Here is a 279,027-nt window from a genome sequence, read left to right on the forward strand (position 1 = left end):
CGCAGGCTTCTAGGAATCCCACTCTAACCAGCTTGAACTGAGTATGGCGACCACTGTCGGTAAGTTACCCGAGTTCCAACAAGAGGACGGTAACTTCGAGGTATACCTGGAGCGGTTCGAAGTATTTGCCGCGGCCAATGACATCGCGGAAGACAAGAAGCTTGCAATCTTTCTCACGGCTATAGGTGAGAAGGCCTACGTCACGCTTCGGAGCTTGCTGCTGCCTAAAACACCAGCTAAGACGTCATTCACGGAAGTGTTTGACGTTCTGAAGAAGCATTACGCTCCCAAGCGCTCCGTGGTCACCGAAAGGTATCGTTTTCACCAGCGAAAGCAAGAGCCGCATGAGACTGTCGCAGACTTTAGAGTCGAATTGAAGAAACTCGCGGCAACATGCGAATTCGGTGCCTTTTTGACCGAAGCATTGCGTGACTGGCTCGTTGCTGGAATACGTACCGAGGGAGTACGGTGCAGGCTATTGGCAATGCCAGACGAGGAAGTAACGTGGGAACGTGCATGCAGCATAGCCATGGCCATGGAAGCGGCAACACAAGACACGAAAGAAATGCTGCAAACCAGTTCTAAAGGAGCAGCTGTAGAAACGAAGGACATCTACTGGCAACGGAAAATCTCACAACCGAGTAAAGCACCTTCGAGGGAAGCGCCGACGCAGTCCAGCTGGGACAAGGAAAATGGGGCAGCGAAAGAACAAACGAAAAGAATGTGTCATCGTTGCGGAGGACAGCATTCACCCGTGAGGTGCCGATTTCTGAACAGTACCTGTTATAGGTGTACAAAAAGGGGTCATGTTGCTAAAATGTGCAAATCTAAGCTTGTAAATAGAGTAGAGAGCGAAGAATGCGAGAAAGAAAATACTAACGAACTGCTATCTCTGTATAATACGAACCACAAAGAAGGTATGCCCGCCATTGTAATCAAGGTTTGCATAAATGATAAAGTGATACCCATGGAACTTGACACGGGCGCAGCGGTGTCAATAATGTCAGAAACAGAGTGTGCTAAACACTTCCCAAACGCCTCTTGCAGGCAAGCAAATGTCAAACTAGCCACGTACAATGGCACGACGGTCCCTACTGTTGGTATTATGGATGTAAAGGTGCAATACCAAGACCAGTGTTTCGAACTGCCACTTGTCATAGCGAAAGAAACGCAGGGTGCTAGAATGCCCACGTTGTTTGGCCGAGATTGGCTTTCTAAAATCAAAATAAATTGGCAGGAAGTATTTTCAGTAAATGTGGTGGCTAAGGCGGCATTGCTTGCTTAGAAATTTCCCGAAGTGTTTGGCGAGGGTTTTGGTACAATTAAGGGATTCGAATGCAGCATTGAATTGAAGGATGACGCGCGCGCTGTCTTTATGAAAGCGCAACCAGTGCCATACGCTTTGCGCGAGTGCGTTGAACAAGAATTGGTCAATCTAGAAAAAGCTGGAGTCATATATAAGGTCAGACATAGTCCATGGGCAACGCCTCTTCTGATTGTTCCAAAGAAGAACACTCAAGAACTGAGATTATGTGGCGACTATCGCGTCACAGTAAACCCAGCCATCAAGGTCGATCAGTATCCCTTGCCACTTCCTGAAGACATATTCGCAAATCTTCAGGGTGGAACTGTGTTTTCTATCATAGACCTCTCAAAAGCGTACTTGCAACTCGAACTAAACAAACAAGCGCAAGAACTGCTCACTATTAACACCCACCTAGGTCTGTTTAGATTCCGCCGCTTGCCGTATGGCGTAGCGTGCGCACCAGCTATTTTCCAGGCGGTCATGGACCAGATACTGCGTAATCTGCCTGGAACCGCGTGCTACATTGATGATGTAGTCATCGCTGGTGAGAACGACGGGCAGTGTTATGAAAGGGTGGAGCAAGTTCTTCAACGCCTAAGTAAACACGGCGTAAAAGTGAACGCAAGGAAATGCAGCTTCTTTCAGCAACGCGTCACATACTTGGGACACGAGATCGACAAGCACGGCTTACACCCAACAGCGGAAAAAGTTGAAGCTATCAGAAAAGCGCCAAGGCCCACTAACGTGAGTCAGTTGAAGGCCTTTTTAGGTTTGATTAATTACTACGGAAAATTTTTGCCAAATTTAGCATCGATCTTGGAACCACTGCACAACTTGTTGCGAAAAGAAACTGCATGGCACTGGTCACGCGAATGTAATGAAGCATTCGAAAGATGCAAATAACTGTTGACTGATAAGACTGTGTTGCAGTTGTATGACGTAAAAAAAGAAATCTGGATCACGTGTGATGCTTCTGATTACGGGTTAGGGGCTGTGCTATCACACTTGGTGAACGGTGAGGAAAAGCCGGTTTCTTTTGCTTCGCGGTCATTATCAGCGGCCGAACGTAACTATGGGCAGATTGAGAAAGAAGCACTTAGTATTGTGTTTGCTGTAAAAAAATTTCATAAGTACCTTTACGGACGGCCCTTTAACATAATAACAGATCACCAACCTCTGACAATTTTGTTTGACCCTAAACGGCAGGGCAGTGCAGTAGCCACGGCACGAGTGCATCGTTGGCTGACATTTTTGGCCGACTACACCTATAGAATCAAACACAAACCAGGATCAGCTATCCAGCATGCAGACGCATTGTCCCGTTTACCGTTACCTGACACAGGTAGCAAGTGCGAAGAAATCTTCTACTTTTCAGCACTAAACGACTTGCCTTTAACGTCAAATGATGTCAGTCGAGAAACAGGATGCGATAAAGTGCTGAGGGCTGTACGCGACATGATCTGGCATGGAGGGCCCAAGACCGTGTCGGAGCAGCTAAAGCCGTTCTGGGTACGCCGGCTCGAGCTCAGTGTAGACAACGGGTGCGTTATATGGACAAACAGAGTGGTAGTACCGGAATCATCGCACAAGAATGTTTTGCAGTTGCTGCACGAGCAGCACTTAGGTATAACCCGAATGAAAGCATTAGCGAGGTCAGTAGTATGGGGGCCGGGAATGGACAAAGCCCTCGAAAACACAGTGCGCAAATGTGCAATATGCCAAACGGTTCTCCCTGCAGCTCAACCCGTACCCTTGTCCTCGTGGCAAATATGCCAGAATCCGTGGGAGCGTGTGCATTTAGACTTCGCTGAAGAAAAGGGAAGGATGTTTCTCCTCGCTATTGACACCTATTCCAAATGGCTTGAAATTAAGATAATGAGTGTAACCACCGCGGCGAAGACCGTTGAAGTAGTGCGTTCATGGTTCGCGGCGCATGGCCTTCCGCTGGAGGTAGTGACGGACAACGGGCCGCAGTTTCGGGCAACTGAGTTCAAAGAATTCCTTCAAGCTAATGGTGTGAGGCACACACTAACGCCGCCGTACCATCCGCAGTCTAACGGTGCGGCGGAGCGCGCAGTTCAGACAACAAAAAAAGCACTGCTCCAACAAGTGCTAGAAGACTCGGAAAAGGGCACAAACAGAACACTGCAACACAGGATAGATAACTTCGTGTTTTGTTATCGAACCACACCTCACACTTTCACGGGAAGAACCCCTGCTGAATTATTTGTGAGAAGGAAGCTGGGGACCCGATTGTCGCTGCTGCGCCCGGACGTAACAAATCAGATGAGAGCTAAGACCGCAGAAATAAAAGTCTGCTGACAGGCTCCGAGGTTCACCTCGAGTGTTTGCTGTTGGTGATCGTGTACTGGTGCGTTCTGTGCGTGGGCAACTTGTGAACTGGTGGCCTGGAGAAGTGACGTGTGTGAAATCTTCTTCGACGTATTTAGTGTATGTGCGAAACAAAGTGCGGTTTGTGCACGCGGACCACTTGCGACCATCGGACATCGAACCGACGGCACAACAGGACCCACCACCGGAAGTGGAACTACCACATGCATCGGACATCACAAATGCTACATCGACGACCAACCAAAGCTCAGATTCGTCGTTACCCACGAGACTCTCACTTCCCGAAAATCGTGAGCAGCCGGTTCCCTTACGACGTAGCACAAGGCAAGGGCGCCCACCTGAGCGCCTGACTTATGATAGTTTCTAAAATTGTGCGTGAAGGAAGTGTTGTGACGTCAGTCGCGGGGTTTGTATGCATGCTCTCAAGCTACTGCCAGTTGCGCATGCGCTGAGAGATAGCGTGTGTACATATACTGTCCACAGTATCTGGAGGGTGTTATTCTGTTTTGTACTGCTTGTGTTGAGGTTGGCAGTGTGCGCCTCAATAATAAAGATGTGATACCATGTGCCCGGTGTCGGGATATAACAGTACTTGGTGCCAATTTATACTGATAAAGTTAATTTTTTTATTCTACGTGTATGAATGTCTGTCGTGTATGGCTGATTTGCCAACTTGTGACTGGGTCAGTACTTTGTCCATCTCTCAAGCTTTTAGTACCGTGCTCCTCGACCTATTGAAAGAAAAGAAATGAAGTCTCTGACCAAAACAACTATAACTAATTTAGGTGAATTAAACTAGCAAATTTTGCACAAGATGCCGGACGGAGAACACAGTGGCCTAATGTGCACCGGAGAGTTGCGTGTGATTGCTTATTCAACGAGGTACATGTTAAATCTATTTCTCGTTGTTACAGAAAGCCGAAAAATTATTTTACCGTCAACCTTCTCCGCAAATATATGATCACTGACCTAAAAAAAATTACAGTAATTCTGGCAGCCTGCATCTGCTAGCGGACCGTACTTGCAGGTATTTGCAGTGTAAAATATTTATAGTGTAAATAAGTTTTGCGCCTTTAACCTACACAGGGTCCGCTTGAATTGCAACTGTTTATGGAAACGTGAGCCTTGCTTTTCCAGGTACTGAAAACTTAGTGCTCCTCGACCTGTACTATCAGCAGAAGCAAATTTTATTTTGGAAACATAACTGATAAATAGTGTTACCGTGTTGCAGGAATGACTTGCTGACAACTACATTTCGCACAATTTAAGCAGCAGCTCCATTTCTACATGTATAACGACTGCGTCAAATACTAATTGCAGAAGTAACGTGCTACACCAGCAACGGTATACTTATAACGCGTAACCACCAACACTGCGAAACAAGGCGGGCGTTTTTGCACTCATGACGATTATTACGAAGTACCAAATTTCTAACATCGTAGCTTGCCACATAATATACAGGGCGACCATTCACCGCTCAGCGGTGCAGGAGTCATGGGCGAAAGACCCTGCTAGTGCATGAGATGGAAGTCTTTCGTAGTCTTCGTCATTTTATTCCATCTGATGCAGCAGTTTTTCTACAGACAGAGCGACTCTTCCACTAAGCGATCCACGTTGCCACCCTTGGGACTCTTCAAGAGGCTGAACTGAAGCATTAAGTCTTGCGGACAAGCGTAATGCAGCGACGCTGGATCTACTTTTTTTTTTGTCGTTGACGCCTTCAGGCATTTAAGAGTTACCCAGCGCAATCACCGATTGACGAAGCACTTGTAAAGCAGCTACCGCCTTCGAAAAAAAAAGCAGCGCACCCGACGAAAACTCTGCGAAATGCGCCGCTCACTACCCGGATGGATGGATGGATGGATATGGCTGTACCCTTTAGATCGGGCGGTGGCTAGCGCCACCAAGCCGTAATACTTAATGAACCAAAAACTATATTTATTTATTTTTCCTTAAAAAGTGAGTTTGAGGATTCGTACTTTGCAGTGAAGAGTTTAATTTTCACTCGTACCTTGACTTTAGCCACCGATCAGATAACCTCCTTCTAGTTACGTCTACTTGCTTAAAGTCTATTTTGCCCTCCCGGTCCCTAAACCCCAGTGCTTTGAAAAACTCTGCCCCATCGTCCTGAACTATAGGGTGAAGCCCTTTACAGAACATTATCAAGTGTTCGGCAGTTTCTTCTTCCTCTCCACACGTACTGCATACTGTGTCTACCCCTTCGTATTTGGCCCGATATGTCTTGGTTCGCAGTACTCCCGTCCTTGCCTCAAACAGTAGAGAACTACCCCGAGTATTATCATAGATCCTTTCCTTGGCAATTTCCTTCTTAAAAGTTCGATAGATCTCTAGTGCGTACTTCTTAATCATGCCCATTTTCCACATGTCAGTCTCCGTTTCCTTCACTTTCTTCTTAACCGATAGTTTTTTTTGGTTTGGCCACCTGCTGTTTTCTAAGTATTTACCAGTCAACTTCCTGGTTCACTTCCTCCATTTTGTATCGACATTCTTCATGTACAAGTAGCTGAAAACCTTCCTAGCCCAACGCTCCTCCTTCATTTCTCTCAATCGCTTCTCAAATTTTATCTTGCTGCTAGCTTCCCTGCCCTCAAATGATGTCCATCCCATATCACCTTGTACTCCCTGATTTGGTGTATTCCCGTGAGCTGCTAAAGCAAGCCTACCTATTCCACGTTGCTTAATTTCTAATCTTGCTTGAACTTCTGATCTCATACACAAAACCGCATCGCCGAACGTCAGCCCAGGAACCATGACCCCTTTCCACATTCCTCTCACAACATCATACCTATTGTAATTCCACAGTGCCCTATTTTTCATCACTGCTGCATTCCTGTTACCTTTAGTCGTCATGTATATTTCGTGTTCCCTCAGGTACTTGGTCCCATTGCTTATCCATGCTCCCTGATATTTGTATTTATCTGTTATCTCTAGCGTGACCTCCTGTATTCTAAGCTCACTACCTTCGTTGTCATTGAAAATCATGACTGCTGATTTTTCCTTACTGAATCTAAAATCTAACCTATCTCCCTCATTACCGCAGATATCCATCAATCTCTGCAAATCTTCCTTGTTGTTGGCTATTAGCACCATATCACCTGCGTACATTAATGTTGGTAGTGCCTGATTAATGAGTTTTCCTTGTTTGAATAAAGAGAGGTTGAAGCCCAGCCCACTTCCCTCTAATTTTGCCTCTAATCCTTGTAGGTACATCATGAATAATAAGGGTGACAGGGGGCGCCCCTGCCTAAGTACCCGTTTTACCTCTGCAGGCTTGGATACCTCTTTTTTCCACTTTATAACTACCTTGTTACCTTTATAGATACCCTTTAAAAGATTAGTGACTACATGTTCCACGCCTAGTGTGTCCAGTATTCCCCATAATTCCTCTTGAACCACGCTATCGTACGCTCCCTTGATATCCAAGAATGCTAGCCACAGGGGCCTGTGTTCCTTTTCTGCTATTTCGATGCACTGCGTCAGTGAGAACAGATTGTCTTCTAACCTCCTGTGTTTCCAAAACCCATTCTGCAGTTTCCCCAGCACCCCCTCATCTCCTATCCATGCCTGCAGTCTTTCCTTTATAATCTGCATCGCCAGCCTGTAGATCACTGATGTCACTGTTATAGGACGGTAGTTGTTTATGTCAGCTTTGTCCCCCTTTCCTTTATAGATCATGCTCACCCTGCTAAGTTTCCATCCATCGGGAACTTCACCATCGATAATTATTTTGCTCACTGCCTCTCTCAAAGCCTGCTTAGACTTTGGACCTAATGTCTTTATCAGTGTAATTGGAATGCCATCTGGGCCTGTTGATGTACTACTAGGAACCCTTTTCTCAGCCCTTTCCCACTCTCATAGTGAAAATGGAGCCATTGTGCCACTTGATTCGTCCTTGTCTATTGTGGTGCATAAAGAACTTCTTTGTTGAAATTTTTCTGTCACCCTTGTTCTTATATATTCAATAGCTTCGTCCCCTTCTAGCCTGGCACCTTGGGCTGTAGTTATAAAACTCTGCTCTAGGCTCGTCTCATTTCTTAGGGAGTTTAGATGGTTCCAAAATTTCGCAGCTGCCTTTCTACCTTTTTTATGTACTTCTGCCAGCCACTGAGCTCTCTTTCTTCTAATCTTTTCATTGATCAGAGGGGATGCAGCCCTCCTACAGCTTAGAAAGGTTTCCCATTTTCTTTCAACATCATCTGTCGTTTCACCCCGCTGCTTAGCATGTCTGTGTTCCCTAGAGACTTCCTGACGTTTTGCTATGGCTCTCTTAACTTCCTCATCCTACCAACTTTTGGGTTTGTGTCTTCTTATCCCGGGTGACTTGTTACGCGTCTTAGCAAGCTCTAGCTCAAAGAGTCTAATGAGATTCGTGTATATCCACACTGTCTTATTATCCTCCGCGATTACTTTGTCAATTTGTTTAGTGACTATTTCAATTTGCCTTTCTGAATAAAAATTTTCCTGTAGTTGCTCATCTTGTCTCCTTCCCACTTTCACTGCTCTTCAAAAACTTAGCTTGATATGTTTGTGATCACTACCCAGACTTCTGGAGCCACCACATCTATGTGCATTCCCCTGAGCTTATCATACATCCTATGTGACATCAGTGCATAATCTATCGTCGACTGCAGCCTTCCTACCTCCTATGTTATTTGCCCTTCACACTTCTCGGTACTGTTGCAAATGATCAAATCAAGCCTTTCACACATATCCATGATCATTTTGCCTGTCGGGTGGGTATACGCATCTATATCTTCTATGTGCGCATTCATGTCTCCTAGTATAATTATCTAGCACTCTCTTCCTAACTCCTGAATGTCCTTTGATATACACTCTACCATTGCCTGGTTTTCCTCTCTGGCCTTTGCTCCCGTCCACAAGTACACGAAACCAAGGAGTGTCATTTGACCTGCCACTTTCCCTTTTAGCCATAAATGTTCCTTGCACTCCTGCTTGACCCTTTGCCAGTCTGTACTTTTATGAATGAATGCCCCAATACGACCCCACTTTCTGCTGCCTTCTGTTCTATTACAATATTCCCACGCGTAGTCCGGATTGTTCGGGGGTTGTTCCATGTCCCTGAGATGTGTTTCTACAAAACCGTATACCATCGGCCTCTCTTCCCTTAGCTCTTCTTCTATCTCTTCCCACTTCAGCCTGTTCCTACCACCCTGCATGTTAATATACCCTATGTCTGAATGGGCTCGGCGCTCGTGGCTACGTCTATTTATGCCCCGGACTCTACCTATCTTAGACATTGGTGCCACTTTGGAATCGTATCTGTCCATAACACCTGTCGAAGAGTCTACCTGGTTGTTTTCCTCGTTACTAGCTATCCTGCACCCCGAAGGGCTCGCTTGCCCCCTCAAAAAAGCTACTGCGCGTCCTGCAAGTCGCCAACCCACCTTATGACCTAGTCGCCCATCGAAGTCCCGCTGCCATCAGCGCTCCTAGCGGCATCGGCGCGCCGAAGGGCCTTCTCCGGCAAGCAAAAAGCGCCGCGCTCATCACAGCTCCGATTCTAGCCACCCTATCGACGCACCGAGAACAATGTTGCCACCGAGGAGTGTGTGAGTGCTGCCAAGAGAGAAGTGGTAAGTGTACTCTGAGATGCCCTTTTTACAAGATGCCTGCGACGCGACTCGCTTTCTAACTGAGGCGAGAGGTCCCTCGTGGATTCGTTTTAGCTCACGTCCCCGGCAGTTTTTTCAAGAATGCATTGCACAGACCGCCGTGCCCAGTAGAAGAGCGACCAGGTGTTCTCTGGAGCAAAAAACCTATCGCCCCAGACATCAACGCTATTGGAATCAACGTGCTGCTGAGTGCAGACGCTCTGCTGACCAGCCTAAGCGCCTACGAGACGTGGTAAAGTGTTATAGGTTTTGTCTGGCCTCCCGGCCTCACCTACGAGACGGTGTGAAAGCGTGCCGCTCTGCGCAGTGTGGAAGTACGCTCCTATGAAAACTCCGTTGTGGACCACGCTATCTAGAGCGCCGCGGAAGTTGTTGGAGGTATGCATGGACACGGCATCGCATGCCACTTTTATCGGCTTAAGATGCGGCACACTGCTTGCGCATTTTTCTAATTTTTTGTCACATCTGATCGTACCGTGCCACGAGGGGGACGCCACGCTTCCCCTAGCTGGGGGGGGGGGGGGGAGGCAGCTGCTGCGACTCTCTTCAGTTTTCCCCGTCGAACCTAATACGGGACGCGCATGAGTGCTTATGGGCATGTGTTTCGCTTTAGAATGCTGAGTAGCACGATGCCGACCGGCATCGCACATGTACTGAAGGAAGGCAGACCGTGCGACAGAGGACACAGCTCGTCGGCAAAGCGCAGTTTGGCTTGTAGCTATAATTTGGGGTTGCATAAATTGTTGCCAGACTGCCGTCCAATTTGTCGGAAAATTTTGTTTCTGTATTAGTGACTTTTCCGTGAGGGTTTGGTGTATTCCGCGGTGCATTTCGCGAGTGCATGAGCGACCCTTGCCGAACCCGGCAAGGAACGGTGTCCGTTTTAATTAACGAAATGAACTGTGCCTTGCAGACGCTGGGGCGCGTTCTCTTGCTGTGTGCGATTGAGCCTTGTGGGATTGAAATGAGGGTAGTGGAGGCCAATTGTGTGATCAAGTGTTTGAGCCGACAACCCGGATACAGCGTAATGAAAGTTAACCAAGACGTGTACAAGCCCGGCGATCGCCCCTTTGCACAGGATGGCATTCACTACAGTGGAGCGACGGGCAGGAGCGACGGGCAGGTCGGTAACAGAATGGGTCGCCAAGCCATAGCTTTTTTAGGGGGACCCAGAGCCCTGAGGCCAACAGTGCAGCCAAAGACCGACCTAAAGGGGCACAAATATTCAAGCCACACGAAGTTCGTGAAAAAAGAAATCGACGTAAGCACAAGGGCCGAGCTAAGTCAGACGTAGGCTATATTAACATGCAGGGTGGCAGTAATAGAATAAAGTGGGAAGAGATAGAAGAGCAGTTGACGCAGGAGTAGCTGATGGTATATGGGGTTGTAAAGACACATCTTCGGGACCTGGAGCAACCACCCTGCAATCCGGGCTACGTATGGGAATATTGCAATAGAACAGAAGGCAGCAAAAAGGGGGGGTGGAGTCGGTGCATTTATACATAAGAGCATGGGTTGGCAAAGAGTCAAGCAGGGATGCAAGGAACATTTATGGCTAAAAGGGAAAGTGGCAGGGCAAATGACACACCTTGGTTTCATGTACTTGTGGACGCGAGCAAAGGCCAGAGAGGAAAACCAGGCAATGGTAGAGTGTATATGAAATGACATTCAGGAGTTAAGAGGACAGTGTGAGATAATTATACTAGGAGATATCAATGCATACATAGAAGATATAGGTGGGTATACTGACCAAACAGGCAAAATGATCATGGATATGTGTGAAAGGCATGATTTGATCATTTGCAACAGTACCGAGAAATGTGAAGGGCAAATACTATGAGAGGTAAGAAGGCTGCAGTCAACGATAGATTACACACTGATGTCACATAGTATGTATGATAAGCTCAGGGGAATGCACATAGATGAGGGTGACTCCAGAAGTCTGGGTAGTGATCACAAACGTATCAAGCTAAGTTTTGGAAGAGCAGTGAAAGTGAGAAGAAGACAAGATGAGCAACTACAGTAAAATTTTCATTCAGAAAGGCAAATAGAAATTGCTACTAAACAAATGAGAAAGTAATCACTGAGGTTAATAAAGATGTGTGGACATACACAAATCGAATTAGACTGTTTAGGCTAGAGCTTGCTAAGGCACGTGACAAGCCACCCCGGAAAAGAAGATACAAGCCCAAGAGTTGGTGGCTTGCGGAAGTTAAGAGAGCCATAGCAAAATGTCACAAAGCCTCTAAGAAACACAAACATGCTAAGCAACGGGGTGAACCGACAGATGATGTTGAAAGAAAATGGGAAATATTTCTAAGCTCTAGAAGGGAAGCATCCCTCCTGATCAATGAAAAGATTGGAAGAAAGGGTGCTCAGTAGCTGGTGGAAGTACATAAAAAGGCAGAAAGGCAGCTGCGAAATTTCGGAACCATCTAAACTCCCTAAGTAATGAAACGAACCTAGAGCAGAGGTTTATCACTACAGCTCAAGGTGCTAGGCTAGAAGGGGGTGAAGCTATTGAATATATAAGAACAAGGGTGACAGAAAAATTTCAACAAAGAAGTGCCTTATGCACCACAATAGACAGGGATGGATCAAGTGGCACAATGGCTCCATTTTCACAATGAGAGTGGGAAAGGGACGAGAAGAGGGTTCCAAGTAGTACATCAACAGGCCCAGATGGCATTCCAATTATGCTGATAAAGACACTGGGTCCGAAGTCTAAACAGACTTTTAGAGAGATAAAGTTCAACACTGTCGAAATTCGGGCTTGTTGGTGCATTGTGACAACAGAAAATAGCGCAAAGAAACGGGGACACAAGACGAGGACACACGGCACAGGCGCTAACCAACTTCTTTGGAGCCGAAAAGACAACCCTAACTTCAGAGAGGCAGTGAGCAGAACTATAATCGATGGTGAAATCCACGATTGATGGAAACTTAGCAGGATGAGCATGATTTATGAAGGAAAGGGGGACAAAGATGATATAAACAACTACCGTCCTATAACAGTGACATCAGTGGTCTACAGGCTGGCGATGCAGATTATAAAGGAAAGACTGCAGGAATGGATAGAGGATGAGGGGGTGCTCTGGGAACTGCAGAATGGGTTTCGGAAACACAGGAGGTTGGAAGACAATCTGTTCTCACTGACGCAATGCATCGAAATAGCAGAAAAGGAACTCAGGCCCCTGTGGCTAGCATTTTTGGATATCAAGGGAGCGTATGATAGCGTGGTTCAAGACGACATGTGGGGAATACTAGACACACTGGGTGTGCAAGATGGAGTCACTTATCTTTTAAAGGAAATCTACAAAAGTAACAAGGTAGTTATAAAGTGGGAAAAACAGGTATCCAAGCCCACAGAGGTGAAATGGGGACTTAGGCAGGGGTGTCCACTGTCACCCTTGTTATTCATGATTTACCTACAAGGATTAGAGGCCAAATTAGAGGGAAGTGGACTTAGCTTCAACCGCTCTTTAGTCAAACAAGGAAAACTCATTGATCAGGCACTACCAGCATTAATGTACGCAGATGATATAATGCTAATGGCAGACAACAAGGAAGATTTGCAGAGATTGATGGACATCTGCGGTAATGAGGGAGATAGGTTAGATTTTAGATTCAGTTAGGAAAAATCAGCAGTTATGATTTTTAATGATAACGAAGGTAGTGAGCTTAGAATACAGGAGGTCATGCTAGAGATAACAGATAAATACAAATATCTGGGCGTATGGATAAGCAATGGGACCGAGTACCTAAAGGAACACGAAATATACGTGACGACTAAAGGTAACAGGAATGCAGCAGTGATGAAAAATAGGGCACTGTGGAATTACAATAGGTATGATGTTGTGAGAGGTATATGGAAAGGGGTCATGGTTCCTGGGCTGACGTTCGGCAATGCGGTCTTGTGCATGAGATCAGAAGTTCAAGCGAGATTAGAAATTAAGCAACGTGGAATAGGTAGGCCTGCTTTAGGAGCTCACTGGAATGCACCAAATCAGGGAGTACAAGAAGATGATATGGGATGGACATCATTTGAGGGCAGGGAAGCTAGCAGCAAGATAAAATTTGAGAAGCGATTGAGAGAAATGGGGGAGGAACGTTGTGCTAGGAAGGTTTTCAGCTACTTGTACATGAAGAATGTTTATACAGAATGGAAGAAGCGAACCAGGAAGTTGACTGGTAAATACTTAGAAAACAGGAGGTGGCCAAACGAAAAAAAACTATCGGTTAAGAAGAAAGTGAAGTAAATGGAGACTGACATATGGAGAATTGGCATGATTAAGAGATCTATCGCACTAGAGATCTATCGAACTTTTAAGCAGGAAATTGCCAGAGAAAGGATCTATGATAATACTCGGGGTAGTTCTCTACTGTTTGAGGCCAGGACGGGAGTATTGCGAACCAAGACATAGCGGGCCAAATACGAAGGGGTAGACACAGTATGCAGTGCGTGTGGAGAGGAAGAAAAAACTGCCAAACACTTGATAATGTTCTGTAAAGGGCTTCACCCTATAGTTCAGGATGATGGCGCAGAGTTTTTCAAAGCACTGGGGTTTAGAGACAGGGAGCGCAAAATAGACATTAAGCGGGTAGACTTAAGTAGAAGGAGGTTATCTGATTGGTTGCTAAAGTCAAGGCACGAGTGAAAATAAACCCTTCACTGCAAAGTACCCGTCCAACTTTACTATTTAAAGGAAAAGAAAAGATAAATCTAGTGGTTCACTAAGTATTATGGCTAGGCGGCGTCAGCCGCCACCCGATCTAAAGGGTATAGCCACATTCATCCACCCATCCATCACAGCTGTGCAATTAAGAGATCACGTCTTATTATTAGGGATGACGGGGAAGGCTGAATAGAGTCGCAGCAGGTGGTGTGTTGCCCCCACCTTTTTTTTTTTCCCATCTGAGCGTACCGCGCGCCACGATGGTGAGTAACACACGCCATCTTGGCGCGTATTCAGTGAGTAACACATAACAATTCCTCTGCTGTGATGCCAGGTCCGTCTGTTCAAATGGTGTGCCCCCAACGCACCTCTGGTTTTGTTGTGAAGTCGAGTCAGAAGAGCGTGGCAGTGCGTCTACTTTGCGCCGCCGTCATTTTGCAGTTGACTTCAACGAGTTTTAGCAAGATGCACTAACAACACAGGTGAACTCGATGTAATATCCTGCCCTGGCATGAGACGCTACATCTATGCGCAGCGGTGAGTGGACGACACTTCGCTTAAACTGTCAAACATCACTTGTACAGCTCTAGCGTTGCAGTAAATTGAGAGGCCTAGCAGTTTTCAACTTCTTTTACCAAGAAAGGCGCAGCTTCAGTCCTTTGCACCCGTCTCTATACCCACTCTATGCGAAGAACGAAACTGAAACTGTAGAAAAAGATCTGTAGACAGTTCACTGGCTTACAAGATTCAATCCGAAGGCTGTACTTCCCATAATTCCCATGAAGGTACACGATCGCAGTGCCAGATTCCTCTATAGGTAATATTGTATGAAACTCTACGGCTGGTACCCTTTAGAGGGATGGATGAATAGATATGGCTGTACCCTTTAGATCAGGAGGCGGCTAACCCCACCTAGCTGTAATACTCAGTGAACAAGATGCAGATTTATCTTTTTTTTTCTTTAAGTAGTGAAGCTCAGGATTGGTACTTTACAGTGAAGGATTTAATTTTCACTCGTGCCTTGATTGTAGGCGCCAATCAGATAACCTCCTTCTAGTTATTTCTTCCCGCTTAAAGTCTATTTTCCCTCCCGATCCCTAAACCCTAGTGCTTTCAAAAACTCTGTGCTATCATCCTGAACTATGCGGCGAAGCCCTTTACAGTACATTATCAAGTGTTTGGCAGTTTCTTTCTCCTCTCCATACGCACTGCATACCATGTCTACCCCTTCGTATTTGGCCTGATAAGTCTTGGTTCGCAATACTCCCGTCCTGGCCTCACACAGCAGAGAACTGCTCGAGAAACATCATAGATCCTTTCCTTGGCAATTTCCTGCTTGAAAGTTTCATAGATCCCTAGTGCCGACTTCTTAATCATGCCTATTTGCCATATGTCAGTCTCCGTTTTCTTCACCTTCTTCTTAACCGAGAGTTCGTTTTGGTTTGGCCCCCTGCTGTTTTTTAAGTATTTACCAGTCAATATTTTGGTTTCCTTCATCCATTTCTTATCGACATTCCTCATTCAAGCCCAACGCTCCTCCCCCATTTCTCTCAATCGCTCCTCAAATTTTGTCTTGCTGCTAGCTTCCCTGCCCACAAATAATGTTCATCTCACATCCCCTTGTACTCTCTGATTTGGGGTCTTCCCGTGACCTCCTAAAGCAAGCCTACCTATTCCACCTTGCTTAATTTCTAATCTTGCTTGAACCTCTGATATCATGCACAAGATCACATTGCCGAAAGTCAGACCAGGAACCATGACACAATTTCCAATTCCTCTCGGATCAGGCGTTGGCTCACGTCACCTAGCCATAAAGTTAAGTGCTATCACTCTGTCTTGAAGGATTGAACTTCACTCGCACATTGATGGTAGCCACCAATCCTACTGGTTATTTCTACCTGTTTAAAGTATATTTTGCCTTCGCTGCCCCTAAACCACAATGCTTTGAAAAATTCCATGCCAGTATCTTGGACTATTGGGTGGAGCCCTTTACAGAACATTATCAAATGTTCAGCAGTTTCCTCCTTCTCTCCACACGCACTGCATGACGTGTCTGTACCTTCGTGTTTGTCCCGATAAGTCTTGGTTCGCAATACTCCCGTTCTGGCCTCGCACAGCAGAGAACTACCCCGAGAATTTTCGTAGATGCTTTCTTTTGCAATTTTCTCTCTTGAAAGTTCGGTAGGTCTCCAGTGATGATTTTGTAAGCATTCCCATCGTCCACATGTCCTTCTCTGTTTCGTTCACCTTCTTCTTAAGGGGCCCTGCGACACTATTTCAGCATGTGTTTTTCATCGGTTCTTCTGGTGCTGCAAAACATGCAGATATCGTTGCGCATGTGGAAACGCCTAAATCGTCGCTGTTATAATTTTAATGCACGGGACAAGCTACCTTAATTTCAGACTACGGCGACACACATCGGACATTTTTTTTATGTGAAGTGACGTCGTGTCATGTGACGTGACGACAAACACCATTCGCTTTTGATTGGCTTGACTCGAAAAACACCGTGCAATATTCATATGATGGTAGCTAGGCCATACGAGTGAATGATAAAAACAGCAAAAACCTTTTTTTATAGTTTCTCAGAAAGAAATCATTCCTGTTTCTAAATGATGTATTTTCAGAACAACAAACACAATCCTTAGCCTGCAAACGAGGCTATGGTACGCCAGCAACTAAATGTAGAAACGCATGCCGCGTTTTAATCGGGGCAAAAATGCGACAGGTGGTGGGCGCTGGCGTTGCTGTAGATCTTGTTTTGCATGCAAGCCTAGAAGTCACCCTGCCCAAAGCGTATGTATGTGTCTTACACAATGTGACCCTGGGAGCATCTGCTTCTTGACGCTCGTGGTTCTTAGTAACCATGCTAACAACACCCTCAAAAAGAGCGATAGCGAGATATTGTGTGAAGGCCACCATGACGTGACATTTCCGGAATGTCTTTATGAGTCGTGCGCTGTGGTGGGAAGTGGTCTTTGATGCCAGCAGGCAAGTGAAATGTGAAAGAGAACGTTTCTCGTCGTCTGCTCGAGTTCAGAGCTTTGAGGACTCGTAACTTCACTTTCTGTGCATCAATTTTCATCATTCTTGTTGCATTCATCTCGGTAATCATTTCTACACGCGTTCCGGTGCTAAATAAGGCGGCCCCAAAAGTTTCGCAGGGCCTTTTTAACCGATGCTTCCTTGTGGCTTGGTATTCTGCTGTTGTCTAAATACTTGCTTGACAATTTTTGAATTCGTTTCCTCCATTTAGTATCAATATTTTTCATGTATAAGTAGCTGAAAACTTTCCTAGCCCAAGGCTCCTCTCCCATTTTTCTTAATTGATCCTCAAATTCCATCTTGCTGCTAGTTTCCCTGCACTCAACGATGTCCATCCCATGTCACCCTGTACCCCCTGATTTGGGATGTTCCCGTGTGCTCCCAAAGCAAGTCTACTTATGCCACGTTGTTTTAATTTCCAACCTTGCTTGAACCTCTGATCTCATGCACAAGACCGCATTACCAAACGTCAAACCCGGGACCATGACACCTTTCCAAACTCTTCTCACAACATCATACCTATTGAGTTCCACAGTGCCCTATTTTTCAGCTGCGCTCCTGTTACGTTTAGTCATTACATATCTTTCATGCTTCCTTAGCTACTTAGCCCTGCTATTTATCCATACGCCCAAATATTTGTATTTATCAGTTATTTCTAGCGTGACTTCTTGTATATTATGCTCACTGCCTTCGTTATTACTAAAAATTATGTTTGTCGATTTTTCTACTGAACTACAAATTTAACTTATCTTCTTGATTACCACAGATGTCTATTAATCCCTGCAGATCTCTGTTGTCAGCTATGAAAGCAATATCATCTTCATACATCAATGCTGGTAATGACTGTTCAATGTGCTTTCCTTGCTTGGCAAAAGAGAAGCTGAAGCCGAGTCGACTCCCCTCTAATTTGGCTTCTAGTCCCGGTATATAGTACAGCGTAAGTAACAAAGGTGACAAGGGACATTCCTGTCGAAGCCCGCGATGTATCTCTATAGGTTCGGATACCTGTTCTTCCCATTTTATAACTACCTTGTTACTTTTATAGATATCCTTTACAAGCTTAGTTACTCCATCTTCCACATCTAGTGTGTCCAGTATTCCCCACAAGTCTTCTTGAATCACACTATCGTAAGCTACCTTGATATCTAGAAATGCCAGCCACAGGGGCCAGAGTTCTTTTTCTGCTGTTTCAATCCACTGCATCAATGAAAACATTCCCCTCGAACCTCCTTCGTTTATGGAACTCATTTTGTAGTTCTCCCAGCCCCCCCTCATTCTCCACCCATATATGTAGTGTTTTCTTTACATCTGCATCACCAGCCTGTAAAATACTGATGTCACTGTTATAGGACGTTAGTTAGTAATATCAGCTTTGTCCCCCTTTATAGATCATGCTCATCCTGCTTAGTTTCCACTAATTGGGGGCTTCATCATCTATTATTGCTTTGCTAGCTGCCTCTCTTAATGTTTGCTTATAGTTTGGTCCTAGTTTCTTTATTGGGATGTTGTCAGGGCCTGTCGATGTGCTATTAGAAACGTGCTTCTAGCCACTACGCTAATTAGTCCATCCTCATCTGGTATGGTGCATGCAGCGCTTTCTTGGTTTTTAAAGTCTTCTATCATTGTCCTTATATATTCCATTGTCTCATCCCCTTCTAGTCTAACTCCTTAAACTATATTTATACACCTCTATTCCATGCTTGTCTTATTACTCAGAGAATTGAGATGGTTCCAAAACTTTGCAGCTGCCTTTCTATCCTTTTTGTTTACTTTCGCCGTCCATTGGGCCCCATTTCTTGTAATTTTTTACTGATCAGATTGGACGCTTCCCTTCTGCAACTCAAAAAGTTATTCCAATTTCTTTTCACATCATCATCTGGTTCACCCCTCTCTTTAGCATACCTCTGTTCCTTGGAGGCTTTCTGACGTCTCACTATGGCTCTCTTAACTTTATCACACCAGTTCTGGGATTGTGTCTACTTTTCCCGATTGATTTTACTCGTACCCTAGCAAGCTCTCGCTCGAACAATTGAGTTAGATTTGTGTACGTCCACTCTTTTTCAGTATCCTAAGTGATTATTGTCTCAATCTCTTTTATTGCTATTTTTATTTGCCTTTCTGAATAAAAATTTTCCTGTAGTTGCTTATCCTGTCTTCTTCCAACTTTCAGTGCTCTTCCAAAACTTAGCTTCATACGTTTGTGATCACTACAAGACTTCTGGAGCCACCTTCATTTATGTGCATTCACCTGAGCTTATCTTACAATCTATGTGACATAAGTGCTTCATCTATCGTCGACTGCAGCCTTTCTACCTCCCATGTTATTTGCCCTTCACACTTCTTGGTACTTTTGCAAATGATCAAATCATGTCCTTCACACATATCCATGATCATTATGCCTGTTGGGTCGGTATACCCATCTATATCTTCTATGTGCGCATTCATATCTCCTAGTATAATTATCTTACACTCTCTTCCTATCTCGTCGATGTCCTTTGATATACACTCTACCATTGCCTGGTTTTCCTCTCTGGTCTTTGCTCCCGTCCACTAGTAAACCAAACCAAGGAGTGTCATTTGCCCTGCCACTTTCCCTTTTAGCCATGAATGTTCCGTGCACTCTTGCTTGACCCTGTGCCAGTCTGTACTTTTATGAATGAATGCCCCAACACCACCCAACTTTCAGCTGCCTTCTGTTCTATTGCAATATTTCCACGCGTAGTCCGGGTTGCTAGGTGGTTGTTCCAGATCCCTAAGATGTGTTTCTACAAACCCATATACCTTTTGCCACGCTAAACCCTGCGTTTCAAACCCATATACCATCAGCCCATATACTTCTACCCATATACCATCGTTTCATACATATACCATATACCTCCTTTAGCTGTTCTTTCTCTCCCCACTTTAACCTATTCCTGCCATCCTGTTTGTTAACATACTTTATGTCTGAATTTGCTTGGCCTTCGTACCTATATCGATTTTTCCCCTGGACTATTTGGGTAGATATTGGTGCCACTTTGGAATTGTATCTGTCTATATCACCTACCAAAAAGTCCCCAGGGCTGTTTTTCTCGTTACTTGCTATCCTGAACCCCAAACGGCCTGCGCGCCCCTCCAAACACTACTACTCGTCTTGAAAGTCGTCAACCCACCTCATGACCTAGCCTCCTATCGAAGTGAATTCTGTCTCTGTGAAACCACCCCACTTATGCACCTCTGTTTATTTCTACTACTTCAAAGCCTTTCTCTCGACTCAGCTGCCACATCTCTTTGTTTGCGCCGAGAACCGCTCTTTGCAGGTTTCCGTCACGCACCGATATCTCCGGTATTGTGCATATCACGACCTGTACCTGAGGGGAAATGGCGCACATGTCATCGACCCCTTTCGCCAGTGTGGTCGCAAGTCCTGCGAATTCTTCATTTAAAAGATTGTTTACACCGCCCAAAATTATCATGAAGTTTCGTTCATTAGCTTCAGTTGTGAGTTCTGGACTCGCTTGCCTCATGACTGCTTCCAGCTTATGTCCTGGGAACGTCCCTACTGAAATACGCTTCTTGCCTCTTACTCTCTCTGATATCTTCTGCGCATCGATTTAAATTCTAGTCCTTAGCGATCATTATGTGCTCCGACTTTTCGCTGGAGTGTCCTGCACCTGGAGGTTACTTGCACTTGTACCGCCGGCTGCTTTGTCCCCTCCCACACCCACCACTACTTTGCTGAAGCTCAGTTTGTGACCATTGAACTGGTTGAGCCTGTTTTTTTCAAACCTGCTTTCCCTTTCTTCTCCACTTTTCTGGGTGCCGGTGCCCTATTGTTCTTTACATAGGCCGCTCCTTTGTTCACCATATGGCTGAAATCGTAGTGGATAATAATCACTGCTCGTCCGCTGCGTTGTAGTTTTCAGCAGAGTGTCCAATTCTTCACTGGTCTTGCGCGTTCCTATGTACCTACAACACAACGCATATTGAGCAAAGCAAGGGGTAGTGCCGCACAATGTTCAGCATGCGTTCCAGCGCGTGAAAGATGTATGAGGGCACATTAAAGCGTGCCTGTAGTACACCTTGCGACGGCTTTGGGTGACTATTTCTCACATAGCTTGCCAGAGTGGTGCATTGTGTAAATTTTAGGCACGCCCCCTGGGCAGCACCGACTTCCCATTGTAGGGCTTGTTGGTAACTCGTCATATTGCAGGTGCTTAGTGCAACTTGGTGATCCCTCACAACTTCCACTCAAAAACAGACACAGCGCTACCAACTGTTACGGGACAGATCATGATTTGTGCAGCCGCCCATTTTTTTAACCTGATCACGCGAGTGTCGACCACCCAGTCGACATTACAGCGGTGAAATGCGCGTGAATGCGTGCTTGCCCTTGATTAGCACTCTTGTGCTGCTGTCTTCTGCTAGGCTGTTTCAAGAACTGGACACCAGGGCACCCTGAACAGACAGACTTGGTGGTCGATGCTCGCGCGCTCTTGGTAAACAAAAAAAGAAAGGTAGACTGTACCTGTACGCAGATATGCTAAGGAAATATGCAACAATGATCCACCAAGCAATGCAAGATCCAGCCCCCACACAAAGAAAGATTGAAAAAAAAAAATAAGGCAGCTAGGAGCACTCGCACCTTGCCTCGAGAAAAGAGGTTTTCCTTCGATACTGTCATAAGTGTTATGTTGATGTGCTCGGCTTAAACCCACAAAGACTGTGAGTAATACCCGGTACAGATTGCACCCCTTATTTTCGAGACCCTCCACGCTTGTAGTAGACCATTTTGTTAAGAGTGCGCTCAGGTCGCAAACACTGAAGATTATTTCAGAGCTTGGGTGACTATCAGTGATAAGGATGGAAATTGACGCGCAATGTATAAAATACGGCGCCTTACAACGATGACCAGTTTTTCGACGGCCAACGCTCTGTTTGTTGCTATCAGTGCCAATGTGTATCGCTGTATTCTAACTTTTGGTTTAACGGCCAGAAGTTCGACTAAATTAGCTGTTTCACTTTGAAGACGCCAACTGCTCCCTTAGTCTCTGTCACGACTACATCACATTTGGTAGATGAGCTGGTTCTTTCATGTTTTGGACGCCCACGAGAAGCTAGGAACCAAGTCCACAGCCCGAAGAAAACACCGACGCCACCATGCAGCAGTGGATGAGTCGCAGGCAGAAAGGGCTGGAGCCAGATTACGGGCTTCTTTCTGAAAAAAACAGGCGCCAAAAAATCTCTACATTGACTGCAGAGACGATGACACACTACACAGCCTGTACTGATCCTTCTCTGCCAGCCCAGAGAGCCTCCGACTTTCTAGGCATCATTGCTTTAAGATCCAGAGAGCTGGCTGGAGACGTTTGACTGAGTCGCTGCCTTGAGCAGCTGGGACCCCAAAGAAAAACTGAGCCACGTCTATTTTTACCTAGAAGACGCCACAAAGACGTGGTTCGAAAACTGAGAATCTATGCTACAAAACTGGCATCTCTTTCGAACGATGTTCCTAAGGACCTTCATGAGTGTCAGCGGCAAGAAACATGCCACTACTATCCTGGAGACTTATGTGCAGCTTCCCAATGAGAACATTGTGATCTACACGGAGGAGATGAATCGCTCGTTTTATCCCCCCGAACCTAGCATTGCCGAAGAGAAGTAAGTGAGCATCTGTATCAAGGGCCTCAAGCAAGAACTCTTCACCGGGTTAATCTAAAGAACCCCAGGTGGTCTAAATTTCCGGAGCCCTCCACTACGGCGTCTCTCATAATCATATGGTGGTTTTGGGACGTTAAACCCCACATATCAATCAATCAATCAATTCACCGGGTTAATCGGGAACCAGCCAAAGACGATCGCTGAATTCACTTCCAAAGCCTCGACAATTGAGGAGACGCTCAATATGCGGATGCAGCAATACAATCACAGCTTCTTGACTACAAGCTACGATGACGTCCAAGCGCTAAGAACGGCTGACCTGCGTGAGACAATCCGAGCGATCGTGCTAGAAGAGTTGCGAAAATTTATATGATCAGCAGATCCTCAAGTGGATTCAGTCACTGACGTCGTATGCCAAAAGATCCAGCAATCGCTGGGTGCTCTTCAGCTATACTGCTGTAACCCGCCATCATGCTCCTACTCCATGCCCACACCAAGGTGCCACATTGCTACAGTACCAATACCAGACACCGCCGCTACTGCTACCAATGCCATCCCGCTCACCTGCCGGCCAGCGCAACACTCTGAGAAAGACTGATGTTTGGTGGTTCCCTGATAATCAGCCACTCTGCTGCCATAGCGGAAAGGCCACCAACACCTGCCAACGCTGCCAATACTGACAGATGGGGCTATGCGGTTTCGCCATCAATGTGCCGTGTCCGCAGCCAGGTGAACGACCTCGTGGACTACATCAGCAGAGCACAGTGGCAACGAGAACAACTATATCGTTCACCCTCGTCCAGGTGCTAAATCTCGCCATGCCACCGGCAGTGCACTGGCCCAACCAGGGGCCAGTCACCTAACCCATATTTGGAAAGCCAAGGGCAGCAACTGATGAATGATGAACTGCCGAAGATCTTCCACCACCGACGCCTCAACAATCTTTAAAAGCCTGCCACAAGCCAAACGGAGCCAGGACGACACAACTTCCCAAGCCGGAGAAGACATGACGACACCAGTCGAAGCAGTGGTGTATATCAACGTAGCAGTGATCTGACGCTGTGATGTAAGTGCAACACAAAACAATAGACTAGCAACCGTGACATACTATTCAACAATCATCACTCTCGTCCAGAATGGAGTTGACTATTCTGTCGTAAATGGGCCATTGGCGGCGAAGATGAAGAAAGTCAAGATAGCTTGAGGCTTCGAAATTCGAAAGAAATGGCCTTCACACCTAACGTAAAGATGGCGGTTATGTGTGTAACTCTGCTTTCATAGGTAGCATATACGGTAACTCTAACTTTGCAACGATCATGTCTGTGTCACCAATCTGTGAAGAGTGCATAGAATACAAGCTCTTGGAATCCAAATGAGATAAAATCAATTTGACAGTGTTGACTCGGAACTTGGTTTTATATTATTTCATTTCATTCTTTGAGTTTTGTACTGTAACATCCCCAGGGGAAATCTGGTGCTAGTGTCTACGAGAGCTTCTTTAGCGGTGCTTTTATGGATTTCGCTCTCGATGTCTGCGACGCTTGCTTTCAGGTGGCAAACAAAGTGAAATGAGCTTCATTTCGATTAAAACTTGCTTCATTCTTTTGTACATAAAACTTGTTGCAAAGTTTTGGTGGCCGTGATGTGGGAGTGAAACTGGACAAATTCAACCACCAGGGTAGGCATTGAAGGACGTAGATGAAGGCAGCAGAAGGCTTCTTCAAGATTATTTGTTCGAACTTGTGGCCACATAACAGAAAGGGAAATTATAGCAAGCAATGCACGCTGTACACTGATATCTGTGCACAATGTATCGTTCGTTGATAAACCGATAATCGTTGGGATGCGCTGTCTCTTTTATATCACGAATCGAACACTGCAGTTTTATCACTGGTGGTCACGCAAGCTCTTAAATAATCTTGAGTGTTTGAGCGCCGTGTGCAAGCTTAACTAAATGATCTACAAGCTTGAAGCTTCTCGAACACTGAGACACAATCTGCATTGAGTATTGCTCACGGTCTTTGTGGGTTTAAACCAAGCAGATCAAAATAACATGCGTAGCGATATGCCTAATTATTTTTTACAGCACTTGAAAACAAACAAACTTGTTTTTTTTTGGAAAGTACCCATTATCAATTTATGGAAATAACAATACTGTACTTAAGTGAGAAATGCTTAACGTTTCTTCATGTGAAATGCGTCTGTCCAAGGGCTCCCCTGACTTGACTCCTAAAAAAAAAAAACGACAAGAGATGCCTACAATGCATCTCTCATTTTTTTGAGAAGTCAAGTCAGGGGAGGCCCATCTACTTAGCTTTGTCACCGACTTGCAGTCGCTACGATCGATATAAGAACTTGCTTTTGGGTGAGTTGATGCTTAAGCTGTCTAAACATTTCGTGACTGGCGCTATACTGGGAACATGAAAGAGAGAGATGGGCACCAAACTGTTTATTGCCGGTGTAGGCTGAAAAACAGGTAAACCCTTGCACAGTGGCATAAAAAAGTTACCATGAACATGTCATCACGTGAGCAGTTGATTGATGATGGCATGTCTGTAGTAACTCTTTCATGCCACTGTGTATGGGTGGAAGTTTACCTGTTTTTCAGCCTGCAGCGGCAAAAAACAGTTTAGTGCCCGTCTGTCTCTTTCTTTCATTTTTCTAGTATATTGCCAGGCACAAAACTAGATGCTACATCTATGCACCGCACAATGCTTTGCATTCAAATACCATCTGTAAAACTGCAACGTTGCAGCAAACCAAGAAACGCAATGGTTTTCAGCCTCTTTGAAGAACAAAAGCTATTTCGGAGTGTATCACCACACCCCACTACCAAAGCTGCGTGAAAAACAAAATTGGGACTAGAAAAAGATTTGTGTACAGTTTGCTGCTGAACGCTATCCAGTTTCAATTCTGTACTTCCCATCATTCCCATGGTGATACATCAATCGCAGCGACAGTTTCCTCTTTTGGGTACGGTGTGAAGCTTTATGATTTCATTTTATTACCTTAAAAAACATTATTATTTATTTTCTAGAAAACAGTCCGTTCGAGTAAATGTTCTTCTTCACACATCATCGGGGTGCCGCAGGGTTCGGTGTTGGGTCCTTTACTATTTCTTATCTATATGAATGAGAGATGCTAACATCAAACTTAAAGCTGTATGCAGATGATTGTGTTATTTATATATTGTCACGCACTAGTAGTCGTAGTGACAAGACAGGAACATCGAGGCAGAAAGACACAAACGTGTATCGTGAACGAAGAGCTTACACACACTTCGCCTTTGTCCTTTTCACCCATTTCAGCTGGCCACGGCTCGCCGGCTCAAAACACCTAGTGGCAATATTCCCCGCATCAACTCGATGCTCATAAACAAGGGGACACCAGGGCCCATAAGGAAAAAAAAAAGGAATGATACTTATAGTGCACAGGGCATATGCATGTGAAAAAAAAAAAGTGTAGTCTGCGATTGGCTATGAGAAAAAAATTAACACGGTTCACAGTGCTTTGAAGACCCAATGGACAACAACAAATAAAACAAAATATTTGCTTCTCGGGCACAATAATACGAGTATCGCCGGGTAAAATAAGGTTCTAGGCTTATGACATGCACAATATTTGTGCATGGTGAGTGGCACTGGGTCGTTGCCGATCCTCGTTCTGGGATAACTTTATAGTTGACCAAGTTCAACCGCCGTAATACTTTGTAGGGCTCGAAATACCTGCTGACACTTTGCCGTCTAACTGGAGTCCAAACCCAAACTTGGCCGCCAGGTTGATAAATAACTTGTCAGTGATGGATATTGTACTTTCGGGCATCTGCACATTTTTGGGATCTTATGTGCACGCGAGCTAGTTGACACAGTTCCTCTGCACGCTGAATGTAATCCTCGACGTCAGGAGCTGACTGCTTATGCTGGTCAATGTGACAAGGAATCATGGCGTCTAGCATGGTTTGCACGTCTCAACTGAAAATGAGGCGCGAGGTTGCGAACCTTGTCGTTTCCTGGATTGCGGTGTTGTACGCAAACGTTACGCACGACAGGATCTTGTCCCACGTTTTGTGCTACATGTCCACGTACATAAAAATTATGTCCGCCTGCATTTTGTTCAGCTTTTCTGTTAAGTGTCGTTACGCAGGACAGGATCTTGTCCTACGTTTTGTGCTACACATCCACGTACATAGAAATTATGTCTGCCAGCATTTTGTTCAGCCTTTCTGTTAAGTGTTGTACGGAAACGTTGCGCACGACAAGATCTTGTCCCACATTTTGTGCTGCACATCCACGCACATAGAAATTATGTTCGCCAGCGTTTTATTCAGCCTTTCTGTCAAGCTGTTACTCTGCCAGTGGTATGTGGTTGTCTTACAATATTGTGGCTGGGGCGAGTTGGTTATCCATGAAATTAACTTGTATTAGTGTGGCACATATGAAAATAAAAGGTTGAAAGACGACAGAGACGTCTAGAAAGATAGGCGCTAAACTTCCAATTGTTTATTTTATGGCCTTGACATCCATCTTATACATGCGTAAAAACACAACTAATCTTTGACGTGGTGTCATTCCAAGAAACTTCATTTCTTTGTCCGTCAGTGCAACTGGTGGTGAACTGACACGTTTTCTATTTCTGGTATAGCTTCAGCTTCTTTAATTTCACGTGTAAGCTGATTGCGAGACCGGCCGATAACGACGCAGACCACGGGAGCACCCACAATCTTTACAGTGCACTGCTAGGAACCCTCCCGCTGAAAGTTTATTTCTTGCGTTGTAGTCTTGCACTGACACGTGGAAATAGATAGATATGTGGGGTTTAACGTCCCAAAACCTTCATATTATTATGAGAGACGCCAGAGTGGAGGGCTCCGAAAATTTCGACCATCTGAGGTTCTTTAACGTGCATTCAAATCTGAGCACAGGGGCCTACAACATTTACAACTTCATCGGAAATGCAGCCGCCGCTGCCGAAATTCGATGCTGCGACCTGCGGGCCAGTTGCCGAGTATCTTAGCCACTAGACCGTCGCGGCGGGGCAGTGACACGTCAAATTAAAAAAGCTGAAGCTATTGACCGCGAGATCAAGCAGAGTTGCCGCTTGGCGGCAACTGGCCGACATGGTGGGTCGTCTGCTAGTCACGTCGTGTTTCTCTGTGCGCGTACGTCATGCACCTTTGTTTATTTTTTGTTTTATTTATTTATCGATACTGCAAGCCATTATGCTGGCCCATGCAGGAGAGACAATTACAATAATACAATGACAAAGCATTCACAAAAAGATTAACAATGCAAGAAGAAAAACGTACAGTGCAAGACGCTTACTTCACAAAACAATTTACACAGGTGATAACTATGAAAAAAAAAACTCCTAAGAAAATAACAAGGCACTACACACAGCTTGAGATTCACGACACGATTGCAACAAATGTTTAAACACTGTTCATGTGTATACGAAAGATTAAGAGAAATGGTTTTCTAATTCTTTTGTAAAGTTCTTCGATTCTATGACGTGAACAGGTAGAGAGTTTCATTCTTTTATGGTGGGCAGATAAAACTATTCATATGAGATTTGGTTTTGGCAAATATTGGCCGAAGAGAAAAGCTGCGTCTGTGTCTAGTCAATCGTGTGTTTATGGGTACTAAAAAACGAGGCTTCTGAGGGCCAATTTCCCCTTTTACGATGTTGTGTAGGAATTGTAGGCGACTAAGTTTAGGGGGATGTTCTAGTGAACTTGTTTTATTGGTAAGCATTAGAAGTGATGGGGAATGTCCTGTTTTGTATATTCTAAAAATAAATCTAACAGCCTTCTTTTGCACAAATTCCAAATTCATAATGTCTTTTTTCATGTGAGGATTCCATACAACCGCTGCATATTTGTTTTGAACGCACAATTGTGTTGTAGGCCAAAAGTTTTGTACTCACCGAAGCTTTTCTAAGCTTTTTTTTTTTTTTCAAAAACCACCATTTGCGCTAGGCTGCAGAGCATGTCAGAGATATATGATCTGACCAAGTAAGTTTGTTATTAAACGTGATGGCTAAGTATTTATATTGGTCAATTTCTGTTATTATGGTGCCATTAAGAAGGTAAGAGAGTGTGCCAAGTTCTTTTTTTCGTGTTACTTGCAGCAAAACTGTTTTTTGTACATTTATTTCTATTCCCCAACGTCTACACCACTCTGAAATAGCTGCGACTGATTGCTGCAGCTAAGCTTTGGTGATCATTTTGTAAGATAACTTCTTTAAATATGACACAGTCATCCGCAAATAAGTTTGCATGCAAGCACTAACGAGTTTTTTTGAGACATTATTTATATAGAGCAAGAATCGGAGCAGCCCCAGTACGCTGCCTTGCGGCACGCACGAGGTTACATGGCGTGCAACGGACGAGCATTGCATGATTTTTACGAATTCCTTCCTGCACCGTAGGTATGCCTAGATCCATGATATAATGTTTGAAGGGAGACCAATGCACTCGAGCTTGTAGATTAATTTTCTGTGGGGCACCCTATTGAAGGCTTTACTGAAATTGGAAAATAGCATGTCTACTTGTCCGGACGAGCCAAGTACCTCTGAGATATGATGAACAAGGGACACAAACTTAGTTGTAGTCGATAACCCCTTTTGAAATTTATGCTGTTGTGGAGAGAGGACCTTGTGATTACTCAAATACTAGCAAATAAAATCTGCTGCAATGTGTTCTAATAATTTACTACTAGTACTTGTAATAGAAACTGGTTGATAATTAGAAACCTCAAGGTAGTCTCCCTTTTTATAGATTGGGAGAACTCTGGCTTTAGGCCAGTCAGATGCAATATCCTCTAAGCGTAAACATAACTTAAAAAATTCTGTTGAGAAGACACAAATCTGTTGTGCGTAACGTCGCAAAAAAACATTCGGTATCCCGTTGGGGCCTGTAGATTTATGTAGGTCAAGATTAAGAAACATTTCCAAAACACCTTCTCGAGAAATCGTAATCTCGTGCACGTTGTCCAAGTGTGGTTTGTCCAGTCAAGTTGGTTTGTCTGGTCAAGTCAGTGTAAGTTTAACTGTTTCTGCATATGCCTGAAACGACGTACGAAAGCATTTCATCTTGGTCAACTGCTAATGCATTGTAATAAGATCAGCGAGTGCAACTTTTCAGAGTGCTGTTTATTGTCATCGTACCCAACGTTCCCGAGAATAATTTCAGAGTGGGTTCGGTTCGGTTCCTGCCCACACAAGCTATCTTCTCACCCACTTTTCTATCTTCACATTTACATTACTATTCGGTCCAATAACTTCCCCTATACTTCCTTTGGCATTATTGCCTGTTAGATCTCATTAATATTATGTCAAAACATGGACAAATGAGCCCTTATGTATACTTTCTTTCCTGTGTGTGTGTGTGTGTGTGTGTGTGTGTGTGTGTGTGTGCGCGTGCGTGTGTGTGGGGGGGGAAAGAAGTGTATACCTAAGGGCTCGTTTTTCTGTGTTTTTACACACTATAATGAGATCTAACGGACAATAATGCTAAGGAAAGTATAGGGGAAGATATAAGACCAAATTCTAATGTAAATATGAAGAAAAGTGGGTGAAAAGATAACTTGCCGTGGGCAGGATTCGAACCTGCGACCTTCAAATGACGCGTTCGATGCTCGACCACTGAGATACCACGACAGCTATCTCCCCAGCTACATTATAGGGTTTATATGTGAATTAAATGTGGGAGTGTCAGTCAGCGTCACCGGTAGCCATGGTGGCGAGCGTAATATATATATATATATATATATATATATATATATATATATATTACTGAGATTTAACAGACAATAATGCCAAGGAATGTATGGGGCAACTTATTAGAACCAATGAAATGTAAATAAGAAGAAAGAAAATTGGGTGAAAAATTAACTTGCTGTGAGTAGGAATCGAACCTACGACCTTCGAATAACGCGTTCGATGCTCGAATTCGTTATTCATCGAACGTGTTATTCGAAGGTCGTAGGTTCGATTCCTGCTCACGGCAAGTTATTTTTTCACCCACTTTTCTTTCTTCTTATTTACATTACATTGGTTCTAATAACTTCCCCTATACTTTCCTTGGCATAAATGTCTGTTAGATCTCATTAATATTGCTACGTAGATGGCATATCAGCGGTCAAAAGATGGCAACGAGAAAGTGGTCTGTGGGTTGTGCATGCTGTCCTCCATCTTAGTCGATGCTATACGCATCAGTTTCAATATAGATTCTAAATAGACACACCTCGTGTCATATTTATGTAACATTTTGTGGCGAATGTGCTGGGTACTTCCCCGTCCTCACCATGAAGCTCCGCAACGGCCGCATAATCATAAGTCCAACCATGTCACAGGTTGAACAACCATTGTCTTCACCACCTGCCCCTTCTGTGACTTCTACGTACGTCGTTCTACCTCCAGCTCGTGATCCCGGTGTATTTTCCGGTCAGGATGGCGTTGACGTTGACAAATGGATCAACTGGTACGAACGGGTCAGTGCAAGCTATAGGTGGGACCCGACTCCTATGCTTGCTAATGTGCTTTTTTTACCTCGATGGCCCATTGCGGGTGTGGTTTGAGATGCACGAAGCGGAGATTAAGAGCTGGGACTCCTTTAAAAAGAACATCCGCAACCTTTTTGGCGACACCGTTAGGGGGCAGATCGCAGCGTGGAATCAACTGGCGGCTCATGGGCAGACGTCGACGGAGTCATACGTCGCGTACATTCACGATGTCATCCCTCTATGCCGTTAGATTGACAAGCGCATAAGTGAGTCTGAGAAAGTGGCCCATGTCCTGAAAGGCATAGCAGACGACGCCTTTAATCTTCTAGTATATAACAACGGTACCACTGTCTACGCCATCATTAAAGAGTGCCAGGGGTTCGAAGAAGCCAAAAGCCGCCGTATTACTCAGCGTTTCACCCGGCTGCCCAACACGGCCGCAACCTCATCATGTGAAGCCGCCCGCCAGTCCCCCACGTATGACAACGTCACACGCATTGTTCGTGGGGAAATAGAAGCCGCCTGTCCTGCTCTTCTTCAGCCACCCGTTTTCGCAACGTTTGCCTCTGAGCAACAACAGTCGTCAGTGGCATTAATACAAGCTGTGGTGAGGCAGGAGTTTGCGAACCTCGGCCTTCGATCAGCACGTCCCTTGACTCGCCCTGAAGTCCCGTCTTACTCCCCAGGACAAGCTCGCCGTTTACCTCTAACAATGCCCTTCCGTAACCGTTCGGAATGGCGAACACCCGATGACCGGCCTATTTGTCTTTCCTGCCACCAGCCTGGGCACGTTTCTGTCTATTGCCGCCGCCGTTGGTCAAACCAACCACGTCAGACCTTCTTTACCTCTGAGCACATGCATCCGACGACCCCTCGACGTTCAGTCACTGCACCCTTCAATTTCTATTCGTTATCATCTTTACGAGCCTTCCACTGACGCCCCTTTGCTCAGTCGCTGCTACACTGACGCCCCTTTGTCCGGTCGTCACAACTCCCGCTCCCCGTCGCCGCTACATCACCAATCCCGCTCTCAGCCGCGTCAGCGCTTTTCCTCGCCGAGCTTCTCTGGACGATCGCTGCTGGAAAACTAGATATTGCAGCTTATTTAGGTGAAGCTGCAATACCAATGACGGCCGAAAATCCTCTACTGATGCTTTCCACGCACCACAGCCTGCTTGAAGTACAAATCGATCATGTTCCTGTGACCGCCCTCATTGACACAGGTGCACACCTGTCTATAATGAGTGCTTCTCTACGCCGCCGCTTGCAAAAGATTATGACGCCGTCTACGACGCAGGCAATACGTGTTGCCGATGGTGTTACTGTACCAGTAATTGGAATATGCACTGCTCGTGTCAGTATTGTCGGTCATAACGCCGAGGTCCTTTTTGCTCTGCTAGCCTGTTGCCCTCATGATATCATACTTGGCCTTGATTTCCTTTTTGGCACACTCGGCTTTAATTGACTGCTGGCCTGGTACCCTCAGCCTTGATCTTCCAATCTTTGCCGACTACTCTGCAAAGCCCACCAGCTGCTCGAGCCCAACCACTTTCGTTCAACTGCCACCTCAAGTGTTCACGTACGTGTCTTGGTCATCGGCCCCTCCCGTACCTGACGGTGATTATATCGTTACGCCGATTACTGACGTTCGGCTAACGTGCAGTGTTACTGTGCCCCGTACCATCGCGACCATAGCGGATAACTGTATGTTCCTTCTGCTCCTTAACATTGGTTTTACCCCTCAAGTGTTGCCCTGCCAGATGTCTCTAGCCCAGCTAACTTCCATAACAGAGGACGATGTCAGTGTTGTCGCTGTATCTGCTCCTGATCAAAGCGCAGTCTCACGGTTACCCAGCTCAGACAATGTTATTTTTCGGAACATGATTGGATCGGAGCTTTCGCCTCACCATACTGATGCTCTCTGCCAGGTTTTGACCTCATACAGTGACATTTTCGACAGTGACGGTCGTCCCTTAGGCCAGACTAAAATTGTCTCACCGAATCAACACTGGTGACTCTGTGCCCATTCACCGTCGGCCCTACCGAGTGTCAGCGTCCGAGCAAAAAGTGACTAAGAGAAAAAGTGGCCAAAATGCTTATGAATAATGTAATCGAACCATCATCGAGCCCTTGGGCATCTCCCGTGGTATTAGTAAAGAAGAAAGATGGCTCATGGCGTTTCTGCGTTGGTTATCGCCATCTCAACAAAATTACCGAAAAAAATGTGTACCCTCTTTCACGCATTGACGATGCCTTCAATTGCCTCCATGGTGCCGCCTTCTTTTCATCTCGCGACCTCTGATCTGGCTACTGGCAAATTGCTGTAGATGACATGGGCCGAGAAAAGACCGCCTTCGTTACCCCTGACGGTCTTTTTACCAATTTAAGGTCATGCCTTTCGGTCTCTGCAATGCTCCAGCGACCTTCGAGAGAATAATGGACACGCTCCTACGATTTAAATGGTCGACATGTTTTTGTTACCTGGACAGCGTGATAATTTTCTCACTTACCTTTGCAACCCACTGTTCCCCAGTAGTAGCTTTGAATCCCAGTGCTGATCACCAGTTATTGCAAATCTCTGCACTGTTCACCAGTAGTCGCTCCGAATCCCGGCCCTGAGCACCCGTTGTTGCCAACCGGGGTCTACCCGGTTTCTTGTGGTAGCGTGGTGTAACTTCGGGTTGAGGAAACGAATGCTGACAAGATAGAGATACAAAAAACAAACAGGTTTATGGCACTATTTACACTTATTTACAGCATAGCAAGGTTAGGAGTTCCACAAACCACGAATGGGTGGTTGAATCGTTACATGGTTGAGAACGACGTCCAGCACTCTGCAGCGTCCTTCTAAGTCCTGTTGGGCTCCTCCTCCTTGATGGGAACACCAATCACACACACAAAACACCACCCACAGGCCATCAGTCAATAACGCACGGTCCGCCGAATAGTTATTGCATCTCCCATCTCAATGCTCTGAGAAGAGGGGAAATGGGGTTCTCTCCTGGTACAATTTGGTGGTTGGGTTGCTTCTTCTACCTTTCCCTGGAAGGGCAGCCAAGGAGTAGATACTTGAATCACAGAGACGATGTGGTCGGTCTGCTTCGCTGTCTTGCTAAACAAGCCGGCCCGGAGGGATTGCTTGTAGGGACATTGGCTCACGGACCGTCTTCTAATCCTTTTGTCGCTCCCCACCGGTGGATCCGAGAAACTTGGGTTCCGGGCGTGGGAGCGCTGCCCGGCTACGTTTCTCAGCGACAGCATGGTGCCTACTGACGAGGGTCATAACAGCTTCTCCCTCGCCAGATGGGTCATGGAGGGCAGCAGTCACCGCTGCTGCTCGAAGGGATGACGAAAGGGTCTGTAGTTAAATGCCAGGAACTCGCCTTCGCTTGTCGCATTGTCTGAGTAATTGCCGAAATTTTCGACAGCGTCTCTGAAACTCAATCACATGCACAAGCAAGCACTTGGCCCCCTTCGAACAGACCAAGCCAAAAGAGGGATGACAAACCAATTTTCATTACTAGCTTTAAACAAAAAGCTCACGCTCAAAACTCTCGGGACTCACTTGCGCTGAGAAACCAGACATGCTACCTTACACATTTCACATAATAAGATGCACGAAAAAAACTAAAATATCAATTTTGATACATCAAGAGAACCCCTAGATTGCTTAGAAAGAGCGGCTGAGCACGTCAGCATTTCCATTCAAATTGCTCTTCTTATACTTAATGTCAAACTGATATTTTCTGAAGATCAAACTCCGTCTCAAAAGACGACTGTTCTTCGATGTCACGGTTCGCAGCCACGTAAAGGGACAATTGTCTGTCTCTGCTTTAAATTTAGCACTTCTGAGATAACACTGCAACTGATGAATGGCCTACACAATGGAAGTGCACTCCTTTCTTAAAGCGCAGTACGTTATCTCACAAGAGCCCAATTTCTGCCTCAAGTAAAGCACAGCTTTGCTTGTTACCACTGTCGTCCTAACATAGAACGGCTGCCTCCTTCTTTTCGTCGCTGACTACTTTCATTGGTTTTACCGCAGAGAGCATCGGTCAAGTACGCGAATGCTGAATAAGCTCGGATACGGCGAGCGCTAAAATTGTCCTAAAATCTGTCTTTGTCTACGGCTGCCAATAATTGTCTACTACTGAGACATTAAAAGCTCTCTAGCTTTCTTGAAACTTTGGCCTACTATGCCCATGGTCTACCTCAACGTTTAGGGAAAGCTCCATGATTCGGTCTTATGAGCACTCGATCAGTCATTCTTCAAAGTAAAGCAACAACAAAAGGGAACAAACACTGCTTTAGAACAGGTTCAATAGGCTAAAGTTACCTGCCTTTGCTAACGCCTCAGAGGAAAAAAAAAATAAATCACTGAGATCTCCTGAGCATTTTCAATTAATCTCATTCCTACAGTGCTACAAAATGCACGGCACTACTAACCAAACGCCTAATCTTTCACAGTTTTTCTAACACTCTTACGTTACGTTTTAACACAACATGTACGACACAAAAGTAATCCTAGGTGCAATGCTCGTCAAAAGCACCTCACAACACTTGCACTGGTTTATGCTAAAACCATGCCCCAATGGCTCTCAATTCTCATAGCGCATAACAACTACGCCGTGTCGCGCCAAGCTTAATCATTTTACAAAATTATTTGGCTTATGCTAACATCTCTTTCCTTCAATTGCTCATTCATGCCATATCCACATGACAGTGAAGACATATGAAATTACGCTTAATCTTTGAAAATACTGGAAAAATAACACAATTTTCTAGTCTTCACCTTCTGCGCATATTTGCCCAAATGATTAAATCCCTTCGATGCTAACTTTCAGCCTTCGGTTCGGCGGTTTTTGCTCTGAAAAATTTACACCACGTCACGTAACCTACAAAATTAAAAGGAATCAAATATGCATGTCCAACGCAACACTGAGTAACCATATTTAACTCGCTTGTGCAAAAGTTTCTCAAACTGACCGTTTCCCTTTCTCAACTAGATTTTTTTAATCGCACACGATGGGGTCGCGGTTCCGGTGGTTTTCGAGCACGCCAGAGGCTACAAAATGCATAAACTGCAAGCAATGAACTGCCATCACTCGTCATTCTACACTTCGGCCGGCTTCCCTCAGGAGTTTCAAAGGGAGGGCAGAAACAGGGATTAAACAGAGGACATTGTCTCTTTGTGCTCACCCCCATGCGGTTTTTAGCCATTGTGCTTTTTCGATGTTCACCCCTTGGACAAGGTCCCTTTCTCGAAGTTGTCGAACTGAACCGCTCGTTTCGTTGGGGTGACGCACCTTATTTTCCCCCTCTACACCTGGCTCGCCGCTTGTGCCTCCATGAACGCCACCATTGACGTTTCCTGAAATGAAATAATGGCTTACCCTTTCGTCTTTCTCGGGATGGAGTGGGACCTGCTCTAAGCTTACGCGGTGCCGAACGCTTCCTTTTCTTTCTTTTTCTGCGATGTTTACAAACCAGCTCGATAGTATCGCTGCACTGCTGAAGCATGGCGTTCTCACTCTCATCAGCCACTGCGCTAACCATGCTTACATTTGACGATGTTGAAGTGTCCTTTCAAGGCATGAGGATGGTTTCCAGCTCCTTACTGAGCCCATTAGGGCTGCTGGCACCCGCTTCATTCTTGCAAGTACCGTCTTTTGAAATGGTCTCTACCTCCAGACCAGCCAAGGCCTCATTCTCTACATGCTCTACATTGATGCATTTGAGAATACGCGGGCCCTTCTCTGGCGCAATCTGTTCCTGTCGCGCTTTATGAGGCTCCTCAACTTCCGGCGCTTTGCGACGCGGCTCACTTTCAGACTCCAGTGTGAGTCTTTGTTTCTTTTTGCCAACAGGACTTCCAAATCTCCTGATTAGCTCTTCTTTAACAACTTCGTAGTTCGCGTGCTGCTCACTGAGTCGTGCAACGACATCCGCTGCCTCGCAGGGCAAAACCGTGAGTAGCTTCTGAGACTAGGTGTCTCGCTCGCACGACAGTTGCCTACACTTTCGCTCAAAGAGTTTAAGATACAAGCCCATATCCCATGATATCTCATATGGCTGCATGTACCTAGACATCTCGAACTCTGCCTCCTTGTCAGGAAGAATTACTCCTCGCTGGGTTCCCAACCAGTTACTCAACTTCATATCTTGTTTGAAAAACTTCATCTTGAGGTCTAGTCTTTCGTCTTCACTCTTTGCTTCCATCTGAGCTGCTCTTAACTTTCTTTCAATGATGAGGTCCCATTCTTCGCTTAGTTCCTCATCATCAGCCACCAAATCATTAATCGCTTTTATGATTATTAGTTTTCGTGCCAAGCTCTTTGTATTCATCCCCAATTCCTCAAACAACAGCAACGAGTCTGACTTCTGCAGCTCCCGTAAGTCCATGATCGTACTGAGTGCTCGCTACTTCCAAAAAACTTCCCGAAACGGCGAAACTGAGTCTTTCAGCAAGGTAACTACCAGTTCTAAAATTTACCCTCTTTTAGAACCTGGTTCACTGAAAGAAAAGCCAAGCACTCACCCATTTGTGATCCATGTCTCGAGCCAGCTGCTTCCCATGGGCCGACTGTTGTTGTCTCTTGTAGCTTCGTATCCGACCGCTGCCCACCAGTTGTTGCAGATCTCAACGCTGTTCCCCAATAGTAGGTTTGAATCCCAGCACTGATCACCAGTTGTTGCAAATCTCTGCGCTGTTCACCAGTAGTCGCTCCGAATACCAGCGCTGAGCACCCGTTGTCGCTGACCGGGGTCTACCCGGTCTCTTTTGATAGCGTGGTGTAACTTCGGGTTAAGGAAACGAATGCTGGCAAGATGGGGATACGAAAAACAAACAGGTTTATGGCACTATTTACATCTATTTACAGCATAGAAAGGTTAGGAGTTCCACAAACCACGAACGTGGTGGTTGAATCGTTACATGGTTCAGAGCGACGTCCAGCACTCTGCAGCGTCCTTCTGAGTCCTGTTGGGCTCCTCCTCCTTGATGGGAACACCAATCACACACACAAAACACCACCCACAGGCCATCAGTCAATAACACATGGTCCGCCAAATAGTTATTGCATCTCCCAATTCAATGCTTTCAGAAGAGGAGGAATGGGGTTCTCTCCCGGAACAATTTGGTGGTTGGGTTGCTTCTTCCGCCTTTCCCTTGAATGGCAGCCAAGGAGTAGATACTTGAATCACGGAGACAGTGCGGTCGGTCTGCTTCGCCGTCTCGCTAAACAAGCCGGCCCGGAGGGATTGCTTGTAGGGACATTGGCTCACGGACCATCTTCTAATCCTTTTGTCGCTCCCCACCGCTGGATCCGAGAAACTTGGGTTCCGGGCGTGGGAGCGCTGCCCAGCTAAGTTTCTCAGCAACAGCATGGCGCCTACTGACAAGGGTCATAACACCACCTTGATCGCCTTTTAAACATTCCATCCATATTTCGACGGGCGGCCTGCAGCTCCATTCCTCCAAGTGCCACTTCGGTCTTCGTCAGATTACCGTGTTGGGTCACCTTGTTGACGCTGCCGGCGTACGACCAGACCCGGCGAAAGTACGCGCTGTAACAAACTTCCCAGTCCCATGCTCTGTCCATGATGTTCACAGTTTCGTGGGCCTCTGCTCCTATTTTCCCTGGTTCGTAAAAAACTTTGCAGCACTCGCATGGCCACTCATCGACCTTCTAAAACAAAACATCCCATTTTGTTGGGGCCCTCTTCGAGCTGACACCTTCTCTCAGTTGATCACCGCTCTGACGCGCCTTCTCTCAGTTGATCACCGCTTTGACACCTCCTATTCTTGCACATTTCGACCCCTATGCTCTTACAGAAGTGCGAACAGATGCAAATGGTCACGGAATTGGTGCAGTTCTGGCGCAAATTCATCCGGGCAACGACCGTGTAATCGCGTATGCAAGCCGCCTCCTTTCAAAGTCTGAACGCAATTACTCTATAACAGAACGGGAATGTCTCGCCCTTGTCTGGGCGATTTCGAAATTCCGTCCTTACTTGTTGGCCGCCCTTTCTGTGTCATCACAAATCATCACACGCTGTGTTGGCTTCCTTCACTAAAGCACCCCACTGGATGACTTGGCCATTGGGCATTACGCCTACAGGAGTATTCCTACTCGGTTGCTTATAAGTGTGGACGTCTCCATCTGGACACCGATTGCTTATCCCGCTACCCTGTGGATCACCCCGACGAATCGGACATCAAGCCTAGCCGCAGCGTCATGTCAATGTCCCAGTGTCTTCAGATTGGGGATGAACAACGTCATAATGCTTCCCTGCAACAACCTATTGACAGTCTTGAATCTGCTCCAAACGACGCGTCGCTTCGCACCTACGTCCTCCTGAATGGCACGTTGTACTGTCGTAGCTTCCAGCCAGATGGCCCTGAGCTCCTTCTTGTGCTGAAACATTTGCGTTCAACAGTGCTGCACGAGCTTCACGATGAACCAACTGCTGGTCATCTGGGTGTATCTCAGGCGTATGACCGTGTGCGTCGCCGCTTCTTTTGGTGCGGTCTCGCCAGGTCTATTCGCTATTACTTGTCCTCCTGCGATAAATGCCAACGTAGGAAGCGACCTACTGCGCCCCCGGCTGGACTTTTTCAACCGATCTCCATCCCAACCGAACCTTTCTTTCGTGTTGGTATAAATCTCGGTCCTTTTCCCGAGTCGAAATCGGGCAACAAGTGGGTCGCCATTGCTATAGGCTACGCGACTAGGTATGCCGTCACTTGAGCGCTCCCCACCAGCACCGCTACTGACGTTGCGGCCTTTTGCTCCACGATGTCATCTTACACCATGGCGCTCCTCGCCAATTGTTCGCGGATCGTGGCTGCGTATTGTGGTCCCAAGTAATCGACGATTTTCTGCGCTCTTCCTCGACGCAGCACAATTTGACCTCTTCCTACCATCCCCAAACAAATGGCCTTACCGAATGCCTAAACCGCACCCTCGTGGACATGCTCGTGATGTATGTGTCCTCTGACCACCATGACTGGGACCTGGCGCTACCTCACGTGACCGTCGCATACAATTCTTCGCCCCATGACACCACTGTCTATTCACCGTTTTATTTGCTCTATGGCCGTGATCCAATGTTACCGCTAGACACCCTACTTCCGACCACTACAATGCCGTCAACTGAATATGCACACGACGCTATAGCTCATGCTGACCACGCACGTCAAATCGCCCGCTCTAGATTTCAGCTTCAGCCACCCAGAAAGCCATCTACGGCAGCCGGCATGTTGACAATCGCTTATCACCTGGTTCTCTCGTTCTCCTGTGGTGCTCAGTTCGCTGGGTTGGCTTATCAGAGAGGTTGTCTCGGTACATGGGTCCTTATCATATCATCCGCCAGGTAACTGACGTCACCTATGAGATCGTTCTTGCATCTGAGAAAACAAGCCTGCCTGCAACCACACCCAGTGATGTGCACGTCAGCAGGCTAAAACCTTACCACCTGCCTTCTGAAGACCGTAAATAATGTGCACCGAGACGGCGCTTTTACTGCCGGGGGGGGGGGGGGGGAATAATGCTATGTAGCTGACTTATCAACAGTCAGAAGATAACAACGAGGAAATGGTCTGTGGGTTGTGCATGCTGTCCTCCATCTTACTCGATGCTATACGCATCAGTTTCAATAAACAATCTAAATAGACACGCCTCGTGTCATTTTTACGTAACAATATTGTGTCAAAACAAGGAAAAACAAGCCCTTAGATTTAAACATTCCCTTATATATATATGTATATATATATATATATATATATATATATATATATATATATATATATATATATATATATATATATATATATATGTATATATATATACGGCCAAGCGCAGCAAGCACGAGCTTATGCTGATGGCAATGCCCCTGAGGTGCCGAGAAATGCCGCGAGGCCCCTATTCTTCACTTCAATCCCCCTCCACAGAAAAAGACGCCATCCTGGAGGATTAGGGAGAAGAAACAACTAATGGGTCATAGTATGGCTTGAGCTGAGAGACGTGGACAGTGTCGCGGCCGCGGTAGCGTAGGTCTGTGGATGGGATGATGGGCTCCACGATATAGTTGACGAGTGACGTTTGCTCTACAACGCGGTATGGCCCGAGGTATTTGGGAAGAAGTTTTGCGGAGCGGCCAGGTACGGCAGCAGGTGCCCGAAGCCATACCAATGAACCAGGTGGAAAGTTTGGAGCCGAACGGTCTCCAGTCTGGCGGGATTGCTAATGCCACTGGTCCTCGGTAGAAAAAGAGCGGGCAAGCCGGTGGCATTCTTCAGCATGTCGGGCAGCTTCGGACAGAGTTGTACTTTCGTACTCATAAGGTTTATATGGAAGAATAGTGTCTACAGTATTTGAAAGTTCTCTTCCGTATAGAAGAAAGTACAGCGAAAACCCAGTAGTAGCTTGTACGGCAGTATTATACGCGTAGGTGACGAACGGGAGAACTTGGTCCCAATTTGAATGATCAGAGGCGACGTACATCCACAGCATATTGCCAAGAGTACGGTTGAAGCGCTCCATCATGCCATTCGTTTGAGGGTGGTACGCTGTACTTGTGTGGTGCACGATTCGGCATTTGTTGAGTAATGCCTTCAAGGCATCAGAAAGGAAGGCACAGCCTCTGTCACTTAAGAGCTCGCGAGCGGCACCATGACGCAGAATGAAACGTTGCAACAGAAACGTTCCAACGTCACGGGCTGTGGCAGTCGGTGGCGTGGCTGTTTCGGCATAGCGTGTCACATGGTTTATCGCAGCAATAATCCAGCGATTACCAGCTAGAGTTGATGGTAGTGGTCCGTAAATGTCAATGCCAATGCGATCAAAAGGTCGACTAGGACAAGGAAGAGGTTGTGACGGGTAGACTTGCCCGGGAGGTAACTTTCGTCGTTGGCACTGAGCACACGAGCGAATGAATTTCGGCACGTAGTTATACATGCCACGCCAATAAAATCTGAGTCGAAGCCTAGCGTATGTCTTGAAGACGCCTGCGTGGGTGCACTGTGGGTCTGCGTGAAAAGCTTCGCAGATAACAGCTCGAAGATGGAGAGGTATCACAAGGAGACACTTGCGACCGTCGGAATGGTAGTTGCATCGATAAAAAAGATCATCCCTTAGCCAAAAGTTGCTAGCCTGGCGGCGGAGAGCGCGAGACGGCGAAGGATTGAGAGGATCAGAAAAAATGCTTATGAGGACACTGATCTAGGGATCGTTTCATTGTTCCACCATCATGTTGTGCAAGGCGAATGACGCAAGTGCAGGCTCGAGGGAAGAGAGGCAAACACATTTATCCGACATGGGTGAGCGAGAAAGGGCGTCGGCGTTCATCTGCTTACGACCGGATCTGTAAATAACGTGGATGTCGTAGTCCTGAAGTTTGAGCGCCAAGTGAGCAAGCCGTCCGGAAGGGTCTTTAAGTGTAAATAGCCAACAAAGGGCATGGTGGTCAGTGACGACGTCGAACGTGTGACCATACAGGTAGGAGCGAAATTTTCCAAGGGCCCAAATAATAGCTAAATGCTCCTTTTTCGGTCACGGAGTAGTTAGCCTCGGCTTTCGTCAAAGTTCGGCTTGTGTAGGCGATGGCATATTCATCAAACTCTTTCTTTCGTTGAGCGAGCACAGCGCCAAGTCCAACACTGCTGGCATCAGTATGAACCTCCGTGGGAGTGGCAGGATCGTAGTGGCGGAGGATGGGTGGTGAAGTTAGCAGGCGGCGTAATTTGGTGAACGCCTCGTCGCATGCTGGTGACCAGGTGGAAAGGTCCTTTTTGCCGCTAAGAAGGTCCGTAAGGGGCGCACATACGGAAGAAAATTTCGAATAAAGTGTTGGAAGTATGACGACAAGCCGACAAAACTTCTAAGTTTCTTTAAGTTCTTTGGCTTTGGAAAATCGGCGACTGCTCGAAGCTTGGCGGGGTCGGGAAGTATGCCGTCCCGCGATACGACGTGACCAGGAATGGTGAGCTGCCGGGCACCAAAACGACACTTCTTGGGGTTGAGTTGAAGGCAGACGTCAATGAAGCGTGTGAGGACGTGCTCGAGACGATTGAAATGGGTGTCGAAATCGGTGGAAAAAACAACCAGGTCATCGAGGTAGCATAAACATGTGTTCCACTTGAGGCCTCGTAAAATAGTGTCTATCATACTTTTAAAAGTGGCTGGAGAATTACAAAGGCTGAAAGGCATAGCGGTAAATTTGTATAATCCATCAGGTGTGAAAAATGCTGTTTTCGGTCGGTCAGATGTTTCCATAGGAACTTGCCAGTATCCAGACTATAAGTCCAGCGAAGAGAAGTATTCTGCTTCCTGCAAACAGTCAAGGGCGTCGTCTATTCGCGGTAACGGGTAAACGCCCTTACGGGTGATCTTGTTTAAACGTCGGCAGTCCATGCAGAACCGAATGGAGCCATCCTTCTTCTAAACAAGAACGACCGGTGACGCCCAGGGACTTAGAAGGGTGTACAATACCCCGCTGCAGCATGTCAGTAACCTGGTCATCAATAACACGGCGCTCCGACGCTGAGACTCGGTAGGGACTCTGCCGTAGAGGCGTATCGCTTCCTGTGTCAATCTTGTGAGATATGTTCGATGCGCGACTGAGGCCAGAAGCATGGCTGTCAAAAGAAGTACGAAACTTTTGCAGCGGGTTGACCAACTGGCTTCATTTTGAAGAAGACGTTGCGACATCGATGGAGCGGTGGGAAGCGTCAAGGAGTGACTGGTCAACAACAGAGTCAGAAATGAGTGCGCTAAGGTCCGTAGAAAGTAAACTGGACGGAGCGTCAAAAATGTGACGGGCGTCGATCGGATGCACGTGACCGAAACATTCACCATGGAATAAAGGTAAAGCACTTCTAGCGTATCGTACACAAGTGTCTTCGTGACGCCATGGTGTAGAGTAAGGAGAGCAATGGGCAGTAGAGAACATTTGAGTTGAATGAACACGGCAGAGGGCGTAAATAGAACATCACCGTTGGAAATAGCGTCACATGACACAGTCACCAGCAGAGAAGAGCGCAGTGGTACGGTGGTGCCGTCGGAAACAGACAGTTTATAATACGGCAGGGAGGCTTCGACAGCGTCAACATCAGGAAGTGCAGATAGCTCAAGTTCAGCGCGACAGCAGTCAATGACGGCATTATTATTCGCAAGGAAGTGCCAGCTGAGTATCATGTCAAGGGAACATGGGGGCAGCACTACGAATTCGACGATATACACAATCCCTTCGATGACGACTCGTGTGGTGCAGGCTGCGAGAGGTGTTACACTTTGTGCGTTAGCCGTTCTAAGAGAGAGGCCGGAGAATGGCGTCAGAACTTTGCTGAGTTTGCGGCACAGGTTGATGGAAAGGACGGATAGGGCGGCTCCGGTGTCGACAAGCGCCATGATGACGATACCATCGACTGACACTTCAATGACGTTAGCTGGACAGGGGCGAGGACTTGTGCATAGCGACGGGGACGCAGTTCTTGCCTTGGGAACTGCGGCTGTTAGTTTTCCTGGTCGATGGGTCCGGAACAGCGATGCATAAGGGAAAGCGAACGTCGACGTGGAGAGGGGGAGCGGTGGGTGGGGCCGAGTGGAGGATCAGAAGGAAAAGAAGAGGAAGGAGGGCTTGAAGGCGTAGAAGAAAACTGAGGGTAGAAAGAGGGCATTCGTCGAATGTTCTGAGCAGCCTAGCGAAGACAACAATAACGTGCCACGTGGCCAACACCGCCACAAGCAAATCATATCGGACGGTTGTCGTAGGTCCGCCAATGGTCGGAGTAGACGCCGACTTGTGGCTGGGGGCAGAAAACTGCGGCCTAGGTGGTATCGGCGTAGGCGGCAATGAATAGGTTGGCGGCGAAAAGGTCGGCGGCGAATACATAGGCGCTGGCTGGAATGCAGGCTGTCGAGGTCGAGCAACGGCCTCGGCGTACGTGAGAGATGCGGAGACTGGTGGCGATTCACAGGCGGAAGGAAGAACTTGTGCGACCTGGTCTTGAATGAAGTCGCGGAGTGTAGACGTCAATCTGCGTGGTTGATCGGGTACGCAGGACATCAAAGAGAGTTGATAAGCGACCTCAGCGCGGATGAACTCTTGGAGCTTGGAGAGAAGAGGGGCATGGTCTTCTCCTATGCCAAGGGTGGACAGCCTGGACAAAGAGTCATCAAGCACCGATGGATGTCAGGTGGAAAGACGTTGCCTGCGCAACTCGTCAAAACTCTAGCATAACTCGGTCAGTTCTACGACAGTGCGAGGACTCTTAGAAAGCAACATTTGGAAAGTGTAGTCCTCAATGCCCTTCATGCGAGGACTCTTAGAAAGCAACATTTGGAAAGTGTAGTCCTCAATGCCCTTTATGATGTGCTTGATCTTAAGCTCTTCGGACATCGACTCGCTTGCAAAGGTCGAGAACGTCCTCAATATAGCTTGTGAAATTCTCACCAAGCTGCTGGGACTGTGTATGCAAGCGTTGTTCGGCATGGCGTTTGCCTACCTCAGGCCATCCGAAAACTTGTGTGAGCCTCGTTTTGAAGACAGATCATGTAGGGAGTTCCGCTTCGTGGTTTATAAACCACAGCTTGGCCATGTCCGACGGGTAGAAAGAGACGTAGGCCAACTTGGCGGCGTCATCCCATTTGTTGTGAGTACTCACTCGCTCGTACATTGAAATCCAGTCATCAACGTCCTTGTCTTCTGTGTCTGAGAAAACAGGGGGATCTCGCAGACGCAAAGAACCGGCGCAGAGGACAGTAGGCGGTGCCGGTGAAGGAGTTGGAACGCTTGCGTCGTTCCAACTCCTCCATCGGCACTGCCCACTCTACCGGCACCAGTATTGGACCGCAAAATGCGATTCCGAAGCTCCAGGGTGATCGAAACCCAGCAGACTCCACCACTTGTAACGGGGTTTATTTGCAGAGCAGAACGCAGAAGGCGGAGCAGTGAGCAGCGTCCGGCTAAGCGCAGCAAGCACGAGCTTATGCTGATGACGATGCCCCTGAGGTGCCGAGAAATGCCGCTGAGGCCCCTCTTCTTCACTGCAATATATATATATATATATATATATATATTTTGTCACAAAGACACAGGCACGCAGGTACAAAATAGGGCGTTTACTTTCGCAACCCAAGGGCCAGAAACGCGAACACCAGAGCACGCGCACACAGATCTACTTCGATGTCCTCTTCAGATGCTGGCTACTATAGTTGCCAGCCTACCTTGCGTCAATTCCCCCCTTTCAAGAGAGACCGTCCCGGCCGATTGACTGAGACGCTAGAGGTGGCCATGAAAGAAAAAAAAAATGATCACGTCAATGAAAAAAAAAAAGCCCACGCTGTTGTGGATAATAAGGAAAAAGTTCGAAGTGTTCATAAGACGCGGGCATGGTACGGTTTCATCCGTACTACATGGACTACTTCTGGACGTGGACGTCTTCGGTTTAAACTGTTGTCGGAGCTTTGGGGAACTACCTCGTAATTCACGTCACTGAGGCAGCGCACAACTTCGTAAAAGCCAAAGTAGCTCCGCAATAGCTTCTCCGAAAGCCCACGATGTCGAACTGGTGTCCACACCCATACATAGTCACCTGGTTGATAGTGGACGCTCCTTCGGCCTTGGTTGTAACGGCGAGCGTCGATATCTTGCTGCGCGCGAATACGGTTCCGTGCAAGCTGGCGGGCTCCCTCGGCTTTCTCAACGAAGTCGTCAACGCTGTCATTTCCGCTGTTGTCCTGCTCTACAGGGAGCATAGCGTCTAACGGTGTTGTGACGCGACGGCCATAAACAAGCTCGAATGGTGTTAGGTCTGTGGTCTCTTGCACAGCGGTGTTATAGGCAAACGTGACGTACGGCAAAATTTCATCCCACGTTTTGTGCTCTACGTCAACATACATAGATAGCATGTCGGCCAATGTTTTGTTTAACCTCTCCGTCAAGCCGTTTGTTTGGGGATGATAAGCTGTTGTTTTCCGGTGGTTGGTGTGCGTCAGCTTGATGACTTGTTGCAATAACTCTGCCGTAAATGCTGCTCCGCGATCGGTTATGAGAACAGCAGGTGCACCATGGCGCAAAACAATGTCGTGGACAAAGAATCTGGCGACTTCAACTGCAGTTCCCTTAGGCACAGCTTTGGTTTCTGCATAGCGAGTCAGATAGTCGGTCGCGACAATTATCCACTTATTTTCTGAGGATGACCTAGGTAAGGGACCAAGAAGATCCATTCCTACTTGCTGAAATGGTGCTCGAGGTGGATCTAAAGGTTGGAGGAAACCGGCGGGCTTTGCGGGTGGAACTTTACGCCTCTGACAGTCACGGCAGGTGCGGACATAGCGCTGAACGGACGAATACAGCTGTGGCCAGTAGTACTTCTGTCGGATGCGCGCTAATGTCCGAGCAAAGCCTAAGTGACCGGCCGAAAGATCGTCGTGGCACGCCTGCAAAACTTCCTCACGCAGTGCCATTGGAACGGCGAGGAGGAAAGTTTCCTGGCTGCTCTCAAGATTTCTCTTGTTGAGAACATTGTTCCGCAGGCAATACGTAGCCAAACCACGTGAGAGTCGGCGTGGGACGACAACGTCTTCTTCTTGAAGATGCTGGATGACAGGAAGTAGCTCAGTGTCCTCACGTTGAAGCTCAGTCATCCGCACCACATCGACGATGCCAAGAAACGGTAAATCTTGTTCGGTGTCAGATGACGTCGGGGAAATAGGAGCACGAGACAGGCAGTCAGCATCTGTATGCTTTTGTCCTGATCGGTAGACCACCGTTATGTCGTACTCTTGAAAGCGGAGGCTCCAGCGGGCAAGGCGGCCTGATGGATCCCGTAGATTGGCAAGCCAACAGAGCGAATGGTGGTCACTGACCGCTCGAAATGGCCAGCCGTATAGGTAGGGTCGAAACTTGCTAATGGCCCAAACGACTGCTAGACACTCTTTTTCGGTGGTGGAGTAATTAGCCTCTGCTTTTGTGAGACTGCGGCTCGCGTAAGCGATCACACGCTCTGCGCCGTTCTGCCATTGAACTAGAATGGCTCCGATTCCCACGTTGCTGGCATCTGTGTGGATCTCGGTGTCGGCAGTGTCGTCGAAATGTGCCAGCACTGGAGCTGTCTGCAGTCGATTGCGCAGCTCTACGAAGGCTTGTTGTTGTTCTTCCGTCCATATGAAAGGTACATCTGGCCGTGTCAGTCTTGTAAGAGGTTCCGCAATTTTCGAAAATCCTTCGACAAAACGGCGGTAGTACGCACAGAGTCCAAGGAATCGCTGAACAGCCTTTTTGTCTCCACGACGAGGGAAATCGGCAACGGCAGCCAACTTCTCCGGATCTGGTAGAACACCCCCCGGGCTAACCACGTGGCCGAGAAACTTGAGTTCCTGATAGCCGAAGTAGCACTTTTCGGGCTTGATGGTAAGGTTCGCTCTCCTTATTGCAGTGAGGACACTTTTTAGCCTTGAAATATGCTCGTCAAATGTGGTTGAAAACACAACGACATCATCCAAGTATACAAGACACGTCTGCCACTTTAGTCCAGCTAGTACAGTATCCATCATGCGTTGAAACGTGGCGGGAGCGGAACAGAGACCGAAAGGCAGCACTTTAAATTCGTACAGCCCGTGAGGCGTCACGAACGCGGTTTTCTCACGGTCGCCTTCGTCAACTTCAATTTGCCAGTACCCTGACTTGAGATCTAGTGATGTGAAGAACTGGGCGTGGCGTAGACGGTCTAAGGCGTCATCAATCCGTGGCAGGGGGTAAACGTCGCGTTTTGTGACTTTGTTAAGCCGTCGATAGTCAACGCAGAAGCGTAGTGTGTTGTCTTTTTTCTTTACTAAGACAACAGGCGACGCCCACGGACTTGTCGAGGGTTGGATGACGTCATCATTCAGCATTTCTTGAACTTGACGCTTAATCACCTCTCTTTCCTTCGGGGACACACGGTATGGATGTTGGCGAAGAGGCCGCGCCGACTCCTCGGTAACAATGCGGTGTTTTGTAACGGTGGTACGCTGAACTTTCGATGCTGTGGAGAAGCAGTCCGAGAATTCCCTCACAAGGTTTAGCAGCCGCTCTTTTCGTGAATCTGGCAAGTCTGGATTAACGTGAATGCGGCTTCCCAGGTCAGCACAAGCTTTTGCATGCGGTGAAGTCGTATCCATTGTGCTGATATCGAAAAAGTCGGCTATTTCACTGAGGAAAGCGACAGTAGTCCCTCTAGGAACGTGCTGAAACTCATTGCTGAAGTTGGTCAGCAGAACTCGAGAGCGTTTATTCTCTAACCGAACAAGGCATCGGGCTATGCATATGTTTCGTTTGAGCAGCAGCGGGATATTTGCCTCAGCAATACCTTCATAGTCGTTGAATTCGTCGAAAACGTCGCAGGCTACCAAGGTGAACACGCTACTCTTCGGCGGTAACGTGACGTCATCATCAACAATTCTCAAAGCATTGACGTAACTGCCGTGAGGGTTGCGCGCTAAAGCGTGTGCCGTAGAAAACGTCACTTGCGACTGTTGCAAATCAATCACGGCTCCATTATCACGCAGAAAGTCCAGTCCGAGAATTAGGTCCCTCGAGCAACTCGGCAGTATTACAAAATCTCCGAGATACGTAAATCCGTGAATACTGACTCGCGCTGTGTACCGCCCCACCGGAGTAAAAAGATGGCCTCCTGCCGTACGTATCTGCGACCCAGCCCACTGGGTAGAAACCTTCTTCAGCCTGCAGGCAAGACCCATGCTCATAACAGAAGTGTCTGCTCCGTGTCAATAAGCGCCATTACTTCTTCGTCGGCCACAGTTACCGCAATGTTTGATGTCACCACTCTTCGCATCCCGTTTGACTGCGTCTGTACATCTTTTTGCTGCTGTCGCTGTCGTCGTAGTGGAGGATCTTCCGTAGAGTCAGCGTCAGCGGCCTCACCTCCGGAGGTCGCTGAACTCAGTTTTCCCGACTTGCAGGACTGGGTGAACGGCGTCTTGGAGCGCCGCGTGAATAGGCTGGGCTCGGTGACCTGTAGCAAGTAGGCGACGACGAGCGAGGCTCTTGTGACCGATGTTCGATACTGCGATGATTCGAGATGAAACTCTCTATTTCCTGTGGTCGCTCGCCAGGTCGTGGACGAGGGGCATTAGGCGAAAATCCGCGGAGACCCACACGACGGTATGGACATGTCCGGTAGACGTGTCCGGCTTCCCCGCAGTGGAAGCAAAGGGGCCTGTGGTCGGGCGTACGCCAGATGTCACTCTTTCTCGGTCTTGCTTCGGCGATCAACGGTGAGCTGCGAGGGGGGAAGCCTACCTCCATTTGTTGAGCGTGTCGCTCATTGGGGTAACATACGCTGGTTGAACTGCACGATGGACGACGTCGCACTGCTTTCGCGTAGCTCATCTCGATGCAGTGCCTCTGTTGGGGCGCCTCGGATGGTTGGGGAGCGTGAACGGCTTGCCGTAGCTCGGCGCGTACCATCTCCGCAATGGAGAGCTGCTCTGCAGCTGAAGCAGTCACCTGCATCTTTTGTAGCTCTTCCTTAATGAGAGCTCTGATAAGCTCTCGCAACGCGCTGATGTCATTGCCAAGAGTGACAGAAGTGACCTCACTTGGGTTTACACCAAGGTTATACTGTCTGGCACGCTGTTGAAGGGCCCTCTCAATGGCAGTGGCTTCCTCATGGAACTCCGCAAGTGTCGCAGGCGGGTTTCGAATCAGGCCGGCAAAAATCTCTTCTTTAACACCACGCATTAGGTGGTGAACTTTCTTGGATTCGGACATGGAGGGCTCTGCACGCTTGAAAAGCCGATCCATGCCCTCTACGTAGGTCGTCACCCTTTCGTTAGGGCCTTGAACCCTTGCCTATATAGCACGCTCCGCTGTCTCCTTCCTGTCCTCTCGGGAAAATGCCTTGAGGAACTGCCGTTGAAACTCATCCCATGACGTAAGCGCTGCTTCATGGTTCTCAAACCACGTTTTCGCGGAGTCCTCCAGGAAGCAGTACACATAGCGTAGCTTACGCTCTGGGGTCCAATCGTTGATGACGGCGACCCGGTTGAAATGCTCGAGCCAGTCGTCGGCATCTTCAAAAGCAGCTCCGTGAAATGTCTTCGGCGTCTTGGGCTGGTTGATAACCAGGTGCGCTGGTGCTGGCGCGGTGACGTTAGGCGGTGTTTGATTCATAGCCCTCTGACGTTCAGGCAGCAAACTGTGCTGTGGCTCGAGTCCCTGGAGACAACGGCTGGAACGTACGTGCACAGGGGTAAGCTCGGCTGAGATATTCGATGGACTTGCGTCAGGGGTGCTCTCAGGGGACCGTATCATCTACCGTGCCCAGCACCTCCACCAGAAAATGTCACAAAGACACAGGCACGCAGGTACAAAATAGGGCGTTTACTTTCGCAACCCAAGGGCCAGAAACGCGAACACCAGAGCACGCGAACACAGATCTACTTCGTTGTCCTCTTCAGATGCTGGCTACTATAGTTGCCAGCCTACCTTGCGTCAATATATATATATATATATATATATATATATATATATATATATATATATATATATATATATATATATAAGAAAAGTGGGCGAAAAAATATCTCGCCGTGGGCAGCAACCGAACCTGAATAACGCGTTTGATGCTCTACCACTGAGCTACCACGGCGGCTATCATGCTATCCTCCCAGCCACATTATTGGGTTCATATGGGAATTTAAACGTGGGAGTGTCAGTCAGCGCCATCTGTATCCTTGGTGGCGAGTGTGGCACACTCTTTCACAAGCCTGTGTGGCGTCACGTAGCACGTGAACTTATTGCGAGCTGGCAGATGACCAATAGTCCCTCGTATACAACCTAAGGCACCAAGTGTGCCAGTACGAGACCCTTGTTGATGAATAAGCACAGGAAGTGTATTCTTAAGGGCTCGTTTTTCCGTGTTTTGACACAATATTATTGAAGTCTAACAGATAATAGTACCAAGGAAAGTATAGGGGAGGTTATTAGACCGAATTGTAAGGTAAATGTGAAGAAAGAAAAATGGGTGAAAAGATAACTTGCTGTGGGCAGGAACCGAACCTTCAAACTCGAAGGTTGCAGGTTCGGTTCCTGCTACGGCAAGTTATCTTTTCACCCACTTTTCTTTTTTCACTTTTACCTTACAATTCGGTTTGATAACCTCCCTTATACTTTCCTTGGTATTATTGTCCGTTAGACTTCATTATATATATTGTAATAAATTTGAATAACAGACGCTCTGCTGTTACTGGAGAAGACGATGACGATCGGTGACAGTAGTAGCAGCTCGCGCATGCCGCTCCCCAGTAGCAAGGCCTGCCTCATAAAGCACCTTTCGCCAAGCTGCGTCTAACCCTTTCTCGACGTACAACACCTCTATTTTAAGTGGTGGAGGAGCCGGAGTTCCCATAAACCTGGAACTCCGCAATCAGACACTACCCTCACCATTCACCATGACTGCCCTTGGTCCTTCTCAGGCTGCCCCACCGACAGTCTTCTGTACTGGCGTGCCTCGGCAACGCAACCCACCAATTTTTCGCGGCGACAATGTACAAGACGTCGAGGACTGGCTCGTCGAGTACGAAATTGTAAGCGCTTCGAGAAATAGAATGCCTGCGACCAGCTCACGAACGTGCGCTTTCACCTTAATGATGTGGCCAGCCTCTGGTTCAAGAACCACGAAGGCGAAATCACCAACTGGTCCGCCTTCAAGACCACCATTGCCGTGGTCTTCGGTCGTCTCGTCATGCGCCGGCTTCGTGCGGAACAGCGCCTGCATAGTCGAGTCGAGCGCAGGGAAGAGACCTTTGCAAGTTACATTGAAGATGTCTTGTCTCTTTGCAAGCGCGTCGGTGTATCTCTAGCCGAACACGACAAAATTAAGCACATCATCAAAGGAGTTGACGACGATACCTTCCAGATGCTCGTCGCTAGGAACCCACAGACTGTCATCGATGCAGCCCTGTCAGGAGTACAACGAGTTACGTAAGCAGCGTGTCTCGACGCGCAGGGCCGCTGAAGATACAGCCGAATTTTCTGTCATCGTGCACAATGTCGCTGCTGATCACATCGTCCTACTGCCCCACATCAAACAATTCATCCGAGCCAGTGACCTCGTTAGACTCTCGTCTACACTAGGTCATTGAGACACAGCTCGCACAGGCACTGCCTTCATCGACATCTGTCTCTGCGCCACTGACCTACGTTGCCGTCGTTGCTAGACCACCAGCCCCACCTGTCTCTGGCGCATACGAGGCACCGGGTCCTTCTAGCCTACGACGCTGCCTACATATACGGCACCCCAACCTACTTCATCTTCTGCCCCTTCTGTCGTCAACCCATGGTGCACCTTCGATAATCGACCCATCTGTTTTGCATATGATTTTGTGGGACATATAGCATCGCAACTTCCAGCCTCCGTAGTGCTGTGGGAATGCTGCAAATTACCACGCTGTCCAGAATCCCCAGCGACCATCTTCTCTTATCGCCGACTCGTCCCCACGACGCCCTGTCGACTCTCGCCGGTCATTACTGCCCCGTCGCCGATTTGTATCCCTGATGCTTCGGCGCACCAGCCCTGCCTGAGAGAAAAACTTACAGCTGCAATTCTGGAGGCAAGAACTGCGTTGCCGTTGAACTCTCCAGGACCTCCTCTTTGTCCGCCCAACGAAATTAATGTGCTAGTAGAAGGAGTTGCTGTGTGTCCACTTGTCCACACAGGCGCCGTCGTTTCTGTAATTAGTGAAAAACTGTGTTGCCATTTGAGGGAAGTTACAACACCGCTTACGAATCTTGCTCTGCGTGTAGCCATCTCCAAATTCATCGCGCTGACGGCTCAGTGCACAGCACATGTTGTTATTCAAGATGTTTGGTACCCCGTCAACTTTGTTGTTCTTCCACGTTCATCTTACGACATCATACTAGGATGGGATTTCCTTTCTACTCATCAGGCCCTCGTCAACTGCGCTCGTGCTGAACTCACGACGAATCCGTGCCTTGATATCGACGACCACAGTTCCTCGAAAGTGTTTGCCGCAGCTGATTTCCACAACGCACCTTTCTCTGCCATCCTAGTGCCTGTGTTTTTCCCTCCTGCCACTAACTCGACGCTTGTGTTCCAACCAACTATAGCTAGTGCGCACCACCGAACCCTCGTCCTCCCTATTGCTGTCATCAACTTTTCTAATGGTTCGGCAGTACTTTATGCGTGCAACGTCTCTGCTTGTCCATACAACCTGCTACGCGGCGAGTGTATGGAGAGCCTCGAGACCTTAGATTGTATTTTCGAAGACCCGATGTATCCAGACAAGTCATTTCTACCGACTCTTGCCTTTACACCCGCAACTGACGCCAATGACCCTATGGATGTATTCCGCAAGTCCATCGATTGCCACCTCACGCCTGGGGAGCAGGAACAGCTGATCAAGCTTCTCCAGTGTTTTCGGGCCTCGTTTGACCACAATCAGCCTTCCTTAGGTCGAGCGTTATCTGTTGTTCACGATATTGATACCGGTCAAGAGACACCATTACGATAGTGTCCATATCGTGTGTCAACTGCCGAATGCCGTGTCATCAATGAACAGGTCGACGATATGCTGAAACGTGGCATAATTGAATCGTCAAGCAGTCCCTGGGCCTCTCCAGTTGTGGTGAAGAAGGACGGATCCATCAGGTTCTGCGTGGACTACCGACGTCTCAATGGAATCACGCGCAAGGATGTCTATCCGCTGCCACCCATTGACGGTGCCTTGGACTGCCTACAGGGAGCGGAATATTTCTCTTTTTTAGATCTCTACTCTGGATACTGGCAGGTACCCATAGCAGAGGCTGATCGCAAAAAACAGCTTTCATCACGCCCGACGGGCTTTACGATTTCACAGTCATACCCTAGGCCTCTGCAACACGCCAGCTACTTTCGAGTGAATGATGGACTCTGTCCTTCGAGGCCTCAAATGGAACGTTTGTATTTGTTATTTAGATGACATTGTCATCTTTTCAACTGATTTCTCAATGCATTTAACCCGCCTCGAGAAAGTCCTTGCTTGTATCTCCACCGCAGGGCTGCAACTGAATCTGAATAAGTGCCATTTTGCCGCTCGAAAGCTTATGATCCTTGGCCACGTGGTTTTGAAGGACGGCTTCTCCCCCTACTCTCACATGCGTCGGCAAATTGAGCACTTCACCACTCGCGACAACGTGCTGTATAGAAGCAACTACGCACCCGGTGGATGTCAGTGGCTACACGTGGTTCTATGTCATCTGGGATCCGAAATTTGTTTCTTAGTTTCATGACGACCCCCAATATGGCCACGCAGGTTTCCTGAAGACTTGTTCTCGCACATGGCTTTTATATTACTGGCGTGGCATGTACCGTTTTATACGACAGTACGTTCGGGCTTGCTCGACGTGCCAGAGATGAAAGACTCCCCCTTATCATGCCAGCGGTACCTTATTACCCTTACCGTGCCCATCCCGACCATTTCACAGTGTCGGCATTGATATCTATGGTCCCCTTCCCAACACTGCAGGGGGTAAGCTGGATCATAGTTGCCGTCGACCACCTCACGCCGAATGCCGAAACTTCATCCTTTCTCTTGTCTACAGCAAAAGACGTGACCTTCGTTCTTCGCAGCATCGTATTACAACATGGAGCAACTCGAGAGTTATGAGTGATCGTGGTCGCATATTCTTGTCAGACGTCATCACAGCATTGCTGCGTGAGTGCCACGTTGTTCACGGCACTACAAGCGCCTAATCATCCCCAAATCACTGGAATGACAGAGCGCTTCAACCGCACCCTTGGTGACATGATGTCTATGTATGTCTCGTCAAACCACTCCAATTGGGACCGAGTGCTCCCGTTTATCACGTTCGCTTATAATACCGCCATTCAAAGCACTACAGGGTTCTCTCCTCTTTTTCTCCTTTACGGACGCGAACCTTCTTGCATTATGGACATCATTCTTTCTTACAGACCTGACTCCTCATAGTCCACGACTATGTCTCAAGCCGCTACATACACTGAAGAATGCCGCTAACTGGCAAAATCATTCACAACCTAAGACAAAGGACGCCAAAAGCACCACCATGATGCATCAAGTAACACTACTTCCTACGATCCAGGTTCACCCGTCTGGCTGCATGTCCCTTCTGCTGCACCTGGCCTTTCTACCAAGTTGGTCTCTAAGTATCACGGCTTATATTGTATACTATAAAAAACGACGCCGATGAATTACCTCATTGAGCCACTGGAACCATCTTCTGACCAACGTCGTCGTGGCCAGGAAATTGTCCACGTGTCGAGACTTAAGCCCTTTTACGACCCTCCCGTGTTTACTGGTCCATAGGTCGCCAGGATGGCTCCTTATTTCGCGGAGAGGAATTGTAATGAATCTGAATAACGGACACTCTGCTGTTACTGAAGAAGACGATGACGATCGGTGGCAGTAGTAGTAGCTCGTGCACGCCGCTTGCCAGTAGTCTGGCCTGCCTCATAAAGCACCTTTCGCCAAGCTGCGTCTGAACCTTTCTCGACGTACAACACCTCTATTTTAATATATATATATATATATATAGTGTGCCACACCCGCCGCCATGGCTATTAGTGGGGCTGACTGACACTCCCACGTTTAAATTGACATAGATACCCAATAAAGTCGCTGGGGGGATAGCTGTCGTGGTAGCTCAAGTGGTAGAGCATCGAACTCATTATTCGAAGGTCGCAGGTTCGGATCCTGCCCACGGCAAGTTATCTTTTCATCCACTTTTCTTTCTTCTCATTTGCATTACAATTGGCCTAGTAACTTCCCCTATACCTTCCTTGGCATTATTGTCTGTTAGATCTCAATAATATTGTGTAAACACAAAAAACGAGCCCTTAAGTATGCACTTGTTTTTCTTATATATATATTGTAATGAGCGAGACAGAGAACAAGAGACAACACCCGATCCTGGGCCAGCTGTTCTTATTCTGACTTCGTTCTTTTCTTCTTTGCTCTAGCTACCCAGGCGCCGAAGCGCCAGCGTCTTTGTTGGTCATGACACTCGGCCATGACTGCGCGCGCGCGCGGAGCTGGCGGCAAAGTTTTTGGTGGGCAGGCTTGGCTGCATCGTGGTGGTCAGCCCAGACCACGATGCAACATGGAGCGACGGTCTGGGGGAACCTTCTCTGGTGGACGGCACCGGCTGCATCTCGGAGGTCGGCCTTGGCCACGCTGAAACTGGGTGCCAGAGTCTTCCACTAGTCTATCGGGAGGTCGAGACTGGCTGCATCATTGTGGTCGGTCTCGGCCATGCAGAGACTCTCTGTGGGAAGCAGCTAAACATGCACCTGACAGCTCGCTTCGGACAAGCCGCAAAATCAGCAGCAGACGTTGAACTCCGGATGAGGGTAGCCGAAAGAGTATCCCAAAAGATGCGCTGGGTACCTTGGCTTGTGTCAAAAATGGGTACGCAACTTCTGAGATGTGTGCCAGAGAACATAATTTACGGCCGGTTTCGGCATCTGTGGCAGGACATTTTGTGAAGCTGTCATCGTATTGGCTGCTGTCTGCATTTTGAGCGCCAACTTTCTCCTCATGATCTTGGTCCGTGAGACCAGCAGTGGTTATCTTGGGCTCTACCGGCGCCATGACCGTTGGCGGTTCAAGCATAGGCGATTCTGGTGTGTCCACTTGCCTTAGTAAAGGTGGTATCGGGGCTGGCTTCTCTAACTGAGCTGTATGAGGACTGGTATCAGCCTCTTTCACTGACATGATGGCGTCGCGTACCGGCGCGGGTACTGAGAGCAGCAGTGGCGTGTCGCACCTGCGTCTGACATCATTCGTAGGACAGGCGGAGAAGCTTTCTGCCGCGCGACCTGAGGACTCCGAGGAAGCTTCGAGGTGTTGCTCCACTTCAGCCGGGTGCGAATGGGGGTGCGTCGGTAAAGGGCAATGCAGCACAGTCGAGATGATTCTCTGCGGCTGTTTCGTTGGATCAACGCCCTTCAAGAGGTCCGACTTCAGTAGCGGCCTCTGGCCGCAGTGAACTTGCTTCGGGTATCGACAAAGTGTCTAACTTCTCATGTGGTAAGCTGCAGCGCACAGCTACAGCCTCAAGGTGGAAAGCCTCTGGAGCTTGCTCCTTGATACCGGCCAGGTTGGACGGGGTGGTGGTGGTGGAGAGGTGGTAAGGATTACGACCAAAAGCAGCTATGAGCTTGCAGCTCCACTCCGCTCTTGATTGCTGCTTCCAGCCTTCATACCGGTGCCACGCCGCTGCACCTTCCCGAAGACGGTCTATGGCCACATACCATTTCTGATTCTCTGTCCAGGCCGCACGCATTGCTAGCGCGTTGATGGTTGCCACCCAGCTGTCGGCGTCGTTCTATACCCCATGGAATTCCGGTAGTTTGCAGACGGCTGGTGATTGTGGGGTGGCAGGTGGCAACGCAGAGATCACCGACGCGAAGCAGTCGAGCTGATGCGAGAGCTGGGTGAGAGAAGACCAAAGCTGCCTGCGTTGCTCCAGCGTGCTTGCCTTAAGGTCGTATGAGGCAGCTACATCCAACACTGCGTTAATGTCACACAATGCTGGCAACATTGTAGGAGCTCGCTCGGCGATCACCGCTGTCAGTTCTATAGTCTCGACGCCGAGTAGCGCGATGGTACGCCGCAGGTCCGCGGTGCTGTTGGGCGTTAAGCCTGAAGAGTCAGTGATCGTAGTCTTTGAGTAAGTAGCAATTGCAGCACTCACACCGGTGAGGTCGACGAGCAGGAAAGCTTGGACGGCGTTCCGTGGCGGCTCGTTTGTTGAAAGAGTACCGCAACGGGAATGTAAGCCATGGGAAACGTGAGCGGCATTCCCAAGGGACAGGAGCCGGTGCGGATCCCTACCGTGAAACGGTGGCAGCGTTTCCATCAGGTCATGGCCTAGAACCACTGGGGAGGCCTGGACGCGGTCCACAGGTGGTCTGAAGGGTGGCTGAAGCGGCAGGTGGGACTCCATCGCTAAGAAAACGTGAACGGCGTTCTTTGATAGAGAAGCTCGCGCTGCCGACAAACCACAAAGAGACGTACCGGTGGCTTTCTGCAGAGGGTTCACTTGTCGGACTGTGCCATTGTAATGATCGAGACAGAGAACAAGAGACAACACCAGATCCTGGGCCAGCTGTTCTTATTCTGACTTCGTTCTTTTCTTCTTTGCTCTAGCTACCCAGGCGCCGAAGCGCCAGCATCGTTCTTGGTCATGACACTATATATATATATATATATATATATATATATATATATATATATTGTAGTGGAGCATACGCACCAACGCGTATGCGCCTTCGGAAGACAACGAAAAGCCCGTGCTCTGCTTGCGCGAGAGTTTGTGCCGCCTCTGCCAGACTTGCCGTACGCCCACTTTCCGTTGCGACCTCGCTGCGACTTCTCGGCTCGAATAAACGTCATCACATTTTGTGGAGGCTGCTGAGATCCCCAAGAAGACCTGGAGCTCCGCTCTCGCAAGTTGCCTGAAAGACTACCGCGAAACATGACTGACGCAGTCGCCAACCAGCCCGTCCCAGCCCAGCCAGCACCATCGGCTGCCCCGTCTACCGGCCCCGGCGCTACTCGCCAGCGGGACCCACCAATCTTCAGCGGAAGTGGTGAGCAAGACGTCGAAGACTGGCTCTCCTTGTACGAACGCGTAAGCGTCAGCAACAAGTGGGACGACGACTCTAAACTCGCTTACGTTATCTTTTACTTGGCAGACGTAGCTAAGCTTTGGTTTACCAACCGCGAAACCGCCATCGCCAACTGGTCCTCCTTTAAGACCCTCGTAACAGAAGCGTTCGGCCGACCAGAGGTCCGCAAGCTCCGCGCTGACCAGCGTCTGCGCCACAGAGCCCAGCAGCCTGGCGAAACGTTTACGAGTTACATTGAGGATGTGCTCGACCTCTGCAGGCGTGTTAACCCATCTATGCCCGAAGAAGAGAAAATTCGGCAGATTCTCAAGGGCATTGAGAATGGCGCATTCCAGATGTTGCTAGCGAAAAGCCCGACCTCGGTGGCAATCCTCGTAAGCTTGTGCCAGAGCTTCGATGAATTACGCCGTCAGCGTTCCATCGCCCGACAGAGTGTCTCACTACCAGATTCGATCTCGGCTGTCGCACTCGCAAATGTCAACGTTCGCCAAGAAAGTCTGTCCAACCAGATCAAAGACTTCATCAGGGAGGAAGTCGCCCGACAGCTCTCCCTGCTGCCGCATAGCGACGCGCCCACCGCAAGTTTGCCTTCGACACTGCAGCAGGCCATACGCACTGAAATTTGCGATGTCCTACCTACAGTGCAGGCCCCTTACGCATGCACTTCAGCAGCATCTAATCTCTCAGCTGTCAGCTACGCACCACCTGCACCATCTTCACCTCTCAGCTATGCAGCTGTGGTTGCGCGACCCCCACCGCATCCAGTATCCTTATCGGCTCCAACTCTTCCGGCAGCGCCTCCGGTTTACAGGACCTCACCTCGCTTTTTCCATCCATCTAATGAGTGGCGCACCCATGACAACCGTCCTATCTGCTTCGTGTGTGGCATCGCTGGCCACATTGCACACTACTGCCGCCGCCGTCCCACACCTGCTTACGCCTCCGTTGGAACTCCTACCTATGCGTCGCAGGAGGCCACCACGTCTGCATACGAACAGAGGCACTCTGACTCGGATCGTCCCCCATCAACTTCTCGTTTCCCATCTCCCCGTCGCCGATCCCCATCTCCTATGCGTCGTAGACCACCTCTTGAGGAGGGAAACTAATCAGTGCAGTTCCAGAGGCAAGAACTGCAACTTCTGCGCAATTATCAAGGCCTCCATTTTCGCCGCGAAATGTTGTTGATGTCAATGTTGAGGGAGTCGCCACACAAGCGTTAATTGATACTGGGGCCGCCGTTTCTGTGATGAACGCAAAATTTTGTCGCAAACTGAAGAAAGTGACCACATCTCTCTGTGGCATCGTGCTGTCCACGGCTAGCGCGCAACGCATTCAGCCCTCGTCTGTGCGTACGGCGCGCGTCATCATCCAAGACGTTTTGTACATCGTCCAATTTTTTGTACTACCATCTTGCTCTCATGACCTCATCCTGGGTTGGGATTTCTTGTCAGGTCATGAAGCTATCATCGATTGTTGCCGTGCGGAAGTGTCCCTAGTGCCAAGTTGTGAATTTCCACCGCCCGACCATTCACCACTGCTCTGCAAACTCATCGCTGACGACGACATCACCTTGCCTCCGGAAGCTTCAGTCCCTATTAGCCTTTCATGTGTGGGGCAACCTGACGCCACGGTGGTGTTTACGGCATCCCCTGTTTTTTACTGAACGCAAGGGCGTCGTGCTCCCATTTGCCGTCCTTACGATTGCGTCTGGTTTAACCGTAATGCTGGTTACCAACCACTGCAACTACCGCATTAGCTTGCTTCGTGGTGATACGTTAGGATATGTGCAACCTGTCGACCATATCAATGATATTATTCTTCCCGACGAAACGCCATGTCAGATTGCCGCAATCACTCAGGCGTCTGAGCCATCAAGCTCACCAGCCTTCGACGATTCTATTGACGCAGACCTTCCCCCCTCGCATCGCAGCCAACTTGTTGCTCTCCTTAACAAGTTTCGCTCTTCTTTCGACTTTCAGAAACCTGCTTTGGGCCGCACCACGACTGTCACTCATACTATTGACACCGGCTCACATTCGCCTCTGCGACAGCGTCCTTACCGCGTTTCTGCCGAAGAGCGCCGCGTCATTACGGAGCAAGTAGATGACATGCTTAAACGTGGAGTCATACAGCCTTCTCAAAGCGCTTGGTCGTCACCCGTGGTTCTGGTAAAGAAAAAAGATGGCACCGTTCGATTTTGCGTGGACTATCGCCGCTTAAACAAGATTACAAAGAAAGACGTCTACCCGCTACCACGAATAGACGATGCTCTTGACTGTTTACAAGGCGCCGAGTACTTCACATCCTTGGATCTGCGTTCTGGGTATTGGCAGGTGCCAATGGCTGAATGTGATCGCCCTAAAACAGCCTTTGTAACGCCAGATGGCCTGTATGAGTTCAAAGTCATGCCATTTGGGCTCTGCAACGCGCCTGCGACGTTTGAACGCATGATAGATACCATATTGCGGGCCCACAAGTGGAAAACTTGCTTGTGTTACCTAGATGACATCGTAGTCTTTTCAGCTGATTTCCCGACACATCTTCGTCGTCTCCATGAGATTCTGACGTGTCTAGCTTCTGCAGGCCTACAACTTAACACCAAGAAGTGCCACTTCGCAGCCCGCAAACTAACTATCTTGGGACACGTCATCACAAGAGACGGTGTTCTTCCAGACCCCGATAAGCTTCGAGCTGTCACTGACTTCCCAATGCCCACATCACTGAAAGCCCTAAGAAGTTTCGTTGGTCTTTGCTCTTACTTTCGTCGCTTCGTGCGCAACTTCGCGTTCATCATTGCACCTCTGACTAGTCTGCTTTCCAACAGCAAAGGTATATCTGCATGGTCACCTGCATGTGACGACGCATTTCACCAGCTGCGCCGCCTGCTGACCTCGCCACCTATTCTTCCCCACTACGACCCCACTGCTGCCACAGAAGTTCACACTGATGCAAGCGGCGTTGGTCTTGGCGCAGTTTTGGCACAACGGAAAGGCACCCAAACCGAATACGTAGTCGCTTATGCAAGTCGCGCTCTTAAGAAGGCTGAATTGAATTACTCCGTGACAGAGAAGGAGTGTTTGGCCATAATCTGGGCGCTTACGAAGTTTCGCCCGTACCTTTACGGCCGTCCTTTCGACGTGGTCACAGACCACCACACTCTATGTTGGCTGTCCACCTTGAAAGACCCGTCCGGACGTCTGGGCCGTTAAGCACTTCGATTGCAGGAATACGACATCCGTGTCGTATATCGTTCCGGTCGCAAGCATGCGGACGCTGATGCACTTTCCCGATCGCCATTAACACCAGATGTGGCTTCTCTGTCACCCCCTTTTACCACCTTGTCACCACTCGACAGCACTGACATGCTTTCGGAGCAGCGTAAAGACCTTGCCTTGTTAGTCGACTACCTTACCGATCCGTGTTCTGTTCCTTCCACGAGAGCGGTGCGCCGGCAAGCAGCCCACTTTTCCTTACGTGACAACATTCTGTACCGCCGCAACTACACGCCTGGTGGTCGGAAGTGGCTCCTTGCTGTCCCAACTCATATGCGCTCTGACATTCATGAATTTCCATGCAGATCCCCAAAGTGCTCACGCAGGTGTCCTGAAAACCTACGAAAGGCTGCGCCAACGCTATTACTGGCGAGGAATGTATCGTTTTGTGCAGAAATACGTTCAGTCTTGCACCACTTGCCAACAGAACAAAACACCTCCGCGGCACCTTACTGGCATGTTACAGCCGCTGCCGTGCCCGGCTCGCCCATTCGACCGCGTGGGTATAAACCTTTATGGCCCCCTCCCATATAGTAGCTCTGGAAACCGGTGGATTATTGTCGGAGTCGATCATCTGACACGCTACGCTGAGACTGCAGCTCTACCAGCAGCGACCGCCCACGAAGTTGCACTCTTCATTCTCCGCAGCTTCATTCTACGCCATGGTGCTCCGTGGGAATTACTCAGTGATAGGGGTCGAGTGTTCCTGTCGGAGGTCATCCAAGCTATCCTCGCTGAATGCAACATTATCCACCGGAAATCTACCGCATACCATCCACAGACAAATGGTCTTACTGAGCGATTCAACCGCACACTTGGCGACATGCTGAGGATGTACACCTCCTCCGACCACACTAACTGGGACGCTGTATTGCCCTTTGTTACCTTCGCTTATAACACCGCGACGCAAGCGACTACCGGTTTTTCTCCGTTCTTTCTATTGTACGGCCGCGAACCTTCTCACCCCCTCGACACTATACTACCGTACCGCCCCGATGCATCTGAGTGTTCCCCGCTTTCGGAAGTCGCCAGATGCGCTGAAGACTGCCGTCAGTTGGCTCGGTCTCTGACAAGTGAGGCTCAAGGTCTACAAAAGACTTGACACGACGATGCTCACCGCATAGCTCCTACATTTCGTGCTGGCTCCCTTGTGTGGCTTTGGGTACCCCCGCACGTTCCTGGCCTGTCTTCTAAACTTCTGGCCCGGTACCATGGTCCGTACCGTGTCATTGACGCGACCTCCCCGGTGAATTACATCATCGAGCCGTTAACACAATCACCAGATTTGCGCCGTCGAGGACGCGAAACCGTACACGTCGACCGTCTCAAGCCCTACTACGACCCCCTCATTGTGCCTACTCCCTGAGTCGCCAGGATGGCTACCCTTCACCCCGGGGGTATTGTAGTGGAGCATACGCACCAACGCGTATGCGCCTTCGGAAGACAACGAAAAGCCCGTGCTCTGCTTGCGCGAGAGTTTGTGCCGCCTTTGCCAGACTTGCCGTACGCCCACTTTCCGTTGCGACCTCGCTGCGACTTCTCGGCTCGAATAAACGTCATCACAATATATATATATATATATATATATATATATATATATATAAGGGAAAGAAGTGAATACCTAAGCTCTCGTTTTTCCGTGATTTGACACAATATTAATCAGATCTAACAGACAGTAATGCCAAGGAATGTACAGGGGAAGTTAATAGAACCAATGGAATGTAAATAAGAAGAAAGAAAAGTGGGTGAAAAAATAACCAGCCTTGAGCAAGAATCGAACCTACGACCTTCGAATAATGCGTTGAATGCTCTGACCACTGAGCTACCACAGCGGCCTTCCCTCCATACACTTTTTTGGGTTTATATGTGAATTTAGAAGTAGGAGTGTCAGTCAGCGCCTTCTATAAGCCAAGCGACGAGTGTGAAACACTCTCTTATGCGCATGTTTGGCGTCACGTAGCACGTGAACTTATTACGAGCCGGCAGCTGATTAAGTCCCTCGTATACAATCTAATGACACCAAGTCTGCCAGTACGAGACCCTCTCTATCTTTGCATTAAAGTCGCCCATCACTATAGTATACTGTGTTTTTACCTTACTCATTGCCAATTCCATGTCTTCATAGAAGCTTTCAACTGAAGCGTCATCATGGCTGGATGTAGGCGTGTAAGCCTATACTACCTTCATCTTGTATCTTTTATTCAGTTCAATCATGATACCTACCACCCTTTCATTAATGCTATAGTATTCCTCTATGTTGCCAGCTACGTTTCTGTGAATTAGGAACCCCACTCCTAGTTCTCTTCTGTCTGCCAAGCCCCAATAGCAAAAGACGTGCCCAATCTGTAGCACCGCATAGGCCTCATCTGTCCTCCTAACCTCACTGAGCCCTATTATATCCCATTTAACACCCTCTAGCTCCTCGAATAGTACAGCTAGACTTTCCTCACTAGATAAGGTTCTAGCGTTAAACGTTGCCAAGCTCAGGTTCCAATGGCGGCCTGTCCAGATCCAGAGATTCTTAGCACCCTCTGCTGCGTTGCAGATCTGTCCGCCGCCGTAGTCACTTGCTTCGCAGCTGCTGGGGATATATCAGTCCCAGCCATGATGACGCTTCAGTTGAAAGCTTCTATGAAGACATGGAATCGGCAATGAGTAAGGTAAAAACACAGTATACTATAGTGATGGGCGACTTTAATGCGAAGATAGAGAGGGTCTCGTACTGGCAGACTTGGTGTCATTAGATTGTATACGAGGGACTTAATCAGCTGCCGGCTCGTAATAAGTTCACGTGCTACGTGACGCCAAACATGCGCATAAAAGAGTGTTTCACACTCGTCGCTTGGCTTATAGAAGGCGCTGACTGACACTCCTACTTCTAAATTCACATATAAACCCAAAAAAGTGTATGGAGGGAAGGCCGCTGTGGTAGCTCAGTGGTCAGAGCATTCAACGCATTATTCGAAGGTCGTAGGTTCGATTCCTGCTCAAGGCTGGTTATTTTTTCACCCACTTTTCTTTCTTCTTATTTACATTCTATTGGTTCTATTAACTTCCCCTGTACATTCCTTGGCATTACTGTCGGTCAGATCTCATTAATATTGTGTCAAAACACGGAAAAACGAGCCCTTAGGTATACACTTCTGTCCCTTATTTCATTATACGAGGGTCTTGTACTGGCAGACTTGGTGTCATTAGGTTGTATACGAGGGACTATTAATCAGCTGCCCGCTTGTAATAAGTTCACGTGCTACGTGACGCCAAACATGCGCATAAAAGAGTGTTTCACACTCGTCGCTTGGCTTATACATGGTGCTGACTGACACTCCTACTTCTAAATTCACATATAAACCCAACAAAGTGGATGGAGGGAAGGCCGCTGTGGTAGCTCAGTGGTTAGAGCATCGAACGCGTTATTGGAAGGTCGTAGGTTCGATTCCTGCTCAAGGCTGGTTATTTTTTCACCCACTTTTCTTTCTTCTTATTTACATTCCATTGGTTCTATTAACTTCCCCTGTACATTCTTTGGCATTACTGTCTGTTAGATCTGATTAATATTGTGTCAAAACACGGAAAAACGAGCCCTTAGGTATTCACTTCTTTTCCTTATATATATATATATATTTATATAATTGTGTGTATTTAGCTAGCGCATATTCGAAAAAACCTTTCATGTGAACAATGTACCTTGCAGCCCACTCGGACGCCCGTCCTTTTTTCGCAGGAGCTTTTGTGCAGCAAATGAATTCTAAAAAAAAAATGGAGTCCAAGCGTGCTTTCTAGAACCATCGAACCTTTATCATCAACATATGTAAAGGCTAAAAAACACATAACTCACAGCCGCGATCGTGTGTGTGCGTAGTGTTTCTAGATTTCAGTGTTCAATGCCCTTCCACCTTCAAGTGCGATGATTTGGCGGTAGCAATTACTTCTTTGCAGATTTAATAAATTATTAGCAACGAAGCCAACTCGCGCGTGTTTATGGAAATGTTATTCTAGTAACTGCATTACATGCATACAGACAAGCACAGGAGAAAAACTAATGGGTGTAGCACATGCTTCTAAAGAAGGTGTACAGGCACCGACCACTTGCTCGTCTTAAAACGGTTAATAACAGCAAATATGGGAGCAAATGAACTGAAAACATGCCACGTATTAGCAGGGCTTATACAAATAATAGACAATAATTAACATGTGATAAGAACAGATAAATGTCCAATATGGAATCCATCCAAAATCGTGCAGCCCGCTTCATCACTTCAATGTATAACCGCCACTCCAGCATCACCCAAATCAAACGGGATATTGCCCTTACTAACTTGAATTCCCGTCGCTCTGTCACCCGTCTATGCCTCCTCCATAAGTACTACTACAACTCGTGGACCAGTCGTCTATCGCTTGACATTCCTTCGCGTACATCTAGTCGACTTCATAATTATCTCAGTTTCAGACGCATCTTCGGCAACACACAGACATTAAATAATTCTGCATTGCCACGCGCCATCGCAGTTTGAAATAGCCTTCTGGATGAAATTGTTTCTTTGAGAGATCCGGCCAAATTTCGTGAGCTACTGCAAATTTATATGTTCTCTTGATTTTGAATAAAAGGATGCTTTATTTTTTTCATTTTGTATTATTGCTGCATTTGCTTATAGTGTTTGTTCTTCTCCCTTCCATTGTACAATTTTCTTTGTTTTCTTTGATATATTTTTTTTATGCTTTATGTATTGTGATTTTTCTGTAACCCCCCTACTCAATGCTCCTCTGGGGCCTGTAGGGTAACATAAATAAAAATAAAAATGAGACGTAAAGAACATATATGTAACACGTGGCCTTATCTGTGCCGTGCGAGTGAGCGGGGTCGCTGCTGCTTGCTGCGGTAATCTCTGACGAGAACAGTGGTGGGCGCGGGCTGCGTTTCAATGTTTCTTGTAGAAAAGTCATTTTTCATAACTTCACATGTTGCTGTTGATGTCCACACGAGTGCACTTGGAAAAAAGTGCCTTCTGCCGCTCAGAGACCAGCTCAGTGTAAATACGCGCCATTCGACACCAACACCGTCCTTTCCCTTGCACCTTCCCTCAATGCGCGCCGCTGGTCAAGCAGGTTTCGGCACAATAGGCAGAATGGCGCGCATTTTCGCACTTTACATATAGAAGGGCACGGCCAGCTTGACGTGTACTTTCGAAGAATCTGAGCAACTGCCGTGCACCGCTTGTTGAGAAGTGTCAAGGCTGGTGCGTGAAAGTTTGTCTACATGATGGATGCTATGATGCGCTCGATCTGCACTTCTTTGAGTTCACATGCGAATAATAACACTAAATACATTGTTTCTTATGACATACAATATACATATAGTATTGTATGTGTATATTGAATCAACCATGCTGTTTGTCCCAGGAAGCAAAATTATTTGGCATCATGGGATCGAATGCGTGTGCTGAAATTGGAATAAATTTTATAGTAGCACTTTCAATGAAATTTCACAAGATTGTTACCCGTGATTTTGCAGATCTATATATTTTTTCACTACATTCAAATTTTACTATAATTGATGAGCGAATACACCTATCCTTGGCAAGTCCTTATATGGACAGCCAGTCAACGTTCAAAACTAAATGTCTGGTCGGGCATCCACTTCACACATCCAGAAAACAGCCACACGGGACATGGATTTACACAGTACGTACATTGGCTATCCGTGTTGGATATTTATATGGCCAGGCATTTGTATTCATAATAGACAGCTATAGTTACTTGGGTCATCATCATCAGCCTGACTTCGTCCACTGCAGGACAAAGGCCTCTCTCATGTTCCGCCAGTCAACTCGGTCCTGTGCTTGCTGCTGCCTATTTATACCCGCAAACTCCTTAATCTCCTTTGCCCACCTAACCTTCTGTCTCCCCCTAACCCGCTTGCCCTCTCTAGGAATTCAGTTAGTCACCGTTAATTACCAGCGGTTATCCTGTCTGCGTGCTACATGCCCAGCCCATGTCCATTACCTGTTCTTGATTTGAACTATGATATCCTTAACCCCAGTTTGTTCCTTAATCCCCTCTGCTCTCTTCTTGTCACTTAAGGTTACACCTACCATTTTCCTGTCCATTGCTCGCTGCGTCGTCCTCAATTTAAGCTGAACCCCTTTTGTATGTCTCCAGGTTTCTGCTCCGTAGCTAAGTACCGGCAAGATGCAGGTGAGGAATAGTGGCAATCTACCTGTCATGATTTGAGAGTGCTTGCCAAATGTGCTCCACCACATTCTTATTCTTCTAGTTACTTCAGTCTCGTGGTTCGGCTCCGCGGTTATTACCTGTCCTAAGTAGACATAGTTTTTTACAACTTCAAGTGCAATATTACTTGGGTATGCGCAGTTAGAACTGAGAGTGTTAGGGCTGCTTGTAGCCGTGACAGCAAATGTGGAAGACTCTTTTTGTGCCTGTTGCCTTTTACTTAACACAACATAAAAAAACATGAATTTATGTAGACCTATTCGATTCACATTTTTTAAAGTTAAACCTATGAAATAAGTGACCTGCCACATGGTTGCTAACAATATTGAGAAACTTTAACAGTACAAGAAGCTGTACCTTGTTCAATGAAGTCATCACACTTCGAAGACAGCATGTATACTCTGTCACACCGGTCCCTTTAATTCGGGAGGCGATCGCCGGGCTAATTCCAAGGGCCGAAGTATGGGCCCCCCGAACCGCACCACGAAAGCGTGGACAATTTAGAAGTGGTCCTATTTGGCGCGCCAGCGGACGCCGGCTGTGGCCCAAAGAACAAGTCAGAGCCGAGAGCTGATAAACAAAACAAAATAATATTCTCAATTATGGCAGATCAAAACGATACACAAGTATGCACACTCGACAATAGTTGAATACAATATGTCACCAATCAAACAATGTACTACACAGTATAATCAGCCACACTCGAAACAACGGACACAGACAACAATACGCACTACAATGCAGTCGCATGCATTGAACGACCAAGACACTTAAAGACTAAAGAGATAGAAAACCTATCCAGTCCAAAGTTCTTGGATCCAAAGTCTGGTTGATACTCTTCCGAGAATCACTCACTCAAAGTCCAGCGTTGTTGCCGTTCCGCGCCCTCGAAGTTTCTCTTCCAGGAAACCTCGCGTCTCAATTGGCCACTCTCCAAGCTTCAAACTTCTTCGCCCGAACACGTCGGCTTCACACACGCAGCTGTTGCCACGCGTCCTCGCTCGATAGCGGTAGACACACGCTCTTGCCTGTAGCTCGAGCCTTCACCCCCCAGGTGGAAATCCTCTTCATCTCCTGCTTCGTCCCTACGGACAAAATCTTCGCCGACTACACGGCAGGATCCCTACGCACTCTGGCGCTAAATTCCGTCTTCTCCTGATCTCTCATCTCGGCTGCTGGGTTAAATACCTTGCGCGCGACATTCCAGACGGTTCTCGTCATTTCGTCGGCGCGATACGCAGCGAAGGCTGGGAAGAGGGCGAGACGGTTGGAATGCCCTCCGCGGCCGATGACTCAACTCGGTATGACCACGCCCCTTTCGTTCTAGAACTTTCGCGGGCTATCTCGGCCGCCGATGTGGGGCGAGGAGGTTCGTCGGCGAAGCCACGCTTCCGAGGGGAGAGCGCGCGCCCCGGGGAGCCTTTAGATGTTTGTTTTTTTTTTCTTTTGACCTCGCGGCGTTTCTCCCGCCCGTTATCGCACGAATTTGGCGGCGCGCTCATTTTTAGCGCTCGTTCTGTGACATACTCTTCCTTTTCTTTTAAGCTCCAGGCTTCATTGAACTAGCCAAGCAGTCAGTTCTCTTGCATTTCTTCACTTACGTTAGCCCTTGGCTCCAGACATGCACTGTAAACCAGGCACATTTGACATCATACTCTAGTTCTGTGTCCTGCTAAACTGTTTGTTTCAAGTCCTATTTTTCCCACTAACTATGGCAGAGGGTAACCATCTAGGCAGTCTTGACCCATTTCATGGAAATTGAAACCTTTGCACAAAGAGCCACTTGGCGTTACCTTGCAATTTTACCTTGAGTAATTTTTTCATGCTTATATTTTCAATCAAAAGTGCACTGCTGAACCACTTCTTCGACAATGGTAATCTGTTTGGAGAGTGCACCAAACTGCATGCGCTCTGCATGTGTGCTCATTTGCATTGTTTTGTTCTTATGTGCATATTGTGCTTGACTTGTGATAGGTGTAATAGGTTGAGCGATATAAAAGGCATGTGAATTTTGTGCACTGTTTAAGTTTATGACAATTCCTTTGACAGAGGCGTTGCAGCAAGGTTCTGGCTTGTCGGCACCAATGCACTTCTGAAAATGGCTACTCCCACACTCCAGTCATGTTGCACGAGGTCATTGAATCCCTTGGCATTCAGCAAGACCAGGTAGGCATTCACACTGCCCCATTTGTTTTGTCAACAAAAGACTGTGTGGTGTTGCTGTACAGCGCTCCCATCGCAACATCTGTTTACCTTTTGCGGACATATGTGTTCTGTCTTCTCGTTTGCCCTCGTGTTTTAGTGTGGTGCAGTAAAAGAACAGTTAAGGTTAAAGCTTGGGCGAGTTGGTTCAAATACATGATTAAAAACACAGCGCAAACAACGGCAGGAAGAAAGGAAGAGACAGGACAGAGCGCTGACTTACAACTGATCTTTATTAGGAAATGCGAACAAATATATATCATGGCAGGCAAATAACACGTGTCCACCACAATATCAAAAAATTCGCACAAGCGTCACCATCACCATATCGCTACTGTCTCACCGCACACGTGTTCATCCTACAGATAAGAAGTCCATCTCTTTTTGAGAGAGGGTTACAGATGCCCTACTTACACATTGATCTTTCAGACGTACAATTTCAGCCGCTTCCATTACCTCCCTAGTTTTTCTTTCTTTGTGCCTGGCTAGGATTTTAGTGTCGCGAAACTGCGGTGTGCACCCACAATCCCTACAATGGATGCCAAGGTGGCCGCTAATAGTATTTTTCACGTTGTACTCGTGCTCCTTCAATCTTGTGTTTACGCACCTTCCTGTTTGCCCCACGTATATCCTTCCACAGGACAGCGGGATCGAATAAACTACATTTTCCGCGCAAAGTATGTATCTAAATTTATGATTTACTGCGCAGAGCTGCGGCACTCTTGCGGGTTTATTCACTTGCGCACATATGGACAACAGCTTTATCGGCGCAGAGAACAGCACTCTGACGTTGGCATGCTTCCCTATCTTTTTCAAATTGTGTGCGATCCCATGCATATACGGCACAACGGTACACTTTTTATTTCTGTTGCACTCCGATAACGATAGCCGGCCCTGGGTATGCTTTAGCTTTTTTAAAATAGATTCTGCGACAGAAATTAACAGATGTGATGGATAAGCTGCTGCCTTAAGGCGTTCAAGTTGTTTACTGAAGCTCTCTGAAATTAAGTGGCGACAAGACTTCTTTAGGGCATTAGTAAAGCACGTAGTGGCAATAGACCTCTTTACCAATTTAGAATGGCAGGAATCAAAAGGTAGCAATGGTTTACTGGCTCGTGGCTCATACTCCCAGCAAATGTGATCTGTTTCAAATTTAAGCTTTAGATCAAGAAACCTAATGACCTGCCCCACTGGTAATTCATGCGTCAAAACAAGTGGCTGGAAATGCTTTCGAAATTCATTTAGCACTTCTAACATTAGTGGTTGTAGGCCTGATTCGTCCGTCTGAAAAATAACTAAGAAATCATCTACGTAGCGGAAGACCTTGGTCAGCCTTAAAACATTCATGTGGTCGTGCACTTGCCTATCTAGATGCGCTAGGAAAAGATCACTTAATATCGGAGCTATGCTAGATCCAATGCAGACCCCATTTGTCTGGATGTAAACCCTGTCATTCCATGTTGTAAAAGTCGAATTAAGGTACATGGTTAAAAGCTCTAAAAAACTGCCAACCGCTAACCCTGTGTCGTTCTGAAAGGCGGTTGCACCATGCTTATCTATACACTCTTCAATACACAGCATAAGTCGACTATGAGGCAAAGAATAGTAAAGGTCCTTTACATCCAATGAGCATGCCATGTAGCTTTTGTCGTTACAGGTATCTAAAAACGCAATCACATCGTCAGATTTTCGCACAATAAAGGGGTCATTTACTTCCAATTTCCTTAACTTTTCTTGCAGAAACGAAGACAAACATTTCTGCCACGTACCATTTTCCGATACTATTACCCTTAATGGCATGTCCACTTTATGGGTTTTTGCAGTGAAAAACATATGCAAGCTCCCACCTTTGCTTTTGTCAATCGATTTCACCAAGCTCTCAAGATTTAGTTTTTTACATAGCTTCTTGGCTTTTGACTTAACCTGCTGAAGGGAAACATTTTCCTTTAAGGTGAAAGCTGAAGATATCGCTACCTCAGCTTTTGATATAAACGTGCCCTCCTTTAAAACTAAGAAGCCACCTTCTTTATCGGACGGTAACAAAGCCAAAGCGTTAGTTCTCAAGAAGGACACCGTCTGCCGAACTCGAAAGTCATTCTCCCTCTGACCGCACTTCACCAATACATCAACACCTTCAGACACGCACCTGTCAGCGTCCGCCTCTGGAGCCAGTTCAGACACTTGTCTCACCAAGGTTAGCAGTTCAGGCGCAGTCTTTACAGGTTGTATGGCGAACTTCGGTCCTTTGTTCAGAACTTTGCGAATGCCGTCCGGAAGAGACACATCCCCGAGGGTCTTGACACCGTCGACGTTTGCCCTTGTAAACTTAGGTTCAGAAGCACGAAGTTCAGCTAAAGTTTGCATCCACATAAACTCAGCTGTTGAATCCGCCAGGCTACTGAATTCTCTCCATTTTCTAATTGGTCGAGGTTGTATATTTGGGCCATGAAGGCGCAGGAACAAGCAATCCTTGTAAAACCTTGCCTGCCTATTCCACTCTGCACGTATAATTTTGCACATTCTTGTTCCATGTCCTTGCGATGGAAAGAAGCCACCAAAAAGCACCAAAACTTCTGGCGGCAGCCACTTCTTCTTTAGATAAAACGACAGGGTACGTGCTCGGCAGACAGAGACGGCGAAGAGGGTGATGAGGATGTAAGGATCCACATAGGAACAGTTAAAAGAGCCCTGTGTACTAGAAATGAAACTTGCTAAGGTTAAAGCTTGGGCGAGTTGGTTCAAATACATGATTAAAAACACAGCGCAAACAACGGCAGGAAGAAAGGAAGAGACAGGACAGAGCGCTGACTTACAACTGATCTTTATTAGGAAATGCGAACAAATATATATCATGGCAGGCAAATAACACGTGTCCACCACAATATCAAAAAATTCGCACAAGCGTCACCATCACCATATCGCTACTGTCTCACCGCACACGTGTTCATCCTACAGATAAGAAGTCCATCTCTTTTTGAGAGAGGGTTACAGATGCCCTACTTACACATTGATCTTTCAGACGTACAATTTCAGCCGCTTCCATTATCTCCCTAGTTTTTCTTTCTTTGTGCCTGGCTAGGATTTTAGTGTCGCGAAACTGCGGTGTGCACCCACAATCCCTACAATGGATGCCAAGGTGGCCGCTAATAGTATTTTTCACGTTGTACTCGTGCTCCTTCAATCTTGTGTTTACGCACCTTCCTGTTTGCCCCACGTATATCCTTCCACAGGACAGCGGGATCGAATAAACTACATTTTCCGCGCAAAGTATGTATCTAAATTTATGATTTACTGCGCAGAGCTGCGGCACTCTTGCGGGTTTATTCACTTGCGCACATATGGACAACAGCTTTATCGGCGCAGAGAACAGCACTCTGACGTTGGCATGCTTCCCATATGTGCGCAAGTGAATAAACCCGCAAGAGTGCCGCAGCTCTGCGCAGTAAATCATAAATTTAGATACATACTTTGCGCGGAAAATGTAGTTTATTCGATCCCGCTGTCCTGTGGAAGGATATACGTGGGGCAAACAGGAAGGTGCGTAAACACAAGATTGAAGGAGCACGAGTACAACGTGAAAAATACTATTAGCGGCCACCTTGGCATCCATTGTAGGGATTGTGGGTGCACACCGCAGTTTCGCGACACTAAAATCCTAGCCAGGCACAAAGAAAGAAAAACTAGGGAGATAATGGAAGCGGCTGAAATTGTACGTCTGAAAGATCAATGTGTAAGTAGGGCATCTGTAACCCTCTCTCAAAAAGAGATGGACTTCTTATCTGTAGGATGAACACGTGTGCGGTGAGACAGTAGCGATATGGTGATGGTGACGCTTGTGCGAATTTTTTGATATTGTGGTGGACACGTGTTATTTGCCTGCCATGATATATATTTGTTCGCATTTCCTAATAAAGATCAGTTGTAAGTCAGCGCTCTGTCCTGTCTCTTCCTTTCTTCCTGCCGTTGTTTGCGCTGTGTTTTTAATCATGTAAAAGAACAGTGCTGTACCAAGTAGCCCTCGTCGAATCTTCATTCAGAACTTCAGATAAACAGCCCTACAAGGGACAAATATGCGCTGGCTGACAATAACGAGTTTTCGTTTTGCTGCGACTGAATATGGGCTCTCGAAAAAAAATCAAAAGGAACAAAACAATAAGATGACAGCTCTTTTACTAGCACATGCACGAAGATTACATTCATAGGTCTAGATAATCATGCTCTTTCGTCAGCAAGTCATATTAATAGATGTCTCATGCATGCAGATCATGTGGGCCTCATTGATCTCCTTGGGGCATGGGTCCCTGTATCTTTTTAGTGTTTTGGTTTTGTTGAACTATTAAAAAACGCCAGGTGGTCAAAATTACTGGAGCCCTCCACAACAGTGTCTCTTATAATTATATCTTGGTTTGGGGATATAAAACTCTAGATGTTATTTGTTGAACTGTGTCATACACTCGCACTTAGTGCAGTGTAGGGCAAGTTTACTGGCCGTCTTGTTCTTCATTGTGCATGCATGCTCCCGCAACGCAATGTTCAGGCAACGGCCTCTTTGCCTAGTGTACAATTTTCCCACAATCACACACTGCACCAGATCACCATTCAACAAATGGTCATGCATGCTTTTTGGAGCAACAGTTTGTTACAACTTTGTGCACATTCACCACTCTGCAAAATCTTACTGAGTTTATTCAATGTGAAAGATGGTGTATCATTGAACAAAGTAAAAGCAAAGGCTATTCAGTTGTGCAAAAACACGAACATTGTTGTAACTCGTAAAAGTATTAAAAAAAGTCAGAAGAATAGCCTGGACATATTGTTTAAAGCAAAAACCCACAAAGTTCACACTCGTTTCCAAGTCATAGTCTCGGAAATAGGTATTGGGCAAAAGGAACTCACTGCTTTTTTGTTGGACATACCAGGTCTTCTAGAATTTCGAGACCCATTTTTAGTTAGGAGCACCGATAGGCTTTATTTGGCTTTATCGTAATGCCCATAAAATCAAGGGGCTAAAAGCTTTCTCATGATGTGACTGACTTTTGCTATTCCCTCCCCCGTCCGCAATTGCTAAAATGCGTTGGAAGTAGCATAGACCAATTTGAGTTGGGTGTGTCTGGTGCTAGTTTTTTTATTACCTTGGAATTTTATGTAACATCGACTTTCTGACAATCGTTCTATTATCCTGACAATATTATCCTGACAAGCTGACAATCATTCATTATCCAAAGACTTAGGTTAGCTGCGTCATTGGTCATTGATCGTGTCTCATCTTTATTATGCTTCCTGCACTGGCATCATCAATGGTCACATCGTCCTTATATATTTCGTTCCCCTGGCTTCAATAAAGTGTCGAGCGTGTGTGTCTTGCCTCTTTTGTTTGCCTTGTCTGATTGTCCTCTCAGAATAATAACAAAGGCAACGTTTGTTGGGCAAGAGATTCAGTGGTGTCCACAAAGCGCTTGTCTCTTCGTGCAGACATTTGTGGACCTGACCTTTGGAGCAGGTGGCCACACCCAGCATATCCTGGCAGCCGCAAAGGGGGTCCGAGTACTGGCCCTAGACCGAGACCCCACAGCGTACATGAGGGCTCAGCAAATGGCCAAGCAGTACCCGTGAGTGTGTGCGCAATTCCTCGTCTTTAAAAACACTCATCACAAAGCTTGTCCCTGCTGCCTCAGTGTGATATCACTCGGACAGGGAGCAAAGGTGGCACTAATTTTGTCTGGCATTTATTCTTTTTTCGTAAAAAAAAAAAGATGAGTGAAAATATTTTTTTTGTTTGCTTTGTCTAGCTTTTTCTTTGAATAAAATGGTGACATTATTTCAACGAATTAACATTCTATAATTTTTTTAAATTGTGCATGCACATTATCACAGGCGGCAATGCAAAAAAAAAGGCGATGCACACAAAGAGGAAATTTTTGCTGGAAAAAACAGGAACACGTGCAGCCATCTTTCATCAAAAAACACAACTACAGCGAATATAATTGTCAATGGAGCCACGTGTGACCGTTTTTCACTGATGATGAGTGTAGTTTTCATTAGTAAATAACGATTTAGAAATGAGAAGTTTCTAAATCATACATTTACACCATCTACCCTATCATCTTTCTTTCAAGATACACTGCATTTGCTCCTAAAAACGTACATTCCATTTTAACAAAATATAAATACTGTCGGATCAGGCCATTCCAGTAACCTTATATATGTCTGCTTCTTGTATACGAATATGCCTATCACAAAAGAGATTGAAAAGGTTTCAAAGTCACTCACAGAAAGCACACAAATATATAACTCTGAAGCTTACCTTTTGCCACTGAAATAAGTTCAAACGCTTCATTTAAAAAAAATTTAGTTCGTCCTACTACAGTGCAGTCCACTTATAACGATACCACATATAACGATATATCGGTTATAACGATGGGTCGACTTAACAGTCTCATTTTATGCATTGGGGCTATGGGGAAAAAAACCATATATAACGATATGTTATCCACCGCATATCTGATACAACGATGAAAAGTTTGCCGTGGACGGCATGTTTCATTCAGAATAATCGTAACATTTAGATTGATAAGTTCCTCTGAAACGAACTATGCCGAGACAAGACGAAAAGTTAGCGTAGGCGAGTACCTGCCGCCACTGCAGCACAGCGCCGGCAGCGCGTCCCGGCCGTTCAAAAAGCCGAGGAGAGCGTCGCGAGTTGGCGCGACGCGCTACAGATAGCGCCAGCTGTGTCACGTTTTGCGCCTCGCCGCGCGTCGACCGCGGAGAGGCTGAGAGAATTAAAAAAAAAAAATGCGAAAAGCAAAGCGCCGCGCTCCGCGGCTCCCCGCCTTCTACAACGGCAACCCGGCAAGCTACTCGTAGCTTGCCGAACGAAAGCGGGAAAGAAAGAGAAAATAAAAAAAAAGCGAAAAGCAAAGCGGCGCGGCGGGAAAGAGAGAGAAAATAAAAAAAGCGAAAAGCAAAGCGGCGCGGCGGCATCGGGGCGGGGCCTCGTTGGCATTCCGGCTGTGTACCTCTGGCTGTGCTTTCTTCCTCCCACTGCTCCCACCCCGCCGTCGGTCAGTCTCTCTTCCTCAGCGAACCCGTGATGCGTTCTTTGGAGTAAGAAATAAAGTCTTGTTTTTGACATCCTACTATCTACAATATTTATTAAATGGTGAAAATAGCGAAATGAAGCCTGGAGCTACAAAAGGTACGTCCGGCGACGATTTTTTGGCGGCAGTCCAGATATAACGATCACCGGTTATAACGATCATATTTTTAGGTTTTCTCGATATCGTTATAAGTGGACTGCACTGTACCTGTAAACTTTTATCAGCAATGTGGGAGCTCTGTTTGTGCCAAAGTTTTGATGGGACACTTGGAATCGGAGCTGCTGAAATCATCTACAGTAAAACCTTCCACTTATCTCTGCTATGTAGACGACATATTGTTTATATGGGAAGATGGTACAACCACACCTAATGCATTCACTGATCACTGTCATAAATGAAATTATAACTTTCATGACACGACAGTATCTATTGAAGCAGCAAAATTAAAGAAGACACCTTACTGAAAACTGACAGACAGCCTAAAATACCTAGATAATGCTAGTCATCATCCGTAACCCGGCAAACAAGGGATTTTCATCGGACAAGCGAGGCGCATATAAAGATACTGTAATGAAGAAGGGTAAATACGGTCACCACTTAAGCAACCTACAGGAAACATTAGTTGAAAGAAATTACTTGCAAGATGCCCTAAACAAGGTCTACAAAGAAGCATGTAAACTAGATAGGAAAACAACCCTAGTAGTGCCGTCGAGTTGCACTGTGCGAAAGTGTACATCAACCCTGGATAAGCAATTGAAGCCAGTCTTTCTTTGGTACACCAGTGCCCATCATTGGGTCTACCAAGGACCCCAAAACTGTGCTACAGTTGTCTTGGAAGGATTTCTTGTTGGGCGACACATCTTACCGTTCAGGAAAAACAAATTAGACGTAAATGCTGGTTCATTTGTTCTTGAAGCAGCTTATACACTAAAACCTCGTTAATTTGAAGTGACTGGGGCCGCGAGAAATCTTTGAATAAGTGAATTTGGAATTAACAGAAGATTTAACAGAAATTTCTAATACAACCCCTGTTCTTTCCGGCGTGCCACAAGGTACGGTACTAGGCCCGCTGCTGTTTCTTATTTATATCAATGATGTGCCTTCCGGCATTACTAACAAGATACGTCTCTTTGCGGATGATTGTGTGCTGCATGCCAAAGCTACTTGTAACCAAGACCAACTTACATCGCAATCCAATCTAACTACTATTGAAAACTGGTGTAAAAGTTGGCAAATGTCATTAAATGTTTCCAAGTGCAAATTAATTTCTTTTTCACGACGTGCGAGTCCGTTATCCTTTAATTACACTCTATCAGGGTCGTCTTTACAATCCGCAAAGTCTTATAAGTACTTAGGTGTTCATATAGCGAATGATCTCTCCTGGACCGTCCACATAAACAAATTAATCGCCTGCGCTACTAGATCTCTTGGGTATCTGCAGCCTACTATGAAATTTGCTCCTTTTCACTTAAAACTGCTGGCCTATAAAACCCTAATCCGCCCAAAACTAGAGTATGCAGCCGCCATATGGGATCCACATCAGAAGTACCTAATTGATAGCATTGAAGCAATTCAAAACCGCGCCGTTAGATTCACTTTCTCGGACTACTCGTCATTTACTAGTGTCACAGACCTGAAATCACGCTTAGCGTTTCCTCCCCTCAGCCACTGCCGGAAGTTTTCGAGACTGGCATTATTCCACCGGTTTTATCATTCTTTATCACCCAACACTTACATCGTGCTGAAACAACTTGTATCGAGCCGCAGCAAAAATGAATTACAAGTAACATACCCTAGCCCTGTACTAACGCATTTGCGCAGTCATTTTTCATACGCACTGCAAAGGAATGGAACCATCTTCCAGATCACGTGGTCCAATTTAGAAACCTTGAGCAGTTCAAGTCGTCGCTTACAGCACCCGGGATGGTGTGATATCTTGGTGCCGTTTCTTTGTTTGATGCCCCTCGCATTTCTGATTGCTATTTTCGAGCTCATACATTGCACATTGATACTATTTCCCTGTGTCCGTTGAATTTTACATTTATGTACAAGTTCTTCACCCGACGTTTGTACATTTCTTTTGTATCATGGAGATCATGTCACATTTCTATGCTCATACCAAAAGTATCTTTTGTACCACCCCTCATGTAATGTCTGCACTGCGGAGGCCCTTGAGGTATTAAAAAAATAAATATAAAAAAGTGGGAAGCGAGGAACTTGCAATTATTCGAAGTAACCAGGGCTGATAGTTTGTTGTGCCGGCTGCTTTGCGGCTCCAAGGGCTACGTTTTTTTTTTTTTTTTTTTTTGCTGTACCTAGTTTTGATTTTGCCGCAAACACTGAAGAATGGCGGGCCTCGCTGCTGCCACCGGAAAAAATATATATAAAACGCTGTCGTGATCAACTGAAATGCGTGCCTGGGCAACTTATCACGACATGTTGAGCGCAATATGTCTTGGCGTGAAAACATGATCATTGAAGCTTTTGAACTTAGTTTTTGCAGTAGGCATTGCAGGCAAGAATTCTGCCAGCAATGCAAGTGTGTAAATTGCTGGGCAACTGGAGGTTCGCATACATTTAGTAAAACTGAACTTTGTTAAATTTCTTTACAATCCCAGAATGAATGGGTAAATCATGATGCGCTGACGTAGTGAAACACATGCAATATGCTGCTTGCGCTTCACCCTGTGTTGCAGTGAAGCATGCCTCATTTTCAGCAGGTGCACATTTCTGTTGACCACAAGGCCGTTTCTTTTTTATTTTTTTTGTGGTGGACGTCGCGAGGCTGAATTGCTTCAGCTGCCACTCATTAGCATCACTAGGTTGCATTGTCTTGTGGCTCTCAAAGGCCTTTTTTTTTTTTTGCAGATTTGCGGGGAAATTGAGAACAAAAATTGGCATATGGTCCCAAAAGTTTTCTAATTAACCAAACTGGTGCTGACCGCCGCTTCAAATTATCCACGCAGACTTACATATTGAAATACGAGACTGCACAAACATTTTGAATGAAGTGGGATTTCGAAATAACTCTGTTCGAATTAATGAGGTTTTACTGTATAAGCATGTTCAAATGTCACAAAGGAAGGCGTTAAAGAAATATTAGGAACAGTTTATGGCTACCTCATGTTAACAAAAAACCTGCACAGAAAAGGGACTTCCATCTTGTACAGGCCACCAAAAGTGCTGCTTTTTACCTTTCTCTTTATTTCCTTTGCTGCCTTATCAATGTGTCTTGAGTACCTCGTGAATCGATGATCTTTCAATACTCTTATCTCGACACAGCACCATGACTTGCACAGATTCAGTCAGCAGTATTCTAAGCCTTCATTATGGCAAAGGTATGAAATTTACACACGAGATTCCGTCTAAGGGTTCATTTCAATTTTTAAATATTACCTTGCAGATAGAAAGACTGCTTGGTTACAGGAAATATGCAGCAAGAGTGTAGAAATGGCTCATTTCATTTTATTTTATACACTCAGAGATTTTAAAAAGGGTGATTGCATGTTTGTAGCTTCATTCCACTAAATAATGTCAGCATACAGTGTGTGAAAGTTTCGACACTCAAATTAGCAGGCTTAAAGGGACACTGAAACACTTAAGGAAACGAGATTATGGTGTCATGATACATAGTTCCGTGCGGTGAACTCGGAAATAAAATTTAAAGTTTGCATAAGCCAACGCTAATTACTTTATTTTGCCGAAAACAAGCGACAAACACTGCTGCCGCCATCGCGAGTCTTGCCGCTGCTGTAATTGGCCGGCAGTCAAGGCCGTATTTATCTCTTGAAATCAGGTGGTTGCTGTAAGTACGGCGAACTGTGAAAGTTGGACTGATTTTGCTATACATCTGTACATGTTCGAGGTGGTCGCCACTTCAAGGGCAATGACTGAAGCGGCACAGAAAAGAAAGTTCCAACCAGCCGCCAGTCAGAAACATAGACTGGCACAAATACGATGCATGCCAGGGCCTAATTTCACTGTAGTAAAGTGTTACAAATGATACGCTTATCCGTGGACATCAAATTCGATAAGAAACAGCAGCATCGGCACTCGCTTTTAACAGAGTATTGGCACGGTCCGCGCTAGGCGCAGGCATGTAGCGTGCAGAAAAATCACCTGTTCGTGGATTTCACAGGTCAGAGTACAGCGTTGTTAATGCACTCCGTATCGTACTTCGGAGCAGGCAAGGTTTGCTCGCTTATGGCACCATTGTTTAATCGAACCTCGTGGGAAAAAACCTCCTTAAGCTTTTTTTATTCGTTATTCAATGATTACCCCGCTTAGCCTGAAGGGGCTGCAGCAGGGGGGTTACAATGTTGATAAAAACACCTTAATTAAACACATGTTGTAAGAGGTTGCGGATATTGAATTTTCAACAACTTCGCGAATTCAAAACCTTTTCAGTGTCCCTTTAACGGGGCCAACTTTTGCGCTAGGTAGTCACACCAGTGGCCGACAATTTTGTTAAGATTAAAAAAAAATAAAGGTAGACATGTTAGTAACACGAAGTGCCCGTCATAAAATAACTCTGTTGTTGTTCCGTATATGCACGAGGTCAGCTATAACATGTTAAATTGGCAGATAGGTGATGCATCCGTGCAGCTTTTTTGGCATTGAGCAGGTTTGCTAGATTATGCTCTCGAATGGGCGGAAAGGAATCCCTGAACAATGGTTGCAGCTTGCTGATGTGCCACGAAAGTGGTGCATTGGAAGGTCCCACATGGGACCGGTGGCTCAACCACTGCGTCGCCAGTCAGCATGACTTTTTCAATTCAGAAGAGACAAAGTCTCTCTGGAATACGTGCTCAGGATGCGAGTTTTTGCCCTGCGGAAGACCAGGACTAGAGTTGGGCATGGACAATAAGAATCTTTCTTCACTAAAGGAGGTGAATGATCATTGTGCAAGTGGCACTCCTGTTTATCTGTACTAGACAAAAGATGGTTTTTTGCATGGGCTTTTGCTTGAGTTGAGGTGGCCATGACTTGTGTGTTTTTCTTCTTCTCAACCTTGTAACATTGAACATGCTTATATAACCTGCTTCAAAAACAAATAAACCAGTTGATAGTTGGTGCTCTTTCTGTTTCCTGTGTTTTTGCAATCTTTGTGCAACACTTCCTCTAATGAGGTCCAGTCATGTAGTGCAAGAAATGGTTGGAAAGAAGCAACACTCTTTGCTCTTTTACTCTGACTGTTCAATCAATCAACACATTGGTTTTAATAGTACTTTGAAGATGAGACTGTGTGGCTAGTAAGAGGTCCAATCTATTACATGAGACCTTTAATATATGTCAGGAGCAGAGATACAGTTACTATTTATTATGAATATATACATACAAATCCAATGACGGGGTAGCTGAGATGATGTACTATATCTAAATAAATGCACATCTCAATAAATACAAAATTGCTGCAATACCCTAAGTAGGCAAGCAATAAAGAGCAACTAAGTTGCAAAAATACAGAAGACAGCAGTACTAAAAAATAATGTGCAGAATATGACTGTGGCCTAACTATGGTCATAAGTGCTTGATTAGTAAGGAGTGGTCGGGTGCAGGAAGTAAGGATCGGTGCTTGCAGTGCGGGACAGCTGGTGCCCCTGCTGGGCCGCTTCAGTGAGCTGGGCCCCCTGCTGGAGCGGGAGGGGGTGCCTCGGGGCAGCCTGGATGGGGCGCTGGTCGACTGTGGCTGCTCCTCCATGCAGATGGATGACCCCAAGCGAGGGTTTGGACTGACACGCCAGGGACCACTTGACATGCGCATGGACGCAGCCAGGCAAGCGCTTTTCTGGCCGATGAAAATTATTGAGCAGCAAGTAGAGGATGGACATGGTCGATCTGTGTCAGATGTCAAAGTGGCGCTGGATTTGTCTAAGTGTGTACACTGTAACCGATCTTCTCTCTTAGTTCGCAGTAACAATGTGTCTTACAAAAAAAAATGAGCCCTTAGGTTTGCACTTTTTTTTCTTCATTAGAACCACCGAGTGTCGCGCCTGACACAGCAATAACTTGGTTATATCCAAAAATTTATTATAAAAAAAGTCACAGTTTCGGCACAAAGCCGAAGCAATAAATGCGATAGCAAGACATCAGACTGTTATATGAAGTAAGGCTAGCAGGTTTAGGAGCCATACAGGAAATGTAGTAAAAACGGACAAATGTGCATTGAGCTGCAGCGTTTTTCACACTCACAGCTGCACGTTCTTCCTGTGCCTTTGTTTAGCAAGCAGCTGGATCGTGGGAGAAGTTTGCTTGCTTGCTTGTTTCTTGATATTTAGCTCTCGCCAACCACAAGGGATTGGCCATGAAACGGGTGGTTAATATAAAAAATTTAATTTTCCTAAGAATCAGGTGATAATTAATCACCACAGGAATAAGAAGGGAAATCAGGGCTAGTTGATAAGAGTTCATTTTTCCAGCGATCGTATTGTCTTATCCTTGACAGCTGTGTCTGCCTCTTCATCCTTCTTGCACTGTGAGTTATCGAAAAATGCACCACAGGAATAAACAAAAATTTTAGAATAATGACCACCTAGCTACATGTCCACTGACAGTAAGCCAGTGGCAAATGGTTTATATATATATAGCTCGCCGTTAGTGAGATGGATAGCATGAGCAGCGCAGCCTAATTGGTTAATACAGCGTGCTGAGAAGCGAGGGATTACTGGTTCGAATCACGGTGGGTGCTGCGGAAATTTTTCTTACGATTTATTTTTCTTTGTGTCTTCGTCATGTTCTCACGTGAACTCCGTGCCCTTGTCATTTGGATGGTTCTTCGACTCTGTCATCGATGTCTTCTTCAAGCTCCAACGTCAACATCATTTGCCTCTGCCCAATGAGCGGTTTTTCTTTTTAGCCGGTGTCTTGCTCTTCTTCATCGTCTTTGACTCAGCTCGGTTAAGCCTAACTTGTCAATGGTATCATGATTGTGGTGCGGGCAGCAACCGTTCTGGCATGAAGTGGAAGAGCTGTACAGCCGCACTTGACTCTTCTGAGACTGACGGCCACTCCACGGGCTTCTCCGCCAATAGCCTTCAGAACCGGGCAGTTACTGCTTTCGTTGCTGTAGCAAAGCTGACTTTCATGATCTTTGCAGTTCAAAGCCTGAACGCACAGTGACAGCTCATCCTCTGAGACTTTTTATCATGGCTCGGGTTATGTGCCACAAGCCCTTGTGTCTAATCTCGTACTTGAACGTGGCGTGTATGCGCATCATCAGATTCCCTTTTGTTACCACACAAAAATGGTTATTTTTCATATGTCTCGGGAAAATAGTTTTCACAAGTTTGAAAAGTATGCCAGCACGCATTGCAGCATACCGAATTTGGCACAATGAAGTACTCTTTTCAAAAAATATATGTTGTAAAGCGACGAAAAAATTTTAAAATGAATAAAAATGTGATAAGTGTGTAATTTTTGGTTGTCAGCTGGTAAACAGTGCAATAAAAACACTATATCGTCACGGGGTCCTGACGTGGATAAATGGAGCACACTGCAAGTTGAATAATAAGCTGTTTATTTGGGCGAACCTGTGCCCAGTAAACGAAAAGTCGGATTACAGCAGCAGTTTTGCACTGATAGCGGCTAACGGAGCGTCGGCCGTCAATCAACTGACAAGCGGCGAAGCATGTCGGCATTTATACCTTTGCCATCGAATATTCTAGCGTTATGGCTAGCGGTGACGTAGGTTCCCGAATAATCTGTGAGGTTCCCGAAGTGGGCGTAATCTTAACAAAACGATCTACTAAAGCCTCGAAGCTTCTTGAACATCATAGGCGCGGTTTGCGCTGAACGTAGTGTAACAGGTGTTAACAAAACTTGAGGAAAGTAACGTGGCATTGCCCCCCTTTGAAAAGGGCATTATTTTGGTGCCTTAACAAAAGACGAAGGTAAAATAATAAAGACAATAAACAATAAGTACAGCAACAACAGCCAAATGCAGTCCTCAGGTTCGCGCATGAAATGGTTTAAAGCGCACGACATGGACAAGTTCAGGTCGAGCACGGCGCCTTTGAGAGTTTGTAATGCTGTTGGGAACAACCTTGTAGTCGAAATACTCTGTACGAAGTACTGTCACAGAAGTTTGTCACTGAGCTCATGTCGGCGTATGGGCGTCCAAACCCAGACACGGTCCCCTGGGCTGGTACTTAACGAAGCTTTGTCCCAGATTGCAATGGCTGCTGTCGGTGGCCTGCTGATTCTTCATGCGTAGGCGAGCAAGTTGACGAGCTTCTTCTGCGCGCTAAAGGTAAATGGTGATGTTGAGGTTCTTTTCGTCAGCGACAGTTGGAAGCATATCGTCAAGTGTCGTTGCCGGGCTCCTTCCGTAGGCCAACTTGTATGGCATTATCTGCGTTGTTTCTTCGACGGCTGTATTGTATGCGAAGGTCACGTACGGGAGAATTTCATCCCGCGTCTTGTGATCGACGTCGACGTACATAGCCAGCATATCAGCGATGGTCTTATTAAGACGTTCGGGGAGGTCGTTGGTCTGTGAATAGTAGGCGATGGTGCGGTGGTGACTTGTCTGGCTGTACCTCAGAATCGCCTGAGTTAGGTCCCCAGTAAAGGCTGTACCTCTATCATTAATGAGAACCTGTGGAGCTCCATGACGCAGAACAATGTTCTCGACGAAGAACTTTGCTACATCGGAGGCACTTCCCTTGGGGAGGGCCTTTGTTTCGGCATAGCATGTGAGGTAGTCAGTAGCTACGACGAATCATTTGTTCCCGGAATTCGACGTCGGGAATGGCTCCGCTAAGTTCATGCCGATTTGCTGGAACAGCCGGCAAGTTGGCTCGATGGGCTGGAGAAGTCCGGCTGGCCTAGTCGGCAGTGTCTATTGTCGTTGGCAGTCGCGGTAGGGGCTGACGTAGCGAGTGACGTCGGTCGATAGTCATGGCCAGTAGTACTTTTCTTGTATTCTTGCGAGCATACGAGAAACATCAAGGTGTCCAGCCGTCGTATCGTCGTGTAGGGCATCTAGTATTTCTGGTCTCACTGCTGAAGGAACCACGAGAAGGTGGTCGGCTCGAAGGGGCGAGAAGTTCTTTGTTAAGAGAACGCTGTTTCATAAGAAGAACGACTCCAGTCCTCTCTTTAAGACATTTGTAATAGTCATGCTGCTACCCTCGTGGTATTCCACAAGGCTTCAGAGTTCCAGGTCCGCTCGCTGTTGCTCGGCGAAGTCGTCGGCAGTTATTGTTCCTAAGAAGCTGTCCTCACCCCGGCCGTCGGGCAGCGCTGGTTTGATGGGGACACGAGACAAGCAGTCGGCGTCAGAGTGTGTTCTTGCAGACTTGTAAACGACGGTCTTGTCGAATTCTTGGAAGTCCCAGGCTTCATCGTGCAAGGCGACCCGAGGGGTCTTTTAAAGTTACCTAGCCAACACAAGGCATGGTGGTCGCTCACAACTTTGAAAGGCCTGCCGTAGAGGTAGGGGCGAAACTTTGACGCTGCCCAGATGATGGCATGGCACTCCTTTTTTTGTTGTGGAATAGTTGGCCTCGGCCTTGGATAGTGACTGGCTAGCATAACTGATAACCTTTTCTACGCCGAAAGTCCTGTGCACAAGGACGGTGCTGAGTCCTACGCTGCTTGCGTCATGTCCACTTCTGTTTCAGCATATTCGTCCAAATGCGCAAGAATCGGTGGTGTTTGGAGGCGGCGTTTAAGTGCCTGAAATGCTTCCTCTGGTGCCGTTTCCCACCTTAATTTGACATTGCTTTTCGTGAGGTGAGTTAGTGGCTCGGCTACCTGTGAAAAACGTTTGACGAAACGCCTGTAATAATTGCACAATCCGTGGAATCGGCGTACAGCCTTCTTGTCAGTGGGCTGCGGGAAATCAGCGATGGCAGATGTTTTCCGCGGGTCGGGACGGACTCCAGACTTGCTAATCAGGTGCACCGGAATAACAGCTACTCGTTGTGGGAATTGAGGCTGGCCCGCTGCCTTTACGCGGGCTTTCCCGCCTTTCTGCCGGACAAGGCAGCGGGCTTTCCCGCCTTTTCTGCCGTTCTCATGTCCCGACATGTCTACCCTCCTTCGCTGTCTGCCGTGGTGGGAGAGCGGAGTGACGTTTAACTCCCTCACCCGGTAGCGGATGTTGGCGGTGGCGCCGCGCGCGGGGACTCCCAAGAGAGGTTTTTCGCGCGCTGCGTCGGGAGCGGTGAGATACTCTCCGGGACAGCAAACGGTGAGCCACGCTATCTTTTCGTCCGTCGACTCCCGTCAGTCGGGGGCTCGTCGGACTTCGCTGACGGCGCCTCGCGCCCAAGGCGAACGCTCACCCGCTGTTTGCCCCGCTGCGTACGCACGGCCGAAGGGCGGTACGGTGTCCTAGTGCGTGGCCTCGCTACGCCGACCCGTCTCCCTTCGACGCCAACGCGAGCGCCTTTGCCCTCGCTCGAGCAACCGGGCCTTTGCTCCGGTGTCTCCGTGGATCGGCTTTACCGCGGAGACGTGCTCGTGGCACCCCTGTGTAGTACTTTGTGCCCGTGGCGTGGATAAGCCTACTTGCTTTCCCGCCGCGCCTATTTGCAACGGGCTGTACTGCGTTTGGTGTTGCCACAATAAAGTGTTGCGACTTGAGCAGTATCGTGTTTCCCGCCACGGCGACGGTTGACGCGTGCCCTGCGGCTCGCTAAGACCGGACCCACGCTGGTGGCCGTACTCCTTCGGGATACGTGTACACCACATCGTATGCGAAGCCTTTTTTAACTCTCCCTTTCTCTTTCAACCCACTATTCCCCAACATCAGTGTAGGGTAGCATACCGGATACTAGCCTCTGGTTAACCTCTCTGCCTTCCTTTTTTCTCGTCTCTCTCTCTCGTATGCGAAGCGGCACTTTTCTGGCTTAGGGTTAGTCCAGAGGTGTTGATAGCTTGAAGTACCGCTTCAAGGCACCTGAGATGCTCGTCGAAGCTAGAGGAAAATATGACGACGTCATCCAAGTACACGAGCCAAGTCTGCCATTTCAATCCAGCCAGCACGGTGTCCATAACGCGCTGGAACTTCGCAGGCGCCGAGCAAAGACCAAATGGCACAATCTTTAAACTCAAAGAGGCCGTCTGGTGTGATAAAGGCCGTGTTCTCTTGATCTTTCTCGTCAGCCTCAATTTGCCAATAGGTCGTTTTTAGGTCCATCGAAGAAAAGTACTTCACCTTGTGGAGACTGTCTAGTGTGTTGTCTGTACGTGGGAGAGTATTCACTTCTTTCTTTGTGATTTTGTTCAGGCGGCGGTAATCGTTGCAAATACATAGGGTGCCGTCCTTTTTCTTCAGTAATACCACGGGTGACGCCCATGGAATCTTGGATATCTAAATGATGTCGTCGCATAGCATTTCGTCGGGAACATTTCGTCGACTTGTTTCTTCACGGCTTCGCGTTTACGCGTAGAGACTCGGTACGGGCTTTGTCGAACTGGTCAGGCACTTTCTTCTGTTATGATGTGATGCTTCGCAACTAGGGTTTGTTTAATTCGTGATGATGACGAGAAGCTGTCCTTGAATTGCAAGAGCAGAGACTTGAGCTGGTCTTGCTTGCACTTCAAAAGATTCGGGTTGACATCGAAATCTGGTTCGGCACGTCGATTCATCGAAGCAGCATTGGCAGCATCGAAGAGGGCGAATGAATTGCAGGTCTCCACGAATTCCTCGGCGTGGGTGACCGCCGTACCACAATTGAGGTGACTGTATTGGTAACTGAAGTTTGTCAGTACCACCTTTGCTTTGCTGTCACGCAACTCAGCTATGCCTCTTGCGACGCCTTCAATGTTTTTGGCTTTTTCGGTGCCAATGGAAAGGTCGATGCTGGAGAAAGGCGGCACGGTGACCTGCTCTTCTAGCACATGCAATGCATGATTCCGTGGCATTCTAAGGGTCGGCAGCGTGTTTTCTGAGGTTTGTGGGATTGGCTCAGACTTCAGGTTGATGATAGCGCCGTATTGACCTAGAAAGTCCATTCCATGTATCACATCCCTGGAGCAATTTTGTAAGCTTACAAAGCTCGCAGGATAAGCCTGGTTATTGATGGTGATTCTTGCTGTACAGAATCCAGACGGCGTTATCAAGTGACCTCCAGCGGTCCGGATTTTGGGCCCTTGCCATGCAGTCCTTTTTTCAGCTTCGTCACAAAAGACCCACTGACGATGGAATAGTCAGCTCCAGTATCGACGAGAGCAGTGACGAGGTGGTTGTTGAATATTGCATCGAGGTCGCTGGTTCATCGTAATGCATTGCGGCGGTGTCAGGTCACGGCTACGTCTATTTGATTCGCTGCTTCCACATTGCGTCGTGATGTCTTCTGCAGGCTGAAAAGGTTCAACATCAAGACCCTTTTTATCTTGCGGCGGGTGCTTTCAATTTCGTGGTGGTGGTGGGAGTGGTGGAGGATCTTCGGTAGTTGGTCGTACAGCAACCGCACCACCATCAGTTGCTGCCCTTAGTTTTCCGAGTAAGGGCTCGGAGATCGGCCCCGAACAGAGCCGGTGTACTGCATGGGGTGCAGTGAGGTGTGGCGGCCTGGCGACGGCGAACGATAAGGTCGTCCGGGTGTCGACTGCGCTCTCGCGAGGAGTCGGCGATGTCATGCGTTTGTTCACCCCGTATGGGCATGGCGCGTTGATGTCCGAGCCCTGTAGACCCATCTGTTGGTACTAGCTACAGCGGTAGGTGTGCCCGGCCTTGCGGCAGTGGGTAGCAGAGTGGGCAGTTGTCAGGTGTCCGCCAAACGTCGGTCTTCCTCGGCGCACTGAGCTGGCTCACTGGGGAACAGTAAGACATCGATGGGAGTGGTGGTGGCGGTGGTGTCTGGCGACGGAAGTGGGACGGGACGGCGTTTCAGTGTGGGCATGTTGGAGGGGGGTAACGGCGGGCTGCTGCAGCATAGCTCATTGCTTGTGCTAGTGCATTGCTCGTGCTGCCCTGGTTTGGGTGCCTGGAAAACTTACTGGACTTTCTGGCGTACAATGTCGGCGATTGGGTCGACGGGATGCTGTGAGGCCGGCATCAATTTACGCAGCTCTTCCTGTACGATCGCTCCTATCGTTTTGCGAAGGTCGCCAGAGCCGAGAGCGTTAAGCTCTGGGTTGTCTTCCATCGTTCACCGATTGTGTTTCAACGCACAACACTGAATCAACAGAACATAGGTGGCACGTCGTTTATTCTAGGTCAGCCAGAGCTTTGGTGAACTTGAGCACCCGTGCAGTGCGAGCGTCACGAGATCGGCGAGCCACGCTTCTTGCTGGTGATGATGATGTTCTCTGATGCCACAGCTTCTCCTTTTGTTAAAAGTTCAAATGATCAGGAGCGTGGCGTTTTCGCGTTGCGCGCCGCAAAGGTTGAGTGGCTGGAATCGGTAAATCTCTTGCTCTTTCACCCAAAAGTTCTTGACGGGCTGATAGTGTGTCAGTGTCGCACGATTCGTCAACTGAAACGTCCCGCCTTCGCTCTTGGTCAAAATGCCGCCATTCCGTTCCCTCAATCGTGTCCACTGTGACCATGCGTTTGCCCTGATGGTCCCGCACGATACCTGGTGTCCACTTTTTCCGTGGCCGAAACGTTCGTGTCCAAACACGCTGTCCTACCAGCCATCGCTGTTCTCGTTCGTTGTACGGCTTTGCTCTAACAGCACCTGTGGTCGGCATAATGCAGTCAAGTTGCGTTCGTATCTGATACCCCAGCAAAAGCTCCGCTGGAGACTTCGCCCTCTTTCACTGGCGTGCAGCGGTAGTGGAACAGAAATCTTAAAAGTCGAGTTTGTAGCGGTATTTTTTAGTTTTTCGTCAAGCTTTCCTTCAACCTTCTTACGGCTCACTCTGCTAAACCATTTGATCGGGGATGATAAGGTGCTGTCGTCAAGCGTTTTACTTGGTTCTTCGCTAAGAAACTGCGGAATCGGAAACCAGTAAACTGAGGTCTATTGTCCGTCACCAAAGTAGGCGGTAGACCGAACCTCGCAAACACTGCCCTCAGGGCCTCCACTGTCACTTCTGCTGTTGCATATTTTGTTAGAACTGCCTCCATCCACTTCGTTTTGGCACCTACAACTATCAATACCATGTGTCCTTCAATGGTACCTGCATAATTGGAGTGCAACTGGCTCCATTTCTCTCCCGTCGTGAGCCATGGTACAGGTGTTAGCGCTGGAGGCATCACTGCAGCCTGTATACAAGCAGGACATCCACGCACCAATCGCTCGATCTCACTGTCTACACTCGCAAACCAAATCAGGGATCTTGCAATGTTCTTCATGGTCGCCATGTCTGGGTGTGTTTCATGAAGCAAGTCCAAGATGCGTCAATTTAGAACCGCAGGAAGCACGATGTGGTGTCCCCGGTAGACCAAGTCTTAGTAGTAAGTGAGCTCAGCCTTCTTGCTGAAATATGGCCGGAAGCGGCTCTGCTCTTCAGGCAAAAATTTTGGCCAGCCTTTCTTAATTCAGAACTTGACTTGCTGTAGGAGAGGATCCATTTCTGTAAAATGTACCACATCGCTGACACTAATAGCTTCTTTTTCCAGGCATTCTGAGTACAGGACATACTCTGGCGGATTTTCTGTGCTGGTATCGTGTAGTGTGTTCGGTAATGGCAGGCAACTTGAAGCATCGACATTTGAGTTTTCAGTTTCCCTGCGATATTGCAATGGGTAATTATAATTGTCCAAGAGAAGAGCCCACCTCTAAATCCTTGCCGCAGCCATGGGAAGAATGGCTTTTCCTGGGTTAAACAAACCCCTCAGTGGTTTATGGTCGGTCACCAAAACAAAGTGATTGCCTTATAAGTAGTCCTTAAATCATGTCACGCCGAATACAAGGGCCAATGCTTCCTTTTCCAGCTGGGAGTAGTTTCGGAGCAAAATCCAATCGGATAGTCTGTGCCATTGATGTGATGGGAAAGTACTGCCCGCACTCTTACAGATGAAGCGTCACATTCCAACTTCAAAGGTTTGTCAGGGTCAAAGTGTGTCAAAAACTTTGACCTTTGTATAGCCTGCTTAACCTTTCGAACTGCTTTCTTGTGTACCTGCTGCCGTTTCCACGTAGCTCCTTTATTTAGTAAATTGTATAGTGGTGCTAGGACTGGGGAAAGGTTCGGTAAAAATTTGGCATAATAGTTGGTTAAGCCCAAGAAGGATTTCAGTTTGCTCACTGACTTGGGGACCGGTGCTTGAAGAACTGCTTTAATGTAGTCATCCTTTGGTTTGAGTTCATTAGCATCAGCTCGATGTCCGAGGAATGTGACTTCTTCTTGTCTGAATTTGCAATAAATTGCAATTGTCATGTTAAGCCTGAAACCATAGTCCCGTAAGCGCAACAAGACTTGCTTTAACAGTGAAGTGTCATTACGTTTCTCGGGCACTATGTCATCCAGATAGGCTTGTACACCCGGGAGATCCTTGAATAAGAAATCTATATGCCTCTGGAAGATGGCCGGAACTGAGCTAATCTCAAAAGGAAGCCTATTGAAGTAGAATAGGCCCTTGTGAGTGTTTATGACTGTCAGCTTCTTGGCCTCGTCATCCAGGGGCAGCTGGTTGCACGCTTGAGTCAAATCCAGTGTACTAAATACTTCACCGTCATTCAGTCATGCGAAGATGTCATGCACACAGGGTAGTGGGTATTGTTCAATCACTGTGGCTGTGTTTGCTGTCAGGCGAAAATCTCCACACAGTCGAATGAACCCATCAGTCTGAACAACTCGAACCACTGGGGTTGCCCATTCTGCAGCCATAACTGGTGATATCACACCGTCGGCAACCAATCGGTCCAAAGCATCAGACACCTTGGTTGTCAAAGTGTATGGCACCGTACGTGCTTTACAAAAGCGGGGCGTGGCATTTTCCTTCAGAATAAGCTTCACCGGTGCACCTTTCTATAGTTCTAAACCTGGTGCAAACACATCTTCGAACTCCTTGAGCAAAGTGTGAAGTTCATGGCTCGTGCGGTCTTCCTTGCTCGTGTTAAGGTTTGTAATGACATTTGGTCTCAACATGGCCACTTCACAATTGTTAAACGCCTTGATGGTATCACTTCCGCATAACGCTGGTCCAGGTGTATCGGTGATAACCAGGGTGCCCTGTACGTCGTGCCCCTCACAGGTCGCTTTCATGTGCACTTCTCCAACCACTGGAAGTTGTCCCAGAAAACATGACAATTTGAGAGTGGTGTTGCTTGGAGGCGGCCATCGGCTTTGATTCGGCCTGAACAAGCTCATTTAAATAACGCTAACTGGTGACCCCGTATCAATCAACATGGTAAGTGGCACACCATTCCAGGTAATTTCCTTGAAAATTGGCTTAACCATGCGACCAGTACTCATTTTATGAGTCACTATAGTAAAGCGCTTCTTATTTTCTGAGCCATCGTTGGCTGCTGCCGGCAGGACGTAAGCACCATGGGGCTTCCACTGGGTTTGTTCTCGGCACGTACGAGCGACGTGTCTTCGTTTACCGCATCGGCGGCAGACTGTATGAATGTGATAGCACTGCTCGTTCGAGTGAGCTTCACTGCCACACCTATGGCAAAGTGTCATGCCTTCGGCCTTCGATTTCCCTTCCCGTGGCCTATTTTGACGCATAAATTGGATGGTACTCTGATCGGTAAATTGCATGCTTCTAGCATCTGCGGTCGTGTTCTGAGCTGCAATAACGAAATCCTCTGCTTCCGTTAGGGTCAGGTACCTGAGAGTCGGCAAATGTCGTCTCACATCTTCATCTGAAACTCCACACACAATTCGGTCTTGTAGCATGCGTTCAAGTGACGATTTGAAATTGCATTTTTCTGCCAGTCATCTTATTTCAGCAATAAATTCCTGTGCCCCATCTCCTTCTAGTTGTGATCGAGTAAAAAAAACATAACTTGCTGCTATTTCGTTGACTTGAGGGGAGTAGTACTCGTCGAGTTAATTAACGGCATCGTCGTAGTTAAGTGCATTGATTTGCCTCGAATGGCAACGTTCCTAGACCACTCGAATCGCACTGTCTGGCAGCGAGGCCACTAACACTGCTCATCGCTTCGTCATGTCCGTGATGTCTTGCGCTTCAAAGTAGGCTTCGAGGCGAACTCGGAACGTTGAAGACGTTCCTTACACCGGTGGCCGTCCCATGCTCATGGCTCTGCGGGTCCAGGACTGGTTGAGGTCCTCGTCCTCGTCGCCACTGTTGCAACGCACGACACTGGCTGAAAAGAACATTGGTGGCACATCGTTTATTCCAGGTCAGCCAAAGCTTCAGCGAACCCGAGCTCCCATGCAGCGTGAGCGTCACGAGTGTGGTGAGCCACGCTTCCTGCTGGTGATGATGATGTTAGTCTCCGATGCCACAGCTTGTACTGGTGGGTTCGCATTTCCAGTGTCTTCTTGTTTAAGAAGGGTAAGAGCGCACTGAATACGAATACACAAAGATAGGACACACACACACACGTAGCGCTACTTTCAACAGTTTATTTTTTTGATCAAAACACTACTTATAGGGCACAACGCTGAGCACAACTCCTGCGCAGAAGTAAACGCAACATTACTACGTATCATAACGGACACCACGGAAATCAAATTCCTTCTTCGTCAGCGCGATAGAAGGCATACTAACACACCTGTCGGCCAACTTTTCAATCTCTCTTGCCTCTATTATCTCGCGTGTAAGCTGATTCCTATTTCTTGACAAAACCCCGCACGTGTCGAACAGAGGCATACAACCACACTTTTAACAGTGTGTTGCTGAGAACCCACCTGCCCCGTTTTTTTACATTGTAATGATGCTCACGCAGCAGGTCATTCAAGCAATGACCGGTTTGTCCGACGTAGCAGCGACCACAAGATAGCAGCAGGCAATACACGACACACTCAGCGCACTCAACAAACTTAATTGTGATTAGTTTTGCACTCTTACCCTTTAGTCTTACTTCTTATTTTAGTCTTACCCTTCTTAAACATGAAATACCAACATGCCCATCTTTCCCTCTTAGTGTCTTCTTGTTTGATCTTGCTTCCGACAGGAATTCCTGGACGGTCTTTGGGGGGTTTCGGATCAGTTCAGCGAAGAGTTCTTGCTTGGCCCCTAGCATGAGAAAACGAACTTCTTTCTCTTCGAGCATGTCGGGGTCGGAGTGATGGAAAAGTCTCGTCATTCCTTCTATGAAGATTGTTACATTTTCATTCGGCAGTTGCACCCTTGTTTCCAGCATTGCCGCGGCTCTTTCCTTGTGGGCAATGCTCTTGAACATATCTAGGAATACGCTGTGGAAGAGATCCCATGTTTGAAAGACAGACTCCCGACTATCGAACCAGGTCTTAGCCGCGTCCTCTAAATAAAATTAGATGGGGCGTAGCTTCTCTTCTGTGTCCCAGTGGTTCAGGGCGGCCATCCGGTTGTAAGTCTCCAGCCAGGTCTCCGGATCTTCAAACAATGACCCACGGAAAATCGGTGGTTCTCTTGCCTGCTGCATCATGATCACGGGCTGTGGCGCAGCAGTTGTTATCGTTGCCGCGGTCGATGTCAGGGTTTTGGTCTTCCGAGTCTTGTCCAGCAAAAACCTGTACTCCGGTGGCAGACCATGTTGCTTGCGGCTAACTCGCTGCTCGTTGCTGGCGTCGCTGTCTTCTTCGCGGAGTGGGCTGGGTTCACGGCTGGACTGGGGCGTCCGGTACACGGAAGAAATAGCACCTCCACCAAATGTCACAGGGTCGTGACGTGGACGAATGGAGCACACTGCGAGTCGAATAATAAATTGTTTATTTGGGCGAACCTGTGCTCAGTAAACGGAAAGTCTGGTTACAGTAGCAGTCTTGCACTGATAGCGACGACCGAAGCATCGGTCATCGATCAACTGACAAGCGGCGAAGCATATCAGCATTTATACCTTTGCCATCGAATATTCTAGCGTTATCGCTAGCGGCGACGAAGTTTCCCGAATAATCTGTGACGTTCCCGAAGTGGGTGTAATCTTAACAAAACCATCTACTAAAGCCTCGAAGCTTCTCAAACATCGTAGGCGTGGTTTGCGCTGAACATAGTGTAACGAGGTGTTAAAAAAACTTGAGGAAAGTAACATGGGAATATATGCAAAAATATTCAAAACAAAGGAATTTCAGATTATACATTTTGTATATAAATGACCCAGCAACAGTATAAAAAATAATAAATGTTATACAAAATGTTTCTCCTCACATAGACAAAGGGAATCAGAACCGAGGTGCTTTGTCGTTGCTCGTGCCATGCATTGCATGATTTTTCGTGAGACACAAGTGAACTCAAACGCTTTTCTCAGTAAATTTTTGTTGTGTTGTGATAAAAGTCTCCAGGCGTTCCATACAGATGGATACCCGTGATGTGAGTAATCTCTCTATAAATGATATTGTTACGAGACTACATCGTGCTGAAGAATCTAGACAGACAGCAAGAAAGACGACGTGATTCTGAGATGTGGGGCACGCTCTGGCTTGCCATCTCGGCTTAGGCTTGGCCTCGTGTAAATATATCTTAGCTGTAACCACGTTTCTCTGTGTACCCTCCCGTAACATTTTGGTGGAAGGTCATCATCATCATCATCGTCATCAGCCTGACTACGTCCACTGCAGGACAAAGGCCTCTCCCATGTTCCGCCAGTTAACCCGGTCCTGTGCATGCTGCTGCCAATTTATACCCGCAAACTTCTTAATCTCATCTGCCCACCTAACCTTCTGTCTCTCCCTAACCCGCTTCCCTTCTCTGGGAATCCAGTTAGTTACCCTTAATGACCAGCGGTTATCCTGTCTACGCGCTACATGCCCGGCCCACGTCCATTTCCTCTTCTTTATTTCAACTCTGATATCCTTAACCCCCATTTGTTCCCTAATTCACTCTGCTCTCTTCTTGTCTCTTAAGGTTACACCTACCATTTTTCTTTCCATTGCTCGCTGCGTCGTCCTCAATTTAAGCTGAACCCTCTTTGTAAGTCTCCAGGTTTCTGCTCTGTAGCTAAGTACTGGCAAGATACAGCTGTTATATACCTTCCTCTTGAGGGATAGTGGCAATCTACCTGTCATAATTTGAGAGTGCTTGCCGAATGAGCTCCACCCCATTCTTATTCGTCTAGTTACTTCAATCTCGTGGTTCGGCTCTGCGGTTATTACCTGCCCTAAGTAGACATAGTCTTTTACAACTTCAAGTGCACTATTACCTATCTCGAAGCGCTGCTCCTTTCCGAGGTTGTTGTACATTACTTTCGTTTTCTGCAGATTAATTTCTGCAGATTAAAATAGAACTGGCAGAGCTTTCGAAGTTGATTAATAGACGTAAGGTATGCGATGTAAGAAGGTATAACATGGAGAGAATTGAACACGCTCTGAAAAACGGAGGAAGCGTCAAAGCAGTGAAGAGGAAACTTCGAATAGGCAAAAGTCGGATGTATGCACTAGGGACAAAGAAGGCAAAGTAACTACCAATATGGATAGGATAGTTAAAATAGCGGAAGAGTTTTACAGAGATCTGTACAGTAGCGGAGACAACCACGACCTTAATACTATAAGAACTAGCAGTAACCCAGATGACACCCCATCAGTAATGATAGAAGAAGTCAGAAAAGCTTTGGAGAGCATGCAAAGAGGCAAAGCTGCTGGTGAGGATCAGGTAACATCAGATCTGCTGAAAGATGGAGGACAGATTGTGTTAGAAAAACTAGCCACCCTGTTTACGAGGTGTCTCCTGACGGGAAGAGTACCAGAGTCTTGGAAGAACGCTAACATCATCTTAATACATAAGAAAGGAGATGACAAGGACTTGAAGAATTACAGGCCGATCAACTTGCTCTCTGTAGTATACAAGCTATTTACAAAGATAATTGCTAACAGAGTAAAGAAAACATTAGAATTCAATCAACCAAAGGAACAAGCAGGATTTCGAACAGGCTACTCAACAATTGACCACATTCATACTATCAACCAGGTAATAGAGAAATCCTCAGAGTATAACCAACCACTATACATAGCCTTCATAGATTACGAGAAGGCGTTTGATTCAGTAGAAATATCAGCCGTCATGCAGACACTGTGGAATCAGGGCGTAGATGAAGTATATATAAACATTCTGGAAGAAATCTACAGGGGATCAACTGCTACTATAGTGCTTCATAAAGAAAGCAAGAGAATACCAATCAAGAAGGGTGTAAGGCAGGGGGACACTATCTCCCCAATGCTATTTACCGCGTGCTTACAGGAGGTTTTCAGAAGCCTAGAATGGGAGCAGTTAGGGATAAGAGTTAATGGAGAATACCTTAGTAACCTGCGCTTCGCCGAGTAACTCTGAGTATTGCTGAGTATTGCTGAGTAACTCAGGGGACGAATTGCAACTCATGATTACGGAGTTGAACAGGGAGAGCAGAAAGGTGGGTTTGGTGGAAGGTGCGGGGTAGCAAAGCACGACGAAGCTTCGCAGCGGACACCAAGTTGCCGCTTCTAACATGTCTACCGACAGGGATGCTGCGCCAACAGCCACGCCTCGCGCATCAACGGCGCCAACCTCACATGTGGTCATTGTGACCACTCCACCCCGCGATGCTGGCAACTTTTCGGGCACTGACGGCGAAGACGTCGATGAGTGGCTTCAGCTCTACGAGCTTGTGAGTGAAAACCACAGACGGGACCCAACCATGATGCTGGCAAACCTTATCTTTTACTTGAAAGGTACGGCCAAGGCGTGGTTCAACAACAATGCGGAAGAGCTCACCAGCTGGGACGTCTGTAAGACGAAGTTGCACGAGTTCGGCCAATCTGCCGGGTGCAGACAGGCCGCTAAGAAAGAGCTTGGTAACCGTGTCCAGACATCCACGGAGTCTTACCTGGCCTATGTTCAAGATGTCTTGACCCTCTGCCGTAAAGCTAATAACACCATGACCGAAGCGGACAAGGTTGCACACGTACTCAAGGGCATCGCTGATGTTGTCTTTAGCCTTCTTGTATTTAAAGGCTGTTCAACAGTTCAAGATGTCATTAGGAGTGCCGACACTTCCAAGAGGCTAAAAGCCGTCGCATTGCCCACCACTTCACCCGTCTTCCTAACACCGCAGCAACATCAACTTCTGAGGACCTCCATTTTGAGACCCAGCCCAATCCATCCTCTGCTGACATTACGAGGGTCGTTCGATGCGAAATCGAAGCGATGTCACCAGCACGCTTGAGGGTCCTGACGCCGAACGATCTTCAGCCCATCATATCCCTCATACAGAGCGTTGTGCGCCAAGAATTGGCAAACGCGGGCCTTCAGACAATTTGTTCTGTGCACCGACCCGATGTCCATCCGCCTACCTTGAACACACGTCAGCACTACCGGCATCCTGCTCCTTGTAACCGAGATCCAAACGCATGGAGGACGCTTAATGACAGGCCAATTTGCTTCCGTTGCCAACGAGTGGGACACATTTCGCGTCATTGCCGAAGCACGTGGATCTCGCCCTCGCGCACAAACCCTAACTTCACGAACTTCGACACATCAGCTCGCCCTGCTGGCCAAGAACCAACCCGCCGTGATGACTCAGTTCATTACAACATGACCGCCACGACCAATGCCCAGTACAGGCGCTGGCCTTCACTATGACGTAGATTCTCGCGGTCTCCTCCGCCACCCCGTTCCATCCCCGTCCTTCGCCCGACGGTTTCCTTCGGGAAACTAACTGGTGCAGCTCCTGGTGGTGACACTGCTACTATGACTTGCCCTACAATTCCTCTGTTGACCCTCCCGACCAACTAGAACTTGATTGATGTAAAAGTGGATGGTTTACCTGTTAAAGCTTTAGTTGACACTGGCGCCCGAATTTCTATTATGAGCTCGTACATTCGTGACCGCTTAAAGAAAGTCTTGACTCCAGCCCCTTCACGATGTGTTCATGTTGCTGATGGCAGTGCAACTGCCGTCGTTGGTGTCTGCACAGCACGCGTTACGATAGCTGGACATCGAACCTCCGTCCTCTTTTCTGTTGTCACCAACTGCACCAATGATGTTAATTTCGGTCTAGACTTTTTGTCCGCCCATTCGGCACTCATTGACTGTTCAGCTCGCACGGCGCAACTCGACCTGCCCTGTACACCTGATACGCCCAGCCCGCCCCAAGTTCGTCTCTGCTGTTCTGAACATGTCCGTTTGTCACCGCAAACAATTACCTGCATTGCCGCAACTGCGCCGCCACCTGTACCTGATGGAGACTATGTGCTCACGCCCATTTCACCCGTCCTTCTAAGTCACAGTGTTACTTTTCCGCACACTATTATTACGTTACGGGAAAACCATGCTTGCATCCCTTCACTGAACTTTGCTCTATGTCCGTCAGTGCTTCCGTGTGGAATAGCCCTCGCCACGCTGACGCCCTCTGAGGATTGCGTCACCTCAGCTTTGTACCCCAATGATTTGCGTCGCCCCAACTGCACGCAAGCCTGTTCTTTGACAGAGAGTCTATATTCTACTGTGAAAAAAATGATCGCGGTGGACCTTTTGCCGCATCAAACTGACGCGCTCCGTCACGTCCTGGAATCGTACTTTGACGTATTCGACTTCTGTGACCGTCCACTAGGTCAAACCAGCATTGTGAAGCACCGCATGAACACTGGTGATGCATCTCCGGTACATCGACGGCCGTACGTTGTTTCTCCTGCAGAGCGTCAGATCATTCAAAAGGAAGTCGAAAAGATGCTCGCCAAAGATATAGTGGAGCCATCTTCCAGTCCATGGGCTTCCCCGGTTGTTCTTGTAAAGGAAAAGGACAACAGTTGGCGATTCTGCGTCGACTACCGACATCTGAACCAGATCACTAAGAAAGACATCTACTCGCTACTGCGCATTGACGACGCCTTGGATTGCCTTCATGGCGCTAAGTATTTTTCCTCCATCGACCTTAGCTCAGGGTACTGGCAAATTGCTGTCGACGACATGGACCGTGCGAAGACTGCTTTTGTGACCCCTGATGGTCTTTACCAGTTTAAGGTCATGCCGTTCGGATTATGCAATGCCCCAGCCACCTTCGAACAAATGATGGACACTCTCTTGCGCGGGTTCAAGTGGTCAATTTGCCTATGTTACCTCGACGACGTCATTGTGTTTTCCCCGACCTTTGAAACACACCTCGACTGCCTTTCCTCCGTCCTTTCTGTTTTTCGTAACGCAGGACTGCAACTGAACTCATCGAAGTGCTACTTCGGACGCCAACAAATAACCATGTTAGGCCATCTTGTGGACTCCTCTGGCGTACGCCCTGATCCTGATAAAGTTCGAGCTGTGCAAAACTTCCCCGTCCCGACCAGCACTAAGGAAGTCCGAAGCTTTTTAGGTCTATGTTCTTACTTCCGACGTTTTGTAAACAATTTTGCGGACGTGGCCCGACCTCTTACAGACTTGCTGAAGAAGGATGTTTCATTCTCTTGGGGCGCTGCGCAGGCTTCGGCGTTCTCCAATCTCATCGCGTTGCTCACAACACCACCTATTCTAGCCCATTTTGGCATGTCTGCCCCAACAGAAGTCCGCACTGATGCCAGCAGCCATGGAATCGGTGCTGTTTTGGTCCAGCATCAAAGCGGCTGTGCCCGCGTTATCGCATATGCCAGCCGTCTGCTCTCTGCGGCCGAGCGGAACTACTCTATCACTGAACGGGAATGCCTTGCCCTAGTTTGGGCGGTTGGCAAATTTAGGCCTTACTTACATAGTCTTCGTTTCACTGTCACAACTGATCATGTCCTCTGCTGGCTCTCGTCCTTAAAGGATCCCACTGGGCGTCTTGGTCGCTGGGCACTACGGCTCCAAGAATATGACTACTCAGTGTCTTACAAATCTGGTCGTTTACACCATGACGCTGACTGCTTGTCCCGCCATCCAGTGGACGCTCCTGAGACTTTAGACGAAGCGCCGCCATGTGTGCTCTCTCTCTCTGCTTTGAGCAACATCTGTGATGAACAGCGCCGAGATCCCGTCTTGCGTGACATTATTGAGAAGCTGAACCCTCCAACACCCCATCCGTCTACTAGACTGTTTGTACTTAAAGAGGGCACCTTGTACTGCTATAATGTCAACACAAATGGGCGCGAACTGCTCCTTGTGCTGCCTTCCCACCTACGTTCGAGTGTTATCGCCTAGCTCCATGACGCCCCCACCGCCGGTCACCTTGGTCTCTTTCGGACTTACGACGGCGTGCAGCGTCGATTTTACTGGCCCAGGCTTTATCGCTCCGTGCACCACCACGTCGCATATGACCAGTGCCAACGTCAAAAAAAAAACCCTTGAGTCCTGCCAGACTCCTCCAGCCGCTTGATATTCCTATTGACCCCTTCTTTCGAGTTGGTCTTGATCTCCTAGGCTCGTTCCATCAGTCTACCTCCGGAAACAAATGGATAGCTGTCGCTACGGATCATACAACCCGGTACGCCATCACGCGGGCTTTGCCAACCAGCTGTGCCACAGATGTTGCCGATTTTCTTCTGTACGATGTCATCCTCCATCATGGTGCTCCATGCCAACTCCTCACAGATCGTGGACGCTATTTCCTCTCCCGAGTTATTGACGACCTGCTTCGCTCTTGCGAAACCAGACATAAATTTACGACGGCCTATCATCCACAAACTAATGGGCTTACCGAACGATTCAACCGGACTTACACTGACATGCTCTCCATGTACGTCTCCTCTGACCACCTAGACTGGGACGTTGCATTGCCGTTTGTCACATTTGCATACAATTTCTCACGCCACGATACCGCTGGGTTTTCACCATTCTACCTCTTATTTGGCCGCGACCCAACTCTACCTTTCGACACCATCTTTCCGAAAGCTGTCGATTCACCGACTGTATACGCCCATGACACTATCACCAGAGCTCACAAAGCACGAGAAGTCGCTCGGAAGCACCTCTTAGCATCGCAAGAGCAACAGAAGCAACGTTATGATACACATCATCATGACGTCTCCTTTGCCCCGGGTTCTCTTGTGTTGTTGTGGACACCGACTCGGCATGTTGGTCTCTCTGAGAAGCTGCTTTCCCGGTACTCAGGACCCTACCGCGTCTTGCGCCAGGTGACCGACGTTACCTACGAGATAGCCCCGCTGAAGTCGTCATCTCCAATGTCTACAGACATTGTTCATGTCTCCCGACTTAAGCTCTACCGCTCCGCAACATGATAGAAAGCACCGAGACAGTGCTTCTGCACCCGGGGGTCATGTTACGAGACTACATCACGCTGAAGAATCAAGACAGACAGCGAGAAAGACGACATGATTCTGGGATGTGGGGCACGCTCTGGCTTGCCATCTTGGCTTAGGCTTGGCGTCGTGTAAATATATCTTAGCTGTAACCTCGTTTCTCTGTGTACCCTCCCGTAACAATATTTCCAATGAACTTTGCTATTTTGTTTAGCATCACCTCTTTCCATGAGGCACCTTACTTCGCATAGGTTGGTGTTCAAATATATTGCCACTAGTACAAGCTCTGCAAGTATTGTTTTCCATAAATGCTGGCACACTTGTATGTACCGCTGTTCAAAAGAGGATGATGATGCACTTTCAAAAAAGACAATGAAGTCGTATTGCCGTTGATCGATTCAGTCTGGCGTTCTTGTGTGCTCTTATCTACAAGTTGCAGTTACAGTGGAACGTGACACTGGTGGAGGTGCTGGGTAATAGTCTATGCACTGTTATCACAAGGAAGGCCGCGGCCCCAACATCGACGCCTGGTAGAAACAGCCGAACTTCGGCGCAGTCGGCGGCAACTAGGCCTACCACCCCGATTCGGCCCTCTTCCGGAACGCTCCAGAACCATGGAAAGTGCAACTGCAAGCCAGACTGAACAGACCGCGACTCCGCCAGCTCCGTGGCCACCAGCCCCTTGAACCCCAAAGCCCTTTCATGGGAGCCCTACGAAGACATTGATGACTGACTGGACCAATACGATTGAGTCGCCATTGCTAACGAGTGGGACGAGCACTGCAAACTCCAGTATGTCTATTTTTACCTCGAGGATTCAGTGCGTATTTGGTTCGAGAACCACGAGGCTGCCCTGACAGCCTGTTCGGTGTTTTGCACTCAGCTGCGGAACAGGTATGGTACCGCCGACCGGAAAGAACAAGCAGAACGTTTCCACCAAACGAAAGCGTGGCCATGTTCGTTGAGGAGATGTCTCGTCTGTTCCGTCGAGCTGATTCTGCAATGACGAAAGACAAAAAGGTACGCTTTCCAATGCGGGGTGTCTAGGAGCAGCTGTTTGCTGGACTTGTGCGAAACCCACCAGCTACCAGGGCGAAATTCCTCTGTGAAGCAACAACCATGGAGCGAACGATAAGACAGCGGTCTTCGCAGTATGAGTGGTTGGACTACGTTGTATGTCTGTCAGCACCCCTGGCAACACCCGACGTCACGAGTGTGAGAGACCTTGCTGAGCTAGTCCCTGGCACTGTGCGAAACGAGCTGCAAAAGCTTTGCCCAGTGCCTTCACAGCCTCAAGTGGCTGCTCTCACAGACGTTGTCCGTGAATAGGTACAACAGCTGGTACGGCCATTAGTGGCGCCTCCAGCTGAAGCTCCTCTGCTAACGTATGCGGAAGCTGTACACACTCCTGCGCCGACAGCCAGCTATTTTCCCCGACCGACAAGCCTGCAGACGTCGTAACACTTCTCAGGCTTGCCGCACTATGAAAACCCACGACTGACTAGCCTGCAGATGCCACAGTACTTCTCAAGCCCGCCACACTATGAGAATCCGCTACCTAATGTGCAGAAATCTAGCATGTGGCGCGCTTCCAACAATTGGCCACTTTGGTACCACTGTGGTGAGCCAAGTCACTTGTACCGGGAGTGCTCGTACAGACAGATGGGCCTGCCTGGATTTCGACCAGACGCTCCTCGGCCCTGGGATGGGAAACGACCCCGCGCTATTGCAGAATACTTGGCAAGCCTACCGTCTCCAAATCTTCAGCGATGCCAATTACGCTCTCCGTTTCCTCGATGCTTTACGTCCTCGAGTCAATACTCCACTTTCGCCGATCTTGTTGCGGGACAATCGGCTAGGTCCCCAAGTCCACGCCGGAGAAACTACCATCAGCGGCCTTTGGGGGTGGGATCGCTGTTAACCTATCGTCAAAACAGCCTCCTCTGACTCATCCGCCAACCTTCGAGGATTCCTTTCAGCCAACACCTCGATTTGTGGGGTTTTAACGTCTCAAAACCATCATATGATTATGAGAGATGCCGTAGTGGAGGGCTCCGGAAATTTCGACCACCTGGGGTTCTTTAACATGCACCCAAATCTGAGCACACGGGCCTACAACATTTCCGCCTACATCGAAAATGCAGCCGCTGCAGCCGGGAATCGAACCCGCGACCTGTGGGTCAGCAGCCCAGTACCTTAGCCACTAGACCACCGCGGCGGGGGTTCAGCCAACACCTCATTTCACCGACCAATCCGTTTCTGCTTACATTGCCGTTCTTGTCGACAACCATCCGGTACCTACTCTGATCGATACCGGCGCTGACTACTCAGTTATCAGCGCTGAACTCGTAGCTGAACTCGGGGAGGTTACGACTCCTTCAGGGCACGGACCAAACCTTCAGACAGCAGGAGGTCATCTCTTGACACCGATTGGGAGATGCACCGCAAGGCTGCTAATTTGTGAGTCGACGTTCATCGCTTCTTTCATTGTGCTTCCCGAATGCTCCTGGAAATTTATCCTTGGCATGGATTTTCTTCGCGGGCACAGCGCTGTTATAAATCTTCAAGACTGCCTCGTAACGTTTGCTCACGGCTATGTTCCGAAGCCTAGAGATACTGATCCACAGAGAACTGAGCTTCGTATTGTCGACGACACCCTCACACTTCCGCCACAAACCAGCATGTTCCTTACTGTACATGGCGACATAGATTATGACAGCAGTGGTTTTGCTGAAGCTAACCTTTCGGTGCTCTTGTCTCAGCAAATCTGCGTTGCCCGCGGCATAATCCAATTAAAACGTGGGATGACAGAGTAGTCGGTCACCAATTTTAGTGGAGCATACCAACACTTGGCCAAGCGAACAACTATCGCTCATTTCGAATCCATTGACGATGAAGCGTGTACAACGATAGCCCCAATTTCTGCAGCCGTTGAAAGTGACACCGCGGTAGCCGATGCAGTCGATGTCAATCCGAAGCTGTCATGTGCGCAGAAAGAGCAAATCCACTGTATCCTCCGCATGTTTAGCGACTGTTTCGCGTCTACATCCAAGATAAAACAAACGCCAACCGTAAAGCACCTCATTGTCACTGACCATGCTGAGCGACCCATACGCCAGCACGCCTACCGAGTATCACAAAAGGAACAAGAGGCTATACGTTCTCAAGTGAAGCAGATGCTAGAAGATGGCGTAATCCAACCCTTGAACAGTCCATGGTCGTCCCCCATCGTACTAGTAAAAAAGAAGGATGGCACTCTCCGATTTTGCGTCGATTACCGCAAGTTCAACAAAGTTACAAAGAAAGACGTTTATCCGCTTCCGCGCATCGACGACTCATTAGACCGCCTCCGATGTGCCTGATACTTCTCCTCTATGGATTTACGCAGTGGCTACTGGCAGATCGAAGTTGATGAACGCGACTGAGAGAAAACAGCATTCATAACGCCTGATGGTCTGTACGAATTCAAGGTGCTGCCCTTCGGTCTGTGTTCTGCCCGTGCGACATTCCAGAGGATGATGGATACAGTGCTCTCCGGTCTCAAGTGGGAAGCATGCCTTGTTTACTTACACGACGTCGTTGTCTTCTCCCAAACGTTTGAGCAGCATTTGCAGCGACTTAGATCTGTGTTTGCTGCAATTTGCACGGCAGGCCTATCACTGAAACCAGAAAAATGTCATTTTGGTTACAATGAATTAAAGTTTCTTGGTCACCTTGTTAGCCCTGATGGTATTCGGCCGGACCTAGACAAAACATTGGCTGTCGCAGATTTTCCACCACCTACCAACAAATGTGATGTGCGTCGATTTTTAGGCCTCTGCGCATACTACAGACGCTTTGTGCAAAATTTCGCAAACAATGCCGAACCCCTCACTCGTCTGACAAAAGATGTTTCCTTCGTGTGGGGCCCTGAGCAAAGAGGCGCTTTCTCCGAGCTCCAGCATCGTCTCCAGAAAGAGTCTTTACTCGGACACTACAACGAAGATGCCGACACTGAACTACACACAGACGCCAGTAACATCGGCTTTGGTGCAGTCCTCATCTAGTGGCAAGGTGGCGTCGAACGTCCTTATGCTTATACGAGCTGGATTTCATCATCTGCGGAGGCAATTACACAACCACTGAAAAGGAGTGCCTGGCTGTTGTCTTGGCAATAGCTAAATTCAGTCTATACCTGTATTGTCGCAAGTTCAGAGTTGTTACCGATCACCATGCGCTCTGCTGGTTGGCGAACCTCAAAGACACTTTTGGAAGCCTGGCCAGCTGGTGCTTACGCCTTCAGGATTTCGATTTGACATTCGTGTGCAAGTCTGGCCGGAAGCATACTGACGTGGGCTGCCTTTCTCGAGCTCCTCTTACGACAGCTTCAGTGGATCACGATATCGACAACCGTTCTCTCTGCGCCGTTAGTGTATTCGACTTGGCTGAACAGTAGAAGAACGATTCTGAGTTTCGACAATTTATTGAATATCTTGAAGGCCGCATTCTGCATCTACCACTAGCATTTGCTCGCTCGCTATCATCGTTCCGTGTTTGCAGAAATATTCTCTATAAAAGAAACTTAGACCCTTATGGAACTGAGTACCTGCTGTATTGTCCGCCTGTCACAATGAGCCTTCCTCAGATCATTTAGGATTCACACGTACCTTGGCTCGGATTCTCCAACATTACTACTGGCCTAAGCTGAATCGGGACGTGAAGCATTATGTGAAAACGTGTCATGAGCGCCAGCGCCCAGCTGGTTTTTTGAAGCCCGTCGCTCCTCCGACACAACCATTCTAACGAATTGGCATGAATCTGCTCGGACCTTCACCCCGGTCTCGTGACGGCAACCACTGGATTGTAGTCGCTGCTGATTACATGACGCGCTACTGCGAAACGAAGGCATTGTAACATGGCACCGCGATTGAGACTGCCCACTTTTTTATGAAGAACGTCGTCCTTCGACACGGAGCACCAGCAGTTGCCACAACTGATCGTGGCACAGCTTTTATCGCCCGGATGATACAAGACGTCATGCAGTTTAGCGATACAGTGCATCGAAAAACTACTGCATACTACCCACAAAGTAGCAACCTTACAGAGCGACTAAACAAGACGATCGCCGATATGCTATCTATGTACGTCGACCAAGACTACAAAAACTGGGATGACATCCTCCCCTATATCAGGTTAACTTACAACACCGCTGTGTAAGAAATAACTGGATTAACATCATTCCGGTTGCTTCATGGCAGGGAGGTCACTACGTTGCTGGATGTGATGCTTCTACCAGACAGGCATCATATTAGTGTCAAGACGAACGAATTTATCAGACTAGCGCACGCAGCTCGTAAGCTTGCAGTCGAAAGAATCGACTCGTTGTGGTACGACGCTTGTCATCGCGATGTCTCTTACCAACCCGGAGAACAAGTATGGTTGTGGACTCCCATTCGACTACTGGGCCGGTTAGAAAAGTAGTTACACCGCTATTTTGGTGATTATAGAGTTCTCTCTCGTCTCAGCGAAGTGAACTACGAAGTTTTTGACGAGGACATGGCTCGTCTATCTCGCCGTTCGCAGCAGCCACACGTCCATGTTTCGAGAATGAAACCGTTTTACCAATACTGACTGTTCGGCAAACTATCTTAAGTAGACTTACAGAGATTGTGAACACGGGCCTTGTGTACTGGTTATTGTGCGTGTTTTCTTTTCATCTCGTAAATATGTTGTGACATCGCGACAATGTTCTTTGAGAAGGGGGTAATGCCACTAGTACAAGTTTTGCTAGTATTGTTTCCATAGATGCTGACAGGCTTGTATGTGCTGTTCAAAAAAGGACAAAGGTGCGCTTGCGGAAAAGATGATAAAGTCGTATTGCTGTTGATCGATCCAGTCTGGTGTCCTTGTGTGCTCTTATCTACAGGTTACGGTTATGATGTAACGTGACAATATGCATCCAAGCATCTTTTGTTGAATTTTCGCACATAGTGTTAAAAAAACGCACGGAGCCCGAAAACATATTGCACTGCTCCGTAGTCAGGGCCAAGATATGCTCTGAGCGCCTTCTTCTCGTTAGGAGAAGCCCTGCAGCTGCCCGAGCACAACGCACCCCAGCGAGGTGTGGACCTCACACGTAACCAGAGTAGCTATTAGATTGTGCAGAAAGGCCAGCAGCTACGCACTTGCTGCGGAGGAGGGAACATCGGGCCGTAAACAAAACAAATACTTGAACAGCTGCGAATGTCTCAGGATGACACAAAACATTGTCGCCGTAAAATTTGAAGCTAAGTGCCGTCATTCTCAGATTCTAAGCTCCTCCTCACTCAATTGAGGTGCGATTGCAAGACAGTTTCAAGCGGTGAGGAGTTTTTGCTGCTCAGTTGTGCAGCCATGCGCATGTGACGCTGCCGCAATAAAAGCGGCTAGTGACACTAAAGGCAGCACTGTGTCTGCTATAACGACGCAAGCGAAACAGAAGCTGCGGGACACTGGTTGAGAAGGTCACCTCCACAGTTCATTCTTGCTGCTGACCTTCGGAAATATTTTTAACACGAAATTGTTGTATGTGGAATCCACCACGGCTTCACTGACATACTTCCGTCACGGAAGGGGCACTGAAAAATAAACACTATGAGATCGCAAATAAAAAAACCAGAAGGCAAGCGTTTGTTGCACGGAATCAGACCACCAATCTCTCAACGCTTCGCGGGCGATGCTATCCACTACTGGCTAACGGCAAGCTATTTATATTGTCATGAGCAAAACAAGACCTACTGCCAGGAGTTGACCTGAATCAGAGCAACGAAAATGCTCTCTTCTCAGCCAAAAACGAGTATGAGCCACAGTGGCTCGTTCATCAATGCTGGCATGCCTCATTACCCCCTCTTTCAAGAAGCATAGTCTCGGTGCTGTACATGAAGGAAAAAAAAAGAAAATGAGACAAACATTAATATGCAAGCAAAATAAATGGCACAAGATAGAATAACGTAGTCGGTTGTGAAGTCAGGAGTCGGATGAGAAATAAGAAAAATAGGAAATATTGTAAGGAAAAGAGGAAACGAAAAGAAAAACGCAATGTCAGCAATAAAGTCAGTCACTTCACTGGTTATTCACAGCGTGAAAAGTATTGTTTGAGCCATGAAACTTGAATGACTACAGATTGCGGGGGCGGCGAGAATGTCTCGAAGTGCCTTCTGGGAGAACCTCGTAAGTAACGTCGCTGAGGTGTCATACGACTTTGTATGGGCCAGAGTAGTGGCAAAGCAGCTTTTATGAATGGCCACACTGTTGAATAAGAGTCCACACCCAGACTTCATCACCAGGCTTGAAAATAACTTCGTGGTGACGGAAAATTGTAGCGGCATGCGTCTGTGGTTTGGTGATATTGAATACGGCGATGAGCGAGTTGACAGGCCTCCTCTGGTGTCACAGGTCCCGTTAATTAGGGAGGCGATTGCCGGGCTAATTCCAAGGGCCGAAGTATCGGCCCCCCGAACCGCACCACGAAAGCGTGGACAATTTAGAAGTGGTCCTATTTGGCGCGCCAGCGGACGCCGGCTGTGGCCCAAAGAACAAGTCAGAGCCGAGAGCTGATAAACAAAACAAAATAATATTCTCAATTATGGCAGATCAAAACGATACACAAGTATGCACACTCGACAATAGTTGAATACAATATGTCACCAATCAAACAATGTACTACACAGTACAATCAGCCACACTCGAAACAACGGACACAGACAACAATACGCACTACAATGCAGTCGCATGCATCGAACAACCAAGACACTTAAATGCTAAAGAGTTAGAAAACTTATTCTGTCCAAAGTTCTTGGAACAAAAGTCTGGATGATACTCTTCCGAGAATCACTCACTCAAAGTTCGGCGTTGTTGTCGTTCCGCTGCCCCCGAAGTTTCTCTTCCAGGAAGCCTCGCGTCTTCAATTGGCCGCTCTCCAGGCTCCAAACTTATTTGCCGGAAACACGTCGGCTTCACTCACGCAGCTGTTGCCACGCGTCTTCGCTCGATAGCGGTAGACACACACTCTTGCCTGTAGCTCGAGTCTTCACCCCTTAGGGGGAAATCCACTACTTCTCCTCCTTTGTCGCTGAGGACAAAAGGCTTCGCCGACAAGGCGAAACACCCTACGCACTCTGGCGCATACTTTCTTCTTCTCCTGCTTTGTCACTAAGGGCAAAACCTTCACCGACAGACGCGGCGGAATAACCCCACGCACACTGGCGCTAACTTACTTATTCTCCTGATCTCCCATCTCTGCTGCTCGGTTAAATACCTTCTGCACGAGATTCCAGAAAATTCTCATCATTTCGTAGGCGCGATGCGCAGCGAAGGCTGCGGGAAAGGGTGAGACGGTAGGAGGGCTGTCCACGAAAGATGACGCATCTCTGCATCACCACGCCCCTTTCCATCGAGAACTTTCTAGGGCTTGCTCGGCTGCCGATGCGAGGAGGTTCGTCGGCGAACCTACGCTTCCGAGGGGAGAGGGACGCGCGCCCGGGGAGTTTTTGGATGCTTGTTTTCTTCTTTTTTTTGGTTGACCTCGAGGCATCTCTACGGCGCTTCGTCGCGAGAATTTGGCAGCGCGCCCTTTTTGAGCGCTCGTTTTGTGACATCTGCGCACTGCGTGAACTTGGCAGCATCCGTGTGGTATATTCCTATGTTGTCGGGCAGGAGCATGGCATCGAGCATCGTCGCGACCTCGCAACCGTGGACTAAGTGTAAGTTGTGAAACCGGTACTTTTTTGAAAAGCAGTGCTATACACAAAAATTATGCAAGAGAAGATGGTGTCCCAGCATTGTCTTATTAAGTCGTTCAGTTAGCCCGTTTGTTTGCAAGTGGTAATTCGTTGTTTTATGATGTTCCGTGCCACTTAATCGCAAGACTTCTTGAAGAATCTCTGCGGTGAAAGCTGATCAGTTATGACGACAGCTGGCGCACTTGACGTAAGACGATGCTGTTAACGTGCAAATTGGCGACGTCTGCTGCAGTGGCTTTTAAAAGTGCCTTTTTTTTACAGTAGCATGTTAAGTAGTCAGAAGCGACCACAATTCAACGATTTCTAAACGAAGAAGTGGGGAATAACCCCAGTAAGTGGATGCCAATCCGATGAAAAGGCGCCTTCTGTGGGCCTATTGGTTGTAATAGTCCCGCTGGTCGCAAAGGTAGAATCTTACGTTGCTGACAGTCGCGACATGTGCAAACATAGTGCTTCACTGTCTTGGCGACACGTGGTCAGTAGTAGGAGCATCGAATCCGTTGCAGCGTGCGTGTATCCGGACGATGGTTCGCGTATACGGATGATGGTAGTTCGTGCGCGTATCCGGACGATGGTAGTCCGGACGATGGTTCATCATAACGCGCGCGTAAAATGTCACCACGAAGTGTGGTTGGTGCAAGAAGCAGATACATGGCTTGTGTAAGATGAAATTTCTTTTTATAAGGCACACTATCGCGGAAACAAAAGGAGGATAGCGAGCATGCAAAGCTTCGAGGAGGGTGGGAATTGCACCTTTCCAGGTAGTCAATGAGCGAAATGAGCTACGAGTTGAGACGCTGTTGCTCAGCCAAGCTGGTTGCTGATATGGCAGAAAGAAAATTGTCGTCTTCAAGGTCGGTGTTAGCATTTTCGACCGGTGGACGTGAAAGACAATCGGCGTCAGTGTGTTTCCGCCCAGATTTGTGGACGATGGTGACATTGAATTCTTGTAGCCGAAGGCTCCATTGTGCTAGACGTCCTCAGGGATCTTTGAGATTCACGAGCCACCAAAAGGAATCGTGGTCGCCATAGAGTTTCGTACAATAATACCTAAAGAGGGATCTGGCGCTGTGAACGTGTATCTCCGTGGGAATTATGGGAAGTACATACCTGCCACGTCTCCCAAATTAGCCGGGAGACTCCCGTATTTTCATCGTTTTTTCCGGTTGTACGGTTGTCATGAAAATCTCCCGGGAATTGAAATTTCTGTGCCTGATCTGGCCGCACTGACAAAAAAGGAGCTAAATCTGCTCCAGGCTTTTCGGACGTACCCCATTTTATTATAAATGAGTTCAAGAGGCGTTCATGGAAATGTACAGTATAATCTTAGTGATGTGAAACTGCAGCAGATACGAATTCTTAAATTCCCCAGCCAAATTTTACTATGTTCATTGGGCCTCAATTTGAATGTTCCAAACACATTTCCTATTCGTGGCGGGTGATGCGAACCTTATTACGAAAACCGTCGAACGAAGGCCGAGAGCAGCGTACTCGAAGCTTCGGAAGTACGCGTGCGACTGGCGCACTACAGTGCGTGTGACTGTCATTGCCACAACCGCTGAGGAGGAAACCGCGGTCGCTCTTGACATGATCATGTGTGGCGACGACGTAACTCAGATAACCTCGAAAGTGTGCCCTCAACAAGTCAAGGCAATGCTGTTTTCTGCAAACTCTGCGGACAAACCTGCGACAGATGCTATCGTAGATGCCATAAAGTGACTTAGTTTTCAAGGCGCGTGCGCAGCCAAGCGCATTGGGATTGTAAAATTAACTACTGTTTGTCGCAACCACCGCGCACAAAACCGTGGTCGCGGTGACGTGATAGCGATCTACAAGCTCCGAGGGCACGCAGCAGTAGGTTAAAAGCAGTAAGTACGTAAACAAGTTTTTTTAAAAGTTACAGTTTGGTCACAAGGGCGAAGCAACAAATGCGACAGCAAGAACTTCGAATGTAACGCTGAGAACGGCAAGCAGACCGAAACATTCAGCGCGCAGCTTACACACAAATGACGCACGAGAACGATACTCGCAGGATGAGAGCAAACTAACAGCATTTATTGCTCGGCATGTAATGCGCTGTTTAAACAAAAAGGATGCACGATACGTAATCACAGGTACCGATGAGTACAAACTAACAAGTGTACGAGTTGTTATACATCGCTGTATATGAAAAGCACACTGTTTTTGCAAAAGGGGCCTGTGCAGAGACCGAAGCAATCTTTGTGGGACCGGCAACTAACGCTTTTGTTTCAGTGAAAGCCGAAGGCACACGATTCTCCCACCAAAGGATAAGCGCATGCGCACAGGCATCCATTCATAGGGCAAAGTACACGTGAGAGATAAGCACGTGTCGGCGCATCGCGACGAGCTCGGCGAAGAGCACGGGCGGCTTTTTTTCTTTGAGTGTTCATATATATAGATACGTATACATATACGGTGAAGGTCGGCGGCGGTGGCGATGGCAAAAAAAAAAAACAGTTTGGACTGTCGATATAATTGCTATCGCAATAAAAAGGGGCCAGGCACGTTGTGACGTTCCTGTGAGAAAAATCTAGCAGTGAGCAAAGCTTTGACCCGCGCTTGTGTGGCAGCCAGCTGCACCATCCCGTCCGTTCACGTGTGTCCCAGGAAAACACACGCGAGTTGTTTAGCTGAAATAGATTCTGCTAGTTGTGTTGATCCTTTGATCCTTTGAGACTCTCACCTTAGCGGAAAACTCTACCCTCGTTTGTTCGACCACTCTTAGCCACTCTAAGACCGCAACCCTGATGTTGGCGCTTGCGATTGAGATCCCCCTCTTACCCTCATTTGTTTCTCGTGATTTTTTTTGTTTGTTTTTCTTAATTTCTTTAATGCCCCTCTCCTGTTGTGGAACTCTCCCGGATTCAGAGTTCTTGAACGTGGCTGATATGGAAGTACAGGCTTCGGATTGGATCGCCTTAGCCAGTGAACTGTCTACGAATCTTTTTTCTGCAGTTTCAGTTTCGTTCTTCGTGTAGAGTGGGTAGTGGGGCGGGTGTAAAGGACAGAAGCTGTGCCTTTGTTGCTCAAAGAAGCTGAAAACTGCTAGGCCTCTCAATTTACTTCAACGCTGGAGCTGTATAAGTCGTGTTTGACAGTTTAAGCGAAGCGTCGTCCACTCACGGCTGCGCATAGGTGTAGCGTCTCATGCCAGTGCAGAATATATTACATCGAGTTCACGTTTGATGTTAGTGCCTCTTGCCAAAACTCGTTTAAATCATCTGCGAAACGACAGTGACACAAAGTAGACACACTGCCACGCTCTTCTCACTCGACCTCGCAACAAATCGAGATGTGCGTTGGGGGCAGACCACTTGAATAGATGCACCTGGCATCGCTGCAGACGAAATGTTAAGTGTTCCTCCCTTAATAATTTGTTGTTAGTATTTTCATAAATAGATATTGCATACTTTCGAGGGCAAAACAAGAATGTTCGTTTTGAAATGTTGTATAGAATAATTTATTACATCTTGATGCCAAATCTGGAACGCAATGGCAGAGCAATGCAAACACTGGTGGTTAAATTTGTCCACGTTTCACTTTTATTGCCTAGTCACAAAAATCTTTTGCAATAAAGTTTGCGAACAAAAAAAGAAGGAAGTTTCAATGAGATATAACTTCATATCACTGTTTTACACCCAGCAAACAAGCGTCGCGAATCTCAAGAACATGATCCATGTGAAGCAGATTCGAAGCCTGTACTTCCCATAATTCCTATGGGTGCACAAGCGCCACTGAAGGAGCCCGCGTAGACACTAGCATCAGATTCCCCTCTTGGTATTATTGTATGAAACTCTATAGGGGTCGCTAACTACCCTGAATGGGCGGCCATACAAGTATAGGCGGAACTTTGTTATGGCCCAGACAACAGAGGGGCATTTCTTTTTGGTTGCATAATAGTTTTTCTCTGCTGGGGATAACGTTCTGCTTGCATAAGCGATCACGCGCTTTACGCCATTATGCCACTGAACTAATATCGCTCCTAGTCCAACGTTGCTGCCGTCTGTGTGTAATTCCTTGTTGGCACTTTCATCAAAACGACCCAGTACAGGCGGAGCCTGGAGAAGGTTTTGGAGGGTGTCGAACCCATGGCACTGATTGGGATGCCAAACAAATGAGACATTGTCTTTTGTAAGCTTGTTGTGGGGTTCAGCGATCTTCGAAAAGTTTTTGACAAAGCGCCTGCAGTACGCACAGAGCCCCAAAAATCGGCGTAGGTCGCACTTATTTGTGGGCACGGAAAAGGCGGCAACGGCATCGGTTTTCTCCGGATCTGGGCGAATGCCGACATGGCTCACAACATGACCAAGGAACTTCAGTTCTTCGTATCCAAAATGGCATTTCTCGAGCTTGAGAGAAAGCCAGCTCTGCTGTTCTAATTGCCTGAAGAGCTGCCTGAAGGCGTTGGATGTGTTGCTCGAACGTGTCTGCAAAGACCACAACGTAATCAAGGTAAACAAGAGATGATTGCCATTTTATCCCCAGGAGAACTGTATCCATCATTCTTTAGAAAGTAGCTGGTGCTGAGCAAGGACCGAAAGGCAACACTTTAAACTCGTACAGGCCGTCGGGAGTAATAAAAGGCGTCTTTTCGCAATCGCGCTCATCCGCGGCGATTTGACAGCAGCCGCTACACAAACCCATGCAGTAAAAATATTCAGCGTTGTATATATGGTTCAACGAGTCATCTATCTGGGGTAGAGGATAAACATCCTTTTTGGTGACCTTGTTTAGTTTACGGTAATCAACACAAAAGTGCAACGTACCATCTTTCTTTTTTGGTCGATGGCTGGATGACGTCGTCCTGAAGCATCTGCTGGACTTGGTCACGTATAGCGTCTTGTTTTCTTTGCGACACCCTGTAGGCATGTTGTCGGATGAGCCCTTTGATAGGTTCTGTGGTGATTAATGCTGAGCAAGATGTGTCTGTTTAACCTTCGATGTAGTGGCAAAGCAGTCTTGAAATGCGCTGAGTATACTCAAAAGGCTTTCTCGTTGTGCCGAAGGTAGACTCTCGTTTACGTCGAGATTGCTCGCAAAGGCCTCGTCACGGTGGCCATTCAATGAAAGTGAGGCTAATGTGGATGAACCTTCGGCATCGGCAAGTTCTTCAAAATATGCAATGGCATTGTGTCTTGTGAGGTGGCGATATTCGTCACTGAAGTTCGTGACCAGCAGGTGAGCATGCCTGTTGCTAGGTTGAATGATTCCTCAGGCAACCCATATTTGCCGTGAAATAAGGAGAGACAAATTAGCCTCTGCAATTACTGCGTCACACAAGTCCTGTCTCAATTCTACCTCGACAAAAAGCCTGCTTCGAGGTGGGAGAGTCAGAGAATTGTAGGTAACACGGAGCACTTTTTTCAAAAATTGCATACCCTCACTTGCAGTGCAAAAAGGATCCTTGAACGACACAAGTAACTCAAGGAGGTTGATGATCGCACCGTATTCATGAAGGAAGTCCATTCCTAGAATGACTGGCCAAGAGCACATCTGCAATATGAGAAAAGAGCCCATAAATTTCGACGTATGTATTCGAATGAGTGCCGGGCACATACCAGTAGGCATCACCAGATGGCTGACCAACTGCCCTGCGCTACTGGGGTCCTTGCCACGTTGTGGTAACCTTCCTCAGTCCAGAGTCTAGTGTGGCGCTCATTACAGAATAGTCGGCGCTGGTGTCGACGAGGGCATTGACAGCATGATTGTCGACGAAGACAGCGATTTCGGCAGAAACTATCTTTTTGCTGTCAAAAAACACTGCAAAACCGAAATAGTCTTTGTCGGGTCGTTGTGTCGAAAGAGGTTCTTTAACAGTTCGCCGCACTGCGACTTCATCTACAGAAATCGCCGTTCCTAGTTTTCCCCTGTGGGAGACTTGGTGACCGGCTCCTCAAAACAACGGAAGATGACAAGGGCAAACTGGGTGACAAATACCGGTAAGGCGACGGTGATTTCGACTGGTGGTGCTGAAGAGTCGAAGGAGTTCGCTGGCCCGTGAGATAGGCTTTGATTTCGCAGGGGCGCACACCGTAGCATGGGCATCAAGCATCAGGGTAGAAGCGGCGGAGACCTAGTTGGTATTGACAGTTTTTGTACATGTGACCCGCTTCGCCGCAGTGATAGCAGAGCGGACGGTTATCCGAGGTGCTCCATGTGCTTGCCTTGCTACCATTTTGTCTTGAGGCAGACGTCAGATAGGAGTGTGTGCTCGGAAACCTTGAGCTGAGAGGCGGACTCGAAGCAGTGTCCTGGAATGGTTGCATAGCCTGGTACTTTGGCCACATAGCAGGATCTGTATCCGGTGGCGCAGGGGATCGCAATGCCATTGCGTATGTCAGGACTGGGGCCTCGGGAACTGGTGGTGCGATTGGCGCCAGGGGTGTGACGGCCTGCCGGACTTCTTGTCTGATTACATCCGCAAGGGCTGGTACAGGTGGATGGGATCCCACTACTTGAAGTTGTCGCAATTTGTCTCGAACGATACTTTGACTGATGTCTGCGAAGGCCTGTCTCTCGCTGTCGGAGCCGATAGAGCATGCGGTGGCCGGTATCTGGCGTTCGTATTGTGACAACCGCTGCTGCAGAGTAGGCTTCATCGTGGTTGCCTCATTGATGAACTTGGCCACTGTCGTCGGTGGATTGCGCACGAGTCCAGCGAAAATCTGTTCTTTTACTCCGCGCATCAAATGCCGCACCTTCCTTTCCTCCTACATAGCAGAGTCCGTGTGCCTGAAGAGCCAAAACATGTCCTCGACAAACATAGATACTCGTTCGTTCGGCCTCTGGTTTTTGCAGGATATGGCTTGTGCAGCCCTCTCCTTCTTCACAGTGTTGCGATAGGCGTCACAGAGCTGTCGGCTAAACTCTTGCCATGTTGCAAAGGAGCTCTCATGGTTCTCATACCACGTCCTCGCAGAATCTTTTAAGTAGAAGTAAACTCGGCGCAGCTTGCAAACATCGACCTATTCCTTGATGCTGGTAACTCGATCAAGGTGGTCGAGTCATCACATCACATCGAGTCACAGTCATCAACATCCTCCAAGACTTCTCCATAAAATCGCTTTGGTGTCTGTGGCACATGAAAAACATGCCCGAGAAGAGAACCATGGGCATTGCTGGTTTGAACCGTCTGGCTTGTCATCAGAGTTGCCATCTTTCTGGCTGGGAATGAATGCCAAAGGACCAAACTCAGGGGGTAACCCACACAAGCGGCGGCTGCTTCTTGCTCTGGCAGATTTAGCTTTCTCCAAAATGGCCGACACAGCTGAAGTACACGTACCCAGCACTTCCACCAGTAATGTCACGAGCAAATTAAGACCGAAAGCCAGGAGTTGACTTGCTCCAGAGCAAGGACAATGTTCTCTTCTTCTTCTCAGCCCAAAACCAGTATGAGCCACAACAGCTCGTTCATCAATGGTGGCATGCGTCAATATACATCGTACACCATTTGGCAGAACTCAGAGCTTTGAAACATTAGCACGCTTTCGTTATCAGTGGCAAGATGGCGCGACAGGCTCGCGCTAGGTGAAATCTTAAGTCTGTCGCCTCCACGAAGCACTGCCTCTAAGCAGTGTCGTTTCTCTTGCACGCACGATTATCAGACTCATAATTCCAGAGAGGACGAAGGTCACTTCCCAGGCTTCTACTGCCGCATTTACAAAAAGAGTGCGCTGATGACAGACGACGCAGAAAGAATTGTGACAGTTGTTCCTGCTTGTCCTGTGTATACATCTGAGCTTGTTTCATGGGTCTTTCGTCTGTGTTAAAAGCACGCTTCAAGTGTCGAGCTGTGAAAATTGTTAGTCTGCGTTTGTCCGGTGTTGGCTAATTTCGTGCGTGCTTTCTGCTTGAGGTGTTCACTGCATGTTTCGAGCTGCTGGCCGTTCCAATGTGACTTCAATTTGTTGCTGTTGCTAGAACAATGCACAATAAATGGCCAACTACCTCTGTAAAGAACTTTGGTGGTGCTATAGCATAACCACAAGGAGTCTGTACTTCTGTAAAGTTCACCTACCAAGTGCATTTTCCAAACAAGACATGCACATTGTTTCATGCAAAAGTCTGTCAAAAGTCACCATGTTGCCAAAACAAACAAATTCAAATTGATTCTGAAAATTGAGTGGCTAGACTAATTATTAGAAAGTGGTAGTTGCACGAGAAACAAGTTCCACATGCCTATATCGACGATCCAAAGCAACCATCGCTGGAAATCTATTTGAATAGGCGTGGTAACGAAACAGTTAATCAACTCACTCAGTTAAAAGTCTGACTCAATCATATTTCTAGTACTTTTCAAAAAATTAACTTCAGTGCAAACACACGACACATTTATGCACAAACACACCCAGGCCAAACATGCATGTGTGCGTGTTTGCTGACGGGGTGTGTGTGTGTGCGCGAGTGTGAAAAATATAAAAGAACGAGTTGTTTCATATATTTAGTATATTGGCCCTTTTAGCTCTACTTCAAGCCACACCAACCTCCTGTGTCACATTGAGCAATCAGTATGCCAGTCAAGGTCAATCGCTTTCAGCCTGCATAAGGAAGGGTCTTGTACCAGGCGAGGTCAGCGCCCTTTTTGCTTCTTTCAAGGCTTCAACAGGACATGCAAAGCATATTTGCAAGATTATTCACTGTGAGTTGTGGGTCAGACTGTGGTGGGATTATGTGCAGGTTTACTGCTACTCCTCGCACCCTTCCTGGATTGCAGAGCAACAGTTCCAGATTCTCAAATATAAGGAGGGGTGCTTCATGGTGTTCACAGGGCGTGTGTTCGACAAGGCGCAAGAAGTAGTGGCAAAGATTTTATTACACATGAAAGTAAAGGTCACGAGAGTCAAGAAAGAAGCCTTAGTGCTACGTAAAGATCTTAACCTTTCGGGTTTATTGATGGCCATAAGTAAATGCAAAGCTGTCTGATTACAGGTTCTTATCACTGCTAAATCACACGAAGAAATTATATTGTGTGCTATCAAAGCAAGAGAGGCTCCTGGTAGCAGGTAATTCACCGGTTCCTTTTAAAAAACCTACAAATCTTGCATGTTAATGGTGCTTTGATCACGAACTGTTCCAAAAGATATTATCAGTTACTTGTAAGGAAACGCCACTATTGCTCACGGCTTTTCTGCAGGTGTAACTGATTTATTTTATTCTGTGCCTATACAAGAAATGTTTGCCTATATTAGGGATTGTATTGGCTGTATCGGTGTAATAGATTTTCAGAAATTTGTGGGTATATTTGTTGAGAATTTTACGGTTTTGGTAGAATTTTATTTGAAGTCCACCCTCATTTTTTTCAACGACTTGTACGTTCAGCACCAGGGAATATGTATTGGCTCTTGCGTCGCCCCATTGTTGTGTGACATCTTCTTGGCGTCTGTACATCGGCACTTGCTCTGTTTATTTGACGATAGATTTTTTCTTAAAGATATGCTGATGCTTTTTTAATTCTTTTAAAAACTGACCCTGCTTTTACATTTAACAAGTGAATTAACAACATTTTAGCCACCTTTCAGCTGCATGCTTTTTACACATAAATCCCCTTCCCAAAGCACTCTTCACTTTTGAGACTTTTCTTTAACATCTGACCAAAACCATGTTTGTTGGCAATACAGCCCACATGCACAGAAAAATATGCTCCTGTACAATTCCGCCCACTCAAAAATAGTCAAAAGAAGCAATTGCTACCAGCTGTCTTGAGCCTGCCCTCATCAAGTCATGTCTTCACTCTATGCGGAAGAGTTTTGATAACCGATTGGCAAGCTCTATTCAGCCAGTTTCCAGAGCTCCGTCGTAGTGGCCATCTCAAAAACCCTTCTTTAGAAGCTGAAGGGCACCAAAAAAAAAAAAAAACGTCCTGCCCCGTTCATAAAGGAGGCAAGCCCAAGATGGTACCGTACGTCCACCAACTTTTCTACAACCTAAAAATGGTTGCCAATAAGCACGGTGTCACGTAGTCTTTTTGTAACCCCACAAATTGGCTAGACTGTGTCCACGGGTCAGCCGCATTGACAAAAAGTCCGGATGCCAGAAGAAGCACACCACACCTTATGTGAAATGAGCGATGAGTGTGGCGTATGAAAAAATACGGCAGAACCCACGTGCCTAATGAATCCATGTTATGCAAAGCATGCGAAGGGAAGGCGATCGTGTTGTTTTTAAATGAGCGACACGTTATGAAGTGACGCTAATACATGTACAAATGTTGCATGCTCAAGCATGTGTTGAACAGTTGCAGATGTTTATATTGCCAGTTATTTGCACTTGCGCGATGATGCCAATAAGAACATGGGTATTAGCAACACCAGAATCGATAAGGTGATGTGAAGCGCTGGTGCTCATGAGTATGGCAGCCCTAGACACTGCTTCAGCACATGGCACCTATCTACAATTGACGTTAACTCGAAGTACGGCTGTACCAAAGGAGTACACATGCAATGTTTATAAAAGTGGGTAGTCAGCACAGCAACCGGAACTGACGTTTCACGAGCATTTGGGTCAACTTAGAAACTAGTTCCGAGACCTGGTGTGGCTCTAAGGCAGAATGCTTTAATGCCACGCAGAATGGTGGGGTTTGTTTCCTGCTGGGGCCCTGACATTTATTCTTCTATTTCATAAGGTCAACGCTGCCGATGTCAGGTTTTTCTTAAGGCTCACACATTAAAAGTACCCACGTGTGTTCTCGTCACTCCTGGGTAGATACAAAGTGTAAATCACCTGCTGCACATACTTGCATACCAGTGGCAGATAGGTACCTGCCGGCAGGTACGTGCCATATTTGTCAAATCATCTTACCCTTCCTTGCTAATTTTGGTCCACGCTAAGAAGGGGGGTGATCACGAGAATACCCAGCTGTAAGCGACTAGAGACAAATAGACGGACGGTATAGCCTGCACATGTGAGCCTCGGCGGCTTCGTGAGATCAAAATAATGGGCAGAAGCAATGAGACATTAGTGTGAGAGCTATTGGAGGTGTTTCATATTAAGAAGAGAGAGGCACGGGTTGTGTTTGACTTTAAATGAGCGGCAGCTTCTTGAAATGGGAGTGTGATGTACGTTTAGGATTTTGATGCATGCATGTGCAGAGAGTTGTAATTTGGTGGCCTGTTCTTTCAAATGAACAGCTTAAGTTTAACGCCCGACCTTTCAGCTCCCTCCTTCTTCGTTTCTCTGAGCTGTGTTTTCCAATTTTGCGCTATTATGTACCCCATTGAGAACTGTGAATTGCAGTTGACTTTGTAGACTTCGAGTAAGATGTTTGCATTTGAAACAGCACAAAAACAACTTTTAATGTTGATAAAAATTATGAAAATGCATTAGGTAGAGTTACATGATTTTTCACTGCCTCGCTTTCTCGTTAGTATCACCTTTATAATTTTCTCACTTGTTGATGCCTTCCTTGTCATTTCTATGACTAACACGACTCATAGTTGACTGGCTTGGTTTTCATATTGTGGAATTCTCATTGCGGGCCTTGACACTTCTTGAAATGGTGTGCTTTGAGGAAGCAAAGTTCTTGCAGTGTGAGGTGAATTACAAAGCGTACTTTACGGCTTGTGCAGTCTTCCAAAGAAATTGATATTAAATCATGCGGCCTTCTGAAGGCTACAGCGGCTTTAAATACCAGCACAAACTCGGAAGCATTTGGCTAAGAAGTCGTGCAGACTTGTTGCAATGTTGCACGAAGGCCTTGTTTTGCTCACCATGTTAATTCCAGGATCTTGGCAGGATGAGGCTTGCATTGTCCGTCTTGTGGCATCTGGCAAAAGTCTTGCTGAGGCACATTGTCATCAAGATGGACGGACTTTTCATATTGATGCTAATTCATAAGTGCACATTTTGGTCATGTCCTGTTTTTGTTGTTGTTGTTGTTGTTGTTATTATTATTGTTGTTGTTGTTATTCACATTTTTCTAACCAGCGCCTGTGTGACCAGGTTTCCAGGTGAACCGACAGCTGCCGATGTCGTCAATTTTCTTGACTATGACTCACTGGTGCAAGTGCTCAAGTTGTATGGAGAGGAGAAGCACGCAAAAAAGGTATTGTCAAAAATGTGTGCAGGAAACACCTTTCATGCACCGCTTTACATCAGCCACGTTGCATGAAAATACAGCAGCTAAGTGCAAAGAGAGAGCTTTTTAATTAGCAGTACATTCATTCTACGAGCTGACAAGCGGTGGATATAACGTCTCAGTCAAAAACTGCATTTTGAGGACGGCCTATAAAGAAAGAAAAGCAATATGTCAGGCACGCCCACACCAAGTTTCGCTTGCCCCACAAAATAGGAACGGTTGTTGGATTTTGGAAACTGAAATTGCCTTTGCCAATCGGGAAATTGCACCAGTTGGTCAAACAAAGAAGCTCATGACTAAATTTCAACACTTTTGAGAAATGCCATGTGTTGAAAAAGAGCTCAAAAGCTGCGCAACACCTTTCAAGGTGATGATTTAATGACTTCCCCATAGGAATTGAAAGTCTGGCTGATCAGCCACCACAAACATGAATAAATGAAAAAAATCCATAAACGGGGTTATGTAGAGCCGATGTTTCGACAACCAAACTTGTCTTCCTCAAGGCTAGCACAGAACTGATTTTTTTAGTGCTCAGTTCGGTTCTAACCTAGAAGAAGACAAGTCCGCTTTTTGAAACATCGGCTCTACACAATCTCTGTGCCTTTTCTTTGCAAGCTTCTTTTTTCCCCTCCCTGCTGTTTACGAGGTTCCATAAAACTGGTCTTTCTAGGGTGAATTGGTTCATACTTTAAAGGGAAACACAAAAACGACGCAGAAAGTGTGAGCAGGCGCAAAGCTCCCACTGACTTTTAACTTGTACACACAAATTTTTGTGTGCCTTGTTGTATGTTTACCCGTGACTATATGACCACGTTTGCTTGCACATGTTTGTTTTAAAGGCTGAAGAAAAATAAAAGTTTGATGAAAGTTTGTGCCTGTCCCTGTTCTTGCTGTGTGGAATACTCTAAGCACTTTCCTTTTGTTTCCTGAAGTGTGCTCAAAGCTGCATCGGTGAAATTGCAAAAGAGGCAAAAATATACGTCTGTGTGTCAGCACTAGGGGTGTGCAAATATTCTAAAGTTTTAAATATTCGCCAAATATTGCATTTGTAATATTCGTACTCGATTTGCTAACCATATATTCAAAAATTTCAAGTGTTCAAACTAACTCAAATATTTGATGTTCACGAATATTCATTTGCATATGTCACTACGCGCAACTTAAGATTTTGCGCATTTGTAATAAAAGCCTCAGTAGTTCATGCAGTGATTACTAAGACATTGGCGTGAGTACGATGATGCCTGCATGGAAATTCACGGGTAACGTGATGACGGCTACCAACAGATGTGTCGGGACGTCATCGCGACAAACCTACCAACGGTAAACATCTCAATCAATTTAAATCATGCACTGCAGTACGTGTGGCTTAGAGGTTTGGCGCTATTACGGTTTGTGTAATCATACTGACCACGCCGTCTGCTGCCGTGCCCTTGTTAGCGGGGCTGCAAGTGCGTATCACTCGTAGAAACGAAAGCAATTCGCCACCGCCGCATCGGCTCAACAAAATTCGCAATGTTCTAAGACTGTCACGCCATCTAGCGAAATTCAGGAGCATCTTCTCAAGGATGATCAGTAGGCAGACACTCCGAATGATTCTTTGTTCGGCCGTGCTAGCCACAGTGTTAACGCGTTAGCAAGAAAGGAATACAAACCACTTTGTATGTTTCGTGAATCAGTGAATATACCGGACCGTTCGTAACACGATAAATTTGATTCGCTCTTGCAAGAGGCAAAGTTTTTGTGAAAATACTGTTACAGGGAGAAGGCACCTGAAAAATACCTTTACTTTAGGTAAACAGGCAGGCATACAATATGGAGCCCAGTCTGCGCGAGCTCGCCCTAAACATCGTCCTCCTTCCTATAATGTTCATTTGTGGCACCCCGTAGCAATACGTACGTGCACCTGTCGAAGCCTGATGAGTTTTCTGTCAGGTGTGCGCTACTTCAGCATGTATACTAGTTCTGGAATGATTTGATGACAGCGAATATGACCATGCAAACGAGCTGAAGTGTTTTCCTGCTCAATGGCAAACATAGAAGAGGCCATGCTCTTTCAGTAATGTTACAATGGCGTCATCATAGATAGTTCTTTGTTGGTAACAGTGGGGCACATAAGGTGACAGCTGGATTAATGCATAGTTCCGCTCCATTCCCGACAGCGCCTTCGAAAATCGATCGTATGTGCATTGCACTCGCGCGGCAACATGTCCTGCAATCAATCCTCCGTTACACCAGTGGTGCGTGCTCGCTACCGTCAGTTTACTGCCTTCAGCAGCCAGTGCACCAAAGAGGGTCTCTTGGGGGCAAAGTAGTGCCCTGGTTGTCGGGAGTTGTGGCTCCATTAACAAAAAAACACATTTGGGGCGTCTTTTTATCACACATCAGTAATAATCTATCTCACACAGTTACTTCGCGTTATCGCTGCATGCCCGCTACACCATGCTCATGATCGTGCTGCTATCAGTGCAGCACAGCATCCTTGATCGAAAAATGGCAAGCGTGCAGTCCTTAAGAAAGGCAACAGAAGCAAGCGAGATATTGAGTATTGCTGTGTAGCTGAAAAACGCCCCAAGTACCCCTATTTCCGTTAGTGGCTTTACTGGTGGGAACAGGGGAGAAAATTTAAAGGAATACTATAAAGTCAAGGTCTTTCAAGACAAAACTGATAGTGTGGGAACCTGGATGAAATGTGACCACCTAGGCTGCTTTCATAATTGCTTAGACTTAAGTACACAGCTGTTAATCATGACAGGTACAAAAGCTTTCTGTTTTTGTAATATAAAAATACAACAGATTTGTTCAACATGTGGATTGAACCCAAGACATCACAGTCACAAGCTCAACTATTACAGTCTTATATTTTCTGCAAGTATACATAGTGTGCACGTGCATCACGCAGGGCCGATTCGTCACTTCCGAAATGCGCCATCGACATGCCTGGGTACCTACTGTCTCCGTGGCCGACTGCTGCCGTGTTGTTTCCTCGTGCATGCGCCCGTTCAGTTTTGCCTAACGATGGAAGTTGGAGAAATTATCAGCTGCTGGTAAGGCAAGTTGATATAATAGTCCACGAAGAGCGATCAGAGCGTTAGGGTGTTCTCTTTGCCGAAAGTTATTACCTAAAATTGAGAACGCGCAATGCGATCTTACAGAAGGCACCGGCATGTTTGGCTGGCACAGATTAACAAAAACGACTTGAAGAACCGGGGATTATTTGCGTCTTCAGGTGTAACTTCATTACGGGTAAATAATGAAGTTACACCCGAAGCACGTACCTGCAAACAGATAGGTACTGTATATACAAACTGGTTCGCGACCGCTGCGTGCACAATCAGCGTGTCAGGGAGACGGTTAAAATTGTGAAGGCAATCACGGGAATTCGGGTATTGCATTCAAACAAAGTGTGAAAATAGATGTGAAACAATATTCGTTCACTCGCAATTTGAAGTATAGCCGATCGGTTCAAGTTGGGGCGTCAGGTTTTTTAAAAATTGGTTGATTGATTCCCTAAAACGGTCTGCATCATTTTCTGTGACAATACTGTACATTAGCACACAACAACAAAAGTAATATACAAGGTAAAAATTGAGTCAAAACATACACGAAAAAAATAGTGACCGGCATCAGCGCGGCGCGAACCACGCGAAGTCTCTACCTTGCATAATATATTCCTTAGCTGTTCCCACGAATTCCAATCAAAGATGCTCAACATCATCACTGTTTAAAACGCTCGGGGAGCCGCATTGCTACTTTGATGGTGTGGGCCACAGCAACATATTAAAATTGGTATTAATAATATATCTCCTGTAAACTTGCCTAGCTCTGCACGATGACTCGTTTTCGATGGGAGCTGTGCGCTTCCCTCATCCACTTTTAAAATTGCAGCTCGAGAGACTGAGCTTTCACTTGTTCTTAGACCACGCAATTTGTAGTGAAAGCAATATAATGGGCCCTCATAGATCGTGGCAGGCAGCCGGTGTGCGCGGTGGCCGCGGTGGATTGTATACGTGTCACACGTTTTGATTTTGCGGTCTTGTATCGAGTGAACAAACGAGGCTTTCGTGACCCGATGAGCTCGTTAAAGCATGCGAACAAAAAACCCCACGGCTTCTCTTCAAACATCACGCACAGCAACAGATGACGAGTCCTCAACAAACCGCGCTGCAGCACGCAAACTGCTGTAGGTACCCAGCGAGGTACCCGGGCATGGCTGGAGATGGCGACAACGGCGGACGTGACATGACATGAAAACTATGTATAGATGGTGACATTTTTTTTTTATTTTTATGTGCAATAACTGGCTATAATTTTTGTTGCATCAATTAACTTTTTCTATATTCACTACTGTAGGAGGTCCTGATTCAGTCTCTGACTATGGGACCTTTTTCTGTATACACAAATTTTTGCAATTGATTCGATGACAAAATAAAACCATTTGTGATATCTGATAATAACAATTCTATGGTTTCCAACATAAATATATATGATTGAGTAAAAGATTTACTAGTGGAAAGAAATTGCACCTCTTCAGTATTTGATATTTTATTCATATTCGAAGCTATGTATTTATATTCAATTTGTATTCGATAATTTTAATATTCGCACACACCTAGCCAGTACACATCGTGACCTTGAGCACATGTTTTATTTGAACATGTGGCCCATTTTCAGTGTGATCACGAGCCGTTCGTGTAACTCAATTGTGAAAATCTAGTGTACTATAGAGCGCAGTGCAAGTGTGTCGCAGCATCTTGCGGCGGCCACAGTAATTAGTTTGCTGCTCTCGGTGCTTACATCTGCTGATTGCTGTGATCTTTTCACAGTAACCCTTTTTGGGCTGTGCGAAATAAGTGAAACCCTCTTCCTCCCCCCACCCCCCAGACAATATGCACTGCACAGGCTATGGCGTCAATCTTTTGCACTCCCAGGCGCAACACAGCATGGCGGCACTTTTTTTCTCCTTTGTAAAGGTGTGCTGTTGGTAGATGGTATTTTTTGTTAAGAGAAGAAGTAGTGATTTTCAGATTACCTTGAAAATTACTTGTGAATTCTTTGCCATGTGCAACGCTAATACTATGCTTGGCTCACATGTTTGCCTCAGCTACTAATGGGCAACGCTTTCTTGTTATGTTCAGGAAGTGTTGCAGGGCATATTATTTATGCGCACGCTTATTATTTATCCCCTTGGCTAGGTTGCACAGGCCATAGTGGACTCTCGCTTCTTGATGAAGAACCTGCGCACCACCACCGAGCTGGCACACATAGTCGAAGTGGCGTTGACTGACACGTGAGCATTGCACACTTTCCCTCAATATAGATCTGTACGCAAGGCCCTCTGCGGTGGGTAGCATCGCTGCCCGTGAAATTGCGGAACCTTGCTGTGACTAACACTGTTGAAGCAGTCAGCTTTAATAAAGGGGCCATGACACGGTCACCAAATGATTTGTGGCTTAAACTACAAGTAAAAGGTCTGTTGTGCCTATATAGATTTTTAAAATGGGTCATAAAAGAACACATACTTGAGTGCAAAACATGCCCTAGAAGTCGCCGACTGCAAGCTCATCATTTCGCCAGGGCACGTGTGATGTCATATGCAGCAAGCCGCCATCTTCTACCTCAGTTTCAGCCACTGCGAATCATTCAATCCTATTGTCACACTGAAGAAAGCTACAACATCCTAAATATTTTTAATGCAACTAATGATAAAACAGTTTTGTTTGCCGGAATGCTAGCATGCAGCTAGCTGCATGTCACGTCACAGCTTGCGAGACCGCCACTGATGTCTGACTTTCAGGCCGCTTGTGTGTTTATAAAAATATTCTATTATAAATTAAGTTCTCGATTCAGTGCGCGGAAATCTCGCCACCTTATTTGTGAATGCACAAGGATTAATCAACACAAAATAGTTGTTACTGAGGAGCACAAAGCAGACAAAACATGCGTTAAGGACTTAACAGGAGGAGCGCGGACTTAAAAATAAACTTTGTTCACAGACGATGGCCAGCTCTAATCTTACATCAAACGTAACAGAAACGGTATGAAGCATGTGTGAAATCGCAATCTAACTACAGAACAGCTATCACCTCTTAAGTTAAAAGTTGTAAAGAAAACAAAAATGAATCAACGAACTCCTGCGTAAGATAACCTATCGAAAGCTTCTATCAAGTCACCCCTTCATCCCCTGCCTCTTCTCCGAATTATACACAATTGTCCCCTTCGCGCTTTCTTCAAATGCCCGGTCGCCCCCTCCGTCGCTCCAGCAGCTGTCTGTGAATCACACACAGACCAGTCTGAGCTGTCAAAATCTTCAAATGGTCTTTAAAAAAAAGCCTTTTACTTCCTGTAGCACAGTGGTTTTCTTTTTCAGCTGGCATCTTGGCACAATTTCGCTGAACACTGCAAAGCCTTCTTCTGTAGCACGGTACATGAAAATGCGATTGTCTCACACCATAACAGCCGAGAGAACGCTACCATTGCTTCGGCACGAGACGCACATGCTACCTACGCTACACAACAGGCCATTGCATCTGCCTCCTCTCCTGACCCCGTCTCACACGCTGCTGCTGCCTGCCAGCATGTTCCGATTTACAAGGACACACGCCTTTAAGTATGTGAGCCATGCACCTTTCCTCGACAAATATGCGAACGCAGCGTGCTGATCAGCCCTCGCTAATGCCGATGTCATTAGGGCGAAATGCATGTCCTGCTGTGTTACCAGGGTGTCTGCAACTCTGCAAGATAACCTCCACTAAAGTCCCTTGGACTTTAACCTCCAGTAGAAACGAGCGCCACCCAATGAGAGCCGTTTTTGGAACCTCAGTCTTGATTGTCGCTACTTCAAGTAGAAAAAGATTGAGGGATATGCGATTTGGGCTCTGTGCGAGGCTGCACATTGCTCAGTAGTTTGAAATTTGGGGCAGTTGTATTCTGCATGTCGGCGTGAAATGCAAGCCCTTTTCATTTAAGGTGAAGCTGAATATCCTTCGGTGGCACCTTCGATCGGTGGATACAGAGCGCAGCAAAGACGAACCTGGGCATGCGCATCTGACGACGACACTGATGAAGAGTTGCTCTCCACGGGCGCCGATGCACCCTTTGCCGGTTTGCCTCGATAGACGAAAACGCTTCGACTTGCGAGCCGCAAAGTGTCGCGAGATCGTCGCGAAGGTGGTGTAGGGGGACGCAGCAAAAGAGATGAAAGATGTGGCACCGGAAGACAATGGCGAGAATGAAAGCGGGGGCAAACCGGCTTACTACGCCGAAGCTCTTGCTGAACTGGAAGCTTTATAATGCTTTTTTTGCTCAAAAACAATGAAAACGCTGACAATTGACAAGGTGCACATAAGGAGCTTTTCTTGTCCAAGGGTGAGAGGCTGCAGGAGAAAATTACTGTTTTTTAAGTAATAATCTTTTTTTGCCCTTACACTTTTATATGGACTTGTCAGCCTCAATTTTGGTGGCTTTGAATCATACGTTTTCTCAGATCATATGTTTATTCTAAATGTTTTTTTTGAAAACATATCAATGAGGCTCTACTATATTCAAATCTCTGTCTTTTATGCCATATTTTTGTGCCAGTTAAATTCTTGCAACAGCAAAAGAAATCGGCTTGCCCAGCCGATTTCATTATTGCGGGTTTCAACTGTACTTGTTTGCTGTGAAGGGATAGTTGATTGCTTCATGCAAAGCTCACGCACATCTTTATCAAGAGCATCCAGGTGCGCCACATAGCTGAGCGGGGAAGTCTTTTGTAAAAGCTAAGTCATGCGTTGAGCCTCCTACTATGACTGGGTAAGCTGCTCAATTGCACATACCAATCTCTGCTCTGGGGAATCGTAGTAAGTGGTTTGTTTTACCACAGAAAGCATACAAAAGTGGACGGGGCCATCATTGTTAATTGGTAGTAAAATAGAGACGTGGGCACGTTAGAACTGGTGCATTTTTGAAAACTTTTCAGCACGAACAAGACGGAGCATGAAGAAGACAGCGTCATTTGTGTCCCCTTCTTTGTGCACTGTCTCCTTTGTGCACGAAAGTTTTTAACTATGTTTATTAGTACTATATGTGATACAGTATATTACGGTATTTACATGATTGTAAGTCTATTGGAATGTAGGTCAACTCCCCCCGAAAACACATGTCCCTTCAAATAAAATAAAACTGAAAATATGAGCACAGTTCAAACACAGAAAATTTATTCACGAAGATTACTCATTGTCGCTGGAGTCGTCCTCAGTGGTGCTGCAGCCGTCGTAGCTGTTGCGGTAAAACAGCACGTCGTCATCAAGTGCGTCTCCACACTTTGCAAACGACGCACCCCGACATCGCGCGGTCTAGCTGCCCTTGCGTAGAGCACTCACTTGCCCACAGTTGCCAGGGAGACCTTCTTCACGCTGCAGTGAATGAGCGCCGGCAGTTTTTTAAGCCCAGGGCACTCATGACAGGCGTGACGATTCAGCAAAACACAGCAGCACAAGTGACAGGAACACGCGAGGACCCGGCTGCTTAAAAAATCTTTTCACGAAGAGAATCTGTTCCCTGGCACGTCCGTCGACTACCACTACCTCCCATTCAGCGTGCCGCAATCATATCGCATTGCGGCGTTGCTCAGTGCACTTCTGGATGCAAGTACGGTGGCCAACTTCTTTCAACATCAGCATCACTTTTATTGACATTGAAACGTATGTAATGCGGTAAATACACTACGCTTTTAAGGTAACCATGGAAATGTAGGTGCAGAGTTGTAACCGCGACATAGTGCCCCTGATTTCTCATTTCTTTTGCCATTATTAGCGGTACACAGGTCGGTTTCAATTCTAAGGCGACCTTTCCAATATTGGATTGTCAAATTTGAAAAAACTGGTCGACCTACAATCGTGTAAATATGGTATTATAAACAGTATCGTTATAACTAGACCTGACTTTAGTGTGAAATAGGCAGCAAAACAGTGCTGCGGTAGCTTTTGAGTCTTGGTATGTCACGCTGAGGGACAGGAAGAGGGCAGAGTATATCAGGGAACAAATTGGTCTCAAGGACATCATAATCGAAATCTAGAAGAAATGCTCATGGGCGGGGCACAAAGCGCCAAGGCAAGATAACCGCTGGTCATTAAGGATCACAGACTGGATTCCAAGAGAAGGCAAGCAGGGTAGAGGGAGACAGAAAGTTGGGTAAGCAGATAAGATCAGTAAATTTGCGGGTATAAAGTGGCAGCAGCAAGTGCAGGAAGGAGCTGACTGGTGGGACATGGGAGAGGCCTGTAGTGGGCGTAGTCAGGCTGATAATGATGATGTTACGCTAGCAGATTTTTAAAAGACGAAAAATCTCTCTCGATTGTGCAAACTTCTCAATTTAACGAAATGATTTTGCAGTGGCCATTATTTATAGAGTTCGAACTGCATGAAGAAGTCTGCTGTACTTAGCAGAGTTTGTGGCCTGATTGATTGCATGGCCGTGGTCGGTGGCAAAAAGCCCCTTCTGGCTGAGCATGTGTGAATTCTTCTGTATCTCTTTTTCTTTTCAAGATTACCTTTGTAAACATTTTTTTGTAGTACTGAAATATGCTCACAATTTTCGAGATCTTCAACATTTGCCTTTGTGTGTATTTTAGAGGGGCCGTGGCAGCTGCCAGCCTGTTTTCTTCCCATTTCCTCTGTGTGTTCGTAATGTTTGTGTATTTAAAGGAACCTTGAAACACTTTTTCAAGGGACCATAGAATAGATTCACTAAAAAGATTTATTCCTTCATGTATTGACAGCCACAAAACATTTAAGAATTCATCCAGTATGAGCGAAGTTACAAAGATTTGTCACACGCCGCAACCGCGTTTTTTTTTCTCTCGTCTCAACGAAAGCGCAGGGAGCTAAGTAGGGAGGGATGGCATGGGCATATTACGGCGAAAATTGTGGAGCTCACTCAAACTCACTCATGACGTATATTTTGAGCCTTGGACTCACTCGGACTTAAACTCGCAAAACGTTTTCTGAGTCTTATTCACTCAGAATCAGACTACAAAAATTTTCTTCAACAGTACTCACGCGGATTCGCAGTTCGGCCTGAGTGAGTCGACTCATGAGTGCAGTAGCCTAGAAGTAGCTTCTTCGACTGTGGTTTCACCAATATCTCATGTAATCGGTGCTCTTCTTGGCGCCGTTTGACATAGTATTTTCAGTAACGAGTTTCGAGTGCTGCCAAACCGGTAAGGTTCTTTTTTTTTTTGAAAGAGATGACAGGATAAGATATAATCAAGAAATTTCCTGGAAGAGTTGGTGGCGGGAAGTCAAGGCACCCCCACGTACGTAATTCATGCCTGTAATTAATAAATATTGAAACGGTGTATGAACGACCTTGCCTTAGAATACGCGTGAGTAGAGCTGAGTATAAGTGTGAATCCAGATAAGGCTGATAATAATGCTAAAGGTGACTAGGTAGGACGGCAAGTCGGCAAAAGAAAGTGGACATCACTCGGACTCGGAAGACTTGATAAGAAGTGCAGTGCCAACACATGTCAAACGTCATCAACTCCACTGTCTTGTGTTACATGATAGGCAAACCGCCTAATATATTTCATTCTGCAGAATGAAATATATTCCTTGGTTCTTCCTTGGTTCCCAGCCTGGCTCAGTCACTCTGACTTAGTTACAACAAGACTCGCCAAACTTTTCTTCGCCGAACATACTCGGATTCACAATCACGAAACTATTACTTAGACTCGCAGCTCAATCTGAGTCGACTCATGAGTGGGTTCGCCGACCTATGAGCATAAGCAAAGAAAATACGTTACATGCACCTTGTGACCTTGAACACTTTTTTTTTCTTTTTTTTTTCAGGGGCAAAGCTCCTAAAGTCATGGGTGTGTACATGCTTGTCTCTTGGTACGTAACTGCCTATACTTGGCGACAACTTTCTGGGGCAGCACACCCAAGGCTACGAAGCCAAAGCATGCCCTTTTTTACTACGCTTCTGCATGTAGTCCACGAACGCTAACTTTTGTATACTGCGTAGCCTAATGGAAAATATAAAAACAAAAGGTGTAAATATTATGATCAAGATTGTTTACATTATTATTAGGAAGCATCACCTGTGTAGGTTTTTTGTTCTTTGCTTTCTGGTTTCCATGTGCCATTTCACTTTTTCCCTGCCCCAGTAAACAACAATGGCATCACTCGGTTTCAGCAAGTTCACATCAAAGCGTCACACTGGCAACCTGCCAGTCTTCAGCAACACCCTCTGCTTGGAAGAAAAATTGCGATTGGAAACTGTACGTAAAATAAATGACCATTTTTTAAATTGTGTTGCACATGCGATCGGTGTTTCGGCCGCAGAATATTGCTGATACGATAAAGCTGAAGACCGCGTACCATAACAGAACTCCCGTTGACGTCTCCGGAGGGAGTTGTTCTTTACGATTTGCCTTGGTAACAGACGCGCTCATGTGCATTACCCTGTTGATCGTGCAAAAACAGCGTTCTTGGCAGAATAAAGATTGTGTTTTACTCAATTACATTTATGAAGGCCAGGTGCCCGGTCATGACTGATACGACGTCAAGATTTCTGCTTTCCATCGTTGCCTTTGCTTCCCCTAAAAACAAACGTGAGTGTCTGGAGAAAGTTCTTGTCTCTAAAGAAAGGAAAACAATGATGCCGACCAAGTATGCATTGAAATTTAAGAGGTGGTTTCTTTGCTTTGCGATGCTCGGCCGTACGTTTTTTTTTTCTGCGATAAATCTCAACGCTTCAAAAAAGCTGCGTGTTCTTTCCCTTAAAAAATGAACATTTGATTTATTTCCTCCCCAAAGAATGTAAGATATATTGCATGGTAATGCTAAAAAGTACATGTTGGATGCGCTTGCGAAACCAAAATCGCACAAAAATGAATTATTGGCGTAGTAACACATGTTTAGAAGCTCCACCCATGCAGCTTTGGCTGTGCTGTCACTGAAAGTTGTCACCGAGTATAGTTCTAAGAGCAACTGAGCAGGTGCGGATGTACGAAAAGACAGACAGACGGCCAAACGAACAGACAGACAGGCAGACAGGTGGCTAAATGGCTGGACGGACGGACAGACAGAGAGACAGATTGACAGACAGAGGATTCACTGTTTATCAATAAAACCAGTGAAGCTTCGCCCCAGTCAATATTATCACTCCATGGATATGCTGTGATTTTTTTTTCTTCGAACACACGGCTTTTTCAGTGTGATCACACGCGTACACATGGACAAGTTGCGGCCTCCCGGTGCAATCCCTTTAATGACTGAGCGTGCCATGTTCAAATTGGCCAATAGAAGGCCTTCAAGTGATTTTTGAGCTGCTTTCATTATTTTTTGAAAGAAGAGAAAGCAATTTTCAGCTGATTCTGATAATTAATTGCGAGTTCCAGGCCACCTGCAACACTATAGTTGGCTCACATGTTCTTGGGAGCCTCTACTACCAATAAGCACTGTTTTCTGACCATGCTCGAAAAGTTTTGCAGGGCACCTCTAAATCAAATTATAATAATAATAATTTAGACACTCTAATTTGATGATAATCTCTGTCATGCATGTTTATCCTTCTGTGTTCGCAAACATGCAGGTGAAATTTTAGTGCATTTGGTTGGGCACTTCATCAATAACTTAACATTTTTGTGATGATACAAGAGGCCTGAGTGCCTAGCAATGCTAGGGAAGTTAGGAGCGAAGCGGCTTATTGAGCAAACATCTGCATTCTGGCAAACGATTGTGTGCCAAGGTCAGCTGAGCGTGCATTATTTTCAGCAACTGCAACTTTCACAGAAGAGGGCGGCCATGTTTCTTCAGGGGCATCTGTGCAAGTAGGCGTTTGGTGCATAGAGACACCACGGACCTGATCTAACGGGGGGGGGGGGCTCAACTTCTTTCCACGCCTAGCCGTGCGAGGCTTTGCAGTGTCCGGGGAAAACGGGATTCTGGAGCTTGAGCCGATCCTGTGTGACTGGGCAGAGGCAACACACCCCTTTGGCCCCGGCTTCACGTAGACGAAACCCCTGGGCTGACTCACCCTGGAGAAATCGGCAGTCGCCTTTACCTTTCTCTATCTCCGACACTTCGTCTTTCTCTTTCACTTTTTATCTTTCCTGTCTACTTCTCTCTTCTGTTTACTGCATATCTTTCCTGACGGCAAGAATTAACCTTGTGTGGATGCCCAGTCTTGGCCATTCCATATTAGGTTATAGCAGCGCTGTACAGCTGGCCTTGACAGGATTTGCCCAGCATCTCCTGCCACTTCCTCTAGTTGGGTTGGGCTCGGCGGTGCGCGACTGGCACTGCTGCCGAACTTAAATGACCTGTTATGTTAAACGCATCCTCTTCCAAAGCTGGTCGTAACCTGAAAAGGTTGCGCATCGAAGCAATCACGACATTCTTTTAAAAGGCCAACGAACGGTTTCCAAAGTATCATGTAATACATCTATAGTTAACAGTCTGTTGGAAAAGCCAGAGCTGTCTCTTCATTTTTAGTGGCAAGAAACTTAACAGAGAAACTAGGACGTGGCATCAAGGCCTGTAAGATGGCTAGCGGCGATCTCCTGCTTGAATTGCGATACAGAAAGCAATATGAAGCCCTCCCGAATCTGACATCTATTGCAAATATCTATTTCACAGTCAGCCCACATAGGTCTACGAATACCGTTTGAGGTGTTGTCTCTCATGACGACTTCCTGGGCCTAACTGAAGCTGAGCTCCTTGACAGATGGAAAGAGCTAAATGTTGAAAACGTTCAAAGAATAAAGATCAGACAGGACAACACAGAAAAAGCCAACAGAACACATTATACCTAAATTTAAATTTAGTGAACTGCCAGGACACATTGAAACAGGCTAAACTAAGCTCCGAGTGCGGCCATACATACCGAACCCGCAAAGGTGCTTCAAGTGTCAACGGTACGGTCATGGCTTCCTTGCTTGCTGAAGGCAATCCACATGTGCAAAATGTGCGTCAAAAGACCACATCTCCGAAAAATCCAACTCTCCATCTCACTGTGGGAACTTTGGTGGTGACCAACCAGCATACTCCTGATCCTGTCCAGCGTAAAAGAAGGAAAAAGGCATAATTACATTGAAAGTGATGGAAAACATCTCCTTCAGGGAGGTTAGGAGAAGGTGCTCACTGTTCTGGGGCACAACGTTCACGGATGTGGCGCGTTTGGTGCAGCGCCACATCAGCCTCCGCCACGTGCCCGGCCCACGCAGAGTGAGCGGATAGCTGTGACGCTGCCCCCAAGGCGGCAGTAGCCAAGACTACTCTGCTAACTCGTGAACAGGAACCGGCGACCCCAGGGCCATCGGTTCCCAAGGCCTTGTCACACCAGGCGAGGCCCAAAACTTGAACTAAAGACCCACACGTGCGGTCTTCCAGTGCCTCTCAAGAGGCAATGGAAACAACACCGGTACCTCTAATGCCACAACATCGGTGCCAGGAAAACAAAAAAGCCAATAGCGGGGCCGGACGATAATCCTGCCTCTTGAATTCTAAAATACACTAAACCTATTAAAATACACACAGCACCATTCTATGATCATCATGCAGACACAAATACTGCAGTGTTACATCCGAGGCCTTCTTTGTAACCTCAATGACCTACAAGAACTGCTCCACAAACTCAATCTACATGTGTTGTGTGTACAAGAAACCCGCTTGAAAGCAAAACACTCAAACTTTCTACGAAATTACATCATTTTTCAGAGGGATCAAGATGATGCAATGGCATCATCAGGTGGTGTGGCCATTGTAGTTAATCGAGGCGTAGCATGTACTCACCTATAACTACAAACATCCCTTGAGGCAGTGGCTGTTCGAGCAGTTCTTCTGAAGAAGCTCGCCACCATCCGCTCCCGTTACATACCTCCACAGTACCGCCTTGAAAAACACGAATTCCAGTCCTTAATGGACGAACTGCCAAAGTCTTACCTGGTCTTTGGGGACCTGAACGCACTTAGCAGTCTATGGGGTGACTCTCGCTGTGATGCGCCAGGTCACTTAATCGAACGGTTTTTGTTTGTCTCCTTTCAGTGCATGTCTGTTGAATAGGAAAGAACCAACGTACTATTCCCTTGCAAACCATACGTACTTGGCTATAGACAGCATTGCATCTCCAACTCTTATTCCCCTAATTAATGGGTAATTTATTGGGAATCCCCATAGAAGTGACCATTTTCCAATAGTTCTGTACATACCAAAAGGAAATTAATGTTCTATAAAGTGATATTGCTTTAGCGCAGCTCAGTTTGAGCATGAAGGAAAGATACTATGCAGTCAAGAAGGGGAAAAATCAGACGACAGTGTGAGTGCTTTTATCATGCACCAACTTGCCCAGTCAGCAGTACTTGTCCGGTTCTCTACAGGTTTCTAAGTGGCATATTGAGAAAGCAGATTGGGAACAGTTTTAAAAAGATGCACTTTTAAATTGGATGCACCTGTGTGCCTTAAGCTTAAATGCAGCTGTCAACTACTTCACAAAATTTTTGATTGATGCTGCCACAAAATGTATTCCACAAAGTGAACTGTCCGCCAAATGACCTTGGTGAAATAATGATTATCGAAATGCTCGAAAAAAGCAAAATAAAGCATGGAGGTTGCTTCGGAACTCACCGACAGCGGAGAACCTTGACAATTTTAAGAACATAAAATCTCAAGGCAGTAGAATGTGTAGACACGCGAGAAGGGAAAGCTGGCATAAGTTTTTATTCGTAATCAATTCATATACACAAGAGGCGAGAGTCTGGAACATGGTAGGAAAAGTAGTAGGACGGCAATCTCGTCCACTTCCACTAGTAAACACACAAGTTGGAAGCTTGAAAAACCAGGAGAAAACCCTCAGTGCACACTTCAAGCAGATCTCCAGTTCGTCCCACTACACTACATCGTTCCAAGGATACGAGCCTAAATCTGCAAAACACGAAGAATACAATGAACCGTTTGCGTTAGCTGAGCTAGAGGCATCGATAAATTGCTGCAACAACTCATCCCCAGGCCCAGACCATGTAGTATATGAAATGCTAAAACACCTGCCATCTGAAACTAAAAAGATCCATCTCTCCCTGTTTAATGCTATTTTGTTTTCTAGACAGATCCCATCAACCTGGAAAGAAGCCATTGTTATTCTGATTCTAAAGCAAGGCAAGGATTCATCTTCTGTTACCACTACAGAACGATCGCACTAACAAGTTGTCTTTGCAAACTTTTCGAAAAGACGATTAACCGCCCGCTTTTTCATTATCTGGAATCAAACAATTTACTTGATTCACACCAGTGCAGATTTCGTGAGGGTAGATCCATCACTGACCATTTGCTACGCATCGAGGCACAAATCCGCGATGCTTTTGTTCATAAACAGTTGCTTCTTTCAGTATTCCTAGATATAAAAAAGGCATACGACACGACATGGAGTTTTGGCGTACTGCGATACTTCTCATACTTAGGTGGCCAAGGTAAAATGCTTACCATAATCGAAAGTTATTTGTGGAACCGCACTTTCCATGTTCGACTGGGGATTATCTTGTCACAAACATTTGTCCAGGAGGCTGGAGTGCCACAAGGTGGTGTGTTGAGTTGCACACTTGTTATTGTAAAAATGAATACATTGCATTCCTACATTCCATGCAATATGTTTTATTCCACATATGTTGACAACATTCAGATTGGTTTTAAATCCTGCAATCTCGTAATCTGCGAGTGGCAGTTTCAGCTTTGTTTGAATAAGGTTACCAGATGGGCAGACGAAAATGGTTTCACCCTCAACCCGCAAAAAAGCACATGCGTTTTATTTTCAAGAGAGGTCTCCATCCTGATCCAATCATTTACCTTCACGGCCAGCGACTAGCTGTTAAAACGGAACACAAGTTTTTAGGCATAATTTTAGACATGAAATTGACGTTTGTACCCCACATAAAAAATCTCAAAAACAAATGCCTGAAAGTTATGAATGTACTAAAAGTCTTGTCGCAGACATCCTGAGGCAGTGATTGAAAATGTCTCATGAATCTTTATAGAAGCCTCATACACACGCACTTAGATTATGGGACGATTGTCTGTCAGTCTGCCGCACCAAGTGCTTTTAAAATGCTTGACCAGGTCCATCATTTAGGCATCCGACTCTCTACCACTGCTTTTCCCACTACTCCTTTAGGGAGCCTGTACGTAAAATCGAATGAGTGGTCGTTGCAACTTCAGAGATTTACATGTCCTTGCTGTATTATCTTGAAGTGAATGTAAACAAAAAACACCCTACTTATTTGACTATTAATCATATGTTGAATTCTGCACTGTTTTACAACCAGCTTTCGTTGTGGCAACCCTACTCACTTCGTGTGAGGGGCCTTGCTCAGGAAACCGGTGTGGCACTTGAACACCTTTTGATGGCTCCTGCAGCGTACCTGCCACCGTGGCAGTGGCTGACGATAGACTGCAATTTGTGTTTCTTAGAGGTAACAAAGCACACACCCATTGTACAGATCCACACATACTTCATGGAACGGCAACATAAATACACTTGTCCTGAATTCTTTACCGAAGCTTCAAAGTCTACACTTCTTTGTCGTACGCAGTGGTCGGTCCATCCTTTTCCAATTCCGGCGCTCTGCATCCTGACACAAGCGTCTTCACTGCATAAGCCTTTGCGATACATATGGCCGCTAAACACATAAAAGAACTAAAGATACATAAGGCAGTAATATACACAGATTCCCTAAGTGTCGTGAGGGCTTTGAAAACTCTTAAAAAACACAAAAACCCTGTCCCTGCCTCGCTTTATTCACTACTACGCACAGTGTACAAATCTAAACAGCATGTTGTAGTGTGCTGGGTGCCAGGACACCGCGATATCTAAGGTAATGAGATGGCGGACCGGCTAGCCACATCTGTCCACGGCAGCGCTGTTAATACATCCGCAGCTATCCCTGCTTTTGGTCTAAAACCATATATTAAATGAAAGCTCAGAGCCTCTTGGCAGAGCACATGGGATAGTCACACAGAAAATAAATTACACTTTATCAAGCCGTTCCTTGGTATGTGGCCGCCAGCAGCAAAATCAGGCCACACAGAAGTTAGATTTGCTAGGCTACAAACAGGACATACACACAGCACACACTCATATTTTTTTGTGTTGGCGATCTACCTTTGTGTGGTAGATGTGGTGAATCACAATCAACCACATCTTCATCCAATACAGTGAATTAGATTTCATTAGAAAAAATCATTTTTCGTTAGCTTATTGTGAACACATTCCACTTCATCCTGGGATGTTCATTGACAAATAACCACTTTTTAATTAGCAGTCATTATTTGCATTTTTATATGAAATTCAAAGTTTCAGCATTATATACAAGGGAAATCCATAGCATAACCTCTCCAAAGAGGTTGTTGCTGCGGTAACTACTCTGAGAAGCACCTGCCTCTCACCCTTTGGTTTTCAAAGGGGTTGAAGAGGCATTCGTGCTAGTTTACATTCGCTCACTTGTAAATACCATGGTCACTTGTAATTTATTCCACACCCTTACATCAAATCGCGTATCACTGTCATAATTTTATACTTTATAAACACATTTTACGCTTTTATACAGCATGCGATTTTAGGCCTTTATACAGCCGTATTACACCATGTCATCGCAATTATTGGCCATTGCTTCTATCGCATCAAAGACATGGCACTCTTTGGCCACCCATGGCCCTTGCACCACAAAACTCCACTAATCATCGTCAAGGGTGGCCATGTTCCATGCAGCACAAGACGCCACGCATGCCGGGGCAAAAAATCTTGTGTTTGCTGGCAGTGCGTGGGTTTCATAGGTGGCAATATCTAGGGCTTATTTTGGACCGAAACATTCTTTTACTGTTCATTCTTCGTAGATGTGTAGGCATGATGGAACCTTTACTTCTCTTTATCGCTGAAAAACAAATTGTTCATAGTCCTTTTAATGAATGCTGGTGTTTTTTCAGTTCTTGGGTACATCTAAAGGTATCTGCACTGTACGAAAGTTATGCATATTTCATTGTTTAAAATTTTATGACAAACTGTTTGGTCTGTTCATTGTATATTTCAATTGAAAGTTTATTTTTGATAACACAGGAAAAGTGTATAGAAAGTTTTTGGGCCTGTAGCCATATGTTTGTAGTGGCTGTTTCAGTACACTGTGGAATACATAGTAATATGAGACAAGTTTTGAGATACGAGGAAGAATAAATGCTACCCCTCGTGATGGTGGTGCAGCCATGGCAGTGGCAGTGTGGACTCCCTGGGACGGCCGAGCCATCCGGCCACCAAGACGTTCATGGCACTTCGCATTCTAGTCAACAACGAGCTGAACGAGCTGCACTGGGCCCTGTCACTGCTGCGCCATTGGCTGCGACCGGGGGCACGCCTGGCTGTGCTGGCTTTTCACTCGCTCGAGGACCGCATCGTGAAGAGGCACTTTCAGGCACGTCAACACAATATGGCCTTGCTTTTGGGTGTGCTATTCTGCGCCAGGTTCAGTATTGAAAAATTCCCGCGTGGCTTGCAGTTCAGAATGTCATGGGCTCAGACTGCAATTTCATTAAAATGGAGAAGCAGGGACTGCTGCTACACGATAGGTCAACATATCTCTATAGTGACACACACGGTTATTGGCAGAGGAAATACAAAAAGGCCGATTGTTCTGGTTTGTGCTCGTGCTGGTTGCTGGTTTTGCCAAGGCCACTGACTGCTGTCTCGTGGCTGTTCGCCATATAAAACAGTTGCTTTACCAGGACTGCTATACACATTTTATCAGGGAAAACTGGCAATGCAGCACAAGGGACAAAAAAAAAAAACAGGTGTTCTCTGACCTTTTCGTTCTGTGCCACGCTGCACCCGAATTACGAACTCGCCCAGCTTGTTGTGTAGAAACGTCAAGGCGGACAGTGGGCATTGTGATATCATAATGAGTATGCTGGTGCTGTACAGAAAGGACCACACTGGTGTTCTCCATGTCATTTGATTACTGGAAAGCAGAAGGGATCCCAAAAATATCTTTATAAATTGAAATTAAGGGTGATTATAAGGCTTGTGCGAATAGTGATTTTGGTAGAATAATTCCAAATTGAGTTCAAATAGTGTAGGTTGCATGTTTTAAAGGAAAATGGGCATATTTGTTGTTATCGGAGTAACCTCCACAATACATATAGAAACAAGGCCTGTGCAAATGCTTTGTTTTGTTTTTTTATTTTCAGTAAGTGGAAGCAATGTTGCATAGTAGCAGAATTGGACTTTTGATAGAATGCAAGTGAGAACTTGTAAAATATGTTATGTCCTGATATTTATTATACTCAGAGCATATAAGCCGGTATAACAATCTTTTAAATGTCAAAAATGGGGAATAGATGCGAGTATGGTATTTTCATTTAACCTTGAAGTGGAGCTTCGCGACAGTGCAGACTCATATATAGGTGTTTTCACGGCTTAGCACCCCTTCACTGCAGTGAGATCACCTTTACAAAAACGTTATTTGCGGTTTTTTATACAAGTGACGGTTTAGCACCCCTCCACTGCAGTGAAACCACTTTTACAAGAACTTACACGTGGGCATTAAATTTGTATTTTCATGGCTTAGCACCCATTTACTACAGTGAAAATACCTTTACAAAAACTTTTATGCAGGCATTAAAATTGGTGTTTTCACGGCTTAGCGCTCCTTCACTACAGTGAAATCACTTTTACAAAAAATTACAAAAGAGCATTTTAACAGGTGTTTTCACGGCTTAGCACTCCTTCACTGCAGCAAAACCACCTTTAATAAAAGTTACATGCAGGCATGTAAACAAATGTTTTCACACTTTAGCACTCCTTCATTGCAGTAAAACCAACTTTACAAAACCTTACATTCAGATTTTTAGACAGGTGTTTTCACAGCTTAGCACTCGTTTTCTGCATGAAACCCCTTTTACTAAAAAGTTACCTGTACGTAGGTTTTCAAACCAGTAGTTTCAGGGCTTAGCAGTCTTTCACTGCAGTGAAACAACATTGACAAAAAGTCACATACGGGTATTTAAACAGGTGGTCTCACGGCTTAGCACCCCTTCACTGCAGCGAAATCACCTTTAAGAAAGTTACTTGCGGACATTTAAATTGGCCTTTCATGGCTTAGCACCCCTTCACTGCAGTGAAAAAACCCTTACAAAAAGTTAAATGCGGGCATTCAAACAGGTGTTTTAATGGCTTAGCACTCCTTCACTCCAGTGAACTCGCATATACAAAAAGTTACAAGCAGACATTTAAATGAACATTTTCACACCTTAGCACCCCTCCACTGCAGTGAAACCACATTTACGAGGGCTACACATAGACTATTATACATCTAATTGTTCATATGAATACTACGAAATTTTCATTTATATGAAAATCGAAGCGAATTTGAGTACTGTGATATTCATTTGAATATTAGAAGCATTCAAATATTTGCATGAGCCTAGTGATTATTCTACACATATTGCCAGTCTCAACAGGAATTTTAAAAGAAAGGCCATACATATCTAATTATATTTCACAAATTTGAGTTGGTTTAATGGGTCATTCATAAAAAATTTGGAGTAATATAAAAATGAAGTTGTGCATTAATTAAATAACAACAAACACGTATGCTATAACGTGTGTGAGATCTTTTTATTATTTTTAAAAAAGCAAGATCTAGAAACCAAAACTGGTCTGAATTTCTTGTGAATGTCAAGCGTGCCTAAGTATCTAAGTTTTAAAACAGTATCAAACTGGGGCAATTCTTGGTTGTAACATGAATTCATAAAAGAGATGAGGGAGCACTTCCAAATTATTTTATTTTTCATAGGGCTTTTATTGTAGTGATAGAGAATTGCCTTGAAATTTCGTGCCATGAACATTGTTATGAATAGTTTGTACACAGGCTTATCTACATTTTTTTGTGGTACCAGACTGTGCGCCCAAATGAGACGAAATGAAAGGCCTTTTTTCAATGACCACACTACAGTTAAAGGACCATGATGAAGTTATGATGCTTCTATGTCCTAGATACAGTTCTGTCATGGCCCCTGTAGTTGAAGTACTCTGTAAATTTAGAATAAGCAAAAAAGATGGAATTACAGTCGAGCAGTACTGTCTTCATGTGTAGTAAAAGCTGGTAAAAACCGTAAATCATGCAAGGCATGCTGGTCCTGCCAGCCCACATTACAAAAGCCGCATAGAGGAGGCGCTCAGTGGGAAGATGACCATACCAGCCTTACCTTTGTCTGGGACCGACTGTGCCATGTGCGTAAGCTCCGCAAAACTGTCAGACAATGGCAGCTGCCATTCAGGCACGTTTGGAGGCCTCCTGGAAAATTCATTCATGTGTGGTGAAGTAGAACAGACTTTCTTGCGACACGTGCTTACTTGATTGTGCGCTCTCTCACCGCATGGTACAGGCTGCTCAAGCTTGTGGCTGGTGTGATGGGGCGAAATGCCAACACTGAGAATTTTGCAAAAAAAAATAAAAATTCTCTTGTATTTCCGGGGAACAATGCATAAGTTCTTGTATGAGGGTGTTTGACGTCATGTCGATAACATCAATAATATTTATGGCATCTTTGGCTGAGCTGTAGTGGCATCATGGAGGTAGAAGGAAAGTATTGTCAGACACCTCCTGAGTTTTATGCCCCGCTATGGGCCAGATGAAGATGCGAGCCATAAAACTCTAATTCTCGACAGCAGCACCGTCTGCAAGATGTGCCATTCAGCAGACGACAGTTTTCAGCGTCCTGTTTGTACCGAGAATAGAGGCACAAACGACGGAAAACCAAATGAGAGACATTTGTGAGACACTACGTGTCCAGTGGGTGCGTGTCTATTCCAGGCAACTGTGCTGAATCAGTTTTCTGTTAACTCATTGAGTGTTACGTTAATTTTTACATCACCTTTGCTGTCCAAATAAATCCCGGCAGCAAAAGTATCTTTGTGCGAACAGGGTCAGACTATGTAAGCTGTGTTGTGAGGCAGCGCCAGCTATAAAATAGGCCTGCAATAATAGTATGTGGCTGCCTTGTCTGCCAGGTCATGCGGGCCATCGGGATTGCGCCACACTCCATAGTCTATTTTCACTGTGGCATGGTAATATGCACTGGTAATGTGGCTCATCCAGGCGAACTTTCAGCATTTCACGCATGGTGCCCAGACAAACGTATGCCACTGCACGAGTGCACAAGTAATGCCACCAATGTCATCAGCTGAAGCTAAGTACGAGCCATCTTTCACAGGATGTGCAGCTTACCATTTAGAGAAAGACCCAGTATATATAGCAGAAAGCTTTCGTGCAGTAATGTTTTGCACTAACCGTATGTTGTTGCATATAAGTCGACTCCGAATATAATATGACCCCCCCCCCCAACTTTTAAACTTGAATCGGAAAAAAAATCTGCAAGTAAATTATTTTAAGAAATTGTCCACATTGACAAAACAAATCTTTATTGCCAGCAAACTACAACTTTAAGCCTTCATGAGGCAGTTGTGATCGCGCACTTCACGAAACCTTCGCGCGCCATGCTGTCTGGCAGCTCGTACCAAGCGTTGGACACCCAACATCCACTGTGCCACATTGCTGAAAGGAACCCGCCTCACACGCCCCGTCGGTGTCTGGGACTTGTCGTTCTGGTCCATCTAGTCTTTGTAAAGTGCCACCACCCGGTTCTTAAATGGCTGAATGAGTGCCGCATCGAGCGGCTGTAGCACAGCAGTCAAGCCACCCAAGGTTATCGCCAACTGGCAATCTAGGTTGACCACGGTTCTCTTCATGCGTTCCGTGACACGCCCTCGGAACGAGTTTAGCACACGCATGCTTTTAGGCCTGAGAAGACCGCTTGGGGGCCGGAGCCAGACGAGCAAAACCATTCCAGCACAGTCTTCTCTGTGAAAAAGCCCTTCTCGTTGATGCGAACAATGACTTTAGGGGGAATTTCTCCTTGGGCATCGTCTTCCGCTTGAAGACAATAAGAGGTGGCAGCTTGTGGCTGTCGGCAGTGCAGCACAGCATTGCCGCAAAATGGTTGTGTTGAATTTCCCGCGCTCGTTGCATAAGAAGAAGAAAAAACTGCAGGCGAGCGAAATCGTGAGCTCGTTTGAAGAAGACGAGAGATCATTCTTTTTACATTCTGGGCTCATGCGGATGCTAATAAACCTCTGTTCGAGCTCTTAAGTCTGTGTCGGCTGTTCAGTTGGCCACATCTTTTACTGTTGTGCTCATTGCCAGTAGTCATCAAGTGCACTTGCCGCTAACCTTTTGTTGACACGGTTTGTTTCCCTGGCATGTCAAATCAGACAGGTGTTTGATCGGCGTTGCCGATTTGGCCAAACGTGTAGGCCTGTTCCGCCTTCCATTCACTGATTAAGTTCAAGAAGGCTTCTTTTTTTTGTCATATTCCTCAGATGGCTTTTGACAAATAGTCATGCACCGCCTGAGGCTCAGCCCGTGCCGAATTATGAAATTAGGCACCCATTTCTTAAGAATTTCAAATTCACTGCAGGCGATTTTCAATCTATTCGCAACACTGCGAGTTTTTACCTGAATGTCTTCGTGAGACATGCTCAGACCTTTCGCTCGCTGTTCGCCGACCGATTTGTCGACAGCTTTTTTGACGGCAGGGTGTTTTCCTTCCTTTGGTCCCCAAAACAGTTTTCACGATCCAGCGCACGAGAAAAGTTTATCCCTTTGTTCACGCTAGCATCGCACACATTTCTTCGAGATGCCGAATTTACACTCTGCTGAAAGGTTGCTCATCGATTCGGCGTGAAGGATCACTTTTTGCTTGAACTCGACACTATAGCTGCGACGATGCGTTAGAGCTATTTCGATGCGCACAAGTGCGAAGCGAGCGAAAGAGCGTGAGCTTGCTCAGCCTGTGCAGAATAAATGCGCACCGCCCACAATGCACTCCGACGGTCGCGAGCCGATTCAAGCCCGTGCCTAAGCCCGTGCCAAAGCCAAAGTCATTCATCTAGGCTCCAAGAATTGTGCGTGCAAAAGGATCTTTGGAGGTTACATTCGTTGCGTTGATCCACTGTATTATCTGAGAAATTAGTACCGTACCTAGGAATTAGGTAAAATATAATAATTTTATTTGTTTTTGTTATAATATGAATATAAAGTAGGGGCATAGTAATAGTAATAACCTTGGTAAACAATGGTTGTCGTACGTTTTTTTTATACCCCTCCTCGTCATGTAAAGATCCAAGTATAATCCCACCCCCCTAATCTTGGCGCTACAATTTAAAAAAAATACGACTTATATGTGGCAATATACTATATGTGGTAATATACGGTACTCACTCTGCAGCCAGTACTGTATTATCGTACTGACCATGTAGTAATCTGGCACTGGTAGCTAACACACTCTAATGTTGATATGAAAGGTAAGCGTTCTTGGAGAGTGCTGTTGTGGCATGATTATATGGAGCATTGTGTGCTGGCCCCGAAGCATGTATTGCACGCATGTTCTCAGGGAACTTTAATTCGCTCGCCAAACCAACAGAGCATTGGCCAATCTCGCACAATTGTGGCCTCGTGCGATGCCATCCCTTCCGTCGCTTTGTCTTAAATGATGTTACATGTACAACTTGTGGGAAGCCAGGTGTGCACAGCTTGAGCCAGTAAGCACTAGTGTTGAAGAATATAAGAGTTGGGCGGAAACCCATATGGTTGGCATAAGACATGAAAGCAATTGAAATAAAACATCTATCTTGAGTAAAAAAAAATACATTTAGTTTTTTTGTGAGCAAGGATCTCGCGTGGAAGTCAAATGCCTTGCTTTGTGATCAATGGTTGTTTCAATTGTCTTCAATAAGTAAAGTTCACTTGTTAAAACAAGACAGAAAAGAGTAGACTTTTGTATTTTTGAAGCCTGCAATTTTGCATTAACAACAGAAACATTCAAGGGTAAATGTAAAAATATACCCAGGTTATTCTATTGAGGTTCATTGACCTAGAAAAATGGCTGGAGTTGGTTTTTAACGTGGTTGCACTGTAAAACCATTTATGTACTAATCAAGCTACCGGAGGTCGTGTTATCTGCCATCAAACAACAGTATTTTATGAAAGGACCAGGTTGGGAACAGTGATAAACAGCGGTAACTGCACCAAAAAAAAAGAAGGAAATGGCAACTGTTTTCATATGTGGTATCACCCCATGTGTACCGAAATAGACAAGTATTTACTGATAAAGAGGGATCATTGTGGCTTGGATTGGTTGGTATTTATGAAGGGCATTTGCATTTATCGCAGTTAGACTAACAGAGGAGTGGTAGGCTTTCGACTGCATAATTTTTTCAACAATGTAGAAGTCCCTGTGCTGTGTTTTTTGTTTTGTTTTTTATTTGTTGTGAGGAAATTTTTTTGTGGCAGTACACTAAAATGCTCTTGAAGACTAGTGAAATGAGTTATTGAAGATTATATTGTCAAATAAAAAGCTTAACTTGTTACAAGCAAATCAGGAGCTAACAAATTAGGAAAATATTTGTTGCTAATTAGTGTACCAAAGTGTTCAGAATGTTGTTCTAGTATGGCATTCTCCAAAACAGTGGGCCACACAAAGGGGCACCTGGCAGTTAGAACGTTGATAGACAGCTAGAGCTGGCCATGGCTCAGCTGGCAGAAAGAAGCAACTTGACATGGATGCAGAAAAATGTGCGCCGCCTGTTGTAAAAAAAAATTTTTTCTGCAGTTTATACTTGCTTATTTCTGCTCTCTGTTGATGGTGGAACTTCCCTGAAATTTCTTTTTTTACAAAGGTTGTCGAGTGAATGGCTGGGAAAGACTTGAAAAGGCAGAACAAGTATACTCGTGATTGGCAGGGCTCGTGCAAGTGGTGTAGCCGAGTTTTCTCAAGCATGGAACCAGAAGGTTTCACTAGTTGTTGCAACGTATTGTCACGTGCTAAGAGCTCGAAGGAACGTACAAAGGGACGCGACTGTCTAAATCTCAGAGACAAAGAAGGACGTCTCCGCTGGCACCAGTTGCTCGTCTTCGTCTTCCTCGTTCACCGGCACAAAACTGACCCACTGTTCACTGGCACAGAACACCAGGTGGCATTACTCCTCCTCCCGAGAGAGCATCGACCCGATGCTCAAAAAAAAGCGTGCACAGTAGTGGGTCGAAGTAGGCAATATAAAGAAACATTAAACAAATTAGTGCACAAGAGAAAGTGCGTCCTGGGCCTAGCAATCGGAAATAAACAGCATTCACTTTCCACATGAACAGTTCACTGGCACAAGAAGAAAATTCGCATCACCGCGTAAAGTATGGTTTTAGGCGGACCACGTGTACAGTCTCTGGGCTTGTTAACCTGCGCTGGGATGATGGTGAGCCTCCGTCTGGAACCACTTCGTAGTTCACGTCGCTCACACGTCTGAGTACTTTGTAGGATCCAAAGTACTTCCTCAAGAGTTTCTCACTGAGACCTCGCCGCCTAATGGGTGTCCAAACCCAAACTTGGTCACCAGGTTTATAATTAACTGCTCGATGGTGGATGTTGTACTGCCGTGCATCTGCGTACTGTTGAGTTCGGATGTGCACACGGGCCAGTTGACGTGCTTCCTCAGCGCACTGAATGTACTCATTGATGTCGGGGGCTAATTGGTCGAACTTGTGGATGTCCTCATACGGAATCATGGCGTCTAGCATAGTTCTAACATCTCGACCATAAACGAACGTAGAGCATAAACGAACGTAGTTTCCTGCGTTGCAGTGTTTACGCAAATGTTACGTACGGTAGGATGTCGTCCCATATATTGTGCTGCACATCCACGTACATAGAGATCATGTCGGCTAGCGTTTTGTTTAGCCTTTCTGTTAAACCATTACTCTGAAGGTGATATGCAGTGGTCTTTCGATGGGTTGTGTAACTCAACCTGAAGATATCATCCAAGAGTTTCGCTGTGAATGATGTTCCTCGATCAGTGATGACATATGACGGGGCGCCATGCCGTAGCACAATTTGATGCATAAAAAATTGGCAACTTTAGATGCGGTCACCCGTGGCAACGCCTTCGTGTCAGCGTAACGCATCAAGTAGTCGGTTGCGACAATAATCCATTTGTTGCCAGAAGAAGACAAAGGAAACGGGCCTAGGAGGTTCATCCCCACTTGTTCAAACGGTGTACGTGGTGGATCGATCGGTTGTAGATGGCCTGCAGGCTTTAAATGTGGTGTCTTGCGACGCTGGCATTCACGGCATCCCTTCACGTAGCGTTTGACACAGGCACACATTTTAGACCAGTAGTAGAGTTGTCGCACCCGATCCATAGTTCTCAAGTAGCCCAGCTGGCCAGATGTGGGCTCGTCGTGGCAAGCTAATAAGACGTCATCGCGGAGGGCTTCAGGCACGACGAGAAGATGAGATCTGTCACCAGCACTGGCGTTCCTTTTGTATAAGATGCCATTTCGTAGGCAAAATGATGGCAACGTTCGCGACATCAGTCGAGTAATGGGCGCGGTGCCACCTTCTAAGTGATCTATAATCATTCTTACATTGGCGTCATTTCATTGATGAGACATCAGATCCGGTTCGCTGAGAGTTGCCACGAAGGCGCCGTCCTCTTCTGCGCTAGTACTGGTGGATTGAAGAGGTTCTCATGATAGCGTGTCGGCGTCTTCGTGCGTTTTGCCTGACTTGTACATGATGGTGACATCAAATTCCTGTAGCCGCAGACTCCATCGTGCTAATCGTCCTGAAGGGTCTCGCAGACTCCATCGTGCTAATCGTCCTGAAGGGTCTCGTAGATTGGTCAACCAGCTAAAAGCATGATGGTCTGTAACCACTTTAAATGGTCTTCCATAGAGATATGGCCTAAACTTCGTAATTGCCCAAATGACCGCGAGACATTCTTTCTATGATGTGGAACAGTTAGATTCTGCGCAAGACAGTGTGCGACTTGCGTAGGCTATTACCCGTTCAATGCCATCTTGTCTTTGTACCAAAATAGCTCCAAGACCAATATTGCTGGCATCAGTGCATACTTCAGTGTCAGCATCTTCATCGAAGTGGCCAAGCAGGGGAGGGGAAGAGAGCCGGCGCTGTAGTTCCGCAAAGGCAGTCTGCTGTTCGTCAGCCCAGACAAATGGTGTGTCATCACGCGTGAGCCGTAATAGTGGCTCCACAATGTTAGAGAAATTTTCAATAAAGCGCCGGTAATACGCGCACAGACCCAGAAATTGTCGAAGACTGTTCTTGTCAGTTGGAGGTGGAAAAGCGGTGACGGCAGCAGTTTTGTCAGGATCGGGCCGAACACCTCCAGCGCTCACGACATGACCAAGAAACTTTAATTCTTCGTAGCCGAAATGACATTTCTCAGGCTTGAGTGTGAGATCGGCCAATCTAATGGCTTCGAGCACATTCCGAAGGCAACAGAGATGCTCGTCAAACGTTTCCAAAAACACGACATCATCGAGGTAGACGAGACACTTGAGGTCTGCCAGGACGGTGTCCATCATTCGCTGGAATGTAGCTGGAGCGGAACAGAGGCCGAAAGGGAGCACTTTGAATTCATAAAGGCCATCCGGCGTTACAAAAGCGGTCTTTTCCCGGTCACGTTCATCGACCTCTATTTGCCAATAAGCGCTCTTCAAGTCGACGGACGAAAAATACTTCCCGCGTCGCAGCTTGTCCAGAGAATCATCGACTCTGGGCAAAGGGTACATGTCTTTTTTTGTGACTATGTTCAACTTACTGTAGTCGACACAAAAGCGAAGCATGCCATCTTTCTTTTTCACAAGAACGACTGGTGATGACCAAGGGCTGCTTGAAGGCTGTATCACGCCATCCTGAAGCATTTCCTTAAGCTGTGTTTGAATCGCGTGCCGTTCGGTTGGCGAAACACAATAAGGCTGCTGCCGTATGGGATGCGCGTCGTCGTAGGTGATAATACGGTGTTTCGTTATCGGTGTTTGACATATCTTCGAAGAACGTGCAAAGCATGTGTGCAACTCCAGCAACAGCTCGCTCAAACGCTGCTTGTTCGCTTCAGAAAGCGTTGGATTGATGTCGACGCTGCGGAAAGGTGCTTCAGCAGTGCCGATGGCCTGGGAAGCAAAACACTCGGTGACATTGGCAACTGGGTCGGTCGGCGTAGGGGATGACAGTTCCAGGAAAAAGGTGTCGGTAGTCGTAGCTGAAGTTTGTGACAAAAACGTCGCAGTGATCATCACGAAGGTCAACAAAGCTTCTCGCTACGCAGACACCTTGAGACAGCAGAAGCGAGTGATTGCTTTCCACGACTGCTTCACCGTGCATCACTCCGTCCCACACCACCTGAACCACAACAGTTGCACGGGGTGGTAATGCGACAGCGTCGCCGACGACGCGAAGAGACACTCGGGAGTGGCTGGGGTCGGCGTAAGCTGTTGTGGCATTTGTGGTCACGAAAGTGACTAGACGTCGTCGAATGTCAATTATAGCACCATGCTCCCTGAAAAAATCTATGCGAATGATCAGGTCTCGAAAACACTGCCGGAGAACGCTCAAACTGGCAACAAATGTACAACCGTGGACTTGCAGTCTTGCCGTGCACATACCGAGTGGCGTGACGATATGCCCGCCAGCTGTACGAATTGGCGTTCGGTTCCAAGGCATCGTTACTTTCTTAAGAAGAGCGGCCAGCTTTTCGCTAATTATGGAATAGTCCGCACCAGTGTCCACTAAAGCGCTGACTTCGCGACCATCTAGCAGAGCAGGAATATCTAAGGAAACTCTTTCGCAATCAGCCGATGGTGCCGTTGTCGATGTATCGTCGGTATCTTCAATCCGCGTCGATAGGGGGCCTTTAGCATGACCAGTCTGAGCGGCCTTGCCCCTGAAGGTCGCTGAGGCTAGTTTTCCTGACGCGGGTTAGGTGACTGGCCCTACGCCACGCCCGCATAGGTGCGATGATTCGGCGAGAACCGCCGCGGTGATGAAGAGCATGAGTAGGGCCGAGATGTCGATCCGCACTGCTGAGCAACGTAATCAGCGATTTCCGGAGGGCGCTGGCCGAACTTAGGAGGTGGGGAGTCAGCCTAAAAATCACGCAGTCCCAGTTCTCTCTAAGTGCGCTGTTGGTAGATGTGCCCAGGTTCACCACAGTGATAGATAGCAAAGGGGACATCGATGGGGTGCCCGACACACGTCTGATTTTCGCGGAATCGGTCGGCGGTCACTGAGGTACGGGCCCGCTTGGACTGCCTGAAGCATGGCTGGGTCTGTGGTATAAGGCAGAGTGAAATGTGGTGCAGGTTGGCGCAGTTTGGTCTACCGGAAGCATGGCAGGTGCCGCGGTGGGAAGCGGAGTCAAAGGTGGTGCTGGCTGAAGCAGTTTGCGCATACGACATGCGTGGGGAAGTCATTTAGGGGCCGCGGCTCTGTCTGACAGGACGGTTCTCGTAGTGCCTGCTGAACTTCATCTCGGACGATGCCGGACAAAGAACTGACAGTGGGCGCCGAGGGTACAGATAACTTCTGCAGTTCTTCGCGAATTACAGAGTGTATGAGCTCTCGGAAGAAGTCGACATGGCCCCCAAGGCCACCCATACAGTCCGTAGCAGAGGCAAAGTTCACTTGTCGCTCGTACGTCTGGGTCCATTGCCGAAGCGTGCTTTCAATCAGGACGGCTTCAGCAAGAAACTCTGAGGTAGTCTTGGGGGGGACTGTGTACAAGACCACCGAACAACTGCTCCTTCACTCCACGCATCAGGTATCGCACCTTCTTCTCTTCTGGCATGTGAGGGTCGGCTCGTCAAAAAAGACGCGTCATGTCCTCAACATACATTGCTACGCCTTCATTTGGCATTTGCATACGGCACTGGAGTTCACGTTCAGCTCGCTCTCGGCGATTGGGACTTGCATACGTTTCGAGAAGCCGGCGTTTGAAGTCCACCCATGACGTGAACACACCTGCCCGGCTTTGGTACCAAACACGTGCCCCGTCATTCAAACTGAAGTAGACATGTCAGAGCTTGTCTGCGTCATCCCACGTGTTATGAGCGGCAACGAAGTCACAGTGGACTAGCCAGTCTTCAACATCCTCATGGACAGCACCATGAAAGGGATTTGGCGTTCGTGGTTTGAACAGCATATATTGCCATGGCGTTGCACCTTCCATACTGGCCTGGTTGGAGCCGCTTGGGACGACGCTGCCTGGAATAGTTGGGGCCGTCATCTCCTCTGAGAAAAGTCCGAACTCAGGGTCCAGTCCACGGATCCTGCGGCTAGCACGGTGAACAGGCGTAATCACCGGTATGGGGCTGGAGCTTCTTGTACTGGGAGGGGTTCGGTGCATAGGGTACCCCGCACCTCCACCAGTTGTCACGCGCTAAAAGCTCGAAAGAACGTACAAAGAGACGTGACTGTCTAAATCTCAGAGACAAAGAAGGACGTCTCCCCTGGCATGGGTTGCTCGTCTTCGTCTTCCTCGTTCATCGGCACAGAACTGACCCACTGTTCACTGGCACAGAACACCAGGTGGCAGTATTTACGCAGTTCATTTAAGTGCCTTGAGACAGACAGAAACCAAATTTATGTGATGTTTGCGTCAGGGGGGCAGTCCAAGTGGCTGGCGGAAGGATGCTCCGTTGTTTTATCATACCCCCAATGGCTGTGTGCCTCACTGTTGCCCATTCTAAGCAGGTGTGGGAACAATCGATGCGTAGAGGTGTTCTTTCAATGCCCCACTATAGCGTGAAGGGAAATGTGTAATGTTCAGAGTGCCTATGACATGAAGCACAGTTGAGTGAAACCGTCCAACAGGCAGTTGCAAAATAGTCTAGAGAATAGAATGGAGGATCGATTAAATGCCACAAATATTTTCACTCTAGGAGTGTGACGTGAGAAGTGATTCATTGCCAGACAGATCTTGTCAAGCTGCACAGCTTTAACGAAGTACCATAAAGAGCGTGTAGTTTTAAAGCTCACAGGTGTTAAAGATTGGGAGAGTTGGTTCGTTGTACTTGAGGTGGTATTGCACATTACGGTAAATAAATGGCCGAGCAGACTGACACAAGCGGAGAGCACTCTGTCATCTTGTGTCGGTCTACTCGGCCATTTCTTTTTTACCGTAATGTGCTATACAAATTTAAAAGCTCAACCTTGCATTTCAGGTGAAAGCTGAAGCACAAACCAGGACGGACCATAAAGATTCTTTATTCTTGTCGCAACAGCACATATAAATGCCACGACCACCCTACGTGCCCACACATATCATGGCATGTTGCATACACAAGAAAGGTCTGTAATGAAGACATGCAAGCATGAATGCATATTTTAGGGGATACAATGACATAAACATCAACTTCAGAGCCGGACTGTAAGAGTGAAATAACTAGGGGAATGAAGATGAGGTAGATCACATTCGGCAAGCATTCTCAAATCATGCATGGTAATCAGCCACTAACCCTCACAAGAAAGGTATATAACAGCTGCATCTTGCCCGTACTTACTTATGGAGCAGAAACACGGAGGCTTATAAAGAGGGTTCAACTTAAATTGAGGATTATGCAGAGAACCATAGAAAGGAAAATGATAGACGTAACCTTAAGAGACAAGAAGAGAGCAGAGTGGGTCAGGGAACACACTGGGGTTAAGGATATCATAGTTAAATTATTAAAAAAAATTGGCAGATCCTAAGTGCAGTGGGAATCGATGATATGCGAAGCACGAAGGAAGAATGTTCAAAGGACACTCTAAAATCAGCACATTGTTACGAGGCAGACGTAAAACATGCCGTACATGACTTCCTTGTCATAATTATAAGGTTAAACGAGTCATCTACCTTCGTCGTCTATGCACGTCCCGTTAAACCAAATTTGATGCATGTATGGCTGCAAGCGCGCTATGAGTGAACCAAGTAGTCATGTTTTACACAACACGCATGTCCTTATTATGTTTGGATGTGTCATTTACCTTGGCCATCCTTTCGCGTCCCGAGATACGCAATTTGGCATACGGGAGGCTAGCGAAACGGTCGTGAGCACATCATGAGCAAGGTGTGTTGTCACGTTTCTATATCACACGCATGTCATGATGATCATGTTTGCACCAGTCATATACCTCATTCATCCATTCATCTCACGCAACACCAAATTTGGCATATGTGAAGCTAGTGAAACGACCATGAATGCTCTATGAGCGTAGCATGTAGTCATGTTGTTACACGGCGCGCATGTCATGATTACCATGTTTGGGCGTGTCATTTACCTTTATCACCCGTTCACGTCACGTAATACCAAATTTGGAATATTTAAGCTAGCGAGACGGCCACAAGCGCATGATGAGCTTGGCATGTAGTCATGTTGTTACTTGGTACGCATCTAATGATTATAATCTTTGCACCAGTCACATACCTTCGTCATTCATTCACGTCACGTAATACCTAATTTTGTATATGTCAAGCTAGTGAAACGACCGCGAGTGCATCGTGAGTATGGCATGTAGTCATGTTCTAACATGACATGCATTTCATGATTATCCTGCTTGCACCAGTCACACACCTTCATCTTTCATTCACGTCACGTAATACCTATATAACTTGGTATATGTGAAGCTAGCAAAACGACCGCGAGCACACTATGAGGGTAATGTGTAGTTATGACTCATGGCTTCTACGACATGCATGTCATGATTTCCATGTGAGGGTTTGTCGCTTGTGTTCACCATGCAGTCATATGTCATACCATACCAGTTTTGAAACATGCCATGTGAACGAAACTACCACAAGAGCAGCAAGACCAAAAAATGTAAATCATCACATTCATGACATACGATTCATGATAATCATGTTACCACTACTCAGTTTTCCTCGTCATGCAGTCATGTTATGCCATGCCAAATTTGGCATTGGCATAACATCAATCAATCAATCAATCAATCAATGAAGCTTTATTTTCATAAATAGATATATGCAATTACAGGGATTATTTGGACCGATAGCCTAAAGTGGCTAGTGGACGGTCCAATACAATGTGCAACATAAAAAAGTGTACAGGTCAGCTCTGAGGTAACAACATAAAAAAAAACAATCATGTGATACAGATAACACAGTAATACATTTTTTCTTGCAGATATGCATACTTATTAGCTTGCAGCTAGTTTCTATACATAGGCACTTATTAAAAAAATACAATGAAAATCGAATCACACACACATGCTTACATGTCTTGACTCCACAGAAAAAATGATTTACATGTCATGCTGAAATTACGTGCCGTTTTAATCTCTAGGGGGACCGTGTTCCATATTTTTGTTCCACTAAACTGTATCAGTCTTTCTCCGTAAACATTAAAGCATTTGGGCAGATTGAAATTACCATTCGAAGCATGTCGCGTATTGCGTTTAGGAATTGAAAAAAGATCAGCAGGCAAAGGTGAATTTCTATTAATTATGTTATTTACCGAAACAGCAATTTTGTAGTCACGCAACATCGGAACCGAGAGAATGCGTTGTGATTGGAAAATATTACTTACTGATTCACCTTGGCTTATGATTTTCAGTGTACGCTTTTGAAGTCGTTCAAGAGTTTTTAGATAACTGTTGTACGTCACACCCCACGATTCCAGACAGTAACCTATGTGACAATGACACAATGAAAAGTAGAGTGTGCGGAGTATAGCTTGTGGAAAATATTGGCGAGCTTTTATTAGAGAATAGCAGCCATAGGCTAGCTTTGCGCACACACTTTGTACTTGCTCATGCCAGTGTAAGTGTTCATCAAAAGTGACGCCTAAATATTTAAAACAAGGAACTTGTTGAATAGGAGTGTTGTTTATTGTTAGGTTAAGAGATTCAGCGTCAATATGTTTCCTACGAGAGTGAAACACCATATACTTTGTTTTAGTACAGTTAACTGTCAGCTGATTCCTGGCAAACCATTCCGAAATGTTCGATAAATCGGTCATCGCGTCATTTTGTAAATCTGCTAAGGAGTGTCCTGTGAAAACTAAAACAGTGTCGTCCGCGTACATCAGTGCCCTTGACCTTTGTAGGGATCGCGGGACATCATTAATATAAAGAGAGAACAATATAGGGCCCAAAACTGAACCCTGTGGCACCCCGCATTTAATATAACCGTAGGATGATTTGATGTCACCAATGACTACCTTTTGTTTGCGTGCCGATAGATAACTAGAAAAAAAATCAAGCGAGTTACCTTTTATCCCATAAGAATGCATTTTTTCCAGTAAAATGGAATGACTAATAGCATCAAATGCCTTTCGTATGTCTAAAAATACTGCTATTGCTATGTTGTTTTCATGTAGCGCGGAATTAATATATTGCGTAAGCATCGAAACAGCAGTTGAAGTGGACCTGTTTGCAACAAAGCCGTGTTGCTGGGGACAAAGTACATTCTGTTCACCCAGGAAGCGCCTTAATTGCGACGAAATTAGTTTTTCAAGCGTAGTGTTAATACTACTCAGAACAGATATTGGTCTGTAGCTGTCCGGAAGATTCCGATCACCAGATTTGTACACTGGTATTACTTTGGCGGTCTTAAGTATACTAGGATAAGTTTTAGAGGAAAATGCATGATTAAATATATGGCATAAGGGACCACACAATACATCAATATTCTCCTTTAAAATCCTTGATGATATGGCGTCATGTCCAGCTGCCTTGTTCCCTGGTAACTTATTAATTACTTGTCGGATGTCATCCTCAGTTACATCACATAAATCAAAATTATTGGTAACAGTACAGGGTGCATTTAAATTCTGCATATGAGTAGGGAACTTCCTCGCAAGGCTGAGACCAATATTAGTAAAGTAATCGTTAAAGTTGTCGGCCACTTCACGAGTTGGATTATCAGGTGTAATGCGTTCTTTGCTACCCATGCCAGTGACGTCTTTAACAATCTGCCATATTTTCTTCGTGTTACCATCATTTTTTTTCACTAGGTTGGTATAGTAGCACTTCTTGGATTTTCTTATCATTGCTACTGACTTGTTTCTGTAAAGCTTAAAATTTTGATGGTAGTATTCATTGCTCCTGTTATTTTTCCATTTGTCGTAGTAAAAATCTTTCAGCTTCAAAACCTCAAGTATATTTCTATTCATCCATGGACATATGGCATGGTCATAATTTCGGCGCGAACAGCTACGCGTTGATCGTTCAATGACATCTATAATGCATTTTACAATGTTATCACACTCGACGTCCACGTCTTCATCATAGAGGGCATCAAAATTCGTTCCTTGTAGTAGTTTTTGCACGGAATTATAGTCGACACGTGTTGTTCGTTTAATGGCAGGTATGGCAGGAGCACAAATGTATTTCTGGGGTAAAAATAGAAAGGTGGGATTGTGATCCGCAATAGCAACAGCGTATACGCCTGCCGATACATCCAGGTCAGCGTTACACAACACGTGATCAATAATCGACTCCGAGTGGTCTGTTATGCGAGTGGGTGATGAAATAACATTTCTCAGATTAACTGATTGTAGCAAAAACACGTAATCATCACATGTATCTCCAGACACGTCTATGTTAATATCACCGCAGACAATAATAGGTGCTTTAGAGGCCACAATGGGTATCATGGTACTTTCCATCACAGTAATGAAATCAGCCACACTGGAAATTGGTGGACGATATATTACACCGATGATGACACCATTCTGAAGATGAATAAAAAGAGTCTCTGCCGATGAACTGCAGCATGAGCTATTGCTAAGGTGAACGAAACTAAAGCAGTCTTTGATAAATAGCGCCACACCCCCTCCTCGTGTAGCAACATGACTGCATGACGAGGAAAACATTGCATTGTGAGGAAACACTGCATTGTGAGGAACCGGTTTATTCAGCCAGGCTCGAGCTAAATCACACTGGTGATGATATTTACAGATGAACAAGATGTACAGGTGATGATGATATCAAAGAGAGTAAAAGAGTCATTCGCTTGTTGCGCTCACACTAATTCTCCCGCGCAGTGAAAGCGGCCGCCTGGTCGCTTAACAGTATTATGAAATGCGTTGCGCATAAGGCTTTAAACGAGATACGTGCACTATCTCTGTTCCTCGGCAACGATGATCAGGATTAGCGCTAAGAGGAGAAACGCGGTAATTGAAAGGAGATGTCTGTTCGACCACTGTGTACGGCCCAATGAAGTGACTGATGAATTTGTCGCATAGGCCGGGGACGCGTAGTGGAGTCCATAGAAGAACTTCGTCACCAGGGGAAAAACTCGCAACACGGCGAGACAAGTCGTAGCGAGATTTTCAAGTGTCTTGAGAGAGGCCGGTGTTAACACGGGCCTGGTGACGGCAGTGTGCGAGACGAGATAGAAATTCTTCAGAGAAAGGAGCCGTCGAGGGTGCAGGGGCCGAAAGGAAAGAGACATCTAGAGCGAAACTCGGCAAGTGACCATGGACGAGAAAAAAATGGAGAAAAGTTGGTAGTGCATTGAGCAGCCGTATTGATACAAAGTATCACTACCAGCAAAAACAAGGGAAGCGTGGGCAGAGAAGGAAGACGACGTTGCCTCCACTGCGATCCCCCTGAGTGGGTACGAGCCATGGCGGTGATCATCATCATTAGACGGTGATCGCGGACTCAGGGCCCATTAAAAACCCCCATTAATTTACCTCGCCTTGTGTAACATTAATTTACCTCGCCTTGTGTAACAATTTGGTGGAAGGTGCTGGGTAGGACGAACCCAAAGACGGGAGCTTCACTACCAGGACTTCGTCGCAGCCGCCGCCTCGCCGGACTTCCACCTTCACCGATCGTAATGGCCCAAGAGCAGCCATCCAACGCTTCGAGGCCAACTCCGATGGGTTCCGTGCCGTACTACAGAGTGCCACCAAACTTCGGCGGGACCTCAGGAGAAGACGTCGACGTGTGGCTCAAGAACTACAAGCGGGTGAGCAGAAGCAATGGCTGGGACTCGAACGAACAGCTCAATCATGTCGTATTCTCGTTAACTGACACCGCCCTTATGTGGTACGAGAACCACGAGGACATGTTAACGACTTGGGAACGTTTTGTTGAAGAAGTGCAGAAGTGCTTCGGCGATTCGGACGCAAAGAAGAAACGCGCGGAGCAGACATTGTCTCAGAGGGCACAGCTTCCAGCAGAAACATGTACGACATACATTGAAGAAACATTGAAGCTGTGCAAGATCGTGAATGGGAGGATGTCTAAAGAAGACAAGGTTGGACACGTTCTCAAGGGTATAGCCGAAGACGTGTACAATTTCTTAATTGGGAAAGACTGCTTGAACTCCGTGTCTGACGTGACGAAGCACTGTCGTACCTCTGAATCCCTCAAGATGCGACGAATTTCTCCGAAATTCGGCCGCCTGTCCAACGTCCCCACTGTGGCTAGTGTTGAAACAGTGCCGCCTAACGACCTTGCTTTGACCATACGGCAGATCGTTAGAGAAGAGCTGCTTCGATGTCAGCAGAGCTATCATCGCCCCAGCGATTTTTAGGATGGGTACGTAATCGAACCAGAACGTGTGCGAACTCTTGCTTCTCTTCCACCATGGCAACCATCGATAAACGCAACAGACGCTTATGAATATCAAGGCACACGGCAGGCTGGATTCCCCCGTCAACCACCTCCCAACTACGAACGAAGTTTTCGCCCACCTGTTTACCCGACATCGCCTCCCTACAGGGCCCCCGAAGGACGGTACCACTATCCCATGCCTTCCGAGAGGAGTCGTTACTCTGAGCAACAACGTAACCTCGACCAAGTCCGGTATGCTACAACTGTGGTGTCCCGGGTCATATTGCACGTTTTTGCGACCACCGCCCATATCAGCGACAGTCTTGGCCTTTGTATCACCAACATTTCGACTATCCGCACTCCACGTCACGGAAACCACGCGCACCTACCAGGTCACGCTACCCCTTGCCGGCCTCTGATCGAAGTTTGACGCCACCTCCAGCTCCTCGTGCTCCACGATCGCCGTCGCCACGGCGACGCGCATGTACACCGCCGCCGGAAAACTAGTCGGTGCGGCCAGTGGGGGTGAAGCCGCAAGATCACAGGTGCTATCTACAGATATACCCCCGTCAGCGTTTATGTTGAAGAACAAAGTTCGTGTAGTTGTCGATGGAGTAGCTACTATGGCACTTGTGGATACAGGCGCGACAGTTTCGGTGATGAGTGTAAATTTTAAGAACCTGCTAGGACCAAAAGTGATGTTTTGCCTGAACCGTGGGGTGACATTTCGTGGTGTAAGTGGTGACGTGTTGTGTCCGGTGGGATATTGTACTGTGGACGTGTCGCTGTGTGGCAAGGTGTTTTGCACAGAGTTCGCGGTTATTCCGCGGTCTACACATGACGTTATCTTGGGTATTGACTTCTTGTGTGAGTGTGGGGCAACTGTAGACTGCAAAAGTGGGCATCTTTCTATACACGGTACTTTCCCAACGGCGCTCTTGGAAAATTCTTGTCCGGAGGAATGCATCTTTTTCGTCTCCGTGGATACAGTCGTTCCTGCATTTTCTGCTGTGCGTGTTCCTGTGACATGTTCCAGTAACAACTGTGGCACGTTTGACGCCACGCTCGAACCGATTCCCTCGGCATGCCTGAAAAAGAACATTCTCATTCCCCATTGTATAGTGTCAGTCGTTGATGGACGGGCAGGTGTGTGGACAATGAACAGTTCCATGGAGCCTGCAATTCTGCCAGGCGGCATGAAACTTGCAGTATTTAGACCCGAGTCATGTACGACGCTGGTTGCGCTTGTTGATGCTACAAGCCAAAATGAACATCTAGGCTTAGAAGGTTCAGAAGATGCCCAATTGCTACAAATGGTCAGCAAGTCACTTGACCAAAGCAAACGTCATACCCTGCTCGACGTTCTGTCTAAGCACTCGAAAGTGTTCGATTTTTCTAAATACAGCCAAAGGCCCTTAATCCCAGCGTCCCGGACACGTCATCAGATCCACACCGAATCGGCGCATCCCATTAGGCAGAAACCTTACCGAGTGGCACCATCGGAGCGCAAGATCATCAACGAGCAAGTTCAAGAGATGCTGGAAAAGGGAATAATACAGGAATCGGCGAGTCCGTGGGCTGCTCCCGTAATTCTAGTGAGGAAAAAGGATGGTACGGGGAGATTTTGCGTTGACTACCGCCGACTGAATTCTGTTACCAAGAAAGACGTCTATCCACTGCCGCGCATCGGTGACGCTCTAGACTGCCTGCATTCCGCGTCCTACTTTTCATCTGTTGACCTGAGATCAGGTTACTGGCAAATTCCGATGCACGCAGCTGACAAAGAAAAGACGGCATTTGTTACGACTGACGGACTTTACGAGTTCAACGTTATGCCATTCGGATTATGTAATGCTCCTGCGACATTCGAAAGATTTATGGACTCTATATTGCGTGGTTTAAAATGGCATATATGTATGTGTTACCTTGATGATGTCGTAATTTTTGGCCGTACGTTTGAGGAGCACAACACTCTTCTAGACCTCGTGCTCAGCTGCATTGAAAAAGCTGGCCTTGTATTGAATTCAAAAAAGTGCCACTTTGGCGAGCGACAGACATTGGTGTTAGGACATCTCGTCGATAAAGATGGCATTAGACCTGACCCACAAAAGACCGCGGCCGTTGAATCGTTCGAGCGTCCTAAATCTGTGAAACAACTGCGTAGCTTCATCGGGCTCTGCTCGTATTTCCGCCGGTTCGTACCCAAGTTTGCGGATGTGGTTCACCCCCTGACGAGCCTTCTACGCAAGAACAGCCTGTTTCAGTGGACCTCCGAGTGTGATGCCGCTTTTCACAAGCTGAAGTGTTTGTTAACTTCGCAGCCAATACTTCGGCACTTCAATCCTTCATCGCCCACGGAAATTCACACAGATGCAAGTGGCATCAATATCGGTGCCGTTCTCATTCAGCGTTCTGGCAAGAAGGAACACGTTGTGGCGTACGCAAGTCGTTCTCTAAGCAAACCTGAACGCAACTACACAGTGACCGAAGAGGAATGCCTAGCGGTAGTCTTTGCCGTGCAACGGTTTCGCTCATACATCTATGGTCGCCCGTTCACTATCGTCACAGATCACCATTCCCTGTGTTGGTTGATCAACCTTCGTGACCCATCCGGCCGCCTCGCACGATGGGCCATTCGTTTGCAAGAACATGTCTTCACCATCTCATACAAGACTGGCCGTCTACACGCTGATGCGGATTGCCTCTCCAGAATGCCGCTACCATCGACAGATTGTGAAGGCGATAACTTTGACTACCTTATCGCTTCGCTGTCGTCTGGCTTTCCCGATGCCGTGACTTTCGCCGCTGAGCAGCGTAATGACCCAAGCTTGAAAGCTCTCTTCCCTGGAGCGAAAAATTCATTAGGCGAAGGCCGATTCTGCGTCCGAAACGGTCTTCTTTACCAGAGAAACTTGTCCACGACTGGCGCCCGCTTTCTGCTGGTTGTTCCTGCGTCCCTCCAAACGCCTGTTCTGCGTCTCACGCATGATGATCCCACTTCTGGCCATCTAGGCACCGCACGAACACTTAGTCGCACGAAAGAGCGGTTCTATTGGCCGAAAATGAGCAAAACAATTCAGAACTACGTGGCCAGCTGTATGCAGTGCCAGAGCCACAAGCGGCCCTCCTCGGGTCCAGTTGGTCACCTGCAACCTGTAAAGCCTTCCGGTTCCCCTTTTGAAAAGGTCGGCATTGATCTGATGGGACCATTTCCACGCTCCTCAAAAGGTAACCGGTGGATAATTGTATGCGCCGACTACCTGACGCGGTACTGCGAGACGGCTGCCTTATGCTCCGCCACGGCAGTCCAGGTTTCGGAGTTCCTGTTGAACTCAGTCATCCTCCGACACGGACCTCCTCGCGTGATAATAAGTGACCGTGGTCGACAATTTACCGCTGATATTGTCGAATCATTACTTCGTTTGTGTGCCTCCAAGTTCCGACACTCAACTGCGTATCATCCGCAAACTAACGGTCTCACCGAGCGCACAAACCGAACGTTGATCAACATGTTGTCAATGTACGTCGCCTCTGACCACAAAAACTGGGATGAAGTATTACCGTTCGTCACGTACGCCTTCAACACGTCGAAACACGAAACGACAGGCTATAGCCCTTTCTATCTGCTCTACGCTCGCTCACCTCGACATACGCTGGACACTATCTTTCCTTTTGTCATCCATGACGATTTAACAATTGCTGAAACCTTGTGTCGTGCGGAAGAGACCCGTCGACTTGCCTGCTTACGTACACTGGCAGCGCAAGAGTCATCCAAAACTCGCTACGACAGTCAACACAGGCATGTAACCTATGCCCCCGGTGATCTAGTGTGGGTGTGGACCCCAATACGCAGACATGGCTTGAGCCAAAAGCTACTGGCACACTATGCCGGTCCTTTTGTGATACTCCGTCGTGTCAGCGAGGTCCACTATGAAATTGCACGTGTCACCACTAGTGGCCGACGTTCATGTAAGACGGAGGTGACGCATGTTGCCCGCCTGAAGCCGTTTACACGAAGTATGCAAGAATGACTCGCCCAGAGGGCTTCGTCTGAGAGAGGAGGAATGATACAAAGTATCACTACCAGGAAAAACAAGGGAAGCGTGGGCAGAGAAGGAAGACGACGTTGCCTCCACTGCGATCCCCCTGAGTGGGTACGAGCCATGGCGGTGATCATCATCATTAGACGGTGATCGCGGACTCAAGGCCCATTAAAAACTCCCATTAATTTACCTCGCCTTGTGTAACATTAATTTACCTCGCCTTGTGTAACAGTATTATAGGCGAATGTCACGAAGGGTAGAATTGCATCCCAGTTCGTGTGGTTGGGGTGAATGTACGTGGCGATCATGTCAGATAGGGTCCGATGAAACCGTTCAGTCAATCCGTTGGTCTGCGGGTGGTTGCTAGAAGTGGTCTTGTGAACAGTTTTCGAGGCACGCAAAACTTGCTCAACAATGGAAGAGAGAGAGACTTTGCCACGATCACTCAGGAGAATGCGTGGAGCTCCATGATGCAAAATATATGGCGAAGAAAGAAATCGGCGATCTCAGTGGCAGTTCCAGATGGTATAGAAGCTGTTTCTGCGTAGCGGCTAAGGTGGTCGACGGCCGTGACAATCCAGCGATTCCCATTGGATGATATAAGAAGAGGGCCCTACAAGTCGATTCCAACGACTTCAAAAGGCGAGGCGGGACAAGGAAGAGGTTGCATTAAGCCAGCCGGAGCAGTTGTCGGTCGTTTTCGCCATTGGCAATGGACACAGGAGGCGACGTACTTAGTGACGGCTGAAGAGAGGCCAGGCCAAAAACAACGACTTCGTATTTTGTCGTAAGTCTTGTGATAGCCTAGATGAGCGGCGGTTGGATCATCATGAAAGGCTTCCAGAACTTCACATTGCAGAGAACGTGGGATGACGGTTACCCACTTGTTGCCATCGATGTGGTAAATGTAGCGACATAAAGCATCACCGACAAGCTTAAATTGTTTAAGTTGTCGACGGAGTCTGGCGCTTGGAGGAGTAGTAGAGCCGGTCAAGCGGTCAACAATGGTGCGGCAGTATGGGTCGACACGTTGTGAAACAAGGACGGATAGGGTGGCAGGTGATGAACTTAGCGCTGCGATTGGAGAGGTGCTGTCGTTTTGGAGCATCGATGGTGAGTGGCTTCCGCTGGGCAAAGGACAGCGCGATAGAGCATCAGCATCTTGATGCTTCTTCCCAGATCTGTAGGTGACATCGAAATCATACTCCTGCAAGCGAAGCGCCCAGCGACCGAGGCGACCCGATAAGTTTTTCAGCGATGAAAGCCAGCATAGGGCATTATGGTCGGTCACGACGGTAAAATGACGGCCGTGAAGATATGTTCGGAATCTTTGCACTGCCCAAACAACAGCAAGGCACTCCTGTTCGGTGATAGTGTAGTTCTTTTCTGGAGCGGTAAGAGCACGACTTGCGTAAGCAACAACGGGTTTGCATGAGTTTTTGTCACGCTGCAAGAGTACCGCACCAAGACCATGGCTACTTGCATCGGTGTGAAAGATGGTGGGTGCAATGGAATCAAAGTGGCACAGTACCGAATCCGACGTGAGGGCTTGCTTCAATGCCGTGAAAGCGCTTTCGCAGTCTTCGAACCAAATGAAGGGGACGTTCCTTGCGAGGAGTTGATGGAGCGGAGACGCAAGTTCTGCAAAGCCACGTATGAAGCGCCGGAAGTAAGAAGATAACCCAAGAAAGCTGCGCAGGTCCTTTTGACGTAGTGGACGAGGAAAATCGAGGACGGGGGCAAGCTTCTCAGGGTCGGGCCGAATTCCTTCTTTGCTGACAAGGTGGCCGAGAACCTTGATTGTCTTGCTAGCAAATGTACATTTCTTGGTGTTAAGCTGCAGACCGGCTTTTGCAAGGCATGTGAGGACTTCGTCAAGACGTTGTAGATGCTGCGAGAACGTGGATGAAAACACTACTATGTCATCGAGATAGCACAGACATGTTTTCCATTGCAAACCACGGAATACGCCGTCTATCATGCATTCGAAGGTGGCGGGCGCATTACAGAGTCCAAAAGGCATCACATTAAACTCGTACAACCCATCTGGCGTTGAAAAGGCGGTCTTCTCTTTATCGGACTCCGACATTGGTTTCTGCCAGTAGCCTGACCTAAGGTCGAGGCTAGAAAAATACTCTGCGCCCTGTAATGAATCCAGTGCATCGTCGATCCGAGGAAGGGGATAAACATCCTTGCGCGTTATTTTGTTTAGCGCACGGTAATCAACGCAGAAACGCACTGTCCCATCTTTCTTTTGAACGAGAACAACTGGGGATGACCAGGGACTCGAGGAAGGACGTATGATGATGCGTCGTAGCATGTCTGAGACCTTTTCCTCAATGATCTTGCGTTCTGCCTGAGACACGCGATATGGACGCCGATGTACAATACGAGAGCCGTCAGTCTGGATGCTGTGAGTAGCGGTGGTAGTCATGCTGAGGGCGGGCGAGTTCACGTCAAATAGAGAACGGTGTCTATTTAACAGGGCGAGCAAATCTTCAGTTTGATCAGGTGTTAAATCAGTTTTTATTGTTGCCGACACAGGTGTGGCAGAGGCACTGAAAGGCAGTGATTGTGACTTTGGGATATCGTTGTGGCTGTTGTTCGGAAGAGTAACAATCGCAACAGGCTTACTGTCGATCGCACAAGATACTGTTGAGCCACAGGGGAGCGGTACACACTCGGGCGTTTGATTTATGGCGGTTAGGTACGTAGACCCATCGAAGAAGCGAATAAGCCCTGGTGTGATCACAATGCCCCTACGTAGGGTATGGCCGTAAGGGAGAATTAGTACGTCACCATCCACAATGTCGGTGCAATTAACACTTATAATTTCTTCAATGTATGGCCGAAGTACATAATCTGACGTGGTGACAAGGCGGATGCGTCCATCTTGTTCAAGCGGAGAACAGTCAGTGGCATTTAGATGCAGGAGGCGCTGATGACATGATATGAAAGCGGACGCAGAAGACAAGAAATCCCACCCCAGAATGAGAGTGTGGGTGCACTCACGAAATACCGCGAAAACAATGTGATGACGAATGCCTTTTATGCAGACACGAACGGTACACTGTGCAAGTGGACGAATGAGAGCGTTAGTCGCCGCACGTAGAGGTGGGCCGCCATAAGGTGTGGTGACTTTTCGAAGGCGGGAACAAAAATCAGCTCGAATAATCGAAACGGCAGTGCCAGTGTCTACAAGAGCCTCAACGCGTACACCTTCTACAAACAATACTATCAAATTCGATGGCCGCTCTGGAGGAATTGTTAGCTGTCCGGTGGATGCAGTTTCCCCTCCTAAAACTGCATTGGGGAGTTTTCCGCATGGGCGTTCGTGGGATGGGAGGCGGGCCGCAGAGGCGACAATGAACGGCGACCTGCGGCAAGACGTACGGGAATTCCCAGGCATGTCGTATGGTAAGTAGGAGACAGTGAACGGTAATAGGACGATCGGGAGGGTGGTCGTAGGTAGTTCATGGTCGGACGGAAGCTTCGGTGTTCTTCAGGAGCGTAGCCGCGTTGCTCGTCTTGTTGGTGCCTTCGACAAAACCGAGCGATATGTCCTCGATAGCCGCAGTAGTAACAGGTTGGTCGAGATGGGCGCTGAGGTGCGTAGTAAGGTGATGCACGCACTGGCGGTGATAACGAAGCCACAGGCCTATGGTCTGCTGTTGTAGGCACAGAAACGGGGGGTGCGGCAGAGAGCGCGGCAACTTCGGCATCCGTGCGTGTCTGGCGCACGCAGGGACCGTTGGAACACGTTGGACGCGATGCGGAGGCGATCTTTTGTTTAATCAGGTCTCGCAAGCTATCTTTTTCAGTGACCGGTCATAGCAGGCAAGCAGGCAGGCCAGGCCAGGCCAGGCCAGGCCAGGCTGATTGATTGATTGATACGCTCAAAGTCGCCGAACTTCGCTAAGAAATGCTTCGCATTTAAAAAAGGCCAGGCCAGGCTGATTGATTGATTGATTGATTGATACGCTCAAAGTCGCCGAACTTCGCTAAGAAATGCTTCGCATTTAAAAAAATGGACATGGGCCGGGCACAAAGCACGTTGGCAGAATAACCACTGGTCACTAAGGGTAACTCACTGGATTTCCATAAGAGGCTAACGCATGAAGGGGAGACTGAAAGTTAGGTAGGCCAATGAGATTAAAAAGTTTGCAGGTAAAATGTGGCACCAAAATACACAAGACTGGGTTGATTGGCAGATTATGGGAAATGTCTTGGCCCTGCAGTGGGTGTAGTCAGGCTAATGATGATGAATGATACTGCCACTGGCTAAGAAGATAGCTTGAAATGACGACGATGGCGAAGGGCTGAGCGAAACGTGCGTGGACTGTAGCAGCGTTGTACGCATTTGTTCGCAAATATATTCTGCGCATATACTCTTCCCTGTAACATCATTAGTGGAAGATGCGGGGTACGACTCGCTATACAGTGCCAGGAGCTGGATCTTCACAGCAGATGGTGTGTTGCTGCTACCATGATGACTGACGAAGCTACTGTTGTCTTTCGTACATCGCCGATATGCTGTTCATGAGAAGCATAGCCGAAGCGCGTTCTCACAACCTGGAGTCTCAGTGCCTTTCTCTCTGAACGAGCGTCTAGCGGCGGGAAGCGACAGAGGGATAAGAATGTGACAACTTCTATGGTCCATGAGCCAATCTTTCTACAGGCATTTCCTCCATGATGGCTTGTTTGGGGAGGCGGCATGGCCGACTGACCTGGCTGGTTGTGACTAAGGGATTATGTGGCTAATCCTTTGCTGCCTTTCTAGGAAAAGAGCAGTAAGCACTCGCCCGCCAACTTGCTCCGACAAGGACCCACTCTCCCTCTCCTCAGTGAAACTGACCGGAGGAACATTGCGTCAGCAATTAAGTGCAATTTCATTTCATTTCATTTTATTACCTTAAAGACCCCATTGAAGGGGTATTACATAAGGGGTGGGTACATATATGAAAGCGTGAAAGCCATTTTTTTTTACAATGCAAGGTAATTTGTTACGGTGTTCAAAAATGTGGTAGGACAGGTTATCGTGGTGATTTCGTTAGAAAGGCCGTTCCAGTCCGTAGCTGCACGAAAAAAGAATGAGGACGAAAAAGTGACGATGCGCGTACGCGGCCGCTCAACTTGTTGCGGGTGACCAGTGCGATGGGAGATGCGTGCCGGAGGAAGAATGTATGGTGGCCTGCCGAGCGAGCTGTAAAAAAACTTGTGAAAAAGGAAAAGACTAGAAATGCGGCGATGAGATGCAAGCAATGATAGGCCAGATTCTGTTTTCAGTGCTGATATGCTGACGTCGTAAGAGTACGTAGAATGAATAAATCGTGTGGCTCGATTTTGAAGTGACTCGAGTTGATTGATGAGATATGCTTGATGCGGGCTCCAAATGGCTGATGCGTATTCTATCTTCGTCCTTACGAGAGATTGATAAGCTAGTAATTTGACATTATTAGGAGCGTGACGCAAATGGCGTTTTAAGAACCCGAGTGTTTTGTTAGCAGATGCAATGATGTTTGTAATGTGCGTTGCCCAGGTTAAATCGCTACAAAGGGTTACTCCGAGATATTTATAGGAAGGAACTAATTCAAGGTTTGTGTCAGCGATTTGGTACGGGAATACTATCGGATTTCGACGGCGGTGAAAGGAAACAGTTTTACATTTGTTAGGGTTGAGTTCCATTAGCCAAAGGTTACACCATTCCTGTAAGCTTAGTAAGTCAGTTTGAAGAGACGTGTTATTCGAAATGATGTTTATTTTACGATAAATAACGCAGTCGTCTGCAAACATGCGTATGTTAGAAGATACATGTAATGGTAGGTCATTAATATAAATCAAAAACAGAAGCGGGCCTAGGACAGACCCTTGAGGAATACCTGATGTTACCGGGGTAGTGTTAGACATTTGATTGTTGACGGAAACTGATTGCGAACGATTAGTTAAGAATTCTTTAATCCATGCTAATACGTCATCATTTAAATTCAACGCGGCAAGCTTTAGTAGTAGGCACTGGCGGTGATAACGCTTCACACATGACAAAGCCGTACACGTGTGGCACAGCACACTATCAAAGAAACCTAGTTGTGATCTGATTTCAAATTAACAATACTATAGCAATGCTTTTCAGCATGCGCTCCAGAAAATTGAGCTCTTTTTGAGATAAGGCCACAGACGGCGTACTCAGACACAGCTTCACAGAATTCGCGATAGCGTTCCCCTCAGTAATTTTCCCGTGTCAACTGGTTACAACTGCGGCGCTAGATGACACACTGATCAAAGAACGGAGCGCAGCCACACGTCTTACATTGCATAGCCAGGAAACCACCAGAAGAAATCTTGTTTTTTACATTGCAAGAGTGCTCGTGCAAGCGGTAATTAACACACCTACCAGTCTGCCCAATGTAAACCATGCCACCCGACAGCAGGAACATGTACACAACAGCTAGGGCACATTCAACAAACTTAGTTACAGGCTTCTTTCCACAGGTGGGTTGCACCTCCTTCTTGGGGTTCGTAAGCTTACATAGACGACTTAGTTTGTCTGGAGCAGACAACACCTGGCGGACATTTCCTCTAAGGCCACCTTTTTCAAATGGTGTGAAATTTGATGTATGTACAAAATCACACTGGTTTTCTCAGCATCGGGCTCACCATTGGTCTGCAGTTGTCCCTGCATACGTGGACTATTCAACAGGCACTCGGCTACCGACGCCGGCACCAACACTGGGTAGCCTGCCAAGAATAATCGCTTGCTTTGTCTTGCAAAACTAGCGGCCATAGTGTGACTACATGACTTCAACAAAGCATTTCTAAGACATAACCTGGAAATCCCTCGCTTTATTAGCTTTGAATGCGCCGAATTGTACTGCAAGAGAGGCTGTTCTGACTGCGGTTCATAGCACCAGCAAGTGTGTTCAAACGAACAAGAGAGGTGGAGGTCATGAAAGCGGACTGTGCCTTCTTGCAGTATTTCGTACGTCGCATCAAGTGGTACACGCAACCGTCCGTTGATTAATTGATATGTGGGGTTTAACGTCCCAAAATCATCATTGATTATGAGAGACGCCTCAAAACCGTCCGTGCCAAACGCCACGCACAACAAAGAGACCAGCTTATTTCTCCCTCGCCACCACTAAGGCTTGTCGCCACCGGCACTATACCATGATGATGATGATAGTGGCGATCAATGCTCGCGAACACAACGCCACCTACCTGTCGATAGTTGTGACCCTGAAATACATCTTCTGCGCGAGATACATGTGCCACGCGGCGCAAACAACTTTACAAGGGGGTGTCAACATCTTCACATTTTCTAACCTTAATTAAAATCATATCCCGAAAAAACATGATATAATCAGCTACACAAGCTTTAACAAAAGATTGCAACACATGCCTCTAAAGAATGTTCGTGCACGACGACACCGCCGCCAGTCTACACTGGTGCACTGTCAGGCTCGACGACTTCACCTCAGTATCGGTCCTGCAACAGCAACATTGTCGTCACCGCAACGAACCGTCACTCACGCCGACACGTCTTCTGGTTGTGACCAGCACTCATGAGGGCGCCAGACTGCAGGCAGTTTCGCAGGTCCCGGGTATGTCCATCGCCCGACCTCACGACCACATTCCTGGCCAGTGGCGCTGACTATGTGCAGAAAACATCCAGCCGCGGGTTACATATCTCATGCCGCGTGCATTAAAAACACTCAAAAGAACAATGCAGTAGGGCAAAGGGAAGGGAGCTTCAAGCTTCTCGCCCACGTGGTACGATGGTCAGTAGTGCTAGCTAATACATCGGCAGCAGCCGAGACGCCCAGATCACAATTAAAATAAATGTCCCTTTTTCTAACTGGTGCATCGCAAGATAAAAAAGTGAGGGAAGCAGAGTGCAACACCTCAATGCCACAATATTCCTAGTTGTGTCACATGCGACAGGCGGCTGCGCAGAGCCTTAGGCCTAATGAGTTGCTTGAGAACAACCGGCATCCACCCAGCAGCCTAGGCGTAGAAGAGGCAGCTGCAAGAAGACATCCTCTCTCTAAGGTGGCCCTATCGCTTGCCGCACACAGCAGCTTACCGAGCGATCAGCGTCCACTGTCTCTGACGGTGCTGCGGCGTCGAGCAGCAATACCAGACAGCAATGACGCCCGGCTCCCTGCGCCCAAAGATAAAGAAGCAGTTATTCACAGAAAATTGGACCACCCACGAGGCTTCCGTACTCACTTGCTTCGGGCTTGGCCTACAATCCACCTGCTCAAAGCTTTGCTCACCCCAGGATGCAGACCGCATGGCTCTCGTTCCAATTCAACAATGTTCTCGAAAACCAAGCACGAAATAAAAAAAACACTTGGGAGCAGAAAAAAATGAAACTCAACGTACTGACAAGTTCGAACACGTCACAAAAACAGATCTTCTTGCTTTCAACAAAGCACACCGCTAACGCTGGCAAAAAAGTCTCCCTAGGTCTACTCTGCTCCGGCTCTAACAAAATCTTGTACCAAACCGCGAAAACTTTCATCCGATACTCTCAGAGAGCCCCACGTTGGGCGCCAGTGTGGAATCTGGTTGTGAAAAAACTCCATGTTCTTGCAGTGAACGGACACAGTAGACACGCAGTCATAACAAACTAAACACACATTTATTTATTTAACTGCTTTTATAACAACATCATAAGCCAAATTATTATTACATCAATTTCGATCAGCATGCTAAAACAACCTTACACAATATTACCATACACTCAACAACATAACACACACACAAGGCAGCGAACGCTTGACTCACCACGAGGGCCCCGGCAGATGGCCCGCAGTGCCGTACACCAGGGACACACGGTGAGAGACAACCGTCCGCCCCAAATGTCGCGCACAAGAAAAGAGACCAGCTTAATTTTCGCTCGCTGCCACCAAGGCTTGTCGCCGCCTGTGCTTTACCATGTTGATGATGATAGTGGTGATTAACGCTCGCGAACACAACGCCACATTCCGCTCAATAGTTGTGACCTCGAAAGAAGTCTTCTGCGCGAGACACGTGCGCAACGCGGCGCAAACAACTCTACAGAGGGTGTCGGCACCTCCACTCGTTTTTGTTCCGACCATTTCACGCCAATGATATTCGATGAGCTCTCTGCTGAACAAGGCTCTGCTCTTCGCCCCATCCTCGCTTTTTATCTTGACATCTTTGATTTTGGCGACAGTAATTTGGACCAAACATCCTTGGTAACCCATCGCATCGATACTGGAGGCACTCGACCCATTCACAGACGACCCTGGAACATGCTTATATACAGTGGGAAGTGGACTGCTTGATAAGCGCATAATCTAACCCTCGTCTAGTCCCTGGTCCTCCCCTATTGCACTTGTCAAAAAAGACAATAGCTAGAGATTCTGTGTCACCCTCTCAACCATATTACCAAGAAAGATGTGTATCTTCTACCGGACATAGATGATGCACTCTGCTGGTACTGCACCAAATATTTCTCTTCAATAGACCTCTGCTCAGGCAATTGGCAGATCGCTGTGGACGACCAAGACAGAGAGAAGATGGCCTTCGCGACTTCTGATGGACTTTGCCCCGCCGTGGTGGTCTAGTGGCTAAGGTACTCGGCTGCTGACCCGCAGGGCGCGGGTTCAAATCCCGGCTGCGGCGGCTGCATTTCCGATGGAGGCGGAAATGTTGTAGGCCCGTGTGCTCAGATTTGGGTGCACGTTAAAGAACCCCAGGTGGTCTAAATTTCCAGGGCCCTCCACTACGGCGTCTCTCATAATCATATAGTGGGTTTTGGGACGTTAAACCCCACATATCAATCAATCAATCAACTCCTGATGGACTTTATCAACTCAAAGTGATGCCTTTTAGGTTATGTAATGCTGCCTGAACTTTTGAGAGCATGATGGACTCTCTGCTTCGAGGGATGAAGTGTTCCATCTGCTTCTGCTATCTTGACGATGTTGTTGTTTTTTCGATTTTCGACTACTTTTGAAAACCATCTTGCCTGTCTCTCCATAGTGCTTAATGTTTTCTGACGTGCCAACCTTCAACTTAACTCGTCCAAATGTCACTTTGTGCAACACCAAATCTGCATACTCAGCCATCTCATTGACAGTGCGGGCGTACAACCAAACCCTGCGGAAGTCCGAGCAATTCGCAACTCCCCCACACCTCACTCAGCCAAGGACGTGTGATATTTTCTGGGACTGTGCTCCTACTTCCGTCGTTTTGTCGAGAATTTCACTGAAATAGCCTGTCCTTTAACCTGCCTACTCAAAAAGAATATCGCATTTACTTGGGGCCAACAACAACCAAATGCCTTCTCATCACTTGTTGACATTTTCACCCATCCACCAGTCCTGGCATCCTTCGACCCATCTGCCACCACGAAGCTTTGTACCAATGCCAGTGGCCATGGCATAGGCGCAGTGCTTGCGCAACAGCAACAAGGAATGCATCGCATCGTTGCGGATGCAAGCCACCTGTTGTCGCGCTCCAAACGAAATTTTTTTAAATTTTTTATTACGATACCTTAAAGGACCCGAAGGCATTACATAGGGGGAGGGGGGTAACATTGATTGGGCAAATAATATACAAAACACTAAACAACATAATAGAAATACACGAAAAGGGTAAGTAAAAACATAAACATTTGAAGGTTAAACAATGGCTAAAAAAAGCAATCATAACAATCATAGCAATCATTATTTCGTCACAGAACGTGAGTGCTTAGCTCTCATCAGGGCCATTGTGAAATCCCAACCATTCCTGTATGGCAGGCACTTCTCAATTATTATGGGCCATCACGCGCTTTACTGTCTCTCCTCGCTCAAAGACCCTACAGGACGCCATGGTTGCTGGCTGCTGCACTTAGATTACACTTTTTCCGTATCTTATAAATCAGGACAACTTCACAAGGATGCCGACTGCCTGTCCCGTCACCCAGTCGATCCCCCTCAAACGATGGAAGATGGACATGAAGCCTTTGTTCTCTCAGTTGCAGCATTCACCAACATAGCTGATGAACAACGCCGTGGCTCCTCTTTGCACCCTATTATCGATGGTCTGCAATCTCCACACACTGACTGCTCCTCACAGATGTTCCCCCTTCAAAACAACATCTTGCATCGCTACAACGCCCACCCTGATGGTGCTGAGCTTTTGCTTGTTGTTCCTGCGCATCTCCACTCAGACATTTTGACCCAGCTTCGTGATACACCTACCACCGGGCATCTAGGAGTCTCGCGCACCTATAACCAAATTCACCAATGCTTCTTTTGGCTTGGCCTCTACCGTTTTGTGCCCCACCTCTGCCAGCGCCGCAAGATACTTGCGCTGGGTCTGCTGGTACTCTTCACCTTATTTAAATACCAGACGGGCCATTTTTCCGAGTTGGCCTCGACCTTTTAGAACCTTTTTCCATGTCGGCCACGGGTACTAGGGAGATTGTCGTTGCTACCGACTACGCCATGCGGTATGCTGTTACGCGAGCACTCCCCACCAGCTGCGCTACTTATGTAGCCGATTTCATTTTTTATGACATCATTCTGCATCATGGTGCTCCTCGTCAGTTAATCACTGGCTGCGGCCGCTATTTTCCGTCTAAAATAGATGACGACCTCCTGCGATCCTGCTCTACCCACCACAAGTTCGCTACAACGTACCACCCACGAACCAGGGGCCTCACCGAATGTCTCAACCGTACTCTGACAAACATGTTAGTGATGTATATCTCTGAGAATCATAAGAGATTGAGACATCCACTTCCCTTTTGTTGCCTTCGTATACAACTTTTGCGTCATGACAGAACTGGATTTTCACTTTTTTACCTACTGTTTGGTTATGATCAGCATTTACCCATGGCATGGACACCATGCTCCATTCTGACGACGCCTCATTGACTGCGTATGCTTGTGATGCCCTAGCCCATGCTGACCTTGCCCACCAAGTTGTCCTGGATCGTTTATGTGCCTCACAGGTTAACCAAAAGAATGTTTTCGATCGCCGGCACCGCGGCATGCAGTACTTCTTTGGGTCGCTGGTCTTGATGTGGTTATCATCACGACGTATTGGTCTCTGCGAAAAACTGATGTCCCAATATGTTGGCCCTTACCGCGTCATATGCACAGTCACCAGTGTGACCTAAATGATTGCTTCACTCCATCCTATGTCAGCAGCAGCTTCAGTCCCGACCAAACTGTTCATGTTTTAAGACTTAAACCATATTACTCATGCGCAGAGGATTGATCGTGCCAGGACGGTGCTTCTGCCGCAGGCGGGTAGTGTCACGGGCTGAGAAGATAGCTTCGAATGATTATGACGAAGGGCTGAGTGAAACGTGCCTCGACTGCATTGGCATTGTACGCATTTGTTCACAAATATATCCTGCGCATATACTTTCTTCCCAGTAACAATATAGACATATGTCTTATACAAAGTGTTAAGTGTTTGCGCATGAAAGTTGACTGTGGCTAAGGCACATTGCCGGGCTAGTTGGTTGGGGTTTATCATTTATATGGGTATATCGCACCACGACAAGCACACAAAGGGAGAGACACACACACAGCCCTTTTATATGCCTTGTTATGAGAAGAATTAAGAAGTTCTTAGAGCCAGTTCTTGTCTTTTCTATTATTTGCAATCTGTTTTGGTTCATAGTTGAGTTTTCACCATAAATGCCACATACCAACTAGGCCGAACAGAACGTTCATTGATGTTCAACCTTGCAAGGCCAACTGACATCGCATTGTGTGTGCAGGGTGTGGACATGAGTGAGCCGGTGAACATTGCCCAGCGCCTTCGTAATGCAGCTGTGTGGCACAGTGCAGAGGAAATGGTGTCTGAGCGGCAGCACCATTGGCAGCCTCTGGGCCCGCTCCAGCTGCCGTCCCGAATCGAGACGGAGCACAACCCACGAAGCCGTTCGGCCAAGCTGCGTGTTGCTGAGAGGACAGCCACAGCTTAGCCAACTTATAAATGCTATTTATTACAAGTTGCACCTCATCTCTTACGTCTTCAGGATCATTAAAAACGTATAAAAGACCTCTAGTTGTAGAATGTTTGTCGGACAAGACCTTCATTTAGGACAGTTGTTAAATGCTTAAGAGGGGAAACACAACGCGAGAAAAGACAAGGACGCAGGAACACAGTCCAGTATTCCTGTATCCTTTTTCACTTCATTGTGTTTTCCCAGCTAAGCATGTTTGTTGACCTGGGTCAATTTCATTACCAGTGAATGTGTGACGTAGTGCAAGCTGGTATGACTCGAGGGTTAGCACTGTCCTTCATCTGTTCTGTTTTACTTTGACCGTACACATACGCACAGAACTTACAAAGAAACCTAAACAGTACATGAAGTGCAAGAACAAAGCCATCACTGCATGCACACGTCTGCATCAAAAGACTTTCTGTGTCGCCAGCAACGTATTACCTATAGTCACATGCTCTTATTGATGCCTCATGGTGTCTTGCAGCATTGTAACTGGCACTTGTGCTAGCTCCAGAATGAAATTGGCTTCTCGTGTCTTGTGTGTAATCTTAGCAGAACGATCTGAAACAGTCTGCAAGTCTGGTAACACTGTGATGCAGCCTTCAATAGGTGCTACTCACAGGTGGGTGTTGGTGAATCACATTAAAGTGGATAAATAAGCACGTGTGGCAATATGCCTGCCCGATACAAACACCCACTTCGTACTTTGTCGTGGTGGTTGCTGTGTTGATCGCTCAAGTTATCTACACAATAAATGCCATAGGGAAGGAGTATTTTTTAGAGAACTTTGCACTCGGCTTTCAAAGTGCGGTGTGTGCATTAAACCCTCGTATAAGTAAAACTCTCCCAAGCTAGAAGTGTCGTAGTACTGATTGTTTGGGCAACTTCGCTGACAATGCTCCTTGATTTACACCAAGCTTGGCCACTCCAGTTCAGCTGTGCCATCCTGCTCTATTAGTATTGCACCAAAACTGTTCCCAGGGGATCTTTGATGCTCAAGTGATCTCCTGTCATCATCATCATATCACGTTGCATTCTTCCCGTGGTAATGGCACAAAAAGCTCACAACAACTGGTGAAATTCGCCAAGAATTGATTTAGGCATTTTGAGGGCTTCGTTCTCCTTTTAAGCAGACTTCCCACTATCGGTTGATGTCTTTGTGCATAAGAAGAAGGAGAAAAGTCGGCCGCAACCACATCAAATTGCCTTGTTATCACAACTATGTGATTTCTGAATTCAAGCTGTTGAGCAGTTGAACTGATTGGTTTTTGTTCTGGCAGTTCTCAGTTTTCTTCCTTTCAAAACATGCCTTGTGACAGAATTGTGACAAACCCTTCCTTATCTGATGGTACTGCAGTTCACTTCGGGACCCTTTTGTAACACCTCATTCAAAAGCACATCGTCTGTGTTTTATGTGTCTCCTTAGTCTGCTCGAGTTTTACTTTTTGTAGGAAGTGTTGCACCTTGACCTTCAGTCATTGTCTTTGTCTGTTGTTCATGAAACTAAGTTCTGCGTACGTACTACACAAACAGCAATTTCGTCTACGTGCATTTGAGTAGTAACCTGCCTTCATTGTCATTCTGACGTGTCACACAAACATCTCCGGGATGAAGAAAGCCTCGACAAGTTCATGTGCCAACTGGTCCCAACTAGGCACCAAAACTTTGTTTGTATCAGCGAATTTCAGCACGGTTCATAACAGGCAGTCACCAAGAATGCACTGCAGTGAAGGCGACCCTTGTTAATTCTTTATTGAAAGCTGGTGCACCCATCCTTCTTGTGGTATCAGTGGTGCCATCCATAAAGTGCTCTGTGTGTGTGCCTTAGTGAGAGTTAATGCACCTTTTTACTGAAGGCTTTGAGTTCACTTGCTATGTTTATGCCAGTTATAATGTTTGTATGGAATACCCCATGGTGGTGACACTTATTATTGGAACTCCTGTTATTGATGCTGTTGAGGCAATTTCTCGATCTTCAAAGCCTGATCACCACAGACCACCTGTTATCATGATGTTCGACACAATGCCTGTGGGCCTCTCAAGTTCTTCCACAAGAGTCGTAGCTGTGCTTCTGGTCTGTCGAAAAATTTTAGGGGAAAGCCCCTTAAGATGGCACGTTATCCGTAAACCGCCGTCTACAGAAGATGTAGCTAACACAGGTGTATGTGAACAAGCCAAAACTTCTGTGAACAACGAAAAGGTTGACAAAATGCCAGCTGTGAAAACAGTATGAATATAAGAAGACACAGTGTCGGGAAAACACCGGCATTTAACCAACCAACAATTAAAGTATATGACGGAACAAAAGGTTAAGACAAAAATAAAAGGTTTTTAATCAGCACAGAATAGAAGGCCATGTGGCCATATATTTTTTTCATGTGCATCATATTGTGAACCATGGGATGGCGTGGCTGGAGGCATCAATGCGCCTTCTAGCGAAGAGACGCCTGCTGCAGTGTGTCTGCACGTCACGTCACGTCGCTTTTTCTGATGCAGTAACGGCGCTCGTAGCCAAAACAACAACTGGGTATCACTTTCTTTACGCTATTAAATTTGTGTATTTTTTTTTATGTAGCATCTGCGACTGGGCCCGTTCTATGTAGTGCGGAGCTTGCGTAGTTACTTCAAAAAAATAATTTGAGCGCAAACACACGACACCATAACTCACTCACATACACACACACGCACCCAGGCATCAAACACGCACAGCGCTCCTTTCCAACTGATTTATTTATAGCTAGAAGGCTTGAATATATACATCGGACACATGTGCGCACTAACACCATAGACGGCCAACGGCATACTTTATCAATACATACAGTTTATTAATTTCAGAGCCTAAAATGGATAAAGTGGATTCGCTTGGTAACAATGACAGCAAAGGGGTGCTTACACAGTGATCTTTATTTTTTTTCAATGAAAAAGGCCTCTAACACTTCACGTGCAATTTTACTTGCGCTTCTGCCTAGAATCTTCGTCTCAAAGAATCGTGCATCACAACCACACGAGATTATATGCGCAACCAGGCGCTCATACTTGCCATCTCGTTTTGTTAATTTTTGAGCGTGTTTCCTTAACCGGTTATTAATACCTCGTTCGGTTCGGCCAATGTTCAATTTTCCGCAGGATAAGGGTTTGGAGTACCACGACACCTGTGGAGCATTTCACAAAGGCCCTGTCATGCTTCTTCTCGCAGCCGCGCTTTTTGCTTTTGCACACACGTTGGCACAGTCTTCTGATTTTTTCGGGTGCGGAAAACACCATCAGTACGCTGTGCCTGGCCGCGACCTTGTTGGTGTTGTGCGAGAACTTGTAGATATATGGCAAAACTTGTGGCCTAATCCTCAAGGGATGGGTAGCAGTCATCGCTTCCCGTGTTCCACGTTTGAACTTCTGCAGAAGTGATTTAGCAACGGCCGTAATGACGGATCGAGGGAACCCAGAAGCCTCTAATCGGCTCACCTGATTAAAGAAACTAAATTTCATTCTGTGTGGGTACGACCTCCTCAACGCTGACTCCAAGCAAAGAGACGCAACGCCCCTCTGGACAATCTTTGAGTGGGCAGAATCGTACAGCAACAACTCCTCAACACGAGGATGATAAGACCAGCAAACGTGCTCATCGTTCCACATGAGGCACAAGTCTAAACACTGCTCAAAAGCTTCTTGTGGCAATTCAACAGTGAAGGAAAGCCCTCGTCCTAGCCTTATAAAAACATTTAAAATAAAATCAGGGGATCTAAGGTCTCCTTGCTTATTTAAAACTATTAAAAAGTCATCAACGTATCTAAAAACCTTTAAAACCTCCCCCCCTTTAAAAGCATTATCCAAGTCTCCATATACAACCGCTGAAAATATATCTCAAAGAGCCGGCACGACACAGGAACCAATGCAGATTCCCTGCCGCTGAAGAAAGGGCTTTTCGTCAAACATTATAAAGGTTACATTGAGATAAAATTCAAAAAGCGATAAAAAATTGTCAGTATTAACGTCTGCGTCATTGATAAAAGCAATGTCGCCATTCTCTTCAATGCAGGATATTACAGAGGCTAGAAGCTTGTCATGCGGCACAGAATAATAAAGATCTGCGGCATCCACTGGAAAGGCGTTGCCTGTAATATCACGAGACCGCAAAAAGTTGCACACATCACTTGAGCCCTTCCTGCAGAAAGGTTCATTTAGATTCTTTAGCTTGCTCTGAAGAAATCTGCTAACGTTCATTTGCCATGATCCTCCTTCACTAACAATAGTGTGAAAAGGTACGTCTGGTTTGTGTGTCTTGGCCGAGAAAAAAACTTTAAGGTTGCTCGCTTTGCTGTTCTCTATGTCCTTGGCTAACACTGTAAGCCCCACATTCTTGCAAAAAACCAGCGAACTTAGATTTAACGCAAGTCGCTCCCTTCTTAGCTGGGCGAAAGTTCTTCGTGATAGCCGCTAAAGCCTTCTCGTTGTATTTTCCCTCAGGTATGACCACAAGCAACTTTCTTTGTTGGCTAGCATTAATGTAAATTGTTGTCCTTAAAAACGAAACAACATTATTTAAGCCTTTAACAGTAGGTCTATCTAGATCCTGCGTTGCACACTTTGATAAACAGTCCATACCATCTTGTAGGCATCTGTCCCGACCTTGATTGTCCTTTGCAGACAAGTCCCTGTTTAGTCCGTTAAGTTCATCGGCAGAAATGTGAGGCGAAATGGCAAACCTTTGTGAAATGTTCCACCGGGGTCTTTGTGTTCCATGGTTGGCTTTTGTGAAATGTTCTATGGGGGTTGTGTATTAAATACCCTTATCCTGTGGAAATGCGATCATTGACCAAACCAAACGATGCATTAATGACCGGTTGAGGGAACACGCCCAAAAATTAACAAAACGGGATGACAAGTATGGCCACCTGGTCGCGCACGTCATCTTGTGTGGTTGTGACGCACGATTCTCCGAGACAAAGATTCTAGGCAGAAGCACAAGTAAAACTGCACGTGAAGTGTTAGAGGCCTTTTTCATTGAAAAAAATGAAGATCACTGTTTAAGCGTCCCTTCACTATCGTTGTTACCAAATGAATCCCACTTTATTGGTTTTAGGCTCTGAAATTGACGAACTGTATGTAATGTACGCTGTTGGCCTTCTATGGTGTTAGTGTGCACATGTGTCCCATGTATATATTGAAGCCTTCAAGCTATGAATAAATCAGTTGGAAGTGAGCACTGTGCGTGTTTGATGTCTGGGTGTGTGTGTATAAGTGATTGTGTCGTGTGTTTGCGCTCGAAATATTTTTTTAAATGTTGCATCAATTAGCCCAACAACAAGTTCTTTTACAATACATTGCGTAGTTTTTTATACCGAGATTAGCATTAATAGGCATAGCTTGCATCACAATACCTCATGAAGCCAAGCACACAAAATTGAGTTTTCTCAGCTCAGCTTGCTCGGCCATGATTGCCTTCTTGATGGCGCAATATATGCCACGTTTCCCATTCTCATAATCTAGATATTTTGAAGTGCATTTTGAGACAGAAGAAAACTAGTATTTTACAGGCTGCTTGCATTGTGTAAGTTTGCATGAATAATTACTCTGCATTAGACACATTTGCTCCCAAGAGCGTCTTATGTAGCAACATATTTGCGGCTAGGCGACAGCGAACTAGTGTGCCTCGCGGAGCTTCAATGTCAGCCAAATTATTAGGTAATAATTGTAATTAGTTCTAAGGCAACTTATATTTAATAGCTTAATGAAAGTAGACTCAAGAGTAAATATAGTATCTTTGTCAGCTTGGGTTCTGAGCTCATCAAAATTCAAGGTCAATCACTTTAATTGTGTTTATGGAGAAGTTACTTAATTAACCTAAATATGTCAGATTATTTTAATGATGTTGTGATCAACCATGCTTACTGATTTATCTGTGCCTACCTCGCGGCTACCTAATCAGCTTAGTTATGCATAATTATCAAACTATGTCTCATGAAGCTCTAGTATGTAAGGTGTGTATGATTTGATGTATGGCTAATTAAGCACCCATAATTACTGTTGTAGTGGAGCATACGCACCAACACGTGTGCCCCTTCGGAAGAGAACAAAAAACCCCGTGCTCTGATTGCGCGAGAACGTGTGCCGCCTTTGCCAGGCTTGTTGTACGGCCATTTTCCGTTGCGACTTCGTTGCGACGTCTATGTTTGAATAAACATCATCATATTTGGAGGAGGCTGCTGAAATCCCCAAGCAGACCTGGAGGTCTGCTCTCGCAAGTTGGCCGAAAGACCACAACACAACATGACTGACGCAGTCGCCAACCAGCCCATCCCAGCACAGCCAGCACCATCGGCTGCCCCGTCCACCTACCCCGGCGCTACCCATCAGCGGGACCCACCAATCTTCAGCGGCAGTCGTGAGCAAGACGTCGAAGGCTGGCTCTCCTTGTACGAACGGGTAAGTGCCAGCAACAAGTGGGACGGCGACTCTAAGCTCGCCTATGTTATCTTTTACTTGGCTGACATCGCTAAGCTATGGTTTACCAACCGTGAAACCGCCCTCGCCAACTGGTCCACCTTTAAAACCCTCGTGACCGAAGCGTTCGGCCGACCAGAGGTCTGCAAGCTCCGTGCTGACCAGCGTCTATGTCACTAAGCCCAGTAGCCTGGCGAGACGTTTAATAGTTATATTGAGGATGTGCTCAACCTCTGCAGGCATGTTAATCCATCTATGCCTGAAGAAGAAAAATTCGACAGCTTCTCAAGGGCATCGAGGATGGCGCATTCCAAATGTTGCTGGCAAAAAGCCCGACCACGGTGGCAGTCCTCGTAAGCCTGTGCCAGAGCTTCAATGAATTGTGCTGTCAGCGTTCCATCGCCTGACAGAGTGTCCCACCACGAGATTCGATCTCGGCCATCGCACTCACAAATGGCAACGTTCGCCAAGGAACTCTGTCCAACCAGATCAAAGACTTCATCAGGAAGGAAGTAGCCCGACAGTTCTCTCTGCTGCCGCATAGCGGCGCGCCCACCGCTAGCCTGCCTTCGACGCTGCAGCAGGCCATACGCACTGAAATTCGCGATGCCCTCCCTATAGTTCTGGCCCTTTACCCATGTACCCATGCACTTCGGTACCATCTGATCTCTCAGCTGCCGGCTATGCACCACCTGCGCCACCTTCACCTCTCAGCTACGCAGCTGTGGTCGCGCGGCCCCCACCGCATCTAGTCTCATTATCGGCTCCACCTCTTCCGGCCTCGCCTCCAGTTTACAGGCCCCACCTCGTTTTTGCCGTCCATCTAATGAGTGGCGCACCCATCACAACCGTCCTATCTGCTTCGCGTGTGGCATCGCTGGCCACATTGCACGCTCCTTCCTGCTGCCGCCGTCCCACACCTGCATATGCCTCCTTTGGAACTCCTACCTACGCGCCGCAGCAGGCCACCACGTCTGCATATGAACAGAGGCACTCCGACTCGGATCGCCACCCATCAACTGCTCGTTTCCCATCCCCTCGTCACCGATCGCTGTCTATGCGTCGTCGACCACCTCCTGAGGAGGGAAACTAATCAGTGCAGTTCCGGAGGCAAGAACTGCAACTTCTGCGCATTTCTCAAGGCCTCCAATTTCGCCGCAAAATGTTATTGATGTCGATGTTGAGGGAGTCGCCACACTAGCGTTAATTGATACCAGGGCCGCCGTTTCTGTGATCAACGTAAAGTTTTGTCGCAAACTGAAGAAAGTGACCACATCTCTCTGTGGCATGGTGCTGTCCTCGGCTAGCGTGCAAAGCATTCATCCCTCGGCTGTGTGTACGACGTGCGTTGTCATCCAAGACGTTTTGTACATCGTCCAATTTTCGTTCTACCATCTTGCTCTCATGATCTCATCCTGGGTTGAGATTTCTCATCACGGCCAATTTTTGTTCTACCATCTTGCTCTCATGACCTCATCCTGGGTTGGGATTTCTCATCACGTCATAAAGCTATCATCGATTCTTCACGTGCGGAAGTGTTCCTTGTGCCAACATGTGAATTTCCATCGCCCGACCGTTCTCCTCTGCTCTGCAAGCTCATCGCTGACGACGACATCACCTTGCCTCCGGAAGCTTCTGTCCCTATTAGCCTTTCAAGTGTGGCACAACCTGATGCCACGGTGATGTTTACGCCATCTCCGGTTTTTACTGAGCGCAAGGGCATCGTTCTCCCATTTGTCGTTCTTACAATTGCGTCTGGTTTAACCGTAATGTTGGTTACCAATCACTGCAACTACCCCATTGGCTTACTCCTTGGTGAAACCTTAAGATATGTACAACCTCTCGACCATATCAATGATATTATTCTTCCTGACGAAACCCCATGTCACATTGCCGCAATCACTCATGCGTCTGAGTCATCAAGTTCGTCAGCCTTCGACAATGTTATTGACGCAGACCTTCCCCCTCGCATCGCCACCAACTTGTTGCTCTCCTTAACAAGTTTCACTCTTCTTTCGGCTTTCAAGAACCTGCTTTGGGCCGCACCACGACTATCACTCATACTATTGACACCGGCTCACATTCGCCTCTGCGACAGCGTCCTTACCGCGTTTCCGCCAAAGAGCGCCGCGTCATTACGGAGCAAGTAAATGACATGGTTAAACGTGGAGCCATACAGCCTTCTCAAAGCGCTTGGTCATCACCTGTGGCTCTGGTAAAGAAAAAGGATGGCACCGTTCGATTTTGCATAGACTCTTGCCGCCTAAACAAGATTACAAAGAAAGATGTTTACCCACTACCACGAATAGACGATGCTGTGACGTTCCAGCCATCACGTGTCCATCAACATTTAAAGTGAAGGTCACCACGCACATTTCCATTTGAAAACCTGTGTACATTTACCTGTAACCCACCCCTTATGTAATACCCCCTACATGGGGGTCTTTAAGGTATTAAAGTGATGTGATGTGATGCTCGTGACTGTTTACAAAGCGCCGAGTACTTTACATCCTTGGATTTGCGTTCTGGGCATTGGCAGGTGCCAATGGCTGAATGTGATCGCCCTAAAACAGACTTTGTAACGCTGGATGGCCTATATGAGTTCAAAGTCATGTCATTCGGGCTCTGCAATGCACCTGCGACACTTGAGCGCATGATCGATACCATCTTGCGTGCCCACATGTGGAAAACTTGCTTATGTTACCTGGATGACATTGTAGTCTTTTCAGCTGATTTCCCGACACATTTTGGTCGTCTCCACGAGATTCTGACGTGTCCAACTTCTGTAGGCCTACAACTTAACAGCAAGAAGTGCCACTTCGCAGCATGAAAACTAACCATCTTGAGACATGTCATCACAAGAGACGGTGTTCTTCCAGATTCCGATAAGCTTCGAGCTGTCGCTGACTTCCCAATGCCCACATCACTGAAAGCCCTAAGAAGTTTCGTTGGTCTCTGCTTATACATTCGTCGCTTCGTGCCCAACTTCGCGTCCATTATCGCATCTCTGACGAGTCTTATTTCTAACAGCAAAGGTATATCTGCATGGTCACCTGCATGTGACGACACATTTTACCAGCTGCGCCGCCTGCTGACCTCACCACCTATTCTTCGTCACTACAACCCCAATGCTGCGACAGAAATTCACACTGATGCAAGTGGCGTCGGTTTTGGTGCAGTTTTGGCACAACGGAAAGGCACCCAAGCCGAATACGTAGTTGCTTATGCAAGTCGCACTCTCAAGAAGGCTAAATTGAATTACTCCGTGACAAAGAAAGGGTGTTTGGCCATAATCTGGGCGTTGACGAAGTTTCACCCGTACCTTCACGGTCGTCCTTTCAACGTGGTCACAGACCACCAAACTCTATGTTGGCTGTCCACCTTGAAAAACCCGTCCGGACACCTGGGGCATTGGGAACTTCAATTGCAGGAATGGGACATCCGTGTCATATATCGTTCCGGTCCCAAGCATGCGGATGCCAACGCACTTTCCCGATCACCATTAACACCAGGTGTGGCTTCTCTGTCACCCCTTTTTACCACCTTGTCACCACTCGACACCACTGATATGCTTTCGGAGCCTTGTAAAGACACATAGCTTGCCTTGTTACTCAACTACCTCACTGATCTGTCTGCTGTCCCTTCCACGAGAGCGCTACGCCCGCAAGCAGCCCACTTTTCCATGCGAGACAACATTCTGTACCGTCGGAACTACATGCTTGGTGGTCGGAAGTGGCTCCTTGCTGTCCCTACTCATATGCCTCAAGCCCTACTACGACCCCCTCATTGTGCCTACTCCCTGAGTCGCCGCGCTCTGATTGCGCGAGAATGTGTGCCGCCTTTGCCAGACTTGCCGTACGGCCATTTTTCGTTGCGCCCTCGCTGCGACTTCTCTGTTTGAATAAACATCATCACACTGTGTATACATATCTATCACTCATTAGGCATCTATTAGTCTAATTAATAGGAGTCTGTACGGGGCAATTAGTATACTCCTGGGTTTGGCTCAGGGCTCATGGGGAAGTCAACTTGGAATAATTGCCCGCAATGAGGCTTGCCTTTTTAGGACTAGTTCTGCTTCGCTAAATTAAATGATAGCATGGCTAGATATGCCTAATGAGACTCGGCTGAACGGTACATTTTTCAAGCCATCTGGGTGCAATGAAGCTTTACTATGCTTAAGGTTTACTGGGCTTAATTAAACTTACGCGCTAACTTTATTAGGTAATACCGCACTCAACTAGACTTCATTATATTTGGCTATGCTTACATTAATTGACTTAACTGGGCTAATTTAAGTTCAACTTGGCCGAACCCAACAAAGGCAAGCTGAGCTGAACAAAATTTTGCCTGCTTGGCTTCATCAGGTATTGCAATACTAGTTTTGCATTTATATTTGCTAACTAATCAACTGGTATAAATAATGACATAAGCCCGGCGCTGGAACCATTGGTAACATCTCAGCTGCCAAGTAATAAAAATAAATGATATAAATTCGTTAGAGCAAAGCAAGCGGCACCCAGATGTTTTGACTATCGCCGTAGCCGAGTCAGAAAAATTAAGCAAGACGAGGGACCAATCCATAGAGTTTCCTGAAATTAACTAAAGGGGACTCTAGCGCTGCGATCAGTCAGCGACCATGGAAACGATGGCTGCCACTGCTAGACCTGGTGAGAATAGTCGGAATGCTACATTCACCTGGTCAAAATAACGAAAACACTATTTTCACCCAAGTTGGCTTGAATCTGGGCGGATCTTTGGAACATTGTGGCTTTTCGTCAAAGTTTACAACGCCGGTTCAGGCAACCTTTAGAAGCTTTTTCTTTGGTGAAGGCACACCAGGCATAATTTTTTATTGTTTGTGGTCGGCTCTGTGTTCATGTCGGGGCAGACACTGTGATTGTGCTTGTTGTTGCAGTGTGCTTTGTGAACGTGAATAGTTAGACTGTGCTCGCGTATGGAACCGCTGATTTTTGTCGTTCGCCTGAGCTTGTGTGAAGTGTGGCAGCTTGGGCTAGTTGGTATGACATAGCGATAGTTATAGCGCGAGAACAGAACAACGACACAGAAACAAGAAGGTCCTTCGTGTCCTTGTCTCTGTGTTGTCGTTCTGTTCTCCCGCTATAACTATCTTCTTGCGTGAAGGCCAGGATGTTTAGGATTCGTCAACCTGTTTCAGTGCTTTTTGACATCCATGATATTTATGTCTGTTGAGTGTGCGGGGTGGTGACGTTGTGGTAGTCCGTACGTGTTGCCAGTTTTGCTGGGCACGCTTGTAGTTTTGTGGTTTGTGCGGCTGTTCGGCACACTGCTCTGGTTCTTGCACTTGTTCGTCAAATACTTCATTTTACAGGCGTAGTAACGTCGAACTCTTATTAGCTGAACTGTTAAATACAAGGTACTTTAACCACTACATTCAGAAAAGCTGTTGATTATCCCTGATCTCAAAGTACAGACATCACATGATGTGATTCCGATGGCTATCCAGTCCAGGTTTCTTCATTGCGTTAAATGCGGAGATGAGTCGATCCAGAAGTTCACTTTCGATAGAAAGTGTTTATGTGACACCTGCATGCTCAATCAAGCCTCACTATTCGCTTCCATGGCTGCGCGAGCGATGAAAAAACATTCGACTTTGAGCACGCGGCTATCACCCCACGGTTTCTGCGCATGGACCAACATGTGACTGTGGACTAGTTGGTATTCCATACTTCAAACTGCTCAGTACTCAGCACTAAACACAGCAACACAAGTGAGATGAGGATTAGTGCCGACATCCAATTAAAATTTATCAGAACCCCCAAATGCCTACACCCGCGATTGAAACAGCATGTTTATGATGAAAAAAAAAAAATGAAGTGGAGCGTAAAATTGCAGACACAAAAAAAAACAAAATAAAAAGCAGCAACATAAAAAATGCCAATGTATCCAAGTAAGCCAGTTCTTAGCAGTCAAAAGTATTAAAAGTTCTAGGTGCCATCATGAGGATGAGTGGTAAGAACTTGTGTTTTCTCAGACAGGCACTGGCAATCCTTTTCCAATTATGAGAAGCCAAGGTGGTGGTGGTGGTGGTGGTGTTGCAGCAGGCGGGGTTAGCCTGGCCTGCATGGCCTGCAGTTGTTCTGCTTGAGCATCTCCTCAATTTGGAAATTGTCACCACGTGTCAGACAGCCTAGTGTCTCGCAGGAAGACAAAAAAAATTCGTTGTACGTTTCTCCTAGTTGCCGCGGGTCCTTCAGGAAAAACGACGTCATCAAATGTCCGGTGCCTATGACAGCCTTTATTGTCAAGGTGCGGATCATTGCTGCTCTTTGCATATCAAACTGTGGGCAAAGCCAAATGAAATGTTCAATATTTCCAATGTCACTGCAGAAGGCACAAAACGGGGAAGCGTGTCTCCCAGTCTTGAATGACCAGGCCGGGGTGTATGCGGAGCCGGTTCTTATGCGTATGAGAAGCCAAAAAAACGTTTTTACCCGTGTATTTTACTTTTTTGCAAATTTTCCTGTAACCATTTGTTTAGAAACTTTCCTGTTTTATCAACGCACTGAATAAACAACCTCAGTTATGTGTTTGAACTAGTGTTGTTGAAAGACCTTTGAACCATAAAATTAAGCAATGCACTGCAAAACTTTGTTGACTGTGCAGTAGGCTTCCATTACAGCATACCTTGGTTCTGTGCACACAGTTATGCAGGTCAAAGAGACGGGTGCCTAAATATACGGTTGCAGGAACAAAAGTAAAAACCGTAAAGATGATTTGGCTTCTGATTGTTGAGAATGTGGTTGCCAGCCTCTGTTCGAGAAAACACAAGCTCTCGCAGCTCACCTTTATGATAGCACCGGGATTATCACTGAGGCTGCATGAACAGCTAAAAGAAGCTGGTGACATTAAACCTTTGATGTTCTTATCTGTTATTCTTGCCTGTATTCGTCATGTGCTATTTCGCCTTAGTTTTTTTTTTACAGTTTGTTTCAGTGCACTTTCACTTAATTTTTTTTTCCCTACCATGCGCATGTTATTATTTTGGGAGGAGAATATATATAGTATGTTGTATAAAGTTTCGTTTGGAAGCCTGTGCTTGCCTTCGTGTCACTGGTGTTGTTTTATCTGCTGTTGTGCTGACTATTTTCAAATCTCTACGCGGATGCATTGTATGCATGTTGAAATCGACACAGCGAAATAACAAGGATGCAAGAAGAACAAGTACACACCACTGTGTCTCGCAACTACCCTTATAAGAAAGCACACCATTAGAAGGAAACCAAAGGTATCAAACTCCCCTGATCTGGTGGACGACAATCACAAAGTTCAGTCCTGAAAGGCTGGCACAGTGCAGAAATTTGAAGTGGAAGAGGGGATGAAAAATGTCAAGTAATGTAATTTAAAAGGCCTTTTTATTGCATCTTATATATGGGACTTTTTTAAGAGAGCTTTGTCATCAAAATTCGAGAGAGATGACAATACCGCCATTCAGACTGGCTAAAATATGAATGCTGATTACGAAATAAAAAACATTTACTCTGTTATGTTCTGGATACACGGGGTGCTTGTGGAACAAAAGCTTGAGACCAGTTACATCATGTGCAATTTACATGAACACGTTATCAAGGGCAAGAGGCAAGAAATAAGTGCGAGCGTCGTTTAGCAAAGTGACACTACTTCCTTCCTTGTAAAGTACAAAACAGCTGCTGAAGTTTTGAACATGCTTGCTTGATGCCTTGCGATCAGTTAGCAGTGACAAAAGAAGAAATGTCCGTGTTAATTCTTCTGCAGCGACGATTCTTTCTCATGGTCGATCGCAGGGCCTCGTCAGTTAAAAGTATAGGCTTCAGAGTGTTTTATGCAGGCTTGGTCACTCAAGAAAGGTCGGTGGGACACTTGTTTCAGGCCTCTGATTCAACCTGCAACCGGTGCTGAGTGTTGTTCTCATGTGATAGCAATGTCACAAAAAAATTTGAGGCAGATTCGCAATAGTGGTGCCAAGCCTCAAAGAGGTGATACTGAACAATCCTCCTTGTTTTTGTGTTATTACTGTTTTCTTCCTCTTTTTCTTTTTATCTGTTATTCCTGTTTTCTTTCTTACGATTTATTTTATTCTCTATTTTAGATCACATTCTATTACTCTTTTTTTACCTTTCTCTCTCACTTTTTGATTCTGTTTCTTCGTCATTCTTTCTACGCGACACCCCACCTTTCCTCCCTGTTCCTCACTCTCGCTTATCTTTCCAACCTCATTGCACACAACACTATAAAAAGCTATGATCAATTCTGCTAGCGTGCCTGTATAGCCGAGGGGTTGTTTTCGGATTGTCGGTACATGGATTCGAATGCCAACTCGTTGAGATTTTTTTTTTTTTGCCAACATTTCGTTCTCTTTGCACTCATTCTCCACTTCATCAGTCTTAATGCATCCCATGCCAAACGTATCGGCAAATGTGTACTGGGAGGGAAGCACAGCAGGACAAAGATGAACAAGAGACCAAAGAGAGCATGTGCCCGTTCATGATGATAGTTATTTCTGTTCTTCCATTGCAAACCAGTGCTCTGCTTAAATAGCTCGACTCATAAAGCATGAAAAAGGTTGTCACATGCACAATCTTTTACTATGTTCCAAATGATCTTCCAATTCGGTCTTGATAAGTGTGTGCACCATCCAAGCATCAAAGCATTCTTTAGCAAAATAAAGGTATTTTGACCGTTTGGTCTATCCATCTAGCTAGCTGCCTACGTCTGGGTGCTCGCGTGATCGCCTCCTTCAGTAGTACATACAAAAACTGGCATATAAGAGTATGAGTGTATGACAAATGTGACTAACGTGTCAGGACATGAATGACATGAAATACCCGTCGTGTAAATCATGAAACCCTTTCCCACACACATCTGGTGCATACCCGTGAAATGCGGGCATGTCCCACAGGTTATGAGCTCACAGTAAGGCTTTGCCTTCTCAAGTATGGCTAAAACAGACATTGTAAATCTTACCATGATAAATTTAAAGAGCTTGCATAAAAAAAAATCCACTGCCCGTTTCAGTGACAGTTCCGGTGAGTAAAATATTTGTAGACCATAAGAATAAAAATCACAATTAAAGCCAAAAGTGAACCCAGGCATCCTGTGAAGCAGCCAATTTTTCTAACCCAGAGTCATACGACTGCTTAAAGTTGCGTCCACCATGATGGATCAAGGGCTATGGTGCTCACCTGCCAACCCGAGGTTCGGGAGTTTGATCCCAGCCACGACAGTCACATCTGTATGACTTGTTACAATGCAACAAGCGAGTATGCCTACAAACAGTTGCTATTAATATTGATGAAGCGTTAGCCACAGCGAGCTGGTTCAGGCAGAAACCCAGCAAGCACAAGCCACATGAACGTCTTTTTTCACGCTGGCACATAGCTGGCACTGCTTTGCTCCGGTACGTACTATTTGCTTATATATGGAATCAGTGCCTTACAATGTCTCAATTCTGAAAGCTTGGTTACCACATGTATTCAACTTTAAAGGAAAGATGTGCCTTATATTTATCATGCTTCATCTTGTTGCAGGAAGTAGGAGAAGGTGCATTGTCATTTATACCGTGGTGTACACTGTATTTTATCGCAGATATATTTATTGTCTTCTCTGGTCGCCAATGCACCCAAAAAACACTCATACATTTAAGGCCTCCCATGTTAGGTGTCTTGTCTAGAACTTCATGCTTGCTATGCAAAGGGGCTAAGAAAGCATGTGTTTTTGGAAAACATCCATAAAGTGACTTGTAACGAGCCCGTAATCAATGTAACATTTCATATCACTGCCATGTTGCACAAATCACTAGCTTTTACCTTCTCTCTGAACAAGTTTGCAACAAAGAAGAATTTGTAGTTTGTTCACAGTATGTATAAAAAAAAGTTAGTTTCCTCGATCTCTTACCTGTCAGCATCAAAGTAGAATGTAACATTTTTATGTACCTTAAAATAAACTGATATATATAACTCTGTTTCCTGTGTGGGTTTGTTGATGCCGCACATGCAAGTGCAGTCCATGTACAGTTCTAGTCATGTTTTATGCAATGCAGCAAATAAAAAGAAACTTTCTGCTGCATGGTAACTGTATGATAAAGCAAGCCCTGTGGCGATTACAGCTCAGGTGACAAATTGCTAGCAGAGCTTTTTTCACGTTATACAGAATTATGTGGTTACATCAACAAAGAAACAAATAAAAACCGTTTCCAAGGTAACACACAATACTGCATTAATGCCGTGCTGAGTATAATTATTTTCTATTGGTATTACTAATTTCTCCAGTCATTTTTATTATGTGTCTATGCTGAGCATCTTCTGATACACAATGGGGCAAAACATCCTGCGTCTTCAGCTTCAATCAAGCTTTTTTTTTTTTTTTGCAGCCCTGCCTGTTCTATAAAAATTTTGTACAGTAGCCTGCTTAAAGATGGGACTGTGCTGCATTTGCCAAGACTGAATTATGTCATGCAGTTTCTTTATGAAAAAGAAATCAGACAGTACCATAATTAAAAGATAAGGTGAAAATGGCAGACCCATGTTGTGTCTGTTATCTTATCTCTAATTTATCTACAGTGTGGCACGATTCTCCCCTAAAATAGATTTATAAAGTAGTACACCGTCAGTGTGTGCTACTAAGCACATTGTGAAAAAGTGCTCCACACAATAAATAAAGGAGTTATTCATTTAATAGTTTAGTATAGGAGCAGAAGCTTCACTTTGGTATGCATACGTTCTATAACAAAAAAAAACAGAAAATGATTATATCACTCTTACTGGAAGTTGAAAGCATGCCAGCAATTCTAAAGCTGGAGAAGAAAGGACAAATGTTTCCAAAGACCTTGCACTCATATATAATAGGATATCACAATCTTGTTCATTTAAAATAAAGCGATATTCGTACGCTGGTTTTCTTTGTGTCTTTGTTGATGCCAGGGGTGTATGCATTGTCCCTGTACTGCTGTAGCAATGTATGAAACACAGCAAAGAAGAACACTTTCTTTTATACAGTATAAGTACGTCCCAGGAACGAGTATGGATTTGGTGACTAATTACCAATTAAGCTATTTTGAACAAAGAATTAACAGTGTATATGTGGTTGTTTCAACAGGGAAAGAGATAAAACCTGAGACCAATGTTACAAGCAATGTTGCACCTATTCTGTCCTCAATGCAGTTACTTCCTTTTGTCAGGATTTATATACCAGTCATTCTTTAGCATGTGTCTATGCCAAGCAATCTTATGACTCGTATTAGAGCCAAAATATGCTGTGTCAAGTTAGGGCAATGTTTGCTGGGTCACATTGATCAAGTGTCTCAATGATTAGGCTGCATTGCATAGACTTCATGTAGCCATGAATTTATGAGGACGACATTGATCAGCACTATATGAAGAAAAGGTGAGGTGAAAATTACAGACACAGCATGTGTGTTCATTGCCTTCTCTTTACTTCATCGACGGCGCTGTTATTCCCTCCTAAAAAAAAAGTAGTATTCAATACTACACCTGCATACACATGTGCATGTGTCACCAAGCACATTCCAAACAAGTGCTTCACAAAAACTGTGTAAGTCATTTTTTTCAGAGCCAATTACATCTGGTACGTAATAAGTATGCCACTTTTGCCAAAAAGTTATAGAAGCATATACCAGCAATTCTAAAGCTGGACAAAAAGGAAATATCTTTCAAATGCTAGGTATTTAATTGCTGAAAAACTTTGAATATAGCTTTCTGAAAATCAAATTTACAAGGAACTGCAGGGTTAGTACTGTTTAGTTAGTACTGCAGATGACTTCAAGTACCCATGGTCACATATCCCTTATAATGTGTACTGCGCACATACATGTGCATACAAAAATCATTGCAGTTGATGAATTACATACAAAAATCATTGCAGTTGATGAATTACGGAACCAAGTTTTTTGTATAAATTGCAGCAATATAAACTGCTTAGTTCACCTTAGGTTCCAAAAAATACACTTTGCACCCGGACATATATTGTTGCAAGAGATGCTTGTACTACAAATGAAACAAGTTGTGTAAGGAATACGTACAGCCAACAATTAACAGCATGATGTAAAACCAATTTGACAATCACAACTGTGTTAGTTATAACAGCCGAGTTTATTGTAGGACCTAATTTTTATGGTTGATTTTCCTGGTGGGTACGTGTAGAAAAGTTGTGAGTGAGTTGTTGAAAAAGATTTGGTTGTATATACTAACGGTGATATTCCACGCTCGCTCATTCCTTTTTTATATGATCGATATACCCATGAAAAATTGATCAGCGCAGGCTGCACCAGAATGTCTGGGAAACTTCTAGATTGTTTTAGACTATTTGCATGTATGACACGTACTAGGAGTCGGGTTACTAACACAGTTTTTATAACTGTGCTACCAACGTGAGCCTCCGCAATAACGCTCGTTTCTTCTTTAAACAGCTGATATATGGCCACCTTTCTCATAAAACGGCATACCGTCGTAAACACACATAACAATCGATACTGCATGAATTAGATCATCAGATGAGAAGCGGTTCTGAATATCTGACGAATGATGTCCATGTACATCGAACTATATATAAAGCATGTGAGCTAGCTGAAGTGTGTTGACGGGCTAGTTCGTTTACCATACTTATATGCGGGATATCTTGAGATATAATCACGTCATGTCATCACGAATCTGGTCTCTAGAGATAATGTTGACTTTGATCTACTCGTTCGAGTCGAAATTGCGCCGTTGTCACCAGAGTTGAAAACAGTGGAAACGAAAACATCTGCGTTACTTAGCCCTACCCAGAAATGCGTTGTATGACCTGTGCGCAGAAAATAAAAGGTTTTAATCCAGATACTACTAGTGATTCTCGTCTCTGAGTATGACGTTATGAATGATGAGGCTTTATTTTCAGATTAGTGCTTGAGGAAATGATGGTTCACTGTGCAGGTGTTGCAAGCAATGGCTCGCAACTGAGTTCATCGTTCCATTCTTCTACCATTTCACATCGATTAAATGCTTCAACACTGTCACGCACTCACTTTCGGCACCCTGTCGATACTTCAGTTCAGTCGCGCACCTGCATTGGCAACCTGTTATTCACAAACCTAATTACCATATTTTATCGGTCGATATTTGAGGCCATGCAGAAGAAAATAATATATTTTAAATGTTTCACATTGCCCACGCGCGTGATTGATTCCCGTTTCTGCACAACGCATCGCTGCCTTGCGTGACGTTGGATGGATGGATGGATGAATGGACGTGGCTGTACCACAGAACACCTACCAGTTTACATGGCTGTGCTGGTAGGTGTTCTGTGGCTGTACCCTTTAGATCGGGCTGCGGCTAACGCCACCTAGCCGTAATACATAGTGAACTAACCACTACATTTATTTATTTTTTTCCCCTTTAAATAGTGAAATGAGGACTGGTACCTTGCAGTGAAGGGTTTATTTTCACTAGTGCCTTGACTTTAGCAACCACTCAGATAACCTTCTAGTGAATTCTACCTGCTTAAAAACTATTTTTCTTTCACTGTCCCTAAACTCCAGTGCTTTGAAAAACTCTGCGCCATCATCCTGAACTATAGGGTGAAGCCCTTACCAAGTGTTCGGCAGTTTCCTCCTCCTCTCCACATGCACTGCATACCGTGCCTACCCCTTCGTATTTGGCCCGATATGTCTTGGCTCGCAATACTCCCGTCTTGGCCCCAAACAGTAGAGAACTACACCGAGTATTATCATAGATCCTTTCCTTGGCAACTTGCTGCTTAAAAATTCGATAGATCTCTAGCGCGGACTTCTTAATCATGCCAATTCTCCACATGTCAGTCTCCGTTTCCTTCATTTTCTTCTTCACCGATAGTTTTTTTTTATTAGGCCCCTGCTGTTTTCTAAGTATTTACCAGTCAATTTCCTGGTTCGCTTCCTCCATTTCGTATCGACATTCTTTATGTACAAGTAGCTGAAAACCTTCCTAGCCCAACGATCCTCCCCCACTTCTCTCAATCGCTTCTCAAATTTTATCTTGCTGCTAGCTTCCCTGCCCTCAAATGATGTCCATCCCACATCACCTTGTACTCCCTGATTTGGTGTACTCTCGTGAGCTCCTAAGGCAAGCCTACCTATTCCACGTTGCTTAATTTCTAATCTTGCCGGAACTTCTGATCTCATGCACAAAACCGCATTGCCGAACGTCAGACCAGGAACCATGACCCCTTTCCACATTCCTCTTACAACATCATACCTATTGTATTTCCACAGTGCCCTATTTTTCATCACTGCTGAATTCGTGTTACCTTTTAGTCGACACGTATATTTCGTGTTCCCTTAGGTACTCGGTCTCATTGCTTATCCATACGCCCAGATATTTGTTTTTATCTGTTATCTCTAGCGTGACCTCCTGTATTCTAAGCTCACTACCTTCGTTATCATTAAAAATCATGACTGCTAATTTTTCCTTAGTGAATCTAAAATCTAACCTATCTCCTTCATTACCGCAGATGTCCATCAATCTCTGCAAATCTTCCTTGTTGTCGGCCATTAGCAGTATACCATCTGCGTACATTAATGCTGGTAGTGCCTGTTCAATGAGTTTTCCTTGTTTGACGAAAGTGAGGTTGAAACCCAGTCCACTTCCCTCTAATTTGGCCTCTAATCCTTGTAGGTACACCATGAATAACAAGGATGACAGTGGACACCCCTGCCTAAGTCCCCAATTCACCTCTTTGGGCTTGGATACCTGTTTTTCCCACTTTATTACTACCTTGTTACTTTTATAGATTTCCTTTAAAACATTAGTCACTCCATCTTCCACACCCAGTGTGTCTAGTATTCCCCACGAGTCCTCTTGAACCACGCTATCGTATGCTCCCTTGATATCCAAAATTGCTAGCCACAGGGGCCCGAGTTCCTTTTCTGCTATTTCGATGCACTGCGTCAGTGAGAACAGATTGTCTTTCAACCTCCTGTGTTTCTGAAACCCATTCGGCAGTTCCCCCAGCGCCCCATCATCCTCTATCCATGCCTGCAGTCTTTCCTTTATAATCTGCATCCCAAGCCTGTAGACCACTGATGTCACTGTTATAGGACGGTAGTTGTTTATGTCAGCTTTGTCCCCCTTTCCTTTATAGATTATGCTCATCCTGCTAAGTTTCCATCCATCAAGGACATCACCATCGATTATTGTTCTGCTCACTGCCTCTCTCAAAGTCTGTTTAGACTTCGGACGCAATGTCTTTATTAGCATAATTGGAATGCCATCTGGGCCTGTTGATGTACCACTTGGAACTCTCTTCTCAGCCCTTTCCCACTCTCGTTGTGAAAATGGAGCCATTGTGCCACTTGATCCATCTCTGTCTATCGTGGTGCATAAGGCACTTCCTCAGTCAGTCAAGAACTTTAATATATGGTCCTGAGGAGTTTAAGCCACCAGGGTGCCCACGTGGGACATCCTAGCAGCCGCTACCGTAGGCGACGCCCGAGTCGGGGCGGGAACGTGGTGGCGTTCCGCCAGTTCTTGGGCCCTCTGGACTGCCTTAAGTTGGTTTCGGAGATTGGGGCTCCTGAGTGCCTCCTCCCAGTCGGACTCACTGGTGAGAGGTCCCTGAGGTAACGCGGGACATTGCCAGAGCATGTGCGCGAGTGAACAGTACACTTCTGTGCAATCTGGGCACTGTGAATTTATGTCTGAGTTATAATGGCTGAGTCGGCCCCGTGATGGGTACGATCTCGTTTGTAACATTCTAAAGGCTACTTCTTGCGCGCGTTCGAGTTTTGAATGGGGTAAAGGGTATCGGCTTCTGTTGTGTCGGTAGTGGGAGGTAATTTCATGGAAGGTGAGTAGTGGGTCATTAAACTGCACGTCTGGGCCCAGCTCTTCGGTGGCTGATTGATCGTCACGGCGGGTCAGTTCTCGTGCTCGATCATGAGCCATTTCGTTGAGGTTGGGTTGTTGTGGGTGAACGTCTTTGCCCATGTGGGCAGGGAACCAAGAGAGGTAGTGCGAGCCCGTATATTTCCGTGTTTGTAAAATGCGGGCTGCTTCTGGAGCGATGTTGCCGGTTTCGTAAGCCCGAATGGCGGCGCGAGAGTCTGTGAAGACATTAGTGAGTGAGGGGTCGGTCATCGCTAAAGCTATAGCAACTTGTTCGGCTATGGCGCTTGTTGATAGCCTAACCGAGGCGGCTGAGCGTAGGGCTCCGTCGCCATCTACTACCGCGAGTGCGAAAGAGGAGGAGTTACCGTATTGCGCTGCGTCGACGAATGCGGTAGAGTTGCGATTCGCGGCGGTACGGTTTAGGATCGCGCGAGCGCGGGCCAGCCGTCTGCCTTCGTTGTGTTGTGGGTGGACATTTCGCGGAAATGGGGTTACCATGTAAGTAGCTCGGACAACTCTGGGGAGGGTTACTGCGCGTTCAAGGCAGGGGTGTGGGGACATGCCGGCCTCGCTTAGAAGTCGGCGGCCTGCCTTGGAGGAGGAGAGGCGGATCACTTGGGCCGTGGTCTGGGCCTCGATCACTTCATCGATGCCGTTGTGCATGCCTAGTTGGTCGAGACGGGAAGTGCTCGTGTTTTGAGGCAAACCAAGGACTTGTTTAATGCTTTTGCGCATGAGTGTGTTTAGTTTCGTCTTTTCTACCTTCGTCCAGTTGTGGGCAGAGGCGACGTAATTGATGTGACTCATTAGGAACGCGTGGTATATGCGCAGAAGGTTGGCCTCTCCAAGGCCTCGTCTACGACCCGAGACTCGCTGAATGAGTCGGAGCATGTTCTCGGTTTTAGCTGTGATATGTTTAATTGTTCTTGCATGACAGCCAGTGGCCTCGACGAGGAGGCCGAGAATGCGTATGGAGTCCACGCGGGGTATTCGCTGCCCATCTTTGGCGTGTAGCGCTATGGGTAGATCACCTAAGGGTGTTAAGTTACGAACGCCTTGGCGAGATTGCCGGTACAGTAGCAACTCTGATTTTGTGGGCGACAAACGAAGTCCAGTGTTTTTTAAGTAGGCTTCTGTGGTATTGAGAGCAGTTTGAAGGGCTTGCTCCAACTCCGCCAATGAGCCTCCCGGGCACCAGATGGTGATGTCATCTGCGTATATAGCATGGTTTATGTTTGGGATCTCGCGGAGTTTGTCAGATAGTCCCTTCATTACTATGTTAAAAAGGAGTGGAGAAATGACTGCCCCTTGTGGTGTCCCGTTGGAACCTAATGTGTAAGTGTCGGATGTAAGTTGCGATAAATGCAGCTGAGCTTTTCGATTTTGCAGAAAAGAACGAATGTACGCCTGGAATCCAAGGAAGGCACTTCCTTGCTGGAATTTTTCTGTCATCCTTGTTCTTATATATTCAATAGCTTCATCCCCTTCTAGCCTAGCACCTTGAGCTATAGTTATAAACCTCTGCTCTAGATTTGTTTCATTTCTTAGGGAGTTTAGATGGTTCCAAAATTTCGCAGCTGCCTTTCTGTCCTTTTTATGTACTTCTGCCAGCCACTGAGCACCCTTTCTTTTAATCTTTTCATTGATCAGGAGGGATGCTTTCTTTCTAGAGCTTAGAAAGATTTACCATTTTCTTTCAACATCATGTGTTGGTTCACCCTATTGCTTAGCATGTCTGTGTTCCCTAGAGGCTTCCTGACGTTTTGCTATGGCTCTTTTAACTTCCTCATCCCACCAACTCTTGGGCTTGCGTCTTCTTTTCCGGGGTGACTTGTCACGTGCCTTAGCAAGCTCTAGCCCAAACAGTTTAATTAGATTTGTGCATGTCCACACATTTTTATTATCCTCAGTGATTATTTTCTCAATTTGTTTAGTAGCAATTTCTATTTGCCTTTCTGAATGAAAATTTTCCTGTAGTTGCTCATCTTGTCTCCTTCCCACTTTCGCTGCTCTTCCAAAACTAAGCTTGATAGGTTTGTGATCACTACCTAGACTTCTGGAGCCACCGTCATCTGTGTGCATTCCCCTGAGCTTATCATACATCCTATGTGACATCAGTGCGTAATCTATCGTTGACTGCAGCCTTCCTACCTCCCGTGTTATTTGCCCTTCACACTTCTCGGTACTGTTGCAAATGATCAAATCATGCCTTTCACACATATCCATGATCATTTTGCCTGTTCAGTCAGTAAACCCATCCATATCTTCTATGTGTGCATTCATATCTCCTAGTATAATTATCTCGCACTCTCCTCCTAACTCCTGAATGTCATTTGATATACACTTTACCATTGCCTGGTTTTCTTCTCTGGCCTTTGCTCCCTTCCACAAGTACAGGAAACCAAGGAGTGTCATTTGCCCTGCCACTTTCCCTTTCAGCCATAAATGTTCCTTGTATCCCTGCATGACTCTTTGCCAACCCATGCTCTTACGTATAAATGCACCAATTCCCCCCATTTTTACTGCCTTCTGTTCTATTGCAATATTCACATACGTTGTCTGGATTGCAGGGTGGTTGCTCCTGGTCCTGAAGATGTGTCTCCACAACCCCATACACCATCAGCCCCTCCTGCCTCAACTGCTCGTCTATCTCTTCCCACTTTAACCTATTCCTGCCACCCTGCAGGTTACTATAGCCTACATCTGACTTAGCTCGGCCCTTGTGCTTACGTCGGTTTCTTTTCTCACAGACTTCATGTGGCTTGAATATTTGTGCCCCTTTAGGTCTGTCTTTGGCTACACCTTTGGCCTCAGAGCTCTGGGTCCCCCTAAAAAAGCTATGGCTTTGCGACCCATTCTGTTACCGACCCTCCTGTCCGTCGCACCACTGCAGTGAATGCCATCCTGTGCAAAGGAACGAGCGCCGGGCTCGTACACGTCTTGGTTAACTTCCATTACGCTGTATCCGAGTTGCCGGCTCAAACCCTTGATCACGCAATTGGCCTCCACTACCCTCCTTTCGATCCCACGAGGCTGCCCCCAAACCTCTGGGTCTGTGCATATGGTCACATGCACACTCCCAGAGGCTTTTCGGAGCTTACACATTCCATCCTCTAGCTTTCTCTGAAGGTTCTGATCCTTGCCCTTTAAGACATCATTGAGCCCCGCGCGAATAATGACTAGATTTTCGCCCTCCATGCTGTTTTCTGCAACCTCCTGAGCTTTGGCCAGTGCATTCACCATGCTCTTCCCTGACTGTGCCTCCACCCTGACTCTCCCATCTTCCTTCACTGTCTTGAAGACGCCATCCCTAACCCTGGCCACGTTAGAGTCTCCCACCACTAAGACCCTTCTACGCTCCAATCGCTGGCTCCCTGTTTGTGATCGCGCCCCTGTTTGCTTCACCTGTTTCTCTCTCTGCCGTCTGTCCTGTGTTTTTGCCCTGCTTGAAGACTGCTGCGCCACCGAGCTATATGTTCTCAGAGCCTCCGTGCTGTGGCCAGACACTGCGCCCCCCTCACCTCCCTTCTCGCCTGTTCCTTCTCGCCTGTTGCCTTCTCCGCTACCCACGCCTTCTGTCTCACACCGCTCAGGGCCGGGGAAAGCGCCATTAGTTCCTTTACCCGCTGCTCTAGCTCGGTCCGCCCTTCCCAGTCTTTTTCGAAGGTCGCCCTTCATTTGCTATAATAGGCTGGCAGTAGCCTCCTCCCGCTCACTCGTCGCTCCGAGCTATTTTTGGAGTTCTATCCTCTGCTCCCGTTCCGCCCTAAGCTCCCCCTCCAATCGACCTCCTACATGACCAAATGCATCCTTGCACTACTATCAAAACTAATTGGACAAAAAATATTTTCTTAGGGAACACTAATTGCTTGCCGGCCCTACTGTCCTGTGCCAGCACCGTGTGATTATTTCCTCTTTCACTCGAAACAGTGGCTCGGGGTACGATTTAAAGACGGTGAGAAATTCAAGATCACCGTTCGCAACAGGTTCAAATAACAAGCAGCGATCTTTTATTCAGATTGACCAAAGATACTACTGTGACGGTACGAGAAGCCCTAAAAAGTTAGCAGTGATTCTGTAAAAAAGTGAAGTAGGTTTTTGCAAAACTAAACCCACCAACAAAAACTTTAGCTAATAAATATTTACTTGCTTGGAACCAAATAGCCCTTACTTTTTAATGACCTTGAAAGTTTTCTACTTTGCATAGACAGATAAATGAATGAGTTTTCTTTGTTCCAATGGTGCATAGTCGTGAAAGACACTGCTCAAATCATGAACAATGGCAGATGCTGAATTCACATTTTTATTCTTCACTACTTCCTAACTGTCTGCCTCACTCTTAACACGGGTATCCTACAAAACTAGTCCTTTTGGCGACATATTTCACAGCAATATCAAGGAAATAGCTGTTAGTAGATATTCGAATTATTGACATGTACAAAAACTGGCCAACTTTGATTATACCTACTGAGTGCACTCATTCATTGTTCTTTTCAAAAATTAATATACCTTAAAAAATGCCTTGCCATGCGTCAGGTATTTTACATATAACAAATAATATTGGAGTAAAAGTCCGTTATTTGAACTTGGCTAAGTAAAAGCGCACAGCCTTGTATATTTCTCTTGGGGAAAATCTCTTGACAATTTGAACACATTGGCATCCACAACAGCTAATTCAAACTGGGAGCCCCTTGTTTTGCTGCTCGCACATGTCTGTCCAGAGTGATCACAACATTTTGCCAAAACAAACCAAACTAGAGGAGGAAAACAACTGAACAGCAGCATTTATAAGCAGATGAGATTTCGGATGCTGAACTGGAGCCCTTGGACAGGCTAGGAATGATGGTCATGGGGTCACAGTAGAATAAATGCAAGCACACGCAAATTACTGATTACTTCTCATTTTGATTGCGTTAACTCTTTCATGTAAACAAACCTGTTTCGAAGCACAAATATTGCCATACGTGTAAATACTAAGGCCCACTGCTTACGTGCATGTCGGTGCTTGTTTTTAACGTTTCATCAGCCTGATTACACCCACTGCAGGACAAAGGCCTCTCCCATGATCGGGCAATCAACTTGGTCCTGTGCTTTCTGCTGCCACGCTATACGTACAAAACTTTTTAATATCATTGGCCCACCTAACCCTCAGTCTTCACTTCATGCGTTTTCCTTCTCTGTGAATCCAGTCAGTTGCCCTTAATGACCAGCGGTTATTCTGCCTGCATACTACATGCCCAGCCCATGTCCATTTCTTCTTCTTGATTTCAACTACGATATCCTTAACATCGATTCGTTCCCTGACCCACTCTGCTCTCTTCTTGCGTCTTAAGGTTACACCTATCATTTTCTTCACCATCGCTCGCTGCGTCGTCCTCAATTTAAGCTGAACCCTTTTTGTAAGCCTCCAGGTTTTGGCAAAATTCCTTTTGGCGTTGCATAAGTGGTTGCCAGACTTGAAGGGTGGTTGTTGCCAGATTGCCGCTAAATTTGGCAGAAAAGTTTTCTTTTGTAGTTGTGGCTTTTTTGTAAGAATTTGGTGCTATCCGCGGTGCATTTCTTGACTGAAAATTTTTCTTCTGTAATTGTGGCTTCTCCGTAAGAGTTTGGTGCTATCCGCTGTGCATTTTTTGGCTGAAAATTTTTCTGTTGTAGTTGTGGCTTCTCCGTAAGAATTTGGTGCTATCCGCGGTGCATTTCGCGAGTGCATGAGCGACGCTGGCTTTTTAAATGAACGGAATGGACCGAGCCTAGCAGAAGTCGAGCGCGGTGCTGCCGTGCAATTAAGAGGCCGTTTTCATTCCGTTTTAATTAACGGAATGAACCGCGCATTACAGAATTCGTTTTATTTACGGAATGTACCACGCCTAGCAGAAGTCGAGCGCGGCGCTGCTGCGCAATTAAGAGGCCGTTTTAATTAACGGAAGGAACCGAGCCTAGCAAAAGTCGAGCGCTGTGCTGCCGTGCAATTAAGAGGCAGTTTCAATTCCGTTTCAATTAACGGAATGAACCGAGCCTAGCAGAAGTCGAGCGTGGTGCTGCCGTGAAATTAACAGGCCGTTTTAATTAACGGAATGAACCTCCCATTACAGAAGTCGAGGCACGTTCTCTTGCTGTGTTCGCAGCTGTGCGATTAAGATATCGCGTCTCAGTATTAGGGATTACGGGGAAAACTGAATAGAGTCGCAGGAGGTGATGCGCAGCCCCCCTCCCCCCTTACTTTTCTTTTTTTTTCCTCTCTCAGCTGATCGTGTCGCGTCGACCGCGCGCTATGACGGGGGACGCTACGCTTCCCCTAGCTGTGTCAGCACAAGGCATATCGTTCGGACTCGTGTATACATGTGATAAATAAGTGTTCCAAGGCTGGTTAATCGGGGTATGTCGGATATGCTACAGCTATGTACGCCTGGAAGGCTGCTTTATCGAAGCAGATGGGGCGAATTAAGCGCGACTTGCGCGTACCTGTAAATGGGACCCGGCCGACGAGCCACCGTCGCTTACAGGGCCCCACCCACAATAAGCACAAATTGTCTCTCAGCTCAAGAGCGCAGTATAAAACAATAGGTTGGGTACATAAGAATAAAATGGCATAATATGTCTCACTACACGCTCATCACTCCCGATATGGCAGGGATCCCTAAACGGGATATCGGCGAGCGATCACCTCCATTAATCGAAGGAGGGTCTTTCACGTTGAGACGTGCAACGACCAAGTACGTCTCGAGAGGCAAAAAAAAAAAAAAAAGGAGCCTTGCCCCTGTCTACCCTGCATCGTTAGTGTCCCGCGGAGCTGGGACAGCTAGCTGTTTCCTGCAACCATTGTACCTGAAGTGTGGGTCTGCTCGTTTTTTTTTTTTGTTTGCAGGGGTGATTGTACGTGACGACTTACTGCATCCTGGGTCACCATAATTAAGCCGAGGTCCTTGCGAATTCCCCATCACTCGGATGTCGGCGGCCGCTTCTGTGCTGTTCCCGACTGTCTGCAGGTCGAACTGCCGCTCGAAGCGATGGCGTCTTCGACAGTCCAATAACGGGACGGCTCCTGAAATGGTGACAATGTACTTTGCACAACTAACGTTACGGCATTTTATAAGGATCACGATCCTAAAGCTTAGGGATTGCGACCGAGATAGGGAGCACCAAATAAGGAAACTTAAGAGGTTTACGTGAGCAAGTTTGGCCATGTCTCGACGCCCAATGCACCGAGGTGGAGTACGTGCCCTGGGTGGTGTACTGTTTACGTGATACGTGGGTCACATCACGTAGCATCACGTAACGTCGTTCGCACTTCCGCTCAAGCAATGCGATCCCGTTCAAGAGGGCGCTGGCTCAAGTCACCGTTGCTGTGGAGAAGGAGGGGGACCGAAGTGGAGTACGTGACCTAGGTTTCGTACGATTCGAGGCGTCTTCGCCTATCCCGTATTTTCACACATATGCTCGTGTCGCGTCGGCGCCGTGACCCACTCCTTCTTTCTCCGCAGACACTCGCGTCGGGTCGGCGCCATGTCAACCAGCGAAAAGTTTTTTTTGTGTTTTTTTTTATTCCAGGCGTCTTTGCCCACCCCCTCTTTCTCCGCAGACACTCACGTCGGGTCGGCGTCATGTCAACCAACGTTAGAAGTCCAAAAAGGTTTGTTATGTTTTTTTTATTCCAGGCGTCTTTGCCCATCCCGTCTTTCTCCGCAGGTGCTCGCGTGGCGTTAGGGCCGTGGCCCATCCACTCTTTCTCCGCAGATGCTCGCGCCACGTCGGCGCCGTGACCCACTCCCTCTTTCCCCGCTGATGCTGCATCACGCAGGTGCCCTGTCAACGTTCAAGTGCTCTATCCCCCTTTCACCTCATGACCCTTATAAAATGCCGTAACGTTAGCCATGCAAGCTACACTGTTACCAGTTCAGGAAGCGTCTCGTCATGGCCACGGCACGGATAGACCCCAGCATTGTCGAAATCGCCGACATCATAAGGTACCCTGCCGCGGAAGAGGCCTTCCTTCGTGAAATCGCACTGTCGCTTGCGCCATCGCTTCGACCGGCAGCACATTCTACCCGGGACGGCGGTGTACAGCGACGAGTGGGCCGCGTACCAGTGCATACCCAGACTTGTGGATGCCAACGGAACACCGCTAAACTTGGACTGGCACACCGTGAACCACAGTGTCAACTTCGTTGATCCTACGACAGGCGCCAACACGCAAAGGATTGAAAGTGAATGGCAAAAGGCCAAGCGCCGTCTCGTTCGCAACAGCAACAAGACGACTACCTCACTTATACTGTCTCACCTCGCCTGGCTTTGGTGGAGATCAATTAACGCACGTCCCAACGTGAAAGATCCTTTTCTTCAATTAATGGAAGTAATTGCTCGCCGGCATCCAGTTTAATTGTGATTAGCGCGTAGTGAGACATATTGTCATTTTATTCTTATGTTTATGTTGTCATTATGTTGTATTATTATTATTGTCATTATTATGTTTATTATGCCATTTTATTCTTATTGTTGTATACTAAGTTCTTGAGCTGAGAAACAATACACAATCATTAATTGGAATTTTGGTAGTTCGGTAAAAAACGAGCAGACCCACACTTCAGGTACAATGGTTGCAGGAAACAGCTAGCTGTCCCAGCTCCGCGGGACACTCACGATGCAGGGTAGACAGGGGCAAGGCTCCTTTTTTTGCCTCTCGAGACGTACTTGGTCGTTGCACGTCTCACCGTGAAAGACCCTCCTTCGATTAATGGAGGTGATCGCTCGCCGATATTCCGTTTAGGGATCCCTGCCATATCGTGAGTGATGAGCGTGTAGTGAGACATATTATGCCATTTTATTCTTATGTACCCAACCTATTGTTTTATACTGCGCTCTTGAGCTGAGAGACAATTTGTGCTTATTGTGGGTGGGGCCCTGTAACCGACGGTGGCTCGTCGACCGGGTCCCATTTACAGGTACGCGCAAGTCGCGCTTAATTCGCTCCATCTGCTTCGATAAAGCAGCCTTCCAGGCGTACATAGCTGTAGCATATCCGACATACCCCGACTAACCAGCCTTGGAACGCTTATTCATCACATGTATACACGAGTCCGAACGATATGTCTTGTGCTGACACAGCTAGGGGAAGCGTAGCGTCCCCCGTCGTAGCGCGCGGTCAACGCGACACGATCAGCTGAGAGAGAGAAAAAAAAAAGTAAGGGGGCAGGGGGGCAGCGCATCACCTCCTGCGACTCTATTCAGTTTTCCCCGTCATCCCTAATACTGAGACGCGATATCTTAATCGCACAGCTGCGCACACAGCAAAAGAACGCGTCTAAACTTCTGCTAGGCTCGGTTCATTCCGTTAATTAAAACGAATTCTGTAATGCGCGGTTCATACCGTTAATTAAAACGACCTCTTAATTGCGCAGCAGCGCCGCGCTCGACTTCTGCTAGGCGCGGTTCATTCCGTAAATAAAACGAATTCTGTAATGCGCGGTTCATTCCGTTAATTAAAACGGCCAGCGTCGCTCATGCACTCGCGAAATGCACCACGGATAGCACCAAACTCTTACGGAGAAGCCACAACTACAGAAGAAAAATTTTCATCCAAGAAGTGCACCGCGGATAGCACCAAACACTTACGGAGAAGCCACAACTACAAGAGAAAAATTTTCAACCAAAAAATGCACCGCGGATAGCACCAAACTCTTACGGAGAAGCCACAACTACAGGAGAAAAATTTTTAGCCAAGAAATGCACCGCGGATAGCACCAAACTCTTACGGAGAAGCCACAACTACAGAAGAAAAATTTTTAGCCAAATTTAGCGGCAATTTGGCAACAACCACCCTGAAGTCTGGCAACAAACTTATACAACGCCAAAAGGAACCTTGCCCAGGTTTCTGCTCAGTAGGTAAGTACGGGCAAGACGCAGCTGTTATATACGACCCTCTTGGGGGTTAGTGACAGATTATCATTCATGATTTGAGAATGCTTGCCGAATATGATCCACCCATTCTTAATAAAGACGATAGTCTTTCTTGGGGACCTTCAACGGAAAAATTTTGGTCTGTCTGTCAGTACATTTGTCTGTTTGTCCGCCCTAACGATACCTCAAGCGGCATCAAACGGCCAACCCCATTCGCAGCACCCACCAATATTGCTCAAGGTTTAGCGTTCATAGTGCAATTGTCAATTGAAAAGCAATTATTGCGCATATCTGAGGCGCCATAACAACACTTCGAAGTTTTGTATGTCTGACTTTATACTAGAGGAGGCACGCACAAGTAACTCTCAAGTGCCAACCACTGGCCCGCGTATGCGGCGCCAACCAACCAGGGGCCGCGATGCCTCGGAACGTTATGCCTAATGGTCGCCGCTTCGAAGGCACAGCCGAGTGCTGTAAGCAAGCACGAAAACTACTCCAAACGTTCCTGAATGACCGCTTCGTAATCTAGAACGACAACGACACGACGAACGACTGCGAGTGCTACCAGCGTGACGCGGTTTCGTGCCGAGTTCGAGCGACGCTGACAAATCCAGCGAATGCCGGCCGGCGATGCTAGCGCCGGTCCCGAGTGCGATCGTCGGCCGAGCGAAAGGAGCATGTCGGTGCTCTTGTGTTTTGATCGGTGACTTTCTGTGCTAAAAACGAGTGTAAACAGACTTTGGAGGTTCGAAGGTTTGAGCGTGAGCCCTCGCCTACCGCGGAGGCAATTCAGAGCGGTGTCAACTGCATCCAGCGCAGGCCTCTACCGTCTAGTTCGTATGAACCAGCAAATACGAGAAACCTCGGCTGAAAAAACTCTACGGTAGTTTCCGTCGCAACATAGACACCATATACGACGCCCGAAACATCGCGTAGTTCATGCGGAAAAGTTTTTATCTGCACTGTGTTTGTTTTCAACATCGATATTCATCATCGCTGAAAGCGAACCTCGCACTAGCCAACACATTTCGGTGTATTCGCGGATTGTACGGCGCTGAAACAGTCGTTGGCTTCGGTGCAAATCGTTTTCGTGTGTTGCCAAGCTAATAACAAGCGTGCGCTGGTTGGTAGCAGTGCGAGGTGACTTCGTGTCGGGTACCACCAACACTGAAACATTCAGCTGTCAGCGGTCTCATTTCCATTCACATACAAGACAGAAACCCGAGCGTGCGTTCCTGTGGTGATCGAAAAAGAAAGTTGCATGATTAAGCGCTGCTGGTATTACCTGCTATTTCACTTCTCGCTTCTTTTGCTTCTCTGCCATGCTCAGTAGCACATACGTTGTTTGGAGGCATTTTAACACACACACATTCTTAATTTATATTTCATTCTGATACTCATAGCTATAGGCATAAAATGGCGCTTCTCCGTCGTTTTACAGTTTACTATAATATAACACGCGTTTTGTTCACAGCTGGACAGATAACTGAAAACCTTGTGAGAAGCACCTGATTTGAAATCAGCTGCACGATGACACGATAGTTGGAAGAGAAGATCACCACATGTATGCACAGAATGAATGAAGGTGCACTATACTCGGTGACAGCTTTTTTTGACAGCACTGTGGAAGCTATAGAGCCGAACCACCTGCATGTGCGCGCGCCAAGAAATAGTACCTATTTTATTTTCTGATTCTAATAGCTACTTGGCCTGAATAAATAAATCTTTCTTCATTATAAGGATAGAACAAGTATGGGACGCTGTTCATGGAAAAGAAGCTATCATGCGCCCTAGTTTTTTTCTTTTTTATTTCTTGGACGGCACCACGTTTTCCGCCCGCCGGCTGCGTCTGCTGTTCGCGTCTTGCGCGCAATCTCAACAACGATCTACAACAATTGTGAGGCTTATCGAACACTGAGGCGCAGTCTGCGCCGATCATTGCTGACAGCCTTTGAGGACGTAAACCGAATACAGCAAAACTGAAACAAGACAGGCCCGTGGCTGGATCGTGCCGCAACCGGCCTAGCCATTTCGCCTGTACCAGAGCTCAATACCGTAAACGTTAACATTCGATCACGTGTGGCGCGTACCCGTATATACTGGGCTGAACACGGAACCTGAACTTCACTGTTATAAAGGCTGAATAATGCTGGGAAAACGTTCTGAACAACGGAAAATTTTATATGTACCAGTATATAAACAGCACAGTAACTAGCTGCATGTATGCACTCTCATCAAAGTTTAACTCTGACGTTCCCATTTTGCATGCATACATTTTGCTAAACACACTAGCGCAGCGAGCAAGCGAAAACCGAAACTGGAACCGAAATCGGCTGCAAGCTGCCGGACTACCTGCGTAGTAACACAAATGTGCGGAGGCCCCGCCTCCGTAGCCTTCGCTCCAATGTCAAGAAAAGCTGTCGCCGAGTATAGTATGGTACTGAACTTTGTATAGAAGAAATGCAAAAAGTACCTCATGCGACCTATGAGACCTTTCAGAACTGTGCGTGTATTTATCTGTTCCTCCAGACTGTAATGAGCTGAAGATATTATTCGATGGTTTCGAACATTGAATATTTGTATGTGTTTCCAAGGAGTGCATCATTTCTGTTCAGTTTTTAATATATGCATTAACTTGGATTATATATATGCATGCACTTAAGCATATCCAGTTTAGCTCTGTTGGAAAACTTGCCAAAACTTCTGTACGGGGCTCTGGTGCAATCCTATGATCGGTATCTGTCCCATCAAAAATTTTGGACATGCTTTATTGCATTATACGGTATTTTGACAATTGATGACATGTGAAAGCCACAGTGCTTGGCTGTAATATCAAAACCAATGTCTATCTCATCAAGAAGTGTCAGATGCATTTTGTAGATGTTAAAAGATATTTAATCTACCAGCAAAGTGCTGAAGCCTTCAACACAGCACTGAACCGAAATCACCATCCAGCTTAGCAGTCATTTGTAGTGTTCTCTAACACGTTCAAATAAAGTTATCAAACACTGGATTGATCTACTTGGTTTGATTCCTAATACCAGTGTGTCTGACTTTTTGGAGGCACTTGTATTATAATAATGTTCTATTTCTCTGATTTGTTACTGGGGTGCACTCAAGGGTAGTGATATTTGTTTACCTTGGCACACTTATTGTGATATTACTGTTTAAATCCTTTCATTTTGTATATATGTGCGCCACTTTTGTAGTAGCCTCACACTGGGCTGCCGTATTTAAAAATAAATAAATGTACCATCCGAAAGTGTTCCACGCTGTGCTCGGTTCCAATCTGATCACTAATATCTGTTGCATCATGTTGTGTCAGATGTGTTTTATTGCATTGGAGAACATTTTGGCTGCCTTCCATGCAGGGTTCAGTTCCAGTATTATGACCGATATCTGTGACTTCATGAAGAGTTAGTCGCGGTTCGTCGTTTTAGAGAATACTTTAACTACAGACAACGCCCAGAAGTCTGCCATACATGGTTCAGTTGCAGACATATGGCCAATATCTGTCTTATCATGAAAGTTTCAAGTACAGTTAGTTGCATTAGAGCATATTTTGACTACAAAAATGCCCAGAGGCATTCTATGTGGGTTGTTGCATGGGAGAACATTTCCGCTGCAGACAACGTCCAGAAGTCTTCCATACAGGGTTCAGTTCCAATATTAGGACCGATATCTGTGACTTCATGAACAGTTGGGTGTCGTCTGTCGTTCTAGAGAATACTTTGACTAAAGACAACGTCCAGAAGTCTTGCATTAAGGTTTCAGTTCTAATATTATGACCGATATCTGTGACCTCATGAATAGTTGGGTGTCGTCTGTCGTTTTAGAGAATACTTTGACTAAACACAACGTCCACAAGTCTTGCATTAAGGTTTCAGTTCTAATATTATGACCGATATCTGTGACTTCATGAACAGTTGGGTGTCGTCTGTCGTTTTAGAGAATACTTTGACTAAAGACAACGTCCACAAGTCTTGCATTAAGGTTTCAGTTCTAATATTATGACCGATATCTGTGACTTCATGAACAGTTGGGTGTCGTCTGTCGTTCTAGAGAATGCTTTGAATGAAGACAACGTCCAGAGGTGTATGCATTCGCGAGAACCGCCTCTGCGCATGGATACGTGGTCTCGTTTTGTAGTACTGTCTATAAGCAATGTGGTAACGACTTGCGCGAGCATGAACACCGTGTGTTATGCTATTTGTGGATGTATGCCGTACGTGTATTTCTGGTAAGTGCGTGTGTTGCGCAAGGACCGATGTGTCGCTTGGGTGGAGTGTATGCTTGTGCCAAAACTTTCATTGAAGCTTCGTCTTGCGTAACTGCGTGAGACAGATACGAAATACACAAGTTGGAAGCAATGGAATATTAGCAGGCGTCCACACGACGTTATTTCCCAAGTGGCGTAAATATGCTGTCGCCGATGACGATAATAGGTTTCCTAAGCTATGTCTGTTCTTGTGGGTATATACAAAGAAAAAACAAAGGAAATAAAATTGAAAATATGCTTGGAGCACTTTAAATCTCCGCTCAAAATTGCCACCTTAAGCGTCTTTTTAATAATTCAACAGTACCGCAAGGCAGTTGTGCCTTGCGGTGAAGTGCACGCAGTGTATTGCGGTAAAGCATACGTGTTGCGCGCGCTCGTGCGTAAATTGGAAATGTAGCACTGGGATTGGGCCTCGTGTGTGCACCTAAATTGTACACGCGCTATCCTCTGTCTCATCAGGGACGATGCGGCAGTCAGTATCGTCATCACACAAGCCCAGAACAATTTACCTAGTAAAGTACATTTTGTGGCAGGCAATTCGCAAGGCATTCAGATTTTAGTTCATTGCAGGATTAATTCAAAATTGTTGCATGGCACCTTCAAATAAACGAAACATGCATATGAGAGGCTTCAGTCGTACTTCAAAATTTGTGCCATGCCTCAAATTGAAAATGATTATAAAGGAAATATATACTAAGGCTGGGTATAAGATTATCATTCACAATTCAATTACCATTCATATTTTAGAAACTTAAATTTGTGGCTCATGTTTTCCTATCGAGTAAGCACGAAAATAACCGTTGAAGAATGGTATACAATCACACGCACAGTTTGCAAGAAATAGATCTTTTAAACCTATGTCATGCCAGAACTAAGAGCAAGGTGGTTCGAGGAAATTGGTTATAACCCGACATGGGGCTACTTGTTGGCGAAATGTGGAGGTAATTAGGTAAGTGCCTGCAGGGATCTGCACCAAGAGGCAAAACCTGCTACATCTTATTCAAAAATTTCATTATTTGTGTCAAGCATGCATGCACTCTTCGTTGTTTTGTTCTCTTAGGGAGCAAGTATAGGGCATGCGCTTGAAATCCATATGTTACCCCTGCGATTTGGAGATGTCATCACAGTGGACATGAACGTGCAATGTAGTTAAAAAAGTTACTGGGCACAAGCTTTCTTAATTCTTAACAATTTGAACCCGCTTATACTGAAAAAATTACCACATGACTTCAGTCAAATAGTTTCTAACTGTTGTGATTAATGTCAGATAAAAGTAATATTGAGCTAATGGTGCTTGGACAACAGTCGTGCTTGACTGACTGTATTAAAATACAGTAATTGAGTACCTGCATGTAGAACTGACCATTTACTTAATTTTTTTTATTTGTGGTCCTATTTGTGACAGTTTACTTTCAAAATGTTTCATACAGGGCGGTTAAGTTTTGAGTCCGTACAGTGGGCAAATTTTATCAGCAGTACCGCATGCTGTACAATCACTGTTACTTCTCCTAGAAGGCATGGTGTTCCACTATTCCGGTATGTCTCGGCTGGGCTTCTTGACTTCGACGACTGTACATGTCAAACAGTTTGCCAAGTGTAACTACTTACTCCCCCATAACTCTAATTTTGTCGAGCCATAATAAATAATCGGCAGTAAGGACCAGTTACAAAACCCTTGTAGGCATTCATTAAGCACATCTATTATCTTTACACATATTCATCGTCGTGAGTGGTCGTCATCTTCATCTGCTGTGGGGACTTGGCTTGTCTAAGTTCTGTGCCTTGGGCGTGGTCGCTTCATCGTGTATTCTGGGCCTAATAAAGGTTGCCTTCACGGTTACATCACAAGTGGTGGAGGTGCTGGGTATTTGCCAGTAACCTGAACGCAGGTCTAGGCTTGAGAAGTACTCAGCACCTTGCAGTGAATCCAAAGCATCGTCTATGCGCGGCATGGGGTAAACATTCTTGTGGGTAATCTTATTAAGTGCTCTGTAGTCCACGCAAAATTGCACGGAGCCATCTTTTTCCTTACTAAAACAACAGGAGATGACCAAGGACTTGCGGAGGGACGTATAATGTTCAGTTGCAGCATATCGGCTACATTTTGTTCAATGATCTCACGCTCGGATGAAGAGACCAAGAACTGCGGTCAGGATGACTGCTTTCACGTGGGGGGGGGAGTTAGTGTAAGCATTCATTAAGCACATCTATTATCTTTACACATATTCATCATCATGAGTGGTCATCATTTTCATCTGCTGTGGGGACTTGGCTTGTCTGAGCTCTGTGCCTTGGGCGTGATCGCTTCATCGTGCTTCTGGGCCTAATAAAGGTTGCCTTCACCGTTACATCACACCCTTTTTTTATGACCCGCTCATTAATCAGGAACCTAACAATTCTGGGCATAAACGATGACAGCAACCACTTCTCCACACATTGAATGATTAGGTTGTACTAATAAAAGCACTAATATAATCAGACCTATTTTTTTTTAAAGTAAACAGAATGCATAAAAAGTCTTACTGGTCCGTGCTTCAATATTGTAGCTAAACTATCACTGAAAGCCACAGTCATTTACAAATACCATGTGAATTCCCAGAAAGTACTAGGTATCTTGATATATATTGGGGATGTCTGTAAAAAAGCAAAAAGTCTACGTTTATGTGGAGCAGAATTCCAAATGAACATGCATGAACTTCATGAACTAGTTCCGTATGACATGTGGTGCAACAGCTCTAGCTTAAAAGCTTCAGGCGGCTTTTATGCTGCTCCAAAGAGATTTTAGTTAATCCACAAGCTCCGGAAATGCCTTTCATGAGTCACGTCACTGTGCCTGTTGAGTCTTTAAACAAACAGGTTTGAAGAGGATGCTAAAATTTTTTTTGAAGGGGTGAGTAGCAGAGAGCATCACTTTATCAAAGTCTTCAATTTTATTATGTTATCACTGAGGCTTGCAGGTATGTTAAATGAGCATGGTCACTTGAGTAACACCTCAGAGGTCAATAATTTTTGGTTTGACAGCAAGGTATGCATGAGACAGGATTATGCAAATTACAGAAATAGAAGTAATGAAGTTATTGAGAATACTTTGTTAACAGTACATTTACAAGCTTCATGCAGAATTTCCTTTCTAGCAGGGTGAATTTACTTTTGCTGATGCTTCCGATGGCATCATTGCAGTTCATAAGCACTGGTTTTATGCACTGCACGTGACGATCTTGTGTTCTCAAGGTTCATGTACTGATTAAAATGTATAAGATCAAGAAACTTACACGCTTTCTTAAGGCTTAATCAGGCGCACCATAGAGGTAAGTGGTGACATTTTAGTGAGTTGTATGTGGGAGGTCTGTGTACATAACATCATAGTAATCTTGCAATGCTGTAGCTTTATTTGTGTAACGATTGAAGCTTTTTTTCCCGTTAAAAATTTCTACCAAGCAAATAAGTTCCAACAGCAGGATTGGCCCTTGGGAAAAGCAGCTGGTAAGAGTGAGCTTATCCACAAGCCCTTCAAGAGCACCCACTGAAGGAACTAGTGGCAAAAATTTCAGTGCACCAAGAAGGGCAAAGGAGAACGGTGCAGGTTAACATTTCAGAAGGGTATCTTCTGGACATCATCCTTCTCTAGCCACAAGCTTGTATGGCCAATGTTTAGCAGACTCCTACTAACGTAAGTTAGGTATAAATGTTAATATCTCTGTTGCAGGATGACACACCATACACCTTTTGAGAGTCTTCTCGCCACAAGCCCTTACATTAGCCTAAATTTTTTTACGGTGCCTTTTTTTTCCCAAAGAGTTGTCTCAAGCAACAATATGCACATTGTGACAGTCTATCTGGTGACCACAGAGATGGCTCCAGCCATCACCATGTATAATCCACTGAAAATGTCATCATCATCATCATCATCATCAGCCTGACTACGTCCACTGCAGGATAAAGGCCTCTCCCATGTTCCGCCAGTTAATCCGGCCCAGTGCTTGCTGCTGCCAATTTATACCCGCAAACTTCTTAATCTCGTCTGCCCACCTAACCTTCTGTCTCCCCCTAACCCGCTTCCCTTCTCTGGGAATCCAGTTAGTTACCCTTAATGACCAGCGGTTATCCTGTCTACGCGCTACATGCCCGGCCCATGTCAATTTCCTCTTCTTTATTTCAACTATGATATCCTTAACCCCCGTTTGTCCCCTAATCCACTCTGCTCTCTTCTTGTCTCTAAAGGTTACACCTACCATTTTTCTTTCCATTGCTCGCTGCGTCGTCCTCAATTTAAGCTGAACCCTCTTTGTAAGTCTCCAGGTTTCTGCTTCGTAGCTAAGTACCGGCAAGATACAGCTGTTATATACCTTCCTCTTGAGGGATAGTGGCAATCTACCTGTCATAATTTGAGAGTGCTTGCCGAATGTGCTCCACCCCATTCTTATTCTTCTAGTTACTTCAATCTCGTGGTTAGGCTCTGCGGTTATTACCTGCCCTAAGTAGACATAGTCTTTTACAACTTCAAGTGCACTATTACCTATCTCGAAGCGCTGCTCCTTTCCGAGGTGGTTGTACATTACTTTCGTTTTCTGCAGATTAATTTTAATACCCACCTTTCTGCTCTCCTTGTCTAACTCCGTAATCATGAGTTGCAATTCGTCCCCTGAGTTACTCAGCAATGCAATGTCATCGGCAAAGCGCAGGTTACTAAGGTATTCTCCATTAGCTCTTAGCCCTAACTGTTCCCATTCTAGGCTTCGGAAAACCTTCTGTAAGCACGCGGTAAATAGCATTGGCTAGATTGTGTCCCCCTGCTTTACACCCTTCTTGATTGGTATTCTGTTGCTTTCTTTATGAAGCACTATGGTAGCAGTTGATCCCCTGTAGATTTCTTCCAGAATGTTTATATATACTTCATCTACGCCCTGATTCCGCAGTGTCTGCATGACGGCTGATATTTATTCTAAATCAAACGCCTTCTCGTAATCTATGAAAGCTATGTATATTGGTTGGTTATACTCTGAGCATTTCTCTATTACCTGATTGATAGTATGAATGTGGTCAATTGTTGAGTAGCCTATTCGAAATCCTGCTTGTTCCTTCGGTTGATTGAATTCTAATGTTTTCTTTACTCTGTTAGCAATTACCTTTGTAAATAGCTTGTATACTACAAAGAGCAAGCTGATCAGCCTGTAATTCTTCAAGTCCTTGTCATCTCCTTTCTTATGTATTAAGATGATGTTAGCGTTCTTCCAAGACTCTGGTACCCTTCCCGTCAGTAGACACCTCATGAACAGGGTGGCTAGTTTTTCTAACACAATCTGTCCTCCATCTTCCAGCAGATCTGATGTTCCCTGATCCTCACCAGCAGCTTTGCCTCTTTGCATGCTCTCCAAAGCTTTTCTGACTTCTTCTATTCTTACTGGTGGGGTGTCATCTGGGTTACTGCTAGTTCTTATAGTATTAAGGTCGCGGTTGTCTCGGCTACTGTACATATCTCTGTAAAACTCCTCCGCTATTTTAACTATCCTATCCATATTGGTAGTTATTTTGCCTTCTTTGTCTTTTAGTGCATACATCCGACTTTTGCCTATCCCAAGTTTCCTCTTCACTGCTTTGACGCTTCCTCCGTTTTTCAGAGCGTGTTCAATTCTCTCCATGTTACACCTTCTTACATGGCATACTTTACGTCTATTAATCAGCTTCGAAAGCTCTGCCAGTTCTATTTTGTCTGTTGTACTTGACACTTTGATGCTTTGACGCTTCTTAATTAGGTTCTTAGTTTCCTGGGAAAGCTTGCCAGTGTCCTGTCTAACTACCCTGCCTCCAACTTCCACTGCACACTCCGTAATGATACATGTCAGATTATCATTCATTGTATCTACGCTAAGGTTGGTTTCCTCACTAAGAGCCGAGTACCTGTTCTGCAGCGACACTCTGAATTCCTGTACTTTCCCTCTCAGCGCTAGCTCATTGATTGGCTTCTTGCGTATCAGTTTCTGTCATTCCTTCTTCAAGTCTAGGCGAATTCGAGACCGTACCATTCTATGGTAACTGCATTGTACCTTGCCAACCACTTCCACATCCTGCACGATTCCTGGGTGTGCAGTCATTATGAAGTCTATTTCGTTCTTAATTTCGTTATTACGGCTCCTCCATGTCCACTTGCGGTTTTCTCGTTTGCGGTAGAAGGTATTCAAAATCCGCAAATTATTGCGTTCTGCGAATTTTACTAGTAGCTCTCCTCTGGCATTTCTAGTGCCGATGCCATAATCTCCTACTGCCTGGTCTCCAGCCTACTTCTTCCCTACCTTTGCATTAAAGTCGCCCATCACTATAGTATACTGTGTTTTTACCTTACTCATTGCCGATTCCACGTCTTCATAGAAGCTTTCAACTGAAGTGTCATCATGGCTGGATGTAGGCGCGTAAGCCTGTACTACATTCATCTTGTATCTTTTATTCAGTTTAATTACAATACCTACCACCCTTTCATTAATGCTATAGTACTCCTCTATGTTGCCAGCTATGTTCCTGTCAATTAGGAACCCCACTCCCAGTTCTCTTCTGTCTGCCATGCCCCGATAGCAAAGGACGTGCCCATTCTGTAGCATAGTATAGGCCTCATCTGTCCTCCTAACCTCACTGAGCCCTATTATATCCCATTTAACACCCTCTAGCTCCTCGAATAGTACAGCTAGACTTCCCTCACTAGATAAGGTTCTAGCGTTAAACGTTGCCAAGTTCAGGTTCCAATGGCGGCCTGTAGTCCAGAGATTCTTAGCACCCTCTGCTGCGTTGCAGATCTGACCGCCGCCATGGTCAGTTGCTTCGCAGCTGCTGGGAACTGACGACCGTGAGTTATTTGACGTATGTATGTGGGAGGTAGTGGCCAGATACTGCACCAGGGTGGCCAATCCTTCTCTGGTGAGGGAGTGCGTTTCCGGCGGTGGTTACCGGTGAGGCCGCACCCCAGGCCTCTTAAAGCAGTTCCATCAACAAGCGGATTTTTTTTCCCGGTTGGGAACTGCGCGGCACCGGGATTTGAGCCACGGACCTCTTGCATGCGAGGCGGATGCTCTAACCACTACGCCATCGCCGCACCCCAGCGTTTTACAGCGTTTTACTCAAAATGTAGGACGCTGTAAAATCGTAGTCCGTTGTGCGTGCATAAAACCTTGAACATGTAAGCAGTGACCACTTTTCTTGTGTTCTGTGCACTGGCACATGCTTGTCGCACACCTGTTCAAGATTGCGACAGTGAAATTACTTCTGGCAATGCTGTCTCAGAGATAAGACTGTGTATACCCCCAGGAACACCATGGTGGAGCGAGCAGAGGTTCATATCAAACGTAGTAATAAACTGGCAGCACCACGGTAATATAAGCACACTTGCATTATTTATTACAATAATTTATTGAGGCAGACAATGCACCGCTGAGCCTAGCTGTGATCTCTTTTTTTTATTGTCTACATTATTTTCCCATTGGTCACAGCACAGGAAGAAAAATTTCTTTGTGGAAGCACCATATTTTAAGCTTGCATGACTCCAGTGAAGCACTGTGCGAACATATATATTGAAAATGTCAGCACTTCGTGCCCTATAAATGGTGAACTGGTTGTCACATTCAGCCGGTGATACTGCAGGAGCTCTAGGATATACCCTAAGGTCATTTTACATCAACAATGCCACATACAATAGTTTAACAATGGTTGGTAATGGGTGAGAGGGTACATAGCTTCAGGGAGGTAATTAAGCTAAGGAGGAAAATTCTAGATGCCTAAGCACCACAGGAAAAATGAAAAAGCACAGGAAAAGAGCGTCACTCGCAGCTGAACTACAGAAAATATTTACACCGCACTACACATTCGCATCGTCTAGAATTTCCCCTAATAATGTTTTACCGACCAACACAGCAACAAGTACTTCCACAGTATTAAAGTGCAGAATGACACTCGCATAAGACAAGAAACACAGAACGCATTTTAACTGCCATCTATCTTTATTTGTGCAGGATGTCTGCCAACCTGGAGAAGTCGGGGAATTGGGGCCTTGCTGGAAAACTGGGGGAGCTTTGGTAAAACCTGGCCAATTCATGGAAACTGACGGCAGTCTGTGTCACCATCACAAAAATAAGCATTACCCTTGATCATTACTCAAAAGGTCACTCCTTCAACTGCAACTACAGTGAACAGCTAGAAGAGGCCTGAAAAAAAGGCAATGCATAACTGTTTCTTCTTAGTGTACAAACAAAAGGATACACCGATCAAAACAACACATAGTTTATTGACGCTTGGGCACCCAATATTGTTCTGAATGATAACCATGAGAAAGGTACATCGTATTTAAGTATGACTAGGTGCATGATGCAAGCACCAAAAGTATATGGCCAGCGTTCTATAAATCTTATTGAGGATATGTGCAGCTGTGTGCATGTGCAGGGATTCTAGGTGCCGGCATGATGCAAGCTTGTTTTCTTCGACCAGAACACGGTTGCTTGACCAGTTCATTTGAAAGCATGTATATTACACATGTTCAGTGAGGGCATTCAAAGCCGCCCATGATTTGGTGACATCATATTCGTGTTGTTTAACTCTTTCATTGAAATCATAGATCTCATAGATTAACGGGTTGTCACAATTGTGGCAGACTACAGTGTAAACAAGACTAGGGAAATTTCCACTCGGCAGCTTGTTCTTCTTATTGACTAAAGAATTCCTTAGCTTTCATGTTGGTACTCGCCCTATTTTGATGTATGTTCCTTATACACATCACATAGCATATCTGACTTTCCAAGCACAGCATTTCTCACATCGGTAAATTTGTGCATATTTGTTGTGGCCACAATTTCGGCTTGGCTTGAAGGCCTTTTAATTAGGTGCTTATGTTAGAACTGCCATCGCAAGAGGCTTGCTGGGCTATATCCTGCCTTTTATAATATTACTGCTATTATTATGATTGGCGATGCAGCTGCAAGCGTCCTCCACTATGCACTTATTGCAGATATTTCAAGAGTAGCACACTCTCTTCTCATTTCTTTCTCATTTTCTTGAGATGGTGTTATTAAGTCCATGAGTATTTTTTAGCATTACGTTCAAAGAAGAGTACGTAAACAAAAGTAGCACGAAGGTTACCAGAACACGCAACTTAGCTTCACAAAAAAGTCTACTGGCTTTTTCAGCTTGCCTTTGTTGTACATAGCATGCTCACTCCTCACAACGGTGTTCATGCTGTCTGAGACGCATCTGGAAGCTAAGTTGCGTGTTTTGATTTCTGACAAGGAAGGCTTCTTTTTAACTCTGGATGGCTCTATGTATAACGATAAAGTAGCCACTGGTTTGGAAAAAAATCCGAATAAATCATTTTCTGAGCAACTGCAGCCAATCAATTTGTGTGAATAGACACGCATCTTCGCTTTCACATGCAAAGTCTGGTGTTTCCCAGGGACCAGTCATGGGACCAGTTTTGTTTCTCATTTACATTAACGACATCGGACATGGTTGATCATCTCCTATCAGACTATTTACATACAACTACACCATCTATAAAAAAATTATAGCACCAAAGCTAACGAGTCATTATAGTTAGACCTTAATAAACTCCCATTTTGGTGTCACCAGTGGCAAATGCAAATTAACACTTCCAAAACAAAGGCAATGACATTTACAAGAGCACATAAAACAGAAATTAGCCAATATGAAATTCAAGCTTTCCCCATTGAAAAAGTATCCCTATTTAAACATCTTGGAATTCATTTATCTTCTGACCTATCTTAAAATAAGCGCATCAATATTGTCACGGGGTCGTGACGTGGCCGAAGACAGGAGACTTCTTGTTGGAATTTAACTGTTTATTTGGGCGAACCTGTGACCGGTAAACAGAAAGTCCAATTACAGCAGCAGTCTCGCACAGATAGCAGTCTCAAACTGATAGCGGCGAACGGAGCGTCGGCCTTCGATCAACAACTGACAAGCGGCGAAGCGCGTCGGCATTTATACTCCCGCCGTCGAATGTTCTAGTGCTATCGCTGGCGGCGGCGTGCGTTCCAGAACAATCTGTACCATTCGCACAGTGGGCGTGATCTTATCGAAATGATCTACTACAGTTCGGAACCCTCTAGAAAACTGCAGGCGCGGTTTGCGCTGAGAATCGTGTGGTGTTTTGGGACGATAACAAAAACTTGGGAAATGGAACGTGGCATTGCCCCCCTCTGAAAAAGGCATCGTCTCGATGCTCTAACTAAAGACGAAGGCACAACAATAATGCAAGAAAGTACAATGAACAAACCACGATACAACAATAATACAAAAAAAACACTGTTTCAGTTTGTTAACGCGCATGAAACGGCTTGAGGCGTGCGACATGGACGACGTCAGGTCGCGATCGGCGTCGTTGAGAGTTCGTGATGCCGTCGGGGACAACCTCGTAATCAAGTGGGCCGAGACGTCGAACCACCCTGTACGGTCCGAAGTACCGTGGCAGAAGCTTTTCACTTAGTCCACGTCGGCGTATCGGCGTCCACACCCAAACACGTTCACCGGGCTGGTATTCCACGAAGCGTCGTCGAAGGTTGTAACGGTGGCTGTCGGTCGTCTGTTGATTCTTGATACGGAGCCGCGCAAGTTGTCGGGCTTCTTCGGCGCGATGAAGGTACTCGCTCACATCGAGGTTTTCTTCGTCGGTGGCGTTGGGTAACATGGCATCGAGCGTCGTTGCCGGGCTCCTTCCGTAGACCAATTTGTATGGAGATATCTGCGTCGTCTCCTGCACCGCCGTGTTGTATGCGAAGGTCACATACGGAAGAATGGCATCCCACGTCTTGTGTTCGACATCGACGTACATTGACAGCATGTCGGCGATCGTCTTGTTAAGCCGCTCGGTGAGGCCGTTGGCCTGTGGGTGGTACGCTGTCGTCCGGCGGTGGTTTGTTTGGCTGTATGCCAAGATCGCTTGAGTTAAGTCGGCAGTGAATGCCGTTCCTCTGTCGGTGATAAGGACCTCCGGGGTGCCGTGACGTAGGACGATATTTTCGACGAAGAACTTAGCTACCTCGGATGCACTGCCTTTTGGCAGGGCTTTTGTCTCGGCGTAGCGGGTGAGGTAGTCGGTGGCTACCACGATCCACTTGTTTCCGAAAGCCGACGTCGGGAACGGCCCCAGTAGGTCCATACCAATCTGCTGGAAAGGTCGGCAAGGTGAATCAATTGGCTGCAGAAGTCCCGCTGGCCTTGTCGGCGGTGTCTTGCGTCGCTGACAGTCCCGGCATGTCCTCACATAACGAGTGACGTCGGTTGTAAGACGCGGCCAGTAGTACCTTTCTTGTATCCTCGCGAGCGTGCGAGAAACACCGAGGTGCCCTGCCGTCGGATCGTCGTGCAGGGCCTGCAGGAGTTCTGGTCGCAGAGCTGAAGGCACCACAAGGAGGTACTTGGCTCGAAGCGGTGAAAAGTTTTTCTTTTGTAGAAGACCGTTTCGTAGAAAAAACGACGCAAGTGCGCGCTTGAATACCTTCGGGACTTCGGCGGTCCTGCCTTCGAGGTATTCTATTAGGGCCTTAAGTTCCGGGTCGGCCCGCTGTCGTTCAGCGAAGTCGTCGGTAGTTATCGTTCCCAAGAAGTAGTCGTCATCCGGGTCGTCGGGTGGTGGTTGGTCGACAGGCGCACGAGAGAGACAGTCGGCGTCGGAGTGTTTTTTGCCGGACTTGTAAATGACAGTAATGTCATATTCTTGAAGTCTCAGGCTCCATCGTGCGAGGCGACCTGAAGGGTCCTTCAAAGTGGCTAGCCAACACAAGGCGTGGTGGTCGCTCACAACTTTGAAGGGCCTGCCGTAGAGGTATGGGCGAAATTTCGACGTAGCCCAGATGATGGCGAGGCACTCCTTTTCTGTTGTGGAATAGTTTGCTTCTGCTTTGGATAGCGATCGGCTGGCGTAACTAATAACCCTATCAAGTCCGTCAGCCCTCTGCACAAGAACGGCGCCAAGACCTACGCTGCTTGCGTCAGTATGTATTTCTGTCTCGGCGAATTCGTCGAAATGGGCAAGTAACGGAGGCGTCTGGAGGCGATGTTTAAGCTCCTGGAAAGCGTGTTCCTGTGGCGTTTCCCACTTGAACTCCACGTCGGCCTTGGTAAGGTTAGTGAGAGGATCGGCGATGTGGGCGAAGTTTTTCACGAACCGCCTATAATAGGCGCACAGGCCCAGAAATCGGCGCACGGCTTTCTTGTCAGTGGGCGGCGGGAATTCGGCGATGGCGGCTGTTTTCCGTGGATCAGGACGAACTCCAGACTTGCTGATAATGTGCCCCAGAAACAAGAGCTCCTGATACGCGAATCTGCACTTTTCTGGCTTCAGTGTGAGTCCGGAAGTCTTGATGGCTTGAAGTACAGCTTCAAGGCGCCGAAGATGCTCGTCGAAACTCGAGGAAAACACGACGACGTCGTCCAAGTACACAAGGCAAGTCTGCCACTTCAATCCTGCCAGTACTGTATCCATAACGCGTTGAAAAGTTGCAGGCGCTGAGCAAAGGCCGAAGGGCATCACCTTAAACTCGAAGAGGCCGTCCGGTGTTATAAACGCCGTCTTCTCTCGGTCTCTTTCGTCGACTTCGATTTGCCAATAGCCAGTCTTGAGGTCCATTGACGAAAAGTACTTGGCGTTATGGAGCCGATCAAGTGCGTCGTCTATTCGTGGAAGAGGATACACGTCCTTTCTTGTGATTTTGTTCAGGCGGCGATAATCGACGCAGAAACGTAGGGTCCCATCCTTTTTCTTCACTAACACCACGGGGGATGCCCATGGGCTCTTGGACGGCTGGATAATATCATCCCGCAGCATTTCATCAACTTGTCTCTTGATGGCCTCACGTTCTCGCGTCGAAACCCTGTACGGACTCTGACGGAGTGGTCTGGCATTTTCTTCGGTTATGATGCGATGTTTCGTGATTGGGGTCTGCCGAATTTTCGATGACGACGAAAAGCAATCTTCGTATTGCAGGAGCAGGGCCTTGAGCTGTTCTTGCTTATCGTTCGGAAGTCTGGGATTGACGTCGAAAGCTATGGGAGGGGCTTGGTTCCTCTGAGCAGGTTCCGCAGAATCGGCGAGGGTGAAAGCGCTGGTGGCTTCGACAATTTCTTCGATGTATGCGACCGTTGTTCCTTTGTTCACATGTTTGTACTCATTGCTGAAATTTGTGAGCATAACCGTTGCTTTGCCTCCCCGCAGCTCTGCAATTCCTCTTGCGACGCAAATATTTCGGGTGACCAACAGATGCTGACTGCCTTCAACGACGCCTTCCAAGTTAGGTGATTTAGGAGCGCCGACTGAAATAATGACGCTTGAGCGAGGCGGAATGGTGAGTTGTTCTTCCAGCACATTCAAGGCATGGTGTCCAGACGGCGTGCGCGGCGGTAGTGCTTCTTCTGTGGATAACGTTATCGACTTTGTTTTTAGGTTGATGACAGCACCATGGAGGCATAAGAAGTCCATGCCAAGGGTGATATCTCTCGAGCAACGCTGTAGGACTACGAAGTCTCTAGGATAAATACGGCCGTTAATGGTGACTCTCGCTGTGCAGATTCCTGCAGGCGTTACGAGATGACCTCCGGCTGTGCGGATTTCAGGGCCTTTCCAAGCTGTCCTAACTTTCTTTAACTTCGCGGCGAACGACCCACTGATGACAGAATAGTCGGCTCCAGTATCGACGAGAGCGGTCACACTGTGGCCGTCGATAAGAACGTCGAGGTCGCTAATTCGCCGTCTCGCATTACAGTTAGGGCGTGGCGTCGGGTCACGGCTGCGTCGGCTTGTTCCGCTGCTTCCCTGTTGCGTCGTCAGGCCACCTTCGGTAAGTGAGCTTTCGCCGTCAGGGCTTTGCCTGTTTGGCGTTGTGTTCGGAAAGCTCCGTCGCGGCGTCGTCGTCGTCGGAGGATCTTCGGTAGTTCGTCGCACAGCAACCGCACCTCCACCGGTTGCTGCCCTTAGTTTCCCGGATACGGGCTAGAAGACCGGCCCCGCGTTGGGCCAGAGTACTGTCGGTGGTGCGGTGACGTGCGGCGGCTGGGCGACGGCGAACACGAAGGGCTTCGTGGTGTCTACCGAGTTCCTGTCAGGTAGTCGGCGATGTCACGTGGTCGTTCTCCTGGCTGTGGACGCGGTGCGTTGACGGCGAAGCCACGCAGTCCCATCTGTCGGTACTGGCAACGGCGGCATGTGTGTCCGGCCTCGCCGCAGTGGTAGCAGAGCGGGCGATGGTCAGGGGTGCGCCAGACGTCAGTCTTCCTCGGTGCACTGCGCTGGGCCGCTGGCGAACAGTATGACGTCGGTGGGGGTGGTGGCGGCGGTGGCGTCTGTCGACGGAAGTGCGATGGGGCAGCGTTTTGGCGTGGACGGGGAGGAGCGTTGTGGCGCAGTGCAGCGGCGTAGCTCATAGCTTCCGGCTCGGGCAGCGGTGCGTGGGGAATTTGAAGCGATTGCCGAACTTCTTCTCGCACAATGTCGGCGATCGAATCCACTTGAGGTTGCGCCGAAGGCAACAGCTTGCGCAGCTCTTCCCGCACGATCGCTCGGATCGTTTCACGCAGGTCTCCGTAGTTACTGACTTGAGCAGCAGCGCAGTCTGCAGTCAGGCGACGATTATACTGTCTGGTGCGCATGTCCAGGGTCTTTTCAATAGTGGTCGCTTCGGCTACGAATTCTTGGACGGTTTTCGGTGGGTTTCTCATCAGCCCCGCGAAGAGCTCCTGTTTGACCCCTCGCATGAGGAAACGAACTTTATTTTCCTCAGGCATGTCTGGGTCAGCGTGACGGAATAGGCGGGTCATCTCCTCTGTGAAAATTCCAACCTTTTCGTTTGGTAGCTGAACCCGGGTCTCGAGTAGAGCAGCGGTCCTCTCTTTGCGAGCGACGCTTGCGAACGTTTGAAGAAATGCGCCGCAGAAGACATCCCACGTTCGGAGCGTGGACTCCCGATTCTCTAGCCAGGTCCTTGCGGTGTCTTCCAGGTAGAAGTACACACGACGGAGCTTTTCTTCATTGTCCCAGTGGTTGAGGGCGGCCACACGGTCGTATGTTTCTAGCCAGGTTTCCGGGTCTTCGAACGATGACCCATGGAAAATTGGTGGTTCCCTGGGTTGATGCATGACCATCGTGGGCTGGGACGCTGCGGTTGTCATTGTCGCTGCAGTCGCGGTCATGGCTTTGGTCTTCCGCGGCTTGTCGTGTAGAAGCCCGTACTCCGGTGGTAGCCCTTGCTGTCGGCGGCTTGTTCGCTGCTCCTGGTTGGCGTCGGTGTCTTCTCCGCGACGTGGGCTGGGTTCACGGCTTGACGGGGGCGTCCGGTACATGAACGAAGCAGCACCTCCACCAAATGTCACGGGGTCGTGACGTGGCCGAAGACAAGAGACTTCTTGTTGGAATTTAACTGTTTATTTGGGCGAACCTGTGCCCGGTAAACAGAAAGTCCAATTACAGCAGCAGTCTCGCACAGATAGCAGTCTCAAACTGATAGCGGCGAACGGAGCGTCGGCCTTCGATCAACAACTGACAAGCGGCAAAGCGCGTCGGCATTTATACTCCCGCCGTCGAATGTTCTAGTGCTATCGCTGGCGGCGCCGTGCGTTCCAGAACAATCTGTACCATTCGCACAGTGGGCGTGATCTTATCGAAATGATCTACTACAGTCCGGAACCCTCTAGAAAACTGCAGGCGCGGTTTGCGCTGAGAATCGTGTGGTGTTTTGGGACAATAACAAAAACTTGGGAAATGGAACGTGGCAATATCATAACTAGTAAGGTGCCAAAAGCACTTGGATTTATTAAAGGAAACCTTTACTTGGTGAACTACACCACTAAAATGCTAGTGTACACTACACTTGTCCGTTCAAAGATAGAGTATGCATCCATCATCTAGAACCCACATCAATATATCTCATCGATTAACTAGAATCAATATAAAATGAAGCAGCAGGATTTATCACCGAGTAGTATTCTCGCAACTGCAGCACTACAGATATTACACACTCACTTTCATTACCCCTTCTTGAAAAATGCAGACTGTCGTGACTGTTGTTGCATTTTCATACATTTTATCATAGTAAATCTGCCTTCGTGAAGCTCGCACAAACACACCTCATATATTTTGAAACATATTGATCACCAATTCAAAATACAGCCTTGTTTGGCACGCACAATTATGTATCAACACTCACCATTACTTCGAGCTATACATCATTGGAACACACTGCCGGGCGACATTGCTTGATTCATTGATCATGCCGCTTTTGTAAACTTATTCAATATTTTCTTGAACATATGACTTACCTATCTGTGTGAGTTTGTAAGTGCATGTATGTGCTTATTTTTACTTTTCTTTCATTGTGAATATATTTTTTCTAAAGACGATAGTCTTGCTTGGGATACTTCAACGCAAAAATTTTGGTCTGTCTGTCAGCAAAAAGGCTCGAATACGACCACATCCACAACATCCACCAGTATTGCTCAAGTTTCTGCGTTGATACTTGTACGATTGTCGATAAAAAGCAAATATCGAGCATATTTGAGGCACAATATCAACACGTCAATATTCTGCACTGTGTTTCTTTATAGTTGAAAAGGCATAAATAAGTAATTCTAAGCAGTGCAGCCGACAATGTGACGCTTCGCACAAAAAGGCGAGTTTCCTACGCTTTGCTAAGACGATACTGTGCTGCTACCCATCTTGAAATCTACAAAATATAGCTTCCAAGATTGCACGCATGCTGCGTGCTCGCTATAACAAAGGCCATCCTTTCGTTTTCTGAGATTACCGCCAGATGGCGCTCATGTCTCACGCAACACCTCCGGGATCCCATTCATCAGTTTTCTCGTGCAAAACATCAAATAAATATTTCATTGTATTTACTCTTTTCTGGCGAAAGACGATAGTCTTTCGAGAACATTTTTAGTCAAATATGCAGATACGGGGCCAATTTTTTTTATGGCAATTTTCTGTATGTATATTTTTTCGCACTATAGCCGTGTCTCTTTTATTGAGTTTTCATTCCTGCCACAATTTTTTTCCCTTTTCATCTTTGTCTATGGAACTGTACTTTGCTTTGTTTACCATTTTAATTTTATAATGGCAATGTTCTGATTTGCAAATTTATTGTAGAACTAAAACCCCCTATGTAATGCCCAAATGGCCCTTTAGGGCATATATGAATAAAAAAAGTGTTGGTGCAAAAAGCGGGTGACTGAGTGAATAAGTTCATGCCCTGTCACTAACGCTTAATCGGGAATGCATAGCGGCAAGTGTGAAAGAAGCAAAAAGGCAAAAACTATCAGTTTTTATTTCAGTAAAGATTCATGTTGCCACTAAGAGCTGTTGTTTTAGAAAAAGGCACTTGGTAAATGAATGTTTCAGAGTATCTTCAAAGAAATTTGGAGCAATTGAAGGCTTGTGATCCGCTAAGAATTTCCAACTCCAGAATCTGTCACCTAATTACTAAGTGAACAACCTTCTTTGTGCCGCGACGCATTTGGTATAGACGTAAAAGATTCATATTATTGTTTGCCCCAATGTGAAGATTTAAAATGTATAAAGCAGTGCATAAGAGAAGATAACGATGAGTTGTTGTTTCAGTGCCAGTGTGGCTTCTCTATTGCGTCATTTTTAGAGCTCATGCAGGCTACCTAAATTCTACTGTTGTGTCTTGGAAGGGAAATAATTTTGTACAAAAATCTGGCATCTGCATTGAATCATGAATATACCTGTAATTAGTTATATTTTTCTTGGGTATATAGACGGGCAGGTGCAATAGCATTTGAATTGGTTATCATCACACGCTGTTTGATATGTCTATGACTTCTTAGTTCTACTGAACATTAACGTTTGCTCTGTACTGATTGCTAATATACAGAAAGATTTTAAAGAAAACGGGATGTCAGCATTTCACTTAGGAGTTGCCGAAATTGATGAGCTACAGTTTCTCGATTTAAGACAGGCTTTCGTCAAAGATCACATTTGTAGCAATACCAACCTAGATTCATAAAGCAAATTCTGAATTTTACTTCTGGCCCCTCAATACCATACAAGGAGCCATTGCTTCAACTGTGCTGGGTGCCGCTCTTCAGAAGTTACGCGAGCACCTTATGGCGCATGCATTTGATACACAAATTACTCGCCTTGCAAATTCTGGCTTTCCAAGTGGCGTGATTTGCTCCTTGTCGGAAAAACTTATTTCAAAGCTCAGGAAGTTTCATCATTGTGATTCTAGTGCCCCAGAAATTAGCAAGAAAAAGAGGCAGGCAGTTATCCCATACATACACAGGATAGTACATGGTTTGTAAAATGTTAATGCTCGTTATGGCATAAACATGTCATTTCCAGCACGTAATAAAGTGCATAATGTGTGTACTTTGGTGGATAGAGCGTTGTGTCAGCAGCCAGGGAAAGGGAACAAATGTGTTTCCGGTCATGTCCACAGATATGCTCCTTACACTACTGGCGTGATTTATGGGATTCCACTGTCTTGCGGCTGCGAATATGTAGGTGAAATGGGGTGTTATATAAAGCTAATGCTATCACATGCTGCAATCACGTGTCAGTTGGCAGCTCATTGAGAGCCATGTGGACATGTGCTTAGGGTTGGGCAGAGATGCCCGAAAAAGTGTTCTAGAATACAGATATCAAAATGCGTGGTTTGGAAGCATAAAATACAGATACTGAGATAAATTTGTAATTGATGTGACAGGATATTTCAGTGATACTTTAGCAAAAAGACAAAAAAAGTACTCCGGAATACAGATACTAAAATACTTTTCTCTACGTCGGGGATAGTTATACTCCATGCAGACATTTGTTATGTTCAGCATAATATTTAAAATGTGCAGCGCATTGAAACTTGCAAATGAAATTGATTTATTATATTATTGCTGTCCTCTGAGTGCCATTAAGGCATTACAAAGGATGCTTATACTGTACATAATTGTTAATAACCACATATTTACAGATATCAGTTGCAATAAAGAACTATGCCATATGAGAGCATCAGTCACACGCATTGTACACCGAAATCCGGAACTCAACAGCAATAGTATTAGCTATGCTAGAAGGAGCATAGTTCAAGCGAAGTGCTGGAACCACAAACAAACGAATTTCCAGTTGAAAGTTTAGTGTTTTCTAGAAACGTGGTAGAAAATGCAGAAAGAATTAAGAACCGACAAAACAAGGAATGCGAAAAGAAACACAAAAAGACCTCTTTCGAATCGCCGTTTGAACATGCTGGCGTTTTTCAGAAATGCTCTGCAGAAAGAAGTATTGTAGATGGCACACGGCACCACGCACCAAATTCTTTGGGTGGTTTGTGGCTTCCGCAATAAGCCCCACTTTTTCAAATGGGCGCCGCAAAAGAAAAAGTACATTTTTGAAAAGTGCCTCGATACAGCAATACAGACACTCAAAGGTATCTCTTAAATACTATTGCGATACTGCCCAGCCCTGTGTGTGCCCCACTTGTAGAAAACAAATATCAAATATTGACATGTTGATTAGCGCATGCATGAAATAGCCGAAGCATTTTTCATTAGATCTAACAACAAGTGCATAAGTATTCCATGTAACAGTCTTCTAGATGAAGGACATAATCTCTTAGAGAAGACATGAATCATTCTGTGTTGTAACACATGTGTACATGTTCACAGTTTTGATGAGTCAATATTTCCTATATATGTTCTTCCCTTTCCCCAATAAATTGCTGTTGCCAAATCAGCGCTGTGACCCTCTCTGACCACTTCTAGCCCGTTCCTTTTTAAAATATTCAACGGTGAATATTCACCAATTTGCCTAACTCACGATTATGCATCTTTTATTTACCTATGAAATCAGAGAATCTGTTGCGGCCTGACAGATGCCTTTTTCCACCCCATATTCAAACATCAGCGCTTCAAACGCTACCCCAGCTTTATTGCAGGTGTCTAGGGACTTTCATTGTGCTCCACGTGTCAGAACCCAGAGAAATAAAACACCATAAAGCATGTGTGCATTGTATAAAAAAAAGCGAGAGTGTGAAAGAAAGGATAAGGTAAATTTTGCTGTACGGTTTCGTTCTTGCGACGTTGTTAGTCGTTGTCAAGACAAGGATGCATAAAATACGTAAGTACTCTTTTTTGCTGAAAAGTATATTTTAGACGTGTCCAAATTAGATGGGGATGCAAATCATTAGTAAATACAGCAGTCTAGGTCAAGGTAATCTAATCCAATCCTAAATGGCCTGCAGGCTATAGCCATTATAATGAACTAGAATGTGCTACAGTAAGCCAACTGGCCGGGTCGCCGCATCCTTGTTTTATATGAATGTCGCGAGATAGCGCCACCTTTACGTTTCCTAGCAGCATTGGCTGCACTGTTGGACTATCGCAGGCTCTTTCAAACTTGCAGCTGCAGTTGATTTTATTTGTGTGGTTGTGTCCTGGTTGTTCCAAAAATCAAATGGCCAACTTCCTCAGTGCCTGGGTCACAGGTTTTATTTTGACCAGATACACACATTTTTTCATATTTACTATACACACTCACAACATTATGAGTGTGTGTGCAAAATATGTTCATTTGTTTTATATGAGTGCCTCAAGTTTTATTTTTTTACCGCTATAGTGTTGTTTCCACCACACAGTTTTCCAAGCAGACATTATGGTCATGGAGTTTGTTTCTAATCGCTGTGAAAAACCTGGAAAAGTCAGGAAATTTGAAAAAAATCTAATTGATAAACACCCTGTTGTGGCTTTTCTAGCAAATGTGTTAGGAAACAGACACATGTGCAGTGTGGAAGTGTGCGATGCCACAGTCATGTACTGTCAAGAAACGTCACATAACTATGCTTAAAAAACTTTTTTGAGCTTCCAAGTTTCAACAGATGAGTCAATGAGATGTCACTTCTTTCCTAGCATGAAATTCTTTCAAGAGTCCACATCTATCAGGACCCTTGCCTGTGATCTTTGTCAGGTATTTAATCGGAACTGACATGCCCTAATACTTGCATACTTGCACAACAATCTGTCAGATTTGTCCATCCACTCTTAACAGCCTGTAAATCCACTCATAACAGCACCCCCTCCACTCTTCCAGTATAGGCCAAAAGGGTGATTACTTACAAAACCATGCTTGTGAAACATTACTACATATGAACCTTACAATTGTTTGGTGAAAAAAATTAGGGGACCCTTAATGTTCGAGTAGAACACGACAGTGATATCCTATCCCTAGTGCATACTTCAACCACTCCCTAGCGCATACTCCAACCACCTAGTGCATACTTTTTATGGGATAACATTACTTGAAAAGTTTATACTGCAGATTATTACTACGTAATCAATGTTTAAAGTGGCTTGTGCCAATAAGGGTTTCGCATATAGCTGCAGTCTGTGTAATGGATTTCTAAATTGTGGCTAAGCGAGCTTGTTGATATGTACACATAGTTACTTCGAAGAGCGCAGAGATGGGACACAGGATAGACCACGCAATACAGGCACTGGGTAGTATGCTTTAAACCACGAGCAACTATGTGCATGAAATGTTTTTAAACTTGTTAAGCACCCACTACGTGATCCTAAGAGCATACTCCAGTAGCATTTGTGCCTTTGGTTATTCGTGGCAGGCTTTAAATAACGAAGTCATTATGATGATCACACGTTATGATGGCCAGTGGCAATACACATTTGTACCATGAAATACTGCGATATTACATCTATTGTGAAGCGTGTATACAAGACGCGTGTATTTGTAAAGCATGAAAATTATTTTTGAGCAGGCACGTGGCTTTGTGGTAGAACGCCTGCAGCTTGGCTTCTATTCTCACTCAGACCTAGAAGGTTTTATTCGTTATTCTTTTTATTTCCCTCTTTCTATGTTTTTATATGATGGACCGGATGTAAAGTGAACATGGAGAATTTTATGCACCAAAAAATGCCAACACTGCAGCTGTACAGGTGGAATCACACTTGTCCAGAGCAGCGGAGCGCATGGCTCTTGTTAGCGACGGCTTCTATGTCACCTTAGCTACAAGCTTCTGGTCACGCTTAAATTATCGCACAAAGGCCTAGCACACCGTATGCCATGTTAGATAGTCATACGGCGTCGGCATTAACATATTTCTGCAGAAAAGGGCAACTGGAGCGGTCGGCTGGGGTGTTTTAGACAAGTGTGATTCAATCTGTAGAAATATTCAGTGATTTAACATTCCAAATTTAGTTTCTTTGTGTTCAATTCAATAGTCATTATTTGCAAAACTGTATATGTTTTAACAGTTTACTAATGTGTTAAAATGTTAAGTACACCAAAATAAAAGGAAAACTTGTGCAACAGTATGATACACAGCATTCGCGATGGCACATTATAAGAAAAGACTTGAGAAGTTGTGTAGCGCAGCTGGCTACTTAGCTCCAGGAATGTGCTTGTACTAATAAATACTTACCCTTTCTTAACGGTTCTGTGGATTTCAAAGCCTGATTATTTCCTACAGCCAACCAATTTTTTAATGTACATTACTTTTATGTCACTGGAAAGCTCGTAATTCAGAGTGTCTAATCACGCATTGGCAACACAAAAAAGGCAATGAAACAGTTTTCACCAAACGTTCTTGCTGATGGAGTCTTATATGCAACACATGTTGCAAACAGTGGCCTACAGCTGTTCACTGCATTGGTACCAAATTCTGCCATGACAGAGTGAATGAGCGAAATGCTGGAGATATGGTGTGTGCATGCACTGTGGTTCAATGCAGGTTTTTTGTTGCTGTGAAGGAAGCTCCACTGCTGAGCATCAATTTCTTAACCTTTTGAGGGTTACTAGGATGAATGCATTCCACTTTTTCCTCAGTAAAACTTTCTCTGCCACATTACGTTGCCATCAGCACAATGCCTTCCAGCTGTGGTGTACCAGAAACATTTAGGAAACTGAGAAACTATATATTGCACGTTTACAATGCATGGTATTAGTGATACGTTGAGCTTAAAATCATTTTGTTCTGTTAATATTTTTTTAGCCGGTGTCATATTGCGTACCAGGTAGCTAAAGTTCTAAATTTATGGTATTCTTCCGTTCAGAATTTTGAGAGAATTTTAGCATGCAACTATAAATTTTCTTTCTAAATTGCAAAATTATATCTGCCTAAAATCATTGTGGAAGTGCACTTGAATGAAATATGAAGCAGTTCCTTGCATAGCCAAACAACATAGCATACATGCATAACTGTTTTTTTTATGTTTGATGGATGTCACGAAACAGCACATTCTTTTATATTTTTTACCATTATAAGGAGAGGCAATGAGATCAAAAGCTGTGGCTAAGACACTGTAGCTAAAATTTCGGGCCAAAGGAAAAAATATGGCAAAATTGCTGCTTCATACAGCCAGGCAGCCAAAGAGAACACGAATATTCAAGATCATCAAATCATGCAAGATATATGAGAAAAGCAAATACGTCACACCTGAATAGAGTTCACAAATATGATGCATCATTTGTAAACGAACTTGCATTCAGTGCATTGACACCACCTCGAAGTGGCTTGTCATGATTAATTAGCACAATTGTAATTATGTGCAAAAATGCAGGCTTAACTGAGGTGTTCGCCCTTATCTGTTGCAGAAACAAGACAAGACATGTATAGACACAGCTTCGTTGAATGTGAATTAAAATCAATATTCTCCTTTTTTTATTTTCTTATGAATGCGTGCACTCTTCTATGCCTGCTGTTTTCTCCTTGTCTTCACCGAATTTCAATACTATCTACACCTACCGACAAGACAGACACAAGCTGAAAGGGTTTGTATATGTGAAGACCTTGGAACAGAGCCACTAGACTCAATGCCACAGGCAGAGGCACAGAATTGTGTAGAACATGTGAAATTAAGGTTCACTGCATTTTTTTTCTACAGTTTTAGAAGTGTTCCTCTGTACTGCTTCCATTGGGCCTTTTTGGGCAAGAAATTTGGCAGCAGAATTACAGCTTAGTGCCCTTATGAGGCAATGTGACAGGTGTTGCCCCACTTATTCAAAGATGCTTCATGGGTCGATGAACCACATGCGTTCTACTTTTTTCTCATAAATTGATGGCCATATTTTAGTGAAGATTCTGTCACACTATTTTTAGGCATGAAGTTCTGCATATTTCTGTTACTATGTGAAAAATATCGATGAACCCACGAAGGTAAGTTAAACTGCATAATAAGCGAAATTGAAAGTGAGAATGCAGCAATATATATACTATATATTTTTAAGCCAGATTAACAATGGTCTGAGCTGCAGCAGGCAACGTGCAGAAATTCTCCAGAACTCGATACTAAGCTTTTGCCACGAAGCAGTGCAATGGCACAGCTGCTGTGATTTTCAAACACCATTTCAAATTACATATACAACTCAAATTACTCAAGGGAAAGGGAGCTTTCTTTTATCACACTTCTGCATGTTTCCAAATAAAGAAATATTTATTTACACTTTCTGACCAGTTAATTGCTGTACCCCTAAACAGACATAAAAGTGAAAGTCATGACATTTGATAGTCTAACAATGGACCTAGGGATTTCAACATCACACCAATGTGATTTGGCATAAGCTGCAAAAGCTTATTCAATCAGTCATACATTGTTACCCTTTTATGCCAGTTTTAACGCGATAGTTTTAAAAACCTCGTGGGCGTCATTGATTGTGAGTGATGAACCTTGTGAGCAACCGGAAAACTAAGAAAGATGCAAATAAAATAAGTAATAAAAAATTTACCAGTTTGCGGGAGGATCGAGCCCAGGCCGTTTGAATGGCAAGTAGGCGTTCTACCGCACAGCCTCACATCTGCTTGGAAATTCAGCGAAAAAACTTCATCTGCTTGAAAATGCAGTGAAAGTAACGTTAGGCTTTGCAAACACATGTGTCCTGTATACTGCCTTCACAATTCAATATGTAATATCACAGTAATATTTCTTGATACAAGTATGCATTGTAATCAGGCATCAGAACATGTGATTATCTTAAGGACTTCATAGTTAAAAGGTGGCCAGCCATAACAAAACGCACACATTTTGCTGCACACATTTCCTTCAGACCACATAGTGAGTGCATACCAAGTTCGAAAAGATTTCATGCACCAAGTGCTTGAAGTACGCACCAGGGCCAGGGTATCGTTAACGTGTTCAATTCTTGAAAGCGAACCTTTAGGGTCCCCCAATTTTTCTTTTTTAAGTGAGAGAAATAAAGCATTATTCTAACCATGGATATTGTTATGCCAGCAATTAGACTAGTAGGTTAGCTCAGTGAGCCTTTTTTGCGTTTATATCAGGTTTATTTGACTCAAGCAAAGCAATATTATTTTCAAATGGCACTGTATGCCAAAGACCTGACATGGTGTCTATTGTTGGATATTAATCTTCAGGTATTCTCGGCCCTCCTTCTTTCCCTCATCGAAGGGCCTGTTTTTTGTTTGAGAAAAGGTGGCAACCCTGGTGGCCGCAAAGTGTGAAAACAGTATAAAAGTATTGAAGCAGGTTGTGTAGACAACAATCTACAGACAGTGAGCGGCATACAGAATTGACTTGGCTGTCTTCAATGTGTGTGTGTGTGGGGGGGGCATAAAAAGCTGCTACAGGGCCGAACCAGATGCCTTAATTGCAGTGGCAACTATCAAAGGGGCAGCTGAAAAGTCTACCTAAATGTTCCAAACAAGAACGTCTTGAATTCGCTGTAGTTTTATATCAAACGAATTAGGACTTGAAAAAAAAACCTAGCCCTTATAAATTTGAAACAGGCACATATTGCAAGAAGGCTGGTGATAAACCAGCAACAAGTTTAGCCATGCCTTCATTGTTGTCAATTGTGAGCACACAATACATATAACAACGATACTTTTGGGAAGCACTCCTTTATGAGTGCTTGATGAGTGACCAGTGCTTGATGAGTGCTTGATGAGTGCTTGATGAGTGATGACTCCTTGATGAGTGACCAGGCTTTCACCCAGGCTTTCACCCAGGTGCCGGGGAAGGAGACACCCTTGAGAGGCTTCTTGGCGACAAAAACACACGATTTGTTTACATATTTACAGGAGCAAAAACACAAGGCGTCGAGATGCGCTTTTACAGGAGACAGGACTGGCCGTAACGAAGGCCACAAAGAGGGCCCTGGGCGCACACGTGACGCGCTTTTCATATCGTCGGTCCGAGCATGCGCCTCTCCTCAAACGCGAACTGTCTGTCCCAGCAACGCTGATGCGTGTTCCCTGCAGCACACCCAGATACCTCTTGCGTTTCTGCTCGACGCGTACCACATTTGGCAGGTACTCCAATGAGTGTCTATTGCAGACTGGGTCCTTGCACTGCCAGGCATAACATTTGAATGGATACTGACAAGCTAACTGGCACCTCCGAGCCTGTGCAGCTTTAGAAGACGGGCCCCATCTCCAATGAACCACTTTTTAGCAGCAGAAGGAAAGAAAACTAGAACACTTCTTTTTTTTTTGCTTACCCGAGGCAATATTCGAACCAGCTAATGGAAAGCTGAGCATAATAACTCTTCAGCTATTTATGCAAAGTGATAGAAGAAATCATAGCCTTAAATAGTAAATAGTATAGGGGGTGGGAAAGGCAAGGGAGGATGCAAAGGAGAGAGTGAAAAAGAAGATGGGAGAACCATTAGAAAGAGGAGAAAGAGACAAAGAGAAGGGGAGCAACCAATTGTGTAGAGAGAGCAAAATAGACAAATATATTAATTAAAAAAAAGCAGGCTTGTGCAAATATTCGAATGCTTCCAATATTTGAAGGAACAGTACTGTATTCAAATTCGCTCGACTCGATTTTAAATTATTGAAAATTTTGAAGTATTTGCAACGAACAAATAATTAACATTATCTGCACCTAACCTCCTGTAAAGATAATTTCACTGCAGCATAGAATGCTATGCCGTGAAAGCAACTATCCAAAAGAATTTGCACTGCCGCAAAACCTCTTCAAAGTTTAAGGGGCCCTGCAACACTTATTGAATATAATCGGAAAACGTGGCCAATCGGTAGTCGAGACTCCTGAGAACACGTGATCCAAATATTTTTGCGCAGAACGAGGCCAGAATTTCTCTATAAATGTTCAAATGCAGCTAAAAATTGCTTTCCTTTCACTCGACAAATTGCGCCACAAGCTCAAAAATTACTCATCACAGCCATTGTATCAGCGATTGGCTGATTCGAGCATGGTACATTGGACGTTACTGGGGCCAGGCTCACTTGGACTATAATTGAGTCGTGAGTTTGAGTGAGTACAGCTAAGTAATATTACATGAGTTTGAGTTAGAGTGAGTCTGGCTAAGGAAAATTTTAATGAGCTTGAATCCGAGTGAGTAAAATATTTGCAAGTCTGAGGTGGTGAGCCCTAAGCTCAACGTGTATTTCTTGGGTGAGCCTTAGTGAGCACCACCTTTTATTTCTAACCTATGTTCCTATATACCCGCCTATCAGCATTACTTTCGGCATCATATTTGCTTACATTGGTAACCAAGTCTGTTCAAGCATACGTCAACACACAACCGTTCATGCGGTTATTGAACAGAGGCGCAAGTTAGGAGATAAGGTGGTCGCCAAGACCTCCCTTCAGAAGCTCTCTCATAGGACATTCATGGCGAAAATTTCTGATCAGAGCTGCATATTTCATAAAAATATTCTTATTCGATTGCGACTAGTGACAGCTGTTCGCTCACTCAGACACAGGTTAAATCGCGAGTCTGAGCGTGCCGAACTGAGTAATATGTTGGTAAGTTTGAGCCTGAGTTAGAGTGGTTGACAAACAGTTTGGCGAGTCCCAATTAGTTCTGTTGAGCTAAATTTCAGTGAATTTGAGTCCGGGTGAGTTTCCATGGTGAAACGTATTTCTTGAGTGAGTTTAAATAGGTTCCACTTTATCTATCGGCCTATGGCTGCTGCTCTCAAACATCAACACTACATCCTTGGGCAGCATTGAAGCAGCTGCAGCCATTCAGCCATCATGCCTGCGATGCAGGATCGTTTTACTGAGGCAGGGTCTCGTTTCAGGAAAGGATGAGCTAGTTTTTCACACACAAATGTCAAACATTTAAAACGAAAGTAATTTTAAATAAAAGCAAAACAACCACACTGAAACTGCACCCATTACCAAACTACTAAGACAAGCAAAGCTTTGTAATTAAATGAAGTTCTGCTGAACATTTGAAACAAAAACAGTCACTGGTAGTTTCAATGCTGGTGTCATCCACAGTGGCAGACTCACCTTTTGCAGGTGTATTTGTTGGCTGAAGCAGATCAGAAGCCCAGTTCACCCATAAGTCATGGACAGAAGCGCTTCAGTCATAGTGTGAAAACAATCTCCAAATGTGAGCAGAGAGATCAGAACATCTGATAGATAGAGCTGCAAGAGACAGGATGTTCCTTGAAGCTTTTGTTTCTTCTTTCTTTGTCTAGTTGTAGTACTGTTTATAGCAAGTTCACGACGTATTAACAAACCTGCATTAACACTTTATATCAGACAGATCTACCCATGCATACACCATGGTGGCTGGTCACTGCACCATTGTGGCTGGTGACCAGAAGCAGGAACTCGCTCGCCAACCTAGACGGCTGAGTCAGCCTCCCAAAGGCAGGTCAGGACCATGACACGATGGCTGGCCGCAGATCCTTGTTATGGTCTCGTGAATGGTAACCAACATGAGCACTGCACTGATGTTACACGCACATCACAATGTCTAAGTATATGCACTGACTTAAATTCAGGTGATGTGCAAAAACCACTGGCTGCTAACAGCAGCAAAAATATAGTTGTTACTAATATGAACCATGACTATATGGCTGTTGGTCCGAGGGCATAACTGCCTGTACCATGATATGAAGCAGCTTTGTGCAACTTCACATCATGGAACGTTTCTCTATCTGCCACCCAAGAACGCGCTCTGTAGTGGTCAGGCTCCACCCAGAGACTTAGACAGTATGAAACTAATACAGGCCATGCTGAACTGCTGCCTCAAACTTCAGCCAGCGTATTGGAATTAAACTTTGCCATAGAAAACTTAAGACTTTTACTAGAAATGATGCTGTTTTCTAGGGAATGTTTAGAATATCAACTATTTGTTAATGCATTAGGAACATCTTATATTGTAATACAATCACATAAAATTTATTTAGAGTTGGAAAAGTAAATTTTCACCAGCTGCCCGCATTAGCTTTCATTTTGCCGAAGTATGTGTTTCCACATAGCACAGCTTAGAAAATGAAGTCAGGCATTCAATCACAAAGGAACAAATCTTCTTCATCTGAAAGGGACGCTAAAGGCAAAAAATTTCTCCCGTTCGAATGATGAGTGAAAGTTTAAGAATGCCTAAACGTCAGTATTATCTACAGGCTTAGTTCACCAAGAAAGAAGTAAATGTATAATAAGGCTCGAGGCACCCATGCAATATTCTGCGAACTCTCTAACTCTATGAAATCACATAGTCGAGTCCCAGAAAAAGTAATTACTGAAACTGTCCACAGTAGAAAAGATGATTTCAGGGCATTAAAATCTGGTATGAAATGCTTATTTTTTTATAAGTAAGGTTTGACGTCTCAAAACCAGCATATGATTATGAGAGACGCCGGCCATAGTGGAGGGCTCCGGAAATTTCTACCACTTGGGGTTCTTTAACGTGCGCCCAAATCTGGTATGAAATGCTGCTTGGTTCTTTCTATTTCATTCTTTAAACTAAGAGCCGCCGACAAGACTCATGGCTAGCTTCAATCATCCCACAAAAAAGGGGGGTGGGGGGTGGGCAGTGAAAGTTCTCTCAAATTACCTACCTGTGCCACAGAAGCTTCTCCGAAGCTACTGACTGGTGTCTGCTCAAATTAGCTAAACTTTCCTTCTACCATGCCTGCTACTACTGTATTTCACGCCACTTAAGGGACAAAATGTCAAGAAAACCTACTTGGAAAGTTGTTTAAATACCAGTAGTAGCGTGCTGACCACTTAATATATAACTTTTTTTAACAAGGCATTTTCTTAGCACGGAACAAACAGTGCACCACAAACAGTGCACCAACAGTATGCCTTTAGGGCCCCTTTAAAAGGTTTCATACATTTGTATACTTAAACATCTAAAAAGGTTGCAACATGCTAGGATGCTCATGGTCCCTAAAATTTACCACGAAAATAATAACTTTCTGGCCTGCGTTATTTACACAGGTCATTTTATTGATCGATAGGCATCAAAATTTATTGACTTTTCCTCAAACCACTTAGTTTTTAAAAGCAAGGTGCATATAGTATAATGGTGTGCATTATTTTCTGGATAAATAACGCCTGCAAAAAGTTATCTCACTGAATAACACGGACCAAAGAATGTCATTTTAAAATTCTTTGTGGGGCAGAAGAACTAAGAATGCTAACGATGATGACAGAGTATATTAATAACCTAGAGTTGGTATCTATAGAAAGGTCTCAAATCAGCAGCTATAGAACTATATGGTTTCAATTTAAGGCTGATTTTTTAAATGGTTTAGACATGAAATATTACTTTGGAACAAAAAAAAACAACAACTTGATTTTGGTTTAACCCTGGGCCCTTGCATTGTAGCAATAGGGAAATGCACCATCTCATTGTCTGTAAGACATGATAATAAATGCCTGCACATTAAGGTCTTATCAAAAGCAACGGTGCACGGGTCAACGCCAGATGCAATGGTGAATGCATTAGCAATGGCAAAAACGCCACAGTCATGAACGTTCTCTAGACGCTGTACTGCCTTAGCGTCAATGGTGAGAGTGTTAGAAGCTAGACTCATTATGTTCATAACTTGAGTTGCTACACTTGGCATTATGTCCTGGTCTAACGAATCATACAAAAAAAACACTGTTTGTAGGGGCAACATAATTTGTCACTGTAACCCAATGCCCAGGAGTATGCAGAATTTGAATAAAGTTGTCTCGCTTCTTAAATTTCAAGCTCTCCGCAAGAAGAACATCCCGATAATTGCACAGACCATGAAACTGACGCGAAAGAATAAATTGCGCTGCATTTACGATTGCATCTGACAGCCATCCCGTGCCTCGTAAGGCCACTAGTAAATCAGAGGAACTTATTTTGTACAGGTTGCAATTATTTGGACCACAAATCGCGTCAGCTATGGGGTCACTAATTTCTTCCACTGTTCTACCAACGACTGTCACAGATGCCTTCTCTTTAAATTGAGAGTTTTTCAAAACATGCAAACGTGGTCTTTTTTCTCCCCGCTTCGCATTATGTGCACATCTCTTACGTGGTCGGCCGCGAGCGAACTTAACTAGAGGTATGCTAAGCGCTGTCAGTTGCTGTGCAAAATCACTAGGCGAAGAGCTAGTGTCCGATGTCTTTGCTAGAACCTGACATACCTTATCATCATACGAGGCTATAGTAAAGTTAATTTCATCTTTTGAATCAGATTTAGCTTGACCAGATTGCTCTTTCAGTTCCAATTTATCTTCTGTGGAGCCTTTCTTCGTAGTGTCATCATCTACAGACTTGGCCAATAGGTAGTCGTTCAGGTCTACATTCCACGAATTACTTACTTCTTTTAACTTTTCTAAGCCTCTTCCTTCCCCACTAACTTGTTCATTACTTTGTGCTATTTTAGGAAGTGGAGAATCCTGTTTCTTATTTCTAGGGTAAGTAACAAGGTTTTGAAAAAAGTCCTCACACTCACTAAATTTTTCGCAAAGTTCAGTTGCGCTACATTGGGCTAGTACATTAGCAGCTACCTTTGAAAGTTCGAACAGACGTGCTTATGCATATTTATATCTGGCCTCTGAGTTATCAAGTTTTGGCTTTACCTTTTTTACCATGTTTGTGGTTAAAATGCTTAGTTTGTTATGGTGACACTGTCTGGTCGGTCTGCACAAAATCAGATTTAAGCCAGCGCTTTGACACACAACTTTAATCAAACAGTTCCAGATTTTTTTATCTAGCTGCAAGAATGTGCCTGCAGAGCAGCTGGTACTGCGTGTTAAATGTGCATATGCATGTCCTCACATAATTAGTAACTTCATAAAGCTTACTGCCAACAAAAACGGTGCATTTGCCATCAGAGACAACACAGGCTCCTGGATATTTCATAAACAGCCCATATTCTTTACATACCAGTTTTCTAGCATATTCGGTGCATTTTGCTGACACTTCAATGGAAAACTTATCACTCTTACTGGTGTCAATACAAGTTCTCATTTCTTTATATTGCGTATGGCTGTGTGCGAGAGCGTCATGGGTCACATACCTTATCAGAGCTTTCACTGCTTCCACTAAGTGCATGTCACGTGTTAGATAACTTTTTAACTTTTAATTATGGCTTTCCATTTGATTGTTAGTATTATTCCCTAAACTAAATGCATTTACTTGATAAGCATGAACCCATATGATCTTGCAGCTGTGCCAATTTTTATAAAAGTACTCCAGGAGGGCTTTGTAATCTTCAAGTGCTTCTTCCAAGTCCTGCAAGTGCTCTTGATATGTATCTACAGTATGTGCAAAAACCAGTTTCGTAATTATATCTTTAACATACTTCTTATCTAGACTGTTTGACTTATGCTGCATCACTTTGGTGTGTAAATACTTTAATACGTGTCACGAACACAAGATTCTACATTTGGGCAGAAGCTGCTTAATTACATTCATTTTATTTAAATTTTTGTCTATTACCACAATTTTGCATTTCTCCTCTACGACAGGATTCAAACAAAGGAATGTCTCTAGGAAAGACTTTAATATTTCTGACGTCTCCTGCTGAACAAAAGCATAACATATACAGGCCTCCCATGGCTTGTTCCATCTTCACACAGAATCGAATGCAAGATATACCCTTCTTTATTAACTTTATATGTACCATCAAAGAACAACACTTCAGGGTATATTTCTAGTAACTGGGCCATATTCTCTGATTGAAGCAATACGTACAAGAGACCGTTTTCTGTATTCTTTTCAATATGAAACTTCCACCCAGAGTTTTCAGGAAACAATTTGTTGATTTTTCTAACAGAAGGGCTCCATGATGAGCATTGTCCTGAATTTTTTTAACTGTTCTATACTTCGAGTTTGTAATATCACAAGAAGTAACGTGTTTTCCCGTTTTCCTTACAATGGCATCCTTTAGGTTTCACATTACAAGGAATCAAGTCCTGAAGTTGCTCTTTTTCAGAAGCACTTAATGAACGATTATTATTGTACCATACAAAAATCTCAGGACCTACTTTATGGTTGTGCACATCTGCTAAATTTACAACTTCATAATAGGGCTGTAGAGAAACCCGCAGCGCAAGCTTAAGTTCAACGTTGCAACCTGTATCGTTGGAACGTTGATTGGGCCGAATATTTTGTTCCCTCGGATTTGGATACCCTGCGTGGCAACAGACAAACTTAACTCGAACATACGGAAAGTCTGCTTTGTTTAAATCTTTCTCAATACACAATGGGTTTATATCTGATCTTTCAATACGCATCGGATGGAACCCTTCACTTTTCCATCCTTCAAAGCTAGCTTTAAACTCCTTATAAGTGCTGAATTTGCTTCCTACAAATAGATTTCCTCCACCTGTGCAAATATAGCTGTGTGACAATATTTATGATGTTGCTTTCTTCTCCTGTTCAGTGTCTTCAAAACTAGGTGAGGAAGCACTGGTGTAAGCCACACTACGGTCCTTGCGCAGAACCACACCTTCTGACTGGGGGCTCACCGAGGATGTTACACCGTAGGCGTCGGGTGGCCCACAGTCAGAAGGTGGGCTCTGCTTAAAAGCAGCAGAGCACAGTGGCATGGCAATACGCCCAGTCTTCTTCACTTTGTGGTGTACACTTGCACCACTGACAAGAGCAGAAAAAACTGGTTTCTTGTTACTGCGCCCTTTCTTATTTTTGACTCTCACCTCCTTTTCTACACGGGGATCACCACGAGGTGTGGAAGTGCTGGTGTCACCCACACTGCTGCCCTTGCGCAGAACCACACCTTCTGACTGGAGGCTCACCGTGGATGTTACACCGCAGGCGTCGGGTGGCCCACAGTCAGAAGGTGGGCTCTGCTCAAAAGCAGTAGAGCACAGTGGCACGGCAGTACGCCCAGTCTTCTTCACTTTGTGGTGCACACTTGCACCACTGACAAGAACAGGAGAAACTGGTTTCTTGTTACTGCGCCCTTTCTTATTTTTGACTCTCACCTCCTTTTCTACACGGGGGATCACTACGAGGTGTGGAAGCGCTGGTGTCACCCGCACTGCTGCCCTTGCGCAGAACCACACCTTCTGACTGGGGGCTCACCGTGGATGTTACACCGCAGGCGTCAGGTGGCCCACAGTCAGAAGGTGGGCTCTGCTCAAAAGCAGCTGAGCACAGTGATACGGCAGTACGCCCAGTCTTCTTCACTTTGTGGTGCACACTTGCACCACTGACAAGAGCAGGAGAAACTGGTTTCTTGTTACTGCGCCCTTTCTTATTTTTGACTCTCACCTCCTTTTCTGCATGGGGATCACTACGAGGTGTGGAAGCGCTGGTGTCACCCGCACTGCTGCCCTTGCGCAGAACCACACCTTCTGACTGGGGGCTCACCGTGGATGTTACACCGCAGGCGTCAGGTGGCCCACAGTCAGAAGGTGGGCTCTGCTCAAAAGCAGCTGAGCACAGTGGCACGGCAGTACGCCCAGTCTTCTTCACTTTGTGGTGCACACTTGCACCACTTACAAGAGCAGGAGAAACTGGTGTCTTGTTACTGCGCCCTTTCTTATTTTCGACTCTAACCTCCTTTTCTACACGGGGATCGCCACGAGGTGTGGAAGCACTGGTGTCAGCCGCACTGCTGCCCTTGCGCAGAACCACACCTTCTGACTGGGGGCTCACCGTGGATGTTACACCACAGGCGTCAGGTGGCCCACAGTCAGAAGGTGGGCTCTGCTCAAAAGCAGCTGAGCACAGTGGCACGGCAGTACGCCTAGTCTTCTCCACTTTGTGGTGCACACTTGCACCACTGACAAGAACAGGAGAAACTGGTTTCTTCTTACTGCGCCCTTTCTTATTTTTGACTCTCACCTCCTTTTCTACACGGGGATCACCACGAGGTGTGGAAGCACTGGTGTCACCCGCACTGCTGCCCTTGCGCAGAACCACACCTTCTGACTGGGGGCTCACCGTGGATGTTACACCGCAGGCGTCGGGTGGCCCACAGTCAGAAGGTGGGCTCTGCTCAAAAGCAGTAGAGCACAGTGGCACGGCAGTACGCCCAGTCTTCTTCACTTTGTGGTGCACACTTGCACCACTGACAAGAGCAGGAGAAACTGGCTTCTTGTTACTGCGCCCTTTCTTATTTTTGACTCTCACCTCCTTTTCTACACGGGGATCACCACGAGGTGTAGAAGCGCTGGTGTCACCCGCACTGCTGCCCTTGCGCAGAACCACACCTACTGACTGGGGGTTCACTGTGGATGTTACACCGCAGGCGTCGGGTGGCCCACAGTCAGAAAATGGGCTCTGCTCAAAAGCAGCTGAGCACAGTGGCATGGCAGTACGCCCAGTCTTCTGAAATTTGTGCTGCATCCACACACCACCGACAAGTGCAGGAGCACGCACAGGGCGCCGTTTTACTTGAGTGAAAACAGTCACAGCTGGAGCCCTGGCGCTTGCCACTGCAGTTATTGGCAGTGAAGGGTACCCATGAGCAGTGTCTGTTTCTGCGCCTTAGGTGTCACTGACATCGCACTGTGACATTGTATGGTAGCAGAATCAGACTTTCGTGCAACGTCCGACCACATTTTCTTGCATGGAGATGCAGGGGCTGCAACAAGCATAGGGTCTGTGGAAAGAGCTGGGAAATTAGTTACATTATTCCAATACTGTGCCAGCCCTTCTGACTGATCACCACGCTGGAATCGAAGCTTCTTGTGGTCCTTCTCTCTTTGGTGCTGCTGCTGTAATGCTCTATTGTGGCTTGCCTCAAGGTCCTTGCTTGCTTGCTTGATGGCTGCACGTAGCAGGCACACCAGCAGCTGGAACACTGAGGAGCACATTTACAATTGAACCCCTCCATAAAGGAAGCCCTTAATAATGAAGTTCTCATAGCAATGAAGAAATATAACGTCCACGATAAACATTCATTGAATACTACAAGGTGTTTGTTCTCTCTCAATGGCGAAGAGATTTTAAAAGCACTCCCACAATACATAAAAGTAATATGCGACTTTTTAGACTCCTAAACTAGGTGAGAAAGTAGATGTGAAATGAGCGGCGCTCCAATTTTTTTACAAGTCGAGCACTTGGGTATTTGCCAAAAAGCATTGGTGCAACCATTGCTGTTTACGTTGTTGAACAATGATGATAGCAAAATCACTTCTTTTTCTTCAAGAGAATACTTTTTGCGAATGCTTCTGTTGGCAACTACGTCAGCACATGGCATATAAAGTGCCATAATTTCGATAGATGTTCTGTAGACTGCCTAACCTCTTGCTGATGTGGTTCTGTACAAACGCATGCCGATTCCTCACACACTTTGCTTACGTGCAGAGTTGTTTGGCATTTCAGCTTCAACGGAGCGACACCAGGCGCTGTTGATCTACATGACTTTGTGTGAGCTGATGGCGACCTGATTGCATGCGAGGAGTTCTGCAATGTTGCCAACATCAGAAGTACATGCCACAGTGGTAAAGTAAGAAGTGTATGAACTGGTCTCCAGATTTGGTTGGCAAATCAATAAGACTGTGCTCCTTCTGCGATAGATGGCACAATATGTAGTGAGCTGTGCACCAGGGTCTCGTCGGCTTGCCATATGCGTATATAAGGAAAGCGCAGCTGAACATTGAGGGCAATAAAATGGGTTTGTTGACATTTTTTTCTTTTTGTCGAAGTTCTTGCGATAATCTGCTCATGCTGTGAAAGTAGAAACGAATGTAGGCTGTCGCCACAGCCAAAGCTGTCATGCACAGATACCTATGCGCGCACACCAGTCACATGAAAATGCCTGAAAAATCAACATACACATTTGTATAATAGGCACCTGCAACATGTATGCCCCACTAGAGGGATTGTTTTGTTCTGTAGCACAATCAAGCTATAGGGAGAGTCAAAGCTGGTTTTTATTTTGCTTTTGTTTTTGAATTGAATATTGGAATTTAGTTTCCGTATTCTAGACGTGTACTCTGTCAACACTGAAAGTGTTTTTACGTACGTCGACAACTACAGGCTGTGGTACCCACACTTACTTTTGTAAGGGCCTGTGATGCAGTGGTTTGTGCCGTCTTGAGAAAATAGTGCCTGTACATCCTCACAGGACCAGTGGTTTAGCTGGACTCACATTACTCACATACTCAAGCAATTTTTGTTACAAATATCTTTTGTCACTTAGCCAATTGTGTCATTGCTTATGTGAGCGTGCATGAGGCACCACAGCAGAGTACGTTACATCACATAAGCTACACAGACGGCAGTGAAACAAAACTATGGTTAACTAAGACAGTAAAATAGATGCAATACCTAGAGAGGAGCGGTAGCAACAGTATATGAAAAACCTCAGCAGAACCAATTGCTTCACTGCACTTAGCAGCTTGGCATTTAATGCAAATGGTTTCTCACATTGGTCGGGTATGCCAAGTAGGGAACTTTACTGGCACAGTGTCCCTTGACAATGTCCCCCTTTGCGGCATGTTCCTCAAGACGTGTTCATTGTAGTGTGTTATTCATTCTTTGCACATGCATTCGAGCTCGAAATGTTTTTTGCAGGCAAAATCAGTTGAATGAAGGACCTGATTGTTCATAAGGACTGCTCGCCTCCACTTATCCAGAAGATCACCATCTTTTGTTGCACAAAACAAGGAAAACTTTTTTCTCACATCTTATACCCCAGGGTGTATTGCAGCAGGATACAAAACGTTTTCTCCCAATTATGAACTGCAGACTGTGACGCATTCTTACGAAACCATGCGTTAAATAACTGGGCAACAACTGATGCTACTTATCATTGAAAACCAACAATTACAGGGAGAGCGTGTCACACTCTGTTCACAGTGCTCCCGCGCAGTCTTTTTTACATTACCTTTATGAATGTGGTGCCGCCTGCCTTGTACTTGCATAGCAGACGCCCTTTCGTGGAGAGAGCGCTTGCTTGCCAGGCAGTGCTATGAGAGCTTGCACACCAGCGGTCAAACTCATCATAAAATTATCTAAACGAGTGTCAGGGCCAATGAGAGCTCTGTGAAGTGCCGCATAAGGTATACAGCATGTGCAGAGAGCACGTACAATGACTGTCAGTAGAAGCAACAGCTTGCATTGATGCCGTCGACGTACTACGGCGATGTTGCCTACAGCCAATATTAGTGTTTGGGGGAGGCATCTAAGGTTTTCATATTAATAATGCGCCAGACGGCATAATTGATAGTTTTTTTGGTGCACATAATTTATAGCTGATACATTTGAACGACAGTAGTTATTTCGTTAAGTGGTTAGATGCACCAGCCATATTTTGCAGGAACGCCTTGTGGAGGTGTCTGACATATGAACTATACCTCTGAAATAACTAGCTAGAAAATTAATGAACTAGCATGCCACCATAAGCGATTCCTTCACAAGAGCTCCAGTCGTGGATATAAATCTTCACATTTAATAGCACGAAGACCGCCACGCGTATTTGCACGTCTACGTGAGGTTCCTAAAAGATGAACGCACTCAACGACTCAGTAGGTCATGTCTACAGTGTTAAAGCAGGCTTTAAATTAAGCAAGCCTTGACATAACCCATACTCATCGTGATAGACTTGCTACTTACATCACAAAGTCAAGTGGAAAATGTCTGCCTGAAATTCTGATTTGATTAATTCAATTGATTGATATGTGAAGTTTAACGTCTCAAAACCACCATATGACTATGAGAGACGCCGTAGTGGAGGGCTCCGGAAATTTCTACCACCTGGGGTTCTTTGATGTGCACCCAAATCCGAGCACACTGGCCTACATTTCCGCCTCCATCGGAAATGAAGCCGCTGCAACCAGGATTCGATCACACGACCTGCAGTTCAGCAGTCGAGTACCTTAGCCACTAGACCAGGGGCGGCGCTGCCTAAAATTTTTAATTCTCATTCTATGCAACCGTGTATTTTGTCGCAACTCATTACCCTTAAAAGATGGCATCATGAAATGCTCTCGGTCGACACGACTTATTCTGGCATAAGAAGATGCAACAGGCACCGATGGCATCCAACAGCAAGGTGATTCTAGGATGAAAGGTATTTCACAGCTCAACGCGCACTAAAATACAAGTACATATCTAAAAAACAGAAGCATTGTACACCATCGAATCCGTGCTTCTAAAGCGAAGTTGGTAATCGATAGCGGCCGTAAACAAACGAGGGCTGCGAGCGGCCCCATGTGACAGCATCTAGCCAAACCCAACTCGGCGCCAGCCTCAAAGAGGTTCGAAGAGAGAGAAAGAGAGGAAGTGTGCTTTTAACCACATATATTGTGACTTAACGAAGTTGCAGGGGTGTCCGCACACCTCTCCTACTGTGCGCAGAGAAAAATGAGGATGAAAACAAGAGTGAGGAAAGCCGCAAAGCAAGTTTGGGTGAAGTTGGTGATGCTTTTAACAACGCTGGCACATTCTTCTCACCCACGACTATGACAAAGCTATGCAAAGCGTACTAAGTGGTCAGTCATCAAACTACTTCAAAGCAATGTCATTATATCAAACAGAACAAGGTCACCAACAACCTAAACAAATTTTAATTGTGCTGTGTAACTGCAAGATTTGCATATTTTTCAGTTCTCGCTGCAAAGAAATTGTGACAACAAACAGTGATTAAGGGGCCCGACTGTACAGCAGTAGCAATAGTTGAAAATAAATCTCAGAAATTTCTGTGCACAGACTGTTGCTGTTGGTGCCTCACATGTCATGTTACTGTATTCATGTTTCTGAAGAGCTTGTGTGGGTTCTGGCTCACTCACAGGTAGCAGGCAACATAATCGCTGACTACCATGCCTGGGCCGAGCAAGAACCGCAAGAGCTACTGCACCCGGGTACCGGCCTTCGGGACATTACCCGGTTACACCAAGAGGAATAGTGCAAACTGCCAGAACCGCAGCCCAAACTGGCCAGGCAACAGCAGACGATCCCACATTGAGCGCAGGCAGGATCGCTTAAGCATCGCGTCCTGTTTACTAATCTCGTTTCCTTGCTCACATCAAACTCTTTATTTTACTTCATTTCGGCATGGGTTTTACAAGAACTACCCATGCAAAACAACACTAATATTGTTTACCCATAACATTTCCTCTACTTTTGACAAAGGCCATATAATTCACTGTATTTTTTTTTAGTTTTGCTAAAGCTTCTGACAAGGTGTCTCATCACTTCTCCAACTTAGTATTCTTAACATTGACCATAGCATCTTGAACTGGATAACCATACTCAATTTGTAACTTGATCCTGCATCCCCTTGTTGTGATGTAAAGTCGGGCGTCCCTCAAGGCTCTGTCCCCGGCTCATTGTTATTTCTAATTTATATTAAAGACTTACCTACAGTAATTAATAGTCCCACTAAACTATTTGCTGATGACTGTGTTTTATGCCATGAAATCACTAATCAGCATGATAATTCTATTCTTCAATCTGACTTGGATACCCAGGCATAAATTTGCAACGTCGTCTTTCTCTTTCTTCCAGACAGGCTGTGCCGGTGGTTGCGTATCATAACCCCCCGGCGGTAGAAGCACCGTCTCGGTGCTTGAGCAACTCGGATGCGGTAGAAGGAGGGTGATAGGGCTTGAGTCGGGCTATGTGCACGATGTCACTCGAAGGTGACGATGATGACGTTGAATCGGCTGGCACGATCTCGTATGTAACGTCAGTCACCTGGCGAACGACGCGGTATGGTCCAGTGTAGCGTGACAGCAGTTTTTCAGAAAGCCCTACACGCCGAGTGGGGGACCAGAGGAGGACAAGGGAACCCGGTGAAAAGTGCACGTTTCGATGATGGGAATCGTAGAGCTGTCTTTGGTGCTCCTGTGAAGCCTGCAGGCGGCTGCGGGCGAGTTGGCGTGCGTGGTCGGCTCGCGCGATGGCTTCGCCGGCATACTCCGTGACCGAGGGCAGCAAGGTGTCAAATGGTAGGGCGGGTTCTCGGCCGTATAGAAGATAGAATGGTGAATAGCCGGCAGTGTCGTGACGTGACGAATTATATGCGAACGTCACAAATGGCAAATGAACGTCCCAGTCCTGGTGGTCGGCCGCTACGTATTTGGAAAGCATGTCGGTTATGGTGCGGTTGAGGCGCTCCGTAAGACCGTTCGTTTGCGGATGGTACGAAGTGGCAAACTTGTGCTTGGCCGAGCAAGAGCGCAGGATTTCTTCAACGACAGCTGATAGGAAGGTGCGGCCCCGGTCAGTGAGAAGTTGGCGTGGAGCTCCGTGTACTAAAATAATATCATATACCAGAAAGCAGGTATATAGAAAGCAGGAAGCAGGTATATAGAAAGCAGGTTCTACTGAATCGTACGTGTCATACATTCTTGACGTCTTGGCGCTTTGTAGCAAAGTCGAGCAGCGCATGTCAGAAGACGAAAAAGTTAACCATGTCCTCAAAGGCATTGCTGACGATGCCTTCAACCTGCTGGTTTTTAATAATGTCACGACCATCGACACGATCCTGACAGAATGCCGCCGTCTAGAACAGGCTAAAGCCCGCCGCGTCACCCACGGCATCACGCGCCTGCCGAACACAGCTGCTACTTCCTCGTGTGATGACTCCGTCCGCCAAGTTCCCCGATGTGACAACCTCACCCGCATCATTCGTCGTGAGGTCGAGGCAGCCCAACCAGTAGCTACTCCATTTCCAACGCCTGATCCTTCACCGACCACAATCTCACTGATACAAGCCGTCGTTCGTCAAGAATTATCGAATGTCGGCCTACACCCCATTCAACCAGCCTACTCTGCCGAGCCTTTTTATCGTCGTCCATCCGCTCCTCGATATGGTTCCAACTACTCTCGACAGCGCAATTTGTCCGAATGGCGTACACTGGACGACAAGCCCATATGCTTCAACTGCCGACGTGTTGGTCATATTGCTCGCCACTGCCGCAATCACTGGGCTCCGCCGGCACGCTATGGGCCTCCTACCCAAGCCACTTCTGACGACCAGGCGTCCTCAACATTTGATTTTGGTTCCCCTATGCCGACCACATCCTCTGATCCTGCCGCACCTCTGACGAGACCTCGCTACGCCCGCTCGCCATCCCCTGCTCGCCGTCAATCTCGTTCGCCCCCACAACGCCGTCCTGCCTCTCCGACCTATTCGCAGCGCCCCCGACCGGAAAACTAGGCAGTGCAGCTTCTGGATGTGAAGCTGCATTGACGACGACCTCTGCAAGAAATCCTCGTGTGACATTACCGACCACCCGGAATCTGTTGAACGTTACTTTAGACAATGTACCTGTGCGCGCGTTGATCGATACTGGCGCGCATGTGTCCATAATGAGTGCTGCTCTTCGTCGCCGCCTAAAGAAAGTTCTCACACCAGCCTTGAACCGAGCCGTTCGAGTCGCCGACGGGGGAACTGCCGCGATTATCGGCATGTGCTCCGCCCGTGTGACTATCGCCGATAGAAGCACTGCTGTTCTTTTCACCGTTATAGAAAACTGTCCTCATGAAGTAATTCTAGGCATGGATTTTCTCACCGCTCACTCGGCCCTTATAGATTGCTCAGCCGGCTGTCTTGACCTTGAAATGCCTCTACTTTCTGATCTGACCAACCCACCCCAAAGTCGCCTTTGCTGCATTGATTTCGCACGCCTTCCGCCTAACTGTGTCACACATATCGACCTCTTCTCTACACTACCTGTACCTGACGGTGAATACATGGTGGCACCAATTCATGCCGTGATGCTTACGCATGGCGTCGCTGTTCCGCACACCATTTTGACAATCGTTGAAAACCGCACATGCCTTCCTATTGTCAATTTTGCCCTCACAGCCCAAATTCTTCCACAAGGTATCTCCCTGGCTGTAATTACTACTCTACAAGACCATACGGTTGAACCCTTCAGAGTGGATGATTGCTGCACCTCACACAATGAACCAACTCTATCACGTTCATCGGGCGTCGACGTTGACCACATGGTACCTACAGACCTCGCTCCTGATCAAGCGGAAGCCCTTCGTCACGTCCTAGAGTCCTATAGTGACATTTTCGACTTCGCCAGCACAACTTTAAGCCGAACGAGTGTTGTTATTCACCGCATCAATACTGGTGACGCGAGTCCCATTCACCGACGTCCATACTGTGTTTCCGCGTCCGAGCGCACCGTCATACAACGGGAAGTCGAAAAGATGCTTGCAAAAGACATAATCGAACCCTCTTGTAGCCCCTGGGCTTCTCCTGTCGTCCTGATCAGAAAGAAGGATGGAACATGGCGCTTTTGTGTAGATTATAGGCATCTCAACAAAATTACGAAGAAAGATGTTTATCCGTTGCCTAGAATCGACGATGCCTTAGACTGCCTTTACGGTGCTACGTATTTTTCCACTATCGACCTTCGATCTGGCTATTGGCAGATCGCTGTGGATGAGATGGACCGTGAGAAGACCGCATTCGTCACTCCTGACGGACTTTATCACTTCAAAGTTATGCCCTTTGGTCTCTGTAATGCGCCGGCCACATTTGAAAGAATGATGGACTCGTTGCTCCAAGGGTTTAAATGGTCAACCTGCTTATGTTATCTAGACGACGTTATCGTTTTCTCGCCCACATTCGACTCCCATCTCAAGCGTTTATCGGCGATTCTTGAAGTTTTTCGTCGAGCCGGACTTCAACTGAACTCGTCGAAATGCCACTTTGCTCGTCGTCAAATAACCGTACTTGGCCACATCGTCGATGCCGCAGGAGTCCGCCCGGATCCCGAGAAAATTCGCGCCGTCACGGACTTTCCTGTTCCGAAGTCAACAAAGGACGTTCGCAGTTTTGTGGGCTTGTGTTCCTACTTTCGACGGTTTGTTAAGGACTTCGCCATCATTGCACGCCCACTCACAAACCTCCTGAAGAAGGACACCCCGTTTTTCTGGGGCGCTGATCAAGCGTCATCTTTTACCCAGCACCTCCACCAATAATGTTACGGGTAACGTATTTAATAAGTTAAATACGATGCACTGTGCTCGGCGAACAAGATGGCGACAGTTCATCAACAACCAGCCACCAACGTCGTCTTTCTCTTTCTTCCAGACAGGCTGTGCCGGTGGTTGCGTATCGATATATATATATATATATATATATATATATATATATATATATATATATATATATATATATATACCAAAAACAAAAGTGATGCTGGGTCCGGGAAAGATTATCCGTAGGGAAGAAGACGCACGTACGAAGTGACTTTATTGACGTTTCGGCCGCGGGTTCGGCCTTCATTCCTAAGTCCTGTTCCCGGTCGTTTTTACCTCTTGCCTAAAATACACAAGATAAACAACCCCGGCCGTCCCATTATTTCTGGTATAGGTACTGTCACAGAAAAATTGTCCAGCTATATCAATTCTCTGATCAGTAGTATCCCAGCATCACTTCCGTCTTACATAAGGGACACTACCGACTTTGTTTCTGGTATAATTGATCTGATTATTCCTCTAGGTTCCTTTTTGGTCACGCTAGACGTAGCGTCTTTATACACCAACATTCCGCATATAGACGGAATAGCGGCAGTCACTAGGTCCTATGAAGCAGCATCACAGGGTAAATTTATCGACAGCAACACACTATAGCAGTATTTCTCAGGCTCATTTTAGAGCTAAATAACTTTCAATTTCAAGGGCAACACTATGTCCAAGTTAGCGGCACGTCAACGGGTACGCTTATTGGACCCAACTACGCCAATATATTCATGGGCCAGCTTGAAAGTGAATTTTTGCAAACCCGCGCGCTGAAACCTTTTTATCATAAACGTTACATCCATGACATTTTCCTTATTTGGCCGCATGGTGAACAGGAGTTGTTTTCCTTCATATCTCACTTTAATAATGGCCATCCATCAATATAATTTTCTCACACCTATTCCACATCAACGCTTAGTTTTCTTGATGTAAGCATTTCGGTTGTAAATGATAAGCTATCCACTGCTCTATACAAGAAGCCTACAGACCGGCAACAGTATTTGCACTTTGACAGTAGCCACGTGAAACATTGCAAAACTAGCATCCCTTACAGTCAGGCCCTACGCTTTAAAAGAATCTGCTCAGAGCAATCAGAGTTTCAAAAAAATTGCAGAACACTAAAGGATGCTCTAGTCAAACAAAAATATCCGCCGCAATTAATTGATGACGCATTAAAATGTGCCGACATGCATAATCGTAGAACGCTGTTGTGCGCTGCTAAAAATTTGACTCCCTCACCGCAGACAAACTTAGTCCTTACCCATTCTGCGTCAGTTCCGCGTGTTTCGAATGTGCTGAGAAAGCACCACAATATTCTAATGCAAAGTGAACGCTTAAGAACCATTTTCACCGAACCACCTAAAGCAGTGTATCGCAAAGCTAAAACTATTCGAGACATACTCTCATCGTCATCATCGCCGAAAGCAGACAGTCCTGACACGATCTGGTGCCATCCTTGCCGAAAACCGCGATGCCAAGTATGCCCGTACATGCGCACATGCCAACAAGTCACCAGTACTGCTTCCAACTTTTCCTTAAAAATCAAAGGCAATCTTGACTGCGATTCTAAAAACGTGATATACATGATACAATGTGCACTATGTGAAATACAGTACATTGGTCAAACAGAAGGGCCTTTTAGACTGCGTTTTAACAACCATAAATCTCATGCTAACACCTTGCCCCACTTGCCCATTTCAAGACACGTGCACCTCCCTGACCACTCTTTTGAAAATCTACAGGTCACATTACTAGAATCTGGTTTCCGCACAAATTATGATAGAGAAGCCCGTGAATCATTCCCCATCTATAAGTTCGACCGACGCCGTCGCATCTGGTCTAAATGAAAACTTAGGAAAACTTAGTTGCCTGGATGAAGGCCGGACCCGCGGCCGAAACGTCAATAAGATCACTTAAATCACTTCGTATGTGCGTCTTCTTCCCTACAAATATATATATATATATATATATATATATATGAAGCTACAAGTAAATTTATGAAAGCGGAAATGTTGGCAAAATTACACTATGTTATAACATATCCTCTTAACAATTTCATTCTCCTATAGAAACACAATTGAGTAAATGCTGTTGTGATAAATAATTACACCTTAGTTGTTCGTTTCACCAGCGTGCAGCCAAGAGTGACCACTGTCGAAAGTGGGGTGGCTCAGCCCTCCAGTTTTCTTAATGGGGGGGGGGGTTTCGCGTCCCCCTTGCTCCCCCACCGGCTGGTACGCCTACGTCTCTCTGGTACATTTGGAGAAGTTTTTCCAACGCTTCATGCCATTTAAAATTACAACTCTACAAAACACTAATTAGACCCTAGCTGGAATATGCTGCTAATTTTTGGGATCTGGTCAAAAGGTATTAACAACTATAATTGAATCAGTTCAGAAACATTCAGCACGTTTCACACACTCAAGTCATTTCTCACTCAGCTAGCATTTCACTGACGAAATCAGACCTTGGACTAACAAATTTGAAACATCGAAGAAAAATGTCTCGTGTATTTCTTTTTCAAAAGATCAGCTACCATAAATGTTCACTTAAACAGGAAATCATCTCAGTATCTTCATATGTATCATTACATCTTCATTCCTTTTTCATTCAAGTTTTTCATTCTTTTTTACTGCACTAATTTTTTGAGACTCCTTTTTAGCAAACACGAGCACTCAGTGGAACCGCCTTCCGCATTTTATCGCCTCCATGGAGGATGCGTCATCATTCAAGGCTGCACTAGCGGATTATGTCTTCATCCTATTGTGACTTAGTTTGTTTGAGCATGTATTTTCATTAATATGTTGTATTGCTATGCTATGTTTGTTGCCTTTTTTGTTTTTGTATAGCCATACCCCCTCTGTAAGGCCTTTATGCGCCCTGAGCTTAAATCAATGAAATGAACCGCACGTGCCCTGCGAAACATGCCACGCTCAGTCCGTTTCACAAAAGAGAAAAAGGCTTCCTGCCACATATCTTGGCAGATTGCTCAGAACTCAAGACCCCCTTCCTTCCCTTTTCCCCAACACCCTCAATACCCAACCTCTTTGACGTGGGAGACTGATATCCAGCCCCCTCCTACCAGCTCGGTTTGCTCTGACGAACAAGGGCCATGATCTGCTGAGAACATATGGGTCCTGTAACCAGTGAACCACCTCGTCTGGTGCTCGTGTGCACCACCAAGACAGTTGTGGCTCAATGAAAGTTGATTCATCTCTCTGATTCTCATCATTTAATTTTGGGGCTATGTGGACTCCCCAGTTTTAGTTTCTTGTAATGTGTCACACAGCATCCCACAACAGGAATTTCTTCTAACCCATTCTTACAAGCTTTCTCCAAATAAATAGCGGTCTCTTCCCTGTTCTTGAGCTAGCTTGACTTTCTCTTCAGTACATCGACATTAAAACACCTTTTGCCTCCATCAGATAGCATATCTAGTGCCGAATTATTCAAAGAATTGCAATTGGGTGATTCTATGCAAAACGTCCCAGCCATTTTGGCAACCATCTCAAATTTATAAAAAAAAATCGTGCTGATTCACTGCGTTGAAAACAGTGAACTGCTAAAATTTTTCTGAGAGAAAAAAATTTTGGGTCATGTGGCTGCCTTCTGAGTTTCCTGAAAATGGCGTTTGGGTGTTTTTTGTGGAAAAGTTTATTTTAAAAGTACCCCTCCTTCTTTCTATACCAACATTGGCCTACATGTTAAGCAAAGGTGCTTGTGTAAGGTGTTTGAAGCTCAGTAATATTAGTGCAATTTTACTGGCGGTGCATATGCCTACAAGAATTTAGCCAAAATGTCTTATGTTTGCAGTTTTTTTATTGCAATACTGCAGTTTGTATGAATACCTGAGTAATGAATACTTTCTCGACAAAAGGTATATATTTAGGAAAAATATATTTTCAGACCTCTCAAGCAGCTAAACTTTATGAGAAAAAATCACAAATTTCGCAAGTTGTCCTTTTTGCCCATATTGAAAGTCAATTTGCACGTTCTGGTGCTATAATTAAGTCCCCTTTATGCCTAAATCAAAAGCAAGTAAGCAGTTATTTTTATATGTACATTTAATCATTACATTTTTTGATTTAGGGAAGAAAGTAATTTTTGAACTATCCCATTGGAGCCCATCTTCCAATCTGGTCATACAACAGCTGCTGCTTTGAAATTTCACATTGCCGTCAATGGGAAAGTTTCAAAATTATTTTCTTCCTTAAAACAAAAAAAAATTAATGATGAGCTTTGCCATTTGAAAAGAAGTGCTGATTTGCTTTTGATTTAAATATTAAGGTGACTTTCAATTTGACCACCGCAGGGTGCAAATTGCATCTGAATATAGACAAAAATGACAATTTTGTGAAATTTGCTTTTCTTTCTTTTAAATTTTATCTGCATGAGAGATCGAACAATATTTTTTCCTCAAAATACACCTTTTGTGAAGTAAGTATTCACTACACAGGTATTCATACAAACTGCAGTATTGCAATAAAAAAACTGCAAACATAAGACACTTCGGCTAAATTCTTGGAGGCGTATGCGTTAGTAAAATTGCACTAATATTACTGAGCTTCACACACCATGCACAAGCACCTTTGCTTAACATGTAGACCAAATTTGGTATAGAAAGAAGGAGTAGTACTTTTAAAAAATTTTTCCACAAACAACACCCAAATGACATTTTCAGGTAACTCAGAAGGCACCTACGTCCCCAAAAAAATTTTTCTCGCAGAAAAATTCTACCAGTTCACTGTTTTAAATGCAGTGCTCCAGCAAGATTTTTTTTTCGAATACGTTTAAGATGGTCGCCAAAATGGCTGGGACGTTCGATGTATAATGATCCAATTACATAGATGACTTGCAGAGTTTTTACTTTATATATCAGACATTACTGCCCTGTTTTGGAAACAAGTAAGGAATATCAGACATCTACATTTCAGTATTCCAATTAAGAGAATAAAATGAGCTAAAATGGGTTTGATAAAATATGATCTGTGTTTATAACAATAACAGTAACAGTAGTATTATTCTTTCCTGTGATACACAATAGGGAATTCACATTTACACCAGATGCTTGTCAACTCATGGCAGAGATAATGCCCATAAGGGAGGTAACCTCACTGGCCTCCATAGCAGTTCTTGTCAGCTTGCTTATTCTGCACTTCTGAGGGAAGGAGCTGCTTTTGCATAAGGGCTGTGCACCAGTGAGCTTACCTGTTGGCGCCTCTTAAATATACTGTGGTAATGAACACACAGTAAAACCGCTTATATCATTGATTGCCGAACTCGCTAATAGTCCCACTGCACGCGTCATTTCTCTCTAATCAAATCATTTTGGAAGGCTCTACATGTGCAAAACATGACGAACAGGCAGCCGCTCGATTGCGACGATCTAAGCATGCAACTTATGTTCAAAAGTCGTCAGTGGACCTGCAGTGCCAACATAACGAATTAACTCGGGTAAAAACGAAAAAGGTCGTAGCGGAATGCCGCTAACTAAATTTGCCAACGTCCACGTTTACGTGGCCTTTGCCGCGCGGTACCACACTGCGCGGAAATTGTACGTAGGACGGCTATCACAGCTACACACGCCTAATTTTATCTTCCGCGGGCACTTGCGAGGAAGCACGTGCACTGTAGCGCTGCAAGCACGCCTGCGTTTTCTTAGAGGATTGAATTCGTCCCTTCTAAATGCTACAATTGCAATATGTGTCATTGACTCGTCGCTAACCCGTAACTTTGATCGTCCGCAGCTGCTACCGACTAGTCAGCTAGCCCCTATGTAACATCCACATTAATTGCTTACCTGGCTACCACGTTTCGTCGGGTGCACGCCGTCAGCCTTCAGCATACCCATCAGCTTGCGTGTGCCGTCCACAAAACCGTAGCCGTTCTTGTGGCACAGCGCCTGCAAAATGGCATTCGTCTCCCCGGCATCCGTGTTGAACGCCTCCAATTCTCCGATAGACAGGACCCACTGGCACTTGCGCAAACTCGCTTGTCTTGGCAGAATCGCAGACACTACCACACCGATTGACGGATTGCCATCAAGAAGTCTGGAGATCAGCGATCGGAACCTGGCAATCAGCACGAGGGGTTCTTCACCAACATTGTTAGCGCCAACGTGAAGCACGACCACGTGCACATCTGCCAGAGAATGAGCAATTAAAGAGAACAATTTCTCGATCCGCACACCGCTGAATGAGCGAACCTCGACATGTGTCCTGGAGCTCAATGTGAAAGACCCTGCGAGGTCCTTCAACATTGAGTCTCCGGCAACGAGTGCATGGGTCATGTTAGGGTTGGCTTTTCAGCAGCCGCACACGAACACTTCAAGCACACTTAAACAGAGAAATCAATGCGAACAAACTACAACGCGAAAAGTGCTACAGAATTGACAGGCACAACTGGAAGATCACATGCAATCTCCAACATGATACGGTAGCAGAATCCGCCGGCTGTCAACGGTTAGAATGGTGCGCACAGTCAACCGTACAACTGACCACCACTGAACAACAAGGGCACAGTACTAGGCAGCAAAGTTTCGAAATAAGAGCTTTTGCTGGTATGCTTTCTGCGCACGCGTCAAAGGCGGGCGCAAGGCAGTATGGGAAGGCGAAGTGCAAGCCGCTGTGGGGCTTCAGCCGCCGAAGTTTCGTCTGCTCGACTTTTACCCTTGCTTGCAGCGCGTGGATGCGAACGCGTTGTTGCAAGACTAACGCGGGTTTGTGAGTACGCAACGTACACATACCGATATCTCCACCGGCAATAGACAGGATGCAGTATATTTGGTTCCTAAATGAGAGTTCAAAAACTCCTTAAACAGGAATGGCTGTGCAGCTAAGCTGGGTCGTCCGCTGCTTCCTTGGTAATTTTTCATGGCAAATTCTGGTATCGATGCAGTGTTGAGAGTCAGTGAAAATTCGAGATAAGAGCTAGCCGGAGGACGTTTGCACCTTTATGTTTTCCTTGCGGCACACAGCCCTTGCAGGAGCAAAACAGGCTATCAATACAGAGTTTCAGTGTGGTGGCTCCAAGCGGCTTGCGTACGTAAGCCCTTGCTTTCTGTTGTATTCTCCACAGGTGCGGCGGTGAGTACAAAGAAATGCGATAGCGTGCGCGTTCTACAGGCAGCTAGGGGTACCCGGCATGAATACGTGTGTGCGCACGCACGCGCGCGCTCATGTGGATGCGGATGCTGCTATCGTGTTATACAAATATATATATATATATATATATATATATATATATATATATATATATATATATATATATATATATATATATTCCTGCATGCACTTTCACTGTGTTAAAACTTTGCACACCAGCAACATAGAGTATAAGTGGACATGGCGCACTGCGCAGCGCTTTATAAGCGCTGTGCCATGTCCTATCGTGTAGCTCGACAAAAGAAATACTGAATGCCGCATGTGACAGCAACGCGCGTCCTCGCGTCATAAAAGCATGCATGCAGTTCCGAGTGCATAAATGAAACGAATTAACGCACATGTGAAGAGCAATACGAAAAGCTCTTTCACAGCATGCAGATTATCAACGAAAACGCGTCATACACAAGCAACCTTCTTGAGATTGAATAAACCTAAGAAAGGTAATTCATATTTATTTTACAAATGTGAGTTTTACAAATGTGAGTAAAGATATTACGGGCGAAGCATTTCTTCTATCTATCTATCTATCTAGCCGCTCACGTTTGGGTGCTCTCGTGATCACCTCCTTAACTTGGCGTGAACCAAAATTAGTATGGGAGGGTTCCATAGTTTGACGAATAAGACACGCCGGTTAAGACATGAATACGGTCACAATCCTGTCACACGCGTCGTCTAACGCTTCCTGCCGAACAGTGACACATACCCGCGGGCGGGTATGTGTCACTTTTGACGCGTGAGCATTGAGAAATTATGAACCATTTCCCCGAAGTGAACCCTGCTGGGATGCGAAGCAGCAGTGGTGCGCACGTCATTGACTCAGTTGAAACGGGTGTCGACGCGGGTGCTGGAAGAACGGCTGGAAGCGAACTCAGTGTAACGTTTACTCGAGTAAACGTTTGTTTGAAACGCAAAGACATGAGAGGCGGGTTGGGTTTCGTGTAAGTTTCATCGCAGACAACGAGCTGAAAAGTGTTTCCACTCGACGTGCGGTCGAGCGTTGCGGGTGGTGGAGAGGGTGAAGCGGGAGAGATGTGTGTTATGAGCGGGTGGTGGAGCCGGCAGCTGCTGCGGGTGAGACGATAACGCGCAGCTGCGACTTGACCTACTTGGCACTGCTCCAGTACTTGCGGCGAAAGAAACGCGCCGCGGTGCGTTCGCACAGACGCATGTACGGCGTTACACACGTGAGTCAGAGATGCTTCGCATCTAAAAAGCCTTACATCGGCAGCGCTTACCCGACAAATGCAAAAAATAAATGTCGCGGTACCAGCAGGAGTCGAACCCAAGCATTCTGCGCGGCAATCAAGCATATTCTACAACAAAGCCACGCCAGATATTGGACCTACTTTTCAAATAGCTTAATACCTTAATATGGTCATGAAACGTTAATACTGGTTGCAGTGATGGCAATCCAGCTTTATAAACATTACATATGTACTCCTATGATGCAGCCGTGACGTCGGGTTAACGCCAATTGTTACTAGGTGCCATGCGCTGAAGTTGATTTATGCAGCAGCGTCCAGGGCTATCATCCTCACTAGCACTAGCACTTCATACCAGCTTGTTGCTTCTGGTGTTCCTAATGCTCAAGTTCATGTTTGCATAATTGCACAAATGTAAACAACTGGTTATATAAACACTTTGAACTCTTCAATGTATGTCTGTGCGTGGAACATTTGGACGTATATTTGGCATAATTTCTTGACGCGACGCTATAAAAAATTACAACATGGTCACGCTAAGCATGCCTCCGCATGCTTCGCATAACGTCGATTCCTAAGCTACGTGGAGTATGCTGAATTTGTCAGAAATATACTTGGGCAAGACGTACTTTCGGCACGAATCTTGACATAGGTATGGGTCAGTTTTTTACAAGAAAATGTAACTCTTAGGGATGCCGATTACCATATTTTTAATGGTGTAGTCAGTGTACTTAACATTTCAAGCAGTACTCTCTTTTATATTCATACAAAACACAGGTGTAGTGTATGGCTCATAGTTGAAGAAAATGCTGGCAAAGCACAACTTGCACTTCTGCAGTTAACACGACATAACTTAAGGGCCCACTGAACGCTTGTATTATGCATGGTGTACTACTAACTTATTACCGTTATTCCGTGTGATCAGGCTGACATTATGATATGTGCATGATCCAGCTCCTCAGCCGCACGATAGTGACTTGCATCGCCAAGCTGTTTTTTGGCACGACAGGCATGTACGTGGACGTGAGGCAGGGTTGGAGGGAGACGAGGATGAAGAAGAGGTTAGAAAAAAAGAAGATGGCTGACACCCCAGCCTAGTACTGTGTATTATTACAAATTGGCGCAGCCGCGTATACTTTCTGTGCGGACATTCGAGATGTGGGTGGACTTCACCATTGGAGCAAATCAACGCGGTGGCATCCGGATCTTGACCGCAACGCCTCAAGATGAAGAGGAACTAGCTCTTCCGGAAGCAGTGAGCACTGACGCATTTGTTTCCTATATAGGCACTAAAATGAAGCTAGCTCCATACCGTTTACTAGCTAAAAGAACGGTGAGGGTCAACATGAAACTACAGGATTATGAGAATTTCGTGCTGACTCCAGTAAGAAACGACGTGAAGCCTGCTACCGCTGCTTCGCCTAACAGTTTCGTCGAGCTGATCAACAAGTCTATTGAACTGCACCAAGAACAGAATAGGCAGCAAAATGATTTAATGCGCTTGCTTGTAAACGCGACGGAAACATTAAGCAGACCGAGTCGCGAACACGTGAAGCCAGACATGTTTGACGGAGAGTCTAGTAGTCCCGAGACCTGGCTCACGTTTTATAAGTATGCATGTAATGAAAACTGCTGGCACAGCAACGAAGATAAAGTGAAAAACATGCGAATATTCCTATCGGGCGTAGCAAAGAGTTGGTACGAATGGCGTCTCAACGCTCACAGCAACAAACCATAGATAGAGTGGAAAGCAAGCTTTCTGAGCTCCTTCAGCGAGAACAAGGTATTGCTATAGGACAAAGCAATCACGTTCAAATACAGGTCTGGATCTGCACTCAGCTATTTTTATGAGAAAAGGCGCTTGCTACAGCTGGCGGACTCATCTTTGCCTGAGACGTCTGTGGTTCCGCTTATCATTCATGATTTAAGTTCGGACCTCCAGAAGCAAATGCAAATGCGCGGACCCAAGACGGTCGAAGAACTTCTGCAGGGAATGCGAGACCTCTACCTCCTGGACCTAGGAACCCAGCGTCAACCCATGAAACCTGCTGCAAGGAATACCGGGGCCACACGAGCTGAGGAACGACGCCCGCTTGCAAGCTGGAGACCTACTGCAACACCCGTATACTTTTTGACCGCCCAGGGAGTCTCAGACCATGGCGAAGAGCTAAATGACGTAACAAAAAACTAAATAAAGAGGGTCTCGGCTTCCACTCGACGACATCAAGAGAAGCTGTTTATTTGACTCATACAAGTCTATTGTACATATCTGTTCATGTGGATGAAAAGGAACGCAGTGCGTTAGTTGACAGCGGAGCAAGCGTTATAGTTATTAACGCAAATATTGTTGAGAGGGCGAAAGTAAAAGAGGGAAGACCAGTAGAAGTACACGGATACGATGGAAGACGAGATGTCCACGATAAATGAACTTGTATAACCATATCGTGTCTCGGCAACACTGTCACTGCACAAGCACTGGTACTCGACGTAGTTCCGTATGAACTACTGCTTTCACGTCCAGTAATCAGTGAACTTCGCCTTAATGTCTACTGCACAGGCGAAATTACCACAGAAGAAAAGCGCTGCGCTGTCAACGCTGCAGTTTCGCCTTCAAGAACTCCGCGGAAACCATCGTCAGGTGAAGATGTTAGGACGCTTTACCCGGAATTGCTGTGCCCGAAAGGATATCCTACAGCAACTACGAAGTTTGAGGTTCCATTCCAGCTCAGTGATACGACGGTGGTGAGAAAAAAGCCCTATAATATGTCACGAGAGAAAAAAGTGTGGCTTCAGAAAGAGATTCAAAAGATGTTGGATGCGCAGATTATCCGTCCATCCACGTCTACGTTCGCTTCACCCATCACCATTGCACCAAAGGAAGATGGAAGTCTTCGACTCTGCACGGACTACAGACAAATTAATAAGCAGACTGAGCTTTTTCCATTTCCTATGCCACGTATAGACTCTATCATAGATGACACGGGTGGCTGCAGAGTTTTCTCGCGCATTGACCTATGTAAAGGATGTTGGCAAGTTCCGATTTCTGAAAAGTGCAAGAAATATTCTGCCTTCATCACGCCCTTTACATCTATGAGTATAACCGACTTCCAATTGAATGGAAGAACTCACCCGCTCTGTTCCAGAAAATGATGAACGACGTCCTGCGACCGTTTATCGGGAAGCTTTGTAACGTTTACATAGACAATATAATAGTATACTCCCGCAACGAGGAAGAGCACTCAAACCATCTGGCTAGTGTACTTCAAGCACTTTGTGACGCCGAGCTCAAAATTAATGACAAGAAGAGTGAGTTTTTCCAAAGTAAAGTGGTGTTTCTTGGAAGAGTATTTGACGGCCAAACCAAGACAACAAAACAGGAATCAGTCGAACGAATCGCAAAAATGCAGAAGCCATATGACTTGCACTCTTTGCGGGTATTTCTGGGTCTTGCAGGGCATTTCCGGCCATTCATTAGAGATTATGCGACCACAACCAAATGCCTTACAGAAATGACTAAGAAGAATGTGCCATTTCAGTGGACAGCAGAGTGTGAATCTGTTTATCACAGCCTTGCGACTATTATTTCATCGGATCCGGTCCTGACTCTTCCAGACTTCAAGTTGCCCTTTGAACTGAACACCGACGCTTCTTATTATGGCACAGGCGCAATGCTTTACCAGAGAGATACCGACTCTCCACGGAGCCGTCAACAGAGGGTCGTCGGGTACTATTCGTACATATTTTCGAAAATTCAACTGAACTACACGACTACAGAGAAGGAAGCCTTGGCAGTCCTAATGGCCGTACGCTATTTTAGACCTTACCTGGATGGCAGGAGCTTCAAGTTCTTACGGATCACCAAGCCTTAACGTATATACTTAACCTCGCCGAGCCTCGAGGAAAAATTGCTAGGTGGGTGAGTGAACTCCAGCAGTTTACTTTCAAGGTCCACCACAGGCCTGGAGAACACCTCAAGGACGCAGATGCGCTTTCAAGACTTGCGGTAATTCCTGATCATAAAAATGTCAACGCAACATTGTTGTGGTAGGGAACTGAAGAACTTAAGTTCCATAACGGAAAGTTCACAGTCGCAGAAACAATAGTGCCTCGAATTTCGGAGCTCTATCACGACTCCCCGCACTCAGGTGGACATGATGGCTTTTGGAGGACATATCACAAGATTCGTCAGCGTTTCCAGTGGAAACACATGAAAGAGGACGTTCAAAGGTATGCTCAGTCTTGTCATCAATGTCAAGTTCACAAAGCCAAGTACCTTCGGAGAACAGACGAGATGGTTTTGCCTCAACATTCCGACGTACCATTTGAAGTCATTCATCTGGCTTTCGCAGAGCTCAAGAAGAAGGCTGCAGGAGTAAGAAAAACACAGTCTTTCCTAGTGGCAATAGACCAGTGCACAAGAATAGTGGCTGCACGGCCGGGAAGGGAAGACGCAAATAGTGTGATCGCTCTTTTGAGTCGGGAGATGTTCAAAAATACGAAAATAGTAATATCAGACAATGGGCCAGCGTTTCTCAGTCAGCGTTTGCAAGATTGGGCGAAGGAACGAGGAGTTGTATTGCGACGCTGTGCTCCGTACCATCCTGCAGAAAATGGCATGGCTGAAAGAATCATTCGGGATTCGAAGTAGTTCATTTCAATGTATGCAGGTTTTCAGGGTGGATAGAAGTGCTGCTTGGAGGCAGCTGTCGCTCATCACAATCGGTCGCACACTGTGAGCATCGGCTGTAGTCCATATTTTGCAGCTTTCGGAAAGGTACCAGTGCTTCCTGCTGATCAAGAACTTTGCATTGCAGACTGCCTGCAATTGTGCGAAAAACGAAAACCTTTGGAAGCCTACCAGCGATACCGGGAAAGTATGAAGTGGAACTTTGACCGTCGCCGCAACACGCGGATACCTCAGATACAACTGAACGATCTGGTGCTTGTCAGAAAAGGCCTTCCCGGCTCAAAGCAGGTGTACATGGGACCTTATCGCGTGGTGCAGATCGCAGTGCAACATGGCGTTCTCAAAAGGGTCGGTTACACCAACGACGATGGTGTGCTGGAGTTTGCGACTATTGGAAACGTTTTCAAGTATCACCCCAGGAGGGATGAGTCTTCAAAGAGGGGGAGTGTACGTGGACGTGAGGCAGGGTTGGAGGGAGACGAGGAGAAAGAAGAGGTTAGAAATAAAGAAGATGGCTGACACCCCAGCCTAGTACTGTGTATTATTACAAGGCATGAGAATTTTGGGACAGGATGTGACAACAAGCAAGTACGCTAAATCTGAGTGCGCCATCAATTCAGTCGATCTGTGTATAGGAGCGAAAATGTAGCCAGCTAATGGTAAAAAAGTGACGCATAGGGAAAAATTGAGGAGCCCTCAAAAATGGGGGTGAGAGAAGTTTGGTGTGCATGTGCCTCCTTCCTTCTCTTGTTTCTTCTCTCGTTCTCTTTAAGAGCTCGCCTTTTTTTTTGCTCTTTTCTCTGTTTTATCTTTCCTCTGTTTTCTTTTCTGCTTTTCGATGCATCACTTTCTACATTCTTTCCTTTCCAGCTCCACGGTATCAGTTCACTTTAACTGAAACCATGACTGTTCACAGCTGGGACTAAGTAGAATACCTACAGGTTAGCAACATGTTTCAGTTGCTCCCAGCATGAACCACTCGAGACTGAAAATGAAACCAGCTGGCCTAGAAATGGAATCAGCAGGAATCATTTGTTACAATGAAATCTGTTGGTGTGAATTATTATTATTATTATTAATACAATTATTATTGTCTTCCTTATGGCCATTCTTTTCATTCCAGAATACCTGTAGTGCCAGGCAAATAAGCGATAAGGGTTCACTGCCTTCATGATGGTTTTTTTGTACATCTAATGCTGACAACATTTACAGTTCATTGTATGCCAGTACAAGTTTCATTTCAAAAAGGCACAGGGCATTTCAAGCAGTGCAAACAACTAAAAAACAGTTTGTGTAAAGCACAGGACATATGCACAACCAAATATTGCTGTGTGTTGCATCGAAGTTTAAAGGGGCTGGCACTCCCTTACTTCTTATTGCCTGCACCTCTCTGCCAGAGGAGGACATGGCACTGCAATTTATAGAAAGGCATAAAGCTACTCTTGAAAGGTCTAACTGCTTTGTCTCATACTGCCATCACCTGATCTTTTGGAGATAAAAGGTAAGGTTGCATGAAGAACAGGTAGCCGTGCATCTGTCATTCCCTAATACGTACCTCCTTCAAAAATCCAAAACATCCTCAGGATGTCCTGAAATGACGAAAATATTATTGTCCCGTAGGGTGTGCCACAAGACTGGCTGATATATCTGAGTTCATTAAATGCAGTTAAAATATGTAGGTCTCTGTAAGGACATTATAAATACTGCCTTGAACAGTGTAACACAGATTTAATGAGTAAACCGCAAATCAAGTGCAATGTTATCGATGCAATAATAATAATAATAATAATAAATTAATACATTACTAACATGTATATAATAGTATTGTTTGATTTCTGCATACAACTAATTGCGAGGATTAAAAGGGGGTTCACAGGAAGGCAGTGAGGTATATTTATAACAAATGCAATCTAACGAATTCTCCTACTGAGTTGCAAACGAAAGCTGGTCTATTAACACTACAAGGTAGGGCAAAAATAGCAAGACTAAACATTTTGTTTCAATTAATTCATAGTGACATAAACATCGAAACGTCAAAAGTAACTTTTTTCTGTCGTTTTAAGTTAACACATTACCGGCACTCACAAACACTTAATAAGTACACTTCCAAATAAAATTGCTATAAATATTCATACTTCCCCCAAACCATAATAGAATGCAAACCAAATAAGTCCTTTTGGTACTAATAATGCCTCATCTTTCACTGTGTCCTTAGATATGGTACAAGCGTCCCGCGAAACCGAGAGAAGAGACGAGAAAGAAAAGAAGGCAGTATTTGCCGACAGTATAATAAACAGCACTTTCTTAAGAATTACATATAAACTGCAGTTGAGTAAATATAACTAGATGGCGCTGTACCCCTACTCCCCGATTGGCTGCATGGGGGGCTGTGCCTGAGTATGCATAGAACGAGTGGATCTCTCAGTCTCCTGGACAGTCACCATACGTAGCGGATCGTTGGTGGGGCAAGAACGAAGCAGAGTGGCGGGCACAATAAAGACGCTTGCACTCGGCTTCCTTGGCACGTGTCTCATCAGTGTTACCCATGCGCCATCTGCATTCTCGAACGCGATCGGACGCATAGACACGTGCACGGACAGACACTTCACCCCACTCATCATCAATAACTCCATGAATATGCTGCGATTTTTTTAATTTTCTTTTTTTCTTCTGGGATTTAAAAAAAATTTATTGTTTTTCCTCATTTTAACTTGAACATACGTTGTAATACCACTACTATTATTATATTCTAACAAAGCTTATTTAGCAGTTCAGTACATCTACATCGCCCTAAATTTCATACAACACTACGCAGTATAGATTTAAAATTACTCTTCAAAGTTAGACTCCACTTATTTACTCATAAATTGTGCCATTCTCTTGATGCAATGATTCATACACTGAATTATTTTGAAATTTTCTAACACATTTGACAAGGTCAGTCATAAACATTTACTTTAAAATTAAGTCATCTGGACCTTGGCACTAACAAAGTTTAGTACTTTGAATGCTTCGCATGAAATTAAACTGTCTTTGTACTCAGCTAAGCCCAGCTTATTTCTCATTTTAACTGCCGAGGCCCCTTTCTTGCTATTACCTAAATTCCGTGATGATTTGCTGATAATGGTGTTGTCATTTGTGAAATTACTATCAGAGACTATTTATACCAAATGTTATAGATATTTTCTAAATAAAAGTAGGGTGGAATTGATCTGAAACTCCCGTACGAACTATAAAGTTAGC

At 46.0% G+C, this 279,027-nt stretch overlaps 2 protein-coding genes and 1 long non-coding RNA gene across 11 annotated transcripts in view; 2 read left to right on the forward strand and 1 right to left on the reverse strand.

The window, feature by feature from the left end:
* The window catches only part of LOC119168163 (uncharacterized), a 3,313-nt gene extending 206 nt beyond the window's left edge, over window positions 1-3,107 (forward strand). The window contains exons 1-2 of the mRNA XM_037419569.2: window positions 1-754; window positions 3,045-3,107. The exon at window positions 1-754 is cut by the window's left edge and continues 206 nt beyond it. Of these exons, the coding sequence (XP_037275466.1) occupies window positions 44-754; window positions 3,045-3,107 (774 nt within the window). The 5' untranslated portion in view covers window positions 1-43. The remainder of the gene's footprint in view (window positions 755-3,044) is intronic.
* A 6,043-nt stretch (window positions 3,108-9,150) lies between these two features.
* Window positions 9,151-182,177, forward strand: LOC119166758 (12S rRNA N(4)-cytidine methyltransferase METTL15). Of its 8 annotated transcripts, none has more exons than XM_075882462.1 (10): window positions 9,151-9,273; window positions 71,405-71,521; window positions 77,030-77,166; window positions 84,239-84,433; window positions 125,523-125,625; window positions 130,851-130,945; window positions 136,489-136,533; window positions 136,806-136,919; window positions 144,884-145,091; window positions 181,888-182,177. In XM_075882462.1, the coding sequence occupies exons 2-10, from the start codon at window positions 71,477-71,479 to the stop codon at window positions 182,092-182,094; spliced, it is 1,149 nt and encodes a 382-aa protein (XP_075738577.1). In that variant the 5' UTR covers window positions 9,151-9,273; window positions 71,405-71,476; the 3' UTR covers window positions 182,095-182,177. The 8 variants fall into 8 exon arrangements, with proteins under 8 accessions (XP_075738577.1, XP_075738580.1, XP_075738573.1 ...); XM_075882458.1 differs by lacking the exon at window positions 9,151-9,273 and adding an exon at window positions 9,289-9,544; XM_075882461.1 differs by lacking the exon at window positions 9,151-9,273 and adding an exon at window positions 9,445-9,690.
* On the reverse strand, window positions 139,535-148,223 carry LOC142783821 (uncharacterized). 2 transcript variants are annotated; one of them, XR_012888482.1, is made up of 4 exons: window positions 148,031-148,223; window positions 147,883-147,971; window positions 145,480-145,634; window positions 139,535-139,697 (listed from the first exon to the last, which is right to left on the reverse strand). It is a non-coding gene; the product is annotated as an uncharacterized LOC142783821 (long non-coding RNA). The 2 variants fall into 2 exon arrangements; XR_012888481.1 differs by lacking the exon at window positions 139,535-139,697 and having other exon boundaries at window positions 145,262-145,634.
* Window positions 182,178-279,027: the final 96,850 nt, after the last annotated feature.

Source organism: Rhipicephalus microplus, unplaced genomic scaffold (assembly GCF_043290135.1).
Source record: "Rhipicephalus microplus isolate Deutch F79 unplaced genomic scaffold, USDA_Rmic scaffold_12, whole genome shotgun sequence".
NCBI classification, from domain to species: Eukaryota; Metazoa; Arthropoda; class Arachnida; order Ixodida; family Ixodidae; genus Rhipicephalus; species Rhipicephalus microplus.

Coding starts and splice junctions, on each gene's coding strand:
- LOC119166758 (XM_075882458.1), top strand. CDS start 9,290: ATGCCCTTTTTACAAGATGCCTGCGACGCGACTCGCTTTCTAACTGAG. Junction 125,626..130,850: donor AGGAGAAGCACGCAAAAAAG/GTATTGTCAAAA, acceptor CCCCTTGGCTAG/GTTGCACAGGCCATAGTGGA. Junction 136,920..144,883: donor AAAAATTGCGATTGGAAACT/GTACGTAAAATA, acceptor ATGGTGGTGCAG/CCATGGCAGTGGCAGTGTGG.